The sequence below is a fragment of the Gorilla gorilla genome, chromosome 15 (genome assembly GCF_029281585.2).
Source record: "Gorilla gorilla gorilla isolate KB3781 chromosome 15, NHGRI_mGorGor1-v2.1_pri, whole genome shotgun sequence".
Classification (NCBI taxonomy): domain Eukaryota; kingdom Metazoa; phylum Chordata; class Mammalia; order Primates; family Hominidae; genus Gorilla; species Gorilla gorilla.
This window is the reverse complement of record NC_073239.2, coordinates 76,867,083-77,155,440: the sequence shown is the minus strand read 5'-3', so window position 1 is coordinate 77,155,440 and position 288,358 is coordinate 76,867,083. Positions and strand designations below refer to the sequence as shown.

The 288,358-nt window shown below is 37.2% G+C and overlaps 5 protein-coding genes, 1 long non-coding RNA gene and 1 pseudogene across 11 annotated transcripts; 2 read left to right on the top strand and 5 right to left on the bottom strand.

The window, feature by feature from the left end:
* Nucleotides 1-10,374: 10,374 nt before the first annotated feature.
* On the bottom strand, nt 10,375-12,311 carry LOC101127340 (lysine-rich nucleolar protein 1-like). The gene is given in 2 exon segments (XM_031001857.2): nt 10,375-11,979; nt 11,982-12,311. Coding segments are annotated over 2 exon segments (1,377 nt in total). The 5' UTR covers nt 12,270-12,311; the 3' UTR covers nt 10,375-10,890.
* A 14,366-nt stretch (nt 12,312-26,677) lies between these two features.
* Nucleotides 26,678-27,368, bottom strand: LOC101126962 (proteasome subunit alpha type-3-like; annotated as a pseudogene).
* Nucleotides 27,369-41,115: 13,747 nt separating this feature from the next.
* Nucleotides 41,116-61,854, top strand: DHRS7 (dehydrogenase/reductase 7). Its single transcript, XM_031001652.3, has 7 exons — nt 41,116-41,503; nt 50,471-50,623; nt 52,553-52,659; nt 53,444-53,683; nt 56,429-56,551; nt 57,051-57,266; nt 61,619-61,854. Exons 1-7 carry the CDS (start codon nt 41,371-41,373, stop codon nt 61,664-61,666), a joined length of 1,020 nt encoding a protein of 339 aa, XP_030857512.1. The 5' UTR covers nt 41,116-41,370; the 3' UTR covers nt 61,667-61,854.
* Nucleotides 47,077-47,562, bottom strand: LOC129526750 (short coiled-coil protein B-like). Its single transcript, XM_055361939.1, has one exon. It carries the CDS (start codon nt 47,545-47,547, stop codon nt 47,158-47,160), a length of 390 nt encoding a protein of 129 aa, XP_055217914.1. The 5' UTR covers nt 47,548-47,562; the 3' UTR covers nt 47,077-47,157.
* A 9,984-nt stretch (nt 61,855-71,838) lies between the features above and the next one.
* Nucleotides 71,839-115,911, bottom strand: PCNX4 (pecanex 4). 4 transcript variants are annotated; one of them, XR_008671493.2, is made up of 12 exons: nt 112,383-112,880; nt 96,462-97,203; nt 89,894-90,073; nt 89,313-89,800; nt 88,955-89,055; nt 88,714-88,833; nt 86,088-86,451; nt 83,471-83,574; nt 79,510-80,543; nt 78,938-79,124; nt 72,866-72,995; nt 72,561-72,681 (listed from the first exon to the last, which is right to left on the bottom strand). XR_008671493.2 is itself a non-coding variant. In XM_019009927.4 (11 exons), the coding sequence occupies exons 2-11, from the start codon at nt 97,148-97,150 to the stop codon at nt 72,430-72,432; spliced, it is 3,519 nt and encodes a 1,172-aa protein (XP_018865472.2). In that variant the 5' UTR covers nt 97,151-97,203; nt 112,383-115,911; the 3' UTR covers nt 71,839-72,429. The 4 variants fall into 4 exon arrangements, 3 of the variants coding, with proteins under 3 accessions (XP_018865472.2, XP_063553943.1, XP_055217913.1); XM_019009927.4 differs by lacking the exon at nt 72,866-72,995 and having other exon boundaries at nt 71,839-72,681; nt 112,383-115,911; XM_063697873.1 differs by lacking the exons at nt 72,866-72,995; nt 112,383-112,880 and adding an exon at nt 102,788-105,348 and having other exon boundaries at nt 71,839-72,681.
* Nucleotides 112,861-241,639, top strand: LOC129526751 (uncharacterized). 3 transcript variants are annotated; one of them, XR_010130761.1, is made up of 6 exons: nt 112,861-113,099; nt 147,146-147,214; nt 151,603-151,667; nt 178,734-178,816; nt 235,477-235,527; nt 241,118-241,639. It is a non-coding gene; the product is annotated as an uncharacterized lncRNA (long non-coding RNA). The 3 variants fall into 3 exon arrangements; XR_008671495.2 differs by lacking the exon at nt 241,118-241,639 and adding an exon at nt 239,590-239,719; XR_008671494.2 differs by lacking the exons at nt 151,603-151,667; nt 241,118-241,639 and adding an exon at nt 239,590-239,719.
* Nucleotides 140,494-282,959, bottom strand: LRRC9 (leucine rich repeat containing 9). Its single transcript, XM_055361940.1, has 33 exons — nt 282,794-282,959; nt 274,772-274,852; nt 274,277-274,495; nt 271,699-271,839; nt 271,076-271,139; nt 270,718-270,788; nt 264,188-264,370; nt 258,150-258,305; nt 248,944-249,140; nt 247,912-248,043; nt 242,208-242,384; nt 241,760-241,877; nt 234,288-234,420; nt 231,725-231,847; nt 230,936-231,051; nt 227,009-227,221; nt 223,844-223,963; nt 211,227-211,418; nt 209,853-209,978; nt 206,952-207,086; nt 205,254-205,431; nt 202,450-202,670; nt 200,867-200,989; nt 192,305-192,435; nt 190,615-190,723; nt 189,835-189,974; nt 186,238-186,374; nt 181,010-181,227; nt 176,858-176,926; nt 151,582-151,722; nt 146,776-146,920; nt 142,611-142,779; nt 140,494-141,470 (listed from the first exon to the last, which is right to left on the bottom strand). The coding sequence occupies exons 2-33, from the start codon at nt 274,817-274,819 to the stop codon at nt 141,431-141,433; spliced, it is 4,485 nt and encodes a 1,494-aa protein (XP_055217915.1). The 5' UTR covers nt 274,820-274,852; nt 282,794-282,959; the 3' UTR covers nt 140,494-141,430.
* Between the last annotated feature and the right edge of the window lie 5,399 nt (nt 282,960-288,358).

Genomic DNA, 288,358 nt, shown 5'->3' with positions numbered 1-288,358 from the left:
GTTTCCCTGTTGCTCAATCCAGGGCTCTTCTGGCAATAGTTTGCTGCCTTCTTTTTTCTCCTTTATTGGAATTTAACACTCTAAGTCGTATTGTATAATTTGAAGAAAATTTCATCCTTCAATACTTTAAAGAGGAAAAGTATTACATTGCTATAGAATGTGTGTAAAACGCTGATTTGAACAGTGTTTGTAGTCATTTTGGCATATCGAACGATTATTAAATTACAGTATCTCCAGTTTAAAGCAAAGAATCAAGATAGTATTAACCCCTGCCATACTGTTTGAGAGACAGTGAGCTCTGAAATCAGATTGCCTGGGTTGAGTGGGCAGGCAGTCTTATTTACATGCAACGGCTAGTTTAGCCACACGCCAGCTGTGTGACCTTGGGCAAATTAACCTTGCCTCTCCATGCTTGCGTTTCCTCTTTCATAAAACATGAGCAATAAAGGTATCGATCTTACAGGGTTGCTGCTAGCATTGAATGAGTTGATGCATATAAAACATTTAGAACAGAGCCTGGCACAAAGTAAACACCCGATAGATGTCCCTTGTGCAATTAGCAGTTGATGAAATGAAAGTATAGGTCACAGCTACATATATATTTTGTTGGATGCTCAAGTCAGCAAAAAATATGTTAAACATACCAGTGAGAATAGTCAGGAAAACTTAAAAAGAACAATGATAAAATGAAGACTTGCATTTCCAGGCATTACTATCTTTTATACCACCTATCAGTACAATCAGTGAAATAAAATGAGACTGTAGTAACAGTAAACAGAACAATGGAACAGAATAGAAACCTCTAAAAGCAACCCCAAACACACACATGAATTTAGTACTAGCAAGATTGACATTTGAAATTTGGGAAGAAAAATTGAGCCACCCAATAAATAGTGGTAAGACAAATGGTGAGACATTTGGAAAAGTCATCAAATCTGTTTCTTATAATTTATACCAAACTAAGTTACAGGCAGATAAAGGTTAAATGTAAAAACAAAATAAAAATATGAAAGGATAAAAAGTAAGGATAGAGTATAAAGATAACTATAATCAGCTATCAAGGAAAGGAAGGACTTCACTTAAAAATAAAGGAGAAGCCATAAAGAAACAGCTAAATAGACTTTAATATGTACAATTATTAAAATTCTGTATATTAAAAAATTAAAGAACAGGGGAAAAGTTGCATATGGGGTCAAAAGCATTACTTGATAAAGCTCATTTATAAATCAGTTAGAAAATATGATGCCCACTGAAACAGAGAAATGGGTAAAGGACATGAAAGGTAAATTCCCAAAAGATACTAAATGACCAAAATCAAATAAGAAATTTCAGTTAGATTAATATTTGAAGGAATGCAGTTCCCTTAAACTGAGATACTATATCTCTTTTAATGAATTTACAACTTTTAGTAAATTATAATCCCCAGTATTTGTCAGAGTTTGGGGAATGGATATTTTCAAGTACTGTTAATAGGAGTGTATTTTGCTACAACATTTCTTCAGAGTATTTTAGTGGTGTGTCAAAAGTCTTAAAAATGCTTATAGCCTTTGACTAGTAATTTCACTTCTTAAAATTTGTCAGAGGGAAATAATTGGGAATGTAGCCAAAGGCTTATCTGTAAAGATACTGAACATTTCTCATAGTAGGAAAAAATAGAACAAAACAAAGGATTGGATAAATAGATTGGATTTTCCATATGAAGGAATAATATACAGTCACTAAAAACAATGTGTTTGGCAGGGAGTGGTGGCTCATGCCTGTAATCCCTGCACTTTGGGAGGCCAAAGCAGGAGGAGAGCTTTAGGCCAGGAGTTCAAGACCAACCCAGGCAACACAGTAAGACCCCCATCTCTACCAAAAAAAAAAAAAAAAAAAGAAAGCCAGACATGGTGGTGCACACGTGTAGTCTCAGATACTTGGGAGGCTGAGGCAGAAGGATTTCTTAAGCCCAGGAGTTTGATGCTAGAGTGAGCCGTGGTCATGCCAATGCACTCCAGCCTGGGTGGCAGTGCTAGACGCTGTCTCTAAAAAAAAAGTTTGTTTAATAACATGGAAAACTTAACAGAATACACGATGTTAAAAAAAAACTGGCTTATAAAACAGTTCAATACCAACATTTTAAAATATGAATTCCTAAAGGGATGAAAAAATATGTTTCAAAGTCTTAGCAGCTGCTTATTTCTAAGTGGTGAAATTGAGGATTATTTTGCTTTTCTTCTTTTTCTCTTTTTTTTTTTACAGAGGGCATGTATTATCATTTTAGTTAAAATTTTAATTGAGGCAATTATAGATTTACATGTAATTGTAAAAAATAATAGAGAGATCTCTGTACCCATTATCTGGGTTCCCCCAGTGGTTATATCTTGCAAAACTATACTATGATATCACAACCAAGATATTGGCATTGATACAATCTGTAGATCTTATTCAGATTTCCCAAGTTTTGCTTGTACTCATTTGAGTATGGGTGTGTGTTTAGTTCTATACAATTTTATCACATCTGTAGGTTTGGTTATTCACCAGCATAAGCAAGATACGGAGCAGTTCCTTTACCATAAGAAAGATCTCTCCTGTTACCTTTATACCTTCACCTACATTCCACTTTTTTAAATTTTTAATTTTTATGGATACATATTAATAGAAGTTATATGTATTTATGGGGTACATGACATATTTTGCAACAGGCATACAATGCATAATAATCACCTCAGGGTAAATGGAATATCCATCACCAAACACTTATCATTTCTTTGTGCTACAATCATTCTAATTATATCCTTTTAGTTATTTAAACATGTACAGTAAATTATTGTTGACTGTAATCACTCTGTTGTGTTATCAAATAGTAGCTCTTATTCATTCCATCTAACTATATTTTTGTACTCATTAACCATCCTGACTTTCCCCACCGCCCACAATCGTTCCCAGCCTCTAGTAACCATCGTTCTACTCTCTATCTCGATGGGTTCAGGTGTTTTAATTTTTAACTCCTACAAATGAGAGATAACATGTGAAGTTTGTCTTTCTGCGCCTGGCTTATTTCACTTAACATAATTACCTCCAGTTCCATCCATGTTGTTGCAAATGACAGGATCTCATTATTTTTTATGGCTGAATAGTACTCCATTGTGTATATGTACCATATTTTCTTTATCTGTACGCCTGTTATTGAACACTTAGATTGCTTCCAAATCTTGGCTATTGTGAATAGTGCTGCAATAGACATGGAAGTTTATTTCTTCAGACTTTTCTTCAATATACTGATTTCCTTTCTTGTGGATGTATACCTAGCAGTGGGATTGCTGAGTCACATGGTAGTTCTGTGAGTTACTGAGGAAACACCGTACTGTTCTCCATAGTGGTTATACTAATTTACATTGCCACCAACAGTGTATGAGTGTTCCTTTTTCCCCACATCCTCTCCAGCATTCATTATTGCCTGTATTTTGGATAAAAGCCACCTTTTAACTGGGGCGAGATGATACCTCATTGTAGTTTTGATTTGCATTTCTCTGATGATCAATAATGTTGAGCATTTTTCATATACCTGTTTGCCATTTGTACGCCTTCTTTTGAGAAATGTCTTTTCGAGCTTTTGCGTATTTTTATCACTTTTAGATTATTACAACATTTTTTCCTATTGAGGTGTTTGAACTCCTTACATAATCTGGGTATTAATCCTTTGCGAAATGAAGGGATAAATATTTGTCTGCAGATATTTCATCCCATTCTGTGGGTTGTCTCTTTGTTGATTGTTTTCTTTGCTATGCAAAAGCTTTTTAACTTGATGTGATCCCATTTGTCCATTTTTGCTTTGGTTGCCTGGGCTGGTGGGATATTACTCAAGAAATCTTTGCCAAGACCAATGTCCTGGAGAGTTTCCCTGAAATTCTCTTTTAGTAGTTTCATAGCTTGAGGTTTTAGATTTGTCTTTAATCCATTTTGATTTGATTTTTGTACATGACAAGAGATAGAAGTCTATTTTCCTTCTTCTGCATAAGGATATCCAGTTTCCCAGCACCATTTATTTATTTTTAGTAGAGGCAGGGTTTCACCATGTTGGCCAGGCTGGTCGCAAACTCCTGACCTCAGGTGATCCTCCCACCTTGGCCTCCCAAAGTGCTGGGATTACAGGCGTAAGCCACCATGCCCAGCCTAGATGATTTCTTACTGCTCATGAACATCCTCTTCTTTCAGATTGAAGAACTGTTAGCATTTCTTATAGGATAGGTCTAGTGTTCATGAAATCCCTCAGCTTTTGTTTGTCTCAGAAAGTCTTTATTTCTCCTTCATGTTCAAAGAATACTTTTACTGGATATACTATTCTAAAATAAAATATTTTTCCCTTGAGAACTTTAAATTTGTCATGCCATGCCATTCTCTCCTGGCCTGTAGGGTTCCCACTGAGAAGTCTGCTGTCACACATATTGGAGCTCCTTTGTATGTTATTGTTTCTTTTCTCTTGCTGTTTTTGGGATTCTTTCTTTATTGTTGGCTTTTGGGAGTTTGATTATTAAATGTCTTGAGGTAGTCTTATTTGGGTCAAATCTTCTTGGTGTTCTATAACATTATTGTACTTGAATACTGATATATTTCCTTAGGTTTGGAAAGTTCTCTGTTACTATCCTTTTGTATGGACTTTCTACCCCTTTCTCTCTCTCTACCTCCCCTTTCAAGCCAATAACTCTTAGATTTGCCCTTTTGAGGCTATTTTCTAGATCTCATAAGCATGCTTCATTCTCTGTTATTCCTTTTTCTTTTGTCTCCCCTGACTGTGTATTTTCTTTTTTTTTCCTTTAAACTTATTTTTGAGATGAGATCTTGCTCTGCCACCTAGGATAGAGAGCAATGGTACAATCATAGCTCACTGTAACCTCAAACTCCTAGACCCAAGTGATCCTCCCACTTCAGCCTCCCAAGTAGCTAGAACTATGAGCATGTGTCGCAATACTCAGATAATTTTTAAATGTTTTTGTAAAGGTGGGGCCTCACTATGCTGCCCAGGCTGATCTCAAACTTCTGGCCTCAAGCAATACTCTTGCCTTGGCCTCCCAAAGAATTGGGATTACAGGCATGAGCCACTGTGCCTGGCCTGACTGTGCATTTTCAAGTACCCCATCTTCCAGTTCACTAATTATTTCTTCAGTTTGATGAATTCTTTTGAGAGACTCTGATGTATTCTTCAATATGTCAATTGCATTTTTTAGCTCCAGAATTTCTGCTTGACCTTTAAATTTCATTTCAATGTCTTTGTTAAATGTATGTGATAGGATTCTGAATTCCTTCTCTGTGTTATTTTGAATTTTTTGAGCTCCCTCAAAACAGCTATTTTGAATTCTCTATCTGAAAGATCACATATCTCTGTCACTCTAGGATTGGTCATTGGTGCCTTATTTAGTTCATCTGGTGAGGTCATGTCTTCCTGGATGGTCTTTATGATTCTTGATGTTTGTCAATGTTTGGGCATTGAGAAGTTAGGCATTTATTATAGTCTTCACAGTCTGGGCTTGTTCGTACCTGATCTTGGAAAGGCTCTCCAAGTATTCAAAGGGAATTGACTACTGTGATGTAAGTCTTTGGTCACTGCAACTGTATCTGCATTAGGGGCCCCCACCAAGCCCAGTAAAGTTGTGACTCTTGCAGTGTTATAGAGGTACTGCCTTGGTGGTCTTGGGTTAGATCTGAGAGAATTCCCCAGATTACTAGGCAGAGACTCTTGCTCTTTTCCCTTACTTTCCCCCAAACAAATGGAGTCTCTCTCTGTGTCTGTGCTGAGCTTCCTGGAGCTAGGAGAGGGGTGACACAAGCCCCCCTGTGACCACTGCCACTGGGACCATATTGGGTCAGATCTGAAGCCAGCACAACACTAGGTCTTACCCAACACCTGCAGCATCCACTGCCTGGCTGCTGCCGATGTTCACTCAGGGCTTACGAGCTCTTCAATCAGCAGGTGGTGAGTCCAGCCAGGTATGTGTCCTTGCTTTCAGGTCAGTGAGCTCCCACCCTCTAGCCTAGGATGGGCCCAGAAATGCCATTTAGGAGCCACGGCATGGAGCCAGGAACCTTGGGATTTACTTGGTGCTTTATCCTACTGCAGCCAAACTGGCATCTAAGCCATAAGACAAAGTCTTTCACACGCCTTCCTCTCCTTTCTTCAACCAGAAGGCACCTCTGGTGAGTACTGCCTGGCTACCATCAATATTCACTCAAGGTCCAAGGGCTCTTTGGTCAGCTTGTGATGAATGCTGCCAGCCTGGGTCTCTTACTTCAGGGCATTGGGCTACCCTCTGGCCCAAGGCAGGTGCGGAAATGCTGTCCAGGAGCCAAGGCCTAGAATCTGGGACCCCAGGAGCCTGCCTGGTGCTCTAGTCCAGTGTGGTCAAGCTGGTACCCAAGCTGCTAGACAAAGCGCCCTTTGTTATTTCCTCTCCTTTTCTCAGGCAGAATGGGTCTGTCCCTGTGACCACCACACATGGGAATGTGATGGGTCACACTCGAAGCCAGCACAGCTCTGAGTCCCACCCAAGGCCTATGGTGAGAACTGCCTGGGTGCCACTGCTTATTATTCAGGGCCCAAGGGCTCTTTAGTTAGCAGGTGACTCATCCTGCCCGAACTGGGTCCTTCCCTTCAAAATAGCAGGTTCCCTTTTGGCCCAGAATGTGTCTAGAATTGTCATCCAAGAGCTAGAGCCTGCAGTGGAGGCATCAGGACTCTTTCTGGTGCCCTATTCTTCTGTGGTTGAGCTGGTATCCAAGTTGCAAGACAAAGTCCTCTTTACTCCTTCTTCTCCTCACACAGAAGGAAGTAGTCCTTCCTGGATTTGCAAGCTGCAGTGCCTGGGGTTGGGGGAAGGGTGGTGTGAGCATTCCCTTGGCCACCCTGGCTGCTGTCTCACTAGGTTATATGCACCCCCAGACCATTGACTTCAAGCCCAGCACAGCAACAGGACTTGCCCAGAAATTGTAGCCCTTGTGACACAGATGGCCTTTCAAGTTGATTTAGGACCTCAGAGCACTTTAATCCATGGTGGCAGAGCTTGCTGGAACTCAGATTCCAACTGTTGGGATGAGCAATTCTCCTCTGGCTAAGGCTGGTCTGAATGCTTTCTACATGGGCTCCAGGTGAATTCTGCCTCGTGTTGCTTTCCTCTGTGACAGAGCAGCACTGGGTTCCAATGCAAAATCCCACAGTCACTTTGTCCTCCCTCCCCCAAATGCACAGATTCTCTCTCAGCACTATGTAGCCGCTGCTGAGGATTGGGGAGGGGTGGTATTGATAATTCAAGACTGTCTTTCATGCCCTCTTCAGTGCCTCTTTCCTTGATATGGTGTTAAAAGTAGGTACTGTGATTATTGACCTGATTTTTGGTTCTTATGAAGCTGCTTTCTTCTGTGGATATTCAATTTGGTGTTCCTGCTGGGGGGAGGATTACTGGAATGTTCTCTCTGACCATCTTACTCTGCCTCTCTCCTCTCTCTTGCCCCACTTTCCAACTCTGGTTCTTAACTCTGGAAACCACTAGTCTGTTCTTCATTTCTGAAATTTTATGTTAAATATGTGCTTAAATTTGTTAAATAATTTTAAATATTGAATGTTAAATAAAAGAATATTAAATGCTCAAAATGTTAAAATATGTTAAATGTTAACATTGAACTGTTGTTAAAGAAATACAGTAGAATCATATAGTATGTAACTCTTTAGGATTGACTTTTTCCCCCACTCATCATAATTCCCTGGAGATTCATCCACATTATTGCACGTATCAATAGTTTGTTTCTTTTTATTGCTAAGTAGTATTTCATGGTATAGATATGTCACAGTTTATTTAACCATTCATTCATTGAAAGGCCTCTGGACTGTTTCCAGTTTTGGCCATTATGAATAAAGCTGATATGAACATTTGTGTACAACATTTGGTGTGGGTATAAGTTCATTTCTCTGGGATAAATGCCCAAGAGTACAGATGCTGGGTCATATGAATGTTTGTGTGTTTAGCTTTTAGAGAAACTACCAAAGTATTTTCCAAAGTGGCTGTACCATTTTATATTCCCATCAACAATGTATGAGTGATTCAGTTTCTCTTCATTCCTCACCACCGTTTGGTGCTGTTACTATTTTTTTTTATTTTCCCCTTCTGGTAGGTATAGAGTGATTACTCATTGTGGTTTTAATTTTAACTTCCCTGATAGCTAGTGAACATCTTTTCATGGGCTTATCTACCATCTTCAGTGAAATGTCTGTTCATGCTTTTGGTCCATGTTCTAACTGAATTGTTTATTTATTTTTTTTAGTATTAGGTTTTGAGTTTTAATTTGTTGGATATGTAGTTTGCAAATATTTTTCTCCCAGTCTGTAGCTTGTCTGTTTATCTTCTTCACAGTCTTTGTTATTCACATGGTCTTTCACAGTGGAAAGGCCTTTTTTTTAGCCTATGGATGTCAAGTTGAGTTTCAAATCTGTCCAAAGAGCATTTAAGAAACTAGATGTCTTTGACAGTGCTGGCGTAAGATTGCTGGCTTATATACAAAACTGGTTAATCTCCAGTAGGGCCATAACTATAACTTTTGTGGTTATCTCTTCTATCAGAAAGAAATTATCTGCGTCTCTACCAGATGAGAACTTTTAAGTTCACTTCTACCCCCACAGAGTTGTAAAATAACTGAGTCAATAGAAAGTTAAGCTCAGCACTACATTGCAAGAGCACCAAGTAATCTCTTTTGTTTCTTTCCAAGTTTCTAGTTTAATAGTATGCCAGGAACACAACACTAAACTTAAGCCAGTGAGAATCTTCAGGTCTTGAGCTTTAAATGACAGATTTCAAATTCACAAGTAATCAATACAATCTTTTGGTTCTTGGTAAAATGTTTAGTATGGGGCAGACCGCCCAGGTTGATCAATCAACTGAAAAATTGCTAGGTATTTTGCTATCCATGTCAGTTTGAAGAGGGCTCGATAAGACTGAGCTTGAAACTTTCCTGGGCAACAGTTTATAAGCAGGAGAGTGAGTCAGGTAACCTCACTGGCCATAGTACAAGGTAGTAAGTACTGTCTACTGTTCACGACTCTGCTATTCTGGGTTCCGTTTAAGATTGTTGGAGTCCTGCTTTCAGTCTAACAGTTCCTGAAATGCTTTTCCCCTTCATTTCAGAGCCCTCTCATGGGCCACCATGCCCGGTGTGGATTGACCAGTTAATAAACACCCCTGTGTTCATGACTTTATGACAGTGATGGATAACCCTAATTTGGATCTAAAAACTGTAACCTTGACTTCTCTATTGGCAGGTCCATGCCTCCCTCTTGAGTTTCTCAGTCAATACTGCATGAGATGAAGAGGCAGAAGCAGGAGAGGATACAGGCATAAACTAAGCGAGGACTCTTTCCCATGCACCAGCCTCTACAACCTACAGAGCTCTCCTTTCCACTGCCCTGGAGTCTTTCAAAGACACAATTCCTGGTGATCTAGACTTCCCATGGAGGAATTCAAAAGATCATATTTATTCATTAAGCAGTGCTTCTGAACCCTGCTCCTCACTGATAACCAAATCCCTGAGGTGGCTCTGTTTTATTAATCAAGATCTTAAACTAACTTCTTCAACTCCCACTTCAGTGACTTGAAGAGGGTTTTTGTTTCTAGAAATGTGATTTCTCCACTGCCTAACTCCTGACATACAGACCTTTTTGTTAGAGTCTCCTCTTTTTATTTTTTAAAAATAAACTATAGACTGGGCGCAGTGGCTCACACCTGTAATCCCATCACTTTGGGAGGCCGATGTGGGCCGATCACCTGAGGTCAGGAGTTTGGGACCAGCCTGGCCAACATGGTGAAACCCAGTCTCAGCTAAAAATATAAAAATTAGCTGGGCATGGTGACGTGTGCCTGTAATCCCAGCTACTCAGGAGGCTGAGGCAGGAGAATTGCTTGAACCCAGGAGGTGGAGGTTGCGGTGAGCTGAGATCATGCCATTGCACTCCAGCCTGGGCGACAGAGTGAGACTCTGTCTCAACAACAACAACAACAACAAAACTATAATATACACATAAAAAAGCATAAAATACAAATGTCCCACTGTTTAATGCAAAATGACGAACGTGAAAAAAAAAAAAAAACCTTGCCTAATCAAGAAAGAACATTGCCAGGCCAGAAGCCCCAATGTTCCCCTTTCCAAACACAGTTCCCTCTTTCCTTCCCTCCTCAGTCCTCAGAGGTACCCACTATTTTGACATTTGTGATAATCATTTTCCTACCTTATAGTTTTACCAATTTTATATTCATACCTTAATAGCATAGCTTAATTTTGCCTGTTTTTAAACTTTTTTTTTTTTTTTTTTTTTTGCTGGGTGACCCCAGGCAATTTTATTACTTTATTCCTGAACCTCAGTTGCCTCATCTATAAGATGGGGCTAATAATAGCACCCATTTCATAATTATGAAGATTAAATACATTAAGGAAAACACTAGTATGTCCCTAGCACCTGCTAAACATTCAACAGAGGTTAACTGTACATACTGATGTCTCAAACAGGGACGGAATGTTTAACACAGAAAACAGGAGGTTTTAGCACTCACTCGTTCTCCTGGCTCCCGAAAGATGAGCTGCCCCGCCCCAGTTCATCCAAGCCCATCAATATAGTTGTCCTCGTCCTTAATCTCCACAGGTGTTCAATGTGAGCCAACTGTCAGATGGCTTTCATTTGCACAACTGAATAAACCATTTATGCCTAGTGTTCCATTACTGGAACGCTAAGCTTATGGGAGTTATTTAAAATATCTTACTGCTCGAGGTCATCACCAAGATCTGATTTTTTCAGAAAAAAAATTTGTAATCTCCAGCATAAATGGAATAATCAAAGCAATTGTGGCAGTTTGGGGGGGGACAAAACTCTAGAGTTTAATCTTCCAGCTTGACTGACTTGGAAGCGTTCCTGTCAATGTAAAAGATCTTGTTGGGGGCGGTGGAGAAGCCGAGGCCGGCTCCCCGGCTGTACTTCCAGCTCATGGCCCGGTCGTAGTCCCGCTGCAGATTCTGCTGCAGGCTGTCAGCCGCCTTCTTGCCGAGGGCCATGTTGGGCCTTGCAATCGTGCTGGCGGGGCGGCTGAACGAAGGGGACAGGTTTTTGAAGCGACCCATAAGTCTGAGAAATTTCAGTTTCTGGTCCTCGTTCTCAAAACCAGCAGTATCCCACTGGCCAAACTGGGTTCCCGTCCACTTCCTGGTTTCAGAAGCTTCCGTTCTGCCTGACTCGCGATCGATCTCTTCTTGCAAGGCCTTTCGCCTCACCTGGTCTATGTGCGCCTCATCCATGTTGCCTTTTTTTTCCAACACCACCTCTAAGTCTGTGTCTGTTTCCTCCTTCCAAGGGTCTCCTGCTACCCCACTCTCTTTCCTCTTCTTCTTTTTCTTCCTTTTCAGAGCTGGCTCCTCGATGACTGGCTGCTCTACCTTCTTTTTGGACTTCATCTTTTTCTTTGCGGAGGCCTTAGGGTCATCACTTATGGGGATGTATTCCGGAGCCTCAACTTTGACTGGCTTCTTTTTACTTCCTTTCCTAGGGCTGCTCTCCATGGACCTGGAGGGCTTGGAGTGGCCTGGGAGGGCGTCTCCCTCCTGGTGGATTTTTTTTTTCTTCTTCACCTTCCCATTGTGTTCTCTGGGGCTCTTCCGCTTCCGTTTCTGCCCCAGGGCTGCCTGTTCCTCATCCTTCTTCCCCATTGAGCAAGTGTCCCCAACATCCCTGGCCTCCCTGGCCTCACAGAACCAAGGGTCCTGGACTGAGAAGGCTGTGGGGTCCTGGGCCCCCTTTTTTTCCTTCTTGTGTTTTTTGAGCTTCTCGCCAACTCTGGTTTCCTCCTCACTCTGTCTAGGGTCTGGGGAGGTTTTCACCCCAGAGGCATGGGACATGGCTAAAGGTGACTTCTTATTTTTCTTTTCCCCACTGAGGAACTCCAAGTGGCCAAGCACCTGCTTCCTGAGGCTGGGGGTGACTTCTCTGTCCGTCTGGCAGGCAGCGTGGTCTCAGGTTCTACATGCTCCTCGCAAAGGGTGCTGACACCCTTCTTTTTCTTCTTCTTTTTCTTCACTAGAGGCATCTCAGGTGCCTGCCCATGGGCCACACTCTTAGAGGGGGATGTAGCTCTTAAAGGAGAAACATCAGCGAAGTAATCATCATTGTTTAAAACTGAGTATCGAGTCTCTGGTTCTTTGACCACTTTCTTCTTCTTTTTCTTCTCTGGGAGCCCAGGGTCTACTTTGTGTGTCTTGGTGATCATTCCGGTGGGCGAAATTTCCCCGCCTCCACGTTAGAGCCCGCTCCGCCGTGACCCGGAAGTCCACTGTTTTTAAACGTTTTACAAATGGAATCGTACCATATATCTTGCTGCCTTCATTCATCGTTATGTTTCTGAGCCTCGTCCATTTTGTTGAGTCTAAATGTAGTTTATATATACACTCATTTTTGTATAGCATTACATGATTACACTATATATTTACCCATTTTTATCCATCCTACTAGTGACGAACATTTAAGTTGTTTTAGTTTTTGTTGAATAGGAATAGTGCTATTATAAACATTCTTGGGCATATTTACTGATGCATATGTGCCTCTAGTTTCCCCAGGATAATTCTCTAGGAGTGGCATTTCTGGGTCATAAGGTATGGATAGCTCCGACTTTATTAGAGAATGCCAAAGAGGTTTGCCAATTTATTGTCCCTCCAGCACTCCCCCATTCACCATGCGAGCAGGTGCATGTTTACAATTCTGGTGGAAAGGCCTATGTGGCTGGAGATTTTACATAGTGATTTCTTTTCCCTTTGGCCCTGTGGATCCATGAATACCCAAAGAAACCATACCACCTAAGGCTCAGATTGAGTCTAACTCTGCCGAAAGACAGTGGGTGTCAAAGTCATCCTCACTGAGCAGGTAGCGATATCACCATAACATCAGTGAGACATTGCCAAAGAGAAGATATAATTTGAACACTTACGATAATTTTGCAAAGCACAGAAATATTCATTGCATTGAAAAACCTTGGCAGAACACTATTTCAATTTTTTACATAACAGTAGTAGTCACATCATAGATATAATTTTGGGTTTTGTTCTACTCCTTTAACAACATACGAATATTTTTCTATATTGCTACAAAAACTTCCTTGCAAATCAAAACACAATGATATATCATCTCGCCCCAATTAAAATGGCTTTAAGCCAAAAGCCTTTTATTCATTATACCAGGCTATAATGAATGTCAGTGAGGATGTAGGGAAAAATGGAACACTTGTACATTGTTGGTGGGAATGTCAATTAATACAACCACTATGGAGAAAAGTTTGGAGGTTCCTAAAAAAACTAAAAATAGAACTACCAATATGATCCAGCAATCTCAATGCCAGGTATACACCCAAAAGAAAGGAAATCAGTATATCAGAGATATCTGCCCTCCCACGTTTATTGCAGCACTATTCACAATAGCCAACATTTGGACCTAAGTGTCCATCAACAGTTGAATGAATAAAGAAAATGTGGTACATATACACAGTGGAGTACTATTCAGTCATAAAAAAGAATGAGATTCTGTCATTTGCAGTAACATGGATGAAACTAGAGGTCATTATGTTAAGTGAAATGAGCCAGGCACAGAAAGACAAACTTCACATGTTCTCACTTATTTGCAGGAACTAAAAATGAAAACAATTGAACTTACGGAGATAGACAGTAAAAGGATGGTTACCAGAGGCTGGGAAGGGTACTGGGGGGTCAGAAGGGGAAAGTGGAAATGGTTAAGGGGTACAAAAAATAGAATGAATGAATAAGACCTAGTATTTGCTATCAAAACAGGGTGAATATAGTCAATAAAAATTAATTATAAACGTAAAAATACCTAAAGTGTATAATTGGATTGTCTGTGACACAAAGGATAAATGCTTGAAGTGATTGATACCCCATTTACCCTGATATGATTATTAAGCATTGCATGCCTGTATCAAAATATCTCAAGTAACCTATAAATACATACACCTACAATGTACCTCCCAAAATTAAAAACTTAAAAAAACCCAAACACTTCCTGGTAGTTATTTTATTCACTGTGTAATAGTTTGCCAATAGAGAGATGGTTGGGGCAGGTTTTAATGCCCTCCAGTCCCGTTCTTCATTACCCACAAACAACCCCAAATAAATATTCCATCTAAGTAAAAAGAGCATATACTCTATCTAAATGCAGATCTAAGTCCCTGGTCCTCCCTCTTACAAAAGAGTGTATCCCAAGCCCCTACCACGTAGAAATGCTGGCATTCTACTGACTACCAAGAGTATGCCATAACTGACTTAACTCCTACCCTGTTGGTGAGCCTGCAGGTTGTTTCCAATCCTTTGAAATTTTAAATTGTCCATTCATATTGCCATTTTTCTTCTTTTGGGCTATTTCCTTGGCATATATTTTTATAAGAAGGCTTAATAAATGCAAGATAATTTTTTTCTGGAACTTGATATACAATACTAAAGTGGCATTCCTATTTATGTTTGCACCCAGGATATACAAATGAACATACTGTATTTAACCAGTGTCCTTAGGAATTAATTTGTCCTTCTGGAAGTCCAGAGAGTAAGTCTTGGAAGACTACACAGCCATGAAGAATGCTTACATCACCCTCCAGGACTGCTTTGGAGAAAACCATGGTGCTGCCATCAGGAAATACCACCACAGCTCATTTGCTGAGTCTGGGCACTGGCTGGTGCCAGGAACTCTGCTGTCACTTCCATCAGAAAATAAACTCTGTGCAGCATCTGCACCCTCCCTTTTCCTTCTTCTCTAACAAAATCTCAATTGGCTATATTTGATTGGTGGAGCCTAGGTTACATGTCTACGTCTCTGTTGCAAAGGAGGTTGGGAAAATAAGTTATTTATTTTTCCTTAAAAGGCAGAACTCATAAGAACTTCTCCAAATATAAGAACATTGTTCAAAAGATGCCGTTGGCCACAAACGTGACATATGTCTGCCTCACTTTCCATAACTCTGCCAGCATTAAATGATTAAATTGTTTTTGCGAATCAGTTATAAAATAGTGTTTTTTTATTTTTCTGATTATTAATTAAATTTCCCCTCAAGTTTTTATGAACTAATTTTATATTCATTTACATAAACGATCAGTTCACCTTCCTTGCCAATTTTTCTATTAGAAATATCTGTAAATATATTTATTAATATATTTCTTAGGGATATACAGGAACTTTTCTGTACTATAGAGCTTAAACTTAGTTGTCAATGTTTTAATCTTTCAACATCTATCAGCATCTAAATGCCACAATCATTTCTATGCAGAGTGAAGGTCAGGAAGCCTCAGCTTGTCCAACTCTGGCCTTTGCATCTTTTCATTGCTGTGATATTGTTTATTCCAAGAAGCAGCTGGTCTCTGTTCCCATGCATTGACATATGCCCAGAGAATTTCAAGGCACTCCAGAAAGAGAAGGAAATATGAATCCAAAAATCACAGTATGTGTTTGTTTTGTGTTTGTGCACATTACATGAATCAAGTTTTGTAGGAAGCATAAGGACATTATCCCTTCAAGTGGCTAAGATAGATGCTGTCGGCTCAGATGGTATTTTTTAAACAAAAACAACAGACTTGACCTTGACATTTTTCTCTCATCTTCATTGTGGATTGATGAGACAGGCAAGGGAAATACTATTTGTTCTTTATGGCTAGATCCTTCATCCAAGGGATTCGTTAGTTTACAAACATTGACCTCAAACTGAACCCAAGCCCTATTCTCCACTCCACTCTACAAATAGCCATTTTACATTAAAAAAACAGAGCTAAGTAATTTTATTGAGCTTATAAATACCTTAACAACAAAGCCAGGAATTGGATATTTCTGTTTTCATCCCTTATTATTATTATTTCATATACCATTTATACAGAAGCGTACAACTACCCACTTACATTCTCCAGAACCAGGGCATTAGGCAGCATTCTTTGGGGCACCAATCTGTAGTCCTTTCTCCTACACCAATAACATTTTTAAAGGTGCAGGTTATCTCCTAGACTGCTGGGCAAAGGCCCAAATCCTTCTGGAGCAATCTGCCCGTGTTTTCTGACACATAAGGATTTGCTCGCTAATGCCGCCCATGTCTCTCTGGAAGGACTTTGATGAATGAATGGCATTTTCCACTACTTGGTGAATTGTGTGCTCCTGTGGATAATAAAAATAAATCCAACCAACATGATTACATTTCAGAGAAGAGGTGACAGAGCAGGGAGCAACCAATCAAAAGTATCTAGAGCACCAAATTATGCCCCAGAGGAGTCATCTTGCATATCCTTGGTTCTGTTTCCATGGTAGTAAGCATTGCTTGGGATATTCAAAGGCAATTTAAATGCATTTAGGCCACAGCTTACAAGGGGATAATCTTGGGAAAATCAGAAGTGAGTAAACATTAACAGCTAGTAAAATAAGCAGTTTTGAAAATTGCACTCCATCTTGCTTGCTTTTCTGTTTAGGGAAAAATTTTTTTTTGACATCTGGAAATTATGTCTGCTTCTAACTTGGGCTTCAGATGACTCATTTCAAGACAGTGCCACAGTTGCCATATGCTAGACTGCAGAAACTTGAGGCTGCTTATTTTTTAAATTTAATTTTTTAGCTCAAAGGTATGAATTTGCATTACTGTTCTCCCCAGGGCCAGCCTGAGGAGTGTGCAGACCAGGCCTGGAGGGTCCCCCTCTCTGAAAATACAACTCCTCACTTATGCTTCAGGGCTAGAGATTCACTTCTTTAAGTTCTGCAGGCTTTTTAGCTTTTCAGAGTCTCCACGGGAAATTCAAAGGCCCCTCTGCAAAGGAAGCTTAGACTGGCACCTTAAGCATCACCAGTTGTTCTCTGCTAACACCCTGGTAGGAACCTGGAAAGAAGACATGAAATAGACACAGAAAAAGGAAGAAGGGACTGGAAGAAGGAAGTGCCAGTAGCAAAAACAAAAAGCCTGTTTTCTCATTTTTCCCCTAGAGCATTTCATGATTGTAATAATGGGACAAAGGCCTTGTGTTGCTCTATTTATTGTATAATTTTGTTTAACAGATACCTTTTTAGCACTTACTATGTGTTAGACACCAATCTATGCACTTTATAAATATTAACTCATTAATTCCTTATAACTACCTTAAGTCATGAACACTTTTATTATCTCCACTGGGTAGTTGAGGAAACAGGCACAAAGAGGTTGAGGTGGAGGGTCTCAAGGTCACAAGCTAGTAAGTGGCAGAGCCGAGATTCTGCATCGAAGTCAGTGGGTGCCAGCATCCCAGCTCTCAGCCGCTATACTCTGCTTATATACAAACCATATATGTTTTCAATTCTTTTTGAAAGTGTTGGTATCAGAAAATGTGGATGAGAAGTCAGCTTAATGGTAACATAGCCAGAATTTATAGCCAGAATTTGGCTTTCAGTTGGAGAATTATAATAATGTCTATAGCGGACTGGGAAGGCAGAGTCCTGGAATTCTATTCTTCGTCTGTTTTATGTAGCACTTAGAGAGCTAGAGCAACTCATAACCTCTGTATTCATCTTTGGATGGAGATTTTGAAGTTCATCAGATAAGAATTTTAATTTTCAAATAAAAGAGAAGTTGAACTTTCCCAGGGGGCATTTGGGCGTTAGCCCAAAAGTGAAGGAAACTTCACTTTTTGATCATTCAAAAACAGAGAAAAGTGGGATGGGAGAATAAAGGAGGAGGCTCAAAGTATTTTGTGGAATCTGAAACTATTCTATGTGGCTTAGATCATGGGAATTTTCTTGGCCTGCGTTGTGAAGGTAGCATGACCCTTTCTCTATGAAGGATGTGAGTTATTCACTATTTCAAACTGTACAATTGCTTCATTATGTCCACACCCACATTTTTCTGTTTATAGCCAAAGAAAAGGCCTGTTGTTGATTCTAAATTACCACCTGAAAATAAGAGTATCATAATTCTTAATTAATTCTTATTCTAAAATGTCTTACACTGTCTGGGGAACAGTATATTTTATTTGAGATTGAAAAACAATCTTCAATCATCCTTTATATGAGAAAAAGTATTAAATCTTTCTAGGTATTAAAAAATCTAGGTATTTAGAGGTATTAAATCTTTAAAAATTTTTAAATAGCCCTTCACAGCCATCAAAAATTGTGTTTTACTTTTTAAGATGTTATGCTTTTTTACACATTAGTGAATTTATTCACAGAACCTGGGTTTTAGGCCTTTGAGAGTTATGGAATACCTAAATGGTTATAGGCCATTGTTCAGAAGCCATTGCACTCCGAAGTCTCAATGGAGAGCTATTTTGGTCCCACACAGGACATTTGGCAATGTCTGGAGACATTTTTGATTATCATAACTTGTGATGGTGGGAGGTTGTTACTGACATCTAGTGGGTTAAGTCCAGGGATGCTGCTAAACATCTTATAATGTACTAGACAGCCCCCTACAACCAAGAATTATCTGGCCCAAAATGTTAACAGTGCTGAGTTTGAGAAACCCTGCAATAGAGATTTTCAAAGCCATATTTGTAGGACTTTTTACATAGACCCTTCGTTTTATGTTGCTTGCTTTACAAGCCCCCCCATTTACACAGCTAGTCCACCTGGGAGTTTACTGGCTCACAAAGGTACCCAGTGGGACTCAATGATCAGAGAGAATCAGGGAAGCTCTATCTCAGGGGTTAAGGGTCCAAACCACACTAAAAACAATTTTTTGAGCCAACTCAGGAAAGTAATCTTTATTTATAACTTAGAAAAAATATTTGCTAAGCATTAGTCTTGGAGTGAAGTTTTGGAACACACCCGTCTAAAAACTTGGTCCTGCCTGGCTTGTGTTTCTCATTGCAGATCATGGGATAACAGTTGTGTCTGTATTGTTCAGCGCCATGCTCCTCAGCTCCTGGAAATCTTAAAGAATAGTCACTGCCAGTAGGACTTTTTGTTGAAAGAGTACAAAGTACCACAGAGTGGTAGTAGATGATGGACTTTGGATTCAAGTGTCATCACTTTTGGATGTGTGGTCTTCTTTAATGTAATCTTCAAGATGCTCATCTGAAGATATCAATCTTAACACACTTGGTCAAATAATATGAAATGGCTTATCCATATCACATGCTCTCCAATGCCCAGGATACAGTATATGTTCAATTAATTCCAATTCTCTTCTCCCTGCTTATCTGTCTTAGGTAGAACTCTTCCCTTCCTTTCCTAGCTCATAAAAATTAAACTTAGATTCTTTTGCAAGTATTCGGAAGGGAAGTTCTGGCCTTACTTCCATCTATGATGTTCCTCTACAAGGGAGTAGAAAAGACTCATTTGATTGGTGAGATTCGGGGAAAAGAACCCCATGAGTTCACATGGAGCTTTTGTACAGATGACACAAAAGTGCTCCCTCTGGGTGGACACAGCCCTCTGTCCACAAGGCTTGATGGACGGATGATATCTTTATGTAACATAGATTCAAACCAGTGAGTATAGCTTGGCTAGTGAAATGTGGACTGGATTTCAATCCCCACCTGCTCCTTGGCTCGCACCCTGTGCGGGGAGCAACCCACACTGATGTAAGCATTCTCATTTTCAGAACTGCCCTGCCTGCAAAGGGCATAGTTTTTCCTCTGTTCTTGATTCTATGGGGTAATCACACCTGGATAAAGGTCCAATGACAAGCTTCCAGAGGCAGGCTTGTTTTTCACTCCATGCTGGTAGGTATGAGGCAGGTAGCTTTTTCCCCAGTGGGAATGCAGCTGCTGAGCAAATCTTAGCTGATTTACAGGGTCAAGAAATCTAAACCTGGGGGAAGGAATAGGAAGCCTGGTCTTGCCTGAAGGTCCGGTCCACGTAGCATTCTTTTTTTTTTTTTTTTGAGACAGAGTCTTGCTCTATCACCCAGGCTGGAGTGCAGTGGTGTGCTCCCAGCTGACTGCAACCTCCTCCGCCTAGGTTCAAGTGATTCTTGTGCCTCAGCCTCCCGAGTAGTTGGGATTACAGGTGCCTGCCACCAAGCCCAGCTAATTTGTGTATTTTTAGTAGAGACGGGGTTTCACCATGTTGGCCAGGCTGGTCTCGAACTCCTGACCTCAAGTGATCCTCCCGCCTCAACCTTCCAAAGTGCTGGGATTACAGGTGTGAGCCATCTCACCTAGCCCATGTAGCATTCTTCACATCACTCCTGACTGTTGTTCAATTGGTTCAGAATCTATAGAGGAAAGGGATGAGATGAATATTTAAGAAACTCCAAGCCATGCACCATGACGCACGCCTGTAATGCCAGTGCTTTGGGAAGCCGAAGTAGGAGGATTGGAGGCCAGGAGTTTGAGACCAGCCTGGGCAATGTAATGAGATCCTGTTGCTACAAAAAATATAATTTACATAATTAGCATGGGGTAGTAACATACTTCTATAGTCCCAGCTACTGGGAAGGCTGACCTGGGAGAATGGCTTGAGCCTAGGAGTTCCAGGCTGCAGTGAATTATGATGAGGCCACTGCACTCCAGCCCAGCGACACAGCAAAACCCTGTCTCTAAAAAATAAATAACAAATACATACATATAGCTAAAATAAAACAAAAGAAACTACAACACGTTTATGTGGTCATTGATTCATTTATACTACAAATGTTTTCCAGCATTTTCATGTGGCAGGTACATTGATATAACTTAGGGATAAAACTTTGAATCATATATAATTCTCTGCTCTAAAAGTACTTACAGCCCAGTGGGAAAGAGAAACAAGTCACAACAATATGGTATAACTAGCTGTCTAATAGACATATATATGGGGCGCTTGGGAACATGGGAGTAGAACAAGAACTTAGTCTGTGAGGGGCAAAGAAATCCAGATTCTTCCCAGGAGAGGTGACACCTGAACTGTCTTGAAGACAGAGTAGAAGTTTTGCAAGCATATATGGAGGTGAGCAGGAACATGGAATCTGGGGTGGGGCTCAAACTTATGGCTTGGACAACCATGTGAATAGTGGGGGTAGTAATTAGGGACGAAGGGGTAGAGAGAGAGTTTTGGATGTGTTGCTTGGAAATGATGGCCTGTGTGTGTCACCTGGAGTTGTGTAGTAGCCATATATGGCAGATACTGTATTAAGTGATTTCTATGCTTCATTTCATTTAATTTCTCCCAAACTGTATGAATTATATACAATTACCTCCATCTTACAGATGAGGAAAGCAAGGCTTTTCTCAAGGCCACACAGTGGCAGAGCTGCAATTTGAATGCAGGTGTGTCTATGCCAAAGCCCGTATTCTTTCCAGGATCTGAAGCTGTTTCTGGGCTAGATGATAGAGGTCAGGGCTGAAGAGTCTGGGTTGCAGATACTTAACCCAGAAATGATGACTCACTCTGCATTTGCATTTGCCTTGTTACAACTGCATCTAGATATTCTTGTTATAGTAATTTACGTCACATAATTTAATTTATACTAGTTATTCTTTCTTCTTTTTATGTAATGTAAGAGCTAATTGTGCAGTGGTATCTTTTTATTACTGTTTATTTTTTCTTACCTTATATGTCAAAATGTAAGCCACAGTTCAGTCAGTTTTAGTGCTATTAACAGTTTACTGGCTGACTCCCAACCAACCACAATTTAATCTGCTTTGATAGGAGCAGACCATTTTCACAGGCAGAAGAACCGATCATTGTAGTCAACCCAGCTCACAGCTTAAATGTGGTCTCAAGAAGATAAAAAGTTTATCCCATGAGCTAGAACTAGCATATGCATTATAAAAACTGCAGCTAGTGATGCCACAAAGAAAGCATTTATTTGAGTTAATTTTTGAAGCTGCCAAAGTAGAAAAACAGTCTACTTTCACTCTGACCAGAATTGACCCTCTCTTCTAATCTCTCTCTCTCTAGCTTTTCCTTATCTCTATCTCCATCTCTTGGTTTCTCTGACTCTGTCTTTTCCTTCTTTGTTAACACGTTGGAATTCATTGTTTAAACTTATAATTCTCAAAACTAGAAAATCAAGGTCTCTTTTGGAAGAGGAAAATGTTATCCGACCGGATTAATAGGCATAGGGGAATATCCAAACAGCTGGAATGTCCTGGTTTTCATGTACCTTTCATTGAAATTAAGAAAAAATATCCAAAATTCTACGTAAATCATGTTGGATGCAACGAAATGAGTAATAAATACAAATCATCCAGTAGAGGGCGATGCTGACTTATTTATGGGTGCCTTCAGTAGAAAATGCAAATTAAGTAATAAAAGACTTTTCTTGACGTAAATTGTTCAACCAACATGCAGATCAGATGATTCTTAATGCAGTAAAAGCATATAAATTCACATTTAATTGAATCAGATCTTGTGATAATTTGCTCAAAGACAATTAAATAATAGTTTTTAAAAGCCCTGGGCTGAGAATTAATGAATCTGCTTTCACTTTTCCTTTAAACCTGGGGCTCTGTGGCCTTTAGATAGCCTTTTAAGCTCTCCGAGCCTCATTTTTCTCACCTAGAAAATGACACATTTGGCCCAGATAGAGGGTAAATTCCCTTTTGCTTTAAGAAGCACTTATTCTGTGAACCAGTATGTTAAGTACATTAATTCTGTAAAAGAGATTTTCTGGGGAAGTTTAAAGTGGTAATTTCCAAGCCTTACTCCTCATCAGAATCACTGAAGTAGTCTCATTCCAAAGCCTTTGCAGGACTTTCCAGGAAATAAAGGGGACCAGATTGTGAGTGGTGTGGGAGAACACACATATCACTGGCTCTCCTGAGCCTTCAACTTTTATACACTTAAGAAGAAGTTCTGATGTCATACCAAGAAAGCAGCTTGAGTTCAAAATAGACATTTGATGTACATCAGGACATCAGAGGGCAGTAATTGTCTAGTGCTCATGTAGCTCATCTAGTTACTAGTGCTTGTGGAGCTGGTTCTTCCCTCCTTTCTGAGTCATGGAAGACTATACCTGCCAGCCTCCTTGCTTGCATTCTCACACAGAACTTTTTCTGTAAAAAGCCAGATAGTAAATATATTATTCTTTATGAATCATATGGTCCCTGTCACAATAATCAACTCTAGTGTTGTCATGCAAAAACAGCTGTATCAGTTGTCTATACCTTGTAACAATTTACCCAAAGTTTGGTGGCATAAAACAGCACACATTTATTATCTCAGTTTCTGTGGTTCAAAATCCTGGCATAAACTAGCAGGGTTCTCTGCTTCATGGTCTCCCACAAGGCTATAATCAAGGTGTAGGCCAGCCGTATGGTCTCTTATGAAAGCTCAACTGGGAAAAGATCTGATTTGAAGCTCACTTATGTGGTTGTTGATTGGATTCATAGAGTGTTTGACTGAGAGCCTCGATTCCTTGTTGGCAGAGGCCACTTTCAGTTCCTTGCCTGTGGGCCTTGCACACATGGCAGCTTGCTGCATCCATGCTTGCAAGCTGAGAAGGCGAGAGTGACAGAATAATAGCAAGAGGAGGTCACAGTCTTTTCAAATTGAACCACAGAAATGACACCCCATCATTTTTTTTCCCGAGATGGGGTCTTGTTTTGTTTCCCAGGCTGAAGTGTAGTGGCTATTTAGCGGTGTTATCATAGTGCACTATAGCCTCGAACTACCTGGCTCAAGAAATCCTCCCACCTCAGCCTCCTCAGTAGCTGGGACTACAGATGCATGCAACCATATCCAGTTTCCCATCACTTTTGCTCTATTGTATTTGTTAGAAGCAAGTGACTAGATCCAGCCCCCATTGAAACAGGAGAATTGCATAAGGATGTGAATATTAAGGGAGAGGGATCCATGTCAGGAGATACCTAACACAGCAGCCATGGACAGTATAACAATGAGTGGGCAAAAATGTGTTCCTATAAAACTTTATTTATAGAAAAAGGCAGATAGAGTAATGTCAGCAAAAATGGTAGAGTAGGTAGCTCCCAGAGCATGTCTCTCCACAGAAAAATAAAAAACTGAAGCAAAAACTCTCAGAATCAACTTTGTGAGAATTCTGTAAAACAGACAAAAAAATTTAGAGCTCCAAAAGTGAATACTGAATGAAGAAAAAGGGAACTAAAGTGGTAAGTTATCAAAGAGAGTAAAAATGTAACCAGCAAATGGAAGAAAATATTTGCAAATCATATATCTGATAATGGATTAATATTCAAAATATATAAAGAATTCTTATAACTTCACAATAGCAAAACAACAACAACAGCACACACATAAAACAGCTCAAATATGGGCAAAGGACTTGATACAGCATTTCTTCAAAGCAGATGTAGAAATGGGCAATAAACACATGAAAAGATGCTCAACATCACTAATTATTAGGAAAATGCAAATCAAAACCATAATGAGATACCATCTTACATCCATCAGGATGGTTACTATCAAAAACTAGAAAATAACAAGTGTGGCTAGTAATGTAGAGAAATTGAAACCCTTATGTGTTGCTCATGGGGATGTAAACTGATACAGCCACTGTGAAATACAACATAGCAGTTCTCTAAAAATTAAGCATAGAATTATAATATAATCCAGTAATTACACTTCTGGGTCTATACTCAACAGAATTGAAAGCAGGAACTTACACAAATATTTTTCCTTTTTAGTTGACATGTAGTAATTGTACATATTTATGGGATACAGAGTAATATTTCAATACATGCATGCAATGTGCAATGATCAAATCAGGGTAATTAAATATATCCATCACCTCAAACATTTATCATTTTTTGTGTGGGGAATATTCAAAATCCTCTCTTCTAGCTTTTTGAATAATTAATACATTATTATTAACCATATTCAGAATATAGTTCTTATAGTACTATAGAGCATGATAATTTATTCCTCCTATCTAGCTGTAATTTTGTGTCTGTTAACCAACCTCTCTCTGTTCTTCTCTTGCCCCTACTCTCCCCAGCCTCTAAGAACCATAATTCTACTCTCTACTTTTATGAGCTTACTTTTCTGGCTGCCACATATGACTAAGAGTATACAATATTTATCTTTCTGTCACACAAATATTCACCAATATTCATAGTATTATTCATTAAAAGGTGGAAACAACTGAAATTTCTATTGACAGATGAATGGCTAAACAAAATGTAGAATATACATATATAGGAATATTATTCAGCCTTAAAAAAGCAATGAAATTCCAAAACATGCTACGACATGAATGAACCTCGAGGATATTATGCTAAATGAAATAAGCTAGACATCAAAGGACAAATATTATATGATTTCATATATGTGAGGTACCTGGAATACTCACATTCATAGAGAAAGAAAGTAGAATAGTGGTTACCAGGGCCAGGGGAAGATGATAGGGAGTTATTGTTTAATGGGTACAGAGTTTCAGTTTGAGATAATGAAAAAATGTTTGCAAATTTGGATCACATTTGCACAACAATTTGATTATACTTAAGGCCATTGAATTGTATATTTAAAAATAGTTAAAATGGTAAATTTTGTTATGTATATTTTACCATGATAAAGAATAAATGGAAAAAAAGAGTAATCTCTAGCTACAGAGACGAAATACAGCATAGTGAGAAAAAGCACAGATTCTAGAGTTCCACCTCCTACAAATCCCAGCCCTGCCATCTACTAGCTGTAATGACATTAACTTCTTTATCCCTCAGTTTTCTCACTTGTAAAATGAACATAATAACAACACGATCTCACAGGATTGTTCAGAAGACTAAACGATTTCATATTTGTAAAACATTCAGAAAAATACCTGGCTATAGAAGAGTTTATTAAATAAATATTATAATACTGTTCTTTATCTTGCTTTTAAGTTTCCATTTTTGACAAAAAATTATAAAGCATGCAAAGAAACAAGAAAGTATGGCCCATTTACAAAAGAAATGAACAAAAACTATCTCTGAGGAAGCACAGACAATTGGACTACCTAGTCAAACTGTCTTAAATATGCTCAAAGAGCTAAAGGAAACCATGGAGAAAGTGTGAGAGAAAATCAGGAAAATGATAAATGAATAGAAAATATCAATAAAAAATAGAAATTATAAAAAGAAACCAGACAGAAATTCTCAACCTGAAAAGTAGAGTAACTGAAATAAAAATTTCTCTAGAAAATTTTAATAGCATATTTGAGCAGGATGATAGAAAGAATTAGCAAACATAAAGATAGGTCCTTTGAAATTATTCAGTCAAGGAATGCATAAAAACAAACAGTGCCTGAGAGACCTATGGGATGCCATTAAGCAAACCAAATACACATATTGGGAATCCCAGTAGGAGAGGAGAGGATAAAGTGGTCAGAAAAATTATTTGAACAAATAATGGGTTAAAATTTCCTGAATTTGATTTTTAAAAATTAAAACATGAATTTAAGCATTTAAGGAGCTCAATTAACTCCAAGAAGGATAAATGCAAAAGGAATCATGCCAGGACACATAATCAAATGATCAAAAGACAAAGATGGAGAAGCAACTCATCATGTACAAGTGATCTTTAATAAGACTGATGGTGGGTTCCTCATTAGAAATCATGGAGGCCAGAAAGTAGTGGGGTAATATTTTTAATTTTTAAAATTATCTTGTTGTTGTTTCTGTTTTGTCTTTTACAAGATGAAAATTTAATAAAAAATTGGTCAGTGGGTATGTGTAATCCACAGGGCTATATAGTTACGCGGGATTGTAATAGGAATTTAACATAGAATAGATACTGGAGTAAATGTTACATATTATCATCATCTGACCCGTCTTCTTCACTCAAGGATTCTTTAGCATATTTATCTGCTTATTCCCTTATATCTTTTGAAACAATTTCATGTCTTCCTTTAGTTAAACCACTAACCCAGCTGAGTTCGTAAGCTTTATCGTTAGCGTCATCATGTACTATGTAAATTACTTGAGCAACTTCTGTAACAGTATCATAGCAGGTCATTTCTTTCATCTGAAGCTTTTCTATTTCTGTTTTACAGCTTGCCTGGCTTTGCCAGTGGCACAGGCTCAATAACCATATAAAACACCTGATGAGTCAATCATGGAAAATTGTGCACTGTCATTCATACTGTAAGACCCTAACATGAAACTGAAGGCAAAAGATCTAACAGCACTGTAGAGTGTATATGCATGTACATACATGTCCACTCTGTTTGCAAGATGTTTTAGTGGAGTATTATAACCAAAGTCAGATTTAAAGTTGGAAACTTCTTCTCTTGCTATGTCTGCTAAAGAACAAGCATCTGCCTACAAACCTGCTGCCAGCATTCCAACATTCTGATCCAATGTGCTGATCAACATTAATAAGTCGTTTGTTGGAAACTCCTTCATAAAGTTTAGAAAGCACTAATTTTTTAGACCCCAAAGACAATGCTATGTTTATATATGATTTCAATCACTGTACGATTTCCCACAGGCTTCATAGCCCCATTTGTATTTCTTATAGATGAAACAAATATGACAAATTGCTAATAGTTAGTGGGTATATGGATGATCATGTACTATTCTTTTAACTTTTGTATATTTGGAAAGTTTTGTAATAAAAAATGGAGGGTAAAAGAAACAGAATATTCTTCACCTAAAGATTCTGCCTACCTATCTATCTATAAAAAACTTCAGCAAACATAATCCTAAATCAGAAAAATTTTAAGCTTTCCTAATAAAGTTAGGGACTAGGCAATGTTACCCATTTTATCACTTCAAGTCAACACTGTATTAGAAATTCCTGACAGTGCAAAAAAAAAAAAAGAAATCAAGACATAAGAATTGGAAAAAGAAATGAGACTATCATTATATTATAAATAATAGGTTTAATTACATAGAAAACATATAGAATTTAAAAATAGGATAATTTAGCACAGTGCCTTGTTATAGAAGCAATTTATAATAGTTAATTTCATATTCACATACCAGCAGCAAGTAACTAGAAAACACAATTTAAAAGAACACAAAATTTGAAATAGCATGAAGTAATACGGAGTACAAAGGAACAAATACAGCCATGTGTTGCTTAATGATGGGAATACTTTCTGAGAAATGGGTTGTTAGGCGATTCTGTCATTATATCAACATCGTAGAGTGTACTTAAACAAACCTAGATGGTATAGCTTACTACACACCTAGGATAGATACTATAGCCTAGGCTACAAACCTGTATAGCATGTTACTGTACTGAATACTGTAGGCAATTAAAACACAATGGTAAGTATTTGCATATCTAAACATACCTAAATATACTCTTAATTCAGCAATTTTACTCTTAGGAATTCATCTCATAGAAATAACAGCATCAGTATATAAGGAACACAGATACACATGGATATAAACCATTGGTTGTAGTTATTTAATACAAAAAGGAAACAGTTTTAATGCCCATCAGTAATGGATATGATTGAATAATTGTGGTATATCTATTCAATGGAATAGTAGACAGTGATTAAAAAGAAAGTGTCAAATCTACTAAATCTATCTGGAGGGATGTTCATGATATTGGTAAACTGGAAAAGCAAGTCTCAGTGTGAAGTGTATAATACAATACTGTTTTTATAAGTTCAACCAAAGAACCGTAGGGATATTGCTGATATTTGATCATTTTTAAATGAAATGAAAATGGAAATTTCATAAAATTAATTATAATATTTAGGAATGTTTATATGAGAAAGGGAATGTTGTAGGAAGGCTCATCCCAGGCTCTGAGCTATGGTTAGCCTACTGTGGTAGGTGAGAGTTCACAAGGGAAGGTCATCTACTTTTCCTTATGCCTTCCTGCATCATTTATTTACATGGATTGCAATAAACTTTTGCTATTTTTGAAATTTTAAAACAATCTATTAATGTTAATTTATAAAAATGAAAAAGTTTTTTATTTGAAATCTTATTTTCATCATTTCAAAGCAAGTGTTTCATTATACTGGCAACTGACTTCTGAAAAGGTAAGTTTCAGAATGTAACATGCACTTCCTAATTTAATGCCTAATGGATAACTAAATGAATAAATGAGTGATAGCATTTTGATACCTCCCCCCCCCCCGACATGTATACTTCACAGCATTATTTTAATCTAATCATTAAAGTAAAAGGCCCATTCACCAGAATGTAAGTTCCATGAGGGAAGGAATTTTTGTCTGTTCTATCCATTGTTGTATTTACAGCTCATAAGCTGGTACATAGTGAGTGCAATTGTTTTTAAATGAATAAATGAATGCTTTGGTAGGGAGTGAAAAGGAAGATGAAAATTCTCCAGTAGTTTGTGTGATTCTGTGAGATGGCAGACAATGGTAATGATGGTTTTGTAACAACTTGGGTGAGATAAGGAAATTGGTACTTTTAGAATATGGTACCAAATTTTCTGTACCTAATCAGCAAAAGGCAACAATATTTTTCTTTTCCTATTTGAATTATATTTCTCTTTAATTACTCATCACTGCTGATTAATATAATAGGTTACTGATACTCTAAAGAAATACAACACACCAACGGCTGCTCCCTTTGGCAAAGTTCAGGGGTTTTATTTGTTTGTTGGGGACAGGATGTTGCTCTGTCACTCAGGCTGGAGTGCGGTGGCCCCATCAAGGCTCACTGCAACCTTGATCTCCTGGGCTCAAGTGATTCTCCCGCCTCAGCCTTCTGAGTAGCTGGGACTACAGTTGCATGTCATCACACCTGCCTAATTTTTTACTGTTTTGTAGAGACAGTGTCTCACCATGTTGCCCAGGCTGGTCTCTGACTCCTGGGTTCAAGTGATACTCCCACCTTGGCCTCCCAAAGTGTTGGGATTACAGGTGTGGACCACTATGTTCGGTGAAAGTTTAGGTTTCATTCCAAATATTTTGAGTAGGTAACTGACTTAGGCTTTTAAAAGAGAACTCTAGCTATTGAGTAGAAAATAGATATGGGGGAGGAGGAGCGGAGAGTGACAGTCGTGGGCCCAGTGAGGAGGCCATGGCAGTGATTAAGCAGAGAGGTGGTGTTAGCTTGGACCAGGATAATAAGAATGAATGGGGTAAGAAATGGCAGGATTTGGGATGTAGTCAACTAGAAGAGAAGCACATTTAGAGCTAGAAATAGTAACTGGCTTATTTGACTGTTTCAATCTACAGGGGTATACATTTGAAACAGTTTCATTTTATTCTAATTACTATTAACTCTTCCTTTCTTGTCCCTTTACAGTATTTCTGATAGGTGGCACAGTTATCTGATCATGTTCAAGAATTATAATGCCCGATCTAGCCTATTCCAATTTAAAACTTTATCTCAATTTTAATTTCATGTTCATCTCTTCTCTACACCCTGTCCACACATGCTCACTCCCCATCTCCCATTGCTACACATGCAGGCCAATTTTGGAATGGCAGAGGGGAGATGAAAAGGGTCAAGTCACTTTTTTTTTTCTTTTTGAGACAAAGTCTCACTTTGTCACCCAGGCTGGAGTGCAGTGGCATGATCATAATTCCCTGCAGCCTCTATCTCCTGGGCTGAAGCCAACCTCATGCCTCCCCAGTGTCTGGAACTACAGGCACACACCACCTCACTGGGCTAATTTTTAATTTTTTTTGTAGAGACAGGGACTTGCCATGTTGCCCAGGCTGGTCTCAAACTCCTGGGCTCAAGCAATCCTCCCACCTTGGCTTCCCAAAGTGCTGGGATTGCAAGCGTGAACCGCCGCACCCGGCCTTCACTTTCATTTAAGTGGTTGTGCAATTGCAAACCTCTCCACTTTGTTGATGCCTTCTGTGCAGCGGACATCCCAGTTCTTGGGTCTTTTCAGTGGTCATATGGAGGCTCTCAGAACAATTCCAAGGAGACTTCCCTCTGCCTAGTTTTCTGCCAGGGGAGATCGGATTCCAATCCAATCTCTTCTAATCTCTCAGCTCCATCCCCATGGTCTTACTGTTGGGTTCCCTTTGACATGCTGCCAGTCCTCTGATGTGGTGACATAAGTCTTGTTACCTCCCATCACTTGGGCCTCAGGAAATTCTAGAGTCCTTGCCACACCCAGTAATGGTTTTATAGGCAGCCCCACTGTGGTCCCTCTGTCTGCTTTGCCATCTCACTTCTCACTTCTCTTTTCCCTGCTTAGTTAAGTCTGCTGCCTGAGCAAAAGCTAACAGCTGTCTCCCTTCTCGCCAGTCTCCCTTCTTTCAGGTGTCCCAATTCCTGTGAGCTTCCCTGCACTTGTCTTAGAGGAGGGAGCACTCACTTTCCCTTTGCATGAGGAAGGAGGAAAAAGCCATGGGCCTTCCCTGAGGCTGTTGACTCACTGCCTCATTTCCCACAACTCTCTCTGACATCTCCTTCCAGGACAGGTTAAAAATGGGAGAGGGAATCATTGGGGTCATGTTTAGGAGTGGCATGACAGGTTCTTTTCCTATGAATAAGCCCAAGGAGATGTCTGGCTCTTTTTAGAATATGGATTGTGCAAGATGTATCTTTTTTCTCAGAGCTGGATTCTAGTGGCCAATTCTGAGGCCACAAGAAAATTTCCACTCAACATCCTATTAGGGATGATTCTGAGGTTTGGGGGCTGCACAAATAGAGTATCATTTACTAAGATGGGAGAACACTGCAGGTAGGAACAGTTTAGAGGTAGGAATCATGAGTTCTGTTTTAGATATTTTAAGATTGAGATGAGGACTAGGCAACTAGTGAGGATGTGAGTTTGGACCTGACAGGAGAGGTCAGTGCCAGAAACACACTTTTGCAACTCATGAGAGTACAGAGAACACCAGCATATATGAATAGACAGAGGAGAAAAGGAAGGTCAAAGACTGTCCTGGGGTACTCCAAATTCAAAGGCTAGGAAAAGGAAAAGGAGAACCCAGCAATGGAGACTGAGAAGGAACCAGCACCTATGAGCTAATGAAGTAGCATCACTGTCTGGGGTACACACCTGGGGTTCGTTTTCTCACACCAAGGAAATCAAGGACACCAACACAAGAAGTAAGTTTAGGAGCGGAGGTTTAACAGGCAAAAGAAAGAGAAAGAACAGCTCTGCCTCTTGCGAGAGAGAGGGGCACCCAAATCAGACTTCCAGTCCACAGCTGAGTGCACCAGATTTTATAGACAGGCTTGAGGAGGCAGTATCTGATTTACATAGGGCCCACAGATTGGTTGGACCAGATGTGACATTTACATAACACGTGGGGAAGCTGGCTGCCCCACCCTAATCTTACTATGCAAATGGGGTCTTCACCTGGCCAGTGTCATGTTTTCTCCTCCTTACTGTACACGTGGTTTGTCAAAAAGAAGGGAAGATAGGGCCGTCATTCTGATCATGCCTAGTCCCAAGTCGCCTTTTCCTATTGACCCAACTGCTGGCATTCACCCGTGCAGGCTTCCAGCTTGCTTGTCTCTGTCTGCAGCTTGATTTTACAGGCTGCTCTGTGTTAGAAAAGAAAATGATTTGGGGACTGCTTTTCATTAAACAGAAAACCTTACCCTATCTGCCTAAATAATTTCTTTTTAACTTCCATATCAGTAAGAGGGAAATCACTGGAAACCAAGTAAAAAAAAAAAAGGGTTTGAAAAATAAGGAAATGACCAGCTGTGTCGAATGCTGTTGAGAGGTTGAGTAAGATGAAGACTGACCACTGATCATTTAATATATCAAGATGGGGATCACTGGTGACAATAAGAAGAGTGGTTTCAGTGGAATAGTAGGGACAAAAGCCTGACCGGCATAAGCTGAAGAGAGAATGAAGATGATGAAGTGGAAACACTGCACATAGATAACTATTGAATTTTGATTTAAAGGGGTGCAGAGAAAAATGAAACAATAACTGGAGAAGAATGTGGGGGATCAAAGAAATGTTTTTTCTTTAAGATGGAACATATTGTGCATGTTTTATGCTGATGCAAATTTACAGAGGAAAAAATTTATGATGGAGGAGAGAAAATAACATGAGTAAAATTGCAATTATAATTAAGGTCAAAATTATAATAAAGTCATAATTATGATGATCTTTATAAAATAAAAGTAAAAAGCACTATATTGTGTAGGACTCTTGGTTGCAAGTGACAGAAATTCAATTCAAACTAGTTGAAAAAAAACTAGTTGAGTTAAAAAAAGGAAAGAAGTTTTTGACACAAATATCAATGGGAAGAATACAGAATGGGTCATAGAACTAGGGGAGAAGCCTCAAAAACTAGGGATTTAACAGTGACCAAGCTCTCCTCATTCATCTTTCATGTCTGTTTCTGCTTTTCTTTGCATGTTGTTCTCATTCTATCATAGTTCAAATGTGCCTCTTCCACCTGGTCAGTGAGTTTGGTCACATTTTCCCAAAGCAACAGAAAATCTCCCCCAACAGCACTAGCCAGTGAGTCCTTGGAGGGATGCTGAGTGGTTGGCTGGGCTCATGTGTCCATCCCAGAACTCATCAGTTAGACTGGGAGAATGAGCATTCTTTGGCCAGGTGTTGGTCACATATGCAGCCACTGGCTGACTAGTGCTTACACACTTTTCTTCCCTTATATTTTTTAAAGTGCCCCTTACTGACAAAATGCACCTCTTCTGTATATAACCCATGCATTGCTTCCCAAAGAAAGACAACCCAAAGTCACCGGCATTCACCTTCAAGTCTGGTACCTGTTGATGTATATTCCTTTGGTGCAGATGTGGTCCAAATATATTTAAATATATTAAATAATACATGTAAAAACCTCCAACACACACAATATCCAATGTTAGAGGGAAAGACAACTACAATGAGACCTCCCACTGATCCATGGCATAGTCATGTCCTGCACTGCAGGGACAGGAAGGCCTCACTCCTTGAGAGAAAATTGCCAGTCTGGTTATGGTAAGCTCTGCACACCAGAAGGAACAAAGGTAAGGATTTGTCTTCCCTTCCCTGCACTGTTATTGGAGCCAGTGAGGGGTATGAGAACTGCCTCAGAGATTGTGCCATTTAGGCCCAAAGTTCTCTGACAACACAACTCCCTTACCAGGCAGTCCACTCTGTTTCCTGGGAACCCTGTGATTGGTGAGGAATCCTGATGAGGGAAAGGGTGCAGATCTGGCCTAGCTAAGGGGGTGTTTCCTGGAGACACAGGGGGAGACATTACACAGAGGGCACAGCCTGTCATGTGTGCTTTTCAGCAAAACTCCGTTAAAAAAAAACAAAAATTTTTTTTTTTATTCCCTCAATCCACCTGCCCAAGGGCAACTGTCCAGGGTGTCCTCTTTGCTACATGCCAGGTAATGAATTTACTCACAAATTGTGCAAACAAGACGTATTGTTCCCTGGCTGCTTGTACTTTTGTCTCTCTCTTCACCCTTTTAAATAATGCTTTGCCTTTGTTCCTTGAATCTTCTCTTTCATGTATATAAGTAAGCTATCTACTTGCAATAACTAACTCTTTCTGAAGTATTATTTTTTGAGACAGGCTCTTGCTCTGTTTCCCAGGCTGGAGTGCAGTGGCACAATCATGGCTCACCACAGCCTCAACCTCCTGGGTTCATGTGATCCTCCTGCCTCAGCCTCCAGAGTAGCTGGGACTACAGGTGTGTGCTACCATGCCTGGCTAATTTTTTTGATTTTTTAATAAAAATGAGATCTTGCTATTTTGTCCAGGCTGGTCTCAAACTTATGAGCTCAAGCGATCCTCCCACCTCTGCTTCCCAAAGTGCTGAGATTAGAGGTGTGAGCCACCATGCCCAACTTAAGTATTATTTTGACACTAGTGAAAACTTTAAAAAGTTCCCACACTCCTAGGAAAAATTTACAGCCAGGATACAAGATCAACCACCAGAAATGATTTTAAATCTACTTAATCCGTCAACAACTCACCTCTGCAAGCATGCTTCTGGAAGCCAACCCAGCAGCGAAAACCCCTTGCTTGTGAAAGCAAACCACCTGGGAATGGACTGCTTTAATGAACACACCACTGAGTGCCAACGAATCTACTAAAGTCTCACTCAAGTAACTACAGTTCTTCAGCTGACATCAACCTATTCTGCCAGTCACCAAACTCCATGCTTCTGCAGAGCTGTATTAAGATCAGTTCCCTGATCTGCTTAGAGAGACTGGGCCTGGTCAGCATAGCTCTCCCTTATATACCCAAGCAATAAATTCAGCTTTATTTTTTGTTTATTGTGATGGTCTGAATTGTGTTCCCCTGAAATTAATATGTTGAAGTTTTAACTCCTAGTACCTCAGGATGAGACTGTATTTGGGGATGAGCTTGTTAAAGAGGTGGTTAAGGTAAAACGAGGTCATGTCAGTGGGCCCTGATCCAATATGATTGATGATGTCCTTATAAGAAGAGGAGATTAGGACACAGATGCACACGGAGAAAAGACTATGTGAAGACAGGAAGAAGACGACCATCTGCTATAGCAGGACGAGCCACAGACAAAACTCCTTAGATACCGGGTTAAAGAAGGAAGGAGCTTTATTCAGCTGGGAGCTTCTGCAGACTTGCATCTCAAAAGCCGAGCTCCCCGGGAGAGAAATTCCTGCCCCCTTTAAGGGCTTACAACTCTAAGGGGGTCTATGTGAAAGGATCGTGATCGATTGAGCAAGCATGGGGTATGGGACTTGGGCTGCATGCACCGGTAATCAAGACAGAGCAGAACAGAACAGAACAGAAAATTTCACAATGCTTCTTCACACAACGCCTGAAATCTATGGATAATACAAGCAGTTAGGTCAGGGGTTGATTTTTAACTACCAGGCTGGAGGTGCTGCAGTGGGCTGTCTGACTATTGATCTTATTTTTGCCTTTCTGTAACTTTTGCATTCTCTTTCTTTTTCTGAGGTATGAAACAAGGAGAGGGGGTGGTCTTCAAGTCAAGGAGGGGGACCTCAGAGGAAACCAGCCCTGTCAGCACCTTGACCTTGAACTTCTAGACTCCAGCACTGTGAGAAATAAATTTCTGTTGTTTAAGCCATCCAGTCTGTGATATTTTGTTATGGCGGCCCTAGAAAATTAACATATTAATGTTTATTTCGGATATTGAGGTCTCTAGACACTAGAAATCAACATCAAAATTCTTACCAAATGAAGGTAATGACCCTGGACTCTGCCTGAGCACTTCTGTCTCCAAGTAACAGGCCTCAGTGCTGTGCTTGGGCTCCTGGCCCACAGGTTAGTGGTTTTCACCTGGACCTCATGTTGGTTGCAGAGGCAGGCCACATCCTTAGGGTAGGGGATTTACCTATGGGGGCACCAATACATTCCTTAACATTTCTTGTAAGCTAATTTTAGTGGGTCTCTGCCATTTGCGATTGAGAGTACCGACTGATTGAGACATTGGTACCCAGAAGTAGAGTGCTAGAAATGAAAGATCCTAAAATGTGAACTATTGTGTCAAGGTGGGGTAGGAGGCAGTGAGGCTCTCTCCATCTCCCTCCATCCCTGGGTGGGAAGTAGGCAGTCTTTATGATATGGTAATGAAGCAGCTCATTAAGATGTTATTGTAGTTTCTTTGGGATTCAGACCTGTACATACTAAGGTGGAAGCTTCAGGGAATCCAGCAGAACAAAATTAGGCTGCTCTGGTGTGAGAGGCAGTATTATATGGTGGTTTAAGAGCAAAGACTGATATTAGACTACCTAGGTTCAAAGACCCTGTCTCCTAGCTGTGTGACCTAGGGCAAGTTACTTAATCACAATTAAGCTTCCTCATCAGGGAAATGGGAATTAAAATAGTACCTAATTAACTGGATTATTGTGAAGATTAAGGGATTTAATATATATAAAGCACTTAGAATAGGCCTGGCAATTAGAAAGCATATGGACAGGTTAACTCTTGTTGTCTTGGTTACTGCTTGTGGCTCCTGTCAAGATCCTACTAGAAAGAGATAAGCCTTGGTCTTAGATAGCTGGGAACAGCATACGGCTTTGTTAAAAGAGATCACGCTCCTCACTGCTCTCATGCCCCATCTCAGCAGACAGCAATCCAAGACTGCTTAGGGTTTGGAATTACAAAACCAAATTCCCTGCTAAGGCTAAAGTTGATCTGAACAAAAGTAAGGGCAAGGCAAAGAGAATAGACATTAGACAGGGACCTGAAAGGATCCAGAAATGGGACTTTACATCCCACAGAGGAAACAGGTAAGGTGTTTCCATACAGTGACAGAGAATAGATCAGTGGCTGCCTAGGGAAGGGGTGGAGGAGGGGTGGATTTCAAAGGGTCACCCCTTTTGGGTGTGATTGAAATGTTTACCTTGATTGTGGTGATGGTTTCACAGGTGTATATATTTGACAAACTCATCAAGTTGTATACCTTAAATATGTGCAGTTTCTTGTACTCGAATTATACTTTAGTAAAGGTATAAACAAGAGAGAGCAAGAGGTAGAAGCTGCAATAGCTTCTGTGACCTATCCTTGGGAGTCACACACTCATCATTTCTGCAGCATTCTGCAGCATTCTGCTGGTTACAGTGACCAACCCTGATACAACCTGGGAGGGAAATACATAGTGGTTTGCACACAGGAGGTGAGCATTGTTGGATCCATCTGGGGGATTTCTGGCCAACCCTCTATGTGGAGAGAACAGTATGTACAAGGCCTTGAGGTGGGCTGGTATTCCAGAAAGCCTTAACTGATTAACTCTACTCACCTCTGCTGAAAAGTTGACTGTTACTTGGTGCAATGGTTTTTTTGTTTTTGTTTTTGGTTTCTTTTGTTTGTTTGTTTTGTTTTTTTAAGACAGGGTCTTGCTCTGTTGCCCAGGCTGGAGTGCAGTGACACCATCAGTCTCGGCTCACTGCAACCTCTGCCTTCCAGGCAGTCTCAAGCGATCATCCCACTTCAGCCTCGGTGCAATGTATTTTAACATATCATCTGTCACATCTTCCAAAATTTGAGTCCCAGGTTCTCCAAAACTTCAATGGGTTAGTTAGACTAACCACTTTCAATGCCTAAGTGTTCTAATATGTCAAGTTCTCCTCTGACCTTATGCTTTGGTTTATGAAGAGTGAAATTATGAGGAGTGTCAGCATGTTTGCAAGCCAATGGGATGGAGTATGATTTAAGAAGCAAGAAAGAATATTGTTTTTCTTAAATCTGAGACCATAAATTTCTGTTCACTCTGCTTATCTCCAAGGCTGGTCGTGGCTGGAGAGGGGAGAAAAAAGAGAAGGAGAGGAAAAAGCATTGATCAGTTTTAGAATTTTAAGAAAATATTTGCATATTTTAAGAAATTTAACCTAATTTTTTTAAACTTTTTACTTTAAAATGATTATAGATTCACAGGAAGTTGCAAAGATGGAACAGACGTGTACTCTGTACCCGTTCTCCCCACTAGTAAATTTTACATAATTTTAGAACAATAACAGAACCAGGGAATTGGTAGTGGCAAAATCCACAGACCTTGTTCAAATTTCACCAGCTTTGCATGTACTCATGTGTGCATGGGTGTTTGAAGTTCTAGATTAGAATAACAACCACCACTACTAAATCATGGACAAGATATATAAAGGGAAGTTTGAAACAGAGCATTTAAGGGAGAGAGAATGAGAGCTATAAACTGCTTATGTTTAAGAGACCCAAGATACTGTGGAAATTGGCTAATCTAAACAAACAATCGATGCACTGATATGGGGAACTGCATGTGGTGAACAGTGGAGTGAGATATTCCTATTGAGGGATCCCATGAGATTACTAAAGGTAAGAAAATAAGTTATATTTTCTTATAAATAAGACTCTAGGTAAGACCTTGTCTGCCTGAAGAATATCAGAAAACTAGACGATGACCTGAACGCTTGTAGCTGGGGTACAGCCAGGCAGGTGTAAGCCGGAGCTTGTGGAGGGAGGCAGCTAATAGATTGCAGAGCTCCTCTCCACCGTGGCCAGGTTGCAGGATTTCTGAGTAAGGGTGCTGTGAGCTTTTGGGGCAGGGCAATTCTTTGTTGGGTATGTCTTTACATAGTGCCCAGATCTTTAGCACTCTGATGACACCCTGGCTAGCTGGCACTATGGCCACTGTTCATCCAACACATTTCCAAAAGCATCTAAGGGATGTGAAAACATCCTCAATCAAAAACCACAAACCCTTTCTTGTTCTTGAGGAAGAATATTCCCTCCCTAGATTCCTCAGTCCCTGTTTCCACTCACAGTTTCCACTCACTCTTTCCCCCCCCGTCCCCAGGGACTGCCAATCTTGGAAGATCTGGAGTTTTAAAGTTATTTTTGTATAATGCTTTTGTTATGGAAGATGGCAATTGCTTACGCACAACTGCCTTCATCTTAGCTGACCTGAATGGGCCTTAGCTGCCATGAATGGGCCTGACCCCAGACCATCAAAAGTGACCATTACTAAAAGGAGAGAAGGCAGGGTACCTATTACATCTGGAATTAAAAATGAAGGTTACCAGTTATAGAAAAGACTTTGGGACTTTATTCAAAGCATTTTAATAATACTTAGAGAAGATTGATTTATTAAATGCTAGCAACTCTCATTTTAACATTAACTTCCGAACTTCAAGGAGGTTTTAAAAAATTGAATTTTAATTTTTAATTTTTGTGGGTACACAGTAGGTGTATATATTTATGGAGTACATGAGATACTTTGATACAGGCATACAATGTGTAATAATCACATCATGGTAAATGGGGTATCCACCCCCTCAAGCATTTATCCTTTATGTTACAAACAATCCAATTATACTCTTCTGGTTGTTTTAAAACATACAACTAAATTATTATTGACTATAGGCACCCCATTGCACTATCAAATACTAGGTCTTATTCATTCTTTCTATTTTTTGTATCCATTAACCATCGCCACGTCCCCTCAACCCTCCCACTACTCTTCTCAGCCTCTGGTAACTATCCTTCTACTCTCTATCAAGGAGGTTTAAATTTCAAGGAAAGGAGAATTCAATCAACGTGGGCTTATTGTTTCTCATGTCAACACTAAGCTATGTATTCCAGACTCTTCAAAAGAAGCATCAGATTTGCTACTTTATTTCAAGGATTCTAAAGTTCCATTGGAACAATACTATATTAACCCTGAAAATAATTAAAAAACAATTTCAGATATAGTTCAGAAGTAATTGTGAAAAGAGGTGAGATTAGGGAAGAGATGACTCTGAGTCCAGATAACCCCAAAAAGCTTTTTAGAGAAGGATGAGGGTGGGGAGGCAGGTAGGGGGTTTATAATAGGATTTAAAAAAGAGAAGGAAGAGCTGTTTAAGGAAATTTGATTACTGCAAGTAACATTCTTCAAAACATTTAAAGAAAAACAAAAGTTTGGCAGGCAAGACTGGAAAAAGAAAACAACACTGGGGAGGGAAGTCACTGCTTCTTTTATTTCCATGACTGTTTTAAAGTCATATTTAGTTTCAGCCAAGGAACAGCCTTTGACATCAGAGCATACAAAGTACTCTAGGAAATGAAGAGGATGAAAGTTCTACTGCATCAACGCCCAGAACTTTCTCCATTTGGCCACAGGTCGTTCTCATACATGGCCTAGTTTCTATGCACTCTAACTGGGTCCCTCTGAGGCTTGTGAATGGAAAACCCTCTTGCTTTCAAATGCTTGAAAACAAGAAGGATGCTACTGTTGATGCCTCAAACACATGTAGGTATTTAGTGGGAAGCAATTAAATGTTTTGAAGGTCATTTCAAACGGAAGTTAATCAAAAACAGTATTTTACTCTTGTGTGTATTAGAGTAGGCAAGACCTTGGTGTTTTCATTACATTCTCTGTTTTTATTTGCTGTTTACATTAGGATGTGAATAATGGCTTGGGTAAGGGGAGGATTTGGTACCAACCTAGGCTTTGGTTGCCAAACAGACACCAGAGTAAATTTGTGTGTGGTCAGAATCAGGTTGTAAGGTGCCAACACAGCACATGGCTTCAGTCTTTTTTTCTCTAATTGTAAAAGGACCTTGTCCCCATGGAGGGACCATTGCCTTGGCTTGTGGGGTCTTGAGTGATAGCCAAACTCTTTCTTCAGCACTCTCTCGACCTCATGAAAAGATACTGAAGCTTGAAAAGGGGATGTTCTTTCTGAATAGGAATGGAGAAGACGGGCCAAGCAAGAGTGATTCTGTCTGTCTCCTGGCCGTTGATAGTTTCCCTGTACAGAGAGGAAATAACGTAGTATAATATGTAGCTTATGTTTGAATCAGCTTCTTTAAAAATACTGGAATCTTATTTATTTATTTTTGGTAGACACAGGGTTTCCTCATGTTGCCCAGGCTGGTCTCGGACACTTGAATTCAAGCAATCTGCCGGCCCCGCCGGGTGTGGCGCATGAGGGCGCGGGCCGCCCAAGGACCGCGAGTCGGGCCGCGAGCGCTGAGCCCGGCGCGCCCGAGCGGCTCCTCCTCCCGGCCTGCTCCCTGGGCGGAGCCGGGGCAGTGCTGCTCTGGGCTGGCCGAAGGGGTGGCGCTGCGATCCCGCAGGGCAGCGACGCGACTCGGGTGCGGGCCGTCTTCTTCCCCCCGAGCTGGGCGTGCGCGGCCGCAATGAACTGGGAGCTGCTGCTGTGGCTGCTGGTGCTGTGCGCGCTGCTCCTGCTCTTGGTGCAGCTGCTGCGCTTCCTGAGGGCTGACGGCGACCTGACGCTACTGTGGGCCGAGTGGCAGGGACGACGCCCAGGTGAGGACCGGCCAAAGCCTCTCCCGAGTGGGAGGCCGGGCTCGGAGCTGCCGAGGCGTGTCCGGGTCTCCGGGGGTTCTGCAGTGATCTCGGGTCCTTTGTGGGTTGCGTGGAGCTTCCCGAAGGCCTGGCTGCCCCTTAAGCAGGGGCTGCGGGTTGGGGAGGAAGAGGCGAGGGCTAAAAAGCCCCTTTGTCTTCTGTACTGGTCGGAAGATGGCATGGACTTGCCATTCAGGCTAGGAAACCTCTCCAGGGAGTGCCAAACTGTTAAGAGAGCACTGGAGTCGGCGGTGCTCCTGAGGACTCTGACATCTGACGCAGGACTCAAGGGATTCTGGTGTTGTCTCAGAGGACGATACTTTGAGAAACAGCGTCCCCCTGCGTTTGTAAGGGAACCTCCTTTGTAAGTACCGGAAGCCCGGTCGTTCTACTACCTGAAGTAGTGTATCCACTTCCCACTCCTGCAGTTTTGAAATAAAATCTGAGATAATCCGAAGTCCTTCACCTACTTACTCGTTCTAGTCAAACACTAGAAAGAACTATAAATGGCAGTTTGCTGGAGCGAGATCATTATTGGCATACTGCCTATCTCACTTTATCTGTGTCTTGCTTAATATTTGACATCGTGTACGTTTGCTGTATGTTGGCTCAGCGCTTTACACACATAACATTTAACTTTTACAACAACTCTTACAAGGTAGGCATTATTAATCTTATTTTCCAGATAGGGAAACTGATGTTCAGAGAAATTAAATGACCTACCGAAAGCTAGGCTTTGGATCCTTAAGGACTTGGGGAAATGGGGTTTCCCTGGACCAAGTTTCTGGTATAAAAATACTCAAAGCATGTTACAAAGTTTGCTTGGAAGAGATAGTAGCTCTAAAGATAGACTATGTTTGGGGGGGCGTTATGGGTTGGGCGTTGAGGGGGGTGATATTGATCCCAAGGTGAGAATTGGTTCTTGTGGACCAAAAAAAAAAAAAAAAAAATCTGGTAATACAGTGGTTTGTGCCCCTCCAAAGCTTAACCCTACCCGAGAAAATATTATTCCTTAGTATTTCATTTTTCTGGTTGGGTTTTCTTGGGTATAGCATGTGCAGCACTGACATTGAGTTCACGAAAAATACACAACATGGACGCGACAGCAGTGCTACAAAACTATGGCAAGTGATTGGGCTTTCTCCTTTTAAAGCAGGAATCCCAAATACTGCACAACTTCATTAACCAAGAGCTTTCTCTTGATCGATTGTTCCACCTCAGCGGGGGAATATGTGTGCCTATTGGCTGCCATTGGCTGCCTTGCAGACGTTGTTTGTGTTTGATCCTTAGTGCTTTTGTGTTCACTTGGACTTGGAGAATTAAACGAAAATAGATTATATTTTATTATTTAATCCTACAAAAAATATTCAACCCATCAAATTATGTCAAGTGCTAAAAAGCAAAATTATTGACAACATCTGAATGAATATCTCTAAGCTACTAAGTTAAAAGTTATTTTCTCATATTAAGGAAAAGTTAAAAGTTAAGATCATTGAAAATTTTAAGAAATTCATTTAATATTTTCAGTTGTCTTTTGTCAGAAAAGAACAGTTTGAAGGATTTTAAATTTAATTACATTGTTATCATTATGTAGTTATATAATTTGCAAATTTGCATATGTAGTTTGATAAATTGCTATTTATCTAAGTAAGTTACATAAAAGTTATTCAGCAAAAATCTGGCGTGGTGGCATGTACCTGCAATCCCAACTACTCTGGAGGCTAAGGTAGGAGGGTCATTTGAGCCCAGGAGTTCAAGACCAGCCTGGGCAGCATAGTGAGACACTGTCTCAAAAACCATAAAAATGTTTTTCAGCAAATACAGTTATAAAGTTAGAAGTTAATAACTTTTAAATTTTAATTTAACATTTAACTTAATTTTAAAATTTAGTCATATGCTTATTTAGTCATATGCTTATTAACTAAGGAGTAAGCTTTTTTTCTTTTTCTTTTTTTTTTTGAGACAGAGTCTCGCTCTGTTGGCCAGGCTGGAGTGCAGTGGTATGATCTTGGCTCACTGCAACCTCTATCTCCTGGGTTCAAGTGATTCTCCTGGTTCAGCCTCCCTAGTAGCTGGGATTACAGGTGCGTGCCACCACGCACCGGCAAGTTTTGTATTTTTAGTAGACCTGGGGTTTTGCCATGTTGGCCAGGCTAGTCTCAAACCCCTGACCTCAGGTGATCCACCCCGCTCTGCCTCCCAAAGTGTTGGGATTACAGGCATTAGCCACCGCGCCTGGCAGGAGTAAACTTTATAGAACTCCTTTTATGTATAAAGCACAGAATATATGTACAGTACATAAATGATATACAGTATATCTGTGGAATTAACAATTCACAGGAGAGTTTTAGGGAAAAAAAAAGTCTAAAAAGACTCCTGGTGGAGGTAGGGAGTGAGAAAGAAGAAAAGATTAAAGGAAAATTGAAATAGACTCAGATTCCCAAAACAGCTCAGACTGGAGAGATGGGCAGACTCTATCAAGATGCAAAAAGAAAAAAAAATCCTTCTTGACTTCTCTGTAGGTTTATTATTTTTTGTCACTGAAAAAAATAGCACACTCACATAATACAAAAGTAAAAATACAAAAAGATATATAGTAAAAAGTAAAGAGATTTCTCTGACCCTTGTGCCCTAGCTACCTAGTGTGCTTCTCTCGAGGCAGCCACCATTTCCTGCCTCCTCTGTATCCGTCTAGAGAAATTCTGTGCATTTCCAAGCATATATCTCACATGGTGATTTTTTTTTTTTTAATAGAGAGACAAGGTCTTGCTTTGTCACCCAGCCTGGAGTGCAGTGGCATGATCATAGCTCACTGCAGCCTCGAACTCCTGGGCTCAGGCAATCCTCCCACCTCAGCCTCCCCAGTAGCTAGGACTACAGGTGCAAACCACCACACCTGGATATTTTTAAACTTTTTGTAGAAATAGGCTCTCACTATGTTCCAGGCTGGTCTTGAACTCCTGGCCTCAAGTGATCCTTCCACCTTGGCCTCTCAAAGTGCTAGGATAACAGATGTGAACTGCCAAGCCCAGCCACACATGGTGAAATTTAAGGGTGACTAATTTTAGACATTAAAATGGTCCAGAAAAATCCATGGCACAAGTCTAGAGGAGGAAAAATTCCAACAGCAGCACATGTGAGCAAAACTCAGGTTTTTGTTAACAGTAACCTCAATAGGAGTCAACTGTGAAGTGGCTGCCAGAAAAGATTAGGCAACCTTGGGTTGCATTTGTAGACTTCAGTGTCTGAAGCAACAACTGCAAACAACAGATGTCTCCTGACTAGCTGCTTGTATGTGCCGGCCTCTGTGCTGGGCACTGGGGACATTGCAGTGACTGAATCAGCCACAGTCCAGGCCCTCATAGACCCTACCTTCTGGGGGACAAGGGAAGTGATTTTTGACATCTCATCCTGCTCTGCACTGTCCAGACCCTACCGAATCCTGTGTCCTGCCCTAGCCAGCTCCCTTTAATAAACAGGAACATTAACCAACTAGAATTGGTGCAGGTGGGTGTGAGCAGAAGAGTGAGGAAACCTGATACCATGTCATGTGAGGGAAGGTGGCAGAAATTGGATAGGTTTATTTAGCCTTAGAGAAGGTAAGAGATGAAAGGACTTAGGGAAGACATAATGGCTGTCTTCCCTAACAGCTGTGAGGGATTGTCATTTGGAAGACAGGTTTCATTTCTTTTCTTTTCTTCCTGAAACAGCTTTTTGTAAAACAAGAAAGCAGAATTGCAACACAATTTAAATGTCTGTCTAGGTCACAAAAGGGATGCAAAATGTTTGTAATATGATTAGTATGTATTCATATAGTGAGTCATTCTTACACCTATACATAAGATTATTCCACGATTAAAAGTAGCCCAGCTCTAATAACCATAAGCTATATTAGTGGATCCCTTTTCCTATTATAACATTTTAGTATTACTTCTGATATTGATTCCCTTAACAAATGGAGTCTACAAACTGAATTTTTAAAAATTGTTAAAGGTGACTAAAACTCTGTAAACAGAGTAGTTGAGTTTACAAAAAATTCTGGGAGAACAAGCAGGATAAAACTGAGCAAGATTATCAATAAGTGTACATGTGAAACTCTCCCATTTTTCACAATTCTGATACTAATACATTCTTAACATTTTGCAAAAGTTAATCTGCTGAGTAGAAATATACCTTGAGACCAAACTCTTTGTAACTGTTCTCTTCCAGATGTGGTACATAAGATTAGTCAAAGTTGGCCAGATGCGGTAGCTCACGCCTGTAATCCCAGCACTTTGGGAGGCTGAGGTGGGCAAATCGCTAGAGCTCACAAGTTCGAGACCAGCCTGGGCAACATGGCAAAACCCCATATCTACAAAAAAATACACACAAAAAAATTAGCCGGGCATGATGGTGCACACCTGTAGTCCCAGCTACTTGGGAGGCTGAGGTGGGAGGTTGGCTTGAGCCTGAGCTGTGGAGGTTGCAGGGAGCCAAGATCATGCCACTGCACTCCAGTTTGGGTGACAGAGCCAGGCCTTGTCCCCTCCCCCCATCCCCCTCGCCAAAAAACAGGTTAGTCGAGCTTAATCTACTCTCATATGTTTCCCAAAAGATCTACTCTGTGCCAGAGATAACAACAATCTGGAGTGAAAATATTTGGAGTTGGTTACTAGTATTTTCCCAAGTACTTTTCCATCCTATTTGTATTTTCCCTTAAGCTTTTCTATTTTAAACACACACGACCATAATTTATATCTTTTCAGATACGAAGTAGGTAATTTTGTAAAAAAAAAAAAGAAGTTTTTTTTTTTTGAGATAGAGTCTCACTTTGTTGCCCACGCTGGAGTGCAGGCTCACTGCAAACCCCACCTCCTAGAGGTTCAAGCAATTCTCCCTGCCTCAGCCTCCCAAGTAGCTGGGATTACAGGCACCCACCACCACGCCCAGCTAATTTTTGTATTTTTAGTAGAGACGGGGTTTTGCCATGTTGGCCTGGCTGGGCTTGAACTCCTGATCTCAGGTGATCCTCCTGCCTCGGCCTCCCAAAGTGGTACCTGGCCAAAAAGAAGTTTTTGACAACAAAAAATTATCTTCCCAGATTGACAATTCAGTTTCAATGAAAAATCTTCATTTTTATAGCCTCTTTTTGTTTTCAATTGATTAAAGAGAAACCAGCAATTCTATCTTAGTATTAAATATCACAAATGAGAAGCTCTAGCTGAGAAAATGTCTTCATTTGGTTAAGTTTCGACAATTAAAATTCAGGTTACTCTCAGAGATGATTAAGTATTAAAATTGCTTTTACAAATATGAAACCAGTTTTTCCCTGGGGGAGGGGAGATAGGAAGGAAGAAGCCAGTGGAGAAGGGGCCCAAGAAGATGGATAGGGTACATGAATCTGTGCAGTCAGTACCTGATTGGGGTCACTTTTTCACAGCATGATGGTTATTTTCTTGTATATCTTACTAAGCCTATAATAAAAGACAGGGCTAAACCCACAAATCAGAGCAAATTTGATAAAACATTCATCTTAAGTTTCATAAATATGTGCTATTCTAAATTAAGTTTCCAATACATTTGCACATTCTCATAGACTAACATAATACACAAACTTATGGAAGTCTCCTGTTATGCTATGAATGTTGCCTACATCTGACATTAGCTTCATAAATATTCAATGAAACCACAAACAAAGGTACTATCACTTTTGAAATCTGTCCAACATATAAAGAAAGGTCAGCAGCAATTCCGTAAAACAGAAGGGCTTCAATTCTGTATTTTCTTTTGCTTTTTGTGTCAGTTGTTTGAAAAACACTAGAAGCTGACATGAAATTTTCTGTGTATTGTCTAAGAACTTGGTTTTCTGATTTTAGCTTGAGATTTTCTTCCGTAACTGCATCTCCTCTGACAGGGAGATCTTGAAGTGTATGTTGGGGTTCCAACACTTGATTAATAAGCTGTGTTTTTCCCTCCAGTTCCAAATGATTTTCAGCATCAACTGCATCCATGTCAATATTTGTCATCTTGGGTAACAAACTTTTGGGCCTTGGATACAAAATCCTTGATGAATGTTTGAGGTGCTGGCAGAGGAAGGGATGGGGAGGATGCCTCAGGCTGGACACTTGGACCCACCGACACCAGAAGTTTGACTTCTTCTTTGTCAAACCACAAGGCAGGATTACTGCCTACTGCTACTGGTTGATAGCATTTAAAAGCTTATCACATCAGTATAAAAAAGATCCCTGGAATGATTAGACTTTCCCAAAAAAGGAGCTGAAGCCTTCAGAGATAATTAGCTTCCTCATCCTGTGAGGGAATTAGAGATGGGTCAAGGGCTTGAGAAGAGAATTCTCAAACTGGAGTGGGGGTTGAACTATCACTTTCCTTTCAACTCTAAGAATCTACTTTCAGGGGCTCTTAAAGGGAGGCCATTATGTATACCAGATTCTGTGGAATCGGGAAACAAACGGTTCTAAATAAAAAAGTTTCTTCAGGGTGGGAGGAAGAGGCCAGAATTGTGATTGTATTAAAAGTTTACACCATTAGCTTTAAATATTTGCTTATGTGTGTAAATATCAAGAGGTCTTTGTTAGCTCGACACTAGTTAGTAAATCCTGTGTTTCTAAAACAAATGATATTCACTCTAGAGTGTGATGATTGCAGAACTTGGGAACAACAAGTAGTCAATGAATGAATAAATGATTATCTGAATAGATGTTATGTTGTTCTTGATAAAGTCCTATAGGAAGGTGGCCCAATTGTGCCTTTTCACAAAAGTACATTATATGACAGGAAAGCATTGTAGCCCAGACATAGTATTTGGGATGTTTCCATCCTTAGTTGAGATTTTTTTTTTTTTTTTTTCCAACAGAGTCTCACTCTGTCACCCATGGTGGAGTGCAGTGGAGCAATCTTGGCTCACTGCAACCTCTGCCTCCCAGGTTCAAGCAATTCTCGCACCTCAGCCTCCTGAGTAGTTGGGGTTACAACGATGCGCCACTACACCTGGCTAATTTTTGTATTTTTCGTAGAGAACAGGTTCCATCATGTTGGCCAGGCTGGTCTCGAACTCCTGGCCTCAAGTGATCTGCCCACCTTGGCCTCCCAAAGTGCTGGGATTACAGATGTGAGCCACCGTACCTGGCCTTAGTTGAGATATTTACATGGAACCTTTTTCCTAAGGACAAGTGGTATTTTCTTGAATGTCTAAGAAACAGTTGGGTTTTAAAATATTGATCATATGTAAATGTGTATATCATGAAATAGTGGACAGTGTGGGCTTTGGAGCTAGATATACCTGGGCTTATATCCCGGCTCTGCCAGGGTTCTTGGGTGTTTGTGTATTCAGTAGTTATTTATGGAGCCTTTTCAATATTCCAGTCTTTGCTAAGCACTGAGGCCACAGCAATGAACAAGGTAGACAGGGTCCTACCCTTAATGGAATCTATGGTCTAGTGGGACAAATTAATCTCTGTAAACCTCAGTTACCTTTTCTGTAAAACTGAGATAATAATACCTTTCCATACAGTTCTGGTGAGGCTTTTAGTAGACAATGTGCTAAGTACATAGGAAGTAATGTAAAAACGTTAAGCCACTAGAATTGGTAACTCTGTTTTCCTGGCTGGAGAAGTTAGGAGACATATGTTATTAAGTGACTGTTCTATGTTTTGCTGTAGTAAAGTCCATCTATTAAAAAACTTGAGCAATAATTATAATTGATGTTTATTAAACACTGAGTATGTACTAGATACTGCCCTGAGTGCTTTCCATGTTTTAACTCATTTCTCAACAATCCTGTGAAGGATGTGTTCTTATTCATCACATTTCCAGTTGTGGAAAATTAAGGCACCAAGTTCTCACCTGGGAGCATTTCAGTGCTGTGTGTGATGGAGCTGGCATTTGAACCCTGGCAGTCTCCAGGGATGGTACTGTTAACATCACAGTTAGGATTTAGAGCTGTTTAAAACAGTACAATCATTTCCTGATTTTAACTTTTCTGATCTAAAATCGGAAATGTGATGTTAAGTGATATGATATTTGATATTTTTGATAAATAACGTATATTTTAGTAAATAAGGCACCCAGGAACTTTGCATAACAGTGACTTTACGGGTTCAGAGAGACAGTGAATATCATCTTCTGCAGTGCTAATAAGTTTTTCATTGGAGAAAAGAATAAACCATTTGTCATTGCTTTAGTACTGTAACATTTGTAGTCTTTTAAGAGGAACATAATTGGAGAAGCAGAGTACAATATTTCATCTCTCTGTAATATGCATTTGTTCTTGGGTGAATTACTATATTCTCCTAAGATGAAAGCTCAGGCATCTGGGGAACATTTTTACAAAATGACCTTGAGCTGATAGGCATCAGGCATTATTGGCAAATGGGGAAAATACTACTTTAAAAATCTAGGATGTTTCCATCAACAGCACAGAACTTGGTATATTTAGATTCTTCATCAACCTCCATTGCAAAATATTAGAATAATAGAATTAAAAACTGTATGTGACCTTCAGCCATTATCTAATCTGAATGCCTCATTTAATGGCTAAGGAAAGTGAGTCCAGACAGTGATTTTTCTATTTACTTAGCCTGTTTATCTTATCTATCATATTTATCTTACCTGTTTGTCTTAGAGCCTTAGAGTGAAACCATGAGGTTATAAGGCTTACCTTGAAGTAAAGTCTGGAAAAGTCATGAAGGTTCTGTAATATACAAATACTGTGTTGATAACTGTTACTAGTATGATTTGTATTAATGCTTTTTTTTTTTTAGTTAAGAAGGAGATGCTTTCTTAGAATATTTCAAATTTTAAGCTCTATACATCATGCCTTCATATTTAGTGGTATTGTTTAAGGCTTTCTTTTTTTTTTTTTTCTAATCTTGGATTTATGAGCGTAATTCATTGCTTATTTTCTTCCTTCCATTTCCATTCCTTCCATAGAATGGGAGCTGACTGATATGGTGGTGTGGGTGACTGGAGCCTCGAGTGGAATTGGTGAGGAGCTGGCTTACCAGTTGTCTAAACTAGGAGTTTCTCTTGTGCTGTCAGCCAGAAGAGTGCATGAGCTGGAAAGGGTGAAAAGAAGATGCCTAGGTAAGCAGATCTGAAATAGCAGCGGTGCTTCCTAGAAATAAATCAGTCCAAACTCAAATACAGTTTTGGGACTTTTAGAGAGGAGTGAGATTTCCCCCCGGCTCCAAATGTTCTACATGCTTCATCTCAGATCCTCTCCTTTTTGTCTTAATTGGCTGCCCTCGCCTTTTTCTTCTTTTCTGCCACCTTTCTATGCTTTTTTTGCACTGACTCTTGGCATTAGGGAGTGACCAACAATTATATAAAATGCTGGTGGATTTTTAGTGACCAAGTAACTTAGATTTTTGTCTTAGAGAAAAAACAGTTGGGTTCTTATCCATGACATACATGTATCTGATCATAGAAATTAGGAAGAATCCTTACTCATTTTATTAAAGTATCAGATATTAAAATCATATGGGATAAGACTTATTATATAGGATAAAAGAACAGGAATGGAATTAGCTTTAAAAAATACAACTTGAGGTAATACTTTCATATTCACATAAAGGGCAACAGTGTTAATATTTTTGTTTGAGTTTTGGTGTAGTTATGTTTACTTTTTTCTTTTTGAGATGGAGTCTCACTTTGTTGCCCAGGCTGGAGTACAATGGTGTGATCTTGGCTCATTGCAACTTCCGCCTCACAGGTTCAAGCGATTCTTGTACCTCAGCCTCCTGAGTAGCTGGGACCACAGACGTGCACCACCACACCCAGCTAATTTTTGTATTTTTAATGGAGACGGGGTTTCACCATGTTGGCCATGCTGGTCTCGACCTCCTGACCTCAGGTGATCTGCCTGCCTCGGCCTCCCAAAATGCTGGGATTACAGGTGTGAGCCACTGCACCCAGCCATTATGTTCACATTGAAAGCAACTTCAAGTATAAAGTTATTATTTTTCATGGAACATTTATTAATAGTACCTAAACTGAGATAATTTTGAATTTTCCAACAGACCATTTTTTGGGCCATCTCTCTACCTGTCATTCTTTTAAATCTTTAACTTTGCTGATCGAGCTAACCACCCAGAAATGAGAGTTAGTTGCCACAGTAGTGCTCAGCAGGGCAACAGGCCTCTTTCATGATACTGCTTTCAAAGGCCTCTTGTGTTTTTGCACTGGGCCACTTCTTTTGATAGTTGTTCCTCTGCTGCTGTGACTTGCAAGTCCTGTACTGGTAGATGAACCAGGTCAGCATTTCTTACCTGGCACAAGGCTGTTTCCTTTTATCTTGCAGATCTGTAGTGCCCACTTTTTCATTTAATACAGTTGATGTTTCACGCTTAACTCTTTTGCCCATGAAGTCTTTTTACCTCTTCTGTTTTCTATACTTGCTTGTTTTTCTTACTGATGTTACTTGTATTTCAAGGTTAGAGTCCAGGAAAATTAGTTTCAGTTGTTCTTTTGATGAACAGAAAGCCAATCACAAAGCAGCAGCATGTTTCTTGGTTGGGAATTTCAGGCATGTGTCCTTTTCCCTGTTTACCTCCAGGAATCCTTAGCCTCTGGAGAGAAGCTTCTATATGTCATTTGACTGTAGGACTCTGAGCTTCTTACTGATTTTAAGCACAAGTAGCTGTTTTGTGTGTAGAAGAGCAACTCATCTTTGTGAGCCTATCACAAAACAAAGGTACCTCTGTAGTTCTAAAGAAATTGCTCTAAAATATTTGCTCTTTTCTAGTTTGTAGTATAATCTTGATTTCTATCAGAAATCAAATTGTAAAGTTAGACTGCATATTCAAGTTGCCATTCTACTTCCTGTGAGGCCAGCCAGCTTTTTGTCTGATATAACCACTAGTCCTCTTCCTGACCACCGAGAGGAACTTTCACAGGGCCACCCAGAAATGAGTTTGTTGCCAAGTCCTGTTGCAGGGTGGGTGTTAGTGGGAGTAGCAAGGAGCTTGACTGAACTATGGCATGACTTCCACACAAATTTTTGTCTTTATTTAGAGAATGGCAATTTAAAAGAAAAAGATATACTTGTTTTGCCCCTTGACCTGACCGACACTGGTTCCCATGAAGCGGCTACCAAAGCTGTTCTCCAGGAGTTTGGTAGAGTAAGTAGCATCTTATATTGATATAGTCTTGCTTTGAAGTAACTGCAGAAGAGATTCCCATCCGTGGTGCTGTCATACAAAGGGCTTTAGGCAAGTGGGGTCCATGCAGTGAGATCGGGCCCATGAGTTGGGCCCCTTAATCTCTGAGCCTTTGTCGTTATGGAATTAGTACTTTTCATGTCTTAACAAGTACAAATTCCTCCATGTAGAACAAAAGAAGCTAAAAATTCATGGCTGCTTTTATTTATTTATTTATTTATGTATTTTGAGACGAAGTCTTGCTCTGTCACCCAGGCTGGAGTGCAGTGGTGTGATATCGGTTCACTGCAATCTCCGCCTCCCGGGTTTAAGGGATTCTCCTGCCTCAGCCTCCTGAGTAGCTGGGATTACAGGCGTGCACCATCACGCCCAGCTAATTTTTGTATTTTTTAGTAGAGATGGGGTTTCACCATGTTGGTCAGGCTGGTCTTGAACTCCTGACCTCATGGTCCACCCTCCTCGGCCTCCTAAAGTGCAGGGATTACAGGCTACTGTGCCCAGCTGGCTGCTTTTATTTATTTTAATGACAATTATTAACTTTCACAAAAAGTCACCTAAAACGGGAATTTAATTCCACAGGTAAATTCAGGGTTTTATTTTATCTTTTTAATTGCTGACTTCTGGAAATATACCATTGTTCCATTGATTCTTCAAGTTAACAAAATAACCAACCATCCATAGGAATTCCATCAATCTATCCACAGGACATCCCCCAAACACCCCTTTTCTGATTTTATTTAACTAGATCGACATTCTGGTCAACAATGGTGGAATGTCCCAGCGTTCTCTGTGCATGGATACCAGCTTGGATGTCTACAGAAAGCTAATAGAGCTTAACTACTTAGGGACGGTGTCCTTGACAAAATGTGTTCTGCCTCACATGATCGAGAGGAAGCAAGGAAAGATTGTTACTGTGAATAGCATCCTGGGTATCATATCTGTACCTCTTTCCATTGGATACTGTGCTAGCAAGCATGCTCTCCGGGTAAGGCTGCTCAAACTCAACTCTGATAGAACTGACTTAAATGTGTATATGGTGGATATGGCCATCACTGTGTGAGGTCCTTGGAACTGGAAGTGATGTGGGGAGACAGAGAGACCCAAGGAGACTTTTGGTAGAGGACACCCCCAGTAGATGCTAAAAAAGACTTGATCCACACATGCCTCTAACTTGTTGAACAAATAAATATGTATCAAGCACTGCATTGTGCCATGTACTACAACAGACCCTGGGGATATAAAGATAATAAGATGTGGTCTCTGCCCTCAAAAAGTGTATCATCTAGTTAACATGTTACTCTTCACCTTATCCTTATTCCTACTACATCTTCATGGAAAACTGGGGGTCCACTTCTCCTTTCTTCTACATACACTTCAGGATGTAATTTTTCCTCCCCATTTCTGTGACTTCTTTTCCTTGCCCCTTGTAGTTGGTGTTTATTTTGCCTGGTCTAATTATATACGCATGTCAGAAATAGGTACTTCCCACAGGATGATTAGTCCTGGTCTCATATCCTTACTGGGAAAAATCTTGACTGTATTCACTCTGGTTTCATTGGAAGAAGAAAATCTAGTCAAGGCAGAGGCAAGGAGAGAAGCTTGATTTGGATTGCATAACTTACGATGTATAAATATTAGAAATGGATGAATTTTTAATGGTGGCTTAAGACTGGATATAAAGAAATTATAAGGCCAATAGGAAAAGAATGATTAAGGAAGACACAAAATTTATATTTAAAGCTGTTGAAGTCAGTTTAAGTAGAATGTTTCACTGTTGGAATAATGAGATGCAATAGCTACATGGTCATCATGGTTTCATGAAAATTTGAAGCTTTGGTTCTTTAGGACATCTTTTTTCTGCTGCAAAGTGCAGACAATTGCAGACAGTGATGAAGCAGAATGCTATACTGATGATTTCCTCATATTTAGTAACAGGCATCAGTCACTTCCTGTGGAGCAGCTGGGCAAGCCTCAGGCAGGCAGATGAGGGAGGGCGGCCACCCATCTGTTTGGCACCATGTGTCTCATAAGATATGCCGGATGCTTTCAGTAAACACAGATGAGCTGTCTGGCCTGCCCTCCAAGACTCATTATTTTATTACTGGATTTGATCCTATGATAAAATGTGGCAGGTTGAGACTGTAGTTACCAGGAAGCTCTTTTTGAAGAGCACATTTCCTTCTCAGATTCTCAGTAAGCTACAGAATTAACTTGTTTATCATTGAAAAGTTTACACACAATACTAGATGTGATTTCAAACAAGGAGAGGTTTCAGTGTTTGATATATTGGCTTGCTTGGTGTCCTCTCTCCTCTTTTGCTACAGAGAGGCAGAAGGTTAAAGTTATGGGAGTTTTCTATTCAATTAGCAAGCTTTTTTTTTGGGGGGGTTCATCTCTGAGTCTGCCACTGTATTGGTCTCTGATCATAAACCCTCATAGCCCCTCTGTTTGTTGGGGTCAGCATTTCAGAGCTGATAACTTTAACATTTTTGGATCATATACAATGTACTGTGGGTTAGCTGTTTAGGCTTTTCAATAGATAACCCAGCCTTATAACAATGTAGTCTTGGAACATTTCCTAATTTAGGAAGAGATGAGAGGCAGTAGATTTCTGTTTACTCCCCATTGGTTTAGAAATGGTCAGTATCTTTAAGTCTAGAAGGTCTAGTCTGTTTTACACAAGTCATTCAGTAGGCAATCATATTACATTTTTAATTAGCTACATACCCTCTTATTACCCAAAAAGATAAATGTTTGCTAAAATGAATTAATACTGTTAAAATAGTAATATAAATGGAAAAAGTTGAATTCATTCTTTCTGATACTTTCTGTGAAGTACTAATCCCATCTTCCTCACCTTTGCCCCAAAAATTTGCACTTTAGACTACTTTGGGGAATAAATAGAAACCTGACCTCAGTGATTCTCAGTGGAGGACATACACCCCTTTTGGAGTGGGGAGAGGAGGACTGGTATGAAGAGAGTATATCAGAATCTTCAGGGATAGTTCTTTTTACCTATCCAGTGCATGCCTACCATAAAAATCACTAATGGGAAGACCCCTCACTATCAAAGGGGGTGAACCATTTATACCTGGAAAGAGCTGAGAATGTCTGTTCTAGATTGCCTCCAGTCTACTGTTAAAAGTGCCTAATACACTATTCACAATAGCAAAGACTTGGAACCAACTCAGATGTCCATCAATGATGGACTGGATTAAGAAAATGTGGCACATATACACCATGGAATACTATGCAGCCATAAAAAAGGATGAGTTCATGTCCTTTGTAGGGGCATGGATGAAGCTGGAAACCATCATTCTCAGCAAACTATTGCAAGGACAAAAAACCAAACACTGCATGTTCTCACTCATAGGTGGGAATTGAACAATGAGAACACTTGGACACAGGAAGGGGAAAATCACACAGTGGGGCCTGTCATGGGGTGGGGGGAGTGGGGACGGATAGCATTAGGAGATATGCCTAATGTAAATGACCAGTTAATGGGTGCAGCACACCAACGTGGCACATGTATACATATGTAACAAACCTGCATGTTGTGCACATGTACCCTAGAACTTAAAATATAATAAAAAAAAGTGCCTAATAAGCTTGCATGATTACACTACCTGTCCTTTACTCACACATTTTAGAACATATTTTGATAAATCATGAGATATGTGTCTGTATTTATTTGCCTTTTTCCTTTTTTTTTTTTTTTTTTGCCTGTTAGGGTTTTTTTAATGGCCTTCGAACAGAACTTGCCACATACCCAGGTATAATAGTTTCTAACATTTGCCCAGGACCTGTGCAATCAAATATTGTGGAGAATTCCCTAGCTGGAGAAGTCACAAAGGTAAAAATTTCTAGTTGGGAATAATTTGAATGTTTACTAGTTATATATTGGCATTATATATTGGTGTTGTATCACTGCATATCAGAGTTTTTGTCTTAGAAGTGCTTTTATGTGAATTATTCACAAAACAACTCCTGCCATTATGAAAAGTGTTTATGGAATTTCATTTGCTAAATGCATTGTCTTAATAGTTTGATTTTTATTACAAAAGTGATAATTGTCATTAAGCACATTAGGGTGATGCAATTCTAATTAAAAGCAAAGAATCTTCATCTTTTAGTTAGCCTGCACTATATTATCTAGTAAGCATATGGTTTCTGTTAGGCTTTTTGAAATATTACAAATAGTTTATAAACTCCCATTAGTACCTATGGAGACTCCTAAGGGGCATGAAGCTCCACTAAAGGAACCACTCAACTAGACGGCATTTGAGTCCTTTCTAGCTTAAAGTTATGTGAAATCGCTTGGATAAATTCACTTAATTTTTAACTTTTCTTAGACTATAGGCAATAATGGAGACCAGTCCCACAAGATGACAACCAGTCGTTGTGTGCGGCTGATGTTAATCAGCATGGCCAATGATTTGAAAGAAGTTTGGATCTCAGAACAACCTTTCTTGTTAGTAACATATTTGTGGCAATACATGCCAACCTGGGCCTGGTGGATAACCAACAAGATGGGGAAGAAAAGGATTGAGAACTTTAAGAGTGGTGTGGTAAGACCAATTTCTAAGTTTCTTAATAATATGTACCAATCTTGCAGGAAGGTACAGAATTTTCCAGTGTTTAAAAAACTTTCTGGCTGGGTGCAGTGGCTCATGTCTGTAATCCCAGCACTTTGGGAGGCCAAGGCAGATCACTTGAGGCCAGGAGTTCAAGACCAACCTGGCCAACATAGTGAAACCCCATCTCTACTAAAAGAAAAAGTAGCCGGGCATGGTGGTGCATGCCTGTAATCCCAGCTACTCAGGAGGCTGAGGCATGAGAATTGCTTGAACTGAGGAGGCGGAGGTTGCAGTGAGCCAGGATGGTGCCACTGCACTCCAGCCTGGGTGATAGAGCAAGACTCTATTTCAAAATCAAAAAACCTTTCTAACTGTCCACCAATCTCATGATATAAAGAAAAATAAATAAAAAATATTTTATCCCCATGCATATCTTTTGGTTTACTATAAATTATTACTAGTCTTGGAGACAGAAGTTTCTTACAAGGTAAAATCAAATCAAAGATTGCCATGTTTTTCTTCTATACATATTGTTTGACCAGTGTGTGTGTCAAAATGCTCTTTCCCTACTGTTTCTCCCCACCAACTCCTACCCATCCTACCAGTCTCAACTCCCATGTCACCTCCTTGGAATGGTACCTGGCCTTCCCTCCCACTTCTCCCCAGGACCAAGTGCACCTCAGCCCCTATGCTTTCCTGTCAAAGCACTTACTGTTTGTTAAAACAGATGCATGCAGTTTTACCTCATTCCCGAAGTACTCAGCACATCTAAGATGTGCCCATTCCCCTGTCTAAGGAAATATGCTGATTATCACTCTTTCAGCACTCATTCTTTATAGCAATTAGTCAGGGAGTACTATTAACCATTTCTGAGAAATTGTGACCCTCAAAAGAATTTAATTTATAGACAGTATAGGAAATGTAATGAAGTAAACCAAAAATTATAGATGATTATGCAGCAAAAGATTATTGCTGAGGATGGTTTTTACTGTTAGCCTTTGATATACTTTGTTACCACCTTCTTTTAGAAATTAATCAATAGGGATTGACAGATAAAAAAAGAATTATAAAACAAGATCATACTATACATACCTGCAAAAATTTAAGCAATCCACTAATTGTTAGACATTTAATTTATTCCAACTCTTTGCAGGACAGTGAAAATGAATTAGGGGGTAAAAAGTTACAAACACAACAAAATGCTTAAGAGACATAAAAGGTTATCAGACTGAGTCATGACACACTAAAATGTCCAGAGTGTGAAAAATCAAAAAGGAGCTTTTCGTTTTCTACCAAGTAATGTGGTAATGTGGAACAGTTTGCTTTGGGCCAGATCCCTTATGAGTGTTTTGGTATTGTTGGGACTTGGTAGTGTGGGTAGAAGCTCTAAAGGTAGAGTTTCATCAAAGAGTATATCTGAGTTTTAAATATGGAGGACAGCTGATGCAGTAGCTTTGTGCCCAGTGATGGAAAGAGTTGAGAGGGACAGGCCACCTTACTACAGAGGAAGCACAGCCTCCTGGCAGAGCATGCAGCCTGGTGCTAGGCTACCTGGGTTCAAATCCCAGCTCTGCCCCATGCCCTTAAAGCAAGTTACTTCTCTATCACTCAGTCTCCCCATCTATTAATATAAGATGGAGATTAATGATGATAATAGTGCCCAGTCACAGGATTGTTATGGGAATTACATGAATTTAATATATGAAAAGCACTTAAAACACAACTTGGAGTGTTCTAAGTGTTAGCTATTGTGCTTTTTCCCCCTTCTCAGCTTGAGTTAGATATAGCAGGATATTCAGCTTCCTTATTGATCAAAGATTTTCTTTATAATTGACACATAAAAATTATATATATTTAAGGTATACATTGTGATGATCTAATATACACTGTAAAATGATTACCACAATCAAGCTAATTAATACATGTCACCCAGTTACCTTTTTTTGTGTGTGGTGAGAACACTTAAAATCTACTTTCTTAGCAAAGTTCAAATATGCTATAAAGTATTATTAACTGTAGTCACCATGCTGTATATTAGATCCTTAGAATTTGTAAGTTATAATAACATAAGTTATTTATCTTATAACTGAAAATATCTACCATTTTTTTTCTTTGAGACAGGGTCTCGCCCTGTCACCCAGGCTGGAGTCTGCAGTGGCGTGATCATGGCTCACTGCAATCTCTACCTCCCAGGCTCAAGCAATCCTCCCACCCCAGCCTCCTGAGTAGCTGAGACTACAGGCACACACCACCATGCCTGGCTAGGTTTTGTAGTTTTTGTAGAGACGGGTTTTTGCCACGTTGCCCAGGCTAGTCTCAAACTCCTGGGCTCAGGCGATCCACCTACCTTGGCCTCCCAAAGTGTTGGGATCATAGGTGTGAGCCACTGTGCCTGGCCAAAATGTGTACCTTTTGACCAAGATCTCCCCATTTCCTCCATCTTCTGGCTCCTGGCAACCACCATTCTACTCTGCTTTTGAGTATGACTTTTTAGATTCCGCATAAGTGAAATCACATAGTACTTGTTTTTCTGTATCTTGCTTATATCACTTAGCATTAATGTCCATTAATTATCCATGTTTTCACAAATGCCAGGAGTCCCATTGTTTTATGGCTGAAAAATATTCCATTGTGGAATAATATTCCATATATATATATATATATATATATATATAATATACACACACACACACATTTTCTGTATCCATTCATTCACTAATGGACACTTAGGTTGTTTCCATATCTTGGCTATTATGAATAATGCTAAAATGAACATGGGAGTGTAGATATCACTTCAAGGTACTGATTTCACTTCCTTTAGATTTGTACCCATAAGTGGAATTGCTGGATCAGATGGTAATTCTATTTTTAATTTTTTGAGGAATTTCCATATTTTCCATAATGTCTGTACTGGTTCACATTCTCAATTTAAATAATAGGGCAGAGAAAGAATATATTATAGAAGTGATTTTTTTTTCAGAGGGGAAAGAGGGACCAGGGACTAGAGAATTTCAGTCCCACTGTAGTAGTACTTCCAGAAATGTCCATATGAAGGATATTTTGTTTTGTTTAGAGAATATCTAACTGTAAAATATAAACATCCTTTAGCAAATCTCGCATTTTTTTTACATCTAGGTTTTTCTAAAAAAAGACAGCCTTTTTCTTCCTACCACCATCTTTGAAATATTGCTTATTATATAGTCTTACTACTTTGTCATTCTTTATTATGATAAGCCGGGCATTCTGTAATTTCTCAAAGCAATTTTTAGGACATAATACCTCATTCTTTATAGTCTGTACTCTTCCTGTCTCCCATTATTTTATATTTTATATATATATGTATATATATAAATTTTCTTATTGATAAGCATCTAAGTTAAGAAAATGCTAGCATAGCTTATTTCAAGCTAATAGTACTTGTTAACTAGAATTTGCTTCTTTAGTCTGTATGTCTGGAACTTTGTTTTTATGAATCTTTATTATTTTTAGGGATCAAGAACAGTGGCTACACTGAATTTTGTATTATTATTATTTTGTCTTTCTTAGTGCAAAGTTTTGAAAGTGGTAAATGCATATCTTCTGAAAAGAAACATCACATCTTGGGGATTATCAGGTTGCCTTGTTTTATTCCTTAAGCAATATACAAAAAGTTCACAAATAATTTTTTTTTTTAATTTTTTTTCAGACAGAGTTTCCCTCTTGTTGGCCAGGCTGGAGTGCAATGGCGCAGTCTCAGCTCACTGCAACCTCCGCCTCCTGCATTCAAGCAATTCTCTTGCCTCAGCCTCCCGAGTAGCTGGGATTACAGGTGCACACCACCACATCCAGCTAATTTTTGTATTTTTAGTAGAGATGGGGTTTCGCCAGGCTGGTCTCTAACTCCTGACCTCAGGTGATCTGCCCACCTCGGCCTCCCAAAGTGCTGGGATTACAGGCATGAGCCACAGTGCCTGCCCGGCCACAAATAATTTTAAAGAGTTATCTTCCATATATCTCAATTCTACATAATCTGACTTATTGTTTTTATTTATTAGGGCAAGTCAGTGTAGGTATGATATGCTGATCCAGAAAAGTCATTATAGGGAATTTAGCATTGCAGTCCAGTGCTATTTATACCTCCTCTAAACCAGAGATGATGCTAAACTCATTAGAAGTACTTTTGTGTACATCTAGAATTTTGGCTATGATTTTTAAATTCTAATTTAAGCAGTTTCTGAAGTTTTGTAAAGATTCTTAATAGTGAATCATAATGATACAGCTCCTCAAAACAGAAGGACTTAAATGTTAAAAACTGGAGTAAATAGGAGTAGGTACTGATCCATGTTTCTGTCCCTCTTTTACAGGATGCAGACTCTTCTTATTTTAAAATCTTTAAGACAAAACATGACTGAAAAGAGCACCTGTACTTTTCAAGCCACTGGAGGGAGAAATGGAAAACATGAAAACAGCAATCTTCTTATGCTTCTGAATAATCAAAGACTAATTTGTGATTTTACTTTTTAATAGATATGACTTTGCTTCCAACATGGAATGAAATAAAAAATAAATAATAAAAGATTGCCATGAATCTTGCAAAAAAGGTATTAACTCATACTATATTCTTGGATAAAATAACCTTTTAAAATGCTTTAGCACATATGCTTAAAATCTAAGTTAACAGATTTGTCTTAGTCCATTTGTGCTGCTATAACAAAATACCACAGATCTGGTAATTTATAAACAACAGAAATCTGTTTTTCCTGGCTCTTGAGGCTGGGAATTCCAAGACCAATGCACCAGCAGAATTAGTGTCTGGTGAAGGCTGATCTCTGCTTCCAAGATGGCACCTCATTGCTGCATCCTCCACAGTGGAGGAATGTATGTCCTCACATGGTGGAAGGGACAGAAGGGAAAGAGGAGCAAAATGCTTTCAAAAGAGCATTTAATCTCATTCATTAATCAGTCACCTCTTAAAGGCCACATCCTTTAATACTGTTGCTTTGGGGATTAAGTTTCAACATGAATTTTGGAGGGGACAAAAACATCCAAACCATAGCAACATAAATGTATAGAATATTTCACACAAAGCAGAGTGCTGGGTAATGAGCAGATATAAAGAAGTATTTGAAATGACCTTACCTCCAAGATGCTTATACTCTTAGAAAAGTTGACAGGTACAGATGGCTGTAATTTGAAGCAGTAGGTAGGATTCATTGCACCTATTATTCATTAAACACCTGTTGTATGTCTTCTACTGTACTGGAGTGCTTAGTATTAGTGAATTAACTCATTCCTCATAACAGCCCACTAAGATAGATGGTATTACCTACCTTGATAGATGAAGAAAGACCAACAAGGTTTTACTTTTCCAAGGTCAAGGTCACAAAGCTAGTAAGGGGTAAAACCATGATTAGATTCAGCTCAGGAAGATTCCACTGGCAATTCCTTACTTCTACTATTATTAATTTTACTTTAACGTTTAACACCTTACAGCAGAAAACATGCACAGGCACTAATAGGAAATCAGCAGGAGTAACAGGTAAAGAAAAACATGGTCCTTATCTACAAGCAGTTCACAATTGAGCTGGAGCCAAAGTAACATACATAAAATAACTGTAGAATAGTTGTTGGGCAAGTTGGAAGCCACCCAAGTGGCTGTCCTTGGGAAAGGGGGAAGATGACATGTGGTAGAGGTACACCATGAGGTATAGCGGGTAGAAGCAATGGAATAAATGCCTACATAACAACATGGATATGTACTAGAGGCATAGTAATAAGTGAAGAAATAAAGAAGCAACGCTAACACAATACTGTCCACATACACAAATATATGTGCACAGAAGATAGTGCTCATTTTGCAAGAAAACATACAACCTAATTAGATACATATTTAGGTATGGTAATGGTTACTTACGATGGGGAGGAAACGGGGTGAACTATAGGGATAAAATATAATAAAGAGAGGACTCTTGCGTGACCAGTGATGAAAACTGGAATAACAACATTATTTATTGAACACAACACACCAATTATAAGAATGAAAAGATTGGAATAATTCTAGAATGCCACAAAATAACATATGTTATGTGGCCTGGTACAGACTATAAGCATAATAGTTCAGAAAAGGGAGATTTGCAGATAGAATCATGTGGAAGCCCTTCCTGATGAAGTGTCACTTGCACTGGGCCTTGAAAGAAAGGAATTTAGACAGATGAAGAGAAGCTTCAGGAGGCCAGGTTCCAGGTCAATTTTGTTTTATTCATCACTGAATCTCCAGTGCCTGCCTAGCATTGTGCCTGCTGATGTCTGTTCAACTACTCCAGCCAATGAATGGTAGAAGAGGTATATATAAATTAAAATCTTTAAAGATTCATCTGTATGGCACTTTTTTCTTTCTTTTTTTTTTTTTTTTTGGAGATGGAGTCTTACTGTGTTGCCCAGGCTAGAGTACAGTGGCACTATCTCAATTCACCGCAATCTCTGCCTCCTGGGTTCAAGCGATCCTCCTGCCTCAACCTCCCAAGTAGCTGGGACTACAGGTGTGCACCACCATGCCCGGCTAAGTTTTGTATTTTTAGTAGAGACGGGGTTTCACCATGTTGGCCAGGCTGGTCTCAAACTCCTGACCTCAAATGATCCGCCCGCCCTGGCCTCCCAAAGTGCCACCGCTCCCGGCCTGTGTATGGTATTTTTCTATGGCATGTAATTTTCTGTACACACCCTCTTTCTTTCTTAGGCTTTTTTGTCAGCAGCGCAAGATGGAAAAGGCAGCTTTATGTCAAGGTTCGCCAAAGACAGTCAAGAGCTGTGAAAGCCAAATGTTCACATTTAACTTTTTTTAAAGTATTTATTACTCGGCATCAATGTATTTCTTAATCATTATCCTGAGTGGACTTTTTAAGTAGGAAGAAAATGGTGTGTTCATTACTCCAAAGCTGAAACACAGTTGGGGTTGTGTAAGGTGACAGCAGGTGAGTTGGTAAAAGAGTTAGCAGAAGTGATGGCTTTCGTTTCCTCAACTACTGGATTCACCAGTAAGCCACATGAGACCTCAGTCACAATCGGTAATTCAAAGGTAAATTTAAATATAAATATCCTGTTATTTCTGACACCCTTACTGAGGTATAATTGATGTATGATAAACTGCATATATTTAAAGTGTACAATTTGGTAAGTTTTGCCATATGGCTACACTTGTGAACCATAACCACAATCAAGAGAGTAAACACATGTATCAGCCCCAGAAGTTTCCCTTTGCCCTTTTGTAATCATTTCCCCTCGCCCACCCCATTCCAGGCAACAAATGATGTGCTTGCATTATTATAGATTAGTTTGCATTTTATAGTTTTACATAAATGTAATTATACACTTTGTACACATAAACTGCTGGTGGGAATGTCAAAAGGTACAATTAACTTGAAAAAGACTTTTAGCAGTTCCTTAAAAATTTAAATATACACTTATCATATGATTTAGCCATCCCAGTCCTAGGTATTTGCCCAAGAGAAATGAAAGCTTATGTCCACATAAAGACTTGTAAATGAATGCTCATAGCAGCTTTACATAATAGCCCAAAACTGGAACCAACAAATGTCCATCAACAGGTGAATGGTATAAACAAACTGTTATATTCTATACAATGCAGCACTACTCAGCGATAAAAAATAATGAATGATTGATACATAAAACAACATGGAAGAACCTCAAAGAAGCCAGGGCATCTGGGTCTGGAGATTTCTTTTATCAGGAAATTTTAAATTATGAATTTAATTCTTTAATGGTTATAGGATATTCAGATTATTTCATCTTGGTTGAGTTTTAGTAGTTTGTGGTTTTCAAGAATCAGATTATTTCTTCTAAGTTGTCATGTGTATAAGCCGAAAGTTACAGTATTTCCTCATTTTCTTTTTAATGACTGCCTGATTTATAGTGATACTCTTCATTTCATTCTTGATAATAATGATTTGTGTTTTTTCTTTTTGTCAGTCTTTCTACAGGTTTATGGATTTTCTTGATTGTTTTTTGAAGAACCAGTTTTTTGTTTATGTATTTTTCTATTTGCAGTTTCATTGATTTCTGCTTTTTGTTATTTCCTTTCTTTTGCCTGCTTCGGGCTTATTTTGCTATTCTTTTTCTTGTTTCTTTTGGTGGGAACTTAGGTTATTGTGCTGAGACCTTTCCTCATTTCTAATATGCTATCTTCCTAGGTGTTCCCTGGGATGTAGGAGACAGCTCTAGGAGACACACGGGGTTGGCTGTCTGGCTTTTGGAGAGACTTTGTTTGTCTACCACAAGAATAGAGTAAAAGGAGACTCTTTCAGGAAGGGAAGAGGACGGCTGCCTCTTTCATCTTTATAAGCAGGGAAAATTAATTTTCCCTGTCCCTTGCCTATGCAGTATTTGGCCACTTACATAGCCAAAATCCCATGAGTTCTTATCAGGTTGCTCTGGGGGGATATGGACTAGTGCAAAGGTGGGCAGGTGCACTTGTTTACCCTGAGTAGTAAGAAATCTATCTCTGACCCTGAACATCTTATGTGCATACTCAAGATAAGAAAAATAAAGATGAATATTAAAAAGCAAACTTTTTATGAGTGGATACTGGTTTATCAAATACTTTTTCTGGATCTACTATTATTTTTCTCCTTTCATTCTGTTAATGTGTTGAATCATATTGATTGATTTGCAACTATCACACCAACCTCACTTTTTCAGGAAGAAACCCAACTTGATTGTGATTTACTATTCTGTGTGTGTAGGGGTGTGTGTGTGTGTGTGTGTGTGTATGTGTGTAGTTTAGTTTGCTAGTATTTTGTTTGGGATTTTTGCATTGATGTTGGGGGGAATGAAATAGGTCCCTTTCTCATAAAGTTTTTGCCAGGTTTTGGTATCTAGGTTTTCTGGCATCATAAAATGAGTTGGGGAGGGTTCCTGCATTTCTACTGCTGTTTGTAAGAATTTAAGGTTGTCTTTCCATTGACGAATCAATCCATCTAGGCTTGTTGTTACACTATGGAAAAGCAAATAAAGTAAGTATAGGTTCCATTTCTTTAGCAGATAGGGAACTACTCAAATTTTCTATTTTTTCATTTGTCAATTTTGGCTCTTCCATAGTTTAAAGAATTTGTTCACTTCATCTAAAATTTCCAACTAATTGGCATGAAGTTGTGCACATATTTTGTCAGATGACTCTAGGATTTGTAATATCCTTTCATTCCTGATATTGGTTGTTTGTGTTTCTTCCTTTTTCAGTCTACCAGACACTTATCAATTATCTTTTCAAAGAATCAACTTTTGGCTTAGTTGATCCACTTTATCTTCATTTTCTACTCCATTAATTCTTGTTCTTTATTATTTCCTTTATTTTCTTCAGGTTTAATTTGCTATTCTTAGAATATTTTAACTACTAGGTTCATTTTCAATCTTTTTTTTTTTAATGTGCGTTTAAGACTATAAATTTCCTTCTAAGCATGGCTTTAGGCATCTACCATAACTTTTGACATTTAGCACTTTCACTACTCAGTTCAAATATATTCTAATTTTCATTGTAATTTATTGTCTGATCCATGAGTTATTTAGAAGTGTATTTCTTAATTTATGAACTTAATAGAATTTTTCTATTTTTGAAATTATTATTGATTTCTAAGTGAATGATACATGGCCAAAGAATATATTCCATTCCTATGACTTGGAATATGGTCAGTTTTGATAAATATTCTATCTGCATTTGAAAATAATGTGTATTTTGCAGTTGTTGGGTATTCTGTTTCATATATGCCAATTAGGTTAAGTTTTAAAGTATTATTCCAATCTTTACATATTTACGTATTTTTGCATGGCTGCTGTTCTGTTACTGAGTATATTAAAATCTGGGAATGCAGACTTGTCTTTTCTCATTTTATTTCTGTTCATTCCTGCTTATATATTTGAGGCTATATTGTTAAATCATTAAAATATTAGACCTGTTGAAACTTTCTGGTGAATCAAATCTTTTATCATTACAAATTCTCTCTCTTTATAATACTTTTCACCTTAAGGTCTACATTGAATGATGTTGCAATAGCCACCATAGTCCCCTGCCCTACCGTTTTTGTTTTTTGTATTTCATACTATAATTTTTCCATTCTTGTTTACTTCCAACCTTTGTATTCCTATACTTAAGGCATCTCTTGCATAAAGGTACTTTGTGGGTTTTCTTTCTTTTCACTTTGATGATCTTTGCATTTAATTGGTACACTGTCTATTCATATGAATGTTGTAACTGATATTTAGATTTAAACCTCCTAATCTACTGTTTGATTTCTATTTGTCCTATTTGTTCTATATTTTCTCTCCCTTTTTGCCTTATTATTCCACTTTAGCCCTGTATTAGCTTTGTAGTTCTATGATTGTTTTATTTTGCTTTTTGCTGTTCTTTTACTGGTTACCCTATAGATGACACAGCAGTCTAATATTATTTATACTTTAATATTCTTTCTGATAGTTCTAAGGACCTTAGAATTCCTGCACCAAATTTGTATATTATTGTCACATTTTAACATTATTTATTTTAACCTCGAAGACTATTTTATATAGTTAATATTCACTTAAACTGTATATATATATTTTTAAATTACTGTTCATTCCTACCTTTATCTCTAACCTTTTTCTGGGATCTTTTTCCTTCTGTCTGAAGAATACCCTTTACTATCACCTTTAATGACAATCTGCTATTAAATTTGTTGTGTTTGAAAGTGTCTTTGCCTTCATTCTTGAAGAATTGTTTTTGGGGAAAGGCTGGGTATTGAATTCTAAAATTGCAGATATTTTCTTTCAGTAACCTGAAAATATCATGCCATTGATTTCTGGTTCCCATATTTTCTGTTGAGAAGTTAGCTGTCAGTTTAATAAAATTGTGGCTCCTTTAAAAGTAATGTCTTTTATCATTGTCTGGCTCCTTTAATGATTTTCTTTTTGTGTTTTATTTTTTCTTAGGATGTGCTAAGGTGTAATTTTGTTTTTATTTATCATGCTTTGATCTTGCAGGTCTTCATGTCTTAAAAACTTGGAGAATTCTCAGTCATTATCTCCTCACAGGTTGCTTCTGCCATATTCTCTCTTCTCCTGGAAATCCAGTTACCTGTATGTTAGACCTTCTCAAGTTAACTCTATGTCTCTTATACTCTCTACTGTATTTTCCATTCTTTTGTCTCTTAGTTTTTCACATCTGGTATTTACTTCTGACATAACTTCTAGTTCACTAATTCTTACTTCACTGTATCCAGTTTCTATCAAATCTATTCACTGAATCCTTTTTTTTTTTTCTTTTTGAGATGGAGTCTCGCTCTGTTGCCCAGGCTGGAGTGCAGTGGCATGATCTTGGCTCACTGCAACCTCTGCCTCCCGGGTTCAAGTGATTCTCCTGCCTCAGCCTCCTGAGTAGCTGGGATCCCACTACAGGCACCCGCCACAACACCCGGTTATTTTTTTTTTATTTTTAGTACAGATGGGGTTTCACTGTGTTAGCCGGGATGGTCTCGATCTCCTGACCTCATGATCCGCCCACCTCAGCCTCCCAAAGTGCTGGGATTACAGGCGTGAGCCACCGCGCCCAGCCTATTCACTGAATTCTTAAACTTGGTTAATGTACTTTTAAGTTGGGGACTTGTTGATTGATTCTTCTATATAGTTTCTGATTTTCTGCTGAAATTCTCAATCTTGTGTTTTAGATCTTTAAACACACTAAACATAGTAATTTTAGACCCTGTGTTGTATAGCTCATTATCTGGTTCCCCTGTGGCTCTGTCCCATCATCTGTCGCTTCTTTCAGATTTTCATCATGTTGCCTTGTTTCCTCAGATACCTTAAATAACTTTCCAACACTAAACATGAAAAGTTATAAAAATAACTCAAAAGATCAGTCCAGAGAGGATTTACATTTGCTCTGGGTAGCGGCTGCAGCAAAGGGTCACCTGAATCCAGTTTTGGGAAGTGAGAAGATCCTAATTGCATCTGGTTTTTCTTCACCCTTACAATTTGGATATGGTCCTTGGGGTCACAACCCAATGTATGGTCAGTTAACTAGGGTTCCTTTCCCCTCCCCTACTTCCTTGGAGAGTCTTGGTCTCCAGTTTTTGTCCCTCTAACTCAGCAGCAAGGCTGTTATAAGTGTTACTTAGCGTCTCAGACTCTCAACCACCTTATCCTGAATTGGCATGTCTCCTATAAGAAAAGCAGCCCAAATGCTGAGCTCAGGTCTCTAAGTTTCATTCTGTCTTAGATCTTAGTGATGCTATTCTTCACTGTCTTTTGGTTCTCTAATGCCTTTAAGCAGATTTTAAAATACTATTTTGCCTGGCATTGCTAGTTCTCTGAAATAGTTGGTATGAATGCACCACTAAAAGTTAGAAGTAGAAAAGTAGGTTTTAGGGAAAATTCAGTAACGTTAGTGTTAGTCCAAACTGCACCATTTTGTAAGCTCCCCGCTATTTTGCAGACCTTGATCAAAGTAAAACATTTCACACGGGTTCGGGCAGTGAGAAACATGCTGCCTAACCACCTGACCACAAGGCAGAAAAAGGCCCAACCTAACAAATATCCCTATCATATCTTGCCGGGCAAAGTTCCAAGGAATACTATGATGACATCCCACAACAAGCGCCAGAACCACCTCATCATGGGAGCATCTTATCAATATCCTGCCGGGCAGCAAGCCATACTGCCCAGACCCCTCTCACCCATGCCTATAAGTACGCCCAGCCTGTAAGCAGCAGTGGGCTCTGGCATTAAGCTGGTCCCCCACTTCTGTAGGTTTTATGCTGGACATAAAGTCTGCATTTGCTGTCAAGCTGCCCTCTGTGTGTCTTTAACTCTCAACTTCCCTTCAAAATCTAACAGTCAGTTTTTAATATACCAAGTGAAGATATCAAATAAGTGATATATATATAGGTTCAGTGTAAGAAGAGAGGTTGGGTTAGGTACATATATTTGATCATCATCAATTTATTGATGATATTTCAAGTCTTGAAGTAGATGAGATTATCTATGGTGATTGCAGAAACAAAAAGGGGGGCCTAGAATCAATTGTTGAGAAATTCTAAAATTTAGAGGTCAGGTACAAGAGGAGAGGCAGCAAAGATGTTTGAGGAGTTGCTAGGAAGATAAGAAGAAGACAAAGATAATGTAGTGTCAGGAAAGTTCAAAAGAAAACACAAAAGCTGATTCAAGGAATGGTCAAATGTGTCAATTACTACTAGCTGGTTTGACAATAAAAAGGTCAATAGTGACCTTAATAAAAACTTTTTTTTTTTAATTTGGGGGAGTCATGGAGATGGGATCCAGATTGGAATGATTTGACAAGTAAATGAAAGAGAAAACTTGGCTATGAATGAAATGGAGATATGGGAGCAGTTTGAGGAGGATGCAAGGTTAAGTGAAGGCATAGCTTGGCACTATTATCACAGTGAAAATCTCTAAACAACTTAAAATTCACATTATTTGGGGGACAGTAGTCCAATAAATAATATCTATCAATGGAATTTTATGCTGTCATAAAAAGTGATAATTATGGCTGGGCATGGTGGCTCACGCCTGTAATCCCAGCACTTTGGGAGGCTGAGGCGGGCGGAGCATGAGGTCAGGAGTTCGAGACCAGCCTGGCCAACATGGTGAAACTCCGTCTCTACTAAAAATACAAAAATTAGCCGGCGTGGTGGCACGTGCCTTTAATCCCAGCTACTCAGGAGGCTGAGCCAGGAGAATCGCTTGAACCCGGGAGGCGGAGGTTGCAGTGAGCTGAGATCGTGCCACTGCACCCCAGCCTGGGTGACAGAGTGAGATTCCATCTCGGAAAAAAAAAAAGCTGATAATTACAAAGTACTTTTAATGACATAAGAAAATATTTCTACATGACAAAGATACAAAGGTGTACAGCTAGCAAATCTCAATCATGTAAATTAAATCATAAGTCTGAGATGTAAACTCAGAGTAATACAAAATCCTATCTTAGTAACTGTACTATATTACCTCCAAAAAAAGAATAACATACAAATCTCTTGAATTCATTAACTGAAAATTGGTCCAAAAAGTTTATCCTTTAACATTGTTAGAGTGAACTGGTCCACATACTAAATAAATGGAATACTAATAACAACTTAACTGGTACATTTCATATAATTTGAATGATTTCTAAGGAGACTACATTATTATAAATCTAGGGGGCTCCTACTGATTTCATTGGAAATTAAGTAAGAATTAGAGGAAACTGATCTCTCAACTGATGTGGATTCATTGTTAATCCCCCTTACATGTATCTGTAAAACGTTCCTAAGCAAGAAGAGAATGAAAATAAAATTCAGATTGTATTATAAAAATTTTCTTCCATCTCCTTCTGACTTTAGTTCATATACCTTAAGACACTAGTAACTGGTAGTCCTGTTGGGTAAATCATTTTTCAGAAGCAGTAAATTCAGTTGAAAGAAATACATAATGAGTCAGATACATGCTTTAGTAGTCATATGCAGATTACCCTAACATTGCTCTTCCTGTGAATATTCACAGGATGAATGGGATGAACCCTGCTCCTTTCACATATATTAAAAGGATATTTGAAAAGGAAGGAAAATATTTTATTAAAAGTTTTTTAAAGTTTATGAATTGAAGTCTATGAAAACAAACTACTTGATACAAAAACATTCAGATATTAGATGTTAAAATAAATCAGCACATTTGAAAATACTATAAATTATATTTCAAACAAATATATACACATTATGTTAACCTTCAACAGGATCCATTATCACTACTTAGAACACTGATATGTTTATCTTTTAAGTATGTAAAAATTACATAGCTGTTAACTTTGTATGGCAATTCACCTATAACACATTTAAGAAAGCATTACAAAATTCATTATATAATAATTCTACAAAAGTTTTCTCATATTTACCAAAGCCTACTAAAGTCCAGAGGGCACAAATATTGGCCAAATAGTTCTTTTATCTTAGACATAAAGATGTTTTTGCTGTTTTTTAGAACCATTAAGATGGCTAAGAGAACCAACTTTATGGAGCTTAGCTGTTCTCAGGCATCTGAATGGAGGTGTGGAGAAGTCCTCAAGTTACAAGAATCACAGTTACTTTTTTAGGATGAAAAAATAAAAACATTGCATTTGATGACATTACAGTCAAAATGAGCTCTAATACAAATGTATATGGAGAGGTTCTGAAGAATAAATCGGATATCCCAGGGGAGGTTCTGCTGCTTGTACCGTAAGATTTCTTAAAAGTAGTGGATGAGCTTGTATACTATAACGTTCTTCATCATCGTTTGTGGCATAAAGTAATTCCCATGAAAGATTGGCCCATTGACCTCTAACAGCTTCAGGATTTAACTTTCCCACTTGGATCAATAATTCTTGAAGGCTAAGTACTCTCCCAGTGTAAATTCCCTTTAAAGTAAAAAGGGTAGGAGGAGGAGAAAAAGAAAAGAGATTACATTTAGGTCTTTATATTTTATTCATAAACTTAGAGAAAAATTGCATTGTAATTAGGCAAACTTTTCCCAAGTTCAAAAAACAGAAAGTAGTGTTTAAAAATGTACACAAGTTGCCTGTATTCAGAATCAAGAATTACCTCTACTTCCTTGGTTCTTTAAATAAAAGTTTCCTGGCAGCCATCTCAATCACCATTAGGCAAAATCTTAGTCACTTCTCTTTGTCTGCCTTTTCTGATCTGTTGCCTCAGCGATGCATAGTCATAAATACTATTTGGTGGTGAATGATACAATAGGCTCTTTTTAAAGAAACAGCTTTGTTGAGATACAATTCACATTCCATATAATTCACATTTACTTACTATATGCAATTCAGTGGTTTTTATTATAGTCACAGATACGTGCAACCATCACCACAGTTAAGTTTTAAAACATCATAACCTCAAGAAGCATCCTTGTACTCTTTAGTTATCACCATCCTATCTCCTCACTGACCATTCCCTAAGCAACTACTAACATACTTTCTATCTTTATAGACTGGCCTGTTCTGTAAATTTCACTTGAAATGAATCATATAATATGTGGTCTTTTGTGACCAATTTCTTTCACTTAGCATATTTTCAAGGTTCATCTATGTTGTAGCATGTATCAGTACCTTATTCCTTTTTATGGCAGAATAATATTCCATCATATGGATATACTAAAATTTGTTTTCAGCAATTGATGTACAGTTGGTTTGTTTCCACCTTATAGCAATTAAGAATAATGTTGCTATAAACATTCATGTACAAGGTTTCATGTGGATTTATGTTTTTATTTCTCTTAGGTATACATACTTAGAGATAGAACTGCTAGGTCATATGTTAACTCTATGCTTAACTATTTGAGAAACTGCCAGAATGTTTTCCAAAGTGGCTGTACCATTTTACATTCCCAAGAGCAGAAGAGGGTTCCAATTTCTCCACATCTTGTTAACACTTATTTTCAGACCTTTTGATTTTAGCCATCCTGTGTGTGTGAACTGTTATTTTATTGTAGTTTTGATTTGCACTTCCCTGATGACTAATTATACGGAGCACTTCTCATGTACTTATTGGCAACTTCTACATCCTCTTTAAAGAAATGTCTATATAGATCCTTTGTCCACATTAAAATCTATTTATCTTTTTATTATAGAGTTGTAAGTTTTTTTTTATATATTCTAGTAACAGTCCCTTATCAGATATGGGCAAATATTTTTCCCATTCTGTGAGTTGTCTTTTTACTTTTTTGATGGTGTCCTTTGAGGAACAGAAGTTTTTACTTTTGATGAAGTCATATTTATCTATTTTTCTTTTGTTTCTCATGCTTTTGGTGTCATATCTAAGAATCTATTGCCAAGTTTAAGGTCATGAAGATTTACCCTTATGTTTCCTTCTAAGATTTTTATGGCTCTTATGTTTAGGTCTTTGATGTATTTTTGAGTTATTTTAAAAATACGGTATGTAAAGTAAGGTCTGTAGTGGGTTAAATAGCATCTATTTGAAGTTACCTGTGAATGTGACCTTATTTGGAATGGGTACTTTGCAGATGTAATTAAAGATTTAGAGATGAGATCATCCTGGATTTAGGTGGGTCCTAAAGCCAGTGACTGACATCCTTATAAAAGAAAGTAGTGGTAGAATTGACACATTGAGAGTATAGAGAATAAGGCCATGTAAATATGGAGACAGAGACTGGAGTTACTCAGCCATAGCCAAACAATGTTAAGGGGCACCAGAAGCTGGAAGAGGCCAGGAGAGATTCTTTCCTAGGGCCGTTAGAGGAAGCGTGGCTCTACTGGCACCTTGGCTTCAGCCTTCTAACCTTTAGAACTACGAGAGAATAAATTTCCGTTTTTTAAAAAGTCACCCAGTTTGTGGTAATAATTGTTGCAGCAGCCCTGGGAAACTAATACTAGTAATCCAACATTATTCTTTTGAATGTTGCTATCAGAAGATGATTTCCCCAGTGAATGGTCTTGGCATCCTTGTTGAAAATTAGCTGGCTAAAGACCCATGGGTTTATTTCTGGATCCTCAATTCAATTCCACTGATTTATATGTCTATCATTATGCCAGTACCATACTGTTTTGATTATTGTTTCACGTAAGTTTTGAAACTTGGAAGTATGAGTCGGCCAATTTTCTTTTTCAAGATTGTTCTGGCTATTCAGGGTCTCTTGAAATTCCATATAAATTTTAGAAAATCAACTTGTCAGTTTCCACAAAGAAGCCAACTGGAATTCTGAAAAGGACTGTGTTGAATCTGTAGATATATTTGGAGAGTACTGCCATCTTAACAATATTATTTTGATTTATGAACACTGGATGTTTATTTATTTAGATAGTTTTCTCTTTTAACAATGTTTTGTAGTTTTCAGAGTGTAAGCTTTGTACTACTACTGTTCAATTTTTCCTAAGTATTTTATTCTTTTTGATGCTATTTTAAGTGGGATTTCCTTAACTTCATTTTTGGTTTGTTCATTGCTAGTGTATAGAAATTCACCAGATTTTTGTATGTTGATCTTATATCTTGCAACCATCCTGAATTTGTTAATCAGTTCTAAGCTTTTTAGTTGATTCCTTAGATATTCTATACATTAAGATCATGTCATCTGTGAATAGAGATAATTTTACTTCTTCCTAATCCGAATGCCTTTTATTTCTTTTTCTTGCCTAATTACTCTGGTGTCTTAGCTCAGGCTGCTATAACTAAATACCATAGACTAGGTGACTTAAAGAAGAGACATTTATTTCTCATAGTTCTAGAGGCTGGGAAGTCCAAGATCGGGGTGGTTTCATGGCTGGGTTCTGATGAGGGCTATCCTCCTAGCTCATGGATAGCCATCTTCTTATTCTGTTCTACAGCAGAAAGACAGGAAGCTGTGGGTGTCTCTCCCTCTTCCTATAAGGGCACTAATCCCATCATGGGGCTCCATGCTCACGATCTCATCTAAGCCTAATTACCTCCCAAAGGCCCCACCTCCTACTACCATCAGGCTGGTCTCAAACTCCTGACTTCAGGTGATCCGCCTGCCTTGGCCTCCCAAAGTGCTGGGATTACAGGTGTGAACCACGGCACCGAGCCTTATGTTAACCTTAAAAAAAAATGCTATTTCTCTTTCTTCCTGTAGATTCAAGAATCCAGAAATGAATTATCTGGATTCATTTCCTTTATGCAGTACAGCTTTGCCCCTACTGGCTTCCTTTGTGCAATTATTAGCAAATTACATTCCTATATGTTATAGACCCAACAATACACGAATACATATTGTTTTATAGAATTGCTTTTCAAATGAGTTAAGAGAATAAATACGCCTTTTTACTGTTTTTTATAATTACACAGTTACCTTTATTGGTGCTCTTTGTTTTTGTGTGTGAATTTGAATTATTGTGTGTGGTCACTTACTTTCAGCCTGAAGAACTCTAGTATTTCTTGTGAGGTGGGTCTGGTAGCAACAAATTCTGTTTTTGTTTATCTGGGAATTTATTTTGCTTTCATTTTTGAAAGATCACTTTGCTAGATATAGGGTCCTTGGTTAACCTTTCCGTTTTGGGGTTTTCTTTAGGGGGCACTTTGAATATGTCATTCCATGCTTCTGGCCTCCATTGCTTCTGATGACAAAAATCAGAATTTTACATGACTTTCCTTAAAATGTACAAGTAGTTTTTACTTGGTGCTTTCAAGGTTTTCTCCTGGTCTTTGGATTTCCACATTTTTACTATGATGTATTTGCCTGCGGATCTCTTTGCATTTATTCTAAAGTTCACTGAAGTTCCCGGATGTGTGGATTAATGTTTTACAATAAATTTAAGAAGTTTCAGCCATTATTTCATCAAATAATTTTTTTTCTCCCTTCCCTCTCTCTCCTCTCCTTCCGATACTAAGTGTATGTTGGAGGAGTTAATGGTGTCCCACGTTTCTCTGAAGCTCTCTTCCTTTTTATTCATTCTTTTCTCTTCTTTGGATTGCATAATCTCTATTGATCTAGAATCTTCAAGTTCACTAATTCTTTCTTCTGCTAGTTTAAATCTACTGTTGAGCCCCTCTAGTGGAATTTTTCATTTGGTTCTTTTTTATAATTTCTATCTCTACATACATTCTCTATTTGATGTGATTGTCACTATACTGTCCTTTATTTCTTCAACCATGATTTCCTTTGGTTCTATGAACATATTTATAATGACTACTATGAAATCTTTTATTAAATCTGACATCTGTTCCCTCTTACAGGCAAGCCTGGTTGTCTGCTTTTTTCCCCCGATATATGGGTTAGACTTTCCCATTTCTTTGCATATCTCAACTTTTTGTTGAAAATTGGATATTCCAGGTAACACTGTAGAAATTCCGGGTGCTGGTCCTCTTCATTCCTAACTCCAGGGCTTGTTATTATTATGTACTTGTTTGTTTAGTGACTGGCGGGCTTATTGTAGTGAAGTCAATCCCTATCTGCTCCCTACCATCTCCTGCCCAGTTTGAAGTCTCAGATATGGCCTCTCATAGAGTACAGCCAAACTGTGAATGCACACAGTTACCTTGGGATGGTTTTGGCAGGGCTATCTTGTCTGTTAAGTGTTCATACCCAGCTATTAAGCTCCACCGATTGCCAGCTGGTTACTCTATGTTTTCAACAAAGACCTGGGGCATAAATTGCTCCACAGACTGATCCAATTAAACGTGAACCCCTTGAAAGGAATAGCTTTTGATGTGTTTGAGATTTGTTCTGATCCCAGGAAGGCTCTTTGCTCTTTCTTCCCCTGAAAAAAATCTAGCCAGTTTACAGTTTAGCTTAATGAACCTACCAGTCTCCTAAACATTAGTTTGCACCACAACCTCCACCATTTATGTTGTTTTCTTTTTTTGACACTATCATAAAACAGCAAGTCCTCCATTGTTTTCAAGAACATTTTGGGCTTTAATGTGTCTACACTCTGTTGCAGATAAATCAGTTCCTCTTGGAAGAAGAGATTCAGAGCTTTTGTTGTTGTTAATAATAATTTGCTTCTCCCACTGGGCAAAATCTCTGAGCCAGAGTTCTGGGCGATAGCATGCTTCTCTCTTGAGCGACACTTCTGCTTTAGGAGATAAGCATTTGGTGGAGGGAAGGAGTAGCCTCAGGTCTCTCTAGCTTGCCTCTCCCAGCATAGGACCTCCACATTATGAGTGGGCAAGAGTGATCAAGGCCCCAGTATTTTCAGTGGCATCACACCCAAGATAAAGTCTCCATCCCGTAAGTGTGGTTGGCCAGAAGGGAATCTTTACTTGGACATCACATGCCTGGAATCCAGCCTCAGCAACAGGTAGCTGGGACAGTATTAAAAATGTTGAACTCCTGCCCTTCCTAGGAAACAGTCCTCCAACTGGGAGCTGATAGAGAAGAGAGCCTACGTTCTGGGTTGTACCAGTCTGAGGGGAGATTCCATCTTGCTGAGGTTCAGGTAGGGTAGGTCTTGGTTCAAATACTGCAGTCTCTTGCTATTCTCACTGCGTTTTAGCAGATTTCTTTGAATAAATGTGTGTTCATTTGCTGTATGCCCTTAGGAGACTTTCTAAGACTTTAAATGGTTATTTAAAAAAAAAATTTTTCATCAGTTTCACTGGAGAGTGCATTTGCAGAGCTCCTCAAACCATAATGCCAGACAGACAAAACCATGATAAGCTCATAACATTGAATCTTTCACGTTGTGTACACTTGACAACATTTTAAGTGCAATAAGAACAAGTACTAAATCTTAAAGAGTCATCCCCTATTTTAAGTCTCTGGATTTTCACAGGTTAGGTTTGCTTCAATACAGTATAAATGTCAGCAAAATACTTTGCCACTTACAGATAAATTTTTCTAGGAGTCAAATCCAAGTGATGATTCATACACTTGAACAGAGGAATACAATCCATTTAATCAAATATGTTATAGCATACTACACATACTTAGCTCTCTTACAGGTCAGGCATTGCACTATGGCTACACAACATTTTTAATTGGCTCCTCTTCAGTTGGCAAAAGTAGAGAAATCAGCTATTCTAGAGTTCATCTAGCTTAGCCATAAAGTCATCATTACAAATGCCTTAAAACTATAATTAATATATCACAGCTATAACGTTATATCATTTATCACTTAGTTCAAATACTTTATAACTTATATCCATTCTTTAAGGTTAGTATATATAAGTTTAAAAATTTTTTAACCTTACCATATTAGAATCATACCCCAGAGAAAACAAGTATGGCTTTTCTTGTAAAATTGCTTCCTTCCACTTTTCATCAGATACCAAACCAATGTACCAGTCACGTTCATATTCTTCAAGGTACTTAATCAGTTCTCTAAAGTCTTCTATTGGACCTAAACTTGCTTTATCAATCATTAGTTTCAGAGTATACCTAAAAAAAATGGAGAACCGAAGAATTTTAGAATATTTGCTGTCAACTTTAAAGATCAAATAGATTTTGTTAAATCAATATTTTAAGACATTGAACTGAAATCATATCTATTTCAGACAAAAAGTGGAGGAAGAAATGATGCAGTTAAGGTGAAGAAATCAGAAAGCCATAAAAAAACCAGGTTTTCCATATAAACAAAACCAAAGGAAGCACAAATTAAAGTGTACCCTTGATACAATCACACTACACATGAAACATTTTTTTCATTTTGAAGAAAGTAAATTTTAAAAAACTAGAAACGAATAACTGTCTTCTTGTACGTGATTTAGAAAAATCAGTATTTTTCCACCAATGTTGTAACTTACATATGATCAAAATGGATTACCTGAATGCTTTCACTGCTAGTTGAAACAGTTCTGGCTTTTCTGTGAGCCAGTCCAAAGCAACAGACCAAGGCAAAACACCACTGTAAACTCTCAATATATGACCAGGACTAGGAGCCATATTGTCTATTCCAAATAAACTAAAATAACAAGTCATGACTGTATGAACATAAAAGTCTTTTAAAACTTTGTCCTTGGCAATTTCTTCCAGTACATTTGAGGCCTTCTCTTCTGAATGATAACATTCCAACTGCCTTAGAACAAATTGGTACCAGTCTTCTGGAAATAACGAGCTCATCTCCTTCATTTTGGAACTGGGCATACAGGTAGTCCTCCACTCTGCGGGTAAGCATACTAAGTGAGAATGTGAACAACTGAACTCCATGAGAGGAATATATGGCATGTCCTCTTGTTTTCCTTTGTCAACAGCAGGGTATCCTAATAGAACTGCTTTGTAAAGATCGTTTTCAGGAACAGTGCCTGTAGAATGATCACCAACCCTCTGTGATTCTACTGATCCTGGAATAAACAAATTTGTACCTGGCAAATCTTTCAACTGATGTTCTTCTTCTATTACTTTTTTGATAGTTGGCTCATCATCAAAAATATTATCATCAGACCAGTCATTAAAAGTTTCTGAATTTAAACTATCTATGTCTTCTGGGGATTTGGGAGGTGGCGAAGTGTTCAAAGCAGGCAAGATTAGAGGTGCTTTCCCTTTATTTTCAGCGTTGTGAACATTCTCTTTCATGCCAGGCCTTTTGGAGCAGTATTGAACAAGTATCCACACAAGTACTTTAATGAGGTCACCTTTAAATTCTTTTAAGTTTTCATGAGAATCAATTATGCCTGATAGAACATTCCTGGCATCAGAATACAATTTCACAGGCAAAACAGTACAGGGTGTCAAGACATTTCCAAAGTGTTCATTAAGGGAACATACTCTTGTGTATTCTTGCTCAAAAGCGTCTTCAAAAACTTCATCAACTCTGCGAGCTTCTGCAGTATGACAGGATGTTTCCTGCAATTCTAACCCCTAAAGAAGAAATAAAAAGTACTTGAGTTTATAATCATTTATTACATAATATACAGCAACTAGTCATGTAAATGCCCATAGATTCTCATCACAAAAATATGGAAAATGACAAAAACAATTTCTTTAACTCAAGAGCAACATCCTGACTTAAAGTTAATGGCACTTAACACATTTGATTCTGGATAGAGATTAAAAATAACGCTACTATTATTTTTTAAAATATTATGGAAATTCTACCAGAAATTGGGCAAATTTATTAGTTATGAATATAATTTTAAAAGACTATAATCATAGTTAAGAGTGAGCCACACAATAAAAACTTTTAAATTATAATCCTGGAGGAGAAAAAAAGCAAAATTAGAATTATACAGTATATACAGTAGTAGTATATGCTTTTCATCCCACTTTATGAGACTAATAGCATTATTCAGTGTATGGATGTGCCAGAATTTATCAGTCTCCTGTTCCAGATTTATAACATCAGAATGCAGATTTACTTCTTTGATTACTTTGGTTACTGCTATGTCAGTAGTGCCTAAAACAGTATCTGGTACACAGTGGGTATGCAACAAATATATGCTGAGTGAATGAATATCATCAATATATCCTTACATAAATTTTAAACACCTTTTGATTACCTCCTTAGAAGGAATCACTTGAAAAGGATGTATCAGGTCACTATTTACTATTATAATTGCTACTGCTTATTTAAATATTTAAATATTGTTTATATATTTTTACAAAGCTGTCAGTGCCTTCAGAACTTGTTTTTAAGTCACAGCTCCACCAGGTGCTGGCAACAACTTGAGCAGGTCACCTACCCTCTCTGAGATTCCTTTTTCCTCTGTTTCAAAGGAAAATAATCCTAGTGTATATGGTTGTGAAGGTTGCATGTTTTGTAAATTTTAAAGTATTAATATAATTGTTAATAGATGGCATGGCCTAACCCAGCTTGTGTCAAAAAAAGACAGACAGAAAAAAAGAGTACCACCAAAAAGTGTATTTTTAAACCACATATGTCACAGAGCACAAAGGATCAATCAACATTATTAGGTATTATTAAACCATATCATTTTTAAATAGAATAAAATTAAGTAATCAAAATGTCCTCAATATTTTTTGTCTTCTGGTATGGGTTAGACTAGAGCAGAGGTTCTCAATCTGTAGGTAAGTCAGCATCACTCGGAGCGCTGTTTGAAATACAGATTGCTGATCCCACCCCTAGAGTTTCTAACTTAGTAGGTTCAGGGTAGGGCCCAAGAATTTCCACTTCTAACAAGTTCTCAGGAAATATTACTAATACTAGTCAGGGCACTGCATTTTGAGAACCACTGGACTAAAGAGACAGCTTTTTAGTCACTAGCGATTTTATCCAATCTGTGCTAGTACAAAAAATTCACTTACTATTCATTATATAAAACAAAACAAAACAAAACATTTGTTAAAGGCCTATTCTGTGCCAGGCACTGTTTCAGGGGCTTAGGATGTATTCCCGAATAAAAACAAGAGATCCCTGTGCTTGTGATACTACTTATAAAGTGAGGGACATGGGTAATCACCAGTAAAACTAATAAGTAAATTACATAGTTTGTGAGAAGGTATAAGTACTATAAAAATAAGGAAAAAGTAAAGCAAGGCAAGGGGGTTGGGAGTGCTGGGATAACAGTGGGAGTGTAATTTTAAATATGATGGCCATAGGAAATCTCACTGACGAGGTGACATTTGAGCAAAGACCTGAAAGTGGTGAGGGAGGGAGTTAGATGATTATATGAAAGTAGAGTGTTTCAGGCAGAGGGAATAGCCAGGAGGCTGGAATAGAGTGAGAGGGTTAAAGCAATAAAGGCCAAAGAGGGAATAGGAAGCCTGGCCATTTAGAGCCTGGCTTTTACTCTAAATGAAAGAAGAGATCCACTGCAGGGTTTTGACTACAGAAGTGACATGGTTTGACTTAGATTTTAAAGATCATTCTGGCTGACAGTATACTGTAGGGGCACATAGGTGGAAGCAGGATGACCAATTAGGAGGCTATTTCGATTATCCAGGTAAGGGATCTAGGTGGCTGGGACCAAGGTGGTAAAAAGAGATGGGATACAGAATATGGTTTATAGGTGGAGCCCATAGGATTTCTTGTCAGACTGGGCGTGGGAGTATACAAGTAAAAAAGGAGTCAAACATGACTCTAGAATTTTTGGCCTGAACAACCAGAAGGACAGATTTGTCAGCAAGGACTACTAGGCTCTGGGACACCCTTGTGTTAAAAGGTCAAAGAAAAGAGAAGGAACCACAAAGTAGAGAAGCAACCCATGAAACAAGTGAAAAGAAGAGAATAGCTGTGTAAAATGCTGCTGATGGTTCGAATAAGACTGGTTCTGAGAGTTGATCACTGGACTTAGCAATGTGCCAGTCACTAGAGACCTTGACAAGAGCAGGTTGGGTGGAGTAGTAGGGTCAAAAACCTAGAGTAAGTTGAAGATAGAATGAAAGAAATTAAATTGGAGATACAATTATAAGCAGCTCTAATAAGGCCATTTTGCTCTTCAAGGAAGGAGACAAATAGGGTATAGCAGGTAGGGGCAGTAGGATTAGAAGACAGTTTTTATTAAGTTGAGAATGCTTAAATGATATAGGAGTTTAAAAAAACATTACTGATTCACACTTTTGAGATGCTCAACTTGACAGAGATAACAAGAATAGGACTGGAAGAAAAGGAAGCAGGTATATTTTGCTACCATGCTCTATTATACAATTAACATTAGTCCACCTATCAACATGTGCTTATTGAAATATACTTTAAAAATCCCTAGGTGTTTTCACAGGTAATTGAAAAGATATTCTTCTTTCAAATTGAGTGTTTGATGTGAACATAACAGGTAAAATTTTACACACGAACTATAAAAATACTAGAGATGTTTTAAATGCACACTGACCTTAATGTTAATAGAGCAGTAAGTATAGCCACATTCCAGAATCATTATCCATATTAAACGATCCTGAAATCGGCCCAAGTAATGAGATCCAGGTAGGAGGAGACCTACAACAAATTAGGAAAAAAAAAAAAAAAAAAAAAAAAGAAAATCATTTTCAAACTTCTTTTATTTTGCCATGTGAATCTTCAAAACTAAAAAGACATCTAGAACTGATTCACGACTCCTACCCTCTCATTAGGTCAAGAACAGAAATAACTATTCACTGCGTATCAGGAGGCATTAAATTAACTCTTTACAAGAGCAGTTGGAACAGATAATCTACAGGTGATACTACATAAAAACTCAAGGATTTTCCAGAAAAACAAATTAGAAGTTGTTGTATACAATCTTAAATACATGTTAATTATATTAGGAAAAGTATTGAGTTTATAAAAGTCAGCTTGACAGTCATGACTTAAAATATTTTTGGCATTTTTATACATGGATATAAACATATAAAAAGTGTTCTGTGGTTTAAAAATGTACATAAAATGCTACACACCGTACAAATACTTTTTAAATTTAGTTTTTCTCTAAATACTTTTATTAATGAGATTTGCCCACATCTATGGCAAACAGCTAAAATTTATTATAACTGCTGTCGAAAATACATTGTATCAATTTAACTGAATTTGAGTATTCATTTCCTTATTGATAAACTTTTCAGATGTTTCCAACTTTTCACTATTGTAAATAATGTTGCAGAAATTATGTTTGTGCAAGTCGGCTTGTACAATATGTGGTTCAGAACAGTGTTAACATACCAGAACCAACTACTATCCTTCAAAAGGTCTGCTTATATGGTTGGTCCTTGCCTGGCATCTGGGAACCCCCTACCTGATAAGACTCTCGTATTGTGTCTAACTGTACAAACAATATAGTATATACTGAACATCTGCTCTCCTTTTGGGATTCTGGAGTATTGGTATGTGCTAGGCAGACAGCGCCTGCATGACCAGCCTGCAGTAAAAGCCCTGGGCATTGAGTCTCAAATGAGTTTCTCTGGCAGTCAACATATCACACATCACAACTTGTTGCCAGGGCATTAAGCACATTCTGTGCAACTCTGCGCAACTCCTGGAGACTTGCACCTGGTCTCTTTTACTCCTTATGATTTTTCCCTTTGCTGATTTTGCTCTGCATCCTTTTGGTGTAATAAATCTTAGCTGTCAGTCCTCCTAGTGAACCATCAAACCTGGGGTAGTCTTGAGGACCCCCCAAAACACATGTACTAGAATTTCTCTAGAACTGGAATCACTAAACCATGGAATCTAAAATTGGAATCCCTGAGCCACGGGATATATACATCTTTATTACAGACTACCATTTAACTCTTCAAAGTGGTTGTACAAATTTACATTTCCTTCCAGAAAGGTCTGGAAGTCCTTGTTCCCCATGCCCTAGCCAATACTTGGTAGTGTCAAATTGTTTACATTTTTGCCACTCTGATGTATGTGAAATATTATTTCATTGCTTTTTTCCCCACCAGAAAATACTTTATAACACAGTTCTTAGTTGAGTATAATTGGTTTGATAATAAAGTATAATTTTTATCTAATTACTATTTCTGATGGGAGTTTAACCCCACAGGTGTTTTAAAAAATAAAACAGCATTACATAATGAAAATTAATTAACACTGGATAAAAGTATTGTAAGTATAGACTATTTTCTATAAGACAAATGACTATTCATAAAACATCTGTAGTACAAAGATAAAATATTTTTTTCTCATAAATCATCTCACATAATAATTAGAAAAGTTCAACCTGAAGTAAGCATTTTATTAAAATTCTAATCTTAAATTGTTACTCTGCCTAGAATGAGTTTGTCAGAAAGTTATCTGCCATTTTAAAAACAAGTTTCAGGGGTTAAAGCACATGGCAGGAGATGACACACTAGTGTCATCAACTTATACCTTATCTAAAACCAACCTTGAGAAGTACAATACAGTTAAAATTTACAGTTAGTGTTTGACAAAAGCATTAAAACTCATAACATTAGTTTACTGTCATCAAAAACCTATTATCTTGCTAATAACTGAATAGCATTTCATTTTGGGAGGCTACCTTACCTACTGATCACTGACCGAAGTTTTTTATGTTATCTTGTCCAGACTGCTTAAGTCTCTGTAACTCATAAAGTATGAACAAAACTCCATCTGCTCCTCAAGCTGATATTATGTAAAGCTAGTTTTCACTAAACTTTATGAATGTATGCTACTGCATTTACTTGACATGAACTCATTATAAATTCATGAAAATCTTCGGGGAAAGGTGTTTCCATGTTTCGATGGTGCATTGTAATCTGAATTTATTCAAGAAAATGTATTTAAAAAATTATAAAATCACCTTAATAAAAATTTCCCTGAGTATTTTTATTTTGTAACTTAATTTAGATGAAAACAAGGAGCAGGAGATAAACTTCTAATTTCATATTTAGTCTTTCTGCCTACACATCAAATTGTTATGGTTGTTATGCTATCTTATGGTTGGATAAAAAGATTGTTTTCCTGTTTGTTATTTTTTTGTACTTTAAATACATTAGTGAGAAATTCTTGAGCACAACCCATTTACTTACCTAAACTTCCAGCTGCCATTGCAGTCTGCAGTACAGCAGTCAACCTGGGCACCATTTGGTAGTAGTACACTGTATCTGCACACACACAGGCTGTGGTGCCTGCTGCTCCTGGCCAACTCTGAATAGGTCGGGGAAACCCCACCAAGAACACAGGAAGGGTGAAAAGAGGGAGTAAGGGAGAAGAAAGTAGTGTAGAAAAAACTATGATGACCAACACGAATGGAGAAAAGACAATGTTGAGTATACATAAAGTGGCAGTTGTTTTTCGACGTTGTTTTTTCTCTGTCCAGGATGTCAAAAGCACAGTCACGGCAAACTGCAATTTAGAGACGAACTGAATCAAACGATCACGTATGATACCAACCTGTAGAAATGTAAAAATTATTTTTATTTATCCTTAGAAGATTTTTCATGAATTTTCAAGATCATATAAGACTATACAGTAATTTTATTATTGCCCCAGTATTTTTGAAGAAATAAATCTTATTCGATTTTTTGTTAATTTTGTCCAACCTCATAATTAATAAACAAGACTATATTTTAAAGTTTGTTCTTAAAAAAAAAAAAACAGTAACACTAAAGAGAGCTGACAGTGTACTAACTATGCTTTAAGGCTGAACCACTGTAGGCCACGAATTAGATAATGCAGAAATTGACAAGTTCCTAGAAAGACACAAATTACTAAAACTGGCTCAAGAAGAAATAAAAAATCTGAATAACCTACAAAAAGTAAAGAGATTGAATAACTTAAAAACTACCCACAGAGACAAGCTGAGGCTCAGATGGCTTCAATACTACAAAATATTACATACCACAAAACATTTCGGATACATATTGAATACTACAGAACATTTACGAATAATCAATACCTATCCTTCAGCAACATCTACCAGAAAATAGAAGAGTATGGAACACTTCCTAACTCATTTTAGGGGACCAGGCAATGATATCACAAGGAAAGAAAACTAGATAAACACACCCCTCCGCCCGCCTCAGCCTCCCAAAGTGCTGGGATTAAAGGCGTGATCCACCGTGTCTGGCCAGAGAAGGATATGTTCTAAGAAATGTGTTCTGCAGTACCTTGAAGTATTAAACATGGAGTTCCTATATACAACCAGAAATTCCAGTCCTAGGTACGTATACCCAAGATAAATGAAAACATATGTTCACAAATAACGAGACTCATCATTGAGTGAATATTATAGAGCATACATACACAAACCTAGGTGGTATAGCCTACTACATACCTAGGCTGTATGTTATAATCTATTGCTCATAGGCTACAAACCTGTACTGAATGTTACAGTACTCAATACCATAGGCAACTGTAACACAATGTTAAGTATTTGTGTATCTAAACATTGAAATTGTACAGTAAAACTACATTATAAAAGATAAAAAATGGTATACCTGAATAGAGCACTTACTATGAATGGGACTTGCAGCACTAGAAGTTGCTCTAAGTGAGTGAGTGAGTGGTGAATGAATGTGAAGTCCTAGGACATTACTATACACTACTGTAGATTTTTAAAACACTGTACTCTTAGGTTACTCTAAATTTATTTTTAAAATATTTTTCATTCTTCAATAATAAATTAACTTCAGCTTACTATAACTTTTTTATTTTATAAACTTTTTTTACTTTTTGACTGTTTTGTAATGACACTTAGCTTAAAACACATTGTACAGCTGCTCAACATTTTTTCTTTATATCCCTATTCTATAAGTTTTTTTCTATTTAAAAATTTTTAACTTTTAAAACTTTTTTGTCAAAAATGAAGATACAAAAACACGTATCAGTCTAGGCCTGCAGAAGGTCAGATCATTAATATTACTGTCTTCCACCTTCACATCTTGTTCCACTGGAAAGTCTTCAGGGGCAATAACATACACGGAGTTGTCATCTCCTATGATAACAATGCCTTCTTCTGGAATACCTCCTGAAGGACCTGCCTGAGGCTGTTTTACAGTCAACTTTTTTTTTTTAATATGTAGGAATATACTCTAAAATAATAAAAAGCACAGTAAATACATAAACCAGTAGTTGCTTATTGTCAAGTACTGCATACTGTACACAATTGTATATGCTATACTTTTATATGACTGGCAGCCCAGTAGGTTTGTTTACACCAACATCACCACGAACACGTGAATAATGAGCTACCCTACAAGGGCTATACCACTAGCTGATAGGAATTTTTCATCTCCATTATAATCTTATGAAACCACCGTTGTATATGTGGTCTGTCATTGACTGAAACATCCTTATGCAGTGCATGACTGTACTGATACATGCTATAACATGAATGAACCTTGAAAACATAAAAGTGAAAGAGGCCAGATGCAAAAGATCACATGCTGCAGAATTCCATTCATGTGAAATATCTAAAATATGCAAATCCATAAAGACAGAAAGTAGATTAGTAGCTGCTGGGACTACAGTGGGTACTAGGCAGGATGGAGAGGGGGAATGGGAAATAACAGTTGAGGTTTCTTTTTGGGATGTTGAAAATGTTCTAAAATTAGATTGTGGTGATGACTACAAAACTGAATATACACCACTAAATGGATAAATATTATAGTATGTAAAATATATTTCAGTAAAGCTGTTAAAAGACACATTTACCAGTAAGAGTCTGATTCCTGTATCCAGGCTTCTGTTCCACCATATGTCTGTACTGGAGATCAAGTGTACTGTTGATACAATGACTGTCTCCAATAAAGCATTTTCTGTATTCTGCCATACCTGCAGTATACAAATTATCCATTTTTATCAGGTAGAATTAGATAATCTAAGCAAACTATTAAACAAAATTACAATAAAACTTAGCAATAGGAAAATACTACTAAACACATATTAGGATTACCATTCTAAAGGCTCTTGTGAATCCAATACAGACAGACACTGAGTGGAGCCCTTGTAAGGAACTGTCCAATGAAAGAAATGCTATCATGGCAAAAGGTGATACTAAAACAAAACAAAAAGAGAGAAATTTAATTAAGGCAAAATAGCTCCTTCTACCATATTTTATTCTGGCAAATATACATTTTTTATGAGCACATTTAAGCAATGAACTAAAAAGCCAATAAACAAAAAACCATAACATAAAAGAACAAACACTTGTATATGGCATAATACCACACAAATATGGGAATTCAGTAATATTTCTGAATACTTCCAGGATATGATTTGTAACACAAGGTTAATAGACTTTATCTTCCTACCTAAAGTTAGCAAAATCCGTCTGACAATACCAATCTTCATGAGCCTAGTTTGCTTCTCAAAGAATACAGTCACAGTTTGCACATCCTTCGGATAAAAGGGATTTCGGAAAATTCCAATGATATATACGCTTTGAATTTCTCTAAGTATCCACAGTATTATAAGTAATATCATCAAACCATAGCCCACAATAGCCTGGGAACTGCTTTTAGAAATCTGTGAGAAGCCAGCAAAGTGATGAAGCAAACTAGTTTCTAAAAGAGCCAAGACTAATATAATGATGTAGAAAAGGCATTCCTTCCATGAAAAATGTTTTTCTGGACCACTGGGTAAATCCTTAGATTTGGTTCCAATTTTGTGACCCATATCACTTAAGTTCAGACTCAGCAAGAAACCAAATCCAGTCATGAAAAGAACCACACCAACAGTGCTTGGAATGAAATATGATGCTATAGCTGTTCCAGCAGACATGATGAACATTACTAATAACCTGTACAGAAAAAAAAAGAAAAAAATATTTACTTGAAAAGAAAAATGTTCTTTAAGAATGTTACATATAACATCAATATTTAAAAATAAATACCGTAAGTGGGTTGACATAGATGAGCCTCCAAGGCCGAACTCTAAAACCTGCTCCATTGCCCATAAGAAAAGTGCATCGGGTGGGGGCAGAGTCCCAAGTGCCCACAGAAAGGGTAAAAATACAAACAAGATGTGTAAAATCTGATTCATGTGTTCTAGAGCTGGCATATTTACCATAAACCTATATAAAAAAAAGAACATTTAAATCACATGAAATATATAGAAGAGGATCTTTTAAGAAAAAGCAAAGCAATACAGAATAACACACTCCCTTCCAAAAAAAAACCACACACACACAACACAGAAGTCTTAGTCCCAACTTACAAATGATCACTACATACAAATTGTGACAAGTGTCCTTCTACATCAGCAACTACCCCTATACAACTGTGTACAAGCTTAGCATTTAGAGAATATGTTAATTCAAATGTGCAAAGGAGCAGGAAGTAATTAAAAGCCATCACTGAGTAGTAAGAAAATTGAATACAGGAATTTGTAAAACTGAACAACTGAGGCCAGAGCAAAAACATTTCTCCCCTAAATGTCTAAACTACTACATTGGCTGAAATTCTACCAATGATTCTTCAGAGTTTTAAAATTTTATAATTTAAAATTTCAAGTAACTTTGGAAAGTCAAAGCCTTACTCACATTCATACATTAGCAGCTAAGAAAGAGGGAAAGCTCTTCTCTTCCTCTTTGTCTTGTACTGTCCCGCTCCCAGGACCCAGAATTTAACATTAGAACGGTTAATATCAGAAATGAGCAACTCAGGTTATGACTGTATCTCTGCAGCTTAACCTAAGAACTTAACTAGCATTTACAACACTTCCATTTTGTATAAGCAGTGGTATGAATCTGAGAACACAAACTTGCACATTACAATCTCCTCATAAAGTAGTGACTACTTCTACCTTAAGTGGAGAAACTCAACCTTGGCACAGCACTTAACAGTTAAATGTATCATCATCAAACTGCTTCAAAATAATTTAATTTTAAAGCACAGAGTACAAACATTATCAATATATTACAAATTTTTTAAAAATAATGCTAATAAACACTGTATCCAGAGACCAATAAGGTCAGAGTACTTCTGGGGTTCCAAAGATAACATTCAAAAGAGACAACTAAATCCCAAAACTTATAGCATAATTGTACTTGAATACCCAAACTACTGGAAATCCAAGTTGAGGAGAAAGACAATTTCTGGGGCCGGGCACAGTGGCTCACACCTGTAATCCCAGCACTTTGGGAGGCCAAGGCGGGCAGATCACCTGAGGTCAGGAGTTCGAGACCAGCCTGGCCAACATGGTGAAACCCCATCTCTACTAAAAATACAAAAATTAGCTGGGTGTGGTGGTGGGTGCCTGTAATCCCAGCTACTAGGGAGGCTGAGGCAGGAGAATCGCTTGAACCTTGGAGGCGGAGGTTCCAGTGAACCGAGATTGCGCGATTGCACTCCAGCCTGGGCAACAAGAGCGAAACTCCGTTTCAAAATAATAGTAGTAGTAATAATAATAAGACAATTTCTGAAATAATTATCCACTTAAGAATATGTTGACAGCCCCAAAGCAAATGTATAGCAATTACGGATATAATATAGTAACGGCATTTTATGTTTGCTCACATAGATGTCAGGACTATGCCAACTAATGTGCTCTGCCTCATAATGTATGCCCTTCAAATTTGTTTTGTTTTGGTTTTGTTTTTTTTTTTTTGAGACGGAGTCTCGCTCTGTCCCCAGGATGGAGTGCAGTGGCGCAGTCTCGGCTCACTGCAACGTCTGCCTCCCGGGTTCAAGCGATTCTCCTGCCTCAGCCCCCCAGTAGCTGGGACTACGGGCACACGCCACCATGCCCAGCTAATTTTTGTATTTTTAGTAGAGACGGGGTTTCACCATGTTGGCCAGGATGGTCTCGATGTCTTGACCTCGTTATCCGCCCGCCTCGGCCTCCCAAAGTGCTGGGATTATAGGCGTAAGCCACCGCGCCTGGACCAAATTTTTATGAGCAGAGAATTAATGGGCACAACATTAACAATGTGATGCTAAATTAGAGGACAATACTTTGTTAAAATAAAATTCATTTCATTCTGAGTAGAAACCATTCAAGTAACAAAAAAATCAAGAAAATCAAACCACACATAAATAGTAAGCCGCAGGAAGGTCAAGGAAAACATGTAGATTGGTACACTTTTTTCTTCCCCCAAGACAACACTCCTCTATCAAGGATAGGATAATTTGTGTAAAAATAACGTATGCTCATAAAACCTTTTATCAAAACTAGATTCTACCCCTAAATCTCTTTTGGTCCTTTAACAATAAGCAATGGCAAAGTAAAGTATTCATATACAAGGATAACATAATTGAAGTAAGAAAACATTGTGATTATTCTCCTGTATATAAGACTTAGCTCCAAATGGATCATTATTGTGGTTAATTCTTTAATATGGAAAAACATTTAAATTATAATACTTCTGATAATTTAAATTCTAATACTTCTGATAATGTAATAGAAATTTTCTAAGGTAAAAAAAAATCTCAGTTTTTAAGATGAAAACTTAGTTTGGAACCTAACAGCTATAAAAATGTTTCAAATTCTGCACACTCACTAAGATCCACATGCCAAGAAAAAAGATGTTTTCTACACTGGCTAAGATGATATAAATGTGTATCATTCATTCAAACAATTCCTGAGTGTCTGAGCTAAGCACTGTAGATTTAATGTCTGTCTTTGATAAAAATTAAAATGCACAGAAGTCATTTAAAAGTATTATTATACAACTGTACTAGGTAAAGAATAGGGAAGGAAAATATTACTACACTGTGGGGTTCGCCTCTTCTGCTCCCTTTCATATCTTCTGAAATAAAATTAAGAAACAATTTATCTGACAACTGTCCAAATTTGAAGAGTCCATGCACTTCATACATCATTTGGCTGCAGTATCACACCTATTGTCTAGAGATGATCTCAACTCTATTATTTTCTTAATCAAAAGTGAAACTGGAGGTGATTTTTCTGGATAAACTAGTCATTTTCTTCTTTAAAAATAGATGTGGGGACTGGCTTTGTCTTTTTAGTTACAGATAAACAAAAACAAAAAACTCTTTGTAATTATCAAATCTTAAACATTAAAACTATATATTAAATCCAACAAGATTTTAGTAAAAAACCTTTTATGTACTTTTAGAAATGAATAATGCAGAATGTCAGGAAAACCAAATTAAAAGATTCTTTTTTTAAAATTAAAGAACCTAGGACATCATTTTGAATCCAAAGATTACATCAGGCATTCAATTTCTGATCTCAGAAATGGGATACAGAGACAGTAACTCAAGAATTTGTATTCTGAAAATAACCACCTTATAAATTTAAATATTTTAAAGGCAATCATGTGTATACACGCATTTAAACTCAATTTTAATGCTAACTTTTCAAAATCAAGTATTTAACTGGAATATATTTTATAGTCAGTAAATGGTAGAGGTATTAAAAAACCAATTATAAATGGATTTCCTGTTGATTAATCCTCCCCTTACATTTTTGATTAGGTGAAGAATTACATGGGCATTACATTGTCCTCTGGTTCATAAATGTAGTGTAACTAGAAGAGACTAAAAGTTAAGAAATTGCAAACAGACACCCAAGGAGAGGTCAGTTTCAGTGCCCAAACTGACTAAATATTTTAAAATGCCTTGTCTTAATCAGCTTGGGCTGCCATAACAAAATATCATAGACTGAGTGGCTTAAACAACAGAAATTTATTTTCTAACAGTTCTGGGGGCTACAAGTACAAGATCAGGCTGCCAGTATAGTCAGGTTCTGGTGAAGACTCTCTTCCTGGCTTACACATGGCTGCCTTTTTGCTGTGTCTTTATGTGGCAAAAAGAGAGACATCAAGCTCTTTGGCATCTCTCCTAAGGGCACTAATCCTATCAGACCAGGGTCTCACCTTCATAAACTACCTCCCAGAGGCCCATCTCCAAATACCAACACATTGGGGGTTAGGGCTTCAACATAAACATTTTTGAGGGAACACAATTATTCTATAACATTCCATCCCTGGCCCCTCAAAACTCATGTCCTTTCCAAATTCAAATGCAAAATACATTCATTCCATCCCCATATCCCCCAAAGTCTTCACTCATTCTAGCATTAACTCTGATGGCTAAAATTCAAAGTCTCATCTAAATCAGATATGGATGAGACCTAGGTACAATCCATCCTGAGGCAAAACTCCTCTCCAGCTGTGAATCTGTGAAACCAGATGAGTTATGTGCTTCCAAAATCTAAGGGTAGGGCAGGTATAGAAGAGACATCCCCACTCCAATAGGAGAAACAGGAAGAAAAGGGTGATGATCCCAAGGAAGTCAAAACCTAGCAAGGCAAATTCCATTAGATCTTAGAGCTTGAGAATAATTCTGTTTGGTTCCATACTCTGCCCACCAGGCCACTGGGGTGGCAGGTCACCGCCAGTGCTCTAGGTGAGGGTCCTGCTTCTGTGGCTCTGAAGTTCAGTTCTGCTCCCGAGGCTTTGGGTAGAGGCTAGCTGACTTGTTGAAACAGGTGGTAGCCCTCAAGACCCTTAAATCACCTTTGGCATAATTTTCACCTTTTCTTGAAGAATACTGCACTTTTGTAGCTGAACAGTTCTATCATTACATCCCGTCAAATCCAAGAAGTTCAATTGTCGGCCTTCATTACTTCCTGTCTCCAACCACTTCAATTCAAACTGGCAGTGTTTCTACTCACATAATGCCAAAAGCTCTTTACTGAGGGATAGTCCAGCCCCACACTTTTGGTGTTCTCTTCCGAATATGCTTTCTCATGTTTTACAATATGGATAATCCAGGCTGAAAATTTTCCAAATCTTCAAGTTCTGGTTCCTTCTCTTGCTTAACAATCCCTTCTTCAAACCATCTCTCTCCTTTCACATTTTACTAGAAACAGGAGAAGCCAACTGCTCCTTTCAACACTGCTTTGAACTCTCCTTACGTAGGTATCCAACTTCACGGCTCCACAAAACACTAGGACACAGTTCAGCTAAGTTCTTTGACACCTTTGTAACAAGGACTGCCTTTCCTCTGTGTTCAGGGGACTTCAGACTTCATCAGAATCACCCTTAATGTCCATATTTCTAGCATGCACATCAAAACCCTTGGCTGGGCGTGATGGTTCAAGCCTGTAATCCCAGAACTTTGGGAGGCCGAGGTGGGTGGATCACTTGAGGTCAGGACTTTGGGACCAGCCTGGCCAACATGGCGAAACCCTGTCTCTACTAAGAATATAAAAATTAGCCAGGCATGGTGGTGCATGTCTGTAATTCCAGCTACTCAGGAGGCTCAGGGAGGAGTATCACTTGAAGCCAGGAGGCAGAGGTTGCAGTGGGCCAAGATTGTGCCACTGCACTCCAGCCTGGGCAACAGAGTGAAGACTCCATCTCAAACAAAGCAAAACAAAGAAACAAACAAAAAACCTCTTTCAGCCTCTACCCACTACCAACAGTTACAAAGCCATTTCCACATTTTTAGGTATTTGGTACAAAGGCATCCCACTTCTTGGTAGCAAAATCTTAATCAGCATGGGCTGCCATAAAAAAATGCCATGAGCTGAGTGGCTTAAACAACATCAATTTACTTTCTCACAGTTCTGAAGGCTGGAAGACCAAGATCAGGCTGCCAGTATGGTCAGGTTTTGACGAGAGCTCTCTTCTTTGACTTGCAGGTGGCCACATTTTTGCTGTGTCCTTAGACGGCACAGAGAGGGACAGATCAAGCTCTCTGGTACCTCTTCTCATAAGGGGACTAGTCCCATCATACCAAGGACCCACCTTCATGACCTAATTACCTCCCAAAGGCCTCATCTCAAAATACCATCACATTGAGGTTTAAGACTGTAATATGTGAATTCTGGAGAGACACAAATATTCAGTCCATAACATGCTGAACATTTCTACCTGGACACTAACCTAAGAAAAGAAAGCTGCAATCTACGGAGACGGAGAAAGAAAAGTCAAACTTGAAAAGGCAAGTAAAAGGGGTTATCAAACAATTTTGTGAACAATTATGTCTGTTAAAAAAACTATTTTCTACTTTTCTTCTGTAACAAGTTGGTTTTTAAAAAATCAATATTACTTCTACTATTGTTGCTATCACAAAATTAGAAATAAATTTTGTATTTGTCTTAAATTCACTCAATCTGTATATAATATTTATATGTATAAATTTTAATTTCTTCTTTCCCCTCACAGGAAAGTTCCATCTCCTTACACAGGTTTCAGCCAGGCTATCTTAAAAACTCAAAGCTCCTTATTTAAAGTGAAACACAAAATTGAAAAGTTGCTTATCTCAAAAAGGGTTTTTTAAAAAAACTCTTTAATAAGTTTTAACTATTGCTTTAGTATGTTTTACAGAGATTAATCCTAAAAGAATAATTATCAAAATAACCTGTCACCCAATGGTTTGATGATTTTTAATCCATGGATTCATTTTTTTGTAACACTAAAAGGAAAGCTCTCTTACTCTGTATACTTAAAAACAAAGTTAGTTACAAAGTATTTGGTAGGTTTTTACCTGTGTGCCAGATCCACAGAAACAAAGAAAAAAATATAAAGAGGTCTCATAAGAGGAATAATTTCATAAGTATCCTGTGTTTGGAAAGTCGCAGTCTCTGTAGCTGTGTTTACAATTAAAGAATATTCTCCTATACATAATGTCATCCATCCAAAGAAGAATAGTAGAGCAGTGCCTCCTGTACTGCCATACAGCAAGGTTATTCTATTTGGGAGCAGATACCATGTTCCAAGACCACACGCTAATCCAGCAAGAACAGAATGAAAAACTGTATTGGCTATATATTTCTTGCCAGGAATGAGAAATTTGACAGTCTCAGCACCAGTACAACTTGTAAATTCATGCTCATCCTCCTCTGCTAAGATATCCGTGGTTAGTATTCTTTCTACTGTTGCTGATTTGTTTTTGGCGTATAAACTTGTGAACTGGATGACAAATGCAGTAAAAAGCATTAATCCACCTGAAAGTGCTGCTGTATAATAGTCTTTCAGGATGCCTAACTGGTACAAAAGTGTTCCGACTCCACCCCAAACCCATGGCATTAGAAAAAGAATAATTTGATTAACATATATGTAAGGAGGGGCACAATAGCCTAATTTGAATCGAGGGCCTCCAAGAACAGTCTGTGGAAAGCGCTTCAGAAAGAAGTCCTGCTTGTAATCATTCAGTAGAGGCACATCTGGACTCATCCTCACTCGGGATTATTCTGAAAGTCACATGCTTTTCTGTAACACAGCAGTTTCTAAAAAATAAAAATTAAAAAAAGTCACTGTTTGAAAATGTCATACTTAAAACCTATGAGGAAAAACCTCACATTACTATTTCATCTCCTCACTTCCTTCAAGGGTAGGATTTATAACTGTACTTCTCAGACCCCTTTCTGGCACATACTTGACACTAAGTTGCTAGTTTTTATAAACGAAACCAATATGCTCAGTTATTTTATTTTTTGAGAGAGGGTATCACTCTGTCACCCAAGCTGGAGTGTACTGTGATCACAGCTCACTGCAGCCTTGACCTCCCAAGCTCAAGTGATCCTCCCACCTTAGCCTCCTGAGTAGCTGGGACTATAGGCACATGCCCCTATGCCTGGCTAACTTTTTATTTTTTGTAGAGATGGGGTTTTGCCATGTTATCCAGGCTGGTCTTGAGTATCTGGGCTCAAGTGTTCCTCCTGCCTTGCCTCCCAAAGTGCTGGGATTACAGGCATGAGCCACTGTGCTCAGCCTTGTTTTTTATTTTTTTAAAAATCATATTCTTTATTAATTTATAATCTAACCTTTGGAATTAGACTTTACCTCACATATTTAAATTCTGAGGTCAACAGAACGTTCAAAATGCCAATACTTTCAACTCAAATCAATTTAGGCTACTTTTATTCAATAGCCATATAAATCTAAGTATAAAATAATATAGGTTATCTTCAGTTCAACTTTTCCCTATTCCTTGCAACTTATTCTGAAAAACAGTTACCCTACACAAAACCAGCTAGCAAAGTATTACTTTGTGGATCATGTTAGGCTAGAAAGGAAAAATTAAATTTAAAGCCATCTTAAAATAGCCTTTCTTCCAGTCAGTTTAAAAATAATCTTTCCTCTAGTCAGTTCTACCTAACCAATATCAATTCTGGAGAGAAATTTGGGGCAGCATGCAAAGTTTGGGGGTCACCTTTAAGAATTAGTACCTTAGATCACCTCTTTGTTATACCTCTATGGAGTTTTTAAAATTGTCAACATCTATCTTCTTACATCTTCCAGTCATTGGTCTTAGTTCCGCATAGAATGAATCACAGCTTTTACTCACATGACAGCCCTGCAAGTACAGCTGGCCCTCCGTGTCTGTGGGTTCTGCATTCATGGATTCAACCAACCACAGACAGAAAATAGGAAAATAACTGTATCGGTACTGAACATGTACAGATTTTTTTCCCATTATTATTTCCTAAATAATAAAGTATAGCTATTTATATAGCATTTACATAGTATTAGGTATTTTAAGTAATCTAGAGATGATTTAAAGTACAGGAAGGAAGTACGTAGGTTATATGCATATATGATACCATTTTATATCAGAGACTTGAACATCCTTGGATTTTGGTATATGAGGGAGGTCCTGGAACCTATTCTTCACAGATACCAAGGGATGACTATACTCACAAAATAACAGAACTACAGGGCCAAATCGAACCTTAGTGGTCTACGGGTCAATCTTAGGGAATGGAAAGAGTGCCTCCTTCCCCTCCGTACGAGCTTGTCTCCTGCACTGACGTCAGGCTCAGTGTACGATATTCCACTGTAATTGTCTTATAGAAGCCAATGGGTAAGGAAGGTCACACTCTTGTGGGAGGGGATAAGCATTCTGATACAAGTTATCTATCATAACTGATAGAAGATGCCATCTGATGGAAGATGCCATCAGACAGGAAAATAAACTTGGATGGATAGACTGGATTTTGAAGAATGTGGATGTGCCTGAAATTTCCCCAAGGAGTTAGGTAAAAGTTGGCCTTTCTGGCTCTACTGAGATAACTCAGAAACAAGGTAGGGTGGCTTGCCGGGAAGGAAAGTAAAGATACTTTATAAACCAGATTATCTATCTGAATGTTAGTAACCCTATTCATTTCCCTTTTAGTATTTCTGGGTCTTTTGTAAAGTTTTGTTTAAATGTTTTCATTCATTTGATGAAATCATCTGTGATTATATTCCAAACAGTGCAGTATCTGAAGTGTTATTATTGTAGAAACATGGAAAGATGCCCATGATATACTGAAAAATAAACACACTACTGATTCCATTTGTATCCAAAAAAAAGAGTACACATACCTCATATATATATAGATGGCTGTATATGGTTTGCATATGTATAAAACGTTTCAGAAGGAATATTAACTAAGCTATGTGTATTTTATCTGTAACATTTAACATCTCTTCAAATTACCAAATGTCCTCCAGAACTGTCAACCTCACACCCTGTAAATACATTGTGTTTTTCTTGCTGGGTACCATTGAGCTCATGCTCTCTCCTTTGCCTAGGATGATGTCCTCTCCTCCCTTCCCTACTTGGCAACTTTAAATAACTTTTAAGACATTTCTGAAAATTTTGCAGAGCAATTTGGTCTAGCTGAGTATCTCTTCTCTCTGTATACCAAAACCACTGCTTGTTCTACATACTACAGGTTAGGCATCACAAATCTGAATATCCAAAATTCTCCAAAAGCTGAAACTTTTTAAGTGCCAACATGATGCCCAAAGGAGACGCTTAGTAGGGCATTTCTGATTTTTGGATTTGGAATGCATAATTGGTATAATGCAAACATTCCAAAATCTGGGGAAAAAAAAACCCAAATCCAAAACACGTCTGGTCTCAAGGATTTTGAATAAAGGATATTCAACCTATACTCACCTTGTAACACGTATTAGTATATGGCATTTCTCTGAGTAACTTCTACTACTAATATGTTATTTGGCATAGAGGCTGATACGGTTTGGCTGTTTCCCCACCCAAATCTCATCTTGAATTGTAGCTCCCATAATTCCCATGTGTTGTCGGAGGGACCTGGTGGGAGATAATTGAATCATGGGGGTGGTTTCCCCCATACTGTTCTTGTGGTAATGAATAAGTCTCACGAGACCTGATGGTTTTATAAGGGGAAACCCCTTCCACTCAGTTCTGATTTTCTCTCGTCTACTGCCATGTAAAACATGACTTTCACCTTCCACCATGATCATGAGGCCTCCTCAGCCATGAGAAATTGTGAGTACATTAAACCTCTTTTTCTTTATAAATTACCCAGTCTTGGGTATGTCTTTATCAGCAGTGTGAAAACAGATGAATACAGAGGCCACATCTTGAGATTCTTGATTCCCCATATTTAGCAAAATACATTTCCATGGAGAAGCATGTAATACTTTAAAGACATAGCTTAAATAAGACAATTAAAATTGGAAAATATGACATATTGCTGTCTTAAAAGGAAGCTGGGAGTATTTACCATTTTAGTTCTTTTTTTTTTTTTTGAGATGGAGTCTTGCTCTGTCACCCAGGCTGGAGTGCAGTGGCGTGATCTCAGCTCACCGCAACCTCCGCCTCCTGGGTTCAAGCGATTCTCCTGCCTCAGCCTCCTGAGTAGCTGGGATTACAGGTGTGTGCCACCACACCCAACTAATTTTTGTATTTTTAGTAGAGATGGGGTTTCACCATGTTGGTCAGGCTGGTCTTGAACTCCTGACCTCATGATCTGCCCGCCTCGGCCTCTCAAAATGCTGGAATTACAGGCGTGAGCCACTGCGCCAGGCCGTATTTACCATTTTCAAAAACTTGCAGCATATCCTACTCTACTCAAAACAGTAAGCCCATAAACTGTTTATTCAGTTTTAAAATGTTTGGAAAGTATCTATACTTATTTTTTACGGAATAATGCTATCTATTCATAGTATTGCTGGCTCAGGGAAGATTCTGCCTAGATCAATATATCACAAAGCGACACAGGAGCAGGATGAGCCTAAGGGGGAAATATGGCTGGGTTTCTCCTGTGGAGGAAATGACTGGAGAAGTTTAAGATGTCAGAAGTCCAATTTTAATTTGCTCCCTGTCCCTTACTATGCTTTAATCTCCATCATCAGCAAAGCAGGAATTAGTTCATACTGAAGAAGGGCAGAGGTAGAACAGTAGGCATAAGAAGCAAAATAAAGTGGGAGAAATCAAGAATTGAGTGAAAGCAGACCAAGAAGCACAAAGAGAATGTATGTTCCCTCAAGAAGCCTAAGAAGCATGGGAGAGGACACTGATATGGTGATTTATTTTAATGAACTATTTTTAACAGGCTGAAAGATACAGGATCATATATCCCACAGAATATATCTTGAAAAGGGGTCTGTGGTCAGGGCAGTTTGAAAAATTATACACTATACTGTCATCTTGAAGAGTCACAATGGATATCAGCAGACTAAAGCCTTTGAGATCTTTGAAATTAAACAACACTTCTGCAAGTCTGCTTAAAATGTGTCATTTGAGTTTTCCAAACTTATCTGACCTTGGAACCCATTTTTCCCATGATATCTAGTAACAGATCATGTAACTAATGTTTTATGGAAACTACTTTAAGAAACACTGGCCTGGGTTTCCATCAGGATCTTAAAGATTGAGCCAAACCAAGAACTGAAAGGGTATGCCAGTTAAGGAGGAATGTCATGAACAGAGGTACACAAGGAAAAAACTATCAGAGAAATTTGACAGGTAGCAAGCATATCAGACCTAAAAACTGATTTAAAGTATGGGTGTTTCTATTTTGTTTTTAAGGATAAAAGAGTATTTAACAACTCATTAAGGAAGTATAAAGACAATTACGATTCACTGGTACCCTTTGACATTTAAATTACAGATCCTGGAACATTTAAAAATATTTAAGAATTTGAAAATACTTTATTTGTAGGAGGCAACAGTTTCATTTATACAGAGAAATCTTCTAAATGCCAAACTGAATTACCAGCATAGAAAACAAATTCACAATAACTAAAATGTACTCCCCAAGTGAGAATTTGGCACATAGTTCTGAAAGACTATTAATTCCCAGAAGAACTGATGCATTGGTATGGATGCCACCTCTACAATATTCAAATAAAAAACGGCTGAAGACTTAGGAAAAAAACAAAACTGTGAAAAGAGAACTTAAGGGATAAAGATGACATCACAACACTAATTTAAGCCATAGGCTTTCTTCACATACTACTCTGAAAGTGGGCCAACAAAATAGCCACAGAAATGTTGCTTTATTTGGGAGTCATATTTGTTACGCATTACCCACAAGAGTAAGAAACAGAGATCAATTTGGCAACGTACTGAGAGGAATTCTTAGTTACCAAAACTGTATGTAACTCAGACATATATAACACCACACTAAAAATCTGTTAAACAAAAAAACAACAAAAAGTGGCCACATTTTTGGATTAAATATATATTTCTCTAAGTTCAACAAAAAAATTTTGAGACGCTGTAGTGATTAATTTTTGTTAAGTTTTTTTTAAATCTACCATATTATTTTTATTGATTGGTTGATTTCATTTTTTGAATCCCTCTTTTTTCCTGTATTGTTAGGATTTTGATTTTTTATTGTGGTAGGAACACTAACATGAGATCTACTGTTAAACATTTAAGTGTACAATATAGTGTTGCCAGCTGCAGGCACAATGTTGTAGAACAGATCTCTAGAACTTGTTCATCCTGCATAATTAAAACTTCATACCTGTTGAATAGCAACTCCCTATTTTCCCTCCCCCCATTCTCTGGCAATCACCAGTCTACTCACTGATTTAGTCTATTTTAGATACCTCACATAAGTGGAATGTAGTAGTTGTCCTTCTGTGACTGGCTTACTTCACTTAACATAATGCCTTCAAGGTTCATCTGTTGTTACATATGGCATGGTTTCCTTTTTTAAGGCTGAATAATAGTCCGTTGTATGTCTATACCACATCTTCTTTAACCATTTATCTGTTGATGGACATTTAAGTTGAATAATGCTGCAATAAACATGGGAGGGCAACTATCACTTTTATCTTGATTTCAATCATTTTGTATAAATACCCAAAAGCAAAATTGCTAGATCATATGGTAGCTCTTTTTTTAATTATTATTTTTATATTTTGAGAAACCTCCATACTGTTTTGGCATAGATAGTGGCTACACAATTTTGCATTCCCACCCAGCATACAAGGGTTCCAATTCCTCCATATCCTCACCAACACTCTTTTGTTTTTTTGATAGTAGTCATCATAACAGGTGAGGTGATATTAAGGAGTACTTCTGCACTGAGGCACTTGTCTCAACTATATTTTTGTTGTACTTTCAGGAGACTATCTTTAATAGATCGGTAGAAATTTATCAAATCTTTGCTCATTTTTTTAACTTCTGAGAGCTCTTCTTTAATCTGAGTGTTCCTTTTTATGAAATTGTTGATGAAAAAAGCCGAACTATGTAAAATATTTTAAGAGATTTATTCTGAGCCAAATATGAGTGACCACAGCCCATGACACAGCCCTCAGGAGGTCCTCAGAACATGTGCCCAAGGTGGCTGAGGTACAGCTTAGTTTTATATATTTTAGGGAGGCATAAGACATCAAATACATTTAAGAAATACATTGGTCTGGTTTAGAAAGGCGGGACAACTCAAAGCAGGGGCTTCCAGACTATAGGTAAATTTAAACATTTTCTGGTTGACAATAGGATGAGTTTATCTGAAGACCTGGGATCAACAGAAAAGAAATGTTCAGGTTAAGATAAAGTATTGTGGAGACCAAGTTTCACTGTGTAGAGGAAGCTCTCAGAGAGCAGACTTCAGAGAGCAGGTGGTAAAATATTTCTTATCAGACTTAAAAGGGTGCCTGACTCTTAGTTGATTATCTCTTGGATCTGGAAAGGAAGGAAGGAAAACAAAGGGGAAAGGGGACTCATTATAGAATGTGGATTTTTCCCACAAGAGACTTTGCAGGGCAATTTCAAGGTATGGCAAGGAAATATATTTCTGAGTAAAACATTTTTATTTTCTTTCTTGTTATGCCAGAGTCAGATTGGAAAGTCAAGATATACAGGGTTAAATAAAACCCATCTGATGAGAATTTATGATTTGTAGGGCATGACTCTCTAGGCCCCTTAGACAGGAATTTGGGCAAGATTTAACAAATCAGAGCTGGGTCCTCAAAATCCTATTATTGTTTCATGAATATGGTTTAAGAATATTAATTACGGAGGGCACAGTGGCTCATGCCTGTAACCCCAGCACTTTGAGAGGCTGAGGTGGGCAGATCACCTGAGGTCGGGAGTTCAAGACCAGCCTGGCCAACATGGCAAAACCCCATTTCTACTAAAAATACAAAAGTTAGCCAAGCATGGTGGTGGGTGCCTGTAATCCCAGCTACTTGGGAGGCTGAGGCGGGAGAATCACTTGAACCTGGGAGACGGAGGTTGTAGTGAGCCAAGATGGCGCAATTACACTCCAGCCTAGGCGACAAGAGTGAAACTCCGTCTCAAAAATTAAAAAACAAAATTAATTACAAGTATGTATATATGTTTGGGTGCATGTGTGTGTATAGAAAAATGCTATTTTTTTTTTTTTTGTAAATTGGCTCATGTCCTTTGCCTATTTTTCTATTGAAGTGATCATTTTTGAACATTTTTCTTATGAATTTGGAAGAACTTTTCATATATGAAGGGCATTAACTCTTTGACATGACGGTTTTCTTTTTTTCCTATGTTACTTTGTCCTTTTCTTTCCTCTTCTTTTTTGAGACAGAGTCTCAGTCTATCACCCAGGCTGGAGTGCAGTAGCATGATCCTGGCTCGCTGTAACCTCTGCCTCGTAGGTTCAAGCGATTCTTGTGCCTCAGCCTCCCAAGTAGCCGGGACAAAAGGTATGAGCCACCACCCCTGGCTAATTTTTTTTTTTCCCCAGTAGAGATGGTGTTTCACTATGTTGGCCAGGCTGGTCTCGAACTCCTAACCTCAAGAGATCTGCCTGCCTCAGCCTCCTAAAGTGCTGGAATTAGGGATTACAGGCATGAGCCACTGCACCTGACCATTACCTTTTTCTTAAAGCACTGTTAGAAGATGCTAGAAAATACTAAATATTTAAATTTTGATAGTTGTTAAATATAGGCCAAATGTGTTACTCTTCCTTCTATGAAGAAACAGCTAAAAGATAAATTATTACTTCCCACAATTTCAACTTTTAGTTACAAACTTTGGAGTACCTAAAATGTGCTCAGTGATAATACTGCTCTCTCTAACTCAAAGGTTACAATCCAGTAAATATCATTTTCCCTTCAAATAACTGTTTTTTGTAGAAGCAATTCTGGAATTCTTTCAATTTTCATTATTAAGCAAGAAACATAAAGTTAATTTATAAATAACCTAAACAAAATTAAACTTATCAAGAAAAACTAATTTCTGCTTGTTTAAAAATGATTAGACAAACTTTCAGTAATAAATACAATGTATTCATCCATATTCCTAAAAAGTATTTTACAAAATCTGCAAAGAAATATACCAAAGTTTTACATTTCCAAGTATTACCTAATTTAGTAATCTGGAAAACGGAAAATTTTATACCTGGAAAAGAAAACAAACTGGCCTACACCTAAGTACTCAAAAGCATGATATGAAAGAACTTAATTTTCAGTTGCTCTGGATAAAAATCACTTGCTACTACTAGAGCAATTCTAAAAAGTATGCATACATGAAGTTTTTTTGATAGCCAAGTGTCTGTTGAGGGTACCAGTAGGAATCCAGAGATGCAAAGATAGCTACCGTTATAATCCGGAAAATACTCTATGGAATCTTAACCAAATGCCATGCCATGGATAGAAAGCTAAATTCTGGAGTCTTTTCTTTCTTTTTTTTTTTTTTTCTTTTTGAGACGGAGTTTCGCTGTTGTTGCCCAGGCTGGAGTACAAGGGCATGATCTCGGCTCACTGTAACCTCCGCCTCTCGGGTTCAAGCGATTCTCCTGCCTCAGCCTCCAGAGTAGCTGGGATTACAGGCATGCACCACCACGCTCAGCTAATTTTGTATTTTTAGCAGAGACGGGGTTTCACCATGTTGACCAGGCTGGTCTTGAACTCCTGACCTCAGGTGATCCACCCGCCTCATCCTCCCAAAGTGCTGGGATTACAGGTGTGAGCCACCGTGCCCAGCGAAAGACTTTTGATGTTTAAACAGAAACATATATTTCATGCTTTGGTTTACAAGTTATATGGTAAGCACCCCGCTCCCCAACCAAAGGAAAGTCTACCCAAGTACTAGAAAAGAAAGACTGAAAAGGAACAAGCACGTTAACATCTCTTTGGATCTATAAAAAGGTATTCATTCAAATTCAAGACTTTTGGAGGGTTTTTGAATAAGAGTGTTCTGTAAGGTCACAGTGTAAGTTAAAGAGGAAAGAAATACAAAGTGGCTCAAGAGTCAAAGACAGGTTTGTTTTGGAGAATAAACCTGAGAGAGGCTTCTGGCTGATTTCAGTCAGGAAAGCTCTCTCTTACAGACTTACAGTATTTATTGGTGACAGAACTTATTACAGGTTTGGAATGTTTCTGCATGGGGGAGAAGCTTATGGCAGGGTTGGAATGTCTCTGGTCAGAAGGGAGGTTATCTTGGGGCTGACATCTCTCCAGCCAGGGGGAAGGTTATCTCGGGGCTGGCATGTCTCTGGTCCGGGAGGGGTTTCAAATGTTTCTGGTCAGAGATGTTGTGTGATTTATGTTCATGCTGACCTTAGCCATAAGGCTAATGCCCTTTGGATTTTGGTGGGTTCTGATCAAGGTGAAACTTAAAATGATGGTCCTCGTCAAAGTCGAAGAGGGTGATGCTCCTGCTCTGTCAATCCAGACCCTGTAGTTATAAAAATGACGAGCGGCAGTGTGTTCTGGCTACTTCCTGCTGACAAGGGGACAGACAGTTTTTGGGTCTTGGATTGACTGCAGAAATAACACTGTAGATGTTTTTGGGTAGTTGTCTGTGAAATGGTCATGAGTCTGTCAGCTAAAAATCTTTGAAAAAGGTTAATTAGGCAGGGTAAGAACATTAGACCTAGGCATATTATTAGGAGAGGGCCCAGGAATGGGGTGACCCATGCTATGATTCTGCTCCCAAACCAAGAATCTGTCTGGTTGTTTTGGTATTCCCTTAGCTTTTTAGACCTTTCTTTAAGTTTTTCAGCAGTCTCTTACTAGGCCTGATTGGTTGAGATGGAAACAACATTCCCTATCTAATAAGAGGCAGAGGCACATGTTTGGAAAGGCCCAAATATTATCTTTTGTTAGTAACAGTTATTCCTGCTATGAGGATAATAATTAAGCAAAATGCTACAGCAATTGAGATTCCCTGTCAGATATTCCACCCTGAGGGTGCTATAGTATATAGTCCTACTGCAAATAGTAGAGTAAAGCAATTCCCACAAGGTGTAGTAAATAATTTCCATTATATTTAGGACGTTCCTTTGGGCTCTCAGGGGTTGCTTCCTCAGCTTTCCAGGCTTTGACTCAAGTGTGATGTATCCAGGAGTTGATTCCTGTAACAGATATTGTCTCAATTACCCTGGTTCCGTAGACTCACTAGACATGGGGTGAAGGATTCCGGGCACCCTCAGCTATTAGCTGTCAGTGCCAGCAGTGAAGAGATTTCCTCCTGTGATGGTTGGGGGGTTTAGAGGCAGCGCCTGATAAAACATCTAGTTTTCAGTTCATAGGGCTTTAAGGAAGCACAACTTATTTTAGAAACTTGTAGCCAGAAAAATCAGAATTTAATTTAAACTGTAGAAAATAATAAAAATTGGAAAACATTAGGCAAGACTAGAATTTAACAACAGGTGTGCTACAGTTTTTGAAACATAATTTTCTCTCTCCAGTTTCCCACTTATTAAAAGACAAGTCATGGTAGGACTGGTTTGCTTTATTATACTTGGCTTAATTATTTGGATACAGTGCAGCAAGAATAATTATTTGTTACATAGGCCTTTTAAATTCGTATTGATTTATCTGGCTCACCCCTTCATTTGGCCAACTCAGCCAAAATGCTTTGTGTTGGGAGCAAAGAAATCACACCAAGGACCTATGTCCAAACAGTACGAGAGATATGGGGTGGATACCTGGAGAACACTGTGACCACACTATCATATTACAAGACACTGAATGGCTTGCCACCCATTGGGTGCCAACGATCAGTTATTTATTGGCTAGCTCCAAATGGGACATATTGGCTATGTGGCACTAACTTGTGGCCGTGGTTACCTCCAGAGTGGTTAGGACAATGTTCCCTATGTTATGCCTGGGCACAAGGACGAGTAATTCAGACCTGCCAAAATCAGCAAACCTTTCTCATTTACAATCTTGTTGGACACATTTGGTATTCTAATGGTATGACCACTTAGCTTCAATCTTTGTACCACAGATAGGTACTGAAGATGTTATATGGCATATAGAGGCTTTAGTGAATTACTCCCAAAAGGTCCTGAATGATAGCTGCATGAGTATTTCCTTTCTAAACAAGGAAGTCATGCTTATGAGGAAAGCTGTGCTGCAAAACCGTATGGCTTTACATAGACTCACGGCAGCACAAGGGAGGACCTGCACCATCATAAAAATGTTGTGTTTATATTCCAGATGAATTGAAGAACATAATCTGACTTACGACTGATATGAAAACCCAGAAAACCCAGATATCTGTCAGACCCAAAACCCTTGCTAATCAATCGGTTGAGTGCTGGGTTTGGATCCTGGGAAACTTGGTGGCAGAAGCTTATTGCTTATATTAGGAATAATAGTGTGTTGTGTCCTGTTTCTGCTTACAGTGTTGTTATGGTTATGTGCCTGCAAATATGTCAATGAACTGAAAGGGCTAGGGTAATGATTCCCTAGAGAATTGCTCTAATTGAGAAGGCAGTAATATAGCCTGACCCAGCTTCCAGGTGTGATTTCCTTTTGTTGCTATAAATCTGGCCTAGGTCCCTATATATTTTTTCTCTTTTTTTTCTTTCCTTTTTTACTTCTTTCCTCTATTTTTTTTTTTTTTTAACCTTCATGGGACATGACCTCTTAGAAATGAGCCTTCCTAGAGACTGGGGACCTGAACTTCTAGGAATAAACCATCCTAGCAACAAGAAAGCAGCTCAAAAAAGGGAGGAAAAACCAACCTGAGGCCAGGAACTCATCTTCCTTTTAAAATGCTTTCTCCAAAAGATTTAACAGAAAAAAGAAGGGAAATGTGAAAGGAAATTAAATTTTGGGACCCCAAACTCATTTAGCCAAAGGGAAGAAGTCAAGCTGGGAACTGGGTCATGCAAACCTGTCTCCCCCCTTTTGGTTTCTAAATAGGATGGCTACAAGATGAAAAGCTACACACCTCCCCTATATTTTGCCCACAAGGAAATTCCCAGTGAGCTAAAATTTCATCATGGCAATGTCAATTGACAGCTTACAGGTGCAGTTACCCCTGGCCCACCAGACATAAATGCAAATCTGATTGTTCCTCTATCCCATTTTGTCTGTTATCTTATGTAAAATGCAGATTCCTCTCATTTTTTTCCTCTGCCCCTTTTATGTCATCTTACGTAAAAAATGCAGATTCACTGAGCCAAAGGCATAAATATTTGCCCCTACCCACCTCTTACATGACAATTGTGTACTTCTCAACATCCTGCCCTTTCCCCTTTAAATTTGGAGACCTCAAAATCATCTTCGAAGAAAGACACAGACTTGCCTCCCAGGCACGTCCTTAACTTTGGCAAATACATATCCTAAAATGATTGAGACTTGTCCCATCATTTTTCTCGACTGACACCCACTACAAATTCCCTGGGTTGAAAAACTTTTCTTTTAAAATCAAGTATCAGGTGAATGAAGTCTGCTACTCACATGAATTACTAGAAATAAATTAATTTATTTTACAAGAAAACCTGAGAACCAGTGATATTAAGTGACTTAACCAAGATACAATGTCAGTTAGTGGCAAAATGAGTTTTTGAATCATACCATGCTATTGCAGTTAGGTTTTTTTTAAAGGGAAGGTGGGAGTTAAAGAAAGATGGGGGGGGGGGCGCTCTACAGCAACACAAGTATATTGCAAAAACCTGCAGAGGTGGGGGGAGCAGCTTAATGCCAGAGCCCACTGCCGTTCACAGGCTGTGGACTTATAGGTATGGGCAGGAGGGGTCTGGGCTGTCTGGTTTGCTGCCCGACAGGATATTAAGATGTTCCTATGATCAGGTGGTTTGGCCCTTTGCTCCAGTTGCAGGGTATGATAGGGACGTTCCTTCAGTTGGGCCTTTGCTCAGCAGGGTATGATAAGGATGTTCTTCTGTGTTGTGGTCAGGTGGTTAGGCAGGATGTTTCTCACAGCCCAAACTCCCCTGGAATGTGTCACTTTGACCAAGGTCTGCAAAATGCTGGGGGGCTTACAAAACGGTGCAGTTTGGACTAACAACTGCCAAATGAAAGCGAATTTTGTTTTGATGCTAGAGAACTGGAAGGATAACTTGGGTGAAGAGGGTTCTTTGGAGAAAAGTGGGTCCAAGAGGAATCTACAAAGTGTAAAAATGGGACGCTTTTGACAGCTAAGCCAGCATGAGGGGGTTGGTATCCAGTACCCTTTCACAAGTGAGAAACTGTTTAAAAAACAAGGTTCTCACCATCATGAAAGTGAAAACAACCTATAGAATGGAACAAAATTTGTGCAAATCATATATATATATGACTTATAGCTAGACTATATAAAGAACTCTTACAATTCAATAATGAGAAATCAAATAATCCAATCTTTAAAAAATGAGCAAAGGATCTGAACAGACATTTCTCCAAAGATGATATACAAATGGTTAATAAGCACAGAAAATATAAAATGATACTCAACATCATTACTCATTAGAAAAACACAAACTGAAACCATAATGAGGTACCATTTCAAACCCCCTTGACTGGCTAAAATAAAAATGGCAGACAATAATAAGTATTCATGAGACTGTGGAGAAATCAGAACCCTCAAACATATCTGGTGGTTATGTAAAATGATACAGCTCCTTTGGAAAACAGTCTAGCAGTTCCTCAAAAGGCTAAACATAGAGTTACCATATAACCCAGTAATTCTACTCTCAGGTATACAACCAACAGAAATAAAAACATATATGTCTACACAAAAATCTGTACACAAAAGATTCATAGAAGAAATATTACTGACAGCCAAAAAATGAAAACAACCCAAATGTCCATCAATGAATGGATAAATATGATATATCCACACAATGGAATTAGACTATAAAAAGGAATGAAAAACTCATACATTCCACAACATGGCTGAACCTTGAAAACACACCAAGTGAAAGCCCGTTACGAAAGGCCACATATTGTATTATCCTATCTATGTGAAATGTCCAAAATAAGCAAATTTATGGGGACAGAAAACAGATTAGTAATTGCTTATGGCCGGTGGGGTAAGGATAATGGGGGGAGGGAGGTGGTGACTGCTGAGGGTAAAAGGTTTCTTTTTGGGGTGATGAAAATGTTCCAAACTTGACTGTGGTAAGGGTTGCACAATTCTATAAATGGGTGAATTGTACTGAATGTAAATTACATCTCAATAAAGCTCTTAAAAAAGAAAAAGTTTCCCTGATTGGTATTTTCCACAGCAGTTAATAATTAGAAGGCAGCTCTTTAAGTAGGAAATTTAGGAGTAGCCAACAGATGCTCCAAACAGTTAAATTCGTGAAAAGGCAACATCTGAACTGGATGCTATGCTAAAGCGTGGGGATTTGGCGTGAGTGGCGGTGGATACTAAATAACATGAAGGGCAGTCTTTGCCCTAACTGCAGGAATGATTTAATGAAGAAAACAAACACCTAAAAATAGTAAAAAAATGAGTAAGTGAAAAATGATGGATACAGAGCAGATAACCAATTCAGCGGCATGGAAAACAACTTCCGATTCACTGGAGTAAATTCTGGTCCTGGACAGACAAGAGGTTGTGGGGACAGAGGTCGAGATCAGTGGGGAAGGAGCGCTTCACGTTCAGGGGGCCATGAGTTGAACAATTCGGACAAAAGAGGTTTAGTTAGAGATATTGCGAGAGTACAGTTCTACCTAACGGACACAGCTCCGGGTGGGTGTGCCATATTCCATTTCGTACGAGTCTCTTAGAAACAAAATGCTACAATTCAACAGGCTAAAGTAGTCTTTCAAAGGAAAGTTAAAATCACACTGAATTACTATCTCTAATGACTGAGTTCATTAAGCGCAGTAATTGCACTTAAAGGTTTTGCAACGAAAAACGAAAAATGTGTTTCTTGTGGCAATGAAAGCCCCTAGAACAACTTGGCTCTCCGCACAGGCTTGGACATTAAGACGCCGAAGAAGTCCCGAGGTGGACGTCGGACAACGAACGTACCTCAAGTCACCCGAGGGAAGAGAAGACGCGAAGGCATCCCAGGGACCGCATTTTTGCAGGTAAACCCGGGCTGGGCGCTCCCGCCGGGAGGTTGGTTATTGCCCGAATGAGGAGGCAGAAAAGCTGCGGCGGCCGAATAACGAGCTCACCGCGGCCCCGCCCGGGCCAGCTCTCGGTTTCCATGGCTAACGTCTACTCCGGCGGCCGCCACCCGGAGCTGAACGGAGCGCGTGCGCGTTCGGGGACCTCGTCGGCGCCTGGCTGGCCTCGCTACCCCGGTCTGTGCTCGCTCCCGAGGCGGGCCCTGCCGTAAAGCAGGCTTGGCCTAGAGGAAGCAGGGAAATAGCGCGCTTCGTTCGCGCCAGGACTAGGCCAACATCTGCCTGGCCGGGGACGACGGGAGTGGCTCGTGCTCTGGTCCCGCACTGGGCCTAGCAGAAGCAGCAGCGGGGAGAGCCGGGGCGCCCTGAACGTTCCCTTGGGCCGGGCCTTTACGCAAGAGCGTCGTTGCCCTGGTGACGTGACGTCCTTCCTCAGGATTGTGCGCTGGGGTGGGGAAACAGACGTGCAACCGCCATTTTGCGCATTAATTCACCAGAGGTCTGTTCAGGCTGTCTTAACGCAGGCAGAGGGGTGTTGCAGATCTCCAACCGCTTGGGGTCCCGCGATTTCCGTTAATGAATTCGCACACTGGCGTTACCACTCAACACACCGACGGTAATGAATGTTTTTGAGTGATACTTCATGCAGCCTATTCGGCTTGGACGATTGGGGACTGCATAACGTGATCGCTATCGCCTCAGTTTGTGGCTGTGTTTTAAAATAGAAGGAACCAACATGTCCATCATAGAAACGTGTTATTAAGATATTAATAAAACAAGGCAGAGTTCCGGCGTTCCAATTAAAAGGCCATGGCTGATTCATATTAGTGTGGCGGGAATCTTTACAGCCTGGCCGCAAAGACCCCAATTAACGCTAGTTAAAAAGTTATCCCTATACCCAGGGCTCACCTCCCCCATTCTCCACGAAATATGATCCCCCCCCCCCGCCCCACCAAGTTCTGGACACGTTCCAGATTGCCAACTGGGAGTCCTCAAGACGGCCCCGGAGAGCGTTAACAATGATTGGTCTCAGCTGATTTAGAGGCTTGTGTAAGTTAGCTCGTGAAGCTAACTTGTCGGTTTCAGGGTACCCGCAATTCTCCTATGTGGTTGGGTAGATACCCTAGCAGTTCTGCACACTTCAGCGTCCAAGATGACTTGTGGACTGTTTTGTTTGGATCTCCATTCCTCAAAACTATAAATGCGGCCTTAATTTTTTTTTTTTTTTAATTCTTGGCTCTTGGCTGTCTTGGAAATGATGACTTTGTATTTAAGTATTTAGGTTTTCAGGTCGTAATAGAAAAATAATTACTGTGTTCGTATTAAAAGAAAGCCAAAGCTTTATTTATTTATTTTTAAGATATTGTGTCCAGAGGAAAAGTGTAGTGTGTTGAAAGCATGTGGAGGAAAACCCCGGATATACATATACTTGTCTTCAAGGACTTAATTTGCAGGTAGACCCTTTCATAGTTTGGTATCTTCACGATTTGATAGAATATGGGAAAACGTGCTGTTTGTCCCTCCATAGTTTTTCTCATTGAAGCTCACTCATTGCGGGTCAGAGTACCACATTAAGCATCTCGGAAGCATCAGTTACCGCCAAGAAGTCTGAGTTTCATGTAATTAAGAGTGGAGGATCCAGAGTCAGGAAGTCTGGGTTGAAACCCTGGCACTACTGCTTACTACTTGTGTGATCTTGAGGTTATGTAATTTCTCTAGTGCTCAGTTTCCCCATATCTTGTAAAATAAGGCAAATAATAGAACTTAACCCGCAGAGAAGTTATGTCGTTGGATTAAATCAAATAATTGTAAATTGCTTAGCAGAGTAAATGGCACAGCTTAAGTGCTTAGTAAGGATGAGCTATTATCTTTATATAGAGAGTCTGTATTTATGCTTGTTCTTCTCATGGGCATTACATATGACCCAACCAGAATTAACATGTTTATTGTTGAAATACCTGCTGTTTTTCAAATATATTTGAACATCGCACTTTCTTAGAATAAAATTAGTAGGGCATATGGTACAAGCCCTTTGGTTAGCTGTGTATAAAATATTCATTCAACATTTATTGAAATAGTGAAGGGAATAGTGGTTCCTATTTGTCAGGAACTACACTAATTGCTGCAGATATAAAGTCAAATAAAACATGATCCTTAAGGAATTTACCAAAATATAACTTGGACATCAGGGACATAACTTGAACGACAAGGACATCAGTAATTACAGTGTATATGATAAACAGGTATGCGCTGAGCTTCAGAAACAAAGTGGGACACATAATTCTGGGGAAATTAAGGATGGTTGCAATCCATTTTTAAAGGGTGAGTGGACAGCTGGGCCAGGCATGGTGGCTCTTGCCTGCAATCCTAGCACTTTGGGAGGCTGAGGTAGGAGGATCGCTTGAGCCTAGGAGTTTGAGGCAACATGGTGAAACCCTGTCTCTACAAAAGATACAAAAAATTAGCCGGGTGTGGTTGTGTGCGCCTGTGGTCCCAGCTACTCTGAGGCTGAGGTAAGAGGTTGTTGCAGTGAGCCGAAATTGCACCACTGCACTCCAGCCTGGACAACAGAGTGAGATCTTGTCTCAAAAAAAAAAAAACAAAAAAAAACAAAAACAAAAACAGAGTTAGCTGGGAGAGGAGGTATTCCAGGTAGGGGAACATTTATTCTTTAATTCATTCAACACATACTTAGAGCATACATAGAATCAGTACTTTGTGTACCTCATTTAATCTTAACCTTATGAGGTAGCTTATTATTATTTCAAATGTAAGGAATCTGAGCTTGAGAAAAGTAAAATAAGTGATGACATCTGGAGTTGAGTCCGTATCTGTATGTCTTCAAGATTCATGTATTTTTTCCTACCCTGCTGATTCACATAAAATGAAACAAATTGTGAAAAATCTGGAACTGCTGCTTCAGCCAGAGAAGATGTTTAGCCAGGCATTATCATGACATACGTGTTATTGTGTAATGGTAATGCCCGTTTTCAGTTCATACCCAAGTTAACTTCTCTTGCTAAAAAGTAAAACAAAAACAAAACCCACACCATAAACCCTCACTCTGCCTTGTTCCCAGAGACCACTGGCCAGAAGTCTCTGAAAATAATGCAGAGCTGCAGCACTAGGTATGGGCCAAAGAGGAGGCAAAATCAGGCTCACAGTTCCGGGTGCCTTTGAAGAAACACAGGAGGAATAATAGCTTTGGGAAGAAAGATAATGAATCTACTTTGAGACCTGTGTGTAAGGGGCTGATGGGATATTCAGGTGCCTATGCCCAGTTGGAAATACAGAATTGGACCTATATTACATATTGACCTTGGGAGAGAAGTTAAGATGTAGAATATTCAATAATTTTTTTAAAAGATTGTTGAAGTCATAAGATTGGAAAAGAATGCCAAGGTTTATATCTTAATGGGACAAGAAGAAAACCGAAGAAGAAAAGGACTATAAAATAAAAAGATTGACTTATATGGCTTATTGAAAGTCACTGTATCATAGATCATGATATGCATCAAACATCATGTGAAAGGGCATGTGATGAGTAGAAATTTTAGAGTGTCTCAGCATGTTCGTGAGATTTGGGTTGGGCAAGTTATGAGTTATGAGAATATTGAAGACAGGACGTGCCCAATAGTTCATTACAGTGTTTCATATTGAAACTTTCTTTAATATAGAAACTTTCATATCCCATAAACATTCATAAATAGAACCATCAAATAAACAATATATAATGTAATCATAGCTTTGCCATTGGTTGGTCTCAAGCTTTACTCTAAGATACAATATATTTCTTTTAAATTCCAGTTCTGAAAAATTTACAGTAATTACTGATGGGGAGTGTATGATAAAAGAATAGTTTCAAATTTTGGTTATGATAAAGAATTTTTAGTTTTCTTGTATAGCTCTTAAATTTCACTATTATTCCACAGCAATAACTTCACAGATGAGACTTTATTTTAGAGGTGTTCCAGTTGATATTATTTTGGAACATTGTAACTACTGGAAACTTATTTTGGATAATTGTTTAAAAAAACACAGGTGTTTAAGAAAGAACACAGTAGAATTATTAGTAGACTGGAAATCAGTAAATTGGAATATTTAAAAAGCTAGACTTTAATTTTTTAAATTATGTTACATTTTGTAAAAATTTTAACTTCACTGAAAGATCAAATTTTAATGGTAACAAAACTGTAAACATCTGTCATGCCAGACCCCATTCACTTCAGTATGGATGGCACCAGGTTCAAGAGGCCAAATAGAGACCCAGAGCCAGCAAATGAGATATAGGGTTTATTGAAGGGAACTTACATACAGAGCACTACAGTGGCAGTGGGCTGGACAGGAGAAGTGCAACCACTTGCAGAAATCATGCAGTTTAGATAGCGTTTGCACTTAACACCCTCCCCCTAGCAATCTCTATCTGGCAACCTTCCTTTAACCCAAAACAAAGGGCCTCAATCTCCTGTATGGCCCAGGTCCCATAGGATGGGATGGGGCTCAGATGTTCTCATAGATAAGGATGAATCTCTGGGCTGGCCGTGCTGGGAAGACCGAACCTACACTGAGGTGTGTCTGCCATACAGGGTCATTCTCAGGACATGCTTACGTTTTGTTGTCTGGTGTGTCTGCCAAACACCAACCACAGGCATACTTAACAATTTGATTCTACGAAAATTAAATTACACACATCTGAATTAAGTACAATGATTCTCCTTTATTTTTGCAAACATTATTGATAGTTGATGATGCAGATTTCATAGTCTTTTTCCCAGCATTTTACACTAGATTGGAGCATCAGTTAACCTACTGACAGTGACCAAGGATATGATGCCTTATTAATTTCTAAAGCTATAACTAAAGTTAGCAACCTCAAGTAGATGCCCCTTTCCTGGCATTTGCCTGCCAGGTTCTCTGTTTATAAATGTACTAAACATTTAGAATTTTGTGAATATTATCTTCACTTTCCTTTAGAATGAATATATAAATGGAAGTGCCATGTGCAAGTTAACTGAGAGAATTTCTACTGGGTAGGATAGTTGTGATTACATAAGAGTAGGGGGGGAAGTTAGGTGTCATTTGCCTAATGTTGGAGGAAACCCTGTTGACCCCCCTGCAATCTTTCCAGCCTCATTATACTGTTGAGTGGAAAAGTCCACATTTGTTACAGTTACTTCCTGCAGTTTACACTGTGATGCTCTCTTTAGGTTAATATATTTAAAAACACAAAAACTAGAGGTTACTCATATTAAATAATTATTTATGGGAAATGAAACCACATTTAGCAAATACAGTTTATGCATAAAATAACAAAAACCAATTTTGGTGGGATGGTAGATTAGAGGAACATTTTTGAAACTTAGCTTGGCTGTGTTTAACAAAATTTAAAATGGAGTTCCCCTTGACACAGAATTTCATTTAAGTTTTTTGAACCTATTCCTTATTGAAGACTGTTTGTGTTTTTGCTACTACAGGTGTTTGTACTAGAAAATTTGTAATATCAAAAAAGCACAAAACAGTCTTCAACAGGGGACTGGTTAAATAGATTATATAAAAAGGAGATATATCAGCATGTACATCTATGCAAAGATGTCCAACTTGTGTTAATTAAAACAATTAAAAATTATGATTTGCATGGTATGATTTTATGTTAAACTGAATGTAAGCATGAGCATGTTTTATATATGCATATTTCTGAAAGACACATAAGAAACAGCAGATCTTAACCTCAAGAGATTAACTGCGATTTGACTGGAAGGGGAACTTTCACTTTTTACCTTATACTCTTTTGTGCTGTTAATACATTTTTAAAATAATATATATTATTTTATAATCTTTAAATAATAAAAAAATTAAAAACAAAAACATTAAATTGGCTGCAATACTCCTACCCTCCAAAAAATTCACCAAGCCATTAAGTGATTTAGCCACTGTATAGCCAGTATAGAGGTGTAGTGGATTTTTGTTTTTATAATAGTACCTTTATCCAGAATATATTTGGAAAAATTGTTTTTCTGAATAAAGAAATTAAAGTATTGTGCTTTCATAGGAAGAGAAGGGCCATATTATTTTTTAGAGTTGTATTACAGTTGAAAATTACTGTGATTTATTTGGTATATTGGTAAATTTTGAGCTTTGATAATCAGACAGTGGGATACTAGACCACTGCAGTATTAGATTAATAGGTCATCTTTTGAAATCTTTAAAATTAGTTCATTTTATATAGTAAATGAGAACATTTACTGAATTTATGTGTACATTCTGAAGCTTATTTTATTTTTTCAAACGTATGTAAAATATAAATTTTAGCATATGTGTAAAAATATATTAGTGTATATATACAGATATTTATGTATACAAAAATGTGTACATATGTAAAGTATATGTTATATATAACATGCAAAATAAAATACGCTGTGTTTTGTCGAATCAGCAATGACTAAGTATTACTGTAGGAAATTTTTAGATGTTGTTTGTTTTTAACAGTATAGTTTTAAAGTGTAATGATTTTAATAACATTTATGCTGGTACTTTAAAATATTTTCATTTTACCAGAGCTGTGTTTTAGACTCTTAGTTTAAATTAAAACCAATATATAGAAATAAATATTAGAATAATTATTAATCCCATGGAATTTTAAAAATTCTGTTATTTATGAATCCCAAGCCAAATATCTGATTCATGTTTTTATTACACAGCAGTTTTACTCCTACAAGACTTTGTAATTGGTAGAAAATTCATACACCTTTAAAGAGCGGTATGCACAAAAGAGATGCATATACTTGTAGAGATAACCATGTAGTAAGAAACAATGGATGGTTTTTATTTGTGGCTTTTATATAAAACTAGCCTATGCATTATTTTCCCTGTGAATTTTTTCCCTGATAATTTTTCTCCTGGCATCATAATAATGAAAATAATAAAATTTTAGAGGCAAGCTTTAAGAGCATGTATGCCCTGCCTAATACAGCTAACAAAACCAAAAAACTTCCTCATACTATGTACTGCAAAAATTCAGTGACAGTTTTTTTATTCTGAGTGGTCAAATTCGTGTAGAAACATACACCCTGAATTGCACAATTCAGTATCCCTGGGCAACTTGTTTCTGTATCATTCATATTCCCAAATGTACTCTGGGCTATAACAGTAGGCTGTGAAAACCTAAAATTTATATTTACTCTTATGAGAAGACTTCCTTTATTTATGTTTGCCTTCTTTCCCCAATGTACAGATTCTTTAAAAATATAGTACATCTTAAAAGTACTAACCTGAATATAGTGTGGACTCTTCTAGAATTTTTATTCCATTTCTCCTGATGCACAGAATGAATAGTATTTGCTTTATGAGTCAGTAAACAATCTTTAAGAACCAGGAGGGCCTGAAGCCCATTTCCCCTCCTTTTGATTATATCCCAAATACTGCATCCACTGATGCCTCCTTCCAAAGACAATGGAATGATTCCTTCCTTTCAGAAGCAAAAGCAGCCCTACCTGAGAACACTCTGAAATATGTTGTCCTCTTTGCAAGATCTCCATTTACTAGACCAGTTATTTTCCTCATTCCTCGTCAAAGCATGAACTCAACAACTGATTAAGAAAACAGTGTTCTTAGTGTGAAAGAAAAAGATAATGATGTTCATAAGGTGATGGAAAGCATATTTAACAAGAAAATAATGAGATCTGAATTACCGTTTGAGCTCTGCAAGAAACTTGATAATTTTATGTTGGGCAAGTCAATCTCTAGGTTTCCGTTTTCTCCTCAGTAATATTAAGGATTGGGCTGTCTCTAAATTTTCATATAAGTGTATATTTCTACTTCTATATTATTTTTCTGTTAGTTTTATCATGCTATTGATGGAAATAAAGATAGTCTATACAATTTTATTTTTTATGCAAATACATTTTTTAAAGTGCATAAATTTTTTAAATAACAAACTTAAGAGTGAGCTTTATGCTAAGCAGACCTAAGCAAACATGGTTATCATTAGAAAACGAACTCTCTTTACTTCAGTATTGACCACTTTTCTTGGGACAGTGATTTCTGTGAATATTAGCATCCAGTAATGTGTCACGTTAATCAGTATTCATTAGGTACCAACAGTTTACCTTCTGAGGGCTCTTTCTTTAAGGTCAGTTAAGTAAAAATGTTAAAGCCAGTTATTATGAGGATTTCTGCCATGTAATAGTCAAATTATTTTATACTTAGCCTCTTTTTGATTAAAAGTAGTAGTCAACGATGTTGAAGCCCTCAAAGGTGATTTTGAACATGAAGTGCTGGAGCTACCCAGGCAGCAATCAGAAACAATTAGGAAAAATGTACCAAATGCTTCGTTCTTTCCCTAGGCTGCATGGCAAATTACATTTAATATTTCAGGCTTGTTGCATTTTAAAATAAGGCCTCCCGACTAAGCAATTTTCAAGACAACTCCCATCAAAAGATATTGCTTAAAATTTTCTTATTGCTATAGAAATGAAAAGAGTGATTGTCTATGTTGATTAGCCTTGAAGATTGCTTTGGGGAAAATTTGATAATTCTAGTACCATTACCATTATAATTTACAATCTGTAAAGAATTGAATACTACATTGACTACCAGGATAGTTTAAGGCTTCCTTTCTATCTGCTAATTTTATTCTTCTACCTTAACATAAATAAATCCTTGTAATATGTATTTATTGCATATATGATTTATTTTTATCATGATTCTTGAAAATTATTCTCAATTAGATCAAACAAAAATCAACTGTAGAGCATAATAAATATGCCTGAAATATTTATTGATGCCTACTATGTGCCAAATTTTGTGCTAACCAATTTGGCAGATAGAGATGAAAAAGAAAGATTTAACTTCAAAGAGCTTTCATCTTAATGGGTAGAAAATTCACAATAAAAAGAAATGAACAAAATAAGAAAAATTTAGAACCAATTGCGTTTCAGTTATGATGAGTTGAGTGTGGCTGATACAATTTCATTTTCTTATACCAAATGCTAAATAGAGGTTATAGTTACCTGATATGGCAAAACCTGGCAAGTTAGGAAAGTGCTCCCATAATAATATTTTTGTGTTTAGAAAGAAAAATTATAATAGAATGAAATTACGTTACACTTGGCAATGTATAGAAAAATGTTTAAATACCAAGAAAGACCTTTATGCTGGCAAGGAGATTCATTTTTTATGGACCTTCTGATTCAACGGCCAAGTTTTTAATTATTTTAAACAGTTTTAAAATAGCCTAAAATGTACCAGCTGTCTTAAACTAGCAAGCAAAATAAGATTCAGTGATAGTGAGGATTCAGTAAAATGGCATTCTCATTTATTCACTCATGAACTCAATTAGTGAACATTTATAGATGATAGACAATTTGTTAGAGGACTAGTGATGAAAGAGTACCAGTACCTCTTGTTATGGGCCCCACTGGTGAGAGTGCTGAGGTAATACAAATATATATGATCACTTTGAAAATAAATTTAATCATATTGGCAACTCTAAAAATATGCATACTTTTAACTGATTAATACTTTTCTGTGCAAAGGATTCAAAAGAAGTAAAGATTTATGTACATATGTATTTATTGCATATTTCTAATACTGGAAAATTGGAAGCAACTTGAATGTTCAATGATTAAGAAAATTATAGTATTTCCCCTTGGTTGACTATAACATAAACATTAGGATGATAATTATAATAGCTTTGTAATGCCATGGAAAATGCTTAGATATATAATATGAAGAAAATCAAAAATGTATAAACTTATATACAAATGAGAAAACTTAGAATTTTACAAAATGATAGTTGTATTCGCATGGAGGTGTTCCAGATGATCATCTCATTGTGTTTTTGAAATATCACGTACTATTTAACAATGGTTAATAAAATATTTTAATATATAAAAGTCCTGAATAGCATACAACCTTTATGCATTGCTGATGAGAATGTAAAGTGGTGTAGCTGATGTGGAAGACAATATGATGGCTCCTCAAAAAGTTAAACATAGAATTACCATATGATCCAGCAGTTCCACTTCTAAGACACCCAAAAGAATTAAAAGCAGGGACTCTAACAGATACTCGTATACCCATGTTCATGGCAGCATTATTCACAATAGCCAAGAGGTAGAAGTAAACCAAGTATTCATTAACAGGTGAATGGATATGCAAAATGTATATACATACAATGGAATATTATTTAGCCTTAAGAAGGAAGGAAGTTCTGACACATGTTGCACCATGGATGATAAACCTTTTTTTTTTTTTGAGACAGGGACTTGCTCTGTTGCCCAGGCTGGAGTGCAGTGTTGGGATGCTCACTGCAGCCTCAACCTCCTGGGCTCAAGCAATCCTCCCACCTCAGCTTTCCAAAGTCCTGGTGTTATAGGCGTGAACCACTGTGCTCAGCCCTGGATGAACATTATTCTAAGTGAAATAAGCTATTCACAAAATTATTGTACAAATATTGTATGATTACACTTATATGATGTATGATGTATCTAGAGTAGTCAAATTCATAAAGACAGAAATTAAAATGGTGGTTTCCAGGGACTTGGGGGAGGAAGGATGGGAAGTTATTGTTTGATGGGTACAGAATTTCAGTTTTGCGTGATAAAAAGCGGCCTGGAGATGGGTAATAGTGATGTTAGCATATCAGTGTGAATGTACTTAATGCCACTAAACTGTACACTTAAAAATAGTTAAGATGGTAAATTTTATATGTATTTTACCACAATTTAAAAAATAAAGGTTAAAATGGTAGATATGTTTTGTATATTTTGCTATAATAAAAAAATTTTTAAAAAGTAGTTCAGAAGCTGTGGATGGATTTCTATATATGTATCAGAGGTTGAAAAGGGGGCAATTTATAGAGTAACAGTATAGTACAAAAAAAAAACAAAATGCATAAGGCAGTTTCAAAAAGAATTCCAAAGATAAGTATCACGAAATTATATTCTATGTTAAACTGAAATCTGTGATTTGAAATGTTTTGCTCAAGTAGTTCTCCTGCCTTTTTTTGTCTAAGCTCATGACTATAGATAGTAGCAGAAAATGTAATTGTTAGACTGAAATGAACTTTGAATATTGTCACAATTTTAGAAGTGAAAGAGATGCTTGCTGTATTAGAGTTCTCTAGAGGGCCAGGACTAATAGGGTAGATGTATATCTAAAGTGGAGTTTATTAAGGAGTATTGACTCACAAGATCACAAGGTGAAGTCCCACAGTAGGCCATCTGCAAGCTGAGGAGCAAGGAAGCTAGTCCAAGTCCCAAAACCTCAAAAGTAGGGAAGCCAACAGTGCAGCCTTCAGTCTGTGGCCAAATGCCCTAGAGCCCCTGGCAAACCACTGGTGTAAGTCCAAGAGTCCAAAAGCTGAAGAACTTGGAGTCCGATGTTTGAGGGCAGGAAGCATCCAGCACGGGAGAGAGTTAAAGGCAGGAAAACTCCACCAGTGTAGCCACGCTGGCAGCTTATTAGATGGTGGCTACCCAGATTGAGGGTGAGTCTGCCTCTCCCAGTCCACCGATTCAAACGATTCAAACGTTAGTCTCCTTTGGCAACACCCTCATGGACACACCCAAGAACAGTACTTTGCATCCTTCAATCCAATTAAGTTGACAGTATTAACCACCACACTTGCTTTAGAGGTAAGACACCACAGGTTCAGATAAATTGATTATATAGATACGTAGTGAAAGATCTGTCTAGAATGGATCCTTTGACTTTCATTACAGTGTTATTTAGGCTTTGTATTAAGCAGGCTAGATTCTAATCTTTTAAAAAATAATGAAACATTTGATTATTTCTTCTCTATTAGGCTATTCCTATATTTTTTAATTTAAAAAATTTATTTCAATAGTTGTGGGGGTAAAGGTAGTTTTATTACATGGATAAGTTCTTTAGTGGTAAAGGAAATTCTTAAACATGAATTTTCTGTGGTACAGTTTACAGCTATGTCTTCTACTCATGCTTTTGATGTTTTTTATATTCTCAAGGAATTGTTAACTTCACAGCTCTCTTCTCAAGCCATTGTTCCTTTGATTCTAAGAGAGGTTGCATTGTCTTAGCTTTTAAAAATAATCTACATTATGAATTGTTGTTCAAATATCTTTCCTATCCCACTCTTATCTTGAACTGTATTTCTTCAAATATTTGTAATTTTGGGACTCAAATGATACTGACCTTATTATCTCCTAGATCTTATGCATTGCACAAAGTCAGAATACTTGGTTGCAAGTGACAGAAATTCAACTCTCCCAAAAAGGATTTATTGGTTCATGTAATTGGGAAGTGCAAGAGTGCATCTTATGGCAAGAGTGCATCTGTAGACTCAAATACTGCTGTGAAGACTCTCTCTGCAGCTCTTTGTTTGCATTGCTTTATTCTTTTAGAGTCTCACCTAGTGGCAGACAAATGGCTGCCAGACAAACTCAAATCTCCCAGTTAAGAAATTGCAATGTAGGAAATAAACCAAATAACTCTCTACAAATGTCCATATCTCAATTTCAGGTTCTGTGTGCATAATCCTATGATTAGCAGCCCCAGCACTAATGCATAGAGGAGATATTTCCCAAAGGATTCTGAAGAAAGGGGGGGTGGGAAAATTAGGCAGAAAAGAAGAACAATTCCCATAGTCTATTATACCAACGTTTCCCCACCTTATAGTGAAGCAACTTTTTAAAAAATTCTGGGTACATTACAAACCAATGTTTCTGTCCATTTAAAATCATTTGATGTACTGCATGTTTGTCTTTTTTTGGCTGTGCAGCATTTGAATCCCTGTCCTTTCTGGAATTTTCCACTGTGAGAGCTTTAGTGGGAAGGCAGGCCACATCCCCCATCACAGATGTTAAAAAATACATGTGCTTTTATTTATTTATTTTTTTGCTGTGAAGGTATTATTATTGTTATATTTTTTAATATACTGTAGTTCTGGTGCAGGTTTGTAACATAGGTATACATGTGCCATGGTGGTTTGCTGCACCCATCAACCCATCATCTACATTAGATATTTCTCCTAATGCTATCCCTCCACTTGCCCCCCACCCCACAACAGGCCCCAGTGTGTGATGTTTCCCTCCCTGTGTCCATGTGTTCTTATTTTTCAGCTCCTACTTACGAGTGAGAAAATATGGTGTTTGGTTTTCTGTTCCTGTTTAAGTTTGCTGAGAATGATGGTTTCCAGTTTCATCCATGTCTCTGCAAAGGACATGAACTCATCCTTTTTAAAGGCTGCATAGTATTCCATGGTGTATTTGTGCCACATTTTCTTTATCAAGTCTGTCAGTGATGGACATTTGGGTTGGTTGCAAGTCTTTGCTATTGTGAACAGTGCTGCAATATGTGCATATGTCTTTATAATAGAATTATTTATAATCCTTTGGGAATATACCCAGTAATGGGATTGCTGGGTCAAATGGTATTTCTGGTTCTAGATCCTTGAAGAATTGCCACACTGTCTTCCACAATGGTTGAACTAATTTACACTCCCACCAACAGTGTAAAAGCATTCTTATTTCTCCACATCCTCTCCAGCATCTGTTATTTCCTGACTTTTTAATGATCACCATTCTAACTGGCATGAGATGGTATCTCATTGTGGTTTTGATTTGCATTTCTCTAATGATCAGTGATGATGAACTTTTTTTCATATGTTTGTTGACTGCATAAATGTCTTCTTTTGAGAAGTGTCTGTTCATATCCTTCACCCACTTTCTGATGGGGTTGTTTTTTTTTTTGTAAATTTGTGTAAGTTCCTTGTAGATTCTGGATATTAGCCCTTTGTCTGATGGATAGATTACAAAAATTTTCTCCCATTCTGTAGGTTGCCTGTTCATGCTGATGATAGTTTCCCTTGCTGTGCAGAAACTGTTTAGTTTAATTAGATCCCAGTAGTCAATTTTGGCTTTTGTTGCCATTGCTTTTGGTTTTTTAGTCATGAAGTCTTTGCCCATGCCTATGCCCTGAATGGTATTGCCTAGGGTTTCTTCTAGGATTTTTATGGTTTTAGGTCCTACGTTTAAGTCTTTAATCCGTCTTGAGTTAATTTTTGTATAAGGTGTAAGGAAGGGGTCTACTTTTAGTTTCCTGCATATGGCTAGCCAGTTTTCCCAACACTATTTATTAAATAGGGAATCCTTTTCCCCATTGCTTGTTTTTGTCCAGTTTGTCAAAGATCAGATGGTTGTAGATGTGTGATGTTATTTCTGAGGACTCTGTTCTGTTCCATTGGTCTATATCTCCGTTTTGGTACCAGTACCTTGCTGTTTTTGTTACTGTAGCCTTGTAGTATAGTTTGAAGTCAGATAGCATGATGCCTCCAGCTTTCTTCTTTTTGCTTAGGATTGTCTTGGCTATACAGGCTCTTTTTTGGTTCCATATTAAGTTTAAAGTAGATTTTATAATTTGTGAAGAAAGTCAATGGTAGCTTGATAGGGATAGCATTGAATCTACAAATTATTTTGGGCAGTATGGCCATTTTCACGGTATTGATTCTTCCTATCCATGAACATGGAATGTTTTTCCATTTGTTTGTGTCCTCTCTTATTTCCTTGAGCAGTGGTTTGTAGTTCTCTTTGAAGAGGTTCTTCATATCCCTTGTAAGTTGTATTCCTAGGTGTTTTATTCTCTTTGTAGCAATTGTGAATGGGAATTCACTCATGATTTGGCTCCCTGTTTGTCTATTATTGGTGTATAGGAATGCTTGTGATTTTTGCACATTGATTTTGTATCCTGAGACTTTGCTGAAGTTGCTTATCAGCTTAAGGACATTTTGGGCTGTTGATTGGGTTTTCTAAATATACAATCATGTCATCTGCAACCAGAGACAATTTGACTTCCTCTCTTTCTATCTGAATACCCTTTATTTCTTTCTCTTGCCTGATTGTCCTGGCCAGAACTTCCAATACTATATTGAATAGGAGTGGTGAGAGATGGCATCCTTGTCTTGTGCTGGTTTTCAAAGGGAATGCTTCCAGCTCTTGCCCATTCAGTATGATATTGGCTGTGGGTGTGTCATAAATAGCTCTTATTATTTTGAGATACGTTCCATCCATACCTAGTTTATTGAGAACTTTTAACATGAAGGGGTGTTGAATTTTATCAAAGGATAAATGCACCAATAACAGACAAACAGCCAAATCATGAGTGAACTCCCATTCACAATTGCTTCAAAGAGAATAAAATACCTAGGAATCCAACTTACAAGGGATGTGAAGGACCTCTTCAAGGAGAACTACAAACCACTGCTCAGTGAAATACAAGAGGACACAAACAAATAGAAGAACATGCCATGCTCATGGATAGGAAGAATCAATATCGTGAAAATGGCCATACTGCCCAAGGTAATTTATAGATTCAATGCCATCCCCATCAAGCTACCAATTACTTTCTTCACAGAGTTGGAAAAAACTACTTTAAAGTTCATATGAAACCAAAAAAGAGCCCACATTGCCAAGACAGTCCTAAGCCAAAAGAACAAAGCTGGAGGCATCACACTACCTGACTTCAAACTATACTGCAAGGCTACAGTAACCAAAACAGCATGGTACTGGTACCAAAACAGAGATATAGACCAATGGAACAGAACAGAGCCCCTGGAAATAATATCACACATCTACAACCATCTGATCTTTGACAAACCTGACAAAAACAAGCAATGGGGAAAGGATTCCCTATTTAATAAATGGTGCTGGGAAAACTGACTAGCCCTATGTAGAAAGCTGAAACTGGATCCCTTCCTTACACCTTATACAAAAATTAATTCAAGATGGATTAAAGACTTAAATGTTAGACCTAAAACCATAAAAACCCTAGAAGAAAACCTAGGCAATACCATTCAGGACATAGGCATGGGCAAGGACTTCATGTCTAAAACACCAAAAGCAATGGCAACAAAAGCCACAATTGACAAATGGGATCTAATTAAACTGAAGAGCTTCTGCACAGCAAAAGAAACCACCATCAGAGTGAACAGGCAACCTACAGAATGGGAGAAAATTTGTACAAATCTGACAAAGGGCTAATATCCGGAATCTACAAAGAACTTAAACTTACAAGAAAAAATCAAACAACTCCATCAAAAATTGGGCGAAGGATATGAACAGACACTTCTCAAAAGAAGACATTTATGCAGCCAACAGACACATGAAAAAATGCTCATCATCACTGGCCATCAGAGAAATGCAAATCAAAACCGCAATGAGATACCATCTCACACCAGTTAGAATGGTGATCATTAAAAAGTCAGGAAACAACAGGTGCCGGAGAGAATGTGGAGAAATAGGAACACTTTTACACTGTTGGTGGGACTGTAAACTGGTTCAACCATTGTGGAAGACAGTGTGGCGATTCCTCAAGGATCTAGAACTAGAAATACCATTTGACCAATCCATCCCATTACTAGGTATATACCCAAAGGATTATAAATCATGCTCCTATAAAGACACATGCACACGTGTGTTTATTGCAGCACAATTCACAATAGCAAAGACTTGGAACCAACCCAAATGTCCATCAATGATAGACTGGATTAAGAAAATGTGGCATATATACACCATGGAATACTGTACAGCCATAGAAAAGGATGAGTTCATGTCCTTTGTAGGGACATGGATGGAGCTGGAAACCATTATTCTGAGCAAACTATTACAAGAACAGAAAACCAAACACCACATGTTCTGACTCTTAGGTGGGAAGAACAATGAGAACACTTGGACACAGGATGGGGAACATCACACACTGGGGCCTGTTGTGGGGTGGGAGAAGGGGGAGTATATAACATTAGGAGATATATCTAATGTAAATGACGAGTTAACGGGTGCAGCACACCAACATGGCAGATGTATACATATGTAACAAACCTGCATGTTGTGCACATGTACCCTAGAAGTTAAAGTATAATAATAATAAATAAAAATAAAAAAATTTAAAAAAATCTCTCAGCATTTGCTTGTCTCTAAAGGATTTTATTTCTCCTTTGCTTATGAAGCTTAGTGTGGCTGAATCTGAAATTCTGGGTTGAAAATTCTTTTCTTTAAGGATGTTGAATATTGCCCCCTTAACCCCTTGTAGGGTTTCTGCAGAGAGATCTGCCGTTAGTCTGATCGGCTTCCCTTTGTGGGCGACCTGACCTTTCTCTCTGGCTTCCCTTAACATTTTTTCTTTCATTTCAACCTTGGTGAATCTGAAGATTATGTGTCTTGGGGCTGCTTTTCTTTGTGGTGGTCTCTGTATTTCCTGAATTTGAATGTTGACCTGTCTTGCTAGGTTGGGGAAGTTCTCCTGGATAATATCCTGAAGGGTGTTTTCTAACTTGGTTCCATTCTCCCCATCACTTTCATGTACACCAGTCAAATGTAGGTTTAGTCTTTTCACATAGTCCCATATTTCTTGGAGGCTTTGTTCATTCCTTTTTATTCTTTTTCCTCTAATCTTGTCTTCATGCTTGATTTCATAAGTTGATCTTCAATCTCTGATATCTTTTCTTCCGCTTGAACAATTCAGCTATTGATACTTGTGTATGCTTCACAAAGTTCTTGTGCTGTGTTTTTCAGCTCCATCAGGTCATTTATGTTCTTCTCTAAACAGTTATTCTAGTTAGCAATTCCTCTAACCTTTTTTCAGGGTTTTTAGCTTCCCTGCATTGGGTTAGAATATGCTCCTTTAGCTCAGAGGAGTTTGTTATTACCCGCCTTCTGAAGCTTACTTCTATCAGTTCCTCAAACTCATTCTCTGTCCAGTTTTGTTCCCTTGCTGGCAAGGAGTTGTGATCCTTTAGAGGAAAAGTGTTCTGGTTTTGGGAATTTTCAGCCTTTTTGTGCTGGTTTTTCCTCATCTTTGTGAATTTATCTACCTTTGGTCTTTATCTACCTTTGGTCTTTGATGTTGGTAACCTTCAGAGGGAGTTTCTTTTTGTTGATGATGATGCTATTCCTGTTTGTTTGTTTTCCTTCTAACAGCCACACCGCTCTGCTGTAGGTCTGCTGGAGTTTGCTGGAGGTCCACTGCAGTCCCTGTTTCCCTGGGTATCACCAGTGGAGGCTGCAGAACAGCAAAGATTGCTGCCTGTTCCTTCCTCTGGAGGCTTTATTCCAGAGGGGCACCTGCCAGATGCCAGCCAGAGCTCTCCTATATGGGGTGTCTGTCTACCCCTGCTGGGAAGTGTCTCCCAGTCAGGAAGCACAGGGGTCAGGGACCCACTTGAGGAGGCAGTCTGTCCCTTAGCAGAGCTTGAGCACTGTCCTGGGAGATCTGCTGCTCTCTTCAGAGCCAGCAGGCAGGAATGTTTAAGTCTGCTGAAGCTGCGCCCACCGTTGCCCCTTCCCCCAGGTACTCTGTCCCAGGGAGATGGGAGTTTTATCTATAAGCCTCTGACTGGGGCTGCTGCCTTTCTTTCAGAGATGCCCTGCCCAGAGAGGAGGCAGTCTGGCTACAGTGGCTTTGCCGAGCTTTGGCAGTTTTGACTTTCTGACAGTTTTGTTTACACTGTGAGGGAAAAACCGCCTACTCAGTCCTCAGTAATGTGTACACCACTCTCCCCACCAAGCTTGAGTGTCCCAGGTTGACTTCAGATTGCTGTGCTGGCAGCGAGAATTTCAAGCCAGTGGATCTTAACTTGCTGGGCTTCATCGGGGTGGAATCCAGTGAGCTAGATCACTTGGCTCCCTGGCTTCAGCCCCCTTTTCAGGGAAGTGAACGGTTCTGTGTCGCTCTCATTCCAGGCACCACTGGGGTATGAAAAAATAACTCCTGCAGCTAGCTAGGTGTCTGCCCAAACGGCCTCCCAGTTTTGTGCTTGAAACCCAGGGCCCTGGTGGTGTAGGCACCCAAGGGAATCTCCTGGTCTGAAGGTTGCAAAGACTGTGAGAAAGGCCTGTATCTGGGCTGGAATGCACTGTTCCTCAAGGCACGGTCCCTCAAGGCTTCCCTTGGCTAGGGGAGGGAGTTCCCTGACCCCTGCGCTTCCCTGGTGAGGCAGTGCCCCACCTGCTTCTGCTTGCCTTCCATGGGCTGCACACACTGTCTAACCAGTCCCAATGAGATGAGCCGGGTACCTCAGTTGGAAATGCAGTGATCACCCACCTTCTGTGTTGATCTCACTGGGAGCTACAGACTGGAGCTGTTCCTATTTGGCCATCTTTCCAGCCACCCCCTGCTTTTCTTTAATAACTAAAGTTGTGGCAGGCAACCTAAGTTTAGCTATCTTCTTCCTGGGCCTTTCAGTGTAGAACATGGGAAGCAAAGAAGCAGGAATATTTAGAATTCATTTTGATGGCAACAGAAACATCAAGGCCTTATTGCACTCATCTAGTGGCACCCATGCCTGTGGCAGCAGCATGGCACTGGCACCATAATTAAGGTGATCCTGTGACATGATACTGTCTGGGGTATTGACCACTGTACTCCGCTTGTTCTCATTCTATGAGCCTGGTTTTTCAGCCTTTCTGTTCTATGAACTATCCTATGAGCTGTATCCAGAGTAATGTTCTTTTGCTTGCAACAAAAGCCACTGAGTGATACTCTCCGCTAATAATTTTTAGCCAAGATATTTTGAGGTACAATTATTTTCTCTAAGATGCTAATAATTGGTGAATTTAAGTATGATTTCTTTTTCATCTTAATGTATTTAACAGCTTCAAATTCTAGAGTTTATTCTTTCATGACCTCCTTTTTATACTGACATTAAACCACTTTCAGTGACTTTCTTTTATGACTCATTCAGAACCAATTGCTGCTTTCATTTTGCCATTATCCCATTTATGCTCTTCCATAAAATCTACTTTTGTTCTTTGCTTTTTCATTTCTCGTTAAGTTGTATCTTTCTGCTATAATTTTAGTACAAAAGTCCTTCACATCTCTTTTCTGGGAACATTCCTGTATCAGTTAGGATTAGGTTGTACTTCTTGTAACAGAGAAACCATAATAACAATGGTTTAACCTGATATAAACTTATTTCTTGCCGTATAAGTTAATTATTCGAGGGTCAGAATGGCAGTTCTATGGACTAGTCGGACAGTCCCATTTATTATGCTGTCATCTTTAAGGTCTTTTTCCTCCTGGTCCAGCCAGACTTCCTCCATCATAATCTTTTTCCAAGCTACAGTATGAATGGAAGGGAAATTTTTCTTCCTTTCCTTTTTAAGAAGACTTCCAGTAAGTTTCCATACCACACTACCACATATAAGTCATTTGCCAAAACAAAGGGCCACATTTGACTGCAAGAGAAGCACTATTCCTAGCTAATAATCAGGGTTCTTTTACTAAGGGAGAATGACAGAACAGGCCCGGGAGGCAATTGGCTGTCTCCTCCACAATTTCTACTTCTTTTGACTATCTCTAAGTAATTTACCATCTTTCTAGATAAAACAGTTTATTTTGTGTTTTAGGGCTAATTTGTAAATTTTTAGTTCAACTAATAAAAATTTAGTTCAACTAGTAAAAATTTGGAACAAAAATGGTCCTTATATAATACAGATTTAATAATTATACAGTTTTTATCGTATTGTTACACTCATTCTAATTGCCTGAATAAAGTGGTTTTCTTACAAAAATTCCCACTTAGTTATTTTCAAGATATGATGGCTTCAAAATGAGTTTAAATTCTTACTTATAAAAGGAATGTATATTTTTAAGGTAAACTAATTTATATTACTTTTAGATTGTGATATCAAAATAAAATATGGAAGATTCTGAATACTTTCCAGAATTTGTGAAGAATGTGTGAAATAAAATGGTGGTTGGGCTCACTCCCTTATACTTTTGCTTCTACACCAGTAAAATAACACTTGAATCAGGAACATTGTCAATAATTTATATTTCAAAATTTAAATTCTTGTTTTTAAAGAAATAATTTTGAACATGCAGAAAAGTTTTAAATATGGTGATTTCCTCACCCAGCTTTTCCTAATGTTAACATTTTATATAGCAATGATTGAAACTTAGCAATTAACAGTTATACTGTTAACTAATCTATGGACTTTATTTGAATTTCAACAGTTTTCCCACTAATGCCCTTTTTCTGGTTCAAGATCCAATCCAAGATCTTGTATATTATACTTTGTTATCATGTTTCTTAGATTCCTCCAATATGACTTCCTCAGTCCTTATCATGCAATGCCCTTCATCCTTTTAGACTCCTTTTGGCCAGACTTATTGGCCGATTATATTATGGAATGTCCCTTAGTTTGGGTTTGTCTGATATTTTCTCATGATCAGATCATTCTCATTCTCATGATCATGTGGTATTTTTGGCAGGAATACTACAGAATGATTTTGTGCCCTTATCAGTGCATCATATCAGGATATTGATATATCTTATTTTTGGTGATATTAAATTTGATCTCTTGGTTAAGGTGTTTATCAGTTTTTTCCACTGCACAGTTAATATTTTTTCTATTTGTAATTAAAAAGTATCTTGTAGAGAAATTCTTAGAGACCATGCAAATACCCTGTTTATACTGTCATCTACTAATTTTAGTATCCATAGATGATTCTTAACCACAGCAATTATTACTTTGGTGTTTTCCATAGTCATCAATATTCTTTACATGTTTATTGAATACAGAATAAAATTATGTTCATTAAAAACATCTATAAATGTGAACTTGAGGAAATTCTTTTGATTAGTAGGTTAAAGATACAGCCAAGAAGTTCTGTGAAAGTTACAGGAAAAAAAATGTGTTTAAATGTTAAATTATTTGTGGCATTTTTAACTTCAATTGAGAAGAGCACAGTTATACGATCCAGCTATCTCTATTTATTTGTGGGGTATGATTCTTGATGGGACCAAAGACCTCCGGTGTTCTAATCCCACTTTTCTCTTTGTTCAGAATAAATCTTCTTGGCCCATAGCCAGGTATAGGGAGTGCTATCTAAGCAACGATAAACTAGAACTCTCTCAATCCCAGTTGTTTTGTTTTGCTTTGCTTTTTTATGAAACTAAAAATATAGCTCCCAGAATTCAAGTCTGTTTCCATGTTGCACATCACAACTCTAACCTGACATTAACATCTTGCTGTAAACGAGGTGTCAGGTGTCTAGGCTTAAACCAGGAGACTAATGGATTATAAAAGAAAACAATTAGATATTTCAGTTTTACATTGCTAGTTTTTCCATTTTAATTTAAAATATAATTCCCCAGTATTATACATTTGTGTCTCATAGGTGTTGTATGTACTAGGGTATCAGCAGGAAACAAGTGGCAGAGTCAAATGGGGCCATTGAGGAGTTTAGTGAAGGGACTACTTCAAAAGTGTGGATAGAATTAAGGAAACAGACCAGGATTAGTGAAGCATTTTATTTTTTATTTTTTGAGAGACAGTCTCGTTCTGTCACCTGGCTAATTTTTGTATTTTTAGTAGAGATGGGGTTTCATGTTTGCCAGGCCGTTCTCAAACGCCTGGTCTCAAGTGATCTGCCTTCCTTGGCCTCCTAAAGTGCTGGGATTACAGGTGTGAGCCACCATGCCCTGGCAGGTGAAGCATCTGAACTTGCAATGCTTGTAGGCCTGAAGGTGTAAGGGAAAGAGAGTTCACTAGAACCCAGATACTTTAGGAAAGCCCAATAGAAGCTGTAGTTCTTGTAGAATGCAGCTGCTACTAAAGCCCAAATCTCACTCTTTTACTCTTTGATCTACTTCTAGTGTCTTGATTGGCTACAGCCAACTGCCAGCTAGAGGGACAAATGACTCTAAGTGATGTTGTCCTTAAAGGTGAGTGTTTAGAGTCACAGAGCAGGAGGAGAAAGGTAGAGAATAGATCTGGAAGGGCAAGTGGAGGCTATCTAGCAAATTGTATTTCAGAAAAAGTGCAGTTGATTATATTTCTGGCTCTAGTTTTTCTTATGTCTGGCCTCCTTCATTGAGGTTATGTGACATGTTCCTGAAGACTTTTTCATTCTTTATTTTATCTTTTTTTGGTGATGGAATCTTTCTCTGTCTCGCCCAGGCTGGAGTGCAGTGGCTCGATCTCAGCTCACTGCAACCTCCACCTCCTGAGTTCAAGCGATTCTCCTGCCCCAGCCTCCTGAGTAGCTGGGATGACAGGTGCCTGCCCACCACCACACCTGGCTAATTTTTGTATTTTTAGTAGAGATGGGGTTTTGCCATGTTGGCCAGGCTAGTCTTGAACTCCTCAAGTGATCTGCCCGCCTTGGCCTCCTGAAGTGCTGGGATTACAGGCCTGAGCCATGGTGCCCGGCCCATAATTGAACTGTTAAAGGATGACAATTATGTGACTGACATTCTCATAGTTATACTTCTTGTGAGTTAACAACGGCCCAATGTGTTAGCATTAACACATGTTTGGGCTTTAGTTGTATTGTATTGTTTCCATTTATAGACTTTAGCATGTTTCCATAAATATAATCATATCTTCATTCAAAACATAATTTAACGATATAGTAATGGCTCCATTAATATTGGAATCTTCAACTAACTAGCAAAGTTGTTTCAGCATCATAATAATTGAAGGGACACACAAAAAAAGTACATGTAAGGGAATTTGGCCTTAAGCAACTGCCAAGGTTATAGCAGAAGTTGAAAACACATTCTATACACTTTTCCTCAGCTGCATTTCTCTAAAATGGTAAATCATGCACACTATGACCCTGAAGCACTATAAATAATTGAAAATAAAATTTTGTTTAATGTATTCTGTTTGTTAAAGTAGGAAAATACATCAATACATTTAAGAACAATTTCCCCAAAATGTATAAAATAAGCCTGATTGATTACAGCTAATTAAAAAATTAAACAATTTTATCTATTTGTACATTTGCACCTTTGCCACTAAACCTAAATTAGCCTTTTTTTTCTAAATGACAGGAAGTTTGATATACTGTACTGATTGCTATAGACTAGAATATTAAGTTGTTACAACTATATGAGATCTACATGTATTTCTACTTCCGTGTATATATGTGTATGTTTGTAAAATTCACATATTTATACTATGCTGTTTAAAAACTCCAATTGTGGCAGTTTAAATACGGCATTGTTGCTAATCACGGCTTAATACCTAAAACAGAACAGAGTCCTTCACAAGGTAATCAGGGAAATATGCCAATTTTTACTTCATTGCCATCCTGTTGAATGACTGTATTCATTCTCTTTAGATTTAAAGCTCCTCATTCTACTGTTCCTCAACACTCTTTATAGAATTCCAGCTTGCTTTTCACCTATCTTTTAACAGTTTAACATAGATGGCTGGATCAAGTCCATTGTTCCAATTGTATGAACCTTAAAAAGCTCTGCAGTATTTTACTCTTTCCATTGTATCTGGCTTCCCTGAGTGCTCTGCTCACTGCATTTTACTCGTACTCTGATTTCTAAACCCATTTATGGCTGATTCTTTCTGAAGACACTTGTTTGTCTGGGAGCTCAAATTGACTTACCCCCATTCTATTTCCTTAACTAAAAACGCACCATTAAGGTTGATTGAACTCTTTTAAAACACTTCATATAAAATCAAAGGCCTTAGGAAAGTAGGCTACCAGTGTTTATAAATACCTGTTTTAAACCAAATTGATAGGGGAATAAGAAATAATTAGAAACTTTAAAATGTTATATATATATATATATATTTTACTGATTAGTCTTTTTTGGTTGTTCTTTGAGAGACACACTTGTAAAACATTCTGAGAGGGAAGGGAGAGGAAGAGCTATGCTATAATTAAAGATGGAACAAATAGTAGAGCCAAACCACTAAAATTATTGAAAACATTTTCTAGAAAAAATAATGTTCTACAATAAGCAAGAAGAAAAACGTGAAGCTCTTGATTAAAATCTATAGCTTTTAAATCGCTCCAACCCCACTGGAAACAAACAAACAAAAATCATATCACCATATCTTTTTTCTATTTAAACCTTAGTCATTGTTATTTTTGTGGTTTACAAAAATAGTAAGATTATCACTAATTCTTTTCCTATTTATAATGTTTAAAATTAACTGCTGCTATAAAATATTTTTAAACATTTAGAAGTTAATTACAATTATAAAATTAAAAACCAAATGAAAATATAGAATGCTATTTGTTAAAAATTCTTCGCATCCATTTCTGTTTTAATGTTTGATCAAAATGTAACTATTTTGAAAAAACAAACTATGTTATCTCAATGGATTTTTATTCAGAGCATATAGAAATACTGTTATTTTTAATGATATTAGAAAAAATCTGTTCTAATTTAAAATTTAGCATTTCAGAATCTTTGGAATCTTATATGGAAAATGACAATGTTGATAAACTGACTTTTTGATTTACCTGAAACAGCATATAGTTAAGGTAGTGCTTAATAAAATATAAAAGATAAATAATTTGACTTCAGCTAATACCTTCAAAGCTACTTCTAAGTTTCTTTGAGTATGCTTTTCTATTTTTATATTACAACATTGTATGTCTTTGCTATTAAATCATTCATTTTAGCTTAATTTTAAGGAAAAATCATTACCAAAACAAAAATCTTAAGATAAAAATGCATAAATTAAGTCTGAGAAATGTCTTTTGAGTAGTTTACAAAACAATTTTATTCACAATGGAAAGAAAAACAGTAACAGTAGAATGGTATAATTTATATATTTGTAAAGTAAAAACTTGCAGAAATAATATTACTAATAAAATAGCTGTGGTATTTCTTACTGACCTAGTTCTAAAAGGCAACTGAGAATTTAAATTGCAATTCAGCATAGGTTTTTCTTCAAAAATACTTCAATAATGGAGAAGGGAGGAAAATGTAGAAAAATGAACACGTAGTTAGCACTTGCAGGTGGTCCAGAAGCTCTAAGTTTTATAGTAAGGCATCAGAAAAACCAGCTGGTTTCTAGCCCATAACCAAAATGATTTGGTTAGCTTCACTGAATAACCAAAGGAATTTGGCCGTAAGCGCTTGCTTCTACTAATAGAATATTATAATAATCTTACCTCCCTTTATGTAAGTAATATTTAATTGAAGCCAAGAGCCTAGAGCATGACTAAGAGTGAGATCTAATGTTTTAAAACATTAAACACTTTTCATAATGTAAGATAGCTTATGAAGAGTGAAATGGCATGTTACTTAAATATAAGGGTTATTTGTAAACTAGTCAGGAGTGCCTGCAAACACACATACATAGTGCACACTAGATATTCTAGGCAAAAATATATTCACAATCAGTTAATTTTGTGTCAATAGTCAGAAAAATCTAAGACTAGAAAAATTAGAAGTAAATGGCCGGGCATGGTGGCTCATGCCTATAATCCCAGCACTTTGCAGGAGCCGAGGCAGGAGGATTACATGAAGCCAGGAGTTTGAGACCAGCCTGGGCAATATAGTGAGACTCCATCTCTACAAAAATTTTTTTAAAAATAGAAGTAAATAGTAAAGTTTGTATTGGACAATTAATTGCAGTTAATTTTATATATAGAAATCAGACTAATTTCACACTGCCTGTATTCGGTTCAGCTTTGGAGGCTTCTAATCTATAAAGTGCCTTAATTTCTAGCTTACCAGGTTGTTTGTGGAATTGTCTTTAATGAAAACAAGTTATATAATCATACATTTGCTTGCAAAATAAATCAAGACATTTGCTGGGAGCAAAGACATAATAACTTTACTGGATAAATTGTGCATTTTATCTAAGTGAAATACCTTGATGAATAAATAGTTTACTCTCTTTTACAGTTTTTTTTTTTTTTTTGAGAGGGAGTCTCACTCTGTCACCCAGGCTGGAGTGCAGTGGTGCCATCTCAGCTCACTGCAACCTCTGCCTCCCTGGTTCAAGCGATTCTCCTGCCTTAGCCTCCTGAGTAGCTGAGATTACAGGTGTACACCACCATTCCCAGTTAATTTTTGTATTTTTAGTAGAGATGGGGCTTTGCCTTGTTGGCCAGGCTGGTCTTGAACTCCTGACCTCAGGTGATCTGCCCACCTTGGCCGCCTAAAGTTCTGGGATTACAGGCGTGAGCCACTGCACCTGGCGTGGTGGTGTAATCCCAGCTACTCAGAAATTTAGATGAAAAAAAAAATTTTTTTTTGAGATGGAGTCTTGCTCAATTTGTCTGCCTCAGCCTCCCTAGTAGCTCGGACTACAGGAGCACACCACCACGCCTGGCTAATTTTTGTATTTTTAGTAGAGATGGAGTTTCACCATATTGGCCAGGCTGGTCTCGAACTTCTGACCTTGTGATCTGCCTGCCTTGGCCTCCCAAAGTGCTGGGATTACAGATGTGAGCCACTGCGCCCAGCTCAGATGACATTTAATTAACAATTTTTAAGAATTATAAATAGCTCAAAATTTAACAATGTGTACATAAAAATCACATGAAGATCTCAAATGTATTAAAAGTCCATAGGAAAAATGGCTAAAAGAAAATATGCCAAAATGCTAAGTGAATACAGTGTAAGTTATATTTTTTCTGCTTTATATATTTCTATTCTGAACATTTTTCTCCAGTGAAACCTATTACATTTATTTTCCCACTTTGTTATTTTAAGACACTTTTTATTATAAAAGTAACCTATATTCAGCATTTAATTTATACATAATCATAAAAGAAAAAAACAGATGATGCCAATTTAGTAATAAATAGTGAAGAGTAGACTGTCACAACACTATAATGAAAGCAGTTGTCAAAACTAAAGGGCAACAAAGACATCTTCTGGACATCTTAAGAACTGCATAGTTGTTTTTAAACAAAAGATCCTATTTCCACCTAAGTGTAATAGTTGTTTAAAAACCACACATTACGAAGAGCAAAATCAATCTGTAATTAGGTTTGAACTTTTAAATATTACATGATTAAATTACAGACATACAGCATTTAAAAAAGAGAAATACAAAATTGTTGCATAGACATTGGAATTATATCATTTCCAAAATAGCTTTAAAACTATTTCCAGACAGATTATAAAGTCTACATATTTTAGTTAAAATAATTTATTTTCGTGTAAGGAAAGTATAAAATATTATGAAACTACATGTACTGTTGAGCCAATAACTTTAAAATTTTGAATAGAATACTTCATGAATCATGGAGCTCCATTTATATCAAAATATGACTGGCAATTTGGTTATCAATTTTAGTAACTGTAACAAGCAAATTCATAACCACATTTGATTAATCTGTGATACGTCCTAGTACTATGCAATGTAATAGTTTAGAAAAGTTCAGTGAAGTATGATTATTGAAGGTCATATTTTTAAATGTGTCCACTCAGTTTGAATACGTGTTCTCTTCAGCCTGAAACTACTTGTAAACTTGTATCACTGTAGGTGTAATTAAATGATTTGTATTTGAAATCAGACGCTTTTTTTATTCTTAGAGCATGAAGGACTGGTTGCACCCACAGTTAGCCACATTTAGAAACTACTATTGATGCCCACAATTTGCATCTCTAAACAATTTTGAGGGCAGATCTGGTTTGAGGGTATTTTTTAAAAAAATACATTCCTAAAAACCAATCTGTAGTTCAACTAGCAAAACTCATCTTGCTTTAGTAATAGTTGTGTTTGGTAAGAAATGTGCTGTAGTTTTATGTAATCTCAAATGAATAGATACTCTACAAATGAAAGTATGCCTATTTCCTAAAGTTATCTTTTCTCAATATCTTCCTATGACATGTCATAATGACATTTCATGACTAAATGTTTCCAATACTAGAACTAAGGATTCAATTCTCTGGACTTTGTTTCATGTCACTTTTATCTTTTCAAATTGTAGTCTGATGTAATAGTTGATGATTTTTATGATATAGAAATTCAAACAAATAACTAAAGATAACCATAAAGAAAGTTTAAGAGAGGTGATATTAAATCAAGTTCATGAAGGGTAATAGATTATCTTCATATGGAACTGAAGTGCTTCATATGGAACTTAAGTAACATGATTATCTTTTTTTTTTTTTAACTGACCACTGTCAGCTAGTTTTTGTACAACTACTAAACAGGTGAGTTTCTTGGTGTATGCTCATTTCTCTTTAGGCAGTTACATTCGATTTGATCTTGGAAAGTTGCTCCCAGAAATTCTGTAAGAAATAAGATTTAATTAGTCAAATAGTGGTGACTTAATTTTGTAATGGATCAGCTAACTTAAGGTAATTCTGCAATAAATAATTTCTGTATTTTAGATGTGCGCAATTTCAAAAAGACAAAATTATTCCATTGGTGGCTCACACCTGTAATCCGAGCACTTTGGGAGGCTGAGGCAGGTGGATCACCTGAGGTCAGGAGTTCAAGACCAGCCTGGCCAACATGGTGAAACCCTACCTTTACTAAAAATAAAAAATTGGCCGGGCATGGTGGCGCATGCCTGTAGTAATCCCAGCTACTTGAGAGGCTGAGGCAGGAGAATTGCTTGAACCCAAGAGGTGGAGGTTGCGGTGAGCCAAGATTGTGCCACTGTACTCTAACCTGGGCAACAAGAGTGAAACTCTGTCTCAAAAAAAAAAAATACTGTGGACTCAGTGGGACATGGCTGATTAAAGCAGGAGGAGTCAATGCAGCAAGAGCCAAGCCTAAGCTAGATCTGCTGCTGGGGTAGATCATTTTAACAGATGAGCAGGAGCAGGGATGCCAGGAAGATGGGGGACAGGTAATACTTGGGAATCTAAGAAGTCAAGTGTTGAGCAGAAGAGTGTATTCTTAATGAGAACTAGCAATGTTCTTAGGCTTTGAGCTAGGCTCTAGGGCTAGATTCAGACTGGAGAAGGAGGCAAGTAGGAATTTTAAAGAAAATTCGGAAGAATTTACAAAATTCTTAGCCTTCACGATTTCAGAGAGTTGAATTTATCTGCTGTTTAGAGTATAAGTGAACTGCTTTGCAAATTCAGTGAGTAGAGTGAGCTGGTAGAGGATACAATTAAAGTAGTTCCCATGTAGCTATTTCATTGTTCCCTCACTAGTGAGCACTAGTACTCTGAATTATTTGACCTTGATAGCCATTTCTCAGCCTTTTTGAATTACTATGTAAATACACTGGACTTTGGGAAAGGTTTGGTGAATGTGGGAATTAAGAAGCCTTATGCTATCTGACAGTTTTTTCTAGTTCCCAGAGTAAATATATAATAGTACATAACAATATTTCCTGTTATACATGACTAGCAAATATGGAGAGTACTTTTTTAATGATGAGAAATGATATTAAAACACAGAGAAAATAGCTTTACCTTCTCTTATCTTGGTTGCTGTGGTATATTTGTGCAGTAGGAGATGCAATATTCTGATGTGATAAAAGAGATGGAGAGATACTTATCCCTCTGAGTTGCTGAAAAGCTATTTCTGCATGGATGCTCCGAGGATTATTTGTCAGAATCCCAGCATTCTTGTTTTTTTTGTCTGAAATCAGAAATTAGAAATTTGAAAAATTAAAATTATGAAACAATGAGAAACATTAATTAACGTAAGCATTAAGCAATATAGTTTGGTTGTCCTTCAGCTGAATATATGCAATACATGTTTCATAAAGTGAATTTAAAATTTCAGATAAAAATATAGAATTATAATGTATTTTTAGCACTTGATGTGGCTTAAATTTCTGTGAGCTAGTGAATCAGTTTGATTTTTCCTAGATAATATTTTAAACATATAAATATCCAAACCTGCATGCTGTAGTAAATGTACAGATAAAGTGATTATACTTTTAAAAATTGGGGCAGCACAGTCAAAAAATAGGAAAGAGATTGTAGGACTTTTTCAGCGCATAACAAATCTTGAAGAAAGTAACAGGCATACCTTGAAATATTGTGGGTGTGGTCCCAGACCATTGCAATAAAGTAAGTCAAACACATTTTTTGGTTTCCCAGGACATATAAAAGTTATGTTTACAACTATAGTGTAGTCTATTAAGTGTGCAGTAGCATTATGTTTAAAAAAACAATGTACATACCTTAATTTAAAAATACTTTATTGCTAAAAAATGCTAATGATCATGTGAATGTTCAGCGAGTTGTAATCTTTTTGCTGTTGGAGGGTCTTGTCTCAGTGTTGTTGGCTGCTGACCAGTCAGGATGGTGGCTGCTGAAGGCTGGGGTGGCTGTGGCAATTTCTTAACATAAGGCAACAATGGAGTTTGCTGCATAGATCAACTCTTCCTTTCATGAAAGATTTCTGTGTACAACATGATGTTTGATAGCACTTTCCCCACAGTAGTTCTTTCAAAATTGGAGTCAGTCCTCTCAAACTCTGCCACTGCTCTATCAACTAAGTTTGTAATATTCTAAATCCTTTGTTGTCATTTCAACAGTGTTCACAGCATTTCACCAGGAGTAAATTTCATCTCAAGAAACCACTTTCTTTGCTCCTCCATAAGAAGCAACTCCTCATCCATTCAAGTTTGATCATGAGATTGCAGCAATTCAGTCACATCTTCAGGCTCCACTTCTAGTTCTCTTGCTGTTTCCACACATCTGCAGTTACTTCCTTCACTGAAGTCCTGAACCCCTCAAAGTCATCCAAATTCCCATTAGGGTTGCTATTTTGACCTCCTCTGATGAATTACAAATGTTTTTAATGGCGTCTAGAATGGTGAATCCTTTCCAGAAGGTCTTCAATTTACTTTGCCCATATCCCTCAGAGGAATCACTATCTAATTTTATTTTATTTTATTTTTTGAGATGGAGTCTTGCTCTGTCACCCAGGCTGGAGTGCAGTGGCGCGATCTCGGTTCACTGCAAGTTCCGCCTCCCAGGTTCATGCCATTCTCTTGCCTCAGCCTCCCGAGTAGCTGGGACTACAGGCGCCCGCCACCATGCCCAGCTAATTTTTTTGTATTTTTAGTAGAGACGGGGTTTCACCGTGTTAGCCAGGATGGTCTCAATCTCCTGACCTCGTGATCTGCCCACCTCAGCCTCCCAAAGTTCTGGGATTACAAGCGTGAGCCATCGCGCCCGGTTAGGAATCACTGTCTATGGTAGTTAGAGCCTTACAAAATATATTTCTTAAATCATAATACTTGAAGTTACTCCTTGATCCATCATCTGCAGCATAGTGTTGTGTTAGCAGGCATGAAAACAACATTCATCTCCTTGTACTTCTCCATCAGAGTTATTAGGTGGCTAGGGGCATTGTCAGTGAGCAGTAGTCTTTGGAAAGCAATCTGTTTCTCAGCACTGGGTCTCAACAGTCAGCTAAAATACTTAGTAAACTATGCTGTAAACAGATGTGCTATTATCCAAGCTTTGTACATTGATAGAGCATAGACTGATAGAGCATAGACAAAGTAGATTTAGCATAATTCTTAAGAGCCCTAGGAGTTTTACAATGGTTGAACAATGGTTTCTTTAAGTTGAGCAGTGTATTCAACTTAAAGTCACCAGCTGCACTAGCCCCTAACAAGAGAGTCAGACTGTCCTTTGAAGCTTTGAAGCCAGTCATTGACTTCTCCTCTCTAGCTATGAAGGTCCTAGATGGCATCTTCTTCTGATATAAGGCTGTTGCATCTACATTGAAAATCTCTTTTTTAGTGTAGCAACTTTCATCAATGATCCTAGCTAGATCTTCTGGATAACTTGCAGCAGCTTCTACATCAGCACTTGCTGCTTCACCTTACACTTTTATGTTGCCTCATATAATAGTTCATGATTCTTTCCTTAAACCTCATAAAGCAGTCTTTGCTAGCTTCAAACTTCTCTTCTGCAGCTTTCTCACCACTTTCAGCCTTCATAGACTTGAAGAGAGTTAGGGTCTCTGGATTAGGCTTTGGCTTAAGGGAATGTTGTGGCTGGTTGATATCCTATCCGGACCACTTTATCCATATCAGCAATAAGATTGTTTCAATTTCTTATCCATGTGTTCCTTGGAGTCACATTTTTAATTTCCTTCAAGAATTTTTCCTTTGCATTCACAACTTGGCTATCTATTTGATACAAAAGGCCTAACTTTAGCCTATCTTGGCTTTCAGCATGGCTTCCTCACTAAGCTTAATCATTTCTAGCTTTTGATTTAAAGTGAGAGATCTGAGATTCTTCCTTCCTTAGAAGTCATTGTAGGGTTATTAATTGACTTAAAAAGATTACTGATCACAGATCACCATAACAAATATAATAATAATGAAAAAGTTTGAAATAGAGAATTACCAAAATGTGATAAAGACACAAAGTGAGCACATGTTGTTGGAAACATGGCACCAATAGACTTGCTTGATGCAGGGTTGTCACAAACCTACAATTTGTAAAAAACTCAGTATCTGTGAAATGCAATAAAGTGAAATGCAATAAAAAAAGGTATGCTTTTACCTGAGAAGGAAGTTAGTATCTGAGAAGGAAGTTATGAAGATGAATCCAGGGTTAAACTAATAAAAAAATATAAAAGGATAATGATATTCCTGAAGATGACTTTGTTCTGTTAAGGAGGTAATAACAATTTGGTATGCCCAATTTCACTGACAGTTGTAGACAAAAGCATGACAATCTTCATTATTATTAAAACCTGGAAGTCATAATGACATATAAGTATGAAAAATGAGAAAATATAACATCTTAATGGAGTAAATTATGCTGGTTTGTTTTTCAGTGGGTTTCTTTAAAAAACTTTAATCACATGGAACAGTCTACTATTTTTTTATAGGAGGCTCTTAGATCATTTTATAATTATTGTGATGTTCAGTTTTATTGTCTAAGAGTGGTCTGAGGACAAATGGGAAGTCAGAAGGACTGGAAGAGGTGAGCCCTCAGAGAAGGAGTACTTACCCCCAATTTTGCCAAAATGATAACCAGAAAAGATGTGGAATTAGGGAACAGGCTTATTCTAAACTTGAACTAAAATTTATATGGCAGAATAAACCACTTCCATGCTTGTTCTTTTAATATACTCCCTCTTTTAAAACTCTACCTTTTGAAGCCCTTCTCTAGTATTTGCTTCATGAATATTTTCTTATCATTTCAAGGGGAAAGTGAGATCTCTCTGCAGAATATCCTTTGTACCCCGGGATTCTGTTATGCTTTTACATCTCTGATTTCCACTTTTAGCAGGGTGCACTAATGAACTGGTTTTAGTAGTTGTTTCCTCTGACATCCATGAAATGAAATAAAAGCTTTGGAAAGATATGTCAGGAAATAATTGTTCAAGTATCACAAAGTTCACATTGCAAGTGAGCAAATGTTTAGTCACAACATACTAGTAGCTGAGTACAAAAAAAGCTATAATAAAACTAAAAATAATAAAACTATAATCTCTGAAATCAAAATGGCCATAGGAAACTTGAGCAAACATGCAATTTTAGGAAATGTAAGTTAAAAACAAGGAATTTTAAGTACTATTAGAAATTAAAGTGATATTTTTATTTCAAATGAAGTGATTCTTTTACATTCTATCTGAAATTATTTGTCAAAATACCTTCAACTTCAGGAGTTAAAGTGACGTCAGATCCCAAGTAATGGCTGAATCCACCAGGCAGAATTACATTTGTTATCTTTATGGGAGGAGTTTTCACTTGGCCAAATGATCTGCCATCCATAGGAGAGTGGGTAACAGGAATAAGCTACATAATAAAATAAAACAGTTAATAACATCTCATCTCCAAAACTCAGATCAATAGGCTTAATCCTTATAACAAGTCTGAGTAGACAATCAACATTCTTTTTAGTCAGGAGCTACCTGCTTGCCTAAACTCAGAATTGGTACTAGGTAAAACCTGTAAAATCAGCAGAGCTTTTTGGGGAGTTAACCTCCCTCAGAACCTTGTGTTCTTTTTTTTTTTTTTCAGACTGCATTGTACCATCACTAGAATCTAGTGCTTAATGGCAACTCGCCCTTTCCAAAGGGTCTCAACAAGGTAAGTATGGAACTAAGAAAATGAGAATTAAAACTTCCCCATTGTAATGCTTTTTCTTTTTTTGTGTGTGAATAGAATTTCTGGGAGGTAAAAGTTATTTCTCGAAATCTTTCTATTCTTCACATTACCTAATCAGATGACTTGCAGTTAATTAGTTTTCAGAACAGTAAATAAAATGGGAGTTAAGAAAAGCATCTTATAATAATCAATTTTAGTGAATGTAGTAAAACTCTCTAAATAGTATTTAAATTTTACACCTGCTGGGGATTAAGGGGCTTTTGTAAGAATTTCAGGAATCAGCAAATAGAGGAGAAAAATATTTTAGGAAGGGGACTCTTGCTTCCTCTAGAAATTTATGCCTTCTCTGCTGTTGTTAAGACTGACCTTGTTTATACGTGTGAATTCTGAACATACGATTCAGCTTATTTAGAGATGGAGGCCTTTTCTGTTTATCTAAAATTACCTATTTAACCTCATACTTCAGTAAGTGTTACCAAGAATGCTGCTTTATAATGAATGCTAAGGTATTGGTCCTTTTACTAAAGCTGGTCAGTCCTAAATTCCCTAACGAATTCCTTTATGGGAGTTTCTTCCCATCACTAATCTGGAATGCTGTCAAATTTCCTTCTGAAACTAAACCCCCAAAATATTTTGGTTTAAAAGAACTTTAGATTTCATTTATTTCCTCCTTATTTGCTGTTAAAAAGAAAGGCCAGTAGCAACTAAGACAAAGACAAACACATTTGACTGATAAACTTCAGAAGTTTTCTGTACTTGAGTCTCCTGAACAGCTAGTTAAAAGAAATAATGGCTTGATTTTGTTCTAGTCCTGAAAATAATTAGTGTTGAATCTAAAAGAAAATTTCTCTAAAATAAAGATTTGAAATACCCCCTTTATTTTACTAACCATATATAGATAAAAAATAATATTTAATAAAGTATTTACATACGGAATAACTAAGTGGAAAGACAGTTAAATTCCTATGTATAGCACTGATTTAAATGGCAAGAATATGTATCTAGAATAACTCAAGATGACATTATAGTACTGTAAGGGGAAAATCTGAGTTCACTATATGATAAATAGAAAAGAATAGCCAACAAACAAACCCTTTAGTAAAGTATTCATTATTGGTTGAATTTTGAGTTATGCCAAATTAAATGCTTAATTAAACCAATGTTTAAAGAATTTTATATGAAAATTGGGATCTTCAAAGTTCTAAGTGGTTACTTTATGTCTTTTCAATTTAGCCTGCATTACCTTAAAACAGAATTTATGAATTTTAATATGGTAATTTTCATAGGTCTTTCACTGGAGCTCTCACATATGTGGTATGGCAGGAAGAATAATGCCCCTTCCCTAAAGATATCTACATCCTAATTCCCAAAACCTGTGAATACCTTGCCTTACATGGCAAAGTACTTTGCAGGTGTGATTAAGGATTTTGAGATGGTGAAATTATCCTGGATTATCGAGGTAGAAGGAGGCAGAAGGTCAGAGAGAAGGGGAAGTGATCATGGAAGCAGAGGTCTAAGTGATGGCATTACTGGATGAGAGCCATGAGCCAAAGAATGCGGATGGCCTCTAGAAGCTGGTAACGGCAAAGAATAAATCCTTTCCTAGAGCTTCCAGAAAAAATGCAGCCCTGCCAATACTTTTTTTTTTTTTTCCAAGACAGGGTCTTGCTTTGTCACCCAGGCTGGAGTGCATTGGCACGATCTTGGCTCACGGCAGCCACCACCTCCCAGGCTCAAGAGATTCTCCCACCTTAGCCTCCTGAGTAGCTGAGACTACAGGCATGCGCCATCATGCCTGGCTAGTTTTTTTTTATGTTTTTTTTTTTTTTTTTAATAGAGACAAGGTTTTGCCATGTTTCCCAGGCTGCACTCCAACTCGTGGGCTCAAGTGATCCACCTGCCTCAGCTTCCCAGAGTGCTGGGATTATAGGCCTGAGCCGCCAAGCCTGGCCCCTGCCAGTATTTTTGATTTAGTCCTTTAATACCGGTTTTCAGACTCCTGACCTTCAAAACTGTAAGACAATATATGTTATTTTAAGCCACTAAATTTGTGGTAATTTGTTATAGCAGCAATATGAAACTAATACAGGTGGCATACATTTTTCAAGAAGTGACTTGCTTCGGGAATATAAAAAAGGGAAAAGGAAAGAAATCATCTTAAATCACTGAACTAAATTTTATTTCACCATTTGCTCTCTTTTGAAAGACTGGGGCCTGTGACAAAGATTTGAGTAGATGACATTAGATGATGCACTTGTTTTGTTACATCATATAGATCAATGGCTAAATTTCTTTTTGGAAACCATAGTTTTTAGAAAAAAATTTGAAGATATAGTCCATGAATGAATCAATTTCCTTTGCCTAAACTAAATAATCTTTTTTAAACATTGTAAAACTTTTAAAGTCACAAGTCTTTGTAGCTACTTTGACCTATAATAGAAGCCCTTTGGTTAATCAAAAAATGTCAAGATTAATTTTAAAAGAGTTAATAAAAAAGTAAGGGGGCCGGGTGCAATGGCTCAAGCCTGTAATCCCAGCACTTTGGGAGGCCAAAGCGGTTGGATTGCCTGAGGTCAGGAGTTCACGACTAGCTTGGCCAACATGGCAAAACCTCATCTCTACTAAAAATACAAAAATTAGCCTGGTATGATGGCACATGCCTGTAGTCCCAGCTACTCGGGAGGCTGAGGCAGGAGAATCAATTGAACCCAGGAGGCAGAGGTTACAGTGAGCCAAGATTATACCACTGCACTCCAGCCTAGGCAGCAGAGCAAGACTTCGTCTAAAAAAAAAAAAAGTAAGGGAATCATTGTCTAATTGATATTCATCTTAAAAAAATAAAATATTTAAAAGTACATGCATTCATCAATCTTTTGATGAAGGGCCAAAGCTTTTTCTGTAGGCAAGGGTCCCTTGATTGGTATTTTTTATTTGATTGTTTTTGGAGACATCATACCCTTATTTTGCCTACAATTTCCAGTTTTGGTTTCTTTAAAATAGCAAGAATTTAAAGGCATGTGGAAAAAATCTGAACACAATAATCTGTCTAGCTTTTAAAAATAATTTCCTTACATGTTTTCTCTGCATTTTTATCATTTTCTTCATATTTTAGTTTTTTCTCCCACATCTAATTTGAACCTATGGGGGAGGGCGTTGGAAGGGGTGGGGAGAGAGAGAGTGCCCTTTATCCAGACTTTCCAAAGTATTCCATTTGGTTTTCATAGACAAATAGAAATAATAATTTAAAATTTGCACTTAGAGTCCCTGTGTTTATTTAAAATAACAAGAACTGACATACAGTTAGCTCTTAATAAGTATATGAATGTACTGCTGAAGGGAGAAGTGGACTAGAGAGGAGCCTACAAGTATCAAAAGTTGAGTATGTTTTGCAACTGGGAGTGTCACCGGAATTAATCTGGTGAGTTCAGTGAAAGCCTGTTAGGAGAGTATGTATGGTAGTCCTATCTCTTTCCTATTCAGTGTAATGTTTTTAAAGTCACCTCTGTTCATGGACTCTAATGTCCTTGGTTTCTGGTTTTCACTTACATCAAAGATTCATTTATATTCTCTACCGTGGTCCAGGTCTTCATAACATCTCTCTTGGATTATTCTAAAAGCCTCTGAGCTGGTTTCCCTTCTCCCTCCAGCCTCTTTTTTTCTCAAACCACAGCATTCTAATAATGTTACTTCTCTGTTCAAAAACCATAGATTTTCTGTGTTAAATTTAGTCTTTAGAAGATGGTCATGAAGAAACTAGGTGGTCAAAGACAGAATTTTCAAATGACATGCTTTTATTATTTCTTCTCTCTTTAATCTCTTTCCTACCATGATCAGATACATTTTAGGGCTCCTGAGTAAAAAGCCCAATTATCCTAACAAAACACACAGATAGAGGCACACATCTCCTTTCTTAGATAAACTACACAATCCAGAGAGTGGAGTTCAGAATTCCTTCCTTCCTTTTCTGTGTGCCTAAAGGGAAATAGTTTTATTGTTAGTTTCTATTTATGAAAGTGATATGTTATAGTTTCCTATGTTCTAGCATCATCTGACATATTGAGCATACAAATATTAAATAACTTTCCTTATGTCAGAGTATGAAGTATGCTATTAAGAAAAGGATGTTCCCTGACTTATATATATATATGCGTGTGTGTGTGTGTGTGAGCATGCATGCTCTATTCACCAAATCCAGCTGCCTTTGATAGTAATCACTAAATAGATACTAAGATCATCCTCATCAAAAACACCATAGGTTTAAACATTTAAATCAAAAAATATAATATAATGTTCATTTACTAACAATTAATGTGCTTCAAAAGGAAAATTGTAAATAACATAATTATTACCGAATTTTTCTTTGCTTGTAGTTCAGCGAGGTGAAATTCAGCTTTTGCCCTATCATCTGAATTCACAGGACTTCCATCTAACATCTGTAAGTTAGGCAGTCGAAATATAAGCATGTGGCGATGTAGCATTTTTCTACAAATCTGAATAAAGTTAAAAATAACAATTTATTCCTACAAAACTTTTATTTCAAAGATTAACCTGTATAGAGAAGGAAATTTAGCATAGGCAACAAAGAGGACAAATAATAGCTAACTTATAGTAATAGATGCTACAGATAATGAGCTACCTTTTTGAAAAATTACTCAATTTCCTATTATGCCAAATAAAGAATTCTTTTTTAAACTATGACTACCATTTAGAGGTTCAGCCTCCTTTTAAAGTAACAGTATTGTTCACTAACTACAGGCAATCCAAACTCATGAATAGGATTATATTATGGAAGTTCACTTAAAAGTAACTATTTTGAAACTTATATTTTCCCACAGGCACTATCTAATTAATTCAACACACACCTACTGAACTACATGATCCATCTCTTCATAGTATCAACCTACTCTAAAAATTTGAGAGGGATTTAACAAAGTTGGTTTGAGGTTGTTAACTTCAAAAGGGTCTGCTTGCAATGATAGCTATTGCTGGTTTTAGGTATTTGGTGTTTTCAGTGTTCACACCATTCCTTAATTGGTAAGAGGAGTTTATTGTGCCTAGACTATTAATACGAACAATATGATTTATGCTGCACCTCATTTCCTTCTGGGGTCTGGAATTTTGGTACATGATAGGAAGAGTGTGCCTATGTAACCATCCCCCAACAAAATCATTGAATGCTGAGTCTCTAATGGGCTGCCTTGGGCAAAAACATAACATACAAATTGCAGCATTTTTCTTGCTGTGTGAAGAGTGTGCTCTGTGTGACTCCTTGTGGAAGAGAAGGAGCATAAGAAAGCCTGCCCGTGGATTCCTCCAGAATCTCCCTGTGTCTCTTTCCCTTATCATCTGGCTGTGTATCTCTATTATGTCACTGTAATAAGTCTTAGCCATAGTACAATTATATGTTGAGTCCCATGAGTCCTCCTAGCAAATCTCTGAATGTGAGGGTGATCTTGAGGATTGCTGACACAGATAGTATGCAGCAAACAAAAAGAGAATAAGAAAGAAACTATCGAGAGAGTATGAATAAACTATCTTTTTTAAAAAAAGAATATAGTAGATTATATATACAATAATGGAGAAAGATCTCGTAATACATAAAATCAAGTAAAAAAAAAAACTTGATTGCATTCTAGGCCACAAAGCAAAATTCATAAATACCAAGAAATTTATGTTTTCCTCTGCTTGTTTTCTCTGACTAAATTATAATAACATTAGAAATAAATGACAAAGATAACTAGAAATACTCTATAGATTTGAAATTAATATAGACACACACATTTCCCTCAATAACTCATGAGTTGAAGAATCCTTTGGGAAGTAGATTTTAAGAATTAAAAAGCAATAAAATATTACATATCAAAACTTTTAGGATGTTGCTAAAGCAGCAGTTTATAACCTAAAATGTATTGACTGATTCTGAAAAGAAATTGAAAATTAATGATCTAGGTATCCTACTTAAGAGTTCCTTCCTTCCTTCTTCCCTTCTTCCCTCCTTCCCTCTCTCCCTTCCCTCCCTCCTTCCCTTTCATTTTCTTTCTTTCTTTCTTTTAAAGAGATAGGGTCTAACTCTGTTGCCCAGGCTGAAGTGCAGTGATACAGTCATAGTTCACTGTAACCTCGAATTTCTGGGCTCCAGTGATTCTCCCACCTCAGCCTCCCAAGTAGCTAGATCTACAGCTGCACACCACCACATCTGGCTAATTTTGAAATTTTTTGTGGAGACAAATCTTGCTGTGTTGTCTAGGCTGGTCTCAAACTCCTGCCCTGAAGAGATCCTCCTGTCTCACCATCCAAAAGTGCTGGGAAATAATTTTTTTGAAAAGCAAACTCAAATAAACTAAAAGAAGGTAATAATAAAGAGTGGAAATTAATGAAATAGAAAACAAAATAATAACACACTTGATGAAGCCAAAATATGGCTCTTTAAATAAACTATTACAGTAGACAAGCCTGTAACAGGATTAATCAACAATACAAAAGAAAAAGAAAAATGATTTTAGGTATAAAAAAGGTGACAAAAACATGAATATGATGAACATTTAAAAAATTCACAGGAGGATTTTGGTTCCAAAATGGTAGCAAAGAGGCAAGCTGACTTCTCACCCCCAATAAAAAACAGAAAACAAATATACAGTGCTGAGATCTTCACCAGCAACAACGCAGAGCTCAAGAATGAGGATAAGACAGTTCCCTGGGCCACAGAGAAGTGGAAAAACTCTTAGCAGATGGCAGAAGAACTGGCCTTCCACATACATGATGCCCCTTCCCCTCCCCACCAACCCCTCCACCGAATCCTGCCAGAAACCAACTGCATGGAAAATCTGCCCTTAACTCATGGTTTATATCCTGGAAAAAGTAAAATGGAGGTGATCAGCCAGCTTCTCCATCTTCTTGGGCTCCCTAGCAGGAGACCTGTCATTGTGTTAACCTGTGGGTAGCATCATGACTGCCTAAAGGGAGAAATATCCCTGAGAATAGGCAGAGACAAACAGGGGACGCAGGACTACCATCCCCAGCCCAGAAACTCTGCTCTGTAACTTGGCCAAAGGAGATGCCAAATAAAAGTGGCTGCAGGAGTTACATTCCCCTGGTCCCCTGGTCAACAAGCCTTCCCACACTGCCAGGATGATCCCTTTGGGATGCCCCTCATTTGAGATAGGCAGTGCTCTGACCAGTTACTAGAGCTGAGGTGAACTTGGCCTTAAGGTGCCACCCCAGCTAGAACCAAAAGGCAAGCGGCAACCTAACAGTGAAGATTTGCTAAACAAATATATTTAATAAAAAACAAAAGCTAGACAGAGAAAACTAGAATAAGTAACTAATCTTTCAATGCAAAGACATAGATGTACACTCAGAAGAAACAATAGTAGACAGGCACCCATGACCTCCCCAAAAGGATAAAGCAAAAATCCAGTGACTGACCCCAATGAGATGGTGGTTTGCAAGCTTCTGACCAATAATTCAAAATATTAGTTTTAAGAAAATTCAGTAATCTCCAAGATAACTCAGAAAAACATTTTAGAAATTTATCAGAAAAATTTAACAAAGGAATTGAAATAATAAAAAATATCAAATAGAAATCTTGGAACTAAGAAATAAATTTGCTGAACTGAAAACCTCTTTAGAGGCTCTTGACATCAGAATAACCAAGCAGAGGAAAGAATCAATGAGTTCAAAGACTTGCTATTTGAAAAGATATGGGGGTGGGATGGGGGGGAAAGGAATGAAAAGGAATGAAGACCATGTACAAGATATAGAAAATTGCCTCAAAAGACCAAATCTAAGAATGATTGGTATCCAAGAGGGATCTGGGCAAAGAGCAAGGGGTAGAAAGCTTATTCAAAGAAATAATAACATAAAACTTTCCAAAACTTGAGAAAGATAAATCCAGGTTACAGGAATGTCTTAGAACACCAAGCCAATTCAATCCAAATAAGACTACCCCAAGGCATCTAATAATCAAATTCTCAAAGGTCAAGATATGAAAAGCAGTATAGATAAGAAGGAAATAACATAAAGAAGTTCCAATTTGTCTGGCAACAGACTTCTCAATGGAAACCATATAGGCCAGGAGCAAATGGAATGACGTTTTCAAAGTGCTCAAAGAAAAAAAGAACTGCCATTAAAAATACTTTATCCAGCAAAATTGACGTTCACATTTGAAGGACAGATAAAGTCTTCCACAAACAAAAGCTGAGAGAATTCACCACAACTAGGCCTGTCTTGCAAGAAATCCTAAAGGGAGTTCTTCAATCTGAAAGAAAACCTATTAACATGCAAAAGAAAGCTTTTCAAGGTATAAAGCCAACTGGCAAAATTAAGTACATAGACAAACCCAGAATACTCTATTATTATATTTGTGGTGTGCAATCCACTCATAATTCTAGTACAACACTCCAAAAACCTATCAAAAACAATAACAGTTACAGCAACCTATTAACAGCTAGTTAACTTGAAAATATGGGCCAGGCGCAGTGGCTCATGCCTATAATCCCAGTGCTTTGGGAGGTCAAGGTGGGCAGATCACGTGAGGTCAGGAGTTTGATACCAGCCTGGCCAACATGGTGAAACCCATCTCTACGAAAAATACAAAAATTAGCCAGGCATGGTGGTGGGTGCCTGTAATCCCAGATACTCAGGAGGCTGAGGCAGGAGAATTGTTTGAACCCGGGAGGTGGAAGTTGCAGTAAGCCAAGATTGCGCCACTGCACTCCAGCCTGGGTGACAGAGCCAGACTCCATCTCAAAACAAACAAACAAACAACAAAACAAAAACCACCAAAAAAACAAAAAACAAAAAATCCCGAAATGAAAACATGTAAATTGAAAGAAAGTTAAAATGTAGGGGGCCAGAGAATAGAGTTGTGTAGAATTTTTGCATGTGTTTTTTCCTTTGTTTCTGTTCTTTTTTTTTTCTAGTTTTTTGTTTGTTTGTTTTGTTTTTGTTTTTTTGAGACAGAGTTTCACCCTTGTTGCCCAGGCTGGAGCGCAGTGGTATGATCTCAGCTCACCACAACCTCTGCCTCCTGGGGTTCAAATGATTCTTCTGCCTCAGCCTCCCAAGTAGCTGAGATTACAGGCATGTGCCACTACACCTGGCTAATTTTGTATTTTTAGTAGAGACAGGGTTTCTTCATGTTGGGTCAGGGTGGTCTTGAACTCCTGATGTCCCGTGATCCACCTGCCTCGTCCTCCCAAAGTGCTGGGATTACAGGTGTGAGCCACCACCCCCGGCCATTCCTGTTCTTTTATTTACCTTCTCAGATAAGTTGTCATCTCTTTAAAATAACTTGTTGTATCTATAATTTTTTAAGCTTATGGTAACCACAATGCAAAAACCTATAACAGATTCATTAAAAATAAAAGCAACAAATTAAAACACTTAACTAAAAAGGAAGAAAATCACTTATCCAAAAAGGAAGGCAGTAAAAAAGGAAGGAGTTACAAAACAACTGAAAGCAAGCAACAAAATAGCAGTAGTAAGTTCTTATTATGAATAATAACACTGAATGTAAATGGTCTCAGTGTTCCAATTAAAAGGCATACAGTGGTGGAAAGGATATAGAAAAAAGACCTGAATGTGGGCCAAGATGGCTGATTAGAAGCAGCTGCGGTCTGCAGCGCTCACAGAGAGGAGTGAAAGCAGTGAGTGAACTCAGCACCTTCAGCTGAAATATCCAGGTTCTCACATTGGGACTGACTAGGCAATCAACTGGATCCATGGGGAACAAAGAAAAGCAAGGTGGGGTGACAGCCCACATGGGAGTGGCACAGAGCCAAATGAACCCCCATCCCCAGCCAAGGGAAGCGGTGAGTGTGCTATCGTGCCCAGGAAACCACGCTTCTCCCATGAATCTTTGCAACCCACAAATTGGGAGATCCCCTTGTGAGCCTGTGTCTCCAGGGCTTTGGGTCTGATACACAGAGCAGTGTGGAGTCTTGGCAGAGTAGCTGCTCAGGCACAGAGACCCAGAAGTTTTATATACTCCAGCGCCGGGATTCTGGCAAGGCAGTAGATCTGTCTGTACTTTCCCCTAGGAAGGGGGTTGAATCCAGGGAGCCAAGCAGTGTCGGTCTGCAGGCCTCAGTTTCATGGCACCTCATAAGTTAAGACCCACTGGCTTAGAATTCCAGCCAGCCAAGGGCAATAGGCTGAGTCTGCCTGAAACCAGAGGCAGTTCCTGGGGGAAGGATGAGTCTGCCTGAAACCAGAAGCAGTTCTTGGGGGAAAGGGTGGCAGCCATTTCTGTGGTTCAGTCAAGTCAGTGTTCCAGCCTGCCATCTGTAGAGAGTCCAGGTGGTCTGGACGAGGAGGGTTCCCCCTAACTGCAACACACCTGCTTTGCAAGATCATGCTCAGACTGCTTCTTTAAGTGGCACCCTGATCCATTCTTCCTCACTGGGTGGGGCCCCCTTGTGGGGGGCCTGGAGTCATTCCAGCCAGGCTTATATGCACTGAACCCTGATCTCTCCCTGGGATGGAACTCCTGTGGGGAGAGGCGGACAGTGTCTCTGCTGTTTGGTTGACTCAGCTTTTCCAGCCTGCTGGCTCTGGAGAGTCCAGGAGGTCCGGACGAGGAAGAGTCCCTCACCAATGGAGCACACTGGCTCTACCAAAAGCAGCCAGACTACTCCTGTAAGTGTGTCCTTGATCCTGTTCCTCCTTACTGGGTGAGACCTCCTAACAGGGGTCTCCAGACACCTCCTACAGGTGCATTTGGGCCAGCAACAGGTCAGTACCACCCTGGGATGGAGCTTACAGAGGAAGGAGCAGGCTGCCATCTTTGCTGCTTTGCAGCCTTCACTGGATATACCTCCAGGTGTGGGAAAAATGGAGGCAATTAGCGTCTGCGGTGGACCCCCAGCAAACTGCAGCAGCCCTATGGTTGCTAATAATTAGTGGCCTGATTGTTAAGAACAAACAAACAGACAAGAACATCAACAAAAATGACCCCACAAAAGCCCCACTCAAAGCTCAGCAATCTCAAAGATTGAAGGTAGATAAGCCCCTAAAAATGAGAAAAAAATCAATGCAAAAACATTGCAAACACAAAAAGCCAGAGTGCCTCTTCTCCTACAAATGACCACAACACCAAATAACCAGCAAGGGCACAGAACAGGGCAGAGGCTGAGATGGCTGAATTGATAGAAGTAGGCTTCAGAAGGTGGGTAATAACGAACTTTGCTGAGCTAAAGGAGCGTGTTGTAACCCAATGCAAAGAAGCTAAGAAACATAATAAAACAATACAGGAGCTGATCATCAGAATAGTCAGTTTAGAGAGAAACGTAACTGACCTGATACAGCTGAAAAACACAACATGAGAACTTTACAATGCAATCATAAATATCAATAGCAGAATAGACCAGGCAGTGAAAGGATCTCAGAGGTTGAAGACTATCTTTCTGAAATAAGACAGGGCTGGGCATGGTGGCTCATGCCTGCAATCTCAGCACTTTGGGAGGCCAAGAAGGGTGGATCACCGGAGGTCAGGAGTTTGAGACCAGCCTGGCCAACATGGTGAAACCTGTCTCTACTAAAAATACAAAAATTAGCTGGGCGTGGTGGTGTGTGCCTGTAATCCTAGCTACTCAGGAGGCTGAGGCAGGAGAATCACTTGAACCCAGGAGGTGGAGGTTGCAGTGAGCCGAGATTGTGCCACTGCACTCCAGCCTAGGTGACAGAGTGAGACTCTGTCTCAAATAAAATAAAATAAAATGACAGATAGAAAAGATTAGAGAAAAAAGAACAAAAAGGCATGAACAAAACCTCCCAGATATATGGGATTATATAAAAAGATCGAACCTATGACTGGTTGGGGTACCTGAAAGAGATGGGGAGACTGACACCAAGTTAGAAAATATACTTCAGGATATTATCTAGGAGAACTTCCCCAACCTAGCAAGACAGGCTAACATTCAGATTTAGGAAATTCAGAGAACCCCAGTAAGATACTCCATAAAAAGATCAACCCCAAGACACATACATAATCGTCAGATTCTCCAAGGTCAAAATGAAAGAAAAAATGTTAAGAGCAGCCAGAGAAAAAGACCAAGTCACCTACAAAGGGAAGCCCATCAGACTAACAGCATACCTTTCAGCAGAAATCCTACAAACCAGAAGAGACTGGGGGCCAATGTTCAACATTCTTAAAAGAATTTCCAACCTAGAATTTCATATCTGGCCAAACTAAGTTTCATAAGTGAAGGAGAAATGAGATCCTTTTCAGACAAGCAAATGCAGAGGGAATTTGTCACCACCAGGCCTGCCTTGCAACAGGTCCTGAAGAAAGCACTAAATATGGAAAGGAAAAACCATTAGCAGCCACTACAAAAACACACTGAAGTACACAGACCAGTGACAACTATGAAGTAACTACATAAACAAGTCTGCAAAATAATCAGCCAGCATCATGATGACAGAATCAAATTCACACATAACAATACTAACCTTAAACGTAAATGGTCTAGATGTCCCAATTAAAAGACACAGAATGGCAAGCTGGATAAAGAACCAAGACCCCAATATCAGTATGATATTGGTTGGGAGATTGTAATATATGGCTCTTATTATTTTGAGGTATATTCCTTCAATAACTAGTTTATTGAGAATTTTTAACATGAAGAGATGTTGAACTTTATCAAAGGCCTGTTCTACATCTATTGAAATAATTATGTGATTTTTGTCTTTAGTTCTTTGCATGTGATGAGCCACATTTATTGATTTGCACGTGTTGAACCAACCTTGCATCACAGGGATGAAGCCAACCTGATCATGGTGGATAAGCCTTTTGATATGCTGCTGGATTTGGTTTGCCAGCATTGAGGATTTTTGCATCAACAGTCATCAGAGATATTGGCCTGAAGTTTTCTTTTTTTGTTGTATCTCTGCCAGGTTTTGGTATCAAAATGATGCTGGCCTCGTAAAATGAGTTAGGGTGGAGACCCTCCTTTTCAATTTTTTGCAATAATTTCAGTAGAAATGGTACCAGTTCTTCTTTGTACCTCTGGAATTAAGCTGTAAATTTGTCTGGTCCTGGGCTTGTTTTTGGTTGTTAGGCTATTTATTACTATCTGAATTTCAGGACTCATTATTCAGGGATTCAATTTCTTCCTAGTTCAGTCTTGGGAGGGTGTACATATCCAGGAATTTATCCATTTCTTCTAGATTTTCTAGTTCATGTGCATAGAGGTGTTTATAGTATTCTCTGATGGTTGTTTGTATTTTTGTGGGGTCAGTGGTGATATTCCCCTTATAATTTTAGATTGTATTTATCTGATTCTTCTCTCTTTTCTTCTTTACTAGTCTAGTTAGCAGTCTATCTATTTTATTAATTTTTTCAAAAAACCACGTCCTGGAGTTGTTGATTTTTTGAAGGGATTTTCATGTCTCTTTCCTCCTTCAGTTCTGCTCTGATCTCAGTTATTTCTTGTCTTCTGCTAGCTTTGGTGTCTGTTTGCTCTTGGTTTCTAGTTCTTTTGGTTGTGATGTTAGGTTGTTAACTTGAGATCTAACTTTTTGATGTGGGCATTTAGTGCTATAAATTCCCCTCTTAACACTGCTTTATCTGCCCCCAGAGATTCTGATACATTGTCTCTTTGTTCTCATTAGTTTCAAAGAACTTCTTGAGTTCTGCCTTACTTTTATTATTTACCCAGCAGTCATTCAGGAGCAGGTTGGTCAATTTCCATGTAGTTGTGTGGTTTTGAGTGAATTTCTTAATCTTAAATTCTAATTTGATTGTATTGTGATTTGAGAGACTGTTTGTTATGATTTCAGTCCTTTTGCGTTTGCTGAGGAGTGTTTGACTTCCGATTATGTGATTAATTTTTGAGTAAGTGCCATGAGGCAATGAGAATGTATATTTTGTTGTTGGGGGGTGGAGAGTTCTGTAGATATCTATCAGATCCACTTGATCCAGAGCTGAGTTCAGGTACTGAATATCTTTGTTAATTTTCTGTCTCAATGATCTGTCTAATACTGTCAGTGGCGTGTTAAAATCTTCCACTATTATTGTGTGGGAGTCTAAGTCTCTTTATAGGTCGCTAAGAACTGCTATGAATCTGGGTGCTCCTTTATGGTGTGACTATATATTTAGGACAGTTAGCTCTTGTTGGATTGAAACATTTACCATTACGTAATGCTCTTCTTTGTCATTTTTTAATCTTTGTTGGTTTAAAGTCTGTTTTGTCAGAAGCTAGGATTGTGACCTTTGCTTTTTTCTGTTTTCCATCTGCTTGGTAAATTATCCTTCATCCCTTTGTTTTGAGCCTATGTGTGTCTTTGCATGTGAGATGGATCTCTTAAAGACAGCATACTGATGGGTCTTTCAAGCATTTCCCTTGAAAACTGGCATAAGACAAGTTGTCATGTCTCTATCCTCCTTCAGTCTCTCACCACGCCTATCCAACATAGTATTGGAAGTTCTGGCCAGGATAATCAGGCAAAAGAAAGAAATAAATAGTATTCAAATAGGAAGAGAGGAATTCCAACTATGTTTGTTTGCAGATGACATGATCCTGTATCTAGAAAACCTGATAATCTCATCCCAAAAGCTTCTTAAGTTGATAAGCAACTTCAGCAAAGTCTCAGGATACAAAATCAATGTGCAAAAAAGCTAGCATTCCTATACACCAACAGCAGGCAAGCAGGGAGTCAAATCATGAATGGAACTCCCAATCACAATTGTTACAAAAAGAATAAAGTACCTAGAAATACAGCTAACAAAGAATATGAAGGACCTCTTCAAGGAGAACTACAAACTACTGCTCAGGGAAATCAGAGAGGACACAAACAAATGGAAAAACATTCCATGCTCATGGATAGGAAGAATCAATATTGTGAAAATGGCCAGATCAGCAAAAGTAATTTATAGATGCAGTATTCTTCCTATTAAACTGCCATTGACATTCTTCACAGAATTAGAATGGAAACTATTTTTAAAAAGAGCCCAAACAGTTAAGACAATCCCAAGGAAAAAGAACAAAGCTGGAGGCATCATGCTACTTGACCTCAAACTATGCCACAAGGCTACACTAACCTAAACAGCATGGTAGTGGTACAAAAACAGACACATAGACCAATGGAATAGAATAGAGAACTCAGAAATAAGACCGCACCCCTACAACCATCTGATCTTGGACAAACCCAACAAAAACAAGCAATGGGGAAAGGATTCCCTATTTAATAAATGGTGCTTGGAGAACTGGCTATCTCATATGCAGAAAATGGACACTGGATGCTTTCCTTACACCTTATACAGAGGTTAACAAAAGATGGATTAAAAACTTTAATGTCAAATCCAAAACTATAAAAACCCTGGAAGATAATCTAGGCCATACCATTCAGGACATAGGCACAGGCAATGATTTTGTGACAAATATGCCAAAAGCAATTGCAACAAAAGCAAAAATTGGCAAATGGGATCTAATTAAACTAAGGAGCTTCTGCATGGTGAAAGAAACTATCATCAGAGTGCACAGGCAACCTACAGAATGGGAGAAAAATTCTGCAATCTATCCATCTGACCAAGGTCTAATATCCAGAGTCTACAAGGAACTTAAACAAATTTACAAGAAAAAAGCAAACAACCCTATTAAAAAGTGGGCAAAGGACATGAACAGATACTTCTCAAAAGCAGACATACATGAGGCTGACGAACATATGAAAAAAAGCTCAACATCACTGATCATTAGAGAAATGCAAATCAAAATCACGCTGAGATACCAACTTACACCAGTTAGAATGGCAATTACTAAAAAGTCAAAAAACGACATGCTGGTGAGATTGCAGAGAAAAAAAAAGCTTTTACACTCTTGGTGGGTGTGTAAATTTGTTCAAACATTGTGGAAGACAGTGTGGCAATTCTTCAAAGATGTAGAACCAGAAATACCATTTGACCCAGCAATCCCGTTACTGGATGTATACCCCAAGGAATATAAATCATTCTATTAGAAAGATACATGAACGCGTTTGTTTACTGCAGCACTATTCACAGTAGCAAAGACATGGACTCAACCCACATGCCCATCAGTGATAAACTGGATAAAGAAAATGTGGTACATTTAAACCATGGAATACTATTCAGTCATAAAAAGGAATGAGATCATGTCCTTTGGAGGGACATGGATAGAGCCGGAAGGCATTATCCTGAGCAAACTAACACAGGAACAGAAAACCAAACACCACATGTTTTCATTTATATGTAGAAGCTGAATGATAAAAACAGATGGACACATAGTGGGAACAACCCACCCTGGGGCCAGTCAGGGGTGGGAGTCGGAGAGGGAGGCCATCAGGAAGAATAGCTAATAGATGCTTGGCTTAATACCTAGGTGATGGGGTGATCTGTGCAGCAAACTACCATGGCATATGTTTACATAAGTAACAGACCTGCACATCCTGCACATGTACTCCTGAACTTAAAATAAAAGTTGAAATTTTTTTTTTTTAAAAGAAAGAAACAAGACCTAACTATATGCTGCCTTCAAGAAACTCATTTCACCTATAAAGATACACATGGACTGAAAGGGGTGGAAAAAGATATTCCATGCAACTAGAGCACCCTGCGCCTTCAAATAAAAGAGCAGAAGTAACTATAATTATATTAGATAAAAGAGTCTACAAATCAAAGACGTTCAAAAAAAAAAAAAAAGACAAGGAAAGGCATTATATAATGACAAAGGTTTCAATTCAGCAAGACGATATAACCATTATAAATATCTATGCACTGAACACTAGTGCTCCAAAATATATAAAACAAACATTAATAGACCTAAAGAAAGAGACAGACTGCAACACAATAATAGTAGTGGACTTTAATATCCCATTCGCAGTCATGAACAGATCATCCAGAAAGAACGTTAATAAAGAAACAGTAAAGTTAAACTATACACTAGATCTAACAGGCCTAACTGACATTTATAAACATTTCACCCAACTGCTTCAGAATACACATTCTTTTCAACAGCACATGGAACATTTTCCATAACAGACCATATCTTAGGCTACAAAACATGTTTGTACAAATTCTGAAAAACAAATAATATCAAGTATCTTCTTGGATCACAATGGAATAAAACTAGAAATCAATAACAAGAGGAACCTTGGAAAATACACAAGCATATGGAAATTAAACAACATGATCCTGAATGACCAGTGGGTCAATGAAGAAGGGAATTAAAAAATTTATTGAAACAAATGAAAATGGAAATAAACCATACCAAAATCTATGGGATTATGGCAAAATCAGTACCAACAGGGAAGTTTATTGCAATAAATGCCTATGTCAAAAAAGTTGAAAGTCTTCAAAATAAACACCCTAATGGTGTGCCTTAAGCAACAAGAAATGCAAAAACAAGCCAAGCTGTAAATTAGTAGAAGGAAAGAAATAATAAATATCAGAGCAGAAATAAATGAAATTCAGACTAAAAAACAGAAGATCAACAAAACAAAAAGTTGCTTTTTCAAAATATAAACAAAATTGACAAACCTTTAGCTGGACTAAGAAAGAAAAAGAGAAGACCTAGAAAATGAAATCAAAAATGAAAAAGAAGATTTAATAACTGAGACCTCAGAAATACAAAGAATTATTGAGACTATTATGAACTATACTCTAATAAATTGGAAAACCTAGAAGACATGGATAATGTCTTCTTGAATGCATACAACCTCCAAAGATTGAATCATGAAGAAATAGAAAACCTCAACAAACCCATAACAAGTAATGAAATAGAAGCTGTAAAAAACATCTCCCATAAAAGAAAAGCCCAGTACCTGATGAATTCACTGCTGAATTCTACCAAACATTAAAAAAGAACTAATACCAACTACTTAAACCCTTTAAAAAAATTGAAGAGGAAGGAATACTTCCAAACTCATTCTACAAGGCCAGCATTATTACCCTGATACCAAAACAAAGCAAGGCAAAAAAAAAAAAAAAAAAAAGGAAAAGAAAACTACAGGCTACTCTCACTGATGAATATAGATGCAAAAATCTTCAACAAAATACTAACAAACTAAATGTAACAACACATTAAAAAGATCATTCACCATTATCAAGTGGGATTCATCTCAGGGATGCAAGGATGGCTCAACATATGCAGATCAATAAACATGTTATACAATATTAACAGAATCAAGAACAAAAACCATATGATTATTTCAATAGATGCCGAAAAGGCATTTGATAAAATTCAGTATCCTTAATAAAAACTCATCAAAATGGGTATAGAAGGAACATACCTCAAGATAATAAAGGCCAACTGTGACAAACCTATGACTAGCAGCATAATGAATAGGGAAAAATTGAAGGCCTTTGCTCTAAAGACTGGAACAAGACAAGAATGCCCACTTTTACTGCTGTTTTTCAATATAGTAGTGGAAGTAATGTCTGGAGCAATTAGACAAGAGAAAGAAATAAAGGGCATCCAAATTGAAAAGGTAGGAGCAAAATAAGCCTTGTTTGCAGACAATGTGATCCTATACTTAGAAAAACCCAAAGTTTCCCCAAAATCTGTTAAGAGCTAATAAATGAATTCAGTTAAGTGGCAGAATACAAAGTCAAAATACAAAAATCAATAGCATTTATATATATCAACAGCAAACAATTTGAAAAAGAAATCAAGAAGGCAATCCTGTTACAATAGCTACAAAAGGTATAAAATACCTAGGAATCAATCTAACCAAAGAAGTGAAAGATCTATGCAAGGAAAACTATAAACCTCTGATGAAAGAAATAGAAAAAGACACACAGAAAAAAGGAAATTTATTCTATGCTCATGGATTGGAATAATTAATATTGTTAAAATGACAATACATGGGAGGTTCCAAGATGGCCTAATAGGAACAGCTCCAGTCTACAGCTCCCGGTGTGAGCGACGCAGAAGATGGGTGATTTCTGCATTTCCAACTGAGGTACTGTGTTCATCTCACTGGGGCTTGTCGGACAATAGGTGCAGCCCACGGAGCATGAGCCGAAGCAGGATAGGGCATTGCGTCACCCGGGAAGTGCAAAGGGTGGGGAAATTCCCTTTCCTAGCCAAGGGAAGCCATGACAGGCAGTACCTGGAAAATCGGGACACTCTCAGCCTAATACTGTGCTTTTCCAATGGTCTTAGCAAACAGCACACCAGGAGATTATATCCCACGCATGGCTTGGAGGATCCCATGCCCACGGAGCCTCACTCACTGCCAGCACAGCAGTCTGAGATCGAACTGCAAGGCAGCAGCGAGGCTAGGGGAGGGGCATCCGCCATTGCTGAGGCTTGAATAGGTAAACAAAGCAGCTGGGAAGCTCGAACTCAGTGGAGCCCACCACAGCTCAAGGAGGCCTGCCTGCCTCTGTAGACTCCACCTCTGGGAGCAGGGCATAGCTGAACAACAGGCAGCAGAAACTTCTCCAGACTTAAATGTCCCTGTCTGACAGCTTTGAAGAGAGTAGTGCTTCTCCCAGCATGGAGTTTGAGATCTGAGAACGGACAGACTGCCTCCTCAAGTGGGTCCCTGACCCCCAAGTAGCCTAACTGGGAGGCACGTCCCAGTAGGGGCTGACTGACACCTCATACAGCTGGGTGCCCCTCTGAGACGAAGGTTCCAGAGGAAGGATCAGGCAGCAACATTTGCCGTTCTGCAATCTTTGCTGTTCTGCAGCCTCCGCTGGTGATACCCAGGCAAACAGGGTCTGGAGTGGACCTCCAGCAAACTCCAACAGACCTGCAGCTGAGGGTCCTGACTGTTAGAAAGAAAACTAACAAACAGAAAGGACATCCATACCAAAACCCCATCTGTACATCACCATAATCAAAGACCAAAGGTAGATAAAACCACAAAGATGGGGAAAAAACAGAGCAGAAAAGCTGAAAATTCTAAAAATCTGAGTGCCTCTTCTCCTCCAAAGGAACGCAGCTCCTCGCCAGCAATGGAACAAAGCTGGATGGAGAATGACTGACAAGTTGAAAGAAGAATGCTTCAGATGATCGGTAATAATAAACTTACCCGAGCTAAAAGAGGATGTTCGAACACATCACAAATAAGCTAAAAACCTTGAAAAAGGATTAGACGAATGGCTAACTAGAATAAACAGTATAGAGAAGTCCTTAAATGACCTGATGGAGCTGAAAACCATGGCAGGAGAACTGCGTGACATATGCACAAGCTTCAGTAGCTGATTTGATCAAGTGGAAGAAAGGGTATCAGTGATTGAACATCAAACAAATGAAATGAAGTGAGAAGTTTAGAGAAAAAAGAGTAAAAAGAAATGCATAAAGCCTCCAAAAAATATGGGACTATGTGAAAAGACCATATCTACGTGTGATTGGTGTACCTGAAAGTGACGGGGAGAATGGAACCAAGTTGGAAAATACTCTTCAGGATATAATCCAGGAGAACATCCCCAACCTAGCGAGGCAGGCAGACATTAAAATTCAGGAAATACAGAGAATGCCACAAAGATACTCCTCAAGAAGAGCAACTCAAAGACACATAATTGTCAGATTCACCAAAGTTGAAATGAAGGAAAAAATGTTAAGGGTAGTGAGAGAGAAAGGTCGGGTTACCCACAAAGGGAAGCCCATCAGACTAAAAGTGGATCTCTCAGCAGAAACTGTACGAGCCAGAAGAGAGTGGGGACCAATATTCAACATTCTTAAAGAGAAGAATTTTCAACCCAGAATTTCATATCCAGCCAAACTAAGCTTCATAAGTGAAGGAGAAATAAAATCCTTTCAGACAAACAAATGCTGAGAGATTTTGTCACCACCAGGCCTGCCTTACAAGACCTCCTGAAGGAAGCACTAAACATGGAAAGGAACAACTGGTACCAGCCACTGCAAAAACATGCCAAATTGTAAAGACCATCAATACTAGGAAGAAACAGCATCAACTGACGAACAAAATAACCAGCTGACATCATAATGACAGGATCAAATTCACACATAACAATATTAACCTTAAATATAAATGGGCTAAATGCTCCAATTAAAAGACACAGACTGGCAAATTGGATAAAGAGTCAAGACCCATTGGTGTGCTGTATTCAGGAGACCCATCTCACAGGCAGAGACACACATAGGCTCAAAATAAAGGGATGGAGGAAGATCTACCAAGGAAATGGAAAACAAAAAAATGCAGGGGTTGTAATCCTAGTCTGATAAAACAAGACTTTAAACCAACAAAGATCAGAATAGACAAAGAAGGCCATTATATAATGGTAAAGGGATCAATTCAACAAGAAGAGCTAACTATCCTAAATATATATGCACCCAATACAGGAGCACCCAGATTCATAAAGCAAGTCCTTAGAGATGTACAAAGAGACTTAGACTCCCACACAATAATAATGGGAGACTTTAACACCCCACTGTCAACATTAGACAGATCAACGAGACAGAAAGTTAACAAGGATATCCAGGAACTGAACTCAGCTCTGCACCAAGTGGACCTAATAGACATCTACAGAACTCTCCACTGCAAATCAACAAAATGTGCATTCTTCTCAGCACCACACCGCATTTATTCCAAAATGTACCACATAGTTGGAAGTAAAGCACTCCTCAGCAAATATAAAAGAACAGAAATTATAACTGTCTCTCAGACCACAGTGCAATCAAACTAGAACTCAGGATTCAGAAACTCACTCAAAACCGCTCAACTACATGGAAACTGAACAACCTGCTCCTGAATGACTACTGGGTACATAACAAAATGGAGGCAGAAATAAAGATGTTCTTTGAAACCAATGAGAACAAAGGCACAACATACCAGAATCTCTGGGACACATTTAAAGCAGTGTGTAGAAGGAAATTTACAGCACTAAATGCGCACAAGAGAAAGCAGGAAAGATCTAAAATAGACACCCTAACATCACAATTAAAGGAACTAGAGAAGCAAGAGCAAACACATTCAAAAGCTAGCAGAAGGCAAGAAATAACTAAGTAAGAGCAGAAATGAAGGAGATAGAGACACAAAAACCCTTCAAAAAATCAATGAATCCAGGAGCTTGTTTTTCAAAAGATCAGCAAAACTGATAGACCACTAGCAAGACTAATAAAGAAGAAAAGAGAGAAGAATCAAATAGACTCAATAAAAAATGATAAACGGGATATCACCACCGATTCCACAGAAATACAAACTACTGTCAGAGAATACTATAAACACCTCTATGCAAATAAACTAGAAAATCTAGAAGAAATGGATGAATTCCTGGACACATACACCCTCCCAAGACTAAACCAGGAAGAAGTTGAATCCCTGAATAGACCAATAAAAGGCTCTGAAATTGAGGCAATAATTAATAGACTACCAACCAAAAAAAGTCCAGGACCAGAAGGATTCGCAGCCAAATTCTGCCAGAGGTTCAAAGAGGAGCTGGTACCATTCCTTCTGAAACTATTCCAATCAATAGAAAAAGAGGGAATCCTCCCTAACTCATTTTATGAGGCCAGCATCATCCCGATACGAAAGCCTGGCAGACACAACAAAAAAGAGAATTTTAGACCAATATCCCTGATGAACGTTGATGCAAAAATCCTCAATAAAATACTGGCAAACCGAATCCAGCAGCACATCAAAAAGCTTATCCACCATGATTAAGTCGGCTTCATCACTGGGATGCAAGTCTGGTTCAACATTCATAAATCAATAAATGTAATCCATCATATAAACAGAACCAAGGACAAAAACTACATGATTATCTCAATAGATGCATAGAAGGCCTTCGACAAAATTCAACAGCCCTTCATGCTAAAAACTGTCAATAAACTAGGTACTGATGGGACGTATCTCAAAATAATAAGAGCTATTTATGACAGACCCACAGCCAATATCATACTGAATGGGCAAAATCTGGAAGCATTCCCTTTGAAAACTGGCACAAGACAGGGATGCCCTCTCTCACCACTCCTATTCAACATAGTGTTGGAAGTTCTGGCCAGGGCAATCAGGCAAGAGAAAGAAATAAAGCATATTCAGTTAGGAAAAGAGGAAGTCAAATTGTCCCGGTTTGCAGATGACATGATTGTATATTTGGAAAACCCCATTGTCTCATCCCCAAATCTCCATAAGCTGCTAAGCAACTTCAGCAAAGTCGCGGGATACAAAATCAATGTGCAAAAATCACAAGCATTCCTATACACCAATAACAGATAAACAGAGAGCCAAATCGTCAGTGAACTCCCATTCACAATTGCTTCAGAGAAAATAAAATACCTAGGAATCTAACTTACAAGGGATGTGAAAGTCCTCTTCAAGGAGAACTACAAACCACTACTAAAAGAAATAAAAGAGGACACAAACAAATGGAAGAACATTCCATGCTCATGGATAGGAAGAATCAATATTGTGAAAATGGCCATATTGCCCAAGGTAATTTATAGATTCAATGCCATCCCCATCAAGCTACCAATGACTTTCTTCAGAGAATTGGAAAAAACTACTTTAAAGTTCATATGGAACCAAAAAAGAGCCCGCATTGCCAAGTCATTCCTAAGCCAAAAGAACAAAGCTGGAGGCATCACGCTACCTGACTTCAAACTATACTACAAGGCTACAGTAACCAAAACAGCATAGTACTGGTCCCAAAACAGAGATATAGACCAATGGAACAGAATAGAGCCCCTGGAAACAATACCACACATCTACAACCATCTGATCTTTGATAAACCAGACAAAAAAAAGCAATGGGGAAAGGATTCCCTATTTAATAAATGGTGCTGGGAAAACTGGCTAGCCATATGGAGAAAGCTGAAACTGGATCCCTTCCTTACATCTTATACAAAAATTAATTCAAGATAGATTAAAGACTTAAATGTTAGACCTAAAACCATAAAAACCCTAGAAGAAAACCTAGACAATACCATTCAGGACATAGACATGGACAAGGACTTCATGACTAAAACACCAACAGCAATGGCAACAAAAGCCAAAATTGACAAATGGGATCTAATGAAACTAAAGAGCTTCTGCACAGCAAAAGAAACTACCATCAGAGTGAACAGGCAACCTACAGAATGGGAGGAAATTTTTACAATCTACCTATCGGACAAAGGGCTAATATCCAGAATCTACAAAGAACCTAAACAAATTTACAAGAAAAAATCAAAGAACCCCATGAAAAAGTGGGCAAAGGATATGAACAGACACTTCTCAAAAGAAGACATTTATGCAGCCAACAGACACATGAAAAAATGCTCATTATCATTGGCCATCAGAGAAATGGAAATGAAAACCACAATGAGATACCATCTCACACCAGTTAGAATGGCGATCATTAAAAAGTCAGGAAACAACAGGTGCTGGAGAGGATATGGAGAAATAGGAACGCTTTTACCCTGTTGGTGGGACTGTAAACTAGTTCAACCATTGTGGAAGACAGTGTGGCGATTCCTCAGGGATCTAGAACTAGAAATACCATTTGACCCAGCCATCCCGTTACTGGACATATACCCAAAGGATTATAAACCAAGCTGTTATAAAGACACATGCACACATGTTTATTGTGGCACTATTCACAATAGCAAAGACTTGGAACCAACCCGAATGTCCATCATTGATAGACTGGATTAAGAAAATGTGGCACATATACAGCATGGAATACTATGCAGCCATAAAAAGGATGAGTTCATGTCCTTTGTCGGGACATGGATGGAGCTGGAAACCATCATTCTGAGCAAACTATCGCAAGGACAGAAAACCAAACACCGCATGTTCTCACTCATAGGTGGGAATTGAGCAATGAAAACACTTGGACACAGGGTAGGGAACATCCCACACCAGGGCCTGTCATGGGGTGGGGGGAGTGGGGAGGGATAGCATTAGGAGATATACCTAATGTAAATGACAAGTTAACGGGTGCAGCACACCAACATGGCGCATGTATACATATGTAACAAACCTGCACGTTGTGCACATGTACCCTAGAACTTAAAGTATATATATAAAAATAATAATAATAAAGTACATGAAGCCACAGAAGGCAAAAAAAAGAAGCAAAGAGTAACTTTACAACAGAAAAATCTGGCAAACACCACTTTAATCAAGTGATCACAGTGAATAGGACAAATTAAAATTGTGTGACAGATACATGGAGAATGCAACATCCAGCTTTGCAATATACCTCCCCAAAATGCACAACCTGAGTCTATTCATAACATGTCACCAGATGAACCAACTTGAAGGACATTCTACAAATTAACTGGTCCATAATCTTCAAAAGAGTCAAAGTCATCAACGTGAAGGAATCATCATGCCCTTTGGCTTCTCTGGTCTGGAAGATTCCTCAATCTGGAGGAGGAATCTTCTAGACTGGAAGAGCTAAAGGGACATGACCACTAATGCCTCTTAGCAATGCATGATCCTGGCTGAATCCTTTTGCTATAGCAGACATTATGAGAACAATAGGTGAACCCTGAGTTGAGGCTAAGAATTAAATGTTGCTATGGACTGAATGCTGATGTGCCCCCAAAATTCATATATTAAAGCCCTAACCCCTAATGTAATGGTATTATTAGGAGTTGGGGTCTTGGGAGGTGATTATGTTTAGGTAAGGTCATCAGGATGGGGTCCTTGTGATGGGACCAGTACCCTTATAGAGGAGTATAGAAGAGACCAGGAGTTTTTGTGCCCTCTTCACATCCAACCCTTCCCACCAGAGCCATGTTAGGATACAGTAAGACAACTATCTGCAAGCCAGGAAGATGGTCCTCACCAGGAACTGAATCAGTTGGCATTTTGATCTTGTACTTTCAGCCTCCAGAACTGTGAGAAATAAATATCTGTTGTTAAAAAAAATGACAATACTACCCAGAGCAATTTACATATTCAATGCAATCCCTATCAATATACCTAAAACATTCTTCACAGAAATAAAAAAACAAATCCTAAAATGTTCCCGAATAGCCAAAGCAATCCTGAGCAGAAAGAACAAAGCTGGAGACATCACACGATGTGACTTCAAATTTTATTACAAAGCTATAGTAACCAAAACGCCATGGAGCTGGCATTAAAAACAGACACATAGACCAATGTGACAGAATAGATAACCCAGATAGAAATCCATGCATTTACAGTCAATTCATCTTTGACAAAAGCACCAAGAACTTACAATAAGAAAATGATAGTCTTGTTAATAAATAGTTCTGGGAAAAGTGGATAACTCTGTATAGGAGAATGAAAATTGACTTCTGTCTCTCACTATATACAAAATCAAAATGGATTGAAGACTTGAATCTAAGACCTGAAACTATGAAACTACTAGAAGAAAGCATTGGTGAAATCCTCCAAGACATTGATTTGGGCAAATATTATGTAAGACATCAAAAGCACAGGCAACCAAAGCAAAAATGGATAAATGGGATTACATCAAGCTGAAAAGCTTCCGTACAGCAAAGTAAATAATCAACAAAGAAAAGCTACAACCCCAGAATGGGAGAAAATATTTGCAATCAATCCATCTGACAAGGGATTAATAATCAGAACACATAAGAGCTCAAACAACTTAACAGCAAAAAATAAATAAATAATCAAATTTTAAAACTGGCAAAAGATCTGAAAAGACATTTACCAAAAGAAGACATACAAATGGCCAACAGGTTTACAAAAAAAAAAATGCTCAAAGTCACTAATAATCAGAGAAATGCAAACCAAACCACAATGTGGTATCATTTTACCCCAGTTAAAATGGGTTAAATCAAAAATACAGGCAGTAACAGATGCTGGTAAGGATGTGGAGAAAGGGGAACCTGTGTACACTGTTGGTGGGAATGTAAATTACCATTATGGTAAACAGTATGGAGGTTCCTTAAAAAACTAACAATAGAACTTCCATGTGATCCAGCCATTCCACTACTGGGTATGTATCTAAAAGGAAGGAAATCAATACATCAAAGAGATACCTGCACTCCTATGTTTATTGCAGCATTATTCATAATAGCCAAAATATGGAATCAACCTAAGTGCCCATCAGCGGATGAATGGATAAAGAAGATATGGTATAGCTACACAATGGAATATTATTCAGCCATAAAAAGAATGAAATCCTGTTATTTGCAGCAATATGGATGGAATTGGAAACCATTATGTTAAGTAAAATAAGCCAGGCACAGAAAGACAAATATCACATGTCCTCACTCATATGTCGGAGCTAAAAAAGTGGATCTCATGAAGACAAAGACTAGATTGGTGGTTACCAGAGTCTGGGATGGGGAGCGGGGATGAGAGATGGGAATGAAAGGAATAATAAAGAATATAAATATATTTATTTCCACTAAACTGGACATTTAAAAATGTAAAGATGGTAAATTGTATATGTATGTTTTACATCAATACAAATTTTTTAAAATAAATGAAAAACAATTCATGAAAGTACTATGACAGCAATACATTAAAAATTTACAGGCCAAGCACGGTGGCTCACGCCTGTAATCCCAGCACTTTGGGAGGTGGATCATGAGGTCAGGAGATTAAGACCATCCTGGCCAACATGGTGAAACTCTGTCTCTACTAAAAATACAAAAAATTAGCCAGGCATGGAGGCACGCGTCTGTAGTCTCAGCTACTCGGGAGACTGAGGAATTGCTTGAACCCAGGAGGCAGAGGCTGCAGTGAGCTGAGATCGTGCCACTGCACTCCATCTTGGGTGACAGAGAGAGACTCTGTCTCAAAAAAAAAAAAAAAAAGAAAAGAAAAAAATTACATAAAAAGGCCAATTTTCTAGATAATACAACTTCTCAGAATAACTTTTTAAGAAATACAAATGTGACTAGCTTTATAGCCATTAAAGAATTTAAGTAGTTTAAAATATAACCTCAAAAAATATTAAGCCCAGAGTTCTAGAGATAAGGTTTAATTATCCTTCCAGAAGAATATGAGACATTGAGTATCAAAACTCCATAGATTGGAGAAAGAGGGAATGCTCCCAAATTATTTTATGAAGCAAGTAAAACTTTGAGAGAGTTGAAAAGAATACTAAAAGAAGATAAAATTACAGGATAATTTTACTTATTTCCATGGATACAGATATGCTACATAAAATATTAGCAAATTGAATCCAATAAAATATAAAACATGACCAAGAAGTATTCATCCCAGGAATTTCAAGATGGTTTAACACTAGTCTATTAATGTAATTTACCATATTAACAGATTAAAGAGAAAAACTATATTACCAATTACTGAAAAGGCAATGCCCATTCAAGACAAAACCAGTAGGAAACTGGAGCTAGAAAGGAATTTCCTTAAACTTTTGTAGGTTATCTTCCCATAACCTACTGAAAACATCATATTAAGTAGTGACAACTTTAAAGCATTCTTTTGAAATTAGTAACTTACTATAAGTACTTCTAATTCAACACTGTACTAGGGGTCCTAGATAGCACACTAAGAGAAGCAAAGGAAATTAAAAATATGAGAAGTGGAAAGAAATGATAGTCATATTTGCAGATAATAGTCTATAGAGAAAATCCAAAAAAATTTACAAACCATTAGAATTAAAAAGAGGGTTCAGCAAGATTCCTAGACGAAAAGCAATATACAAAAATCAGAATGTATACACTCCAGCAACAAACAATTAGGAAAATATAAAAAAGACACTATTTTAAAAAGCAATTAAAACAACAATAAATCTAACCAAAGATGATTAAAATCTTTATGGAGAAAATTACAAATATTTATTCAAAGACATGAAATAAATGGAGTGATATATATGTTTATGAATGCGAAGGTTGAATACTATAAATATTAGGGGATACTGTTTATTGCTATTTCCTTCTTGGTGGAAGTAGCTCTATGATGTGGCCCTCCTGGGTTTTCTCAACCCCTTCACTTCCTCTTTACTAGGGGAAGTGGAGTGATTTAACTCCCTTCTTGGGAAGAAAGTGTTCTGGAAGAATGTGTTTTGCTCTCCAAGAGAAGCTCTCCTCCTGTGCTGAAAAAGCTCAGTGTAGTATTTTCTATATCTGGGTGATCATGATTGACTATTTCTGAGGTCTGATAACATGCTCCTTTGACTTCTCACTAAGCTAAGCTGATATTTTTGCCTCTCCATTGTCATATTTCTCAATCTGTTTAGAAATTGGGTGAACAAGGGTGCTACTTATTGGGTCCCCTCAAAGATTCCAACAGGAAAGGTTGCAAATGTCTCCCCAAACTAATTTATAAATTGAATGTCATTCCAATTAAAATATCAACAAGATTCTCATGTAACTTGAGGAGTTAGTTCCTAAAATTTATAGAAAAGTGTAAAGGGCCGAGAATAGCCAAGGCAGTGAAGAAAGAGAAAGAAATAATGAGAAAGAGAAGGAGGTGAAAGAGGAAGAATTAGAGGTGCTTATTCTACCAGACATCAAGGCTTACTACAAAACATTAATTAATTAACACTATATAATATTGGCACAGGGATAGAAAAATAGGCCAAGGAATACAATGTTGAAACCTGAAACAGACCTTCTTATTTATACATGACAATAACAGTTTGCAATGTAATTAGTTGGAAGAAGTCAATAAATTTGGGCTGGGATAACTGGCTATGCATACAGAAACATAAAATTAAATCCCTTTCTAATACCATATAAAAATAAATTTTATAAAACTACCAGTAAATTAACTAATAAATTAGAATGGTAACATACTCACTGGATTGCCATACACTGTAAGCTCCCTGAGAGTAGAGATAACGTCAAGTTTTTCCAGTTCTGTGATATCCTATTCAAAAGTTAATCAGTAAGTTATTATTTGGTTAGACTCAACATCTTAAAATATAGACTAATTTGAAGTAATTATATGTAAGTGTTAGTTTGCAGCTAGCTCATGATTGAATTCTCTGAAGTGAGCTTGAGTGACAGTATTCTGTATTCTTGAATAAAGGCAGAGCTGTGTACTGTAGATTTCAAATACATGACTGGCAAAGATAACAGCCTAACATGGAAAATTGGCTATATAGCAGCACTTGCAAGAAAAGACCAAATTTTTTTCTCAGAATTATGATTTATTCTAGGACTCAGATTATATTTGGTTAATTCCTCCAGCACATTCCTCCAGCACATGTATTCTTGAATAAAGGCAGAGCTGTGTACTGTAGATTTCAAATACATGACTGGCAAAGATAACAGCCTAACATGGAAAATTGGCTATATAGCAGCACTTGCAAGAAAAGACCAAATTTTTTTCTCAGAATTATGATTTATTCTAGGACTCAGATTACATTTGGTTAATTCCTCCAGCATATTGACCAGAAAGTATGGAAAAGCTGAATCGAATCTAAAAATTTTAAAGGTACATAATTAAACACAACCTTAACCATAAAGGAATGTGTAATATTGAGTGGATTGCATCTTGATATACTTGCTGGGAATATATATAGCTGAAAAACTATTTCTCATGTTAAATAATTTACCTTCTCTATTGCATAGCATTATTTATTAGCTTCCATTTAACATTGGTGAAAGTTTGCAAATACATTTTAGTTTTTGCAAAATTATTTCTAAAATGCTATTTCTGACAAACTTTAGCCAACAAGCTCAGCCTAAGGTTGTTGCTAGTTCATATAACACAACAAAGTTATTGACATGCCTGTATTCCTTTGTGGAATTACAAGTGGACATATAGCAAATTCTTCTAGTAACTGTAAAAATATTTAGACCTATTTTAGATCATGTGGAAGTGAATTTGATTTTTAAAATGACTGATCTTTACTATTTTAATTTTGGAAGTATCATAAATGAGGGCTTTGAAAAATCTGTAAATCTATAGAGATATTGTGCATTTTTACCCACAAACAGTTTCTATCTGTGGAACCAAAGCCTGATCGGTAATCATGGACATGCGAAAAGTCTTACATTATTTTCTCAAATTAAACCGAACACAACAGTAGTCATTAGTGAAATATTCCTAATCAAAATGTCTGTTTTTCACAGAAAATGTTAATATGGGAAATAGACTATTAAATCTGTAGAAGATAATGATGGCATAAACTAAAGAGACATCAGGGAAACTAATATGTCCATAATTGTGGGGAGAGGGCTGATGGCTTCCCATTTTTAATATGCAGCATTTTTTTTACAGTAGTGTGCTGCTACTGGCTCACAAAAAGTCAACTGGTAAATTTTTAGGAATTTTGTGAGATGGTGTGTTAGCCTGAAATTGGCTATGACAGAAGAAATTATACCACAGAAATTGGCAAATGTTACTAATTAGGGATTTTTTTCCTCTTGGAGAGCCAATTGTTAAGCATTAACCAGGATACCAATGGTTGTTACAATGTCAGCATAAGTACCTAAAGCAGTTATAATAATAATTGTGCCTGGATTGGGGCCTTCGCTGAGGACAGGAAATAGCAATAGACTATTCTTGGGGTTATTTTCAGCTTCAGGTGATTAATTATATGTTTAAAAGTAGACAGAGTAGCTGGATGCCAGGTAGGGGAATCATTTACACACAGGGATCAAACAGGACTATCAAGGTGAATTAAATAATGAATCTTTCAATTGTGTTTCTGTGATTCTTCCTTTAGAAGCAAGACGATAGACAACAATTTGCTAAATCTACATTATTGGACATGATGGTTAAGTAAAAAACATCACACCAGAATCAAGGGTATGTATTATATTTTATCAAGGATATAGCTTCTGAAGGATGTTAAAGTAGGTCAAAGAGGGGCTGCATATACCTTCACGTGAAATATTGTTCCTTTGTTAATTTTTCTAGGCTTTCTCCCTTCTATCAATCTTTATCAACCCAAAGTTTGCAATGTGATTGTCCCTTTGTTGAAATTAATGCTGGTATCAGCCTGCCCATGTTGGTATGAATCTACAGATAGAATCTCTCTCAAAAATCAAATTTGAAGTGAGAGTTCAGAAGTTTGAAGACAATATGTTTTCAGTAGAATTCAACAGAATTTCCAACATAACCTTCCTATTCCTCTGAGTTCATTTTTTTCTCAGCTAAATGTATGGTCACATTAAGGTACTATAATATTAATGGTTAGAATAAGCTTAATGGCAAAATGATCAATCTAAATTCAATGGAAAATACCATTTCAAGGATAAAAATAAAGAAGAGCTGGTCATTAAATAATCAATAATGCTGACTTCTTCATTCAATGATACATAGACTCTCTCATGATATATAAGTTGTCATTTAGCTATATTAGATTTTGAAAATAAATAAGCTTGACTAAGTATGGTTGTTATACCAGCTGATCTCTATCCATTCATTTGCTTAAGAGGGATAGAGGAGTAGAGAGGTGGGGCAGGGACACTCTTGTGGAAAAGCAGATTACCAGGTCTAATCTGGTAACTGGACATCCTGTCAAATAAAGCAATGATACTTGCTAGGAAGAAGGTCCTCATTTATGATATTCTCTTAGCAGATCTTCTTGATTAAGGACTGCCTATAATAAATAAACCTAGAATCTATAGAATTATAAGGCATGGATCCCTATAAAATGTCACATAATTTCAACTTTAAAATGGGGATGTTTCATAAATGAAACACTCCCCTACTATATAAGATCACCTCATGGAATCTCACTTGAAGACCTCACATTTTATTCTAAGCTCGATGGTGTGTGTGATGTGGGAAGGAAGGGCCTGAGAAGGCACTAGGCATGTCCTGGGCCCTGTGTGTCCTTGAAATTATTTATAAAGCTTGATACCAGGTAAGATCTCTGATGAGTGTTAAGTCTGATTTGACAGTCTTTTTTGCAGTTCAGTTGCTGTCACTGGAAAGATCTCCATAGAAGGGCAATTTTCCTAATTTAGATTTCTTCTGGATAAATCTTAGGAAGAATCATCCCCAGTTTTGGCAGGCTTTTCTCAGATGAATGTTTGAATCTGTATAAATTAGTTGTATACTATTTTTATCTGTATGTACATTCCCTAATTGCTTTGTAGAAAGGAGCATGGCTCATGATTTCCTTCTAACATTGTCCAGGGCTTTAAAAAAATCTCCCCCAGAAAAGGCTTCCTGAACTCTATAGCAAGCAGAGCCACAAACAAACATTTATGGAGTACCTATTATGTACCGGGTACTATGCTATATACTGATAGAAATGTGGACAAGATAGACTTGGTCTCTGCCCTTGGCGGGTAGTCCAGAGTTCAGTCTGTCTTTGAGGCTATCTTAGAGGTATTGGCAGAAGTAGAAAAGTTGGTAAAAGGAGAGCTAACAGACCACCACAGAAATGCTAAGAGAAATGTGAGGGCTGTATAAGGTTATGTCTTCAACTCTTATCTGTATGCTATCTCAGGAGAGAGTCTGAGCAGTTCAGTTGGGGCAGTGACCTAAAAGTAACAGGTTAAATTCTGAGCAGGTAAAACTAAGCCAGGATCCTATCTAAGGAAGCCTTGAGTGGGGAGAGATAAAATATTAAGCCAAGTCAAAGTCCATTATCAGGAGTTGATTCAAATGCCGGGTAGAACAAGTACATATGACAAGTTTAAGGGGCCAAAGGAAGTCCGGAATCGAGATTCAGAAACAACTTGGACCAAGAGCAGTCAAGGAACAAATGAGAACTCTCAGAGAGGACTGATGAGAAGAGCTTTAGAACACGTAGAATTAATCTTTGTTAATGAGCTTGTGCATGTTGCTTTGTCCAGTTCTGAAGTCTAGAAGTAGGGTGGATATTTCTGCATCACAGACTTATTTCTATGACTTGAAATATAGATGGTATATAAGTGATAAATAATATACTAGCAACATTTTCATTGGTGTGTTTGGAAGCTTTATGCTCAGAACTCAGAGAAACTAAAGCTTGTAAATCCCATAATAAAAAAATAATAATGTTACCTGGATTTTATTGTATCCTAGGAAGAGTTTCTCTAGTTTTACCAAAGATTGTAATTTGCCCAGTTCTCGTAGTCTGTTTTCCTCCAAGTGAAGTGCCAATAAAGAACTTGGTTTGGCAAAAGCACTGTCATTAAATGATCGGATGCGGTTATGGTCCACTACCAATTCCTGAAGGACTACTAAGTTGTCAAGCCCTTCAACTTGGCTGATTTCATTACCTAAAAAGAGATAAGTCATGATAATCAAGTGAGCCCAAACTTCCTGAAGTAAAGGATATCTAGTTACATTTAAATATTTTTTAATCAGATGATTTGTCAAAAGAAGTAAAGGATTCAAGAAACTTATTTCCAAAGAGAAATTGAAATGTAATTTACAGGAAGGTAGCATCATCATAAAATAATATTTGCTAAAATTTCTCATTTGTGAATTTGAAAGATCAGGATGTGATGTACAGAATGTACTGAATTGATCTAATATGTCTGTTCGGTAATTAAGTGTTAAAATAGTTGGTATTGACAAAAGTAGATATAGAAAACTGCTGCAGAAGATATGCTTCCTGAGTATATTAGTACTCTAATAGATATTACAATAGTATATTTAATTATTTCTTAAAATAGACTAATTTGTTGTATTATGTTAGAAGAATACACATTAATTATGCTGTTCTTTCTCATATTTTTGCACTGCAATCATATTAAACACATCAAAGTTCATTTAATTCTTCAAAACTCTAAACCTAATTTATAAACCTATGATTTCTCTCTATTGTAGCTATCAATAGCTATATAAATATTAATGATAACTTATATGAAGACTCTCCAATTTACAAAATGCTTTTATATGTACAGTATTTTCTATTAGAGTCTCAAAATACTACAGGGGAAATATTTTATCTCTTTTTTCTAATCAGAAAATTGAGGGTCAGAGAAATTAAGTGGCTTTCTCAAAGACATAAAAATGGCAATATCAGGCCTAACTTAGACCTTTTACATTTTAAGCTCAATTATCTTTCTAGTATGCCATACTACATTTCAGTCAATATTCATTCTCCTTGATTATTATGTGCTGAATTGTGTCCCCCTCCAATTCATATGTCAAAATCCTAACCTCCAGTACCTCAAAATGTGACTGTATTTGGAGACAGGGTCTTTAAAAAGATAATTAAGGTTACATGAGGTCATTGGGATGAGCATTAATTTAATATGGCTAGTGTCCTCTTAAGAACTGGCATAAAGACAGACACATAGACCAAGGGAACAGAATAGAGAACCCAGAAATAAATCCACACATTTACAGTCAACTCATTTTTAACAAAGGTGCTAAGAACACACATTGGGGAAAAGACAGTCTCTTCAATAAATGGTGGGTGGAAAACTGGATATCCATATGCAGAATGAAACTTGACCCCTATCTCTCATCATATACAAAAATAAAATCAAAATGGACTTGACAAAGATTTCTTGTGTAATACCTCAAAAGCACAGGCAACCAAAGCAAAAATGGACAAATGGGATTGCATCAAGCTAAAAAGCTCCTGAACAGCAAAGGAAACAATCAACGAAGTGAAGAGATAGCTTACAGAATGGGAGAAATTATTTGTAAACTACCCATCTGACAAGGGATTAATAACCAGAATATATAAGGAGCCCAAACAACTCAACAGGAAAAAGATCTGCATAGACATTTCTCAAAAGAAGAAATACAAATGGTCAACAGGTATATGGAAAAATGCTCAGCATTACTAATCATAAGGGAAATACAAATGAGATATCATCTCATCCCAGTAAAAATGGCTTTTATCCAAAAGACAGGCAATCATAAATGCTGACAAGGATATAGAGAAAGGGGTAGAATGTCTTCAAAGCTCTTTTCAGCCTTTCATTCATCTTTCTGTGTGCTTACTTTTAAGTAAGCACATACATTTATGACTTCACCTGTCACTTCCATTGTGATCATTCTAAAATAATGTATCTCTAGTCCTGACTTGTGGTCCAGTACTATTGCTAGAAAAAGTTTCTATTTTTAGTGCATCAAAATTGTTACAACACAAGCTGATCTTTCTCTACTCCCAAATGAGCAACATTTCCCAATGACTTTAGCTTTAGTACCTCCTCTTGCCCAATCTCCCAATGAAATTATAAAAACATCTGGGACAGTTTTTCTCTTTATTTTACATCTAATTAGCCACTAAGTCCTAATATTTATTCCTTTTAAACTGCCTTTTGGATTCACCTCTTACCACTCCCACTGCCAGCACTCTAGTCATGCCCTTATTATACCATTCAAGCTGGATAGAAACTGCATGTGCTTTGGAGGTAGATAGATCTAGGTTTGACTTTGTACCATAACACACACTGGTGCAAACTTGGCAAATTATTAAACCACACTGAATGTCACTTTCTTTTTTTTTTTTGTAAAATATATGTAACAGTCCTTACCATGTAGAGTTGCTGTGAAGATTAAATATGACAATCTATGTAGACAAACACCTTGCCTAGTGACTCCATAAATGGCAGCTGTTATTGTCAGAGTAAACTGCCTCACTTCCTGAATAAGGCTGCACTACTCTAATTTGCCATGCTCGCCATGGCATCAGAACATACTCCTCCATTACATTATTAGATTGAAATAGACCTTCCAGGGTTAGGTGGTCTGCTTTTTTGTATGTCAGTGTATCTTTTAAAATATCTGGGCAGGGAGTGGTGGCTCACGCCTGTAATCCCACCATTTTGGGAGGCTGAGGTGAAAGGATCTCTTAAGGCCAGGAGTCTGAGACCAGCCTGGGTAACAAATTGAGACCCCATATCAAAAAAAAAAAAAAGAAAGAAAAATTAAAAAATTAGCCAGGCATGGTGGCACAAGCCTATAGTCCCAGCTACTCAGGAAGCTGAGGTGGGAGGATCACTTGGGCTCCGGAGGTTGAGGCTGCAGTGAGCTATGATTGTGCCAATGCACTCCAGCCTGGGTGATACAGAGAGACCTTTTCTCAAAAAATAATAAATAATAAAATAAAAAATTTAAAAAACCAAAAACAAAAAACCAACCAAAAAAACACAAAAACAAAAATCAATCTGTCACAGCCATAAAAAAGAATGAAATCATGCCCTCTACCGCAGCCTGGATGGAGCTGGAGGCCATTATCCTCAGTGAACTAACTCAGAAACAGAAAATCAAATACTGCATGTTCTTACCTACACGTGGGAGCTAAGCAATAAGTACACAGTAAGTACGCTCCAACAATAAGTACACCGCAAAAAGGGGAAGAATGGGAGGGGGGTGAGGGTTGAAAAATTACCTATTGGATACTATATTCATTATTTGGGCAATGGGTACACTAGCAGCCCAATTCCCACTAGTACATAATACCATGTTAACAAACATACACATGTACCTCTTGAATCTAAAATAATTATTTTTTAAAAAAAATATCTGTCATTGTGCTGAATTTCTTGTTTTTAAGGCCAAGTCTCCAGGTTCTTGATCCAAATCACAAGTGCTTTTGATAGATGCATTCAAATTTTTAAAAATATGGTCTAGAAAGGCCTGTCTTTGAGAAGTTACCATACTCAGATCAACTACCTCAATGTCTCCCCACATGTCCCACTGATGGATATACCTGCCTTTCTCCTATGCCATTAAAAATTATTGTTAGACTAATGTCCCAAGCCCTGTGTTTTTCTCATGCTACTTTTCTAAAAGTTTCAAGCTCCTATCTATTGTTGACTACATCCTGTACAAATTTCTCTGCTTGGCTTTCCGTACTTTGGTCCTGGCTCTATATTTTCAACCTCAATTTTTCACTATTCCACAAAATTTAAAAGTTACTAATTGTTGGTGGGAGTGTAAATTAATTCCAACATTGTGGAAGACAGTGTGGCAATTCCTCAAGGATCTAGAACCAGAAATACCGTTTGACCCAGCAACCCCATTACTGGGTATATACCCAAAGGATTATAAATCATTCTGCTATAGAGACACATGCACACATATGTTTATTGCAGCACTATTCACAATAGCAAAGACTTGGAACCAACCTAAATGCCCATCCATGTTAGACTGGATAAAGAAAATGTGGCACATATACACCATGGAATACTATGCAGCCATAAAAAAGAATGAGTTCATGTCCTTTGTGGCGACATGGATGAAGCTGGAAACCATCATTCTCAGCAAACTAACACAGGAACAGAAAACCAAACACTGCATGTTCTCACTCATAAGTGGGAGTTGAACAGTGAGAGCACATGGACACAGGGAGGGGAACATCACACACTGCGGCCTGTCAGGGAGTAGGGGGACAAGGGAAGGGAAAGCATTAGGAGAAATACCTAATGTAGATGATGGGTTGTTGGGTGCAGCAAACCACCATGGCACATGTATACCTATGTAACAAACCTGCACATTCTGCACATGTATCCCAGAACTTGAAGTATAATAAAAAAAATTACTGTAAAGTAATGAGGCTTATTTAAACAAAAACTAAATAAAATGATCTCATATGTTGAAATGAGGATTATTTATCAAATTAATCATGTTTAGAGGATTTATAACTCTCTTAGAAAAGTGCATATTCTTTGTTCTCATCAGGTTGTTCCCTTTTCAAGTCTTGGCCCATAGACACCACAGTCATGTCCTGTGACTCTTTTCCTCCTCCCCCTGCTTGCAAAGCACTCAGTAATGCTCACCTTCAGTCTAGATTCTATCACTCCTTTAAAGAGTTCTATACATGCCGACGATCTAATCTTTTAATTTCTCTATTCTCTGAACTTCTATTGCACTTAAGTTAGTAATACATAGTCTGAACTTCATCTTTGTCCCAGTACATCTCCACAGATAGATCTTAAGCTACTTAGATCAAGGATTTCAATGATACATAATTATAATAACATAGTACTTCCATATATTTCATAGTACTTACCACAATTCTGGGTTTAATAAATACTTGTGAATTATCCACTGTTTTTTTTATTGTTTTTTAAGTTGAATACGATATACAAGTAAATTATGATGTAATACTATATATATTCTAAGAATACTGCATTGACCTTTAAAAATGGTTTCTAAAAATATGTAAGTAACCAAGAAAAATCGATTTGTGATTATTAAAATATTTTTGTCTATGAATGTTTGAGTAAATACTGATGCTTATATTTGCTTATCAAAAGAGAATGATGATAAAATCAGTTTTTAAAAATAAAGACTTATACAGTAACAGTATTTCTACTCACCCTGTAGAAAGAGGAATTTTAAATTTCTTAGTCTGTTAAGTTGTAGCTTCATCAAATTACAAATTCCATTGTAGCCCAAATGAAGAACTTCTAAACTGTGCATTATTGGAGGCAAATTTTCACTGCTCATTATATCTCTGAAACACATAGGTAAGTTTGAGGCCATAAACTTAACTTCAAACCAGCTATATTATAAAAAGACAGTTCAGTATGTGTTTACTATAAACTGAAGTTAAGAAAATATAAATTTATTAATATATCAGAATTAAGCTTAATACAGTCTGTTTATATTTTATATAATAATACTTATTCTTTAAAAAGAATGGTCTAGAATAAAGAAGTACATAAGGTGTTACAATGAAAAGCAATAGAAAATGCAATCAGGCAAGAAAAAAATGCATCCAGATTGGAAAGGAGTAAATAAAACTGTCTTTATTTTCAGATGACATGATCCTGTATTTAGAAAATCCTAAAAGATCCACCAAAAAACTACTTGAAGCAATAAAGGAGTTTAGCAAGGTCACAGGATAAAAGATTAATGTACAAAAATCAACTGAATTTTCTACCTACCAGCAATAAATAATCTGAAAATGAAATTAAGCAAAAATTCTTTTCACAAAGTATAAAAAAGAATAAAATATTTCAGCATAAATTTAATAAAAAGTGGAAAATCTGTACACAGAGAACTACAAAACATTACTGAGAGAAATTAACAAAGATCTAAATAAATAGAGAAATATTCTATGTGTATGGATTAGAAGATTCCATATTACTAAAATGGCAATTCTCCCAAATTGATCAATAGATTCATTTAATACAATCTCTATCAAAAGCCCAGAAGACATCCCCCCCACTCACTGCGAATAACCATCTTATCCTAAAATTTATAAAGAAATGCAAAGAATCTAGAATATTCAAAACAATCTTTTAAAAGAACAAAGTTGGAGAGCTTAAATCACTGATTTTAAAATTTTTTATAAAACCACAGTAATCAAACCAGTCTAGTACTGGCACAAAAGGACAGACATACAGATCAATGGAACAGAACTGAGTACATAAATAAACTCTTACATTTATGCTTAACTGATTTTTAGCAAAGGTGCCAAAACAATTCAATAGAGGAAAGGAGAGTGTTCTAAGGAAATGGTGCTCAGACAACTGAATATCCACATATAAAAATAGATTTAGACCTCACTCCTACCTCACAACATACACAAACATTAACTCAAAATAGACCATAGGACTCGATGTAAGAGTGAAAACATAAAACTAATTTTTAAAGAAAACAAGAGAACATCTTTGTGACCTTAGGTTAGGCAAAGAATTATTACATATAACACCTAAATTGCAATCTGTAAGAGAAACGATGGTAAATTAGACTTTATCAAAATTAAAATTTCTTCAAAGACATCATTTAAGAAAATGAAAAGAGAGGCCACAGATTGAGAGACAATATCTGTAAATCATTTTTTAATAAAGGGCTTACCCCCAGTATAAAGACACTTAATAATGAAAAGCCAAGCAACCTAATTAAACAATTAGGTTTATTAGGTTTCAGATTCGAATAGAGATTTTACCAAAGAAGATATATGAAGGATTAATAAGCATATGAAACACTGCTCAACACTATTCGTCATTAGGAAAATGCAAATTAAAACCACAATGAGATACCACTTCAAATGTATTAGAATGGCTACACTATAAAAGATGGGCAATAACAAGCATTGGCAAAGATGTGCAGGAATTAAAATCTTCACATGCTACTGGTGATAATGAAAAATGGTGCAACCATTTTGGAAAACAGTTTAGCGGTTTCTTAAATAGCTAAATGTTAAGTTACTGTATGACCCAACCATTCCACTCATAGGTGTTTACCCAAAATAAACATAATGAAAATATGAGTGCATGCAAATACTTGTACACAAATGTTTAAAGCAGTGTTAGTCAAACCAGCCAAAAAATAGAAACAATCCAAATTTCCATCAACTGATGAATAAACATTATGTAACATATCCATACAGTCATATCCATACAGTGAAATGGCCAATATATTCAGCAATAAAAAGGAGGGAACTACTAACACATGCCATAATGTGAATGAACCTTGAAAACATCATGCTGAGTGTAAGAAGCCAGAGGCAAAAGACCGTCTATTTTGTAGTTCCATTTATATGCAATGTCTAGAAAATACAATTCTAGAAAACAGATTAGAGGTTGTTTGGGACTAGAGGTGGGAAAGGAAGTTGACTGTAAATGGACATGAAGGATCTTTTTGGTGAGATGGAAAATGTTATAAAATTGTATTGCAGTCATGATTATACAACTCTATAAATTTAGTAAAATTATTGAATTATACACTTAATATAAGTAAACATGATACATAAACTGCCACTTCAATAAAACTATTAGAAAAATCAAATATGAATAGGATCCAAAAAAGTATGTATATAAATGAAATGTTCATAGTAGCTTTAATCATAATAGCCTAAAATTAGGAACAACCAAAATGTTCATCAATGATAAATGCATAAATAACTTGTCATATAATACATATAATAGAATACTATTCGGCAATAAAATGAAATAAATTACTGACACTTGGAACAAAATGAATGACTCTCAAAAGCATTATGCTAAGTAAAAGGAGCCAGGCACAAAAACTACTTACTACATAATTCCAATTATATGAAATTCTGGAAAAAGGCAAAATTATAGCGAGAGAGCGGATTAGTGGTTGTTGCCAGGTGCCAGGGTGTCGGGGGAGGGATTACAAAGGAAGTTTCTGGAATGGGAATACTTTGTATTTTGATTGTGGTAGAGGTTTTATGATTGAATACATTTGTCAAAATTCATTAAGCTTTACACTTAAATTGGTGAATTTTGTTGCAAGGAAATTATACTTCGACAGAGGTAATAAAAAGCACAAGGAATGTTCTTTATTGGGAAAACTGGAATGAAAGCATTCTGATTTGGAGATACACATTATAAAATATATATATCATATATATGATGTATATATATGTTCTGTCAAAAATGTGTAAGGAGGTAGAAGGTTTGTCCTCATTTTTTGCATAAAGTATCTATTCCATTGGTGCTGAGTCATTAAGTGACCAGATAAATAATTTAGAAATAAAAGCAAAACAAATGCTAAAAAAAGAGCCCACGTCCATGCTACTGTGTATAGGGTTCCTTTGTGAGTTGATAAAAATGTTTATGATGAAGAAACTAAAAATTGCTAAATTGTACATACAGGGTGAGTTTTATGGTATGTGAATTGTACCTCAATTTTTAAAAAAGAAACCCAAGGTCATTAAACATGCAGTACAAGGCCTTTTGTTTGTTTGTTTTTTGGTTTTTTCCCTTTATTCACAATATAGGTTTGAAATGGAGAAGGCAGAGAATAAACAATGAGAGAAATATTTTGAGTACCTTTTTATTATGAAGTTTATTTTTGGCATGTAGCTATTAAATAAAATAGGTATTACAATAAGCTAAATTTTATGTACTGGAATGTGTTACTGCTATCATTAATGTGATTAACTGCTTTTAAAATTCCCAGCCAAAATTAGTTATAATCATAAAAATAAAGAATACTACCTGTTTGTTTTTGAAATTCCTTGCTGTCCATAGCCACTTGAAGGCACTTTCTGGTACAGTAGTTGTCTACTGGTTAAGTGAGTCTGAGGCTTTAGTCTGGGCATGATTGATTCAATATGATTATAGTTGAGGCATAAGACCTACAGAAAGAATATCTTATTAATCAGAAATCCTAGAAATTATTAAAAATTGTATGGATAAAACTTGGAATATACCACATAATTTAATAATATATTAGTGCTAAAACAACAAATGTTTATATCCTAAATAATCTAGATTTAGTTTTCAATGTGTTTTTAATCTGACATTCTGGGAAATTACAGTACTTCACATGGAGACCCTAGAAAGCTCCTCAACTTTCTCAATCTGTTCTCCTGATTTCTCCAAACCTGACAAGGATGAAATAATTTTTAGTCGAAAAGACAGCTATTTACCTATGTTTAAAAGGCCTTAGTAGATGGCTGAGTCAAGTAAATAATAAAGGAGGCAATAAGGCCGTTTAAAGAACCTTGAAGCTTCTTTCCATATCTGCCTTCAATCCCATCTCTGACTACAGAGGAAAATTTACTAAATATGTGACAATCACGTAAAACTGAGGTCAAACCAAAATCACTTTGGAAGGTAATAGTTTTTTCTTGCTTAGTAAAAAACAAAAAAAACCCAAAGAAAATTTAGGAATAATTTATCTACTTTAGTAACATGGAAATACCATTTAATCCAAAGTAAAGAATAACTTGCATTGGAAACCTTGAAAGAAAGAAAAATTTGTGAATGACTCACCTTCACATTAGGTAGATAGATTAATCCACTGAATGAGGTAAGATGATTGTTCTGTAGATTCACATTACACACATTTCTAAATTGGTCGACTGGAATCAAATCCACTGTTCTGAATTTAGACAAAGTAAATACAGCTATTATTTTAATAGGACAGGAAAATATAGAAAAAGGTGAGTTCCTTCACATACAGCCACCAAAGACATTTAAAAAGTCTCACCTGACAAGTATAAAAATAATTACTTTAATGTAAAATGAATTGGTTAAATGATCGGCTGAATATACATTTTTGTTGGGTACATATGCAAGAAAGTGACATAGAATTTGGTTGCTTTCAAAAAAACACATCTATTACCATATAAACATAGCACTATTATAGAAGAAACTTGTAAAAGAGACATTTCCACTTTCTTTATAAATTCACATATATGTTCATGAAATCATAGTGAAGTTGATATTGTAAATCATAAGCTTTTCAGGTTATAAACTTCAGATGATATATATTGAAGTAGGTCATTTCTGAAATACCAGGAAGTGGTTAGGGATAGGAAAGGAAAGGAAAAGCAGGTAAGGTCTTTGAAAATAGAGTTTCTGTGGTATCTTCTGGAAACTTTTATGGCATTCCACCCTGTGTGAACATTTTGGTAATTAAACAGAATGCTTGATTCCCAGTCTATAGCTATATCTTCATTTGAGCCATGACAGAGAAGAGCATAAAACTACATCCCTTTCCCTAACCAGTTCTCTAAATAAATCCTAAACTTGAAGTTACAATTATGACATACTTTTACCCACTAATAAGTCATTCATTCAGTTAACATATTTCCATTAGTATTTCCTAAGTGCCGCGGATGTGTTTGGAAAGGCTACAAGAAAGATGAAAGAAATGTTTCAGCCCCCAAGAAGTGGGAGCCAGAAAAATAAAAATAAAGAGGAGAATTGCTATGATAGAGTTAGCATCTCTATCATACCAATGTAATGGCATTTCAGGGAAATACAATCTATTTTAAAAAGTCAAGGATGACAGCATGGAGGAGAAAGATCTTGAGATGATATTCGGAAGAGTTATAGGTATTTGTCGAGCAAATTAGCAGAAAAGAATTCTAGGCAGTGCAACAGGAAAAACAAAGGGAGAAACAAATATGAAAGAACATCTTATGATTGAGATTCAGTAACTAGAATATTTCAGAATTTCTGAAGTATGAAGTATCATGGGCAGTAAAGAAAAGGACTACAAGAGATAATAATGGACAGATAATAAAGAGTCTTTTATGCCATACAAAGGAATTTTTAATTTTAGGCTGGGCACAGTGGCTCACACCTGAAATCCCAACACTTTGGGAGACTGAGGCAGGTGAACCACTTGAGCCCATGGTTGGAGAGCAGCCTGGCAACATGACATAAATGCTGTCTCCACAAAAAATACAAAGAAAATTAGCCATGTTTGGTGGCGCGTGCCTATAGTCGGAGGATCGATTGAGCCTGCAAGGTTGAAGCTGCAGTGAGCCATTTTTTAAGACCCCATCTCAAAAAACGCTCATTACTTAGCATGAATCTTTTCAGTACAGTAGATAATTTTATGAATTATTGATTATATTTAGATAAGTTGTATAAATGTGTAAGCTTCAGAAAAATGATAATAATTACATAATGTAATTATAATGTAAAAAGGCATATAATAAAATGATTGTACCTAATGGATGATGAAGTCCAATTTAGTTCTTGCATTTGCTTGAAGTTGGAATGTCCTTGTCGTTCTGCAATCATGTCAGAAGTAAGTCTACCACCAAACAAATCTTTTGCACTGTCAGTCTCTGGTGGTTCCTATATGAAGATATTTAGAAAATGATGTCCTGTCTTACAGATGACTAAATTACATAGTTCTCTGGTTTTAGGTAAAAATTCAGTGGATTCATTTTTCCAGATTCCTCCTACTAAGTAGAGCTAAATCCTGTGCATTATATATGAAACAAACATAGGCAGGGCAAGGTGGCTAATGCCTATAATCCCAGCACACTGGGAGGCCAAGGTGGGAGGATTGCTTGAGTCCAGGAGTTCAAGATGAGGCTGGGCAACAAAGTGAGACCCTGTCTCTACAAAAAACAAAAAAGAATTAGTCAAGCACAGTGGCACATGTCTGTAGTTGTAGCTATGTGGGAGGCTGAGGCCAGAGGATGTCTTGAGCACAGTTCAGAGGCTGCAGTGAGCTATGATCATGCCACTGGATTCCAGTCTGGGTGACAGAGTGAGATCCTGTCTCTAAAAATTTTTTTTAATTAAAGAAATTAAAACCAAACATAAGAATACTGAAAGATGTGGAGAAGAAGGCAGACCAGGTAGGTACCTCAGGACCTGAGGATTGACACCCTGGATTTTCTTTTTGCCTCATAATCTCTACTGGGTGCTAGAGAAGCTAGAAACCCAGAAATGACAGTCAGGAAATAACAAGACAAAGTCCACAAAAAGCCTGCTCTCTCTAATCAAAGGATCGGGAAAGGGGAAGCCTAGCACAGCAGAAAACTTTAGACAATAACAAGCCTACTCCTGCTAAACCCTACAGAATAAACTGTGGCCCCAACTTCATGCCCACAGGTAAAAGCAGAATGGGCTGCTTAGACTTTCACCAGTGCTCATCTGTAACAAGGCACTTCTTCATCATCCACCTGCTGAGTGGGAACCTGGATTTTCATCCCTCCTCAGCAGTAACACATGTCCCCACTCCCTGCATGCAAGTGTTATTGTAGATAACATGGGGAGTTTGGATTCCCACTTCCACCCAGTAATAATGAGTTATCTGTGGAGCATCAATTAGGTGTTCTTGTCTCTCCCAGCCAGGATGAATCAGTGAAGGGTTCTGGGAAATAGTAACAAGGAGTTCCTTCCTTCCCAGCCAGAGTAAATCAATGGAGGCCTGGTGGGGAGCATGAACTCCAACTCTAGCCTAGCAGTTAATGAAGAACACACCTCCAGGTTGTCAACAGAGGCCAAATGGAGGAATTTGAACTTCTGTCTCCCACCTGACAGCAACAAAGTTGTTCCTCGTCTTCTCACTGGTATAGTGCCAAGGGAGGCTTGCTAAAATAGATTTAAATAAGACCCACATAATACCCCAAATGTCCAGAATAAAATAAAAAGTATGCCATGCCAAGAACCAAGAACATCTCAACTTGAATGTGAAAAGACGATCAACGGATGCCAACTTTGAAATGACACAAATATTTTTAATTGCATTTCAAAGCAGTCAAAGGAAAAATGCTCAACAAGCAATTATGGACATACTTGAAACAAATGAAAAAAACAGAAACCCTTAGCAAAGAAATAAGTGATAGCAAAGCAATAGAAGATATGAAGAATGAAATGAAAATTTTAGAATTGAAAAATACTGTAAACAAATTAATGCAATGGATAGGGACTCAATAGCAGAGTGGAAAGAAAAGAGAAAAGAATAACTGAACTTGAAGACAGAACAATAGACATTACCCAGTATGAACAAAAGAGAGAAAATAGACCCATAAATAAATGAGCCTCATTTTACCAAGATGGGCATATCCTGTACTTGTGGAACCATAAAAAAGATTTAATATTAGTATCACTGGATTCATAGAAAAAGAAGAGAAATAATGTGGGGCTGAAAAAGTATTTGAAGAAGTTATTACCAAAAATCTTCCAAATCTGGCAAAAGACATAAACTAAGAAGCTAAGTAAGAAGCTAAGCAAACCTCAGACAGGAAAAAAAACCCAAATCCGTGCAAGGACACATAATAATAATCAGAATCAAATTTCTAAAAACTAATGACAGAGAAAAAAGGCATGAAAACAGTGACAGAGGAATTAAATCTTACCTATAAAGGAAAAACAATGTAAGTGACAGCAGATTTCTAATCAGAAACCATGGAAACCAGGGAATGTGGCACGACATTTTCAAGTGGTGAAAGAGAAACATCAACCCAGAATTCTATATCCAGAGAAAATATCATTCAGAAATAAAAAGAGAAAGCAAGACATTCTCATAGGAAGGAAAACTAAGCAAACTGTTAAACTACCCTAAGAAATGACTAAAGAAAGTTCTTGAAATGGAAAGAAAAAAAAAAAGGAATCTTGGAATGCCAGGAAAGAGGAAAGCACAATGGAAAGAGTATTAATAAACTTCCCTTCTTTTCTTGATTTTTCTAAATTATCTTTGATTAGTTGATGTGAAAAAACTATAATATTGTCTCATTGGTTCTCAATGTATATGGTGAAAATATTTAAGTCAAATATTAACAGGAGAGAAGAAATAGACTGGAAGGAAAGTAACATTTCTACACTTTACTCAAACTGGTAAAATGTCAACACTAACAGACTATAGTAAGTTATGTATATGCATTGTAATAGTTAGAACAATCACTAAAAAAAAACTATATGAAGAGATACACTAAAAAACACTATGGATAAATAAAAATAGAATTTCAAAATGTGTTCAAGAAGCTCACAGGAAGGCACAAAAAAGAAAACAGAAGAAAGATAAACAAAGGAAACAAATATAAAACAAGAAAACAAAATGGCAGACATAAGCCCTAACAGGTCAGTTGGCTATAGTAAATATAAATGGTCTTCATTCATCAATTAAAAGATAAAAATTAGCTAAAAGGTAAAAGAACATGATCCAACTGTATGTTGTCAACAAGAAACTCACTTCGAATATAATAATATATGCAGGTTGAAAGTAAAAGAATGGAAAAAGATATCCTAAACATTAATCAAGAGAAAGCAGGAGTGGCTTCATTAATCTCAGATAAAGTAAACTTTGAAGCAAAGGAAATTACCAGAGTCAGACAGGACATTACCTACTGATAAAACGGTCAGTCCACCAAGAAGACGTAACAGTCCTAAATGTGTATGCACCAACAACAGAGCTGCAAAATATTTGAAGCTAGAGTCCCCAGTTATTTTAGCCAATGATGTAGGTATTGCTGTGAAAGAATTTTGTAGACATAATTAAAGCTCCTAGCGAGTTGACTTGCAATAAGGAGATAATCTTGAATAATCTGGATGGGCCTGATTCAAACAATTGCAAGGCTTTAAAAGCAGAGGTTAAGTTTCCTGAAAGAAAGAATTTTCCTGAAGAAAATCTACTCATGGACAGCAGCTTTCATCTATGCCTGTGAGTCCCAGCCTGTCCATAATCTTCCCTTCCTGATGGCCTGTCCTATGGATGTCAGACTTGTTTAGGCAGTCCCCTCAATTATTAAATATTCCTTGATATCTATATTTCTATATATAGACATAGATATCTCTACATGTATATCTATCTTACTAGTTCTGCTTCTCTTGTTGAATCCTCAATAATAAAATCTCAAAATAAGTTTTAAAAACATATTAAGCCTTGGGGAAGGGGGGAGGGATAGCATTAGGAGATACACCTAATGCTAAATGACGAGTTAATGGGTGCAGCATACCAACATGGCACATGTATACATATGTAACAAACCTGCACATTGTGCACATGTACCCTAAAACTTAAAGTATAATAATAATACAATTAAATAAATAAATAAATAAAATTGTAAAAAAAATAAATAAATAAAAAATAAAAACATATTAAGCCTTAGAAATACCATTGCTTTTGTGTTTTTCATAATTATACAAGCAACATATGATTAATGTCCTCCTAAAGCAGGGGTTGACAAATGTTTTCTACAGTTTTCCTGTAAAGAGTCAGTCAATATTTTAGCCTTTGGGAACAATAGCTTCTCTGTTGCTATTTAATTTTGCCACTGCAGTGTGAAAGCAGTCACAGATTATATATAAACAAACAGGCATGGATGTGTTCCAATAAAATTTTATTTACTAAAATAGGTGGCAGGTCACATTTGGCCCAATGGCTATTGTTTGACAATCTATTTCAGACAAATGGTTTGAACTTGATCTAGATTAAACTGGTAAGTCATTTGATCTACTTTTACTCAAACTCCCTTTTTTTCTAATCTGTTAAAACTTCATATCTAAATTGAGAATATGTATCCTTAATGCAAAAAATAATCTTTTACAAATAAAAGTACATAGGAACAAAAGATAAAATTAAAACACAACTACCCAAATTGTTCTTTGGGTCTTCCTAGTCTATGCCCTCCCTTGGTTTCTACTCCCACTCCAAAGAAGACAATGTAATTATATGTCTAGAGAGTGTTGGGCAGAGAATGAGGCTCAGGTGCCCATGATTTACCATTAAAGAGTCACGTAACTTGAAAGAAGTCATGTAACTTCTCTAGAGTTCCTTGTGTTCGTACATAAAATAAAGGATTTGAACTATGCCATTTCCAAAGTTTATTTATATCTCAGACACTCTAGCATTATATATTACTGTACTACCTACCTCTGCACCCACTTTTCATGACTTCTTTTTCTACATATGTTTAATAAATGAAAGTATTAGAGCCTCACTTAGATTTCTTTACTTTCTCTACTCTCTTTCCTTAGACGATATTGCATATGCTTTTGGTCTTAACTGTTAACTCTCTTCAAATTACTTCCAAGTCCAAACATATGTAAAGTAAATTTTCATATGCATATTTAATCCTGTGATTTCAGCTGCCTGCTTGACATCTCCAGTCAGATGATCTTCTGTCATATAAAACTAATGTCTAATACTAATCATCTTACACCCCCAAATTGATTTTCTTCCTATATTCATATTCTGTTATGGTGTCTTTTATTGGCATAGACTCAAACCTTGTAGAAATCCTTTATTCTTCCTTTCCTTTGCCCTTCAAATCCAATGCATTCCCATTACCTTGCATTTAAAATCTAAATTCTTCAGTCTAGTCTTCATGTCCAATTATTAATTCATACATTTATATTCTGCCTCATTCCACAAATAATTTGTGGCAGCTTACAGGAAACACATATAATCAAATAGTAAAATGCAAACCATACATAGTGAAAATCACGCTCACTAGGATTAGTGACAAAAAGACTGTAAGAGCCTATAGGGTTTATATTATTGAATCATAAATTTGGTCCTGAGCTTTTAGGCAAAGTGAAAAGGAATATAATTAAATAATACTCATTGATATGGATTTGCTCTGTGTCCCCACCAAAGTCTCATCTTGAATTGTAATAATCCACTTGTGTTGTGGGAGGGACCCAGTGGGAGGTAAGTGAATCATGGGGGTGGGTTTTTCCTGTGCTGTTCTTGTGATAGTGAATAAGTCTCATGAGATCTGATGGTTTTATAAAGGGGAGTTCCCGTGCACATGCTGTCTTGCCTGCCACCATGTAAGACCTGCCTTTGCTCTTCCTTCATCTGCCATGATTGTGAGGCCTCCCCAGCCATGTGGAACTGTGAGTCCATTAAACTTCTTTCCTTATAAATTACACAGTCTCATGTATGTCTTTATTGGCAGCATGAGAACAGACTAATACAGTAAATTGGTACTGGTAATGTGCTGCTGTAAAGATACCCAAAAATGTGGAAGTGACTTTGGAACTGGGTAACAGGCAGAGGTTGGAACAGTTTGGAGGGCTTAGAAGAAGATAGGAAAAATGGGAAAGTTTGTAACTTCCTAGAGACTTGTTGAATGGCTTTGACCAAAATGCTGATAGTGATATGGACAATAAGGTCCAGCCTGAGGTGGTCTCAGATGGAGACAAGGAACTTGTTGGGAACTGGAGTAAAGGTCACTCTTGCTGTGCAAAGAGATTGGTGGCATTTTCCCCTGCCCTAGAGATCTGTGAAACTTTGAACTAGAGAGAGATGATTTAGGGTATCTGGTGAAAAATTTCTAAGTGGCAAAGTGTTCAAGAGGAAGCAAAGCAAAAAAGTCTGAAAAATTTGCAGCCTGATGATGCAGTAGAAAAGAAAAACCCATTTTCTGGGAAGAAATTCAAGCTGGCTGCAGAAATTTGCATAAGTAATGAGGTGCCAAATGCAAATCGCCAAGAGAATGGGGAAAACGTCTCCAGGGCATGTCAGAGAACTTCACAGCAGCCACTCCCATCACAGGCCTGGAGGCCTAGGAGGGAAAAATGGTTTCCTGGAGTGGTCCAGGGCCCCCGTACTTTATGCAGCCTAGGGACTTGGTACCCTGTGTCCCAGTCACTCCAGTCATGGCTAAAAGGGGCCAATGTATAGCTCAAGCTATGGCTTCAGAGGGTGCAAGCCCCAAGACTTGGCAGCTTTGACATGGTGTTGGTCCTGTGGGTACACAGAAGTCAAGAATTGAGGTTTGGGAACCTCCACCTAGATTTCAGAGGGTGTATGGAAACGCCTAGATGTCCAGGCAGAAGCCTTCTGCCCTCTGCTAGGGCAGTGCCAAAAAGAAATGTGGGGTTGGAGCCCCCACACAGAGTCCCCACTGGGGCACTGCCTATTGGAGCTGTGAGGGGAGGACCACTGTCTTTCAGACCCCAGAATGGTAGATCCACCCACAGCTTGCACCGTGCACCTGGAGAAGCCACAGACACTCAATGCCAGCCTGTGAAAGCAGCCAGGAGGGAGGCTGTATCCAGCAAAGCCACAGGAGTGGAGCTGCCTAAGGCTGTGGGAGCCCGCCTCTTCCATTAGCATGACCTGGATGTGAGACATGGAGTCAAAGGAGATCATTTCAGAGCTTTAAGATTTGGCTGCCTCACTGGATTTTGGACTTGCATGGGGCCTATAGCCCCTTTGTTTTGGCCAATTTCTCCCATTTGGAATGGGTGTATTTACCCAATGCCTGTACCCCCATTGTCTCTAGGAAGTAACTAACTCGCTTTTGATTTTACAGGCTCATAGGCAGAAGGGCCTTGACTTGTCTAAGCTCACACTTTGGACTGCGGAATTTTGAACTAATGCTGAAATGAGTTGGGGGACCATTGGGAAGGCATGATTGGTTTTGAAATGTGAGGACATGAGATTTGGGAAGGGCCAGGGTTGGAATGATATGGTTTGGCTCTGTGTCCACACCCAAATCTCACCTTGAATTGTAATAATCCCCACGTCATGGGAGGGACCCAGTGGCAGGTAATTCAATCACGGGGGTGGGTTTTTCTTACGCTGTTCTCGCGATAGTGAATAAGTCTCATGACATCTGATGGTTTTATAAAGGGGAGTTCCCTTGCACATGCTCTCTTGCCTGCTGCCATGTAAGACATGACTTTACGCTTCCTTTGTCTTCCACTATGATTGTGAGGCCTCTGCAGCCATGTGGAACTGTGAGTCCATTAAACCTCTTTCCTTTATAAATTGCCCAGTCTTGGGTATGTCTTTATTAGTAGCATGAGTTCAGACTAATACACTCATTGTCAGTGAGCAGAACATAACTTTTCCTTAGCAGTAAATGTTTTTTCTACATTTATTTCTATAAGTGTTTTCTCATGTGGCCCTTCAAATGAGGGCACAGAAAGATAGGACAGATCCTCAACAACATCTTTAGAGTAAATGCAGTACTGGTCTCATAGGACTACTTTAAAAAACATTCTTCAGTGAAAGCTAACAAATAAATAAGGCCCAGTATACAAGGTTCTAGAGAATTTGTATGTGTTGGAGTGAGAAAGTTTTAGTGACCCATTCTGAGGATGGGCCAGAAAACAGAAGGGCTAGGATTAGTAATCTTCTCAGAGTACCTCAGAATACTAAATGATCATGAACTATCTTTCAATTTTCTAGAAAATTTGATGTGTTTTCTTTTCTGATAGGAGCTAGGCAACATTACACCATAAACCTTTTACTCTTTACACATTTGTCATGCATTTACCCTGCTATGTGGAAAACAGGAGCCCTATGAATTTGCTTGTTATAGAATCCAGTATCCAAATGTTGCTTTCACATTCAGTCCTAGGATCTGTGTCTATTTTTCTTTACAGCTTACTTAGTAATGTTGACATACCACATGTTGGTTCAAATATATTTTTCTTAATTATTAATATTAGCAACTATATTTTCACTGAAAATAGAAAGCTGCTTTTAGGCTTAGGAGAATGGTAAATCCCCAGTGCATAATTTTCTATCCTGTCCCATAAAATTGTGTTCTTTACCTTTTAGGCATTGAATTCTGTGGGTTCTATTGCAAGCAGCACAGCCCTCCCTTTCCACCACAATTCAGACAATTAAGAATTGACCAGATGACAAAATTTAAAAACCCAGATCTAAAATAAGCTTTGGAGACCTAGATTTAATAAGTATAGTAAATTTGGCTATAATGCTAGTGATAAAGCAATGTTCAAAATGACTATGTCCTATAAATATGTGACTATGCAGCTTAGACCAAATGTTGTGAGTCATAAAACAACTTACGATTGGTATCCCATCCAAAGCCTTCAGTTCTGGAAGATGAAATATTACAAACAACCGATAGTTTTCTTGATTCCATATAATGATGTTCCCACACATGTCTAGAATGACCAAGTTGCATAAACCCTAGGTAATAAAATACATATATTCATCTATATGTATATTTAAAGCACTCTAGTAAGAGGTTAGCCATCCTCAAATTTTAATATTGGAATTATCTATCATTCCATGGGATTTCAGTACACTTTTTGTTTTTTTTTTTTAAGACATGGTCTCGTGCTGTTGCTCAGGCTGGAGTGCAGTGGTCTGATCATAGCTCATTGCAGCCTCAAACTCCTAGGCTCAAGTGATTCTCCCACCATGGCCTCCCAAAGTGCTGAAATTGTAGACATAAGCCACCATGCCCAGCCTCAGTGCACTTTTAAGTGCAAGGGTTACCCTTTCAGACCACTTAGATATAATTTTGTGCAGTATTTCAATGGTCTATGTTATATAATCAGAATCCCTTTTAGGATACTAGTGCCAAATGTATTATCTATTAATGGTAAGGGCTTAGAGGGAACTTCGCTATGTTTAAGACAAATATACTTTGTTTATGGAATAATGGCTTAATAAATGGATGTATGTGTCTATATAGATATAACAGGAATAAAAGACACTGCTATTTGAAAAGCGATGAAACTGAAGTGCTTCTATTTTCTGAGAGGGTAGTGGAATTCATCCTAAGGGAAATGTGCTGTTTTATTAGACAAGACACTTTGATATGCCTTTGTTGTGAAGGAAGGGTCTTGGTAGGTATGGAAGGGAGAGGTGAAAACAAGAGGGAGTAAAACTACTGAAAACAAGAGGGAGTAAAACTACTGTGCATCATAATGTGAAATGACTTATTGTGTTGCTGGTGTTGTTGATTAGATTGCCTCCCTAGCTCTAGAGGTAGTAATTATACTGGGGGAACAGAATGGGGAGAAGTCTGAACTAAGAAAAGACAGGAAATGGACACAAGTTTTTGGTAGGAGATAGAGTCCTAGTAATATTGTATCAGCCAAAGGACAGGCCAGTGTAAGACCCATAGTGTTAGAAAATGGCCACTGAGCTTTAGAAACAATGAAGTCACACATGACATTTGAAGTAAATTCCTGTTCTGTGCTATAGAAACCCTCTGTTTTGTTCAAACCTTTAGTAAATCCTATTACACAACAGCCTTAAATTAGTGGTTTTTTGGGGGAATTAACAAAAGCAAATCTGAGCAAAGGCGACCAAGTTTGAGCCACTGGTAAGAGAACAGTGAAAGATCATCAAGAATTGCACTGAGAAAAGGAGAATGCTAAGGAATAGGTTTGGTTTATCATACTTGAGTATTCAAAAAAAGTTACCCCAGAAGGATAGCAAATGGGGACATTATGTATACACAGATATATTTTTGTATGTATACAAAATTGAATGCAAATACATTTTAATAAACTTGTTATTCTTATTTTTATTTTCTTTATATTTTCCAAATTCTGTGCAATAAACATGCATTACTTTCATAATATAAAGAAACAATACATTTTAAAAAACAAAAAAATTACTACCCAGATGATTACCTTTAAATTGTACATCTCCTGATTGACAGCAATATAGTTATTGCTTATGTATAACTCAACAAGAGTAAAAGATTTTTGTAAACCACTCAATGAAGTGATTCTGTTGTTCTCAAGAGAAAGCGAGTGAAGATGAAGCATGTTATCAAAGGTATGCTCTTCCCAACCAGTGAGAAGATTATTATTTACGCTGAGGCGAGTTAATTTAGTCATCTTGGAAATACCTAGAAAAATAAGCAAATTCAAGAAAAGATTCAGATAACACTAAAGGTTTAATTTAAAAAATAAGTGGCTGGTCGTTTTATTGTAATCAGATAGGTAGGTTCAAATGGCTTTAAAAATTCTGTAATACTAACCATCATTGCTTTAAGCCTTTGTTTTGGAAGAATATAATCTTGTGTATAAGCCCCATCTCAAACATTAAATTCAAATTTTGGATTTCTAAGTAGATTCCTTCTTCTTAGGAGTTAAGGAAAGGCATTACATGAAAATATTGAATTTCTCTTTCAAATAACCTTAAAATGATGTAATTAATTAAGATTTTCATCATTTTGAAAACAAAAAGCTGTACACAAAGCTCAAAATAATCACCAGCCCTCATTTTTAAATATTAAGGGTAAGGAACCACATTCTGGAAAGTGCATCATTTGTATTAAAATGAACGATTTAGCCTACTTTTACTTGCTTATGCCTAAAAGTACTCTAAGATGGAAGTTTGGAAAATGGAACCAGTCTAACTCCTGCATACATTATGTACTGCAAGCACTTTATAAGTATAGCTAGGACAGTGCAGTTGAAAGACAAGAACTTTGGAATCCTAGTTGGCTTCAAATATATCGCTACTAGGTTTGTGGCGATACATAAATTATGTAACCTCTGAGCCTTAATTTCCTCATCCATAAAATGGGCATACTAAAATTTACTTCCAAGGAGTTATGAAATTAAATGGAATAATGTTTGGAAAGTATCAAATAATTATCTGTGCTCCCCTTTCACATCAGTTCCTATTGTGGGACTGTACAATGTTGAAGGCGAATCAATCCAGGGCAAGATAGGATCAAAGCCATCAAAGCAAAAATCATTAAATGGATATGGAACCTACCCATGTTTGAAGAAAAAGGAGAAATTCCTGTTAAAGTTTAGAGGGGTAGCTATCTTCTCCAAAATATAGGTGTAAGAAAAATATAGATTGGAAGATTCTTCTATTTAATAGGTTTATGGAAGGAAATGAAAAGGAAATAGGGTTTTTAATTGTATGTACAAAGCAAAACTAATATCCAGTTGTATGGGAATGGGAGACTGGTGATAGTTCAAGACACAGGTGCCTGAGCTACCCCTAGGTTTACTCTACTGAAATCTACAGAAGAGAGGCCTGTGAATCTGTATCTTCAATAAGTGTCCTAAGTGATTCTCATGATCAAGAAAGTTTTAGAAACATATTGTTAACAGCCATTAAAATGAAATATGTCACAAATGTTATGTATGCTTTCTTAAATATATTTAATACTTGCTTTTATATATATAATTTTGTGAAATCAAATCTTCTATTTTATGAAAAATGCAGTATATACACATGATAAAAATAATCCAATTCAAAAATGAATAAAATGTAAATTCTGTTTCCCAGCCGTGATTTCTAATTCTTACCTTCCCTCCTTGACAAACACAACCATGTTACCAAAATGCACATACAGAAATATTCTTTATTCAGATAAGTGTGTGTGTGTGTGTGTGTATACACACATGTACATATTTCTCTTTTCAATCAAATAGTGCACACTTGTGGACATATTTTTTAATTTCTAGGAGTTAGTTACTCTTTTGAGTAGATGGAGAGGGAGAATAAGAGAAAGTTGGTAGCAAGTCATGGAAAGCTTCTTTCAATTTCTTTCTAATGAAGATAAGAATAAAATAAAGCTGGGGAGGAGTCAGAAAATACTTGACTTAGTAGTATATATTCTAGGACATGTTCTCTAAACTCATGATTTTTAGCTGTAGATAAGCATAAATCCAAATGAAGTGAAGAATCTAAGAAGCTTGGAAGGGGAAAGGGAGGAAAAGTCTTTTTTATTCTCTCTGGTTCAGAAAAATATGTTTTAATACTGAACTTTAAACAGTCAAAATATATTATATTGGTATCATTATTATTAAGATATTACTAAAGCTGCTTAATTGGACTTGTATGTGGATCCATGGAAAATGTTACATATAGTATATTTTATTTTCAACCTCTAGTGAGTATAATTTTCATTTTTTGTTAAAGTATTCAAATTTCCAAATATAACCTCAATTTTATATTTTCAAAACAGAACTAGTCTGCTTTATCTTTTTCAAAAGCATACCTCATTCATTTGTTTATTCAACTTTACAGACATTAATGACTAACTAGTTGGTATGTGCTAATGTTTGGTAACAGATTATAAACTAGCACAGCGGAGAGGAGAGAGAAGGCACAGGAGGTGAAAGCTTGCTCGGCTCATTATATAAAGTAAAATAGTCATGAATTCCACTAATAGATATGAACTCGTTTTAATTTTTTATTTATCTTTTTTAATTTGACAGATAATATTGTATCCATTTATCTTGTACAACATGATGTTTTGAAGTATATATATACATTGTAGAATGGTCCAATCTAGCTAACTAATAATTGCATTACCTCACACAGGTATTTAGAATACTCTGCCACAAAACTTGGAACTTTCCTAGAGATCTTCCTCTTCAGAAACTCTGTTCCCAGGGTTATTTTTTGCTTTGTTGTTTAGACATCCCATATTTTGAGACTTCAAAGTTCTTAAGTACCTTACCTTCTATCTTTGAGATGCAGTTTCCATCTAATGTGAGCTCTTCCAAGTTAATACAGGATTCCAGACCCTCCATTTTAGTGAGATTATTATTGCTGAATGATGCCCATTTCAAATTTTCCAATTTTTCTAAATTTGTGATTTCAAAAAGATGTTGTCCATCTAAATTTAAGGCAGTTATCTGTAGAATAATTTACATTGTATGTTATTTCTAAATCTTATAAATTCAGTCAATGTTAATAACATTTTAAAAAGCTAATGAAATAATTCAAATGTGATAAGTAGATATCAAAAGAATTCCTTCAGGAGCTAAAGATATTGTGAAGCTGTCAGTTTACAGAAAAGTAAAATTTGACGAGATTATAACTCCAGGAAGGACTTATATGGTATTAAGGACACTGCGATGTGCTAGAGTCCCATTGCAGTAATGGACTTGTCCCAGCTGCTGGGAGTGCTTCTGGCAGAGTCTTCAGCTGTCAGTCCCTGCAGGGACTGCCTTGCTGTAGACAGCTGCCAAGGTCACTCTCCTTCCCAGGTTGGCCCTTAGCCAGTGATGGAGGCCTATAAAGGCCTGACCATCTCAGCCCAACTTAGGACAAATTTAAAGGGCCATTCTAACTCCACTAACTCCAGAACTGCCTGTGGGTCAGCCAAGGCTGTCACTGGGCCTTCATTTGCAGCTTAATATCTATATATATCTTGTAATAAAAGTAATGCCAGTAATGTCTCCCATTTTCTGGGAGCAGCTTCACTTAGCCCAGTTTCTATGTTTGGCAAGAGGTATAAGGACACCTAATGTAGCAAGAAGCTGCAAGTGTTCTATAACCTTTTCCCTTATCCTTGGCTGAATTCTGACCAGCTCCCCTACTCCCTTGTCAGGATACCTGACTCTTGCTGTCTGAATTTTGGCTTGATCTCTGGCTCTGAGCCTTTAAAGTTTGCTTTCCTATTCTGACATGTTATCAGAATCTTGCGTATTCTGACATGTTATCAGAATACGGAATTAGAATGGCCCTTTAAATTTGTCCTTAAGTTTTAGTGCACCTTTTTCTTAAATTTCCAATTCTGTGGCGAACGCAGTCAAGGCCCAGCCCATCTGACATAGCCACTCATGACTTGACCTCCCTGTTTTTTATTTTTTAGAATATGACAAATGTATTACTTTTTACTAATAATAACAATGTCTTTCTTATTTTTATTTTTTCCAACTCTGTTGAAGTGTAATTGACAATTTAAAATTGCTTATATTAAAGATGTATAACTTGATATAAGCATACATTGTAAATTAAAAACTGCATAATCTCAATTATATATGAACTCTAAAATAGTCAAACTCATAGGAGAGAGTAGAATAGTGGTTGCCAGGGGCTGGGGGCAATGGGAAATGGGCAGATGTTGGTCAAGAGGTACAAAGTTTCAGTTATGCAAGACGAATACTTTCTAGAGACCCTAATGCGCAACACCAAAGTTAACGATAACTTTAACGACTAAAGTTAATGACTAAAGTTAACGATACGGTATTGTATACTTGAAATTTGCCAAGAGGGTAGATCTTAAGTGTTTCTTCCCTATTTTAATTAATCTCTTCCAGCTTTCTGTCCCTTACCTATCTGTGCCCTCTTTATGATACACAGACCAACACTGACTTAAAAATAGATTTAAATTAAGCTTTATATTAGGTTTAATAGAATTAGCCTTTACCTTCAAGTAGCAGTTTCCACTCGGATGTAAATGAGGTCCTAACTTTGAAATCTGCGTCAGAATTTTGGCAGAAGGCCATATACTAAGTATCCGTGGTCTCTCCTCTTTAGTACTAGAATGCCGTAAGAGAGATAACTAATAAAATTTAAAAAATACAATGAAAAAAGGAAACAGTATACAGAGGTTAGTTGATATATAGTTAAAATTATTGTTTCCAGGAAAGATGAGTGGCCCAATAAATAATTTTAAAATGTAACATTTCCTTTGCCTTAAATTGTTTTCAATATCTAGATACATTTTAATTACATTGTTTCTTGTTTTAGCAAATGTGGAACCATTACAAGATAATATTTATAAGACTGTAAAATGATTACTATAACATGAACACACATAGAATCCACCCATGAAACCAGTTTAAGAGCTAGAATATTATGAATAGATTACAAGCACCCTGTGGGCCCGATCCTAAGCCCTTTTCTTTCCTTCTCTTTAGAAGTGATCATTATCTCAAATGTTTTGTCCACCATTCACTTGCTTTCTTTATAGTCCTATGTGTGTGTCCATAAACAATATATCATTTAGTTTTGCACATATTTGAACTTCATGTAAATTGAATAATATGTATGTATTCTTTATGACTTGCCTTTTTTGTTCAATATCATATTCATCAGATTCATCTAAGCTTCTCTATGTAGCTGTAGTTCATTCATATGTCCTGTGTATAGTATTCCCTTAATGACTCTCCTGTCAATGAACATTGGGGTTGATTCAGTTTTTGCTATTATAAACACTGTTGTCATGAATATTCTTGTGCATGTTTCCTGGTACATACATGCAAGAGTTTCTTTAGAGTATATGCACTTAAGTAAAGTAAAATTGCTGGGTTGTAGAATACATACACACACACACACACACACACACACACACACACACACACAAATATATACATCAGCTTTACTGAATAATGTCAAATTGTTTTCCAGAGTGGTTGTACCACTTCAGAAAAATTACACTTTTACTTCATATTCTTGCAACAACTTGGTATTGTCAGACTTTAAAGTTTTTGCTCGTCTATAAAACTGGCAAAAATTGGTAGGTCATTGTGTTTTTAATGTTCATTTTCTTGAATGCTAATGTGGTGGAGCATCTTTTCCTAAGTTAATTGGCTGTTCTGATTTCCTCTCCAGTGAAGTGTATGTTCAGATCTTCGGCTCATATTTCTGTTCGGCTGGTTGTCTTTTTCCTTGTATATTCTGGATATATAAAGAATATCTTTTGACAGTTGTGTCGCAAATTTCTTTTCCCAGTATGTAGCTTGTCTTTTCACTTTCTTTGAAAAAAGATATATTAATTTTAATGTAGACATGTCCAATTATTTATGGTTTATGCTCTTTGTTTCTTGCCTACTAAATTATTCACAAATTCAAGGTCATAATGATAATCTTTCATATTTTCTTCAAAAAAATTTTTGGTTTTGCCTTTTACAATAAAGTTCTTAATGCCTTTTATTGAATAATCTCCCTGATCTACAAAGGCAGCTCTGTTATTTATAAAGTTTCCACAATCTATATTAGGTCTTTATTCTGTTCCATTGGTCTATTTGTCTAGCTCTATGCCAATACCACATTGTCTTAAAGGATTTTAGCAGGATTTGATTTCTTTTTAAAAAACTAATTTTCTTAATTTCATTTTAGATTCAGGGGGTACATGTGCAGGTTTGTTACAAGGAGACATTGCGTAATGTTGAGGTTTGGGGTAGGATTGAACCCATCATTCAGGTAGTGGGCATAGTACCTAATAGGTAATTTTTCAGCCCTGCCCATCTCCCTCCTCCCTGTTGTATTCTCCAATGTGTATTGTCCCCATCTTTATGTCCATGTGTACCCAATGTTTAGCTCCCGCTTATAAGTAAGAACTTGTTGTATTTGGTTTTATGTTTCTGTGTTAATTCACTTAGGATAATGGTCTCCAGCTGCATCCATGTTGCTGCGAAGAACATGATTTCATTCTTTTTTATGGCTGCGTAGCATTCCATGGTGTACATTTACCACGTTTTCTTTATCCAGTCCACCACTGATGGGCACCTAGGTTGATTCTGTGATTTCGCTATTGTGAATAGTGCTGCAATGAACACATTAATGCATATGTCTTTTTAGTAGAACAATTAATTTTCTTTTGGTTATAGCCCAGAAATGGGATTGCTGAGTGGAATGGTAGTTCTATTTTTAGTTCTTTTCTTAGGGTAAATTCCCAGCTCTTCTTTAGGAGTGTTATTATTATTTTTTTTACCAATAAAAATGTTTCTTTTCAAAATTTTGAATAGATCCAAAACTAAACATTATATTGCCTAAGGAATTAATATTAAGATACTCCACAAAAAGTAAACAACTAGAAAACTAGAGTAGATATATTTAGGATGTTGAAGCTACTTTGGCTAAAGTACAGCATTCTTAATATGGATAACAAAGGTATTTCCCCTCCTTCCATGTTAATGAATTTTGTTCCTTTCAGCCAAACAAATATGTTAATATTAAGTAGATAGATAATTCACTAATGCTTTCTGAAGGCCTCTAAGCTTACCTTATCCTCAGAAAGTTGCTTATTTTCATGTAGGCTCTAGAAAGGGCTCTGGCTAGTTCAGGTGACTGGTAAAAAAGCAGTTACCCTAGAGGTATTTTTGGTGTAGTGTTCATGGATAGTCAAGAGAATCCATACAACGATTTGGTATTTAAATGAGATACATTTAAACAGAAAAAATACCAAGTGGTATGATTGCTCTATATTAATTTTTTATTAATAGGCTAAGAGGGACTATAAAATCTTAATGACAGAAAAAGAGTATGCAAAATATTATCTGTATGTTCTAAATAGCACAATGAATAGTAAACAGTAAAATTCAACCTGAGTAATCCTTGTTCCTGCAATAAATTTCATAGCTGCTGTTGCTTCTTCTTCAGAAATGAAGACTCCATTTAAATGGGTAAGAGTCTTTAATCTGCCAATAACACTCAGCCTCAATGTGGCTGGCTTGGGAAAAACAAAAAAAAAATGTTTTATAAACTGTTAAATATGTTATGGCATGAAAATGACTGTTTTCATGCCTTTCCATATAATTCAAAATCATACATTTCCTTGTTCATTACATATACCTAAAAAAAGCTTAATTATTTAAATAATAGTTGAAATTATATTTAATAATCTGTTTGTTTGAAGGTTGATGATTCTACCCTGATGAGGAAGGGAAATCCCATAAGCTATTGAAAAGTGACTGCGGTGAAAAGTGTTAAAAGAACAACTGTAGTGACTCCTGTTTATCTAGATCAGCAGTAAGCTAGTCATCTCCATGTGTGATTCAATACGGATCTTCAGCCCTTGACAATCCAATTTGGCAACAGAGAGATAGCTGTACTGTGATCATCCAGGAAATATGCTTTGGCAAAAGAAAAATATTCTTCACTTTTACTGAGCAAAAAAGAAGAAATACAACAATATAAACTTAGTAATATCGTCAATTTAATAGAACCTACTGTGCTTAGTTTCCTTTTTAAAGGCTGAACACAGCCTGATATACATCTTTTAAAGGCAGAGAAAGGAAGATTCTTGACTTTATAATCTTGGGACTTATTTTAAATACTTGAAGATATACTTAAATATAGTCATGGAATATGGAAATTACCTAGCATTAATCTACATATTTTTGTAATGAGAAAAAATAATGTTCAGATTTCCTTTTTATAAGAGAACATAAGACTTTATAATGCAGGTTTATGAGGGGAGATGATTTCTGGACTTAAAACAGAAAACAAGTAGTGAATAATGCAAAATGCAAAATAAAATTGTAAAACATGTTGTTCAACCACAGATTAGGATATATTATAAATCAAATTATGTTTCTTCCTTAATAGTATGCCCCTCTCACTGTATTATATTATTCTTGGTTCCTATGACTCATTAAAATAGAGTTCTGGCACACTGAACTATATAAAATCTCTGGAGGTTTGCAAATGGCAATGACATCAATGACTAAAAGCAATAATGTTCTCAATCTATTAAAGGTTACAAAAAATCTGATATGAAATTATAGTCTTTTCTTATAGTAACATCTGATTCATTTGATCAGTACATTAAATCCAATTTATGAATGACTTCAAGGAAGGAAGTCTAGAAAAACGAAGATACTTTGCCTATCTCTGGCTATTACTAAATAGTAAAGTTAGTAGGGAAATGGCTCTGAAATAAAAATGTTTGCTTTTTAGTAACATGTCTGTGGCATACCTTTTGCCATGGATTATGTTGAATATCAAGAGTGAGAAGGCTTGTGGTGTGTTTGCATAACATATTTATTTCATCGCCAGATTTTTTCAGTTGATTCCAGCTCAAGTCTAAGTGCTTCAGTTTCATCAGACCTCTAAATCCCTCAAGGGTTATCACATGGTTATGGCTTGCATCCAAATATTCAAGGTTATACTGCAACACATATAAATAAAAGTGATGCTAAGAGAATCATAATTTGTATTTACAAAATAGTTTCTCTGTGGTTCTTTACATATTTTACACACTTCCTGGTAATCCTTACAGGACACATAAACAGTAGTTATGTTGCAATGATGGTATCAACATATGTATTTGTCTAAAGAGCTACAGGTATTATATTTTAGTAATTCTCTTTCAATTCATATTTTACCCTTGTAACACAGAGTGGCAATGTCTGTTTTCATAGGAGAGAAGACATAAAGAAACTGTCAAGATAATTTATCCCCAACAAACAAAATGTACTTTTTAATATATAGGCTTCTTGTTTATACTGTTGAGCCCCATAGCCTGCTTTAAAAAGGTTCATCTTCAGAGTTAGAAACTAAACCTATTAACTTAATACTAATAATTTTCTTTTTAAAAAGTGCATACTTTTAAATAATAATTTTCTTAAATCATAAAAGTAATACATGTTCCTTGTTGGAAATTTGGAAAATATAGCAAATAAATGAAAAGAAAAAATAGAAAACATATATAATCCTATTGCTCAGAAAGAACCACTGAAAGCATTGTTTTTTATTATATGCACATATTTTTTCTTATGTAAAACATATATAATTTTGTATCCTTTTAACATTTTTTCACATTGTTAGATCTCCTTAAAGATGATTTTTTATGACTGCATGATATTTGACTATGTGATCATAATTTTTAGAAACATTTTACTATAGATCTTTATGCTTCTAACTGTTGGCAACACAGCAACAAACATCCGTGAGAATTATTCTCTAATTGCAGCTCCAAAATATTTTTCAGAACAGGTTTTTGGAAACAGGATCACTGGTTCTTAGACTTTCTGTATTGTTAAGACTCTCGATAAATACTGCCAAGTAGATTTCAAGGAAGTTTGTACCAACATTTTCTTCCAACAGTAGACAATGAGAATACCCATTTTCTCAAATACTCACTGATCCACCTGCCTTATTTTAATTTACATTATTACGGGTGAAGTTGAACATTTTTCTATGTGTTTATACTGGTCATTTTAAAATTCTTTTTTTGTTTATTGCCTTTCTTGTCTTTGGCTGTTTATCTATTCATATCTTCATCTTACTTGTTTGTAAAAAATCTCTAAGACTTTAATTTGTTATGTTTGATTTCTCTACAACTTAATTCAAACAACTCTTTTAATCCAGAATGGAATTAGTCATTCATTTATAAGGTATAATTCTTATTGTTGGGATAGAACTTCTTATAGTGGTTCAGGTTTCAAGAGTTGAATCAAAACCTAAAAAAATTTCTGAAAATGAACAGAGTTACTGACTTTTTATTATCAGAAGCAAGCATTAGCAAAACAAAACAAAAACTATCACTTCCTATCATCATTTCTTGAACAAAAGGATATTTGGCAGTAAAAAACTATTAAGGCCATAACTTTAGAAAAAAAAAAAACCTTTAAGTAAAGTGAATTAGGCTTTATAAGAATTTACTATATGGCCCTTCTGTTCCCAATTTTCATCATAAGCTGGTGAAAACTTGTCCCACATTGTGGCACCTGCCTGTAGACCAGCATTTGGGAACCACACATCATAAAAATATAACTGTCTTCTGCCCGGGCCCGGTGGCTCACGCCTGTAATCCCAGCACTTTGGGAGGCTGAGGCGGGTGGATCACGAGGTCAAGAAATTGAGACCATCTGGCCAACATGGTGAAACCCCATCTCTACGAAAAATACAAAAATTAGCTGGGCATCGTGGCGCATACCTGTAGTCCCAGATACTCCGGAGGTTGAGGCAGAAGAATCGCTTGAACCCAGGAGGCGGAGGTTGCAGTGAGCCAAGATCATGCCACTGCACTGCAGCCTGGCTATAGAGCAACATTCCGTCTCAAAAACAAAATAAAATAAAATATAACAAAAAAAAACCTGTCTTCTTCCACCCCTTGAAAACAGGGGGGGAATCTTTATTTCTTTTATCTTCAGGATATAAAACAGATTCCAGGAACTCATTAAATATTCATGAAACACTATTTCAGTTTTGCAATAGCATTTTGTTTTAATATTTCTTTTGGTTCAGTTTAAAAATCTCTCAAGTTACAGTACAGTACAGTACAACTTACAAAGATTAAAACTCAAAACACCTCTTAAATTTTCTTGGGATACTGGTTTATTCTCTAAATATAGCTTAGCTATCTCTAGACATCAGGAACAACTTAACAACAGATTTCTCATTCAGAAAGATAAGATATTGAGTATTATTTCAATAAGAAATTAGAATTGCAATTGTTATCTAGATCAAGGTTGCAAATAGCCATTTATCTTTGTCTTTCCCTAGTCAACACTAATTATGGTGGAGCTATTTTCAGAGAAAACATCTCTTTCTATTTCCTTCTCCCAGATATTCTCTTTTCCTGATAGTGAATGACAGACATGCAGCTTATTACATTTCAATTTGCCTTATGTGGACATCTTGTTTAGATTTTTGAAAAATTCCATACAACTATATGGTGTATTTATTTTCTATGACTTATGAATCCCAGTCCTTCCACTGCATAAAGAAAGCCTTAGTTTAAGTACACTGATACACAAGGCAAGGCCAGGAATGATGAACACTGTAACAACGATACATTTATTTTCTTTTTTTTTTATTATACTTTCAGTTTTAGGGTACATGTGCACAACGTGCAGGTTTGTTACATATGTATACATGTGCCATGTTGGTGTGCTGCACCCAGTAACTCGTCATTTAACATTAGGTATATCTCCAAATGCTATCCCTCCCCCCTCCCCCCACTCCACAACAGGCCCCAGTGTGTGATGTTCCCCTTCCTGTGTGCATGTGTTTTCATTGTTCAATTCCCACTTGTGAGTGAGAACATGAGGTATTTGGTTTTTTGTCTTTGCGATAGTTTGCTGAGAATGATGGTTTCCAGCTTCATCCATGTCCCTACAAAGGACATGAACTCATCATTTTTTATGGCCACATAGTATTCCATGGTGTATGTGTGCCACATTTTCTTAATCCAGTCTATCATTGTTGGACATTTGGGTTGGTTCCAAGTCTTTGCTATTGTGAATAGTGCCGCAATAAACATACGTGTGCATGTGTCTTTATAGCAGCATGATTTGTAATCCTTTGGGTATATACCCAGTAATGGGATGGCTGGGTCAAATGGTATTTCTAGTTCTAGATCCCTGAGGAATCACCACACTGACTTCCACAATGGTTGAACTAGTTTACAGTCCCACCAACAGTGTAAAAGTGTTCCTATTTCTGCATATCCTCTCCAGCACCTGTTGTTTCCTGACTTTTTAATGATCGCCATTCTAACTGGTGTGAGATGGTATCTCATTGTGGTTTTGATTTGCATTTCTCTGATGGCCAGTGATGATGAGCATTTCTTCCTGTGTCTTTTGGTTGCATAAATGTCTTCTTTTGAGAAGTGTCTGTTCATATCCTTTGCCCGCTTTTTGATGGGGTTTTTTTTTTCTTGTAAATTTGTTTCTTAATCCTGAGTTCTAGTTTGATTGCACTGTGGTCTGAGAGACAGTTTGTTATAATTTCTGTTCTTTTACATTTGCTGAGGAGTGCTTTACTTCCAACTATGTGGTCAATTGTGGAATAAGTGCAGTGTGGTGCTGAGAAGAATGTATATTCTGTTGATTTGGGGTGGAGAGTTCTGTAGATGTCTATTAGGTCTGCTTGGTGCAGAGCTGAGTTCAATTCCTGGATATCCTTGTTAACTTTCTGTCTCGTTGATCTGTCTAATGTTGACAGTGGGGTGTTAAAGTCTCCCATTATTATTGTGTGGGAGTCTAAGTCTCTTTGTAGGTCACTAAGGACTTGCTTTATGAATCTGGGTGCTCCTGCATTGGGTGCATATATATTTAGGATAGTTAGCTCTTCTTGTTGAATTGATCCCTTTACCATTCTGTAATGGCCTTCTTTGTCTCTTTTGATCTTTGTTGGTTTAAAGTCTGTTTTATCAAAGACTAGGATTGCAACTCCTGCCTTTTTTTGTTTTCCATTTTCTTGGTAGATCTTCCTCCCTCCCTTTATTTTGAGCCTATGTGTGTCTCTGCAGGTCAGATGGGTTTCCTGAATACAGCACACTGATGGGTCTTGACTCTTTATCCAATATGCCAGTCTGTGTCTTTTAATTGGAGCATTTAGCCATTTACATTTAAGTTTAATATTGTTATGTGTGAATTTGATCCTGTCATTATGATGTTAGCTGGTTATTTTGCTCGTTAGTTGATGCAGTTTCTTCCTAGCCTCGATTGTCTTTACAATTTGGCATGTTTTTGCAGTGGCTGGTACCAGTTGTTCCTTTCCATGTTTAGTGCTTCCTTCAGGAGCTCTTGTAGGGCAGGCCAGGTGGTGACAGAATCTCTCAGCATTTACTTGTCTGTAAGGCATTTTATTTCTCCTTCACTTATGAAGCTTAGTTTGGCTGGATATGAAATTCTGGGTTGAAAATTCTTTTCTTTAAGAATGTTGAATATTGGTCCCCACTGTCCTCTTCTGGCTTGTAGAGCTTCTGCCGAGAGATCAGCTGTTAGTCTGATGGACTTCCCTTTGTGGGTAACCTGACCTTTCTCTCTGGCTGCCCTTAACATTTTTTCCTTCATTTCAACTTTGGTGAATCTGACAATTATGTGTCTTGGAGTTGCTCTTCTTGAGGAGTATCTTTGTGGCGTTCTCTGTATTTCCTGAATTTGAATGTTGGCCTGCATTGCTAGATTGGGGAAGTTCTTCTGGATAATATCCTGCAGAGTGTTTTCCAACTTGGTTCCATTCTCCCTGTCACTTTCGGGTACACCAATCAGACGTAGATTTGGTCTTTTCACATAGTCCCATATTTCTTGGAGGCTTTGTTCATTTCTTTTTATTCTTTTTTCTCTAAACTTCTCTTCTCGCTTCATTTCATTCATTTGATTTTCCATCACTGGTACCCTTTCTTCCAGTTGATTGAATTGGCTACTGAAGATTGTGTATTTGTCATGTAGTTCTTGTGCCTTGGTTTTCAGCTCCATCAGGTCCTTTAAGGACTTCTCTGCATTGGTTATTCTAGTTAGCCATTCATCTAATTTTTTTTCAAGGTTTTTAACTTCTTTGCCATTGGTTTGAACTTCCTCCTTTAGCTCAGAGTAGTTTGATCGTCTGAAGCCATTCTTCTCTCAACTCATCAAAGTCATTCTCCGTCCAGCTTTGTTCTGTTGCTGGTGAGGAGCTGCGTTCCTTTGGACAAGGAGAGGCGCTCTGATTTTTAGAGTTCCTAGTTTTTCTGCTCTGTTTTTTCCCCATCTTTGTGGGTTTATCTACCTTTGGTCTTTGATGATGGTGACATACAGATGGGGTTTTGGTGTGGATGTCCTTTCTGTTTGTTAGTTTTCCTTCTAACAGTCAGGACGCTCAGCTGCAGGTCTGTTGGAATTTGCTGGAGGTCCACTCCAGACCCTGTTTGCCTGGGTATCAGCAGTGGAGGCTGCATAACAGTGGATATTGGTGAACAGCAAATGTTGCTACCTGATTATTCCTCTGGAAGTTTTGTCTCAGAGGAGTACCCGGCCATGTGAGGTGTCAGTCTGCCCTTACTGGGGTGCCTCCCAGTTAGGCTCCTCGGGGGTCAGGGACCCACTTGAGGAGGCAGTCTGCCCGTTCTCAGATCTCCAGCTGCGTGCTGGGAGAACCACTGCTCTCTTCAAAGCTGTCAGACAGGGACATTTACGTCTGCAGAGGATTCTGCTGCCTTTTGTTTGGCAATGCCCTGCCCCCAGAGGTGGAGTCTACAGAGGCAGGCAGGCCTCCTTGAGCTGTGGTGGGCTCCACGCAGTTCGAGCTTCTGGGCTGCTTTGTTTACCTACTGAAGCCTGGGCAATGGCGGGCGCCCCTCCCCCAGCCTCACTGCTGCCTTGCAGTTTGATCTCAGACTGCTCGGCTAGCAATGAGTGAGGCTCCGTGGGCGTAGGACCCTCCGAGCTAGGCGCGGGACATAATCTCCTGGTGTGCCGTTTGCCAAGACCATTGGAAAAGTGCAATATTAGGGTGGGAGTGACTCGATTTTCCAGGTGCCGTCTGTCACCCCTTTCTTTGACTAGGAAAGGGAATTCCCTGACCCCTTGCACTTCCTGGGTGAGGCAATGCCTCACCATGCTTCGGCTCACGCTCTGTGTGCTGCACCCACTGTTCTGCACCCACTTTCCGACACTCCCCAGTGTGATGAACCCAGTACCTCAGCTGAAAATGCAGAAATCACCCATCTTCTGCATCGCTCATGCTGGGAGCTGTAGACTGGAGATATTCCTATGTGGCCATCTTGGCTCTGCCCCGATACATTTACTTTCTACAACCTAGTAGAACCAACTTACCTCATTTATATGAGAAGCATGCAAGAAGGGCATAGAAATTGTCCATTTTAGTACACACTTAAGGAAAATGACAGTAAAGATGAGTATCCCAAAGCAAATTTAAAAACTTAAAAGATAGGAATTATAAGTGAGTGATTCAATTAGATCATAACCTTTTACAATACTGGAATAAACATAATAGTACACATGCATATAAAACCAAGTATTAGAGAATATAGAGGCAGAGGCAACAGAAGTTTTCAAATGCTGTGAATCCACACATAAAAACAGAGCAAATAGATAAAACCAAATTTTCATGGACAACGTTTACAACAAAACTACATGACAAAGTTGCTCTATAGGCTCCAAAAGAAGTTGGTAGAGATAAACCACCATCAACACAAGACCTGCATGGTATTCACGTGGGAGAAGAAGGAAGTGTCAGGGCAGCATCTGATGGACCTGAAAACAGGAGAGCTCCAAAACAGTCAACAAATATTCACTGGAATGTGTGGAGACCAATTTACAGCAATTGAAATAGGGAGGAGTTTTGTTCTCTTCAATACCAGATGAGTTCATGGGATCCACAGTAAAAAGGTCTGAAGGGGCCTGGTACAGTGGCTCCTGTAATCCCAGCACTTTGGGAGGCTGAGGCAGGAGAACTGCCTGAGACCAGGAGTTTGAGACCAGCCTAGGCACCATAGTGAAACCCCATCTCTACAAAATTTTTTTTTTTTTTAAATTAGCAGGGTGTGGTGGCATGCACCTGTAGTTCCAGCTACCCAAGAGGCTGAGGCAAGGGGATCACTTGAGCCCAGGAAGTTGAGGCTGCAGTGTACTCCATGATTATGCCATTGCATTCCAGCCTGGGTGACAGAGTGAGACCCTGTCTAAAAATGAAAAAAGAAAAAGAAAAAAGAAATGAAGAAAGCAGTCCCTGGAGCAGTCGAGCCCCTATGAATCTAAAAACTATTCCACTAGGACTCTCTTCAAGACAGAATCCTTCTCATAGAAGAAACTGCTGGGGCTAAACTCAAAATGAAACAGGATAAGGACAAGAGAGGTGAATAAAAAAGAAGATCTAGGCTGGGCACAGCGGCTCATGCCTGTATACCCAGCACTTTGGGAGGTCGAGGCAGGCAGATCACCTGAAGTCGGGAGTTCAAGACCAGCCTGACCAACATGGAGAAACCTTATCTCTGCTAAAAATACAAAGTTAGCTGGGTGTGGTGGTGTGCACCTGTAATCCCATCTAGTCGGGAGGCCAAGGCAGGAGAATCACTTGAATCCAGGAGGCGGATGTTGCGGTGAGCCGAGATTGCGCCACTGCACTCCAGCCTGGGCAACAAAAGTGAAATTCCGTCTCAAAAAAAAAAAAAGGAAGGTCTAGACTAAAGTGGAGGATTGGAATACAGCCAAAAAAATCTCAGAGTAAGCATTACAAATTTTAAACAGTACAAATAAACAACAGAAGAGGAACATCTGTGAAGTTAGAAAAACTTTCCTGAACCCTACCTCATTTTAAAAGTTAAGAAAAACTAATTTCACTTACAAATGAGCAGAGAAAAGTACTGAGGTCAAATTCAAGACAAAGCTATGGTGGGAGTGTGGAGAGGGGGAAGACAGAGGTTAATATTGCTGGTAGCAAAAAAGTACACCAGAAAAATATGCTCAAGAAACATATCATGACTATTAACCTACCGATTTAAAACAAACTAAAAGATGTTAAGAATGATATGAGACATAAAATAACAATATAAATCTGAATTACAAAAATGAAAAAAGTATTTTAAAACGTGGAGTGAAAGGACCCAGAAACAATGAAATGAAATAATAAAATAATTTAAGAAATAAACACTAAATTAGTCATATCCAAGAGTGAATAAAAAATAGATAACACTTTTAAGAGAAATACAAGATGAAAAAGTGAAAAAAATTTAAGATAAGAAATGAATGAAGAGACAAAAAGGATTCAAGAGAAAGTGACAAATACTGATGATAAAGAAGATTTCACATATGGATAATGGGAGTCCCTGAAGAAGAAGACAACAGCAAGGAAACAGAAAAATTGATTAAAAAATTCAAATTTTAAACATCTTTCCTGAAAGAAAAAAAGATTTTAAACTACATATTGGAAGATCATACTGTGAATCTGAAAAAGACAACCCAGAACAACCAACACCAAGACAAATGCTAGTAAACTTATTAGACTTTAAAGAAAACTAAAAAAGTTATTTGGCCATCTAGAAGGAAGAAAAGCTTGTGACTTATAAAGGGTAAAAAAATCATACATTCTCATCAGACTTTCTACAACAATACTTTGTGATAGAAGAAAATGAAGTAACATTTAAGATGCCCCAAAAAAATAAATTGTGAGCCAAAGATTTTATATCTTGCAAAACCACCTTTCAAGTGTAAAGGACATAGCTAAACTGTTATTAACATTCAGTAACTGAAGGGATATTATTCCTATGATCTATAATAGGATATATTTCAGACAATCAAAATGTTTAGAAAGATACCAAAGTAAAGACTGGTGATGAGAAGTAAATATACAATTACCAATGAATTAAAAGGGAGAGTGTACAGAGCATAAGGCTACATGCGGTGACAATATAGTTATAGTATAATTATTTTAATTATTTTTTAAAATGGGGAAGAATGGGAAGAACATACACAAAATTTTTAGAAAATCTTTCCAGTAAATGATATTGATAATAGTATAAGTACTGTCATTATGACACTGTTGCGTGTACGACAGTAGATAAAACAATGAGTAATTATTAAATATTCTATCATCTTGTATCCTTAAGAATCAGGATTCTTGGTATGAGAAAAGTATATATATGTAAGTAATAGAGAAGAAGTTGAAAGCTTTGTGGTCTTGAACCTGAATTGGAAGTATAAAAAATTCATAAGGTTATTTATACACACGCATGCGTGCGCGCATGCAACACACATGCACACATATATTCATATCCCTTCCAACAAGTTCAGTCCAGTGAAAATACCTAGAAATGATGACCAATTGGATTGTGTTTCTGAAGGACCACTTCTGTCTAAAAGAAACTAAGGTTTCTTGAAGACATGGCTGATACTGTGTCTGCAACAGAAAATATATAAGATGTGTATGGAACATCTTTTTATACCAATGTCAAATAAGCTATCAAAGGCCATTAGGGTCAAGGCAAAAGAAGTTAACTTTGAAAAGCTCCCACTGGTTAAAGATGAGACAATCTGAACTTCAACCATGATAAAAATTACAATGGATTGAATATAATCAAATATTGTTAAGTCCCTGCATTCATACTGTTATTAAAACAAGAGTTGCTCACTTTGGGAAATGATAGGGAACAAGTTCATTATGTTGAAAACTGGTGGATAAGCATCTATTCTGTACTTTCTATGTGAATGCTACCACTGGGAAATAAAATAATAGATAATGAGAAATGTCTCTTTGTAAAAGTATTCCAAATAATAAATGAAATAATGATAGAATAAGAATATCACCATTTTGTAATCCCCAACGGCATTAATTAATAACGGCTTTTGGCATCACACAAGTGAGACAATAAGATATCATGTGTCTCCTACAGTCTTGTCAAACATTAGTTTTGCCAGAAAAATGGAACCTGGGTCTGATCCTATCTGTGGATCCACTTGCCAATTTGCAGGAAATATAGAAGATGGGAGGCATATAGTGATGTATCTTAAGTAAGCAAATCCCAGGCTGCTGGAAACTCTTTGGGTCGAATGGCTCAAGTATTTCTAGAGATAAACTATGGGAAATGGAAGGGAAATCTATCAATTAAAAGAGATTTAAAAGACAGAGTACAAAGAAGTTAAGGTTGATCTCTGGGTGGTGAGAATGTTTTGTTGTTGGCCTACATTTTCTGTTTTTATACAATGCATATAAACTTCCTCTGTAATGATAACAAGTTGTTACAAATAATGTAACTGGTTGCCAAAAGCAACAAAAAAACGCAGTTACATTTTTTAAAAATGGCAAAACCAAACTATTGTGCTAGGGATGTACATTTGGGTGACAGAACTATCAGGAAAAAATCCAGGAAGATGATTACTACAGAGGTTAGGATAATGATTTCTTGTGGAGAGAAGAAGGCATGGGGCACATAGAAGAGGCTTTTGCCCTAGGTGGCAAAATTTTATTTCTTGATCTAGGTGCTGATTACAAGCATTTTCACCTTACAACAATGTACTAAGCCATATATATAGCATGTAATTCTCTGTATCTGTGTTTTATTTTATAATAAAAAGATGAAAAAATACACATAGACATCCATGTAGAGTTTCTCCTCTCTCTGGCCACCTCTAATATCCTTAGAGTCATTTTTAGAGACTTGACATTTGAAAGGTCTATAGCTAGCCACCTTTACTCATCCTAAAATTTGAAAATACCACTTTGGCATAAAACTTACCCAGTTCCCTTATCTGTAAAATGACTAAGGTAATAGTCATTTAACAAGTAGACTGTGAGGCTATGATAATGAAAATAATTTTTGTATTAAAGTTGAACACCACCACCACATGGCAAAATAAATGCTGGGCAGCTGGCTAAGCTCACTCTCTATCTAAGTGTCTTGAATGAGTTTACTCTTTAAATCTGTGCCTAAGCAAAATTATAATGACTGTCATAATTTTGGAAGTGCTGGCAAATAAATAGAAAAAAATAAAAATACCAACAATCTACACACAGTCCTGAGACCTCTTTTAAAATACCATTTTCCCTCAGTTGCATACTGAATCCAGACTCTCAGGGATTCTACTTACTTAAAAGGGCTTGGGCCTACCAAAAGAAAAAGGAAGTGAGTTTAACACTAAATCTAAACCTAATGCCAATAAGTAAAAGAAACAGCTCCCATTACAATGGTAGAAGAAATAATGTAAAGGCTTTGATATAGTAGCAAGGAGCTGGAATAGAGAATGAATAAGAGCTGAAAATGATGATATATTCTGAAGAGATAAGTGAGTGACCTGGAACCCATGTAAACAGGAGATGCTGGGTTGCAGTTCTGGAACCACATATGTAATTATTTTTGTTATATGATATATAACAAAATAAAAACCAGACAATATCCATGCCTATGTGTACATGTGCATTCCTGTATTGTCCTATGATATACAAGAAGGCAAACACAAATTCAACAAGATCTATGCATGTGATATTCAGGTCAAAGGACAAGACAGAAAGAAATAATAACCTGGATGAGCAGATGGGAGGAACTGACCATCTTAAGATGTGAAGTGGTGAACTACAAAATGAAAAAGAAATAGGGATTCATGAGAAAGAGAGAAAGAAGAGTGGGAAAACAAGAGTAGAAAAAAATGGAAATTTTTAAAATGTACCAAAGTAAATTTTAAAAGCAAATTTGAGAAATTATTTTAATATATTCATTTTAAAGTAGATAGAAATGAGATATGACCACTGGTACGGATTTGGTCTGCTAACAAAAGTTCAACCTAAGACCTGTTTTAGAGAAAGTAACATAATACAGTATATGTATTTAGGCTGATTTAGGCTGTATAATCTTGTAAATGGTAGATATGAAGCCATAATTACAAAAATAATTTATCCATTAATTATTTTATTTTACATTAATGTTTTCAAAAGGACAGCTCTTTTTTCAAATGCTTATTCCAATTTATCATTTGTCCTCTGACTTCATGATCTTTTTTCTGCACCAAAGTTTTTTCTTTTTATTTTATAGCTGTTCCTTTGAGAGCAGGCCTAACTCCTGGGCAGTGTGCCCAGAGTCAGCACAGTTTTTTTAAAAAATATTAAATTGGCAAAATAAATTTGAATATGTTCAAGGTGTACAATGTAATGATTTGATATAACTGTGTAATGATTACCACAATCAAATTAACACATCCATCTCCACACTTGCTGTGCATCAGATACCTAGAACTTGTCTAATTTATAACTGAAAGTTTATACCCTTTGACCAATATCTCCCCATTTCCCCTAGCCCTTAGGCCCTGATAACCACCATTCTACTTTCTGCTTCTATGAGTTTCACTTTTTTAGATTCAAAGGAACAGTTCTTACCAAGTGGTATACATCATCTAAACAGGTAAATTCATTAAAGCTAATGTTTAGTTTTCGAAGTCCTGTTAACTTGGAGAGATCTCTCAATTTACTCAAGCTGTTTCCATGTAGATTCAGACTCTGAAGTAAAATAAAATATACATTAAAAAATAATACAGGTTACATTCTACATCAAACTGAAGTGTGGATATGTAAAATGTTTAGAACAATTATTTGAGCCAATATACTACAAAATAAGAAAGCAGTTATTTTAAATAGCATTAAGAAACAGTCAATAAGAAAAAAATCTAATCTATGATGTTAAAAGAGAAATAATTTGTAATAGTATCACTAGACCTGGTTCTTGATTAATATGATTTCTCACTTGGTCTAAGTTTATCAGCAATTGGCGTGAAATTCTTTTTAGAAACTAAATACGTGTGTTAAGATACTTATTAGGGTAGATCTGTTTCTAAGGCTAACCAGTGAACAATGGAGACCCTAAAGATTTGGGGTAGCAGGTAGGGTACCTCACACAAGAGAGATGGCAGGAAAATGTATGAGGGCACCGAACCAAAGAAGAAAAGCTGAGGGTGCTGAAGTAGGAGGACAGAAGGTCAAAGGAGGAGGTGGGAGATTGTTTAAGACAACACCTACATCAGAATTTGGCCCAGACTTTTCTTGTCCATTTCATTCTAGGCTATATAAAAGCAATATTATTACACATTTATACTAAAGGAGAGATCCTGATGCCTATATGTTTTTCTGTCTTTATACCATTATGAGTGGTATCAAGTAAAGACTGTATTTATGTATAGCTTGCAAAATAAACAAGGGCACAAGACAATGTATTAATGCAACTGACTACAGTATCAAGTATCTATCTCCCAGCTATCTTCATTCACCACCACCATCTTATGCCTTATATTGTGGACATAACAAAATTCCTAGAAGGGAGAAACAATTAAATTTCTAATAGCTGTCAAAATTAGCTAAAATTGTTAAGGGCCAATTTATGCAGACTAGTGATTTTACAAGTCACATATGGGTATCATCCATGATATATTCTACAGAAACCTCACATTTAACATGTCCACAACTGATTTCATCTTCCCTATGTGTCTGATAAAGAGCTTCACTATCTAACATACTGTTGATCACCTGCTTTCCCTCTTTTCTTTATACATTTGATTGTAGAACTGTTTCTCAAACAGGCCACACCATTATATCACCACTATCAGTGCCTTAGCAGACTTAGGCAGTGGTAGTGGTGATGTAACGGTGCAGCTGGTTTTCTGGTTATCCAGTGAAGAAATGAATGGATTTTTCCTTTGGATAGTGCAATAGTTTTCTACTGAATTTCCATACCACCAGTCTGATTTCAGTTAATTCCATGCACAAGCTGTCAAAGTTAGGGTCTTTAAAGGGAGTCTGTTCCTTAAACAGAAGAATATAAACTTTTAAATTTTGGCTTCCAAAATCCATCCTAATTTGGCTACAACCTCATACTCTTCCAGCCCTGGCTTCCTGTGTCTTTCTTGAATTCCAACCTACATCTTTACCCTCCACCATTGTAACACTATATTCTAGGCATACTAAATTTTTCAGTGTTCCCTGAAGACATCTGGATCTTTCAAAACCATGTTTCTACAGTAAGAATATTTTCTCTCTCTGGAAGATGTAAACAACTAAATTTCTCATGTCCTTCAAAATCCACTCAAAGCTCACCTCTTTCCATAAATCTCTCCCAGTAACTCTGAGCTTCCTACATGTGTTCACATATCTATTTCCTCCACTAAATTGATGTTTTTGACTCAGGTAAACGAATTTCTTACTAAAATAGTAAATCTAGATATTATAGTGCAGAAATAATAATTTCTCAGTACTGTCAGCCAGAAGATTGCTCTTATTATGCTGCACATTTACAGACACAGGACAGGGCCTCTGTTACATAACTCTAGAGGCATCCTACTCCCCTTATCTTGTATTGAGTTCTATTCAGTTATATAATGAATGACACCCAAAGGGCACACTAAAGAGAATATAATGTGAATTTTGCCTTCTAGAGTTGTGCAATATTGCAATAGTAGAGTACAGAGAGTCTGGTTGGAAGGCTGGGGTAATAGTCTAGGTCAGAAACTATAGTAGTTTGGATAGAGTGGTAGCAGCAGATCTGAAACGAACACATCTAAAAGTCAGACAGAGAAGTAGGCCTAATATCTCAGTAGAATTGTCTCGGCATAAAGTAAGTCACTTTAATAAGTAACCAGATTTCCGTTGATTAATTTTGTAAAGATCCCATATTCTGTGTTGATTAATTCTAGAAGCTTATTTAAAACTTATCTGCCTTTATCTTATTAAAGAGAGCTGATTGGTTATTCAGGAATAAAATCCCTTGCTAATTGGAAGGCCAGCTCAAATGGCTATTGAGCACTTGAAATGTGACTAGTCTTAATGTGCTCAGAGTGTAAAATATACTTCAGAATTAATAGTTAGGATGAAATTACCTTATTAATGAATATTCATACTGGTTCCATGTTAACATGATAATAGTTTAGATATGCAGGTGCTATAGTTTCAATGTGTCCCCCAAAAGTTCATGTGTTGGAAACTTAACTCCCTCTGCCTTCATGAATGGATTAATGTCACTTTCAGAGGAGTGGGTCTATTATCTTGGGAGTAAATTTGTTATAAAATCAGCTCTCTCTGGCTCTCTTGCTCTTGCCTTCTTGCCATGTGATGCCCACTGCCATTTTATGACACTGCAAGAGGCCCTCACCAGATGCAGGCACCATGCTCTTGGATGTCCCAGCCTCCAGAACGATGAGCTAAATAAATGTATTCTCTTTATAAATTACTCAGTCTGTGGTATTTTGTTATAGAAATAGAAAACAAACTAAGATATTTCAGTTAAATAAAATGTATTATTAAAATTAATTTTACTTTTTAAAAAAGCTTTTAAAAACATAGCTACCAGAGAAGTAAAAATTACATATGTGGTTCACATTATATTACTACTAGAGAGCACTGATTTAATCCATGTAGAAAAAGAGAAATGGACGCTTTAGGTAGCATTGTACCTGGCATCATCAGACAGGCAGTTTAGTATCTTTTGACTTCATATGCTAGATTCTGATTCCAAATTCAAGATTCCTGTCTCAAAGCTGTATTCCTCACAATACTCACCACAATATGACTGTAAACACTAGTCTTTGCAAGGGAAAGTATTGTTTTATCATCCAAACTAATCAGTTTTGGTCGGGCCTTGATTCTGGGCTCCATTTTTATAACTTCATCATCAAATTTCAAATCCTTGGAAAATACTGATACTTCTGGGGTTTTTTTGCTTTCTTCTAGAATAACATTGTTGAATACAGAAAATAAAGAGGGTGCCTTGACCTAAAAAATGTATTAAAAACATTGCAAAATCAGTTGCTGTATTTATCATTTTGAAAAACAAACAAGCTATGTAGAAAAGATGAGTTGACATTTTTAGTTATACAGTCATATCTGTGATTATCAGAATCACATTAGGACATCTATGAGAGCAGATTAAAATTGTAGGCTATGCATGGTGTATCTATTCCCACCCACTGAACATTTCTTAAAACTGGCAGAAGATAATTTTAAAATATTTCGTAACAGTGAAGAGGGTACCTACAAAGGCCTAGAAATTGTGACACATAAATCAGAAAGGACTGAACTGACAGGTAAATAGGATCAGAAATGTAACCTCTGGCTAAAAAATATGCAGGAGATAAACACTTTTAAAATCAGATCCAGAGAAACTTGAACAAAGAGCAATTAGTTACCTTAATTATCAGGTAATTCAGTAATTATGGTAAGAATTGTGGATGAATGAGCAAGAGACACATAAACAAACAGAACTGGCTCTAGAAAAAACCAGAATACTTCATCAGAGAATTTTTAAAAATCTAGGACAATAAAGTATCTATGATAAAAGAATAAGCTGCTATGGAAAAGAAAAGGACACACACTTCAAAGCTAAAATAAAAACAATTCTTAAAATAAAAATTTAGTAAATACCCTGAGAACCAAGTGGATATGGTAGCAGATCAAATTAGCAATGTGGAAGCTAAGATTGAGAAAATATTTCAAAACAAATAATTTAAAAATAGAGTATAAAATAGAAGAGAAAAAATTAAAAGGCATGAAGGATCAATTTGGAACACCCGATATTTAACTAATAGGGGTATTCCAGAGGGCCTAATAGAAAATGGAAGAGAAGAAATAACCAAGAAACTAAGAGAAGCAAACTTTCCAGAAGAGAAGAAAGAATTGAATCATCACATCAAAAGAGCTCATAAAGCGGCAAGCAGGAGGATGATGGAACCCCAAGGTCTTTGCTGACATCATTGAATGGTCACAACAGCCAGGTATTGCCCATCTCTTGAGTTATGTGCGTTAAATGAACTTCTATCTGTTTACTGTTTGTCTGGGTTTCTGTATCTTTTGCTAAAGGCATACTTGACTAATATAATCCCATTCATTATAGCAATATAAAATATAAATGTCCAGAACTAAACTTAACAAGAAATGTTGGAGACCTATATAAAGAAAACTGTAAGAGAGGACCTGAGTAAATGGAGTAGACAGATTATCATGTTCCTAGAACAAGAAGTCCAATACAGCAAAGTAGTCAGTTCACACCAAATTAAGTTTTAAATTCAATATAATTTCAATCATATTTTAATAGGATTTTAAAATAGAGCTTGACAAGCTATTCTAAATTTTATTTGGAAAAAGATACTGTTTAAGAATAGTCAAAAAAAAGTTTAAAAAGATGAGTGGGGACAGAGGAAGGGGGTTTGCCCTATCACACATCAAGATATATGAAGTTTGTAATAACCAAAACAAATATGATAGTGATCCAAAATTAGATGAAAGAGTTCAATGGAACAGAATAGATTCATATAGACAGATTCCTCATATATGCAAATAATTTTAACAATAAAGGTTGTATTTTGAAATAGAGCAGAAAAGATAATGCCTAAGTATTTATTCATTTAAAAAAATTGACCACCTTTCTACCTCACACACCATAAAACAATTTCTAGATGGATTAAAAAAGCTAAAGGCTTTAAAACAAGTTATATAAGTATTGTAAGAAAATAAAGAATATTTATTACAGGCTTTTTGACATAAGACATAAAATTCAGAATCCATACAGGATAAGATTGAGAGAGCTGACCTCTTAAAAATTAACTTGTGAATTACAAATTAAAATGATGAGTTTTTTTTTAAATTTTATTATTATTATACTTTAAGTATTACGGTACATGTGCACAATGTGCAGGTTAGTTACATATGTATACATGTGCCATGCTGGTGTGCTGCACCCATTAACTCGTCATTTAACATTAGGTATATCTCCTAATGCTATCCCTTCCCCCTCCCCCCACCCCACAACAGTCCCCAGAGTGTGATGTTCCCCTTCCTGTGTCCATGTGTTCTCATTGTTCAATTCCCACCTATGAGTGAGTACATGCGGTGTTTGTTTTTTTGTCCTTGCGATAGTTTACTGAGAATGATGATTTCCAATTTCATCCATGTCCCTACAAAGGACATGAACAAAATGATGAGTTTTTCTTTTCTTTCTTTTTTTTTTTTTTTGAGACGGAGTCTCGCTCTGTCGCCCAGGCTGGAATGCCGTGGTGCGATCTCTACTCACTGCAAGCTCTGCCTCCCGGGTTCATGCCGTTCTCCTGCCTCAGCCTCCCGAGTAGCTGGGACTACAGGCGCCCGCCACCACGGCCGGCTAATTTTTTGTATTTTTAGTAGAGACAGGGATGGTTAGCCAGGATGGTCTCAATCCCCTGACTTTGGGATCCGCCCGCCTTGGCCTCCCAAAGTGCTGGGATTACAGGCGTGAGCCACCGCGCCTGGCCGAGTTTTTCTTACAATTAAAATTAAAAGGCAAGTGACAGAAAATATTTGCAACATATATAAGATAAATGATTTTTAATTTTTTAAATTTTTAAAATTTTTTGTAGAGACAAGATCTCACTATGTTGCCGAGGCTGGTCTCAAACTCCTGGGCTGAAGCAGTCCTCTCACCTTGAACTCCTGGGATTACAGGCATGAGCCACCATGCCTGGGCTAAGATAAAGTACTAAAATCCAGAATGTATGTAAGGATTTTCCCAATTAATACAAGAAAGACAGAGTTTAATAGAAAATGGTCAAAAGATATAACAGTTGGTTCGTACAACTCTAAATAATTTTAAGCATATGAAAGAATAAAATATATTGTTTTTTGCCCACCATAGTGGCCAAAAGAGACTGATAACATCTTGTGTTGGCAAATGTAATGAGACATGCACTGTCACACACACTTGGAAATTTGTAAAACAGTCAAGTCTTTGTGGAGAGAATTTGGCAAAATCTAACAAAATTTAAGATGCATATATCCTTTGACTCCCAAGTTTTCTACAAATCTATCCTGTAGAGAAACTTCCATATTTGTATAAAGATACATCTACAATGATGTTCACTGAAATATTATTTTAAATAATAAATATGGACACAGTATATCAACAGGAGAATAGTTGAATAAATTAGTATTACTGAATAATATGCAGCCACCAAAATAATGAAATACCCATCTATATGTACTAAAGTGAAAATATGTCCAAAACATATTGTTAAAGGCAAAAAATTCACAGAATACTTAGACCTTGTTTCTACTATGTCAAATGGTATCTGTTATTATATATGTAAATGCATAGAAAAAGGATTGAAAGCAAACCCATAAAACTGTTAACAGTGGATTCCCTGGTGAAAGAGAATGGCAGTGAGGTTAAAGTGAGGGCACATTTTCATGTTTATTCTTCAATGTAGTTTCAATGTATTTTGAATCTTCAAAGTAGACTGAATCTTTTCCAGTGGGAGTACAGCCATATATTAATCATTTGATTATTTGCCTAAAAAATATTAGTTGACTTGTTTTGAAAATTAAGTTATTCACAAAATAACAATTATACACACATGCACATAATATAAACTTGACATAGCATTATTCGACTTCAAATTACTACTTTGTTCCCATTTAAGGAATTAGAATTAGTCTTTAAGAATATGTAACAATTCATACCATTGTAATATACTCAAATTCAACAACATATTCCGGCAAAACAAGGTCATGATCAAAGACAAACCACTTGCACTGCCGAACACTGCAATCACAGTTTCTTTGTCCCATGACAGAATCTAGAGTAAAAACAAAAACAAGCAAAGCAAACACAGTTCCTCAGATTGAAACATACTTTTTCATTCTTACATAGTTCAATAAATAACAAACTCGATGAGTTGCAACAGTCATATTATTGAAGATTTTTTCTTTCATTTTTTAATAAATAACAAACTCAGTAAGTTGCGACAGTTATATTATTGAGGATTTTTTCTTTCATCCTTTCCACTCCAGCTTTTTAATTATATAAATACTTTTTAATTATATAAATCCTTTCACTACATAGACTAGTAGTGCTTAATTTTATTGATATCCTTTTCCTTTTCATACTTTTTCACTTTTCTATTCAATGTGTGGCCATGCAATTTTGACAAACGTATTTCTCTAAAACTCTTGTTAAAAGTCGGGTGGTTTTTTAATTCTTTGAAAATGAACACACACACACACACACACACACACACACACACACACAAATACATAATTACATTAAAATTTGCCAGATTATCTACCCACACTCATATATAAATGTCTTTGAGGTAGGGAATATAAAAATTATTAGTGGCTAGTAACAGATTTTTGTAGAAAATTCTACAAACTTTGTTAAGTAGAAATAAAATTGTGAGTATCCGTATTAAACACAAACATTTTTCATTCAGAGAGATAAAACCACATTAATCTTTATGACAGACATACTTAGTAAATATTTCCGAGGAATGAACACTGAATTAACCATTGGATAGTTGGATTGACTGATGGATTCTTTTTCATGGGCCTGAACACTCTGGCCAAGGAAAACTTTTGTAATGAGGAGGATGCCTAAATATAAAAAAACAGAAGTAATTCTTAAGAATAAGTAACTTTAATAATTTTCCAACATAACCTTCTTTATTGGCCCAAGACTAAACTGTATGTTCTGTAAAGGCAGAGATGCTGGCTCTCTTGTTTGCTACTGTACAGCGCATAACACATTGCTCGATCCAAAATAGATGCTCAACAAATATTTGTTGACTACATGAAATAATTATAAAAGAGGTGTTGTGTGATTATATCAAGCAAAGCTTTACAGAAGAGGGAGAAGGAAAGAACACATTAATTCGGCAAGGTTTTTTAAGTAGTTAAAAATAAATTTTGGTTGTTGTTAACTGGGTAAAAGTTCAGTAGCACCTAGCACATAGCTTAGATGGTAGGAGGCACTCAATATATGTCTACTTAATGAATAAACATTTCATTTTCCTTTAGATTCTTAAGGATCCTTGGGATTCATTAAATCCTAAAGTCAAGAAACTAAAAACGTAATTTATAATCATAATACATAAAATGTTCAAAGAAATTTTGTTTGTTTTTACTATGCACAAGATATAAAATGTAAATTAGGAGAACCTAATTGTTTTGGAAAACATTCCAGAAGGATCTAGCAGAACATCGTGAGGCATTTCTTAATATGAAAATGGAGAAGAATGATAAAGAATAAAAGGTTTTTTCAAGTAAGGAGTTAAGGAGTTCTTTCTAGACTCAATAACCTGCTTAATTTTATAATTATTATTAACTGGATAAAAAACTGCAAAACACGTATCGTTTAGTTCAGAATGATTCATCTTAGCGATCTGGAACCTAGAATGTCATTCTTATAGAATTAAGTTAACCCAATTTCTGACTACCCAATCTTTAGTACAGTGGTCTCCAACCTTTTTGGCACCAGGGACTGGTTTCATGGAAGACAATTTTCCCCCAGACTGGGGATGGGAGGATGGTTTCAGGATGATTCAGGTGTATTATATTTATTGTACTTTATTTCTATTATTATTACATTGTAACATATAATGAAATAATTATATAACTCACCATAATGTAGAATCAGTGGGAGCCCTGAGCGTGTTTTCCTGCATCTAGATGGTCCCATCTGGGGGTGTTGGGAGACAAGTGACATATCATCAGGCATTAGGTTCTCATAAGGAGCGCACAACCCAGATCCCTCGCATGTGCGGTTCACAATAGGGTTCGCGCCCCTGTAAGAATCGAATGCTGCCACTGATGTGACAGGAGGCGGAGCTCATGCAGTAATGCAAATGATGGGGAGTGGCTGCAAATACAGATGAAGCTTTGCTCACTTGCCCCCTGCTCACCTCCGGCTGTGTGGCCAGGTTCCTAACAGGCCACAAACTGCAACCAGTCTGTGGGCAGGGGTTGGAGACCCTGCTTTAGTAGATCGGATGGTTGAGACTAAAGAATAGGTGTTCCTTACTCCCTGACCTGATCTATTCTCCATATTACACATTCTTTGGTACCACGCATTAATACTTCATGTTTATAGCTCCTATATGATAACTATGATTTTATATTTATTTATGTGATTATTAATATTTATAAGCACCATAAAGATGAAACTGTCTAGTTTGCATAGACTGTATCCCTTCCAGTGCCTAACACACAATAAGCATTCAATAAATACTTGTAGAACTAAAGAATGTACAGTGGAAGAGGGTGAGGCAAGAAGGACATGATGAGCTATAGTCTTTTTCCCCAGTCCATGGGTACCAGGGAGTCTCTCCCAGAAGTGTCCTATAAATTGGTTTGTGTACTTATATTTCTACATATTCAAGCTGCAAATGAAGTACTGGTAACTATGAATGAATTATCAAAAAATTATATAAGACAAGTTATAAAGCAATCCATACACTTTCCAATTTGTCTTTAGCTAATTTTAACTTAAACCCAGGTTTTCTTATCATCTTAAATTATGATGATTCAGGACAAATAAGGCCTATCTTCCGGAGTACTTTATATAATTATTATATAATTATCACATATATGGGCCAAATTCTTTTCTATTTCCTGTGAATTTGGTGTGTGTGTGTGTAGTATATATATATATATATATACTACACACACACACACACACACATAGTTTAGTTCAGCATATATATATATATGCTGTGACACATATATATATATGTGACACAACATAATGAACAAAAGCAGACTGTGAAAAATGTCCCTGAAAAGTTGAATTAAATATCTGAGTAACAAATATTCCTCTTAATGCTGACATAATAATCACTCAGTAAGTATCTGTTAAAAGTGTGGCTAAATTAATAATGAGAAAGTCATGTATTACTACATTGGAAAATATGAAATAAAATGGTTTGAAGAACATCTCCTTGGTTGATAAAACCAAGTATCAGAAATGATATGAAAATAATTAATGAATTTGAAGACAGAACTTAAAAGTTCAGAAACATGGCATATTTGTATTTACCATGTCTGAAGAGCTCATGCTTAAGAGAGTTTTTCTTCTCATCTTTGTGCTTTTGCTGTAAAAATTCAATTCTGGGACACTCACTTATACTTAGACTGTTAGAAAGAATGATGGCTTCTTTTTTGAGAGGCAGCTGCAAAGAAAAAACAAAGTCTGAGTATTTTTATAAAATTGACAATACTTCGACTTCAATACAGAGGGTTTATTATTTTATTTTTATGTGTCTGGGCAAAGAAATCTGCAGGCCGGACTCACTGAAAAGAAGTAGATAACCTTCAGGTGCAACTTCATTTGGCAAAACCGTTTATTTATCTTAAATTCATATGCAAATAGGTTAATAAAAGGTGATGCAGAACAAAAATTGTTCCTGGAAAAGCAGCCACAGTCAAGACTGATAATACTATGTGGAGCAGGAGCAATAGCTTTCAATGAGTACTCCACTAGTAATCTTGCTAACTCCAAAAAGAAAATCTAATGGAATGAGGTATTATATCAGTGAAGATTCTTGTTTATACTATAATTTTTGGGGCTAATAATCTACATTGTTTTCTAGAAACAAAACACTTTTCATGTGCTAACCCATGGAAATCCTAGTTTGTATTGTGACTAACTTTATTTCTTGAAAGTATTCTATCAGTAATGTTCACATTACTTGCTTGCCGTGAAAACAGCTCTAAAAACCAAAAATCTCTATTTTTAGATTTTAGTAAGAAAACTAGAGCTAAAAGAGATTATACGATCTGTCCAAGGACAGAACTAGTAATTGGCAAAGTCATGATTTGAACTCAGGTCTATTTGTTCTTGTCACAATCTCAAAGGTTTGAAATTACTATTTGTTTAACAATAGCCAAATTATTTAGAATTATGTCTTATCTGTAAATGCCAAATTACTTATTTTTTTAATTGAAATCTGCAATCCAAAGACATTCTGAAAAAATAAATACAGTCAGCCCTCCACATCCACAGTTACCACATCTGAGGATTCAACCAACCATGGATTGAAAATATTCAGGAAAAAAATGCAATACAAAATAATACAAATAGCAAACAATGCAGTATAACAACTATTTAAATAGTATTTACATTGCATTGTAAGTAGTCTAGAGGAGTTTTAGAGTACACAAGAGGATATGTGTAGGTTATATGCAAATACTGCACCATTTTATATAATGGACTTGTGTATTCACAGATTTTGTTATCTGCGTGAGTCCTGTAACCAATCCCCCAGAGATACTGATGGGTGAGTATACTCTAATAGGGCTTATCCGACCACAAATTCCACACCCCAGTAAGTAACCTTTTTAGACTTTCAATGAACATCACTAAATATCCATTCGATATAACCCACGTGCAGGGCATTGTAAGGCTACAGTGTAGTCTTGGTCCTCAGTTAAGAAAGGCAAATATAGAAACTATACATGATAATTTAAAAAATACAAGGCACCACAAGATGTGTCAAATAAGATATACTTTTTAACTGAAGGGATTAGGAAGGAGTTTATAGAGGCAATGAAATCATGGGTAGGCTTTGAAGATTGGACATAATTCAAATAATCAGAAATTTAAAAGGAAATTATATTTTAAGAGGAGGAAAACATGAAGGTATACAAATAGGTGTGATTGCTATCCATCCATCTGACATCAATTCCTTCACTAGATTTCTACTAAGAATCTACTCTATAAATACAGATCCTGCTCTTAAGAACTAGTAGAAAAACGCACACAAATGGTTACATTTCAATAAAACAAATGTGTTATAATAAAAATTTTCAGTTGATCACCACTTAACTAACACTTAACCAATTTGCAGGATTAACCAGTATTTTCTGTTGTCTATATAACTCATACTATGATGGCAGTTCAGGGATAAAATGGAACTTTTAAAAAATGGATATACTTCTACTGTATCCAGTTGTGTTGTATGCTTACCAAGAGTCAGTTAATTTTGTTCCCAAGCTTGTTTAGGCCAGTTGTAGTTGTTATGAAATTATGCATATTATTTAAAGCTATAAAATAGAAGAGGAGTTGTTTCTTTGAACAATTTTGGAAAATTTAGTAAAATTCAATAGAAGATAATCATTAAAAACTTCTGGCAAGGCATGTGTAGATAAAGCAAATGCAAAAGTTTGGGGTGGTGGGGGGAATCAGACAAACTAGAAGGATTTTTACATTTGAGTTACTTTGCAAGAATCTTTAAGTGCATGCTCAACTTTAAGGAAAACAAAACTAATATGAAACATGGTTATGGCTGATACAAGAAAGACTACTTAGAGTTCCAATTTCATAGTCAAAGGCTTTGGCCCTACACAGAAGATTGACACATGAATGTAAATTTGTATTTTAAGTTATATTAAAGGATTTGTTAAGTAAATCATTTGTTTACAGTTCTCCATTTTAACTGACTTTTTGGATTAACCTGCAAACTAGGTAAAAGGGCACCTACTGTTTGAAAATTCAGGAAAAGCCACACAAAGGAAGAAACCCTTGAGTTGGGACTTAAAGGATCAGTAAGTCTGTTACAGGGAAGAAATAGAAAACAGCATTTCATCAAAGGGAGGTATGAGCTGTACTTAGGAGAATCACAAGTAGACTACATACTTCATTAGGGGCACTTGGCATATTTGGTAATAGGGAGTTAGGTTGAAGATAGATTGTGAGGGTTGTCACAATCTATCCTTCAATGCCAGGCAGAGGAATGTGGACATCATCATTATATGTAATGCGAAGCTACTGAAAGTTTCTCGTCATGGACACAGTGCAATGTGCACTATGAAAATAATGTTTTAAGAAAGATTAATTTGTACTGTGAAAAATGGAAGAACTAGAGGGCATGACCAAGGGCAGTGTTGCGTATTGGGAAACAATGGCAGAGATTAGAAGGAAAGTTCTAAGGGTTGAAAGTGGTGGCAGGCAATGGGATTAGGGAGAGAAATGAAGAGCCACTGGAAAATGATTAGATGTGGGGATAATGGAAAAGAGAGGGTTGAACATAATTCCAAGGCTTTGAGCATGTTCAGTGAAGGAAATGACAGTATTGTTATGGAAATCAGGAAAGAAGACCAGGAGAGAGCTGCTTATGAGCAAAAGATTAAAGCCTGGTTTTAAAATAAGAGATGACACAAACAAATGGAAAAACATTCCATGCTCATGGACAGGAAGAATCAATATTGTTAAAATGGCCATACTGCCCAAAGCAATTTATAAAGTCAATGCTATTCCTATCAAACCACCAGTGACATTCTTCACGGAACTAGAAAAAACTATTTTACAACTCAAATGGAACCAAAAGAGAGCCCAAATAGCCAAGCCAATCCTAAGCGAAAAGAATAATGCTGGAGGCATCAAACTATCCAACTTCAAACTACACTACAGGTCTACAGTAAGAAAACGGCATGGTACTGGCACAAAAACAGACACATAGACCAATGGAACAGAGAATAGAGAGCCTGGAAATAAGGTTGCACACCTACAACCATTTCATTTTCAACAAAGCTGACAAAAACAAGCAATGGGGACAGGAACCCCTATTCAATAAATGGTGCTGGGATAACTGACTAGCCATATGCAGAAGATTGAAACTGGGCCCCTTTCTTATACCATATATGAAAAATCAACTCAAGGTGGAGTTAAATGTAAGGACTTAAATGTAAAACCCAAAACTATCGAAACCCTCACACAACATAGGCAATACCATTCTGGACGTAGGAATGGGCAAATACTACATGATGAAGATGTTGAAAACAATTGCAACAAAAGCAAAAATTGACAAATGGGATCTAATTAAATTCAAGAGCTTCTGCATAGCAAAAGAAACAACAGAGTAAACAGACAATCTACAGAATGGGAGAAAAATTCTGCAAACTGTGCATCCAACAAAGGTCTAATATCCAGATCTATAAGGAAATTAAACACATTTACAAAAAAAAATCACCCCATTAAAAAGTGGGCAAAGGATATGAACAGACACTTTGCTAAAGAAGACATACATGTGGCCAATAAGCATAAGAAAAAAAGCTCATCATCACTGATCATTAGAGAAATGCAAATCAAAACCACAATGAGACACCATCTTATACCAGTCAGAATGGCTATTATTAAAAAGTCAAAAAATAACAGAGGCTGACAAGGTTGTGAAGAAAAAGGAATGCTTATACATTGTTGATGGAAGTGTAAATTGGTTCAACCATTGTGAAGAACAGTGTGATGATTCCTCAAAGACCTAAAAACAGAACTACCATTTGACCCAGCAATCCCATTACTGGGTATATACCTAAAGGAATATAAATCGTTCTATCATAAAGACACGTGCATACATAGGTTCATTGCAAACTATTCACAACAGCAAAGACATAGAATCAACCTATATGCTCAGACTGGATAAAGAAAATGTGGTACATATACACCATGGAATACTATGCAGCCTTTCCGGGAACATGGATGGAGCTGGAAGCCATTGTCCTTAGCAAACTAACACAGGAACAGAAACCCAAAATACTACATTTTCTCACTAATAAGTGGGAGCTAAATGATGAGAACACATGAACACATAAAGAGGAACAACAGATATTGGGGCCTACTGGAGGGAGGGGGTGGGAAGAAGGAGAGGAGCTGCAAAAATAACTAATGGGTACTAGGCTTAATACCTGGGTGACAAAATAATCTGTACAACATACACCCATGACACAAGTTTACCTAATAACAAACCTACACACGTAACCCTGAACTTACAGTTTTAAAAGGCTGGTTTTAGACACACTATATAAGAGAATAAAGTATATTAACCATGCAGGAATGGCAGCTGTAGGTGGCAGAGCAGAGAGGAAGAGATAGCCTAACTGAAGATATACATTTTGGAGAAACCATAAGTGAATACGTGATACTCTTTGCGTTTATTGACCAAGTCCTTGATTACAAACAGTATTCGGTAGGGAATGAACTCAAGCTATGTGAGCAGATTTACTCACATACTCTCCCACCCTTACTACTGAACACTTCATCCTGAAGTGATAGAAAGAGATCCTTCCTCTTCCAACTAGAAAGTGGACTTAACCTTAGATATGTTTGCTAGTCAAATAGTTTCTTCTTCCCCACTACGGCCAGCCCTCTGCCTGTAGATACTGCCAACCTTAGCCAAACCTCTCTTCTAAACTGCTTACACAGCTGTCTTTTAAATCAGAGCCCATCTCTTAAACAATGCAGAACATAAATATTTATCCTGACCCATTATGTACACATCATAGCACAGAAATGTAGCTCATCTGATCTTTTACCTGCTACACACTGATGTTTCTCCCATTTCTAGGATCTTAACAATGACAGTAATTGATGGTGTGTGAAGAAAAAAGGGAAGATCAGGAGACTTTAACCTGTGGTATTCTCATGTTTAGAAGCAAAATGGGGAACAAAAAGGAAGCAAATAACAATCAGAAAAATAGGAGGATAACAATAGTGTAATATCATGGATGCCAAAGGAGAGTTTCAAAAAGGAGAAGGCAATCAATAGTGTCAAATGTTTCAGACAATTGTAAAAATTCAAAAATAAAAATATTTAAAACTTTCAAAATAAAATATCAAAATATCAAAATAAAATATCAAAAACTTTCTTGGTGCCAGGCATTGGTCCAAGAGATTTTTTTTTTGGCAAATCTTAATAAAATATCTTATTTAATCTAATACATCCAAAATACTATCATGTCAACATGTACCTAATATAAAAATTATAGTGTTTTTTTTCCATACGCAGTCTTTAAAAACTGGTGCTTGTTTTAAACTTTCAGCATACTCAATTTGGACTAGCCACATTTCAAATGCTTAATAGTTACATGTGGGTGGTGGCTACTCTTTTGGACAGAGCAGCACAGAGAGCTGTGGGAGAATTAAAGGAGATGGTTCATCTCTTTTAGGAGATGCAGAAGATAAAGTACTCAGCACAGGGGCTGGTAGGTGGAAAACATAGAAGTGTTAGCCTCATCCTTCCCTTACCCTCTCCCGATAATGGTTCATAGTTCTCTGGACCGAATGTGAGCAATTCACTCTGCCTTGTAAAACCCTGAATTCCTCACCTCCTTCTTACTTCTCCATAAAGTACAATGAGGGCACTCTCACCACCACCCTGCAGTGACAGTACCAACCTTTATGGCCTGAGCTGCTGCAATAGCTCCCCCACATAGTGCCTTGTCATCTGCTTCTACTCCCACAAACCCATTCTCCATTGAGTGGATGGAATGCTTTTTTGGGGAGGTGATATTTTTATTGTGGCAAAATGTACATAAGATAGAATGTACCATTTTAGCCATTTTCCAGCATACAATTCAGTGGCATTAGGTACATTCACGTTGTTGTGCAACCATCGCCACCATCCATTTCCAGAACTTTTTCATTATTCCAAACTGAAACTCTGTACCCATTAAACAGTAACTCCCTACCTCCTCCTCTCCCAGAGCCTTTGGTAACCTCTATTCTACTTTCTGTCTCTGAATTTTCCTATTCTAGGTACTTCACATACATGGAATCATACAATATTTTTCCATTTTTGTCTGGCTTATTATTTCTCTACCATAATGTTTCCAAGGTTCTTCCATGTTGTAGGAAGTTTCAGAGTTTCATTTCTTTTTATGGCTGAATAGCATTCCATTGTATGTATATTCCACTTTTGTTTATCCATTCATCTGTTGATGCATATTTGCATTGTTTCTAGTTTTTTTGGCTATTTGAATAGTGATGTCATGAACACTGGTGTACCAATATCCAAGAAATTTTTAATGCATTATCTCACTAAATCCTAACAACAACTCTGCAAAATAGATATTATTATTATCTTCATTTTACAGATAGGAAGAAACAGATTAACAGAGAGGTGGAGTCACATAGCTGGTGAGGAGTGAAATCGGGATCCAAATGCAGGAATATTGTCATTTTATGTGTGTCATGATGTGAAAAAGGTTGGGAAGCGCTGCTCTACACCAGTGTGCTACAGCTGCCTTGTCAAGATGGTGGAGGTCCGAGAAAGATTGGTTGGATACTTGGGGCATCAGAAGTGACCAATGATAAAGCAAGATCAGCAGCAAGATGGGGATAGTGAAGTAGAGAATAAAGAAATGGTAGCAGTAAAAGGAAAGCAATAGCTAGAAAGTACAATGGAGTTAAGTGACTGAATTGCTACAAGGTAAAGACTCTGGAGAGTTTACAACAGATTAAAGATTTATAACCAATTTAAAAAGCAGATTTCAAAACCATCAACAAAAGGAACACAACATAAAAATAAGATGCCTAGAAGGATTAAGTAGGGTCAGGCAGTAGTAATCCAAAGAGGAAAGATGCTATACTTTCCATGATAACACTAAGCTTTTTGTGAAACAGCAGTAGAAGTTTACTATAAATATGGATAAAAGGATTGGGAAATCATGCTTAACCAGTGGCAGAGCTCCACTTGCTAGGAAGAAAGCATTATTCTAAATGACATTTTATGCTACCTTGCTTGTTTCACTGTCTTTGAATCCTTTTTCAAGTATTTGTAGAAGATGCTTTTTCTTCACTGAAACTTCAGGATCAAAAACATAAAAAAGGCATTCCAGCATCCTTCGGTAGCTCCTTAAGAATAATTGAAACAGAAAAAGTTTGAGGATTGATTTCACAAAAGCTTAGCCATAGATAAGATAACCATATGTCCTGCCAGGGATATTTGTCATTGACATGCAATGTTCTAGTGTCATTATTAATAGCTCCCCTGCCTTCAACCTCAAAAACAGGCTCAATGTGGATAAATTATGAGGTCATCCTGGCCATGGGAGATGCATAAAAAGGAAACATTTACTAACAAGATATATGTATATTTTTAATACTGTAAACTTTTAAAATAGAAATTTTACAAATACAGTCACACTTTTGTAAAGTTGTTCCATAAAGAATTCAGCTTCTTACTCTGAATCATGCATATCTTCATTCTCCAAAAACTTTTGAAATTTCTCTTGGAATTTTAGTCTCAGAATACGGTTGTTAACTTTAATGATGCGTTTTACTTTTACTCCTGTAATACCGTATGTTCTGAAGTCCCAGGCACAAAAACGTGACAGAATTAATTCATAGCAGAAATTAAACCTATGTGGGAATACATACAGAATATACATGAAGAAAATAATAGATTTCCTTAAAATGTTTAAGAACAGAAAACTACATGTGATAAAAGTTATAGCTCATATTTTGTGTTTTTTGCTAAAGATACAGTAATCATATAGTGGCTCCGTTTATTTATTCATTTATTGCACATTTGTTCTGCCTGGAAGACAGGTTGGTTGAGCAATCTTCACTTTCTGAAACACTTTCTTAGCTTCAGGGAAACTTCATACGCCTTCCTCTTATTGGCTGCTCTTTCATAGTTTTCTTTGCTGGGTCTTCTCAGACAGACTTTTAGATGTTGAACTGCCCAGGGATCAGCCTTTGGCCTTCCTCTTGCTTCCATGAACACTCTCCCTAGATGATTTCACGTGGTTCCTTGGCTTTATATACATCCTGATAAATTACAACATTTTATTTCTAGTCTTGATCTCTACTCAACTTAGCTGGTTATACCCAGACTTGAATATCCAACTACCTACTTGGTATGTCCATCTGCATGTTAAATAGGTGACTCCAACCTAACATAACTAACACTGCACCCCAAACCTGCTCCTCTGAGTATTTTCCATCTCAGTATATGGCACCACCATTTAACTGATAGCTTAAGTCAAAACCGTAGGAATAATCCTCTCCTTTCTTCCTCACCAGTATCTTTTTTTTTTTTTTTTTTTTTTTGAGACGGAGTCTCGCTCTGTCGCCCAGGCTAGAGTGCAGGGGCGCCATCTCCACTCACTGCAACCTCCGCCTCCCAGGTTCACGCCATTCTCCTGCCTCAGCTTCCCGAGTAGCTGGGACTACAGGCGCCCGCCATCACGCCCGGCTAATTTTTTGTGTTTTTAATACAGACGGGGTTTCACCGTGTTAGCCAGGATGGTCTCAATCTCCTGACCTCATGATTCGCCCACCTCGGCCTCCCAAAGTGCTGGGATTACAGGCGTGAGCCACCGCGCCCGGCCCCAGTATCTAATTCTTTAGCAAGTCCGCCTGGCTCTACATCTAAAATCCATCCTGAATGTGATCATGTTTCATCATCACCACTGTTACCATCCTAATCCAAATCACCACGATCTCTCATTGGACTACTGAAATAACTTACTGACAATGAACACGGATGTGAAAGAGGCATTGTCTGCTCTAATGAAGCCTAAACAAGTAAAGCCAGAAATAAAATTTCTAAACTGAAAAAGGCTCTGAAGAGAAGCTTGGGGTAAGGAATGCAAAGGGGACCTACTTAAGATAGGGCCTTGGGGACGACCTTTCAGAGACGTTAAGATATTTGATCTGAAAATTGGAGGAGGAGGAGCAGGGGCCAGCTGTGTGAAAATAACACTAAAGTGCTTGTTTGCTCTCTGCTGCCCTCACCTGGCCATACGCATAAAATTCCGGTCCTGTCTAGCACAGAACCTAGATTAAGATGAGATTGAAAAACGGATCATTTTGAGAAGGAAGTAAATGGTCTTAAAAGGAATACATTTGCCTTTAATGAAAGATCTAGGTCCTCACCTACATAATCAACCAGGGTCTGAAATGGGTGTGAGCTAAGGTCACAGAGGTGAGCTTCCTGATGGGTAGTCTCTCCCCGAGCCTAATAGCTGAGCTCCTAATTTAGGGCATCTATATTTCTCACAAGCAAATACTTAATCAATGCAGCCAGGATCTTATAAATTACTTCTCCCTTAGAGTTGAAAGGAGAGCTGCCTAAACCAAACTAATCCCAGAGGAGCTCGCAGTCTGGTAGAGGAGACAGATATGAATAGTGTTGCAATCAAGCATGATGCCTGCTAACCAGTTTAGAGTACCTACAAAACAGCCACATTAGCATCTGAGGTGGGGAAGCTACTGCCCGTCCTACAGAGGGATCATTTGCTGGGCCTAAATCTGTCAAATTTCCCCTAAGTAACATGTCCTGGAAGCTTTCTGCACTCTGATAGAAACTAGGGCTGTAGGCGTTTTAGATAAAGTTTTTGCTATATAGTGGATATTGGGCTTGAGGCGTCTCATGAATGGGTGGAAGGAATGAATAAACAATACCTAGCTCCTAGGCTGGTCCCCCAGGAAGGCAGGAGCTATGAAGTATGATTTTTTCGTGGAGATTTTATGTTGCCCAGGAATTCAGCAGCTGAGCAATGATGAAGTAAGTGTGAGGTATGCGAAAGCATTCTGGGTGAAGGAAGCAGAACAAACAAAACCACTTATGTGGTGGAGTACTGTGTTTGCTTCAAGAGCAGTGCGGTACACAGTTCAGCTGACTTTAAAAGATTTGAACAGAAGTTATGATAGTCTAAAACTATACAGTGGAGAACATTGATCCTTTACTGTAGGTGAAGTCTGCCAATAAAACAAAACAAAAGCCTTTGCAGCCATTTGTTACCTTCCAAATTACATTCAGACTCTTCACCTACAGTAGAGGATTCAATATTCTCCACTGTATGGTTTCTAAACTAATCATAACTCCTGTTCAAATCCTTTAGAGTCAGCTGAACTGTGTACCTTACCCTCATTCATTCAGTGGTACTTGAAGGTATAAACATTCACAATGATATATATCAATGACTAATATATTCAGTTACACAGAAGGATGCCTACACATTTTGTTAATATATAATAATGTGCTCATTTAGCAAATGTAGGCTACACACATTTTTAAATGTTTGAAGCTTAATGTAATCTATTAAAATATACTTTATAATCCTATATAAAGGTTTAATAAATACTTTTACAGGCTTACTGACTTAAATCAACAGTTTCAAAGCCCTGTAAAACAGAAAGTTTCTGCTTATGTAGCTCCTTGAGATAGTATAGCATGAAATCTTTATAAAGAGGCAGATTAATTACTGAAAGTCATTATATACACCAAAGCAAAACTGTTGTGTATCTATAAAGTGATATGGAAGCTTCAACTAGTAAATATGTACTGGGCTATTAATCCAGTCCCATGCTAGATGTTATGTCTTATAAGATACAAAACATCATATCTTCCCCAAAGGAACTTACAGAGTCACTTATATATTGTTTTGTGGTATTTTAAAGGTTTTTTTTTGTTGTTGTTGTAAATACACTGTATCTATGACCAGGCTGACAGCTTCTCAGGCACAAGGACAGCATCTTTTATGCTTTGGAGTCCCTACTTGATAAATGTTGTATGATGTCAATGGGCAACTCAATTGGCAACACATCGGTAAATAATACAAATCTATACTAATAAAGGTATAGTAGCAACAATCCACTCAACTAGCATGTCTCTATAAAATAAGATTTTTTTAAACTGGAAAATATAATAATTTTATTTCATAAAAGAAATGAAGCTAAGAGATAATGACATACAATTAGAAACATGCAGTGTTTTGTTGTTGTTAAAGACATAAAGATAATTTTAACAGAAAATCTTTCAGTCCTAGTTCTACTGAAATACTTTTTATTTAAATACTGGATCCTTAGCCTTAAAAATATTAATAGGAGAAGTCAGTGTTTAAATAAAACAACTAGAAATGTAGCATAGCAATTTAAAGCACTTAGTAGTTATTTCTTAACATACATAAAAGATCAGAGGAAAAGTAGCCAAACTTGCAGTATGCTAAAACTAAAAAACAGTACTTTAAATTCTGCTAACATATATTTGATATATTCCTTAAAACAAATCAAGGTTACTCTTATTAAAACCAAGTAAACAGGTTAATGCTAATCAAAATCCATCAAAGCTATCCAATTTACTATCAGGCTGACATAGTTATCTAAATGGCTTTTTGGTCATTTTGCTTTTACATTTTTTTTTCACTAATCCACTTGTTGCAAAGAGTTTCCTTTGCAATAATTTAAAAAGAAACAGAAATAATTTTTAAAAATCCTGTTTGGAGCTGGGCACAGTGGCTCATGCCTGTGATCTCAGCACTTTGGGAGGCCGAGGTGGGAAGATCACTTGAGGCCAGGAGTTTGAGACCAACCTGGCCAACATGGCAAAACCCCGTCTCCACTAAAAATACAAAAATTAGCGGGTGTGGTGGCATGCACCTATAATCTCAGCTACTCCGGAGTCTGAGGCAGGAGAATCACTTGAACCTGGGAGGCAGAGGTTGCAGTGAGCTGAGATCGGGCCACTGCACTCCAGTCTCGGGGACACAGCGAGACTCTATCTCAAAAAAAAAAAATCCTGTTTAGGTTGAGTGAATATAAATGTGCACCCAGTAGAGACACACCATTCAGTTTTTGCACTTGAAAAATCAAGGCCTTTACTTGTTTACATGGGAGCTGGATGAACACCTTTTATATCTTTGTATATAAAAATCAAAAAATGTGGTTAAGCAAACAGTAGTAACTGCTGGGCAAATGGATGTACTAATACAAAGGAAAGTATTTTCAAAGGCCTCTTTTTCCCTTGCGAAGAGCTTCTTACACTTTTCCATCAGAGTTCTCCCAAGACCTTTGAGAAGCTTTTACTCACAGAGGTGAGAAAAAAGCCATGTCTAATAGAAATCAGGGGACTTGGTTTAAAGTAACCCATAACAATAACAGTTTTTTTTCTAAAAAGTTAGTGTAAGTTTTACATTATACACTATAAAAATTAGTATTTATTTTGACATTGACTTCAAGTAAAATCATGCTCCAGGGTTATGTGCCAAGTCCATTCTATAGTTTGACATGTCTCCTGGTGTATTTCCATGTACCCAGTTCCTACTGTGTGGCTCTAGAGCAATCTTTCTCTGTTTCACAGGCTCTTCAGTTCTGAAAAAATGACTCAGAAATGTGAAAGTGATACTTAACAATATTTTTCTTCAAGACTTTTTTTAAGGGTAATTTGAAATTGTGCCCCTCTAATTGAAGCAACACAACCACTTCCTAGTATCTACTAGTAGGCCTTGGTTCTAAAGCCTGGCTGTCTGCTTTCTGCTTGATTCTGCTGTCTCTCCATTTTTGTTGATACAAGCTTTTGACCTGAATTCCTGGTATAAGCATATACTTTATGCTAACATGTAGTGTTCGTGTGCACCCTGACTGTAGCTATCTCTAAACAGTGGGTTCCACTCTGACCACAGACCTACAGAAGATTTGCTAGACAGTCTCTTCCCATGTTGGCAACCTGCTGTTGCCAATCCTGCTTTGGCATTCCTGCTCTGTTCCAGTTTCTCAACCAATATTCAGAATCATGCACTATATCCAGTCCAGAAACAAACAGTATAAACATATTTAAAAAATTAAAACTTGATTATAAACTTTTTTTTTCTAAATTATATTCTGCTCTTGGGCTAAGAAAAATTGGGTAAAGAGCAATGATAAACCATTAGGATGTCTTCAAGGTTGGCTCATGGTAATGGCATAAACAGAAATGTATAGGTGGAAAGTAGGTAATTTTCAGTTTTCAATAGATGCCTGCCAATTTTCAATAGATGAATATTCTGCATGAGAAATGTTTCAAAAATGGGACATTTTAAGATTTTATAAGTTGATATTCTGGTTGATGATCCTAAGTACTTAAGTTATTTTTAAAGCTATACTAAATTTCTAACAGATTTACCAGTCATCAGATCGAGTGCCTTCTTCAAAATGGAAATTTCCCACAGTCTCTAACTCAATTAACAAAAGTGGGATCAATAAGCCATGACTTTTCTTCTTTTGTTTTACTTCAATATGATAAATTGCTTCAATTCTATTGGAGAGAAAAATACATACAGCTATTAGAATGATCTAAAAATCACAACATTAAAACTTATGATAGATTTTTTTTTAACTGATGTTAAAACACAAGGCTTCCTTTCAATGGATAAAGAAAGCTTGGTGTTAACAGTTAAACCATGTCAAAGACATTCTATTTTTGGCAATTAAAATCACCTTTAATTTTGCTGCTCTCAGAATATGTGAAGGCTAGAAGACTATCCTTGCTCTACCACTTACAGCTTTCAGATCTCAGACATGTCACTTGGACTTTTTATGCCTCAGTTTTCTCAGTAAAATGGCAATATTCATAGTCCTTATTCCTAAAATGGCTGTTTTGAGAGTTACATACAAAATACATGTACAGATCTTAGCAAAGAGTCTGGCACAAAGTAAAAACCCAATATATGTTACTATTATTGTTAGTATTATCACAGGGCACACTAATTTATCCACTTAGTGCCTTAGTAAATAAAAAAATTCACAGTCCTTGCTAAGCCTTCTTGCTTTACATTTCTAATTGATAACTGAGCCTGAACTTGTTTCTACTGTGTTTGGGCTTTGCCAGGTCTCATCTATTTGGTGAGTTTATCCACCAGCAGAGGCTCTATTGTTTTTAGTTTGCCGACACTAGAGCAGTGATAGGACAGGAAGCCACTGGGGGGAAGCTTACTGTTCCTAATTAAGAACTGCCTCTGCAAAAAACTGTAAGCCAGCTTTTAACCCATGATGCTTATATGTACTAGGAACTAGTACTAAGAATGTATTTCATGCTTTACTTCATACTGTAATTGTTCACACTCCTGAAGAAGGGAACTAGGGTGAACTGATGGCCCAAAACATTCTGATTCTCTCCGTTTCAAATCAGAACAACTAGATAATTAATTAAACATACTCATCTAGTTTTTTGTTCCAGAATGTTACCCTTTCATTCAAGGCATTTAGTTTGGTCAGTATCTTCTGTTGAAGACTTGGTTCTTCAGTGACAGTTTCACAACTCTTCAGTGTTTCAGGATCAGTTACTTTACTGTTATTGGATCCATCACTATGCCCTTTGCCCGAGCCCTTGAGTTCAGCCAGTTCTCGTTCCAACTGTGGAAAACAATGTGTCAGAGAGCAAAATAAAAATAAAACATGGTCTAGGCAAAGTCGGAATTCAGATGTTAAGGTTTAATGGGATCTATTAAACAAATGTCTAATTTAAATGAACAAAGTGGAAATCTAGGTAATAAACAGGCCAGATGTCATAAAAACATGCCAAACATGTGATTTCAAGTTGGGTGCAAATTCAGTCAGCCAGTTTCTCTTGACCAAGTGCCGACCTTAACCACTTCAAACAGGGCAATCTCCCAGTTGAAAATAAGCAAAGCAACAGATTTTCAAATATTTTTAATAAGTTCACCTCTATTAAAGCCAAAGTAAAGTTAAAATAAATACTGGTTTTAGTACAAATATTTAAAATTCAAATAATGTAATTTTTAACACACGTACTTTTCAATTTTTCAGTATTTTTCACCACTGGTGTTCTGGAAAAAAATAACTATTAAAATTACACAAAAACATATATATAGGGGTGCACAATTTCCTTTTGTCTTAGTCTCTTACATGACTCAGCACAGCACTGGTCTTAAGATTTTGTTATTTTGGGGTTTTTAAATTTATCATAATGAACTTTTTGCATTAATTTGGATATTTTAAAAATGTTGCATTGAATATTATTTATCTTGATTACTTAAGGTTTTTGGGTACTCCCTTAAATTCTGGGCCCACAGCAAGAACCTCTTTTGTCTAACTCTAATCTCAGCCTTATGTAATTTAAAGATAAATTGTACTGACGAGGGGCCAAGATGGCTGAATAGAAACATCTCTGGTCTTAAGCTTCCAGTGAGACCAATGCAGAAGGTGGGTGATTACTGCATTTCCAACTGAGGTACCCTGTTCGTCTCAGTGAGACTGGTTAGACAGTGGGTCCAACCCACAGAGGGTGAGCAGAAGCAGGGTGGGGTGTCACATCACCCAGGAAGTGCAAGGAGCAGGGACCTCCCTCCCCCAGCCAAGGTAAGCTGTGAGGGACTGTGCTACCCAGCCGGGTTACTATGCTTTTCCCACCGTTTTTGCAATCTGCAGATCAGGAGATTGCCTCGTGTGCCTATACCACCAGGGCTCTGTATTTCAAGCACAAAACTGGGCGGCTGTTTGGGCAGACACTGAGCTAGCTGCAGGAGTATTTTTTCGTACCCCAGGGTAACCTGGAACCCCAGCGAGAGAGAACCTTTCACTCCCCTGCAAAGCGGACTGAAGCCAGGGAGCCAAGTGGTCTTGTCAGCGGGTCCCACTCCCACAGAGCCCAGCAAGCTAAGAACCACTAGCTTGAAATTCTCGCTGCCAGCACAGCAGTCTGAAGTCGACCTGGGTCGATTGAGCTTGGTTGGGGCAGGGGTGTCCACCATTACTGAGGCTTTAGTAGGTGGTTTTTCCCTGACAGTGCTAAGGAGGTTGGGAGGTCTGGGCTGGGTGGCAAAGCGGCTGTGGTCGGACTGCTTCTCTAGATTCCTCCTCACTGGGCAGGGCATCTCTGAAGGAAAGGTAACAGCCCCAGTAAGGGGTTTACAAACAAAACCCCCACTTCCCTGGGACAGAGCACCTGGTGGAAGGGGTGGCTGTGGGCACAGCTGCAGCAGATTTAATCGTTCCTGCCTGCCAGTTCTGAAGACAGCAGCTAATCCTGACAAGAGGGATTCGCCCAGCACAGTGCACCAGCTCTGCTAAGGGACAGACTGCCTGCTCAAGTGGGTTCCTGACCCCCATGCCTCCTGACTGGGAGACACACCCCAACAGGGGTCGACAGACACCTCATACAGGAGAGCTCTGGTTGGCATCAGGCCAGTGCTCCTTCAGGATGAAGCTTCCAGAGGAAGGAGCAGGCAGCAATCTTTGCTATTCTGCAGCCTCCACTGCTGATACCCAAGTGAACAGGGTCTGGAGTTGACCTCCAGCAAACTGCAGCAGACCTGCAGAAGAGGGGCCTGTTAGAAGAAAAACTAACAAACAGAAAGCAACAACATCAAGATGAACATAAAGGACCCCCATACAAAACCCCATCCAAAGGTCATCAGCCTCAAAGATCAAAGGTAAATAAATCCATGAAGATGAGGAAAAACCAGCACAAAAAACACTGAAAATTCCAAAAACCAGAATGCCTCTTCTCCTCCAAATGATTGCAACTCCTCTCCAGCAAGGGCACAAAACTGAACAGAGAATGAGACTGATGAATTAATAGAAGTAGGCTTCAGAAGGTGGGTAATAACAAACTCCTCAGAGCTAAAGGAGCAAGTTCTAACCCAATGCAAGGAAGCTAAGAACATTGATAAAAGGTTACAGGAACTGCTAACTAGAATAACCAGTTTAGAGAAGAACATAAATGACCTGATGGAGCTGAAAAACACAGCATAAGAACTTCATGAAGCATACACAAGTATCCATAGCTGAAATCTATCAAGCAGAAGAAAGTATATCAGAGATTGAAGATCAACTTACTGAAATAAGGCGTGAAGACAAGATTAGAGCAAAAAGAATGAAAAGGAATGAACAAAGCCTCCAAGAAATATGGGACTATGTGAAAATACCAAATCTCTGGTTGATTGGGGTCCCTGAAAGTGATGGGGAGAATGCAACCAAGTTGGAAAACACACTTCAGGATATTATCCAGGAGAACTTCCTCACCCTAGCAAGACAGGCCAATATTCACATTCAGGAAATACAGAGAACACCATTAAGATACTCCTCGAGAAGAGCAACCCCAAGACACATAATTGTGAGATTCTCCAAGGTTGAAACAAAGGAAAAAATGTTAAGGGCAGCCAGAGAAAAAGGTCAGGTTACCTACAAAGGGAAGCCCATCAGACTAACAGCTGATCTCTCTGCAGAAACCCTACAAGCCAGAAGAGAGTGAGGGCCAATATTCAACATTCTTAAAGAAAAGAATTTTCAACTCAGAATTTTGTATCCAGCCAAACTAAGCTTCATAAGCGAAGGAGAAATAAAATCCTTTACAGACAAGCAAACGTTGAGGGATTTTGTCACCACCAGGCCTGCCTTACAAGAGGAAGCACTAAATAGAGAAACGAAAAACCAGTACCATCCACAGCAAAAACATAACAAAATATAAAGACCAATGACACCATGAAGAAACTGCATAAATTAATGTGCAAAATAACCAGCTAGCATCATGATGACAGGATCAAATTCACACATAACAATATTAACCTTAAATGTAAATGGGCTAAATGCCCCAATTAAAAGGCACAGACTGGCAAATTGGATAAAGAGTAAAGACCCATTGCTGTGCTGTATTCAGGAGACCCCTCTCACGTGCAAAGACACACATAGGCTCAAAATAAAGGGATGGAGGAATATTTACCAAGCAAATGGAAAGTAAAAAAGAAGCAGGAGTTGCAATCCTAGTCTCTGATAAAAGAGGCTTTACACCAACAAAGATCAAAAAAGACAAAGAAGGGTATTACATAATGGTAAAGGGATCAATGCAACAAGAAGAGCGAACTGTCCTAAATATATATGCAACCAATACAGGAGCACCCAGATTCATAAAATAAGATCTTAGGGATCTACAAAGAGACTTAGACACTCACACAATAATAGTGGGAGACCTTAACACCCCACTGTCACATTAGACAGATCAACAAGACAGGAAGTTAACAAGGATATTCAGGACTTGAACTTAGCTCTGTACCAAGCAGACATAATAGGCATTTACAGAACTCTCCACCCCAAATCAAGAATATATATTCTTCTCAGCAACACACAGCACATATTCTAAAATCGACCACATAATTGGAAGTAAAATACTCCTGAGCAAATGCAAATGAATGGAAATCATAACAAACAGTTCCTCAGACCACAGTGCAATTAAAATAGAACTCAGGATTAAGTAACTCACTTAAAACCCACACAAAAATATGGAAATTGACAACCTGCTCCTGAATAATACTGGGAAAATAACAAAATTAAGACAGAAATAAGTTCTTTGAAACCAATGAGAACAAAGAGACAACGTACCATAATCTCTGGGACACAGCTACAGCAGTGTTAAGAGAGAAATTTATAGCACTAAATGCTCACAACAGAAAGCTAGAAAGATCTAAAATCGACACCCTAACATCACAATTAAGAGAACTATAGAAACAAGAGCAAACAAATTCAAAAGCTAGCAGAAGGCAAATAACTAAGATCAGAGCAGAACCGAAGGAGGTAGAGACATGAAAAACCCTTCAAAAAAATCAATGAATCCCAGAGCTGGTTTTTTGAAAAGATCAACAAAATAGATGGACCACTAGCTAGACTAATACAGAAGAAAAGAGAGAAGAATCAAATAGACACAATAAAAATGATAAAGGGGATATCACCATTGATCCCACAGAAATACAAACTACCATCAGAGAATACTACAAACACATTTACACAACTAAGCTAGAAAATCTAGAAGAAATGGATAAATTCCTGGACACATACACCCTCCCAAGACTAAACCAGAAAGAAGTTGAATCCATGAAAAGACCAATAACAAGTTCTGAAATTGAGGCAGTCATTAATATCCTACCAATCAAAAGAAGTCCAGGACCTGATGGATTGACAGCCACATTCTATCAGAGGTAAAAAGAGGAACTGGTACCATTCCTTCTGAAACTATTCCAAACAATAGAAAAAGAGGGACTCCTCCCTAACTCATTTTATGAGGCCAGCATCATCCTGATACCAAAACCTGGCAGAGAGACAACAAAAAAAGAAAATATCAGGCCAATAACCCTGATGAACATTGATGCAAAAATCCTCAATAAAATACTGGCAAACCAAATCCAGCAGCACATCAAAAGTTTATCCATCACGATCAAGTCAGCTCATCCCTGGGATGCAAGGCTGGTTCAACATAAGCAAATCAATACACATAATCCATCACATAAACATAACCAATGACAATAACCATGATTATCTCAATAGATGCAGAAAAGGCCTTTGATAAAATTCAACAGCCCTTCATGTTAAAAACTCTCAATAAACTAGGTATTGCTGGAACATATCTCAAAATAATAAGAGCTATTTATGACAAACCCACAGCCAATATCATACTGAATGGGAAAAAGCTGGAAGTGTTGTAGAAGACAAGGATGCCCCCTCTCACCACTCCTATTCAACATAGTATTGGAAGTTCTGTTCAGGGAAATCAGGCAAGAGAAAAAAATAAAGTGTATTCAAATAGGAAGACAGGAAGTCAAATTGTCTCTGTTTGCAGATGACATGATTGTATATTTAGAAAATCCCATATTCTCAGCCCAAAACTCCTTAAGCTGATAAGCAACTTCAGCAAAGTCTCAGGATATAAAATCAATGTACAAAAATCACAAGCATTCCTATACACCAATAATAGATAAGCAGAGAGCCAAATCATGAGTGAACTCCCATTCACAATTGCTAGAAAGAGAATAAAATACGTAGGAATACAACTTATAAGAGACATGAAGGACCTCTTCAAGAAGAACTACAAACCACTGCTCAAGGAAATAAGAGAGGACACAAAAAAATGGAAAAACATTCCATGCTCATGGATAGGAAGAATCAATATCGTGAAAATGGTCATACTCCCCAAAGAAATTTATAGATTCAATGCTATTCCTATCAAGCTACCATTGGCTTTCTTCACAGAATTAGAAACAAACTACTTTAAATTTCATATGGAACCAAAAAGGAGCCTGTATAGCCAAAACAATTCTAAGGAAGAAGAATAAAGCTGAAGGCATCATGCTACCTGAATTCAAACTATACTACAAGGCTACAGTAACCAGAACAGCATGGTACTGGTACCAAAACGGATATATAGACCAATGGAACAGAAGAGAGACCTCAGAAATAGCACCACATATCTTCAATCATCTGATCTTTGACTAACCTGACAAAAACAAGCAATGGGGAAGGGATTCCCTATTTAATAAATGGTGCTGAGAAAACTGACTAGCCATATGCAGAAAACAGAAACTGGACCCCTTCCTTAAGCCTTATACAAAATGTAACTCAAGATGAATCAAAGACTTAAATGTAAAACCCAAAACCATAAAAACCCTAGAAGAAAACCTAGGCAATACCATGCAGGACATAAGGATGGGCAAAGACTTCATGACTAAAACATCAAAAGCAATGGCAATAAAAGTCAAAACTGACAAATGGGATCTAATAAAACTAAAGAGCTTCTGCACAGCAAAAGGAACTATCATCAGATTGAACAGGCCACCTACAGAATGGGAGAAAATTCTTGCAAGATACCCATCTGACAGAGGTCTAATACCTAGAATCTTAAAGGAATTTAAACAAATTTACAAGAAAAAAACAACCCCATCAAAATGTGGTCGAAGGATACAAACAGACACTTCTCAAAAGAAGACGTTTATGCCGCCAACAAACATGAAAAAAAGCTCATCATCACTGGTCATTAGAGAAATGCAAATCAAAACCACAATGAGATACCATCTCATGCCTGTTAGAGTGGTGATTATTAAAAAGTCAGGAAACAACAGATGCTGGAGAGGATGTGGAGAAATAAGAACACTTTTACACTGTTGGTAGGAGTGTAAATTAGTTCAACCATTGTGGAAGACAGTGTGACATTTCCTCAAACGTCTAGAACCAGAAATACCATTTGACCCAGCAATCCCATTACTGGGTATACACCCAAAGGATTAGAAATCATTCTACTATAAAGACACATGCACATGTATGTTTATTGCAGCACTATTTACAATAGCAAAGGCTTGGAACCAACACAAATGCCCATCAGTGATAGGCTGGATAAAGAAAATGTGGCACATATACACCATGGAGTATTATGCAGCCATTAAAGAGAATGAGCTCATGTCCTTTGCAAGGACATGGATGAAGCTGGAAGCCATCATTCTCAGCAAACTAACACAGGAACAGAAAACCAAACACCACATTTTCTCACTCACAAGTGGGAGTTGAACAATGAAAACACTTGGACACAGGGAGGGGAACATCACACACCAGGTCCTGTTGTGAGGTGGGGGGCAAGGGGAGGGAGAGCATTAGGACAAATACCTAATGCATGCGGGGCTTAAAACCTAGATGACAGGTTGATAGGTGCAGCAAACCATCATGTCAAATGTATACCTATGTAACAAACCTGCATGTTTTGCACATGTATCCCAGAATTTAAAGGAAAATAAAAGCAACAACAACAACAACAACAACAGATAAATTGTACTCTATAAGGGAAAATATATATAAGTGGAAATTTACTAGTTATCTGTACTCCTCTATAATAGATATATCCAGCTGTTAGAAAATACATTAAGCATATTCATTAAAATATATATATTTGTATATATCTATAGCCATTATTTTTCTCATTTGCAGATTTTACTTAATACATGCATTTGCACATGAAAATAGTGGATATAAAATGATATCCATATATTGATCTCTTGTGATTTTTATGGAAATAATCTTTTTTATTATTAATTTTAATTTTAATTAAATTTTATTAATGTTTTACTTTAAGAATATTTTTCTAATTATAATAAGAACTGCTCACTTTAAAAAAGCATTAAATATATTTCAAAACCTTGGTTTTTAATATTAATAGCTACACACTATTCTGTCTTGAGTATACAACTCTTCTCTTATTAAACATTTAGTTTCCAATTTTTTAATTATTAATAGTGCAATGATATATATAAATATTTATATATATATCCTTTTATATACGTATTTACAATAGAGTGCTAGAAGTAGATTTACCGGGTCAAAAACTCAGCATTTTTAGGCTGTTATACATATGACCAAAGTTACACTTCCATAAGTGGTATCTAGTGTGTCACATCCATCTTCACCAGCCTGAGTACTGTCATGTGTCATACTTTGACAGTTTATAGGTGAAACAGTTTCTTGTTATCTTAATTAACATTTGGAAATTAATCATCAAATTGAGTTCTTTCAAATGCTTATTAGTCATTTTTATTTCTACTCTTGTAAAATTCTAGTTGATGTACTTTGCTCAATTTTTCTATTTAGACATTTACCTTTTATTTGTTTTACATATGAGCACCTTTTTATACTAAGGATATTGACTCTTTGTCCATCATGTTTGTTGAAGACATTTTTTCAGATTTTCATTTGTTGTTTACATTTATTATTTTAAATACAAAAGCATTTCACTGGTTTTTAAAAAATCAAATCTACATTTTATTCCTTTGTGATTTCTAGTATTTCTTTCATTTAGCAGGCTGAGATCAGATAAATATATCCATCTATATATTTATTCTTCAATTTTTCATGTTTTCATTTTTACATTTAATTCTTTTTTTTCCTACTGGTATTTACATTTGGTAAAGTGCAAATGAAGGAGCCAACTCTCCAGCTCCCAAATAGTTTGACTATTTTTGTAACACCATTTGTTGAATAATCCATTATTTCCTCATACTGAAAAAAATACAGGAATTACTATATATACAAGATTCTGTTTTGAGTTAAATAATGCTTACTTTTTCAGGGTCTACTTTTAGTAAAAGAAATCCAATTTATTCTAAATAAAAATGCATACATACTACTAAAATATAGCTTGATTTAAAGTTCCCACTTTGTTGTATACCTTAATGTTATTAGGAAAGGGTTTTTTTTTTAGCACTTTAAACAAGAAAATGAATTGTGAGCACAGCCTACTGGCATCTAATAAAAACACAGCTGAATAAGTCTAATAATTTTTGTAACACTCTAAATCATATTGAAATACACAGTTTTTTAAACAAAATTCATAATTTAATAAGCCTATACCTTTTTTGAATTGCAGATTTCTAAGCACAGAATGTAGCTTAGTTAAGTACCTGGAATCAAAACTTTTTTGGGGGCAAGCTTAACTTGAAATTCAGTAGTAAATACATATGTGTGTGTGTGTGTGAGTGTGTGTGTGTGTGTATTATATATGTGTGTATATACATAATTTAAAAGATATTGCTTGCTATCTTATCTAACGGTTTTCTTAAGGTATGGCCACTGGAATTTTACATTATTAAATCTTACAGTTTTCTTCACAAAGCTGAATAATTTTACTCGTTCTTCTGGCAACTTTTGTAATTTGCATTTTCGATCATTCAGTTTTTCAAGGTCTTCTTTAAGATGCCTCTGAAGAGTTTTTATACGCATATTATAATACATTATTTTTTTCATTGCTGTGGTCTAAAAGTAAGAAAGAAAACAACAAAAAATTAGCTGAAACAAATTATAAGCAATTGTTAGTGGTATTATATAAATACAGTATGTTCTATATAACAATTTAGATGATTTGCGTGCTTAGTTACTAATAATGATGATAGCTGGAGTGACAATGGCTACACAGAGTTCTATATTTAAACTTAATACAAAATATAAAATTCCAAAGATTTCCTTTGTGAGGCATAAAGTGTGAGGCGTATTCACATTTATTTCCAGGATAACAACAAAAAGAGACTACAGATAAAATTTAATGTATAAACTAGTGTAGGTAATGAGGTAGTACAATTAGAGCAAACATATAACTCATTATTCCTATTTGATTAACTCAGGGAATAAAAGAAATTAATAAGAATTAAAAGCAAATATAACATTACTCAATTCGTTTTTTAAAAGCATGGCTAAGGAATATAATTTTTTTTCAAATGTATAAAAGAATGTTTGTTAGGCTGAGCAAATTACTAAATGTCTATCAAATCCATTCATCTTGAGTTCTTTAATAACAATGCATCATTCAGTTATTAATAAATTTATCATGATAAATTGATTAATTCCATAATTAAGAAATGCACCAGCTAAATGGTGTTTGAGAGTTATGTTAGTTAAAAAGAACTATCTGAGGAGACCATAAACAAATTTGAAGCATTATAAAAAATCTGACATGGTTTTGTTTACCTGAAATAATGAAAGCGAATAAGTTGGAAGGCATTTACACTCTTAGACATATATTTTCTACAGATGCAGTCTTTTCTTATGAAATTTACTTAGTATGGAGTGGATAATCAAGATCCTAATATAATTATCTGGCATAAAAGACAGAATAGGAACAAATACATAGTATGATGAGAGGCCAAAATAATCCTCTTTCCCCATGCATATTATGAAGTACTGCAACTGAAATCACCAAATTCCCCTGCCAGAAATAAAACAATTATAACAAAGAACAGTTAAGAAAAAAATTTGTTTTAGGATCATGATAAACTGATTAAGTATATCTGATAAAGAAAAGCTTAATTTCTGAAGCACAACTGAGTTAAAAGAAAAAACCGTAACTTAAGAAATGGGAAATGGTGTTTCTTGATTTTTTTTTTTTTTTTTTTTTTTTTTTTTTTTTTGCCTATTTGGAGACAATAGGAAATCCAATACAAAATTCTGTGGGTCAGTGACAGCTAAAAATAATTCTAATAAATTCTGAAAACTAAAACAACAGGATATCCACATACAGAAGAATGAAACTAGACCCCTGTCTCTCAACATATACAAAAATCAACTCAAAAAATGGACTTAAATGTAAAACTTGAAACCATAAAACTACTAGAAGAAAAGAGAGAAAATGCTTCAGGACATTGATCTAGGCAAATATTTTATGACTAACACTTCAAAAGCATGGGCAACAAAAACATAAATAGACAAATGGGACTATATTAAACTGAAAATCTTCTGCACAGCAAAAGGAAACAATCAACAGAGTGAAGAGACAACCTATGGAAGGGAGAAAATATTTGCAAACTACTCATCCAATAAGGGTCTCATATCCAGAATATACAACGAACTCAAACAACTCAAAGGCAAAAAAACAAAATACAAAAAAACCAACACATACGCACACACAAATGAAACACACACACACACACACACACACACACACACACATAATCCAACCAAAAGGTGGGCAAAGGAACTGCATAGACATTTCTCAAAAGATACCATACAAATGGCCAATAGGTATATGAAAAAATGCTCAACATCACTAACTAACCATCATGGAAATGCAAATAAAAATCACAATATAATCTCACCTAGTTAGAATGGCTATTATCAAAAAGACAGAAAAAAAAAAAGAGAGAGATGCTGGCGAGGATGCAGAGCAAAGGGAACTCTTTTTTTTGAGACGGAGTCTCACTCTGTCACCCAGGCTGAAGTGCAGTGGTGTGATATCGGCTCACCGCAACTTCTGCGTTCTGGGTTCAAGTGATTCTCCTGCCTCAGCCTCCTGAGTAGCTGGTATTACAGGCACCTGCCACCACGCCTGGCTAATTTTTATTGTATTTTTAGTAGAGATGGGGTTTCACCATGTTGGCCAGGCTGGTTACAAACTGCTGACCTCAGGTGGGCCCAGAAAACGGAACTCTCATATGCTGGTAGTAGAAATGTAAATTAGTACAGCCACTATGAAAAACAGGATGGCGTTTTCTCAAAAAATTAAAAGTAGAACTTCCATAGGATTCAGCAATCTCACTCCTGGGTATTTATCCAAAACAAAGGAAATCAGTGTATCAAAGGGATACCTGCACCCCCACGTTTACTGCAGCACTATTCACAATAGCTAAGATTTAGAATTAACCTAAATGCCATCAACAGGTGAATGGATAAAGAAAATGTAATATATATATATCACATTACACACACACATATGTGTATACACATGATGGAATACTATTTAACCATAAAAAAGAATTAAATCCTGTCATTTGTGGCAACATGGTTGAGCCTGGAAGACATTATGTTAACCGAAATAAGTCAGGCACAGAAAAATAAAGACTGCATGTTATCACTCACGTATGAGAACTAAAAACATTTTTTGAGCTCATGGAAGTAGAGAGTAGAATTGTAGCTATTGGAGGCTGTAGGCAAGGTAGTGGGGAGGAAAGAATGGGGAGAAAGGTTGGTTAAGGGTACAAAATTACAGCTAGATAGAAAGAATAAATTCTGGTGTTCTGTAGCACTGCAGGGTGAATATGGTTAACTATAATGTGTATATTTTCAAAAATCTGGAAGAAGGGATTTTGGATGTTCACGACAGAAAGAATAAATGTTTGAGGAGATGAATATGGTAATTACCCTTATTTGATCATTATACATTGTAAATGTGTATTGGAACACCATTGGGTATCCCATAGAATACATAGAATTATTGTGCATCAACTGTAAATAAAAGGGAAAAAATAACACAACAAGAGAACATGGGATGGAGTTAATTTGGTCAGATAAAATACAGGATGCCAAATTAAATTTGAATTTCAGATAAACAACAAATAATGTTTTAATATACATAATACTTACTAAACTTACTTATACTTATTTAATTATCCCAAAACATCTTTATTATCTAAAATTTAATAGATATTTTATTATTAAATATCTATTAATAGGTTATCTAAAATTTAAATTTAACTTGGAATCCCCCTAGGTGGGATTAAAAAAAGATTAAAACATACTAGTTTTATTTTAATTTTTTTGAATAAGCAATATATTCGCATTTCAAAAACCAAAAAATTTGATTTATACAATGAAAAGTGTACTTCCCACTTATGTTTCCCATCTTCTCAGTTGCCCCATCTTCCACAAAAAACAACTGATTTTAGTGTCTACTATATCTTACCATAGTTTCAACTTTTTATAATTTATTAAGAATGTACCTATATCTTCATATAGAAACAAAAATTATGATATTTTACTATTTCTAAACTTTTTCAAAATCACTTAGTATGTCATAAAAATAAATAAGAGTTATCAATAAGGGTTTTTTTTTGTCCTTGTTTGAGAGTATTTAGTAAGATTTTGGGGAAAGAGGAAAGACTATTTTATAAACTGTAACTATATAGCAAATCAACTTTGTAGGCTGACCACATGCAACTTGGTTTTTGTATTTGGACTTTAAAAAACTAATGTCAAAGTCACGTTCAAAGACTTTGGTAGAATTCCACACCTGTTAAAACAAACTTTTAAGAAAAAGAAATTAGACTAATTATAATGCTAAATTCAGTTGCATGTTTGTACTAAGACAAAATTTGATCCCTTTGCATCTTAGGTGGCCGAAAAAGAATTCAAAGTCATAAACAGAATTATATTCAACTATAGTTTCATAGCACTTATTTTTATACTACTTAACAATTAAAATGGGCTTTTATGTACACTAACTCATTGGCTCCCCAAAACAACCCTGTACTGAAAAGCAGATACTATTTTCATCATCTTCGTTTCAGTTCAGAAAACTGAGCTCTTCAGTAGTGGCACATTGAGTTGGGGGCTTGAATCCAAGTCTTCTGATTTGAATCCATATGTTCTTCCCTCTGTCTTGCACTAACTCTTTGGCGGTCCTCCTGGTAGGTTCTGACTTTACCTGCCACTTGTAGTTTACACAAACTAGTTCACAGTCATAGGTGAAAATCCGAAGAATCAATAGCACTCTGTTCAAGAGTTTATCACAAAGAACTGCCACAATTTTTCTCATGCATAGTAGGGAAGAAAGCATTTTATAAATCTATATCAATCCATAAATTAAAAATACTTTGAATTTGAAAATCATTTTGGTCTGAATCAAAAGTTGGACTATAGTATATATCCTATTTGTGCCTTAAAAGGTAAAGGGAAGATAAATATTTTACGATAAGAAAATGAAATATAATGACTTAATTTAAGATGTCAGAAACTGTCTAACAATTCCTTTTTTTGTTCTTTATGCTACTCCTGACATTTACAAGACTGAACCAAATGTATGAGAATCTCAGTCAGAATGAACCTGCCTCTCTTAGTTCTCCTTTTCAGTCTCCTCTGCAGGCTCCTTCTCTTCTACCCAACATTTAACACCCAAGTGACACACTTTCTCTTCTATACCATTCCCTTGGTGACTCATCCAGTCCACAGCTTTAAGTACCAACTTTCTGCTTTCAATTCTCATATTTTAATTTATACCCCCAATCTAGGAAACTCTCCTACATAGTAGACTCATATATCCAACTACTTACTGAGCATGTCCCCTAGGATATTCAAAAAATTGTTCAAACTTTACATGCCTAAAGTTATCATGATTCTAAAATCACGATTCTTCCTCCTAAACCTACACCTCCCATACTCTTCCTCATGTCGTCAAATAGCAACTTACTCTTTGAATTGCTCCTGCCAATATCTTGGAATTATTCTCTACTTCTTTCCTCTGTACTTAATATTCAATCCATCAGTAAACCCATATAGGTTCCATCTTGTAACTGCTACCAGAATCTGACTTCTTACCATTTTCTCTATGAACACCATGCATCGAACCATCCACATTGCTCGTCTAAGTTACTGGAATAATCTCCTAACTGGTCTCTCTGCTTTCAACTTTCCCCCTCTAACCCTCCATTCTTAATCCATTATTCAAAAGGATCCTTTTAAAACATAAGTCATCTTAGTCCCTCCTCTGATCAGAATTTTCCAGTGGACCCCATCTTCCTCAAAGTAAAGACCAAAGTCCTTACAACAGTCTACAGTCTCACATAATCTGGCCTCTACCACTCCTGTCTTCATCTGTTACTTCTCTTCCCCTGATGTCCTCAGCTACTTAAACTTTCAGAGAATCACAAACCATCTTTAATTAGATTAAAATCTACCTAATCCTTGGTAGACTACCATAAACCATAGATATTTTCTAATTTTGATATGTAATATTCCAAAGGAGAAGTGGTTGTTACATTTCTGTTATTAAGCTTTAATTTATATATATATGTATATATATATATGTATATATATATATGTATATATATATATATGTATATATATATATATATATATGGCACTAGTCTATTTTTAACACTGATTTTTTTTCAATTTCCTTCTTGTTTTGTATAGATTAGAAACATTATTATTCTATTATTTCACCTTCCAGTACTGTCATTAAAATTAAGATTCTAGTATTAATATTATTATTTATATACTTTTATGTGTAATATCCAGTTCACTAGGGCAAAAGCAGACTTGGCAACAAGAACTGAACTGATAATCCTACCTACCGCATGTGGACGTGGCCAGAAAGAAGCCGTTAACTAATAAAACTGAAATCACAGATGCCTGATTAGGGATGTACTTACATCTGCCAGTTCCTTGATTTGCTTTGCTGACACATCCAATGTGTCAAATCTTTGAAGGCAAGGCAAATGATATAATACATGTGTGGAATAATTACACAGAAGACAAACTGGATTGGTTTTATATTGAGGGTCATTCAGACATAAATCCTTTAAGCAAGGCAGCCTGGTTAAGTTCGTGAGTTCCTAAAATGCCAGCAAAGATAATGTTCAGTTAATTGTGACTGTCATTTCTAAAGGCAGTATTTGAACACCTAAGATCAGCCATAGTCTAATGCATTCTAATTATGCGTGTAAATACATTAAAGTGATTTAGATGCCTAAAATGTTTCTCTCTATTGAAAAACAAGCTAAATTCCTGAAGAAAATATCAACAATAATTAAACAACATGCTACACCACTATGCCTTTTAAATATTTACTAAATCATGTATTCCAGCTGGAACCTTGAAGCCAGTGATGTGAGCACATTTATTCATTAATACGTTGCTTCCCCTACACAGCCCCTCTTGCTAATTGCCCCAGGATACCTGTAGGTCTCTGCTTTCTTTACCCCTATTTCCTGTACTTATCACCTAGAAACACTCCTCTTCATCCTCGCTGCCTCCAGATCTGCTCTACTCATTAAAGGCTATGGGATCCCCTGTTCATTACAGTCACCATGGAATTCCTGATTTTTGTTTTTTTTGTTTGTTTTGTTTTTTCTATAAACACCTGTTTTACCTATTATGGTCAATTAAAGCCTAACTTTCTTTCGAGGGCCTCAGTTTTCTCACAACCTATGGATGAGGAGGGATTGATATGCACTCTCAGTCCAATGTTTCTCCTTAACATATTTTTTCCTGATGTTTAAGTCATTGTTTATACTTTCCTTTATTTGTCATCTGGCTCTTGATTAACTCTTCAGTCTTGCCTCTTCCTGTTTAAACCCTAATATTTTATGATTTAGCCATATTGAACCAATTGAAGTTTTGGAATGTGCCAAGCCCTATCTTGTCCTCAGACCTTTACTCATGCTGCTCCTTTTGAGTGGCCTGAACTTCACCCCAATTTCACCTTTTAATCTGTCAGAGCCCAACCCAGTGTCATATTCCCTGGGAGCCTTGTTTCATCCCCCAGCGTTGGGATAGATGTTCCTCCTATGAGCTCTTTTAGCCACTGAGCTTAGTTTTGGTATGGATTTTATTATACCCTATTGCCAAATGCTTGTGTCTATAAGCCAAGGGTCTATATGGGCTTTGGTCCCCAGTCTACAAACAAAGAATGTTATTTACATTTTTTAAGTATTCAAAGAAAACAAAGAAGAATATGCAGTAGAGGCTACATGTGGCCCACAAAGCCTGAAATATTTTCTATTTGGCTTTTTTTTTTTTTACAGAAAACATTTGCTAACCCTGTGATAAACTTGTGAAGAACAAGGTTTGTGTCTTGTTTAACATTGTATTCTCAACACTCAGCACTTAGAACACAGCAGGCACTAAATAAATATGTAAAGTAAATTAATTATTACTTTCAACCAACTTCGAGGATATCCTCATACCTTTCTCATTACCAGGATGGTGCCTGAGGTAGGAGGGTACTGTGGTGGGGTCAAACTTGAAAGGATGCAATGCTAGCTAGAAAAATCAGAATCAGAGTTAAGGGAAATCCAAAGGAAGAACTAGGAAGCATTAGGTCTAAAGCTACAGTAAAAATGGAACGGAAAAGAGAATAGTGAAGTCAGGTTGCTGGAAGCAAGAGTAATACAGGTTGAGACAGTTAATGTATTTCCAAACTCTCTCTGGACAAGTGAGAATGTGGCTCACTGGTCTGACGTGAGGCTTGGGCTGAGCCTATGCGGGGAGGAGGACTAAGCAGAGTTGCTCTAAAAGGAAGATTTATGGACAGAGCTGTGAAGAGAATTATTTGGTTAAATTCTGCAGGGGCTAGAAGGTAAACCACTTGATTACTGGGTTGCTATGTTTCATTTGACTATTAGTCTGAGCTAGCAGATGGTGGGTATAAACTCTGAAGTCCTACACAGAAATCCCCCAACTACATTCCAAATTCAGGTGACACTGGAGTTTACGAAGGCACAAAATCTCACTGAAAATTAGTGCTGTGGTGCCTGGTATGGTTGGAAGGTGGGCACAGAATTGATTCAATCACCACCATGATAAGATAGTTATCTTCTTAGGGTAGGAGGAAAGGTTAGAGATAAAAATCTAAGATAATAGTGTTCCAGGAACATTTTTAATATGAAGATAGTAAAACTTCCTGTGAATCACGTTCAATGTTTTTATGATAGTCATAATGCCATAAAAACCCTTTTTAAATATTATGCCACACAATGAATTTTTATAATAATCCTGCTATCATCATTTCTAAAATGAAGATACTGAAATACAGCAGTTCAATGTAATTAAAGTAATGGTAATAAAATAATAAAAACAATGGATCTGTTGAGTCCTTACTATGTGCTGGTCACTATTTAGGTACTTTACATTGTTATTTCACCAAAACTTCATGTTCCACCGTATTATGCTGCCTCTAGTATGAGGCAGAGCAAGACCTGAGAGGTCTTTCTGTCTATGCAGCCATGGCTTATAACCACCATAAGGGTGCCATGGCTAGCCAGAGTAAGATAAACTTCCATATAGTTTCTTGGCAGGGCAGTGCCTTATTTTCCCAGAATCCTGAACTAATCTTCTTCAGCCTTATGTCATAATTGCTTCCCTTGCTGTGATCCAGTCACACAGTATTTCTAGTTCCTAGAATCTGCCATACCCCTTTCAACCACCTTGAGCCTCCACACATGCTCTAACTTTTGCCTGGAAGGGTCTTTGCCTGGGCAACTCCTACTCACGTCTGATATCATTAGCTGCAACATTAGCTCCTCAAGGATGTCTTGTCCTGACATCCCAAACAAGGCTAGGTCTCCCTTTTATACGTTCCCACAGCACTCTGAATTTAATGTTCATAGCTCTCTCTGATCACTTTTGGAATTTTAGCCTATTTTAAGTATAAAGCTTTATGCACATTTCACATTATTTTCTTGGAATAGATTCCTAAAAGAGGAATTGATAGGTCAAAGGATAGAAGCCTTTTTAAAGGACTTGGTACACATTATCTAAATGCTTTCTAGAAAAGTTCTATCATTTTAATGATTACCAATGTCATATAAATGCCCATCTTATCCTAATCTTTCTAGCACAGAGTAACATGTTTATAAAATGTTGACTATATAAAATATTATCAATTTATTATCAATTACAATTATATCTTTTTTTTTTTTTGAGACCTAGTCTCACTCTGTTACCCAGGCTGTAGTGCAGTGGTGCAATCTCGGCTCACTGCAACCTCCGCCTCTCAGGTTCAAGCGATTCTCCTGCTTCAGCCTCCTGAGTAGGCTGGGATTACAGGCGCCCACCACCACGCCTGGCTATTTTTTTTTTTTTTTTTTTTTTTTCAGTAGAAAGAAGGTTTCACCATGTTGGCCAGGCTGGTCTCAAACTCCTGATCTCAAGTGATTCGCCCGCCTCGGCCTCCCAAAGTAACAGGATTACAGGCGTGAGCCACCATGCCCGGCCTTATATCATGTTTTATTTTTCATTTTATTCATTCTTAGTAGGATTGAAAATTATCTTATGAATCTACTAGTCATGTGGAGTTCAATTCTATGAATTATCTGCTCACTTATCCTTTATTCTACTGGGTATCTTAGATTATTTGTTTCTAATTGATTTAAAAGAGCTCTTTTAAAAGTAAGAATTATTTCAAAGGTTTTTTGTTGGTTTGTTTTAATTTTATGATGTGTTTACCAGCCTGATAATTAGAATTTCCATATAGTAAGTATGATTTAAAGATTTAGTGTAGTATCTTAAGCTGGCAGAACTAGAAGGGGAAAGATACACATGTGTGCACGTGCATGCGTGCACACACACAATCTTGTTATCTATCTTACTGCCTGTCCCTGTCACAACTGTTACCATCCTCTCAGTGTCTCTGGTTTCTATCATGGCTTCTTTTCCACATGTTTAATCTGATCCCTTATCTGATGGTCTCAATGTTGGTAGAGACAATTTGCCATGGCCCTAAGCATTGCTTCACACTCTTGCTTGTTATGCCAAGATTGTAAGGTATGACTGCTCTTTACCCATTTCTCAGTGTTGTGTGTACAGATCTTCACCTGGATGGCCCCACTGGTATTCTAAACTCAACATATCCAGAACCAGATACATTCTCTTCCCCTCACCCCCACCAAACTAGCTATTTTTTTTTCTGATTTGTGTATTTTTTGAGCTTGCTAAGAACTGTAATCACAGATTCATTTTGGACTCTCTAGCTCTTCACATTCTACTAGCTGTGAAATTCTGCAAATTCAACAACCATAATGTCTCTTGCATCTATTTCTTCCTCGTCTTTCCTCCTCCTCCTCTTCTTTTTTTCTTTTTTTTTCTGTTAACACTCCAATTCATAGTCTCATAATTTCTCATTTAGATTATTCCTGGAATCTCCTGACTGGGTTTTCTTCTTCTAGCTGTTCCAAATCAATAAACACTAACTCCAGACCACTATCCCTAAAGAACATTTCTGATCATATCACTTTCTTGCTCAAAAATTTTACAGCTCTCTGTTGTCTATAAAATACAGTCTATATTAGAGACCCAATTGACCTTTCTAGTGTTAACTTCCAATATTGCTATATATACTCTATACTCCAGTCAAATGACAATGCTGGTGTTATTCAAATATACCCCTTGATTTCTCACTTCCCTGCCTTTGTACATATTGTTTTCCCCTTCTTAGAATGCCCACGCCCTGCTACCCAGAAGATCCTCCCACCAATGCTTGTTCAAATTCTGTTGACACTTCACAGTTCTTATCAAATATTTCCTCTTGAATTTGACTAATACAATTTTGTTTACATTTCTTTTTAAGGGACTTAATCTGCCTCATTCTATAGCTTTTTGGTATTTTTATATTTTTGCCTGAGTAAAAGAATGCCTACTTTAATACTTATGAACTCAAAATTATTTCTATAGTAAATTTACCTATCTTTCTTCAGTATTTTCTAGAGGATGTGTTTGAATATGCACCTTCAATCTTACACTGTCAAAATTATAAATGCCACCTTTTAACCAACATTGTATGTGATAAACATTAAGTCCCTTTATTTGGTTGTTCCTCTTTCATTCATGTTCTTGACAAATGTTTATTGAGATTTACTACATGTCCAACACTGTGTTAAGGATTGTGGATACAGCAATGAAGAGAACAGGCAAAGTTCCTGTACTCAGAGAGCTGGTATTCTAGTAAGGGATGTGCCAAAAGGAAAAATGAAACAGTGGCACTGTGATAGGGAGTGCTGCAGGTTGGGGAGGTTGTGACGGTTTTCCTATTACACCTAAATTGGGAGGGAAAGGTGTCACTTAGAACACAATATTTTGAAAAAGACTTGAAATAAACGATGAAATGAGCCATGCAGGTATATGAGGAAAGAAAATTCCAGCAAGTGCAAAGGCCGTAAGATTACTGTGTGCTAGGTATATTCAGACCAGTGTGGCTGAAACTGGACAAAGGAGAGAGTGGTAGAAACTGTAGTCAAAGAGATAGGTAGGGGTGGTGGGGTGGCTAGATTAGGTAGTCTTATGGCCCCATTATATGAAATGTCTTCTACTCTGAAAGAGATGAGAAGGCGAGGGAGGGTTTTAAGCAGAAGGGTGATTTTTATCTGACAGATTTTTAAAGGTTCCATCAGGCTTCTGTGTGGAGAACAGATCTATAGTAGAGAAAGGACAAACACAGGAAAAATTGTTAGGAAGATTTTTTTCATTAATGCAGGTTAGAGATGATAGTGTCTTGAATCAGCTTGGTAGTGATGCAGGTGGTAAGAAGTGATCAGACTCTGGACATATTCTGAAGGTGCACCCAGTTGTACTTGCTGATGGATTGGATGAGGGTATGAAGGAATAAGAAGAGTCACAAATGACTGTAAGGATTTTGGCTTAAGTTACTGGAAGAATGGAGACTCCATTTAGAGAGGTGAGGAAGACTGCAGGAGAAGGTCTGGCAGAGGAAAAATTAGTTTGCATTAAGATATGTGTACAGTTCTGGAGAGTTGTTAAGGAAAGTAAAGGTATTAGTTTAAAGGGTAGATAAAGGGTATTTAAAGTCTTAAGGCATGAGGAGATTATTTAGAGAATGAATGCAGACAGAAATGAGAAAAGATGTCAGTACTGACCAAGGGCAGTCCATATCTTAGATGCTAGGAGAGGATGAAATAACAGAAACTGAAGAGATGTAGCCAGAAAGACTGGAAGAAAACTAAGAGAAAATGGTATCCTAAGAGCCAGGTAAATAGTCATTTGTTTGGTTTTAATAGTGTGAGATCATTAAGGCCAATGTAGTCAGATGACTTTCAAATTTCCTGGAGCATCAGCCCAAAATAATGAACTTATTCCTTAATGGGGGACTTTTTAGTACAGTTTCTGCAACACAATGGTTCATGATTCAGGATGATAAATAAAAATTAATTATTCCACTTAAACATACCTTGAAAGAACATATTTGGTTACCAGAAAGGTTTAATCTTTCCAGTTGTTCATTGGAGTCAAGACATCGACCTTTAAAGAATAGATGAAAAGAATTCAATTATTTTACCTTCTGTTCATATTCTGTCATACTTCTGAGTTGTATGTAGCCATCGTTTCTTGCATATAAATAGACTAATGGTACCATTGTATAATTAGTAACCACTGATTAATGAGTAATATTTTCACAGGTTTCAATATGCTTTGCAAATATGTCACAGAAAAAAGCCTAAAAGAAAAAAAAATCTAAGCATGTACTTTTTATATTGATAAAAAATGATTATAGCATTATCTCAGATTCCAAATGAAATAGTACATACCAATGCTATTTATTAGATTTCCAGCAAGGTTGAGATCTTTTAAATTCTTCAAAGTTTGCAAACCCTAAAAATTTAGACAACATATAATTTAGAACAGATAATTAAAATTAACATTTACAAATCATCTCTGATTAATCTGGTTAGTTCTGCAGGTGCTCTGAGCACAGGGTACTTTGTACTCCACAAGCACAGAAGGAAATGAGTGCCTCCAAGAAGCCACCTTTGTTCTCTATACTGGAACTCAGAATTATTGGAGGAGGGAACAGGAAGCGGAGTAGAGAGGAAAAAAGGAGGAGTAGGAGGAAAAAGAATACATCACACAGAGTATATTTATAATCTTAGGCAAGTTATGTAACTTATCTAAACCTCTTTTTATTTTTAAACTTTCAAAGAAAGAATAACAATGCCCTACCTCTTAGGCTTGTAAAGAGTAAAGAAAGTAATGTGCACAATGCCCTCTGTACCTTATAAAATGCATATACATGTTAGTTCTTTTTGACAACAATAATTGTACCAGTCATGAATAGTTTGGCCTTTAACCACAATATGATCTTGAACATTGTGGTTTAAACTCTACAGTAGTAACTGGCTTTACATATAGATAATTGAAATTATTATCTTACCTCAATATTTTTAATTGTATTGTGGTTCAGCCAAAGAACCTTCAATTTGATTAATTTCTCTAAATTTTCTATTTTGGAAATTTTATTAAAATATAAATATAGTTTTTCCAAATTTCTACATTCTTGAAGACCTTCAATTTTCTGTAAAAGAAAAGGAGACTGAATAGTGTTAGTTTACATTTTGCTATTAATCCTTCCAATGAAGTAGGTTTCTAAGTATATTTTCTTTTAAATATCATATTTTATTGCAAAATCAATATCCAGCAAAATGAACTGTTTTAAAAGAAAAAAATATATTCCATGTTTTCCACTTAAATACAACTATTTTCAATTTTGCATGTTCTCTTTAAATTGTGATCAACCCTATATCTATTTATATATGGTTATAATTGTAATCATATATATCACATCATATTTCTATATGGTTATGATTATAATCATATAGAAATGATTATGATCATATGGTTATGATTATAACCATGTAAGCACATTATAATCCTAATGCACACACAATTTTGTGGGACTCTTTAAGTTAAGACTAAAATGTTTTCATAATCCTTCAAATTATATTTAATAATTATGAAATATTTCAAGTTTATAATAATTTTCTGAAAAATTACCTGATGTATGGCATATTTATGTTTCAAATTTTTAGTTATAAATAATGCTGCAACAAGTAGCTTTGTGCATATGGTTGTTTTCTGCTATTGAGTTAACTTTTCTAGGATAAAATCTTAGTGTAGGGACTTCTAAGACAAAACGTATGCCCTGTGCATTTCTGTGATGCCTCTTGATGTTTTGCAATATTTCTTTTCAAAATAGATGTTATAATTTCAACACAGCCAATAGTGTCTAAGTGGACCAATTTTATTACTACGTAGTACTGGTTATGATTTGATTACTAAAAAGTAGAATATGTTTATGTTTTAATCCCTTATTTCTGTTTTTCCTTTGCACAAATCAATTTATTTATTTATTTATTTATTGAACTTTTATTTTAAGTTCAGGGGTGCATGTGGAAGTTTGTTATTTAGGTAAATTTCTGTCATGGGGGTTTGTTGTACAGATTACTTTATCACCCACGTATTAAGCATAGTACCCATTAGTTATTTTTCCTGATCATTCTCCCACCCTCCACCTTCAGTAGGCCCCAGAGTCTGTCGTTCCCCTCTATGTGTCCATGTGTTATCATCATTTAGCTCCCACTTCTAAATGAGAACAGGTGGTATTTGGTTTTCTGTTCCTGGGTTAGTTTGCTAAAGACAATGGCCTCCAGCTCCATCCATGTTCCTGCAAACGACATTATCTTGTTCTTTTTTATGGCTGCATGGTATTCCACGGTGTATATGTACCACAGTTTCTTTATCCAGTCTACTACTGATGGGCATTTAGGTTGATTCCATGTCTTTGCTAGTGAATACTGCTGTAATGAACATACACGTGCATGTGTGTTTATCATAGAATGGTTTATATTACTTTGGGTATATACCCAGTAATGGAATTGCTGGGTTGAATGGTATTTCTGTTTTTAGGTCTTTGAGGAATCATCACACTGTTCTCCACAATGTTGAACTAATTCACACTTCCACCAACAGTGTATAAACATTCCTTTTTCTCCACAACTTTGCCAGCATCTGTTATTTTTTTTTTGACTTTTTAATAATAGCCATTCTGACTTAGTGTCAGATAGTGTCTCACTGTGATTTTGATTTGCATTTCTCTAATGATCAGTTATTTTAAACTTTTTTTCTTATGCTTGTTAGCCACATGTACGTCTTCTTTTGCAAAGTGTCTGTTCATGTCCTTTGCCCACTTTTTAATGGGGTTGTTTGTTTTTTTCTTGTAGATTTGTTTAGGTTCCTTATAGATGCTGGGTATTAGACCTTTGTCAGAGCATAGTTTGCAAAAATTTTTTCCCATTCTGTAGATTGTCTGTTTACCCTGTTGATAGTTTCTTTTGCTCTGCAGAAGCTCTTTAGTTTAATTAGATCCCATTTGTCCATTTTTGCTTTTGTTGCAATTGCTTTTGGTGTCTTCGTCATGAAATCTTTGCCTGTTCTTATGTCCAGAATGATATTGCCTAGGTGGTGTTCCAGGGTTTTTATATTGGGTTTTACATTTAAGTCCTTAATTCATCTTGAGTTTAATTTTGTATACGGTATAAGGAAGAGGTACAGTTTCAATCTTCTGTATATGGCTATCCAGTTATCCCAGCACCATATATTGAATAGATGGTCCTTTCCCCATTGCTTGTTTTTGTCATCTTTGTCGAAGATCAGATAGTTGTAGGTGTATGGCCTTATTTCTGGGTTCTTTATTCTGTTCCATTGGTCTATGTGTCTGTTTTGTAACAGTAACATGCTGTTTTGATTTGATTTGCTTTGATTACTAAAAAGTAGAATATGTTTATGTTTTAATTCCTTATTTTTATTTTTTCCTTTGTACAAATCAATTTCTAGCCTTTGTTCATTTATCTGTCTTAACCCATGCCTTATGCATATATTTCAATGAATTATTTTTCTAAAGCCAAATAATTCAGAATAAAATACTCCATGTAAGGTTTTATGTTTACACTTACCTCTATGCAGCACTCAGCAATCCAAAGTTCTTTAAGTTGTAAACAAGGCTCTAACCCTGAAATTTCTTTTATATCTTGAGCAACAATGGTAAGACTCGTTAAATTAGGAAATAATGATAATCCAACTATACGAGGATACCCTAAGAAAAACATCTCCAACTTTGATGTATCTGATCCTTCTTGTCCAACCATCTCATAAGATAAGCCATTGCACAAACACTGTTTTAAAGGAAAGAAATTTGGTCATTACCTATTTTAAATAATTAAAAGATGACTTTTACCATTAGAAATTATAAATTGTCAATTGCACTGATGCCATTTTTGTAATCTCACAAGAGAGAAAGTTATACCACCTATATGATTATTCTCTGCTTCCAAAAGTCACTAGGTAGAGGAAATGACTAAGTAACCCTTCCAGCTCTAGAAAGGAGCATAAAAACTTTCCATTTTATATTACTGCAAATGTTATTTAAAAGAAATTTGACTCTGACTCACCAGTTCTTTAATTATTTCTTCTTGGTTTAGGTTTTCACTTTCAATCATCTTCCATTAAAAACAGTGATCATAATATTATAACTGTTAAGGAAAATGAAAAAATGAAATAAATATTAAAGTCATTGTCATTCCAAGTTGAAATAGACCTTAAAGCTACTGAGGTTGAACCACCCAACTGTAGTTTGAAATCTTCACATAGTATATTACCAAGTATCTGTATAAACTCTGAGGGAGTTTTCTGTTAGGAGGTTATTTTTTATTTTAATTTTAAATCTCTCTCTCCATAATTCCTTCCCTTTTGTTGTCAGTATACCTCCTCGGTATAACTTTTTTTCCACACGATGAGCCTTCAATACTTGAAGAAAATGGTCATCTCTCATCTACACTCTTATCTTACTCCCAGTTCAAGTTGTTAGTTCTCTCACTATATACTCATGTTTCTCTCCTTTGAACAGGCTCTGGTTGTCCTTTGTATTACACTGTGGTGTCTAAACGTGAACACAGTTCTCTAAGTATACTTAGACTGCAAAGAGAAGAATCCTTAGGGCTTAGCAACATTTTTGGCATAGTAATAAATGTTTGTTAAAATAAATACTCCAACTTCTCCTTCATTCTAGAGAATATGAACCAACTAATACTCAGGTAGCTTCAATAAAACTTAATCCAACTTTCATAATTTGTAATATTTTCTGTATATTATTCCAGATACATACTATCTAAAAAATATAAGAATCCTGCCTTTAATATAATGAACTGACAAAGCAAGATTTAGAAAATGGTATACAGTATAATCCCTTTCTTTACAATAACAACTCCCCCATAGGCATGTGTGTATATATGTGTATATATGTAAATGCATGTATATGTATAATTATTGTCAGGAGAAAATATGGAAAGATATATACTAAGTTGTTAATATGAATTTCCTTAGATGCAGGTGAAAGCCGTTGTGGCCAGAATATAAATGTAAAGCTGGATGGGAGAGATCTAGGCAAAAATGGAAAAGAAAAAATGATACTTTTAAAAAAGCATGTTTAGAATTGCCTAGTATGAATGTATAGACATTTATTTATTATTTCTACTATGAGTACACATTTTGACTGTTTCCAGTTGGGGGATAATAGTGCTTCTCTGAACATTTTGTCATACAGGTCATAGCTACAAATTTCTTTGGGGTTTCTACCTAAAAGTGGAATGAGAAAGAAACAACTACTGTTATTTGCAACATAAGTGAGTTTCACGTAAACAAATGTTGAACAAAAGAAGAGACACACAATGAGTAATACTCATAATGAGTATGACTCAATTCATGTAAGATTTTAAAACAAACTGTAGTATTAGAAGTTAGGATATTGGTTACCTTTCAGGGAAGAGCAACTAAGAGGAGGCAAAAAGAGGGGCTTATAGAGTGTTCATAACAATGTATTTTTTGATCTAGGTGCTGGTTATGTTCAATTTGAAAATAAAATTAGATACCTATGATGTGTGTGATTTCTGGATGTATGCTATACTTCAATGAAATTCTACTTAAATTTTTATTTTAAAGGCATTTATATGCTCATTTTTATTCATTTATGCAAAATTATGTACATGTGCTGGCATATACATAAATTAAAATGTTAAGAAAAAAGATGATGATTTGAGTCCATGTATTTACCTATCTTCCCTCCCCAAATCCCACTAGAATGACTACAGAAATATGAAAAGAAGAAAAGAATATAGCAGTGCTACAAAAAGAGCAATGATTGCCAGAAATATTGAGAAAAGTCTTTAAATATGACACAGACAACATCAGATTGAGAAAAAAGCCCATTAACACAAACCAGAGTCTGTTCTCACATTGCTAATAAACACATGCCCGAGACTGGGTAATTTATAAAGGAAAGAGGTTTAATTGACTCAGTTTCACATGGCTGGGAAGGCCTCAGGAAACTTATAATTACAGCAGAAGGGGAAGCAAACCAACCTTCTTCACATGGCAGCAAGAGACAGAATGAGAGCTGAGTGAAGGGGGAAGCCCCTTGTAGAATCATCAGATCTTGTGAGAATTCACTATCACAAGAACACATGGGGGAAACTGCCCCCATGATTCAATTATGTCCACCTAGTCTGGCCCTTGAAATGTGGGGATTATTACAATTCAAGATGAAATTTTGGGTGGGGGCACAGCCAAACCATATTACAGACCAAAATTCAAGGTACCAGGGAAAGAAGTTTCACCAAACAATTCTAAAAAATCTTCAAATTGAGAGAAGCAGTGGTTGGGAAGGGGTAACTGTGTATTATATATAAGGGACCAAATCAAAGGAGTTTGAGAAATGCACCAGAAAATTGCACACAGTCTGTATTTGTACTCATGCTTTGTAAATTGAGGACATTGCCCTACCATGCTGAATGCTATGGTTTGAATGTGTCCCCTTCAAACTTCAGGTGTTGCCAATATGATAGTATTAAGAGGTGGGCCTTTAAGAGGTAATTTGGTTATGAGGGCTCCTCCCCTTCCAAATGGCATTAGCTGCCCATTAGCTGTGCATTTAAAGGGCTTGATGGAGAAAGTTCATCCCTTTTTTGCCCTTCTGACTTGGCCATGTGAGTACATACTGTTCCTTCTCTCCAGAGGAGGCAGACTTCAAGGCATCATCGTGGAAGCAGACACCAGATGCTGATGCCTTGATCTTAGACTTCCTAGCCTCTAGACCTGTGAGAAATACATTTCTGTTGTTTTTAAATTGCCCAGTTTCAGGTATTTTATTATAGCAGCACAAAATGGACGAAGACACTGAGTCAAGAAGGAGGGATGGGACCCAAGCTAGCACCACAAAGAAAAATACAGCCAGCAAATTATCCTAATACATTGGACTCTTTGTTCATTCATTGATTCATTGTTAATATTCATATTGAAGGCATAAGACAGAACCCCAGACAGAGAATGGCAGGGGTGGGAGGAAAGAGAAGATCAGGACCTTATCAGATGATAAGGTGGAATCTGGGCAAAGAAATGAAGGATATAAGGGAGTGTGAGTGTGAGCCATGCGGGAATCTGGAGAAAATGCATACAGGCAAAGGAAACAGCAAATGAAAAAAAAAAAAAAAAGCTGGGATGGGGGGCAGTGAGAGTATACTTGGCACGTTTGCAGAATAGCAAGGAAAATTATGTGCCTGGAGTACACTGAGAGAAATAAATAATGGTAGGATGTGAGGTCAGAGAGGTATTTCAGGGCCAAATCATGTGCTATCTTGTAGAACTCTGTGAGGATTTTGTATTTTTTTTTTTTTTTTTTGAGACGGAGTCTTGCTCTGTCGCCCAGCCTGGAGTGCAGTGGCGCAATCTCAGCTCACTGCAAGCTCCGCCTCCTGGGTTCACGCCATTCTCCTGCCTCAGCCTCCCGAGTAGCTGGGACTACAGGCGCCCGCCACTACGCCCGGTTAATTTTTTGTATTTTTAGTAGAGACGGGGTTTCACCATGTTAGCCAGGATGGTCTCGATCTCCTGACCTCGTGATCCGCCCGCCTCGGCCTCCCAAAGTGCTGGGATTACAGGCGTGAGCCACCGCGCCCGGCCGAGGATTTTGTATTTTATTATGGTAAGATGAAAAGCTATATGAGGATTTGAGTTGAAGAGTAACAAGAACTGTCATAAGTATTGAAAAAGATCACTCTGGTTACTGTATTTAAAATAGATTGTAGGGTTTGGAGCAAAAGCAGGGAGACTACTTAATGGGCAGTTGTAATAATGTAAGTGGGAGAGGATGGTGATTGGAGTAGGGTGGTGGTAGAGGCAGTGGTGACAGTGGTTAGATGATGGGTCTATATTGAAGGAAATGCCGTGCATTCCTTCCCTGCTTCCCATTGGCAATTTCATCTTTACGCCATTTTTGGACAACCTCAGGATATTACAGCATAGGCTGCAAGAGAAGCCAGTCAAGAAAGCAACCTGAAAGAATTTGGAAGCTCCATCAAAGGCTCATACATAGATGCAGGCCATAGTCTTACCTCTCCAGGTTTATTTGAATAGTGCACCAAGCTTAAAAAGTGTTTTGCAGCACCTCTACTCGTGGAAAGAGAAACCCTTATATACTGGATTAAAGTGTGATTACCAAAGGATAGCCTAGCTGCCCACCACCACACAAAGGACAAACGCTTTCCTTCAAAGCTCCAAATTCACCAAATGGTGTTCTAAGTTATCTTGCCTTTGTCCAAGATAACTATTGTAGAAGGAATTAAATCATTCTCTTTGTTATATTCTAAATGATCACATACACTGGGGCCTAATTTTGGACTTTCTAATCTGTGTTTTTCGTTAGCTCTGACTATTCCTGCACGAGTATCTGTTTTTTGTTGTTATTGTTGTTTTAAGACGGAGTTTTGCTCTGTCGCCCAGGCTGGAGTACAGTGCAGTGGCGCGATCTCAGCTCACTGCAAGCTCCACCTCCCGGGTTCACGCCATACTCCTGCCTCAGCCTTCGGAGTCGCTGGAACTATAGGCGCCTGCCACCATGCCCGGCTAATTTTTTTGTATTTTTAGTAGAGACGGGGTTTCACCGTGTTAGCCAGGATGGTCTTGATCTCCAGACCTCGTGATCCACCCACCTCGGCTTCCCAGAGTGCTGGGAGGCGTGAGCCACCTCGCCTGGCTGTATCTGTTTTAATTACTGTGATTTATATTTTAAATTCCCACCTCATGTTCTTTTTTGGCAGTTTCCTGGATATTTTTCCATATTTATTTTTCCAAATAAAATTTATGATTATTTTGTATTTAGTTTTAAAAAATTCAGTTGGGATTTTGATTGAGGTTGCATTGTAAAGATTAATTTAGGGAGAACTTCCATATTACAGTTTTGAGTCATCCTCAAGAACAAGGGATAGCTCTCCATTTACTTGAGACTACTTTTCCTTGGAAGAAAAATATGCCTATTTGGGATACAAATCTTACCTCTCACTTCAACTTATTTTCTCTTCATCAATGCACTTATTTAGCAGAAAATCTTATTCTAATTCAACAGCTAATTAGAAAAATACAATTTAACTTAAAAACCCCAAATTCTATAAGTTGTATAACTATTTCTGAATCACAAGGATGCTAGGCCTTCCTGGTACTTACAAGTCTTGTATGTTTTCTCCAGTCACAAATGGACTCAAGGGTTCCAGATGAAGTTACTGAATTCATCAAGAGGTGAATGTCCTGTTGGCCAGCTTGTAACTACTCTCCTGCTCTTTGAAGCTCTTTCAGGGCCGGCCCATTTAAGAGGCTAAAGGTCATCTCTAGTTCCCCCACAAAACCAGAAGCCACCAGGAACTTCTATAGCTTTTACACCTCAAACTGCATATCTTGGATTAATCTTTCCACTTTGGATTGCTACTGGAAAATTTCACCTCACCAGGATGGAGCTGAAGTCACTACAAATGCATTGCCTCTAACTTCAGTTAGATCTTCAGCAACAAATGTTTTATATTTTCCTCCATTTCCTCTCCTAGGAGAGTGGGACTAGAGACTCGAGATTCATGACATTACTATTCTAAACTTTCACCACTCTTTTCAAGGTCTCTCTCTCAATAGATGATCTTGACCCCATTTTCACAGAGAACAGTGATGCCATCAAATGTATGTTTCTTATTTCCCTCCTCTCAAAGACGTATTTTTCTTTCCCTTCTGACTCCTGTCTTAGTAGGTGTTCTTCCTTTTGTCCAAAACAAATCCCTTTTCCTATGTATTGATCCTATCCTTATCTGTCTCTTTCAGAATACCGCTGTCAAATTTTCCTCTTTCATTTATTGCCAAATTTCCTTGTCAACGGTCTCTTTTATTTCTGTATATAAATATTAAGTCTTTCCTATCTTAAAAAGTCTCTCCTATATTCTTCTATAAATAGCTGTTTTTAGATATCTTTATGGTAAACCTTTTAGATAATCATTAGCAACACATCACTACCTGCATTCAGTCCTGGATTCACTGCCATCTGGACTGAGAACACCTCAAGCCACTACAAGGTCAACAATAACCTTCTAATGGCCAAAGACAGTGGACATGTTTTGGTTCTCAACTTGACCTTGACATGGCATTTGACAATGCTGACAACTCTCTCCTTCACGTTTTCTTCTTTGGTTCAACTTTTCTCCTTGGCTTCTCTCTACTTGTTATTTCAAACTTACTTTGTGCTTTTCTTCTTTTCTTTTTTCTTTCGTATTTATTTATTTATTTATTTATTTTTGAGACAGAGTCTCACTCTGTTGCCCAGGCTGGACTGCAGTGGCACAATCTGGGCTCACTCCAACCTCTGCCTCCCAGGTTCAAGTGATTCTTCTGCCTCAGCCTCCCAAGTAGCTGGCACTACAGGCGCGTGCCACCACACCTGGCTAATTTTTGTATTTTTAGTAGAGACAGGGTTTCACCATATTGGCCAGGCTAATCTCGAACTCCTGACCTTGTGATCCACCCGCCTCGGCTTCCCAAAGTGCTGGGATTACAGGCATGAGCCACCGCGCCTGGCCTACTTTGTGCTTTTCAAACCAATTGTTTTCTTCATGGTGAAAAATCCTTATCTTCTTTTCTGCGCAAAAAAAAAAAAAAAAAAAAATCCAGCTGCCCACATGAAAAAGCTCCATCTGAATGTGCCACAGGCGTCTCAAATTCAGTGTGTTCAAAATTGAACTCATTATATTTTCCAAGCAGCCTCCTTCTCCTAATGTATGCCTTCTCTTGAAAAGTAACACCACCATTCTTCTATTGGTTGAGCTATTATCCTCAACCAATCTTTGACTCTATCCCCCTATTTTCATTCACTCATTAAATCCTTCTGCATATACCTCTTAAAGGTCTTACCACATTTTTTTTCCTCCTCCTCATTCCAATTGCCTCTGCCTTGGTTCAGGCCCTCATCACCTCCCCTTAACTGGATGTCCTCCCTGTAGTCTGTCTTCCCTCAAGTTCATCCTCTACACTACTGTGACAGCCTCCTGAAAGGTAAATCTGCTCATGCTTTACCCCTTTGGAAGGTATTAATGGTTTCCATGCTCTGACTCCTGACTGCCTCACATGCTCATCAACCACAACCTCCACAGAGGACCCTAAGTTCAGGCCACAACTATAGTTCTCTGGAACTGAATGGGATGTTTCTGTACTTTGGCATGGGCTGTTTCCACTCCCTAAAATGTCCTTTTCCCTTGGCTGTATGGCATACTCCATACTTCCCTAAAGATTTAAATCAAAGATCTTCTCTTTGAAGACTTTCATTCTCTCTGGTAGTATTATAAGCATTCTCTTTCTTGTGATTCTGGTTAAGGCTTGCACATACTCTTTGTATAGCACTTGTCACACTGTAAAGCAATGTTTACGGGCCTTTCTTCCCTACTAGGTTACATGTTCATTGAGGGCAGAAACTGTGAACCTATCACAGGTTCACTGTCTGGCACATGTTAGTTGTTAAAAAAATTGTTTAATGGGTTAATTGTCATGCCACAGGCATATGGTATAATTTAAAGACATAATCGTTCTCCATGACCAGAGTATAATGATAGAGTAAAAAGGACCATGGTTTCTGTCTGCCATGAGAGTTGGTTAGGATGTCACTCTGAGAAAACTTTTTTTTTTTTTCTGCCCAGTAGAAGTCCTGTATGGGTCAAATTATTTCCTCGTTTGGGTATAAAAGGATCAGAATCCATCAGTTACCACTGATGGTCCAAATAAACCCCCTACACTCTCTAGATGAGCAGTGTCAGGTTTGGTTAGGGAGCACTTGGTTTTTCCAGCCCAGAATCTTAATTGGTGCAGTAAAGTCTGCATAGTTGACTGTAGGCCACCCTCCCTTTCCTTCTCTTGAACTTTGTTCTGGTACCCTGACTGCCTCAGTGAAGCCACCTCACTGTCTTTCATCATTATCATCACCATTGCACCGTTACGGAGTTCCCTTGACCTCAACTTTGCTTCACTGGCGTCTTCCCCTTGGTATGGCTTGGAAGGAAAAAGAGGGGATCAAAGACTCCCGGTGACGTACGCCCGAAGGCCACCAGGTGACGGATTCTGACCTTATCACAGAGAGAGGATGGATTCCGGGGCAATCCGATTCAAGTCCGAGTCCACTCCGATTTCCCAATCCCTGTCTTGCAGCAGCAGGTAGGAAACCCTTTCCCGCCCCAGGCCTGGTGTGTACAGACTGCCTGTGGCGGTTGCCTAGGTAACCTGATCTCCGCCTCCGGCGACCTCCGGGTGGGGAGGGGGAGAAAAGGGGCGGGGAGGGGGAGAAAAGGGTGGGGGGAAAGCGGAGGCCAACCCGGGTTTGCATCACGTGGTGGCGACCTCCAACCAATCAGCGGAAGCAGGGGTCCAACCGGAAGACCCCCGCTGGGGCTCCTGGGAAACGGCGAGAGCTTCTTCCTGGCAGGTTTTTCTGTACCTGTGCTTATCTTTTCACTTACCCTCGCCAGTTCGCGGAACGTGACTGAAAGCAACGCGTTATGGACAAGGTGGTGGGGACTTATTCGTTGCCTCCTCCAGTCTCGCTCTCTCCCATTGATTATCTTTAGCTCTCGGGTCCTGGAAGCGCGGAGCCTCTCTGGCCTTGAGCCCCGAGGGCATGGCCCTGTGATGTCACAAGGTGGCGTGACAGCCGGGACGAACCCCGACCCCCAGCGCGGCATCCTTCCCGCGGCCAGCGACCACCGCCTCCCGGGAAGGTGGCTGACCACAGCCGCAAGCCGCCGCGCGCCCGGCAAGCCGAATGGAAGGACGGCGCGGGCAAACGAACGCCCAGTGAGGTCCAGAGAAGAGAGGGACCTTCCGAGGGTCTTCTAGTCGATCTCGGACAGGCTTTTGAGTGCCTTTTAAGCATTCCAAAATGTTCAGGAGACAACAGTTATTTACAAAATAGAGTAGAATTAAAAGGGGGGAAAGGGGAGACTTTTCAGAGTGGGCAGAGAGGCTGAGAAATGAACTTAGTAAAAGGCAAACCAAAGCAACCGCAGGTCTCGTGTAGTTCTCTGGATCTGCGCGGTCCAGCAGGGTGAGCCGCTACCCACAGACTCGCAGGGCCCATGATCGCTTGAAATGTGGCTTGTCCAAATTGACGTGTGCTGTAAGGTACGCATTGTATTTTGAAGGCTTAGTATGAAAAAAATAAACTCTTTCGTTATTAATCTTCATATTGATTAAATGTTGACATAATATTTTTGATACATTGGGTTAAATAAAAAATATTGTTAAAATTATTGTTTCTAGTTTGAAAATGCGGCTGTTAGAAAAATTTTAAATTGCATGTATGACTTGAATTATGTTTCTTTTGAACAGTGCTCTCTTTTATGTGGTTCAGTCGGTTTGTGTAGAATAGTTGTGATGTTAATGCAAAATATTGTCTGTAGTGCTCCTTTCTGTCACCAGATGGCCACCTCATTAAATAGACTATAGTTTTGAACTGCTTTCCCAAGAAAAAGTTCAGATTTTAGGAATATTCTCATTTAACAATTGTCAACAATTTCAGCATATTTGCCTTTATTCAATTAACTTTATCTGTAATATAGACCGTTTGTAAAGATACGTAAACAGAAAAATTAACTGGTTTTCCCTCTACATTCTTATTTCACAGAAAATTGTTTCTGTCATTAATAGATAATTAGAAATAAGCTAATTAAAGTTATTTGTGGCTTAGGGGTTTCAAACTAATGCCAGAAAAGTCAGATTCATAGTTTTTACTTTTACTATTGTCTTCTCTGAAATGTAGTTGAACAAGGTGACCTGTCTTTGGGGAAATTTTCTTCATAGAGTATAAAGACGAATTAGAACATAATAGTTGAGATTTCTGCACTTTTAGACATAGAAATTTGAACAGAAACCAGTTCAGCGAATTATCTACACTAAGTTTCTTAATTTGAGGGGTCCAGCTCTGGGATGAAAGTATAAACATTATCAAAGTATATTTTTAGAAATCTATTGGGATTTTCCTGACCAGTGAAAGACTGGGAGAGAGCTAACAGTTTTCTTTACATGATATAAACAAATAATTTTAAGATTGTTATTATTCTAGGTAAAGCTCAAGGATCTGGCCGGTCAGCAACTGAGTCTGAGTTCTTGCATAGCTGTAGACTTAATAACTATTGGTGACTTGCCAAAATAAAGCCTTTGTCCACAGGGTAAGTCTTAAAAGAATCGCGTTTTGTTCACATATTCGAAATGTTTGAAGCAAAAGATGCTTACAGTTAAAAGCCATAGAAGCAATGCAAAAAGAGTGATCATTTTTGTTAATCTCCTTTTCTCACTTTAAAGTAGCTTTATTATAAGGTTTTATGTCTGAACAAAAAACGCTGGAAATTGAAACTACTGAAGAGTCAAGCAAATTAAGTAATCTAATTGAAATAAGACTTCATTTCATTCACCTCTGATCATACTCCTAGACAAAGGCCAAGCCATATTAATTTAAATCTGTTTATTTATAGGTAAAGGCATCTTGAATCTGAAAACAACTGGAAAGAGATATTACCACTAATTATAGCAAATTTGCTATAGCATATCCTGAATTAAAGAATCACTTATTTTAACAAAATAGAGGTGACTTTGCAGACCCAAATAAGAAAATCTTGAATTACATAGTTATTTGTTAATTAGAACCTTTTAAATAGATTGTTAAATTTATTTTTCAAAACAGCCCTATCCTTATTGGTAGAGAACTGTGGAGACATCTAATTTCAATTCTCCCTTTTAATAGTGCCTTTACTTCCAGAGAACCAAGTCTGGAGGTTTTAAATGCTAATTCGATTTTTATATTTGTGTAGACATTTGATCCCTATGTAAATGAGTCCTTTCCAGCTAATGATTTTATCTGTAAAAATTTACTGTTTCACATTTAAATTTGGTATATCATAAAAATCACAAATGCATCACTACTTAGGGTTTACTTTGTCACTGGAAGATATAATTATGTGGTGCTTATAAAGTCATCAACAGAGGCCCTCTTGTTATTGACGCCTAGCAACACATGTGTATTAAGATCCAATTAAAAGTTAGGGATTATTCTGAAGTAAAGTTTTAATTAGACCAACAGAACGCTATTTCTAATGGGTCTACCTAAAAATGCTAAATAGCCTTTGTTCATGATTTGTTGATATATAATTAATGGACAAGCTTTTCTTAAAAGGCAGCCAGAATGGAATTTTAAGAAGACATTTCCTCTGTTTCAGATGTATTTGTACTTAGCTCTAAGGCAACAAATTGAGGATAGTGAATTTAAGCGGGGGTAGTAGTCTTAATTCCTTGGAGAGCTCACCAGTTCTTTGTGTCGGAGAAGTCTTTCCTCTCTTCCTCTTTTATTTTCTGTCCTTTAGACCTTAGGCTTATAACGTTGATTATATTTCTCAGGTTGAAGCACATCATCATCACTGGTCTATACAAAAGCCTTCTCTTATTTTTTCTCCGGTTTTTTTTTATCCAGCCCCACCCTTATCCCAACCATATTTAATGTTTCTTACACACTTTTAGTTATGTATTTATCTTTGAAAAACAGGCAGTGTTATTTGTGTGTCTATTTTTAATTTTCATAAGTGGTATCACGCTATAAATTTTATTCTGATCCTTTTTTATTCCATGCTATTTTAAGATCTATCCACATTTTTATATGTTCATCTAGTTCATAGATTCCTATTGTCAGCTATGAGAGCTAGCTGGGGTGCCAGTAGGAATATAGCACATTTTCCGTTGTGTACTCTAGGTCCCTGTCTCTGTTGCTGGAGGTGAAGGGTAGAGCTAAATGGAGGGAATAAATGGAAGCAGAATGCCACAGGACTGATTACCTCTAGATGGCTCTAGAAAGTGATCTTCAGGGTGTTTTTGTTTTTGTTTTGTTGTTGTTGTTTGTTTTTTTAGCAGTGCAAGGATTGTGTGTATGTTGACAGGTTGTCAAATCATTAGTTAGGGTCTCCTGAGAAGTAGATAGGATTTGACTGGCAAAAGATATAATGGGCAGAGGAGCAGGAGAAGGTAGGAAGAGTCGTCAGACCACAGTGCAGACCTGATACCTGAGGAAGGAGAGAAGGAAGGAAGGATTGGATAGAGAGAACCTCAGACTATGGTACAGTTCAAAGAAATGTTCTGCCAGGTTGGTGGGGAACCCTTGAGCCAAAGTCACCTGTTGGAGGAGTTCTGCATCTAACTTGTATTGTGTTTCCCTAGTGTCCATTGTCAGTCACTGAATGCTTTGCTCTGCTCCCTGACACATTGGAAGCTGTCCCAGAGATCTTCCCTGTACAGACCAAAGCAAAGAGTTTGCCTTTTGATTCACAGGAGCAATATATGTGGAGGCTATATTTTCTGTTTTCTGTGCAGTGCTTTGTTTTAGGGGAAGGAATTAGTGAATTGTTATGATGAGATAGATGGGTTAGTAGATTGTCATTAGGAAATGTAGCAAAAGAACTATGCATCCAGGTTAGTATATTCTGTCTGACAATTGACCTGTGGATGATGAGCAGCAAACAGGTCATTACAAATATAGAAAGGTTTGAACAAGTGCTTCTTCAAATAAAAAAAATTGAAGGCCATAATTAGAAATAAAGTGTAACTTATAGAGGAAGAATACATTTTTAAGACAGGCAACAATTGGGATAGATGAAATTTGGTGTAAGTAATAAAATGCACTATCCTGTGAGGGAATCAAACAGTTTAACAACATATTGGCATCTTGGGAAGGGACTAGGAGCATTATGCAATTAATAATGATCATTTTAAGCCTGGGCAACATAGTGATATCCTACCTCTAACAAAATGAAATACAAAAATTAGCCAGGTATGTTTGCACATGCCTGTAGTCCCAGCTACTCAGGAAGGCTGAGGCGGGTGGATCACTTGAGCCCAGGAGTTTGAGTTTACAGTGAGCTATGATTATGCCACTGCACTTCAGCCTGAGCGACAAAGCAATACCCTGTTTCTAAAAAACAAACAAACAAAACAATAATCATCTTAAAGGAGCATTTGGGAGTTGAGAAGGAGTATGTTTTATTCCATTTGAGTTGCTATAACAAAATATCATAGACTGGGTAGCTTATAAACAACAGACATTTTCTAACACTTCTGGAGGCTGGGAAGTCCAAAATCAGAGTGCCAGCATGGTCACAGATTCCTGTGAGGGCCCTCTCCTGAGTTGCAGACTGCTGACTTCTTACTGTGTTCTCACCTAGGAGAAAGGGTAAATGTGCTTCTTTGGGCCTCTTTTATGAGGGCACTAATCCCTGTGGAGGGTTCTACCCTCATGATCTCATCACCTCCCCAAACACCCCACCTCCTAATCACCTTGGGGGTTAGTATTGCAACATATGAATTTGGGGGAGACACAAATACTCAGCCCATAGCATTCCACCCCTGGCCCTCCAAAATTTATGTCCTTCTCACATGCAAAATACATTCATTCCATCCCCGTAACCCCCAAAGTCTTAACTCACTCCAGCATCAATTTAAATCTAAAGTCCAGAGACTCATTTAAATATCTAAATCAGAGATGGGTGAGACTCAAGGTATATTTCATTCTGAGACAAATTTGTCTCCAGTTGTGAACCTGTTAAATCAAGCAAGCTATGTGCTTTCAAAATGTAACAGGACAGACATAGAATGGATGT

What these genes read in the sequence shown, in the direction of transcription:
- DHRS7 (XM_031001652.3), top strand. Translation starts at nt 41,371, where the DNA reads ATGAACTGGGAGCTGCTGCTGTGGCTGCTGGTGCTGTGCGCGCTGCTC. An exon ending in TTCTCCAGGAGTTTGGTAGA is followed by an intron (nt 52,660 to 53,443) that starts GTAAGTAGCATC and finishes TTATTTAACTAG; the next exon opens with ATCGACATTCTGGTCAACAA. An exon ending in AGAACTTTAAGAGTGGTGTG is followed by an intron (nt 57,267 to 61,618) that starts GTAAGACCAATT and finishes CCTCTTTTACAG; the next exon opens with GATGCAGACTCTTCTTATTT.
- LOC129526750 (XM_055361939.1), bottom strand. Translation starts at nt 47,547, where the DNA reads ATGACAAATATTGACATGGATGCAGTTGATGCTGAAAATCATTTGGAA.
- LRRC9 (XM_055361940.1), bottom strand. Translation starts at nt 274,819, where the DNA reads ATGATTGAAAGTGAAAACCTAAACCAAGAAGAAATAATTAAAGAACTG. An exon ending in TCAGCTTTGTGAAGAAAACT is followed by an intron (nt 249,141 to 258,149) that starts GTAAGATTTAAT and finishes TGTTTTCCACAG; the next exon opens with TTGGAACGAGAACTGGCTGA. An exon ending in GAAGATATGCATGATTCAGA is followed by an intron (nt 241,878 to 242,207) that starts GTAAGAAGCTGA and finishes ATTATTCTTAAG; the next exon opens with GAGCTACCGAAGGATGCTGG.
- PCNX4 (XM_019009927.4), bottom strand. Translation starts at nt 97,150, where the DNA reads ATGAGTCCAGATGTGCCTCTACTGAATGATTACAAGCAGGACTTCTTT. An exon ending in TCTATGTCAACCCACTTACG is followed by an intron (nt 89,801 to 89,893) that starts GTATTTATTTTT and finishes TTTTCTGTACAG; the next exon opens with GTTATTAGTAATGTTCATCA. An exon ending in CAGGAATCAGACTCTTACTG is followed by an intron (nt 86,452 to 88,713) that starts GTAAATGTGTCT and finishes ACATTTCTACAG; the next exon opens with GTTGGTATCATACGTGATCG.